Source organism: Patagioenas fasciata, chromosome 5 (assembly GCF_037038585.1).
Source record: "Patagioenas fasciata isolate bPatFas1 chromosome 5, bPatFas1.hap1, whole genome shotgun sequence".
Classification (NCBI taxonomy): Eukaryota; Metazoa; Chordata; class Aves; order Columbiformes; family Columbidae; genus Patagioenas; species Patagioenas fasciata.
In genome coordinates, this window is record NC_092524.1 from 264969 (window position 1) to 497880 (window position 232912).

At 64.3% G+C, this 232912-nt stretch overlaps 27 protein-coding genes, 1 long non-coding RNA gene and 1 pseudogene across 64 annotated transcripts; 14 read left to right on the plus strand and 15 right to left on the minus strand.

Moving 5' to 3' along the window:
• Positions 1-19757: 19757 nt before the first annotated feature.
• Positions 19758-22969, plus strand: MPEG1 (macrophage expressed 1). Its single transcript, XM_065839847.2, has one exon. The coding sequence runs from the start codon at positions 19824-19826 to the stop codon at positions 21972-21974; it is 2151 nt and encodes a 716-aa protein (XP_065695919.1). The 5' UTR covers positions 19758-19823; the 3' UTR covers positions 21975-22969.
• A 360-nt stretch (positions 22970-23329) lies between these two features.
• Positions 23330-33015, minus strand: DTX4 (deltex E3 ubiquitin ligase 4). Its single transcript, XM_065839839.2, has 9 exons — positions 32703-33015; positions 28766-29480; positions 27792-27853; positions 27482-27643; positions 27311-27372; positions 26836-26988; positions 25963-26124; positions 25488-25577; positions 23330-25110 (listed from the first exon to the last, which is right to left on the minus strand). The coding sequence occupies exons 1-9, from the start codon at positions 32911-32913 to the stop codon at positions 24877-24879; spliced, it is 1851 nt and encodes a 616-aa protein (XP_065695911.1). The 5' UTR covers positions 32914-33015; the 3' UTR covers positions 23330-24876.
• A 2813-nt stretch (positions 33016-35828) lies between these two features.
• Positions 35829-38480, minus strand: CNTF (ciliary neurotrophic factor). The gene is made up of 2 exons (XM_065838271.2): positions 37499-38480; positions 35829-37182 (listed from the first exon to the last, which is right to left on the minus strand). The coding sequence occupies exons 1-2, from the start codon at positions 37610-37612 to the stop codon at positions 36709-36711; spliced, it is 588 nt and encodes a 195-aa protein (XP_065694343.1). The 5' UTR covers positions 37613-38480; the 3' UTR covers positions 35829-36708.
• A 128-nt stretch (positions 38481-38608) lies between these two features.
• Positions 38609-58487, minus strand: ZFP91 (ZFP91 zinc finger protein, atypical E3 ubiquitin ligase). 2 transcript variants are annotated; one of them, XM_071808629.1, is made up of 11 exons: positions 57977-58487; positions 57261-57286; positions 47462-47668; positions 47317-47353; positions 46769-46855; positions 46266-46388; positions 44057-44107; positions 43493-43571; positions 43117-43231; positions 42184-42283; positions 38609-41848 (listed from the first exon to the last, which is right to left on the minus strand). In XM_071808629.1, the coding sequence occupies exons 1-11, from the start codon at positions 58342-58344 to the stop codon at positions 41338-41340; spliced, it is 1704 nt and encodes a 567-aa protein (XP_071664730.1). In that variant the 5' UTR covers positions 58345-58487; the 3' UTR covers positions 38609-41337. The 2 variants fall into 2 exon arrangements, with proteins under 2 accessions (XP_071664730.1, XP_065694342.1); XM_065838270.2 differs by having other exon boundaries at positions 47462-47675; positions 57259-57286.
• Positions 58488-59246: 759 nt separating this feature from the next.
• On the plus strand, positions 59247-64304 carry LPXN (leupaxin). Of its 3 annotated transcripts, XM_071808634.1 has the most exons (9): positions 59248-61332; positions 62041-62189; positions 62299-62354; positions 62666-62777; positions 62845-63000; positions 63069-63242; positions 63309-63390; positions 63533-63681; positions 63758-64304. In XM_071808634.1, exons 1-9 carry the CDS (start codon positions 60759-60761, stop codon positions 64022-64024), a joined length of 1719 nt encoding a protein of 572 aa, XP_071664735.1. In that variant the 5' UTR covers positions 59248-60758; the 3' UTR covers positions 64025-64304. The 3 variants fall into 3 exon arrangements, with proteins under 3 accessions (XP_071664733.1, XP_071664734.1, XP_071664735.1); XM_071808632.1 differs by having other exon boundaries at positions 59247-61332; positions 63069-63390; XM_071808633.1 differs by having other exon boundaries at positions 59247-61332; positions 62669-62777; positions 63069-63390.
• A 454-nt stretch (positions 64305-64758) lies between these two features.
• Positions 64759-92999, minus strand: CTNND1 (catenin delta 1). Of its 7 annotated transcripts, XM_065838023.2 has the most exons (21): positions 92783-92999; positions 79274-79392; positions 78294-78607; positions 77194-77265; positions 76817-76975; positions 76084-76616; positions 71816-72279; positions 71525-71708; positions 71182-71299; positions 70407-70560; positions 69993-70010; positions 69671-69739; positions 68828-68955; positions 68357-68507; positions 67870-68062; positions 67649-67763; positions 67222-67309; positions 66926-66973; positions 66735-66832; positions 66511-66585; positions 64759-66319 (listed from the first exon to the last, which is right to left on the minus strand). In XM_065838023.2, the coding sequence occupies exons 3-21, from the start codon at positions 78486-78488 to the stop codon at positions 66308-66310; spliced, it is 2874 nt and encodes a 957-aa protein (XP_065694095.1). In that variant the 5' UTR covers positions 78489-78607; positions 79274-79392; positions 92783-92999; the 3' UTR covers positions 64759-66307. The 7 variants fall into 7 exon arrangements, with proteins under 7 accessions (XP_065694095.1, XP_065694098.1, XP_065694097.1 ...); XM_065838026.2 differs by lacking the exon at positions 66511-66585 and having other exon boundaries at positions 64759-66316; positions 92783-92998; XM_065838025.2 differs by lacking the exon at positions 66511-66585 and having other exon boundaries at positions 92783-92998.
• A 7114-nt stretch (positions 93000-100113) lies between these two features.
• BTBD18 (BTB domain containing 18) lies at positions 100114-101842 on the plus strand. 3 transcript variants are annotated; one of them, XM_065839820.2, is made up of 3 exons: positions 100114-100231; positions 100645-100781; positions 100914-101842. In XM_065839820.2, exons 2-3 carry the CDS (start codon positions 100646-100648, stop codon positions 101738-101740), a joined length of 963 nt encoding a protein of 320 aa, XP_065695892.1. In that variant the 5' UTR covers positions 100114-100231; position 100645; the 3' UTR covers positions 101741-101842. The 3 variants fall into 3 exon arrangements, with proteins under 3 accessions (XP_065695892.1, XP_071664737.1, XP_071664739.1); XM_071808636.1 differs by having other exon boundaries at positions 100645-101842; XM_071808638.1 differs by having other exon boundaries at positions 100171-100231; positions 100607-101842.
• An 8-nt stretch (positions 101843-101850) lies between these two features.
• Positions 101851-103242, minus strand: SELENOH (selenoprotein H). The gene is made up of 5 exons (XM_065839580.2): positions 103084-103242; positions 102513-102656; positions 102275-102420; positions 102087-102200; positions 101851-102021 (listed from the first exon to the last, which is right to left on the minus strand). The coding sequence occupies exons 2-4, from the start codon at positions 102653-102655 to the stop codon at positions 102100-102102; spliced, it is 390 nt and encodes a 129-aa protein (XP_065695652.1). The 5' UTR covers position 102656; positions 103084-103242; the 3' UTR covers positions 101851-102021; positions 102087-102099.
• Positions 103243-103516: 274 nt separating this feature from the next.
• Positions 103517-105974, minus strand: TMX2 (thioredoxin related transmembrane protein 2). Of its 3 annotated transcripts, XM_065839152.2 has the most exons (8): positions 105728-105963; positions 105181-105241; positions 104898-105011; positions 104498-104574; positions 104321-104427; positions 104171-104236; positions 103936-104065; positions 103517-103867 (listed from the first exon to the last, which is right to left on the minus strand). In XM_065839152.2, the coding sequence occupies exons 1-8, from the start codon at positions 105914-105916 to the stop codon at positions 103730-103732; spliced, it is 882 nt and encodes a 293-aa protein (XP_065695224.1). In that variant the 5' UTR covers positions 105917-105963; the 3' UTR covers positions 103517-103729. The 3 variants fall into 3 exon arrangements, with proteins under 3 accessions (XP_065695224.1, XP_065695223.1, XP_071664740.1); XM_065839151.2 differs by having other exon boundaries at positions 103936-104236; positions 105728-105968; XM_071808639.1 differs by lacking the exon at positions 103517-103867 and having other exon boundaries at positions 103937-104065; positions 104182-104236; positions 105728-105974.
• Positions 105975-106158: 184 nt separating this feature from the next.
• On the plus strand, positions 106159-107875 carry MED19 (mediator complex subunit 19). Its single transcript, XM_065838736.2, has 5 exons — positions 106159-106380; positions 106769-107025; positions 107126-107222; positions 107312-107406; positions 107534-107875. The coding sequence occupies exons 1-5, from the start codon at positions 106185-106187 to the stop codon at positions 107600-107602; spliced, it is 714 nt and encodes a 237-aa protein (XP_065694808.1). The 5' UTR covers positions 106159-106184; the 3' UTR covers positions 107603-107875.
• A 490-nt stretch (positions 107876-108365) lies between these two features.
• ZDHHC5 (zinc finger DHHC-type palmitoyltransferase 5) lies at positions 108366-126409 on the minus strand. Of its 2 annotated transcripts, none has more exons than XM_065838735.2 (12): positions 126295-126409; positions 118963-120125; positions 113870-113991; positions 113375-113532; positions 113124-113296; positions 112926-113028; positions 112370-112461; positions 112156-112288; positions 111624-111747; positions 110770-110882; positions 109773-110644; positions 108366-109483 (listed from the first exon to the last, which is right to left on the minus strand). In XM_065838735.2, exons 2-12 carry the CDS (start codon positions 119064-119066, stop codon positions 109321-109323), a joined length of 2157 nt encoding a protein of 718 aa, XP_065694807.1. In that variant the 5' UTR covers positions 119067-120125; positions 126295-126409; the 3' UTR covers positions 108366-109320. The 2 variants fall into 2 exon arrangements, with proteins under 2 accessions (XP_065694807.1, XP_071664736.1); XM_071808635.1 differs by having other exon boundaries at positions 112084-112288.
• On the minus strand, positions 116447-118839 carry LOC139828049 (uncharacterized; annotated as a pseudogene).
• A 259-nt stretch (positions 126410-126668) lies between the features above and the next one.
• Positions 126669-129381, minus strand: CLP1 (cleavage factor polyribonucleotide kinase subunit 1). Its single transcript, XM_065839247.2, has 3 exons — positions 129285-129381; positions 128529-129151; positions 126669-127461 (listed from the first exon to the last, which is right to left on the minus strand). The coding sequence occupies exons 2-3, from the start codon at positions 129132-129134 to the stop codon at positions 126790-126792; spliced, it is 1278 nt and encodes a 425-aa protein (XP_065695319.1). The 5' UTR covers positions 129135-129151; positions 129285-129381; the 3' UTR covers positions 126669-126789.
• YPEL4 (yippee like 4) lies at positions 129133-132114 on the plus strand. Its single transcript, XM_071808592.1, has 7 exons — positions 129133-129166; positions 129310-129407; positions 129521-129868; positions 130290-130601; positions 130987-131030; positions 131575-131683; positions 131868-132114. The coding sequence occupies exons 1-7, from the start codon at positions 129133-129135 to the stop codon at positions 131955-131957; spliced, it is 1035 nt and encodes a 344-aa protein (XP_071664693.1). The 3' UTR covers positions 131958-132114.
• Positions 132115-132238: 124 nt separating this feature from the next.
• Positions 132239-136065, minus strand: SERPING1 (serpin family G member 1). 2 transcript variants are annotated; one of them, XM_065839438.2, is made up of 8 exons: positions 135952-136063; positions 135766-135835; positions 135165-135660; positions 134897-135034; positions 134622-134825; positions 134339-134481; positions 133515-133734; positions 132239-132976 (listed from the first exon to the last, which is right to left on the minus strand). In XM_065839438.2, the coding sequence occupies exons 2-8, from the start codon at positions 135832-135834 to the stop codon at positions 132726-132728; spliced, it is 1521 nt and encodes a 506-aa protein (XP_065695510.1). In that variant the 5' UTR covers position 135835; positions 135952-136063; the 3' UTR covers positions 132239-132725. The 2 variants fall into 2 exon arrangements, with proteins under 2 accessions (XP_065695510.1, XP_071664742.1); XM_071808641.1 differs by lacking the exon at positions 132239-132976 and adding an exon at positions 133124-133416 and having other exon boundaries at positions 135952-136065.
• A 69-nt stretch (positions 136066-136134) lies between these two features.
• UBE2L6 (ubiquitin conjugating enzyme E2 L6) lies at positions 136135-138356 on the plus strand. Its single transcript, XM_065839439.2, has 4 exons — positions 136135-136216; positions 137207-137296; positions 137765-137951; positions 138022-138356. Exons 1-4 carry the CDS (start codon positions 136196-136198, stop codon positions 138174-138176), a joined length of 453 nt encoding a protein of 150 aa, XP_065695511.1. The 5' UTR covers positions 136135-136195; the 3' UTR covers positions 138177-138356.
• Positions 138357-138560: 204 nt separating this feature from the next.
• SMTNL1 (smoothelin like 1) lies at positions 138561-142250 on the minus strand. Of its 3 annotated transcripts, none has more exons than XM_065839567.2 (8): positions 142114-142250; positions 140559-141378; positions 140163-140310; positions 139973-140006; positions 139609-139749; positions 139079-139181; positions 138848-138999; positions 138561-138777 (listed from the first exon to the last, which is right to left on the minus strand). In XM_065839567.2, exons 2-8 carry the CDS (start codon positions 141360-141362, stop codon positions 138633-138635), a joined length of 1527 nt encoding a protein of 508 aa, XP_065695639.1. In that variant the 5' UTR covers positions 141363-141378; positions 142114-142250; the 3' UTR covers positions 138561-138632. The 3 variants fall into 3 exon arrangements, with proteins under 3 accessions (XP_065695639.1, XP_071664743.1, XP_065695640.1); XM_071808642.1 differs by having other exon boundaries at positions 140559-141375; positions 142114-142194; XM_065839568.2 differs by lacking the exon at positions 142114-142250 and adding an exon at positions 142065-142104.
• A 652-nt stretch (positions 142251-142902) lies between these two features.
• TIMM10 (translocase of inner mitochondrial membrane 10) lies at positions 142903-143734 on the plus strand. The gene is made up of 2 exons (XM_065840163.2): positions 142903-143105; positions 143485-143734. The coding sequence occupies exons 1-2, from the start codon at positions 143035-143037 to the stop codon at positions 143684-143686; spliced, it is 273 nt and encodes a 90-aa protein (XP_065696235.1). The 5' UTR covers positions 142903-143034; the 3' UTR covers positions 143687-143734.
• Positions 143735-144755: 1021 nt separating this feature from the next.
• RTN4RL2 (reticulon 4 receptor like 2) lies at positions 144756-149322 on the minus strand. The gene is made up of 3 exons (XM_065840162.2): positions 149100-149322; positions 146281-146765; positions 144756-145686 (listed from the first exon to the last, which is right to left on the minus strand). Exons 1-3 carry the CDS (start codon positions 149131-149133, stop codon positions 144958-144960), a joined length of 1248 nt encoding a protein of 415 aa, XP_065696234.1. The 5' UTR covers positions 149134-149322; the 3' UTR covers positions 144756-144957.
• Positions 149323-151065: 1743 nt separating this feature from the next.
• Positions 151066-159097, plus strand: SLC43A3 (solute carrier family 43 member 3). 7 transcript variants are annotated; one of them, XM_071808644.1, is made up of 13 exons: positions 151066-151164; positions 153839-154045; positions 154504-154633; positions 155101-155147; positions 155233-155309; positions 155397-155489; positions 155827-155966; positions 156359-156465; positions 157017-157178; positions 157479-157592; positions 157702-157888; positions 158452-158575; positions 158830-159097. In XM_071808644.1, exons 2-13 carry the CDS (start codon positions 153868-153870, stop codon positions 158983-158985), a joined length of 1515 nt encoding a protein of 504 aa, XP_071664745.1. In that variant the 5' UTR covers positions 151066-151164; positions 153839-153867; the 3' UTR covers positions 158986-159097. The 7 variants fall into 7 exon arrangements, with proteins under 7 accessions (XP_071664745.1, XP_065694463.1, XP_071664746.1 ...); XM_065838391.2 differs by lacking the exon at positions 151066-151164 and adding an exon at positions 151440-151581; XM_071808645.1 differs by lacking the exon at positions 151066-151164 and adding an exon at positions 152575-152698 and having other exon boundaries at positions 157483-157592; positions 157836-157888.
• A 3402-nt stretch (positions 159098-162499) lies between these two features.
• Positions 162500-164145, plus strand: PRG2 (proteoglycan 2, pro eosinophil major basic protein). Its single transcript, XM_065838396.2, has 5 exons — positions 162500-162777; positions 162897-163081; positions 163149-163283; positions 163648-163759; positions 164006-164145. The coding sequence occupies exons 1-5, from the start codon at positions 162717-162719 to the stop codon at positions 164062-164064; spliced, it is 552 nt and encodes a 183-aa protein (XP_065694468.1). The 5' UTR covers positions 162500-162716; the 3' UTR covers positions 164065-164145.
• Positions 164146-164436: 291 nt separating this feature from the next.
• P2RX3 (purinergic receptor P2X 3) lies at positions 164437-168055 on the minus strand. 3 transcript variants are annotated; one of them, XM_071808649.1, is made up of 12 exons: positions 167792-168055; positions 167063-167198; positions 166913-166984; positions 166763-166829; positions 166473-166566; positions 166307-166384; positions 166065-166206; positions 165475-165578; positions 165292-165385; positions 165149-165214; positions 164985-165062; positions 164437-164770 (listed from the first exon to the last, which is right to left on the minus strand). In XM_071808649.1, exons 1-12 carry the CDS (start codon positions 167917-167919, stop codon positions 164648-164650), a joined length of 1182 nt encoding a protein of 393 aa, XP_071664750.1. In that variant the 5' UTR covers positions 167920-168055; the 3' UTR covers positions 164437-164647. The 3 variants fall into 3 exon arrangements, with proteins under 3 accessions (XP_071664750.1, XP_065694466.1, XP_065694467.1); XM_065838394.2 differs by having other exon boundaries at positions 165475-165599; positions 167792-168048; XM_065838395.2 differs by lacking the exon at positions 166913-166984 and having other exon boundaries at positions 165475-165599.
• Positions 168056-168771: 716 nt separating this feature from the next.
• Positions 168772-175654, plus strand: SSRP1 (structure specific recognition protein 1). 2 transcript variants are annotated; one of them, XM_065838390.2, is made up of 17 exons: positions 168772-168879; positions 169301-169509; positions 169900-170085; positions 170290-170395; positions 170939-171129; positions 171211-171441; positions 171533-171636; positions 171769-171897; positions 172071-172292; positions 172365-172437; positions 172898-173036; positions 173134-173179; positions 173872-173995; positions 174346-174516; positions 174642-174730; positions 174888-175068; positions 175315-175654. In XM_065838390.2, the coding sequence occupies exons 2-17, from the start codon at positions 169456-169458 to the stop codon at positions 175381-175383; spliced, it is 2115 nt and encodes a 704-aa protein (XP_065694462.1). In that variant the 5' UTR covers positions 168772-168879; positions 169301-169455; the 3' UTR covers positions 175384-175654. The 2 variants fall into 2 exon arrangements, with proteins under 2 accessions (XP_065694462.1, XP_071664755.1); XM_071808654.1 differs by lacking the exon at positions 168772-168879 and adding an exon at positions 168890-168912.
• A 638-nt stretch (positions 175655-176292) lies between these two features.
• TNKS1BP1 (tankyrase 1 binding protein 1) lies at positions 176293-186873 on the plus strand. 6 transcript variants are annotated; one of them, XM_065840223.2, is made up of 13 exons: positions 176294-176425; positions 176835-176955; positions 177532-177669; positions 177858-178503; positions 179274-179349; positions 180086-181384; positions 181743-184252; positions 184717-185017; positions 185262-185394; positions 185490-185629; positions 185781-185947; positions 186398-186463; positions 186547-186873. In XM_065840223.2, the coding sequence occupies exons 3-12, from the start codon at positions 177573-177575 to the stop codon at positions 186456-186458; spliced, it is 5430 nt and encodes a 1809-aa protein (XP_065696295.1). In that variant the 5' UTR covers positions 176294-176425; positions 176835-176955; positions 177532-177572; the 3' UTR covers positions 186459-186463; positions 186547-186873. The 6 variants fall into 6 exon arrangements, with proteins under 6 accessions (XP_071664753.1, XP_065696295.1, XP_065696297.1 ...); XM_065840225.2 differs by having other exon boundaries at positions 179277-179349; XM_065840224.2 differs by having other exon boundaries at positions 176299-176314.
• Positions 186874-188358: 1485 nt separating this feature from the next.
• On the plus strand, positions 188359-190466 carry APLNR (apelin receptor). The gene has a single exon (XM_065840230.2). The coding sequence runs from the start codon at positions 189144-189146 to the stop codon at positions 190254-190256; it is 1113 nt and encodes a 370-aa protein (XP_065696302.1). The 5' UTR covers positions 188359-189143; the 3' UTR covers positions 190257-190466.
• Positions 190467-196821: 6355 nt separating this feature from the next.
• LRRC55 (leucine rich repeat containing 55) lies at positions 196822-200055 on the minus strand. Of its 2 annotated transcripts, XM_065839243.2 has the most exons (3): positions 199413-199775; positions 198134-198999; positions 196824-198064 (listed from the first exon to the last, which is right to left on the minus strand). In XM_065839243.2, exons 2-3 carry the CDS (start codon positions 198744-198746, stop codon positions 197829-197831), a joined length of 849 nt encoding a protein of 282 aa, XP_065695315.1. In that variant the 5' UTR covers positions 198747-198999; positions 199413-199775; the 3' UTR covers positions 196824-197828. The 2 variants fall into 2 exon arrangements, with proteins under 2 accessions (XP_071664760.1, XP_065695315.1); XM_071808659.1 differs by having other exon boundaries at positions 196822-198999; positions 199413-200055.
• On the plus strand, positions 199548-202251 carry LOC139828052 (uncharacterized). The gene is made up of 2 exons (XR_011739214.1): positions 199548-199738; positions 201450-202251. It is a non-coding gene; the product is annotated as an uncharacterized lncRNA (long non-coding RNA).
• Positions 202181-214726, minus strand: LOC136101789 (inner centromere protein-like). 3 transcript variants are annotated; one of them, XM_071808655.1, is made up of 18 exons: positions 214389-214723; positions 214051-214164; positions 211997-212646; positions 210896-210947; positions 210197-210230; positions 209705-209804; positions 209189-209279; positions 208608-208740; positions 208389-208523; positions 207170-207279; positions 206728-206839; positions 205891-205986; positions 205412-205542; positions 205133-205211; positions 204126-204233; positions 203813-203920; positions 202939-203095; positions 202181-202493 (listed from the first exon to the last, which is right to left on the minus strand). In XM_071808655.1, the coding sequence occupies exons 1-18, from the start codon at positions 214523-214525 to the stop codon at positions 202288-202290; spliced, it is 2553 nt and encodes an 850-aa protein (XP_071664756.1). In that variant the 5' UTR covers positions 214526-214723; the 3' UTR covers positions 202181-202287. The 3 variants fall into 3 exon arrangements, with proteins under 3 accessions (XP_071664756.1, XP_071664757.1, XP_071664759.1); XM_071808656.1 differs by lacking the exon at positions 202181-202493 and adding an exon at positions 203239-203468 and having other exon boundaries at positions 202959-203095; positions 214389-214726; XM_071808658.1 differs by lacking the exons at positions 202181-202493; positions 202939-203095 and adding an exon at positions 203102-203223 and having other exon boundaries at positions 214389-214726.
• Positions 214727-215050: 324 nt separating this feature from the next.
• INCENP (inner centromere protein) lies at positions 215051-228454 on the plus strand. Of its 3 annotated transcripts, none has more exons than XM_065840227.2 (17): positions 215051-215238; positions 215316-215429; positions 215977-216749; positions 218211-218262; positions 218427-218460; positions 219797-219875; positions 220357-220408; positions 220716-220833; positions 220920-221045; positions 221954-222063; positions 222416-222536; positions 223695-223817; positions 224386-224558; positions 224792-224882; positions 225972-226082; positions 227279-227441; positions 228144-228454. In XM_065840227.2, exons 1-17 carry the CDS (start codon positions 215093-215095, stop codon positions 228353-228355), a joined length of 2598 nt encoding a protein of 865 aa, XP_065696299.1. In that variant the 5' UTR covers positions 215051-215092; the 3' UTR covers positions 228356-228454. The 3 variants fall into 3 exon arrangements, with proteins under 3 accessions (XP_065696299.1, XP_065696300.1, XP_065696298.1); XM_065840226.2 differs by having other exon boundaries at positions 215052-215238; positions 225969-226082; XM_065840228.2 differs by lacking the exon at positions 225972-226082.
• Positions 228455-232912: the final 4458 nt, after the last annotated feature.

A 232912-nucleotide genomic window follows, 5' to 3' on the forward strand; every position in this document is an offset into this window, starting at 1 on the left:
CGCTTTGGGGACACCCAGCGCCTCCTGTTCACTGTACATTATGTGAACTGCAGCAGCTGAGACCCTGGGATGTGTGACCTGCAAAAACCATGAACATTAAAGTAACGTTTATAAATCACAAACATGTTATTTGGCTTCCTTATGGACTGAAAGTGACAGGAGTGAAGCATCTAAACGTGATCTGTCCCACATTCATTCTTCACCACCCTGCAGCGGTTCTAGCAGGAGCTTCACACGTTTTCCCCCATTTAAGAGTTTAGATGCCAAAATATCCCAATAAGAACCATAATGCTTGTTTACATCTAGAATTGTCTTAAATATACGTCCTCCTATGCATGTTACAGAACACTGTAACCCTGCTTTGTATATTAACATGTAAAACATGCCACTAAAACCGTATCAATTAACTGACTAGACAAAGTTTTCCTCTGGAATTTAACACGTGCATTAAAACTCCTCCAAACCGAAGCCCAGCTCTACTAGGCCGGCCCACAAGCGCAGGGCTTGAGCTCTGGTTTGAGCCCGATGCCGCACTCCCCGCGCCGGGCTGCAGTACCGCGCTGTGGCCACCGGGCGGCAGCACCAGCGACACCCGGCGGCCGGTGCACCGCGGGAGCACCGGGGCGCCACCGCGCATGCGCGGAACCGGGGCTGAACGTGCGCGTGTGTGCGGGGGTGACCTGCACCGGGGTGACCACCCGGGATCACCCACAGCAAACGAGTCACCCGGGACAACGCAGAACAGAAAATCCGCTCTAGAGAACCAGCCCACCCAGAGAACCCTCCTCGGCGGAACCTCCCGGCGGCCCGTTCGAGCTCTCTAGTGCCCTATTTGCGTAGCCACGCCTCTGATTTGCATTTCTCCGCCCCATCCTCGCCCCGCCTGTCGTTCCCACGCGCCCCGCCCCTCCTCTCATCTCTCGCAATCTGATTTGCAGGCTTCGAATCTCAATTTGCATTCTCCCCGCCTACTCACCTCCCTGCCCGAGCCCCGAGGAGATTTGCATATCCGGCACGACGCTCTGCTCTGTTCTGTTTCTATTCGACCCCATCTATTTCTATTATTTCTACTTCTATTAATTCTCGTTCTATTTCTTTTCCTGTTTTCTGTTTCTTTCCCTGCGAAGTACAAACCACACCTGATCTCACAGATGTCCAGTGTAACCTGCAGCTGCTTTTGGTAAATATGAGCAGAACTTTACAGCACACGGTTTTCCCAGCAACATGAAGCAGAGAGCGTATTCAAAAAAAAAAAAAAAAAACCCACAAACACAAAGACGACACACAGCCTTGTAAGTCGGGTGATTAATTCTATTCAGTACGCTTTTACTTAAGTTAGATTACAAGAAAACTAAATTGGGCTCGCCCAGTGCCCTGTGAGCAGTAAAAACCATCACCACACAGTCAGTCACTCAGCAGAGAGCTCGCAGCAGCTCCCCGGCTGCCGCAGTTATGGAACGAAGCGTCTGGCTCGCACACAGAGCCCCCCAGCCCCTGCTCCCACCGCTGACCAGGTGCGGGTGCCGTTCTGCTCCCTGGGGGCAGCTCAGGCCTTTCCCTCAAGTGCACCCGCCAGAGACATTTCCGGGTAAGGATGAGTTTTTTAATCCTTTCTATAAACAGAATTTCTTTGCATTTTAAAAACCTTGTACATCACTGACATTGACACCTATGTCTCTTTTTACACATACGTATGTATTTAGGGAATATATTTGATTCATATATATCATCTATTTCCACTGTAATATATATCTACTTAGACATCTACACACTTGCGTATGCATTTACATGTATATATCTGCTTAAACTTATACTGAATATCTGTTTATGCTTATATATATCACCACTTATTATCTAGAATATCCATTTATAATTACGCACCTGTTTAGCCTTCTCTTTGGACACAAATATCTTTCTAGACTTGCAGATGTTGGCATATTGTTACAATCATATTATTACATTTATGTATATTTAGACAGAGCTATCGATTCACACTTGGCGTGTGGCACGATGAGCAGTGACACGTGGCCAGCTGCACGGCTCAAGCACGAGGGACACCCCGACCTGCCAGGGAAAAGCGCCACTGAGAGCCAGACAGAAACAAAGTACGTCAGAGCACGCTGTCAGATATTGGGGAAACACTCATCGCATCCAGTTGCCTCTCTTTTTCAGTTTTTAGAACAAATACCCATCTGCTTAAGTACACCTAATAAATTATATGCTGCACCTACTTAACAATTACTCTTAACTATGGAAGTCAACATGTAAATTAGACCATTTGCTTTAAGTTTCATTGATAGGAAAATCAGTGAGATAGAAGACATGGGTTTACTTTAAAAAATAAATAAATATCCCCATTCCTGCAGTGCAGCATAAGGCTACGAAAAAGGAGCGTCAGACTCACGAACACTTTTGGCTGCACTGCAGCACACAGGGGAACACGTTTCTGTGACCGTGACAGCTCGACTGTCGCAACCGGGAACCCAAAGCCCAGCGGTGCCACCAACCTTTGCCAGGCCTGCTGTGCTGGGCTCTGCGGAAGGAAATGGACTTTGGTTGGTTGTTTCAAAGAAAATGAACAGTCCTGTTGTTGATGAGGCCACTGCCCACTACATCACCTGGGAAGATCCACTTGGAGGGCAGGTTCATAAAATGCAGCTTCTTGGAATGAGGAATGCTGCCGTTTTGGAAGATTTCTTACCAACTGAAGTCAGAACTACACACTGTAGGTTAAGAGAAAAAGTCACTATTGAAACAATAACTCATCCAAACCACACATGGACTCACCGCCACCAGTTACGAGGCTGAAAGTGCTTCTTGGGAACACCTGGCAAACACGCAGAACAAAACCGATTTGCCCAGGTGCCTGTATCTCTGTCAGCTTTTTGAGTACTATTCTAAGATATTTTAAAAACCTATTGAGTGAAAAAGAACAAAGCATTTGTCATTGAATCAGGTTGTTTCTTCTGGACATCTGAACTCTTACAAACACCTCCTTTCCTCTTTTAGTACAAAATCATTTCCATAGTATCATTCAATAGTAAGCCCACAGAAACAGAAGATTACGCTTTCAGGAAGAGAAAATAACCAGAGGGAGGTGAGCTCTGCACAGGTGTACCGTGCTCCAGAACAGACCTTATTTTTAGTACTCCTGGTAAAATATTTCGTATTAAAAATATAGAAGGAGAGTCGGTGCATTCTTAATGTTAACTTTAAAGTCCACTCTACAAGTACCTCAGGAAAAGTGCAGACACGCGTCCCAGCCGTACCTTGTACGGGCAGACCGCTCTGGATTCCTTCTGTCTGTCTGGTACTTCTGTAGCAGAAGACGGGGCAACCGCGGTGAAACGGTGGCAGCAGACATCCAGCTGAAAGAGGAAAAGCCCTTCAGAACAAAGCTGGAGAGGAACCTGACACTTCCTTTTTTCTTGTGAAGGCTACAGTTGAGTGGAGAAAAAAGTATTTTGCACCATCTTCAGTACAGCTGTTGATACGGCCACTGGAGCGTTTGCGTTTTTCGGATAACCAGGCCATTTTTGACTCATTGGCAGCCTGAGTTCCCTAGAACACATTTTCCCAGATACACACAGAACACAGACACAGATATCACCCAAGTATAGCCAAGATTTCCTTCCTCGCCCTGGATGCTGTCATTGAAGAGCCCAGCAGCCCATCCGTCCTCGTGAACCGCCCCACTGGAAAAAAAAAAAATTATCTTTTCCAGGCTGTTTCTTCAAAGGGTAAAGATATTTTAAATTGCAGTTATCTTTTCCAACAAAGTGATTTTGTGATTCCTTTGAAAAGGAGGGTAAGCTTGCCAGAGAAAGATAGGGACAGGGAGCAAGACAAGGTGACACAGAGAGAGGGGCAAAAGGGCCAGGGAGCAGGGCAAAGGGAAGAAGAGGCCAAAATGAGAGACAAGGAGCAGGAGACAGAGACGGTGGGAAAAATCCTAGAATGGGCAGTGGGAGAGACGGACAAAGGAGAAGTGGGCGCCGGGCTGCGGGACAGAGACAGGAAGGAGGAAACGCAGTGACAGGGAGCAGGGCAGAGCGACAGAGAAACAAAAACAAAGAGGGAAGAGGACAGAGAAACCAGGAGTAAGACAAGGAGAAGGGCAGAGAAACAGGAACCGGGCTGGGTAGGGAGCAGGACCAAGAGATGGGGCAAGGATGGAGATGGAGGAAGAAACCTGGGATGGCCAACAGGACAGGGAAGAATATGACTGTGGGTAGGAGCAGGACACAGGGATACAGCGAGAAACAATGGGACAGGGAGCAGCATTAAAGGTCAGAAAGAATAAGAGATGAACAGGAAGGAGGAATGGAACGCTGAGATGCTGAACAAAAAACGCCAGCAACAGTGAGCGAGACAAACGAATAGAGAGAGAAGGGCAAGGCAGGAAGAAAAGAGATAGGAAGGTGGGAGATAAGAGCTGCACATACAGGTACTGAGAAGAAAAGAACAGCAGGGAACAGGCCAGAGAAACTGTGGGGAAAAAAAGAGACTGATGCAGATCAAGACAAAGATATGGAAAAGGGAAAAACAGCTATAGAAGATGGAGCAGGACACAAAAATAGAGAGAAAAGGAGAGGTATAGGGAAGCAAAATTTTAAAATAATAATAATCATAAACCAAAACCACCACCAAGGAGGGGCAGGGAGGCACTAGGACGTGCAAGTGGGGGACGAGGCCCCGAGGGCCAGGGACTCACAGCGGCTCTCGCTTTCGGTGGCTGCCAGGAGGCTTCTAACAGCTCAGACGCTCCCGTCTCCTTCTCTCCTCCCTTCCTCTCGGGTAACTCGGGGCGCTCGGCCGTCCTCAGCCTAGGAGAACACGGTGGGGTGTCAGGGCTCCTACGAGACGAGGCTTCGGGGACATGGAGCCTCGCTGGCTCGCTCGCCAGGCAGCCGTCCCGCTCCAGGATACGCGCACGGACCCTGCCGCGCACGTTGGCCCCCGGCCCGCCGCACGCCGCGCAGAGGGAGCTTTCGCCACCCGGAGAGAGGGGCTCGCTCTCTCGCCCGCCGCAGGAAGCGGACGTTGGGCCGACGGCCCCGCATTTCTTCCTCTTTACCTCTCCCCAACCTCTCTGGCTCCAGCAGCAGCAGCCCCCGTCCACGCACGGGACGTGCTCCCCCGTGTCTTCTCCTGCCACGTTGCCAGACGAGCCTCGCCAGCCCGAGGCGGGCGCAGCCAACAGCATCCCCCGGGCTGGGAGCGAACGGCCACATCCTCAGCGCGGCCTCTGGGAGAGGGAGAGAAGAAGCAGCGGCCGTTAGCACCGTAGCTCACCCCTGCCCCAGCCTGCTCCTTCCGCAGGGGCCACCGGAGAGGTGCCGAGGGCCGGCTTGCCGCCTTCACGACGGGGCTTGGGAGCGGCCCAGGAACACGGGACGGGCTCGCAGGAGCTGCCGCAGCTGGGAGCGGCTGCACGGGGCGAGCGGGGCCGCGGGAGGAGGCTCGGGGGGAGCTCTGGCGAGCTGGGGACGCACCCGGCATCTGCCCCCGGCCGGCTGTCGCCTCCTGCTCCTCTGCCGCACGCTGGGGACGGAGGACGGCGCCGCGTCTCCCACCCGGGCGCTGCTCCCCAGGTTCCATTCCCCGCCTGGGCTGGGGGGTCTGCTGAGCATCGGGCGTTCACAGCTCCCCCTCAGAAACACAGAAATTCCAAATTAGAGTTCAGCCTCTGAAAAATATAGAGCAGGAGAAAGCAGAGGAATTAGTCAGAAGAAGGGACAGGAGAGCAGCTGAGCTAACGGAGGATTCGAGGGAAACAGGCCACCCCAAAACACAAGGCATCCTCAAAAAACCAGAGCAACTGCAGCAACGCCAGACAGCATTAAGACAAACTGACACCGTTTAGGACACGCTCAACATAAAAGCAAACACATCCACCGGTGCAGGAAAGCATCTCGCCCCTTCCCCACAGCACCGCCACAGGACACAGCCCTGTGAGGCCACGGGATGGGCTCGTACTGAAACGGAGAAATAAGCTTGACAGCAGAGTCAATTACACCGTTAAGCAGGCAATGTCTCTTTCATCTGCACGGGGGAGCTCTGGGGGTCGTCCTCTGTAAGTGCTCCCACGAGTGGATGCTCTTGCATTGCTTATAATCACACAGTTGCTACATATTAATTACAATTGTTTTAAATTTTGAACATACAATATATCTAGCCTAAGAAATAATTGATGAAGTTAGTTATAAATGTTTAGTTTCTCACTGACAACACATCTATTAGTTAAATATAAACTAAGCTCTCAGCTTCTAAACAATGTGTTATTAAATCTTCTGTCTCCCTCTTGTCGTGCAGAAGGATCTAAAAGGTGAAAAATATCCCCTCATCGTGCAGGCGGTCAGAAAGCATTTACCCCACGTGAACCGGTTAATGAAGGGTACATCTTCTATAACTTCATCGCAGTATACATTAACTTGGTAGCTTCTCTTGAATTCCCCCCTTTTCAATATACTTGCAAACTCTTTGGCAGTATAAATCTATGAAATATTATCATCTCGCGTTGTGGTACAGCACAATTATTTGTTACCCACTAGCAGTACCAAACAGAACACTGTAGTGTAATGTAAGTAAAAACGACTAGCATCAAAATCAGAGTCCTAAGATCAATGCTGACAGAACTGCGAAGCCGCAGCTCCTGCCGGTTCTGGCGTTGGTTTCTGGCACTTCTGACCGCCTCGGGTCAAACGGCGCCTCTTCCCCCGGCCGTGCGCTGCAGTACCCGAGTTTCACCACAGGGCGGCAGCACTGAAACCGCCGCGGCAGCCCCGGGCGAGCGGTCGTGCCGCGTTTCGCGGGAACCCCGCAAAATAAACCCCAGAAAATAAACGCAACGAAACAAAAACGCACACAGAGAGCCGCGGAACGAAAGCCGCGCGTACAGGACACAGAACCCGCCGGGCCTCGCCCCGAGCTCCCGCCAAAGCGGCGCCCGACCCGCCACGCCACCGAGCCTGCCACCGCGCCTTAGCTCTGGTTTGAAACGTCTCCCCCCGACTAACGGGGGCTGCGCCGCTCCCGGAGGGACTGCTGTCCCGGAGGGACACACGGCTCCAGACCGTAAGCCTTCGGCGCACCTGCCCTCGGGGTCACACACCTCCCACCGGCTTCGCCAGCTCGGCCGTAAGGGCAGGAGGGAAACTGAACCGAACGCCTCCTCACCGCGCCGGCCCATCCCACTCCCCCCGTTCCAACGGCACGGTCACCCTCGCTGCGGCCGCACTCACCTGCCGCCTCTTTCGCCGCTCCGTTCCCCTCGCACTCTCCCACCGTCCCGCCGGGCTCCGCGGGCACCGACACCCGCCGCGCCCCGGAGACCTCCGCGGCGGGAGGCCCCCTCTGCCTTTCTGTCGCCTCCTTCCTTTCTGCCGCCTCCGGGGACCTCACGAAGGGCTGCCCTGAGCCGACTGCCTCCAGGTCCCCGGGTGCCGGTTGCAGCAACCGCTCCGCAGCCGCCCCGACCCCCGTTCCCGTTAATTCCCGGTACCCACCCCGAGACACCACGGACCCGCTCTCCAGGACCCGCGCTGATTGGCTGCTTTCCACCCCACCACGCTGTCCTCCTATTGGATGCTCCGTCCGGCGGCCAGAAGCCCGCAACGCCCGCCCCTCCGGCAAAATGATAGCCTGCCTAGGCACGTCAATCACCATTTTCTCCGCCTATCAGAGCTCGCAGTGAGGGCAGGCGCAGTAGGGAGAGAGCAGCACCCGCCCCTTTCCGCAACACGATTGGCTGCCGAAGACAAGTCAATCATCATTCTCTTGGCCCATCAGTACTCGCAGTTTGCTCATGCGCAGTACGGAGCGTCCGACACCCGCCCCTCCGGCAATCTGATTGGCGGACAGAATGGCAATTGACGTGCCTTGGCAGCCTATCAGCGATCCGCCCCCCCCCCCCAGCCCTCCCGCGCCATCTGATTGGCCCGCTCTGCACCCTCACCCGTCTGCTCTCCGCCCTGCCGGGACCCCCACGCCCTTTGCCCGCGCGGCTTCCAGCAGCCGCGTTTGAAAGGAAACAACAAACCGCGCTCCTTTGCTTTACGCTGACAAGGGGGGCGGGTGGTCACCTACCCTTAAATTCATTGTGAACAGAGAGAGCCCTAAGGAGCTCCGGCCGGCAGGTTTCTCTCCCCTGTGCCCGGGACCGAGGAGACGCCGCCGCCTCCTGCTGCCGCCTCGCCCGTTCCTCTCGCAGCGGGGCCGCCCCGGGAGAGCCGGGCGCCTCTTTTTTTCCCGGCGGCTCGTCCGACCGCTGCCCCCCCCTTTCTGACGGGCACGACGCCGCCCGCAGCGGCAGCGCCCCCCTCTTACCCCCGGCACGGGCACCGGGCGCCGCTCCCCAGCTGCAGTTTCGGGCTGTGGCCACCAGACGGCAGCACCGAGCGCGGTCACGCAGCGCCCCCGGGCCCCGCAGCGCGGGCGCTTTTTCTTGACCCGTGGGCAGCCCGAGCTCCCCGAACGCGCTTTCCCAGAGCCGCGCACATGGCAGACACACTGATAAAAGATCATAGCCCGACATTGCTAAAATGTTTTTTTTTCCTAAAGATGCCTTCTATCCTAATAAAATACATTGCCTCTCCCTGTGCCCCGTGTCTTGTCTGCAGCAGTAACTCGGCTCGCCCGCAGCTGTGGCAGCTCTGCTGCTGCTACAGGGTCAGTTCCAGCCCTTACCCTCGGCTGAGCAGCAGCCGGGCAGGCGCTGCTGCTCTGGGCGCTGCGCATCCTTCAGGAACGGTTCTCAAACGATCCTGTGCAACGATGTCCAGAGCCAGGACCCCGCGGCGGGGGGACAGGAGCACACGGCCGGGCCCGTCCCGGCTCGGGGCTGTTTCCGCAGTCGCTGTGAGCTGATCCGTGAGCTGGAACCAACCTCCCCATGCCCCGGCCCGGCCCTTTGTCCCCGGCTTTCCCAGGGCAGCGCAGCGGGCTGGGTCACACCAACTGTTCTCTGCTGGCACCACCCAGCCGGGTCACCTGTGTCTGCGGCTGTGAGGACACCCCACGGGCTCCCTGGAAACGGACATCACAGCACTGAGAGGGGGCGTTCAGGAGCCTCTGCGCTTTTGGGTTGGTTTGTTTGGGGTTTTTTTCCTTTTGTTGTTTTGATCGTTAGCTTCTTGTTGCTGGTTGGTTTGTTTTTAAGCTGTTACTCTATATAGCTCATCCATGGTGCTTATAGAGCATGGGTAAATCTACCCTGCTTCCTCACAGGAGACAACCATCTCGCTTTACAACAGGTGATTGAATCTGCTATAGAAAAGTTCAACCACTTCCTGTACAGCAAAGGATAAAAGAAAGTATGGATTTTTGTTGCATCTAATCCATAATACAAGTACCAATTAACAATACATTAGCAGTGGGTTCCTTCAAATATTCACAGTGAAGGTAGTTCCTGGCACGATTGTATTAGCGTTCTTACTATTTTACGGGAGAAACACAGGGCACAGCTGATTTTGCCCACGTGCAGCGCAGTGATCACACGGGTGCGGTGAACCGGGTGGAAGGCCCTAGAAAAGGAAAATCAGCCTCCGTGTGCAGGGCCAAAACAGAAATCCTTTTCAAACTGTGCCATTTTAAAAAGCTACCAGGGGTATAAAGCAGAAAAAAGAGCAGTGAATGTGTATAATGACACAATTAGATGGTTCTCCAGTTTCATGATGTGCTCTTTTACTAACAGTGTCTGCTGGAGTGGATACCCTGGACACCAACAAGCGGGTCCTGGTGCTGTGCCCATGGCGATTCATCCACTGTGGCCGTGGGTGTCAGGCCCTGATACAATAGACACAAAACCTTGGGAGGGAGGTGATCACAGTAGAACGCTTAGAGATAATGGGCTAGCAGACTTGGTTTAATCTTTATTTAAAAATACACATGGCTGCTGTCTTTTCTACAGTTTAGGTAGGACGGGCTCCAATATCTCATGACAAAAATTAAAGGGGGAAAGCTTTATTTTTACAATGGTAAATACAGTCTAAATCATAATTTGGGAAACAGATAAAGGGGTGTAGCAAATGAGGCACAGACGATCCTGTTTTATCTCAGAAGGCTTTGGCGTATTTACAGCTTTAGGCACAGCGTGTCCAATCCCGTATAAAATGCACTGTCCATACCAATTCAGCCTGTCCCCCGATATAAGGACATCAGGATGCCACCCTGCATTCACCAAGGGACAATCCTGATCTAATGTTCTCTGTGTATTCTACACCAATATCTGTTCGTCAACAAACCTTTTACTGGTTTCAATTTCTTTCCCTGATTGTCCTTTTTCAAATACAATGCGTATGTAACATTTTGTATTGTGTAATATGCATTATATAATAGACAATATATGATTTAAAACATATCTCATTATATATTACATGTAGTGCATTACTATACTACACATCTCGGGTATACCCACCCAGACCTGTGCAGCATATTAATATTATTTACAGTGGCCACCATTAATTACAATATTCCCTGGTTGCTGTTCCCCAGGGAGTCAAACGATCCTTTTCCAATGTCACAAAACACAGCCCGGGCGGGATTTCTTCCGAATCGCTCCTGTCCATTGTCCACTACCTATTTCACAATCACAATAACAGACAATTGGTGAACCATAAGTATTGGACTACAAAATCACCCAAGACACAAGTAACAACAACAACAAATCACTAAAGACACAAACAATCATACAATTGCTAAGGCACAAACAGCAAAATCACTAAAGGTACCTTTACCAAATTACTGTTCCCTCGTTTTTCTCTTTTATTTATTGTTTTCTCATTTTCCTCTTTAGTTTTTTATTTCTTTTTAATTTACCCAATTTACCAAAACGCGCAGACCCAACGCGCTGGTGTCGCCCACGTCTCGCGCAGGCAGCCTGCAAACAAACCAGACTATGAAAGTGCCTTATCTCATTGATGGGGTTTTACCCACGTCCCGAGCTGGCCCGAGGATCCGTGATCCCTTCCGGGAATTCCCCGGTGCCGGCACAAGGTCCCAGAGATCCTGGGGTCCACGGGAGGTCAGGCAGATTATCCCATCCTCGTCGCCAGAAAACGATACCGAAAAGTCGGCAAACAGACTCTTTAACACTGTTTTGAAAGTGTTAAAAAGCAGGCACTTTTATTACGGCGCGCTGGGCACTCGGGGGATCGCTCCTCTAATCCAGCGTGCGTTCCGCTTTCCTCTGGTTTTACATATCCTGGAACTCCTGAAACAGCAAAACACGCCAACCACTGTTTACAGACGTCCCGTGCTCTTTCACCAGTGCGTGCAGCCGCAACGAGAAATCTGGAATGAGCGTCTACAGAAACACATACGTATTTACCCAATTCAGAACAACGCGTTACATCAGCTGGCCGTACTTGTCAGTAATCCCTCCTGGATTAACACCCTCTTTGGATGGCACGGGTGCCGACTGTTGGCAATCAGGGCAGGACATAAGAACGCTCCTGGCCTGATCCGTTGTAATTTGAAATTGTCGTTTTAACGACTTTGCATTCTGGTGAAAGAGTTTATGTGATAATTTAGCTTGCTCCAAGGCTTTAGGCACAGTAAGCGGCACAGCTCGTGCATCGGCCCTCCTATTGCCTTCCGCAAGAGGTCCTGGAAGGGCAGCGCGAGAGCGGATGTGCGCTGCATAAAAACCATGACGTCTATGATTTATTAGGAACCATAGCATTCTCAATCCAGCCATCAAAAGAGGATCATCCTCTTCCTTAAGAAAAGAAGCTTCCAGGCGGTTAAGTATGCCAGCTGCATAATGAGTCAGTTACAACATTCAAAGGCTCATTACAGAACACTCAAAAGCGATCCTAACAGCTGTCAGCTCAAGAACTTGTTTGACCCTTGGTCTCCTTTTTCTACCTTGTGTTTGCAACACTGGGTATCTGAGTTTAGCCATGTAATTACAACTTTACGTGAGCAACCAGAGGCATCGGTAAATTCAGTCTTGTCGTTGCTGACAGCAGCACTTGCCATACAACGGTAAATTACCAATTTCAGCCCACAGTTTATGTTGAGGGTAATAAACTGATATGTTCCCTGCGTATGTTGCCAATGCAATCTGGAAATTCACATCTTCAGTTAATTACCATTGTAACTTCACCTTTGTTCTAGGAACAAATACACCTTCAGGTCTATCCAATACATAGCATATAAACATTCCCTGCCTTTAATTATTGGTTTTGAATATATTTCTTTTATTATCCAAACTGTTTCCATTAGCGCGTGAGCTAGAAAAACCCATACTGCCACAATCACCTTTCTCCTTCCTTGAGCTCTCCTGACCTGCGGTTCCACCACCCGTGTCTTCTTTCTGGGTCCCTCTTGACTCACAGGTGCGCTCCAACCCTCCTTCTCGATCACTCTTCCTCACAGGTTCGCCTCCTTCCTTTTCCTTTGCACGCTGCTCCACCTGAAGAGAAACACAGGGAGGACTGAGCTACATCAGCCCAACGGCATTACAGTCAGACGGGGGCTGACACCTCCCCACACCCCACAGCGAGCCCACCTTGCCCTGGCCCCGGCCCCTCGCACATGCCTTAGAGATATCATAGCTCAGTACAAATCCCCACAGTCCTCACCTGCTGTTTGGTGCTTGCGGAGGGTCACACTCCCTGTGCCCCAGGGCACCGGCCCTACACGGCCAAGCTCGGCAGCGGGACTGTCTGGAGCTGCCGCTGGCTGGTTCTCCAGCTTTAGGGTCACCCGCAGAAGCCCGCTCTCCTCAGCTCTGCACACCCATCCAGTTGCGCCGCCCAGGCAAAGTCAGCTTCACCCTCTGCTCTACACCTCACCTGCAAACAACCAACTCTTCAACTGACAACTGTCCAAAACCCACCGACAAACTCTCCACACCTCAGCCTTTCGTTTGCAACTGCTGCCTCTAGTGCATCTCACAGACAAGCCTTCAAAATCCCCTCATCCTGCAATAACACTCCAGCACTGATCACCTGTGGGAACAACTACCACAATACCATGCAAACACCAACCAGTTCTGGCACGGAAATATCACTTTCTCCTCAAGATTCCACCCTACACCAACTGCTGACAAACACACGCTGTCCTCACCAAAGCCAAACGCTGCAACAACCAGCGACAACTCAAATTTGCGTGGGCGGTGCAAAATTGCAGGGGTGAGCTAACGCAGAGCTGGGCTTGAAAGCTGCAGAGTGTGCACCCCGTGGTATAACGTGGCGAGCTACTGCCATTCTGCCTTCTCCCTGGGAGAAGCGCGTGAGCAGAGGCTGCTTCAAGGCACGATGGGAACGGTTTGGTTCTCCGGGTCTCTCAGGGCGAGAGCGATAAATGTGATCTGTGTCGTGGCGCAGGAACTTCCCGTACACTTGCTCCTCCATTCGGTCTCGGGTGCTGCAAGAGAGGGAGCGAGAGATTCAGGGCAAGATTGACAACCTCGGCGTCCCCGTCCCAGCCACGGGTCACCCAAACCTGCAGACATCCCGGGAGGCCCCCTAAGATTTACACTCCCCTATGCCCCACCCTTGAAGCCTGGACATCGCCAGAACCATAGAGCAAGTATTTCTTGAGGAGGCACCCAAAGGGTCCGTGTTCTCTTTCAGGCAGATGCTAGCGCAAGATTGCAAATCATCTCACAGCTACCAGGAAGGTAAAAAATAACGTCTTGAAATGGGAAAGGAACAGGTATTGTTTCTCTTCATCACCTCCCTCATTGCCACGTTATCAAGGTCTCCCGCAATGTTCCACAGGAAACTTGAAGCTTGGAATTCCTGGTATTCTGAACCTGGGCAAGAAAGGAAGAAAAGCATGAGACTGATCATAAAGAGGGTGGCTGCTCGTAACATGGAAAGAGCAGTAACAAGGTAAAAAGATATCACTTTTCCTTAGAGAGCTCTCAAAGCTGCCTGTTAAGGACAAGAAAAACAAACTTGTGACGGACCATTACTTAAAATCCAAGGCCCAGGAAGCGATCTAATGTACATTGAAACGCGGGCCACGAGACAGTGGAAGTGCCACGAGCTGAGACTGAAGGGACAGAGGATGAATTTCCAAAGAAGTTTAGGTTTCGATGTCAGAACAGAAAATTCTACGTAATTAAAATATAATGCGAAAGTCAGTGTAAAACCAAGTAAGGCAGCGACTCCAAATGAACTCCCAGGCGCTTCAGTCACTCAGGAGATCAAAAATGCGGATCATTTCTCACCTGCCCGCCTCCCAAACCCCAGCCCACGGCCCCTGCTTCCAGCTTACCTGAGCCCAGATTAAAGGAGGATTTCAGAGGCCATGCCAAGTTCTGCTGCTCCTCGTTCGGGTTGCCAGTCTTCCTCCTCGCTCTGGAATTGCAGGTCAACCGCCTTCCTGTTCTTCTTTGATCGACGCTGAGCTGCCGCGTTACCCGCTGCCGTCTGAGCGGATCTCGGGGAGCCTCTGGAACCGCCAGAGCGCTCCCCCCACCAACATTCTCTTGCCTTGTTTTCGGGGTTCCTCTTCACCAGCTGAGGCGCCCTCCCACCCCCCGCCGCCCTCTTACCTTTTTCTAGAGGTCTCTTGAGCCACCAGCAAGCTCCCCCGCACCTTCCCTCAGCGATCTTGGCCCGCCAGAGGCCTGCCCCTCGCCAGCCTCCTCCCCTTTTCCTGGGTGCTGCTTGAACCACTGGTGGGCTCCCCTCCACCATCCTCTCGTCCTTTGTAGGGGAGTCTCGTGACTCACCAGAGCGCTCTCCGCCGTTGCCTTGCTGGGGTTATTGACACCGCTTGACTTGCCAGAGCGCTCCCCCTCGCAGTTCTCGTTGGATTTCTTGGGACCTTATGAACCATTGGAACAACGGGAATGCTCCCCCCCACTGTGACCTTGCCTTTCTTCAGTGCGATCTTGACGTGCTGGAGCACTTCCCCGCGCCGTCCTCTTGCCTTTTACTGGGGAGTCTCTTGAATATCCACAGCACTCCCCCCTGCCATCCTTTACCAGATTTTTTGACACTTCTTGACATCTCGGAGTGCTCTCACTCACCCTTGTCTTGCCTATTTTCAGGGCGCTCTTGTCCCGCTGGATGCTCCTCCCTGCTGTCCTATTGCCAGATTGAGAATTCTTGACCTGTCCCAGCGCTACCCCACCGTCCTTCTGCCTTCTACCTGGGAAGTCACTTGAAGAACTGGAGCACTCCCCCCCGCTGTCCTCTTGCCTTTCTTCACTGAGATTTTGGCCTGCCAGAGCACTCCTCCCTGTTGTCCTCTCACTGGATTTCTTGGGACCTCTTGACCCACTGGGTCTCTCCTCCTGCCGTCCTTTTGCCTTTCCTTAGTACATTCTTGGTCTGCTGGAGCGCTCCCCCTCGCCGTCCTCCTGCTGGATTTCTCGGGACCCCTTGTCCCATATAGGACATTCCCCCCCACCACCATCCTGTTGTGTTTTTTAGGAGAGTCTTGTGATCGACCAGAGCGCTCCCCCCTTAACGTCCTCTTCCCCTTTTTCTGGGTGACTTTTGAGCCACTGGTGAACTCTCCCCCATCATCCTCTTGCCACATATATTGAGACTTGTTGATCCGCCAGAGCGCTTCCCCCACTCTCCTCTTGCCAGATTTACTGATACCTCTTGTCCTGTCAGAGCGCTCCCTCTCGCAGTCCTCTTTGTTCAGTTTGTAGGGTAGGAGGGGGGATCTCTGATTACAGAAAGGTCCCTTTGTTCTAGGAGACATTCCCTTGCTCCATGCTTCAGGTTGCCCATCTTCCCTCTCATTTTCAATGTGCACGTCCATCACCTTCCTCCTCTTCTTTCTTGATCCCTCGACTCCCGGATGAACTCAAATCCTCTTTCTTGATCACTCTTTCTCGTAAGTTCACAACCTTACTTTTCTTTCTTGCTTTCGCCTTTGTGAGCTGCTCCACCCAAACCGAAATGCCCTGAAGACAGAAATACACCCACCCCAAGCCCGTACAGTCACATACGGGGTGAGTCCGGTCGCTGACGCATCCCCACACCCCACCACAAGGCCACCTTGCCTTGGCCCCGGCCCCCCGCACAGGCCTTCCCACCAACCCAGCCCCTCCGTAGCAGCACAGTTTCCCAGCATGCACCCCACAAAGACTTTCTTTGCCAGTCACCCCTGGCACTTACAGCAACACACCACACCAGCATCAAGAGCCCTGGGAGTGGAGAGCTGGCCAGGCCCTCACCCCGGCAGGATCCTCTTCCCCTCCTTCACCGCTCTGCTCCCTGGGGGCAGCTCAGGCCTTTCCCTCGAGTGCACCCGCCAGAGACGCTTCCGGCCGAGGATGAGTTTTTTAATCCTTTCGATAAACAGGATTTCTTTGCATTTTAAAAACCTTGTACATCACTGACATTGACTCCTATGTCTCTTTTTACACATACATATGTATTTAGGGAATATATTTGATTCACATATATCATCTATTTCCACTGTAATATACATCTACTTAGACATTACATACTTGCATATGTATTTACACGTATATATCTGCTTAAACTTATACAGAATATCTGTTTATGCTTATATATATCAACACTTACCTAGATCTATAATATCTATTTATACTTATGCACCTGTTTAGCCTTCTCTTTGGACACAAATATATTTTTAGACTTGCAAATGTTGGCACATTATTACAATCATACTATTACATTTATGTATATTTAGACAGAGATACCGGTTCACACTTGGCGTGTGGCACGATGAGCAGCGACACGTGGCCGACTGCACGGCCCAAGCACGAGGGACACCCCGACCTGCCAGGGAAAAGCGCCACTGAGAGCCAGACAGAAACAAAGTACGTCAGAGCGCTCTGCCAAATACCGGGGAAAACACTCATAGCATTCAGCTGCCTCTCTTTTGAAGTGTTTAGAACAAATACCCATCTGCTTAAGTACACCTAATAAATTATATGCTGCACCTACCCAACAATTACACTTTTAATTATGGAAGTCAATATGTAAATTACACCATTTTATTTTTTTAAGTTTCATTTATGACAGGAAAATCAGTGAGACAGAAGATATGGGTTTACTTAAAAATAAATAAATATCCCCATTCCTGCAGTGCAGCATAAGGCTGCGAAAAAGGAGCGTCAGACTTGCTAACGCTTTTGGCTGCACTGCAGCACACAGGGGAACGCATTTCTGTGACAGCTCGACTGTCACAACCGGGAACCCAAAGGCAGCGGTGCCACCAACCTTTGCCAGGCCTGCTGTGCTGGGCTCTGCGGAAGGAAATGCACTTCGGTTGGTTGTTTCAAAGAAAATTAACAGCCCTGTTGTTGATGAGGCCACTGCCCACTACATCACCTGGGAAGATCCACTCGGAGGGCAGGTTCATCAAATGCAGCTTCTTGGAATGAGGAATGCTGCCGTTTTGGAAGATTTCTTACCAACTGAAGTCAGAACTACACACTGTAGGTTGAGGAAAAAAAGCCACGATTGAAACAATAACTCACCCAAACCACACCAGGACTCACTGCCACCAGTTACGAGGCTGAAAGTGCTTCTTGGGAACACCTGGCAAACACGCACAACAAAGCCGATTTGCCCAGGTGCGTGTTTCTCAGTCAGCTTTCTGAGTACTGTTCTAAGCTATTTTAAAAACCTGTTGACTGAAAAAGAACAAAGCATTTATCATGGAAGCCGGCTGTTTCTGCTGGACGTCTGAACTCTTACAAACACCTCCTTTCCTCTTTTAGTACAGAATCGTTTCCACTGTGTCATTTAACAGTAAGCTCACAGAAACAAAAGATTATGCTTTCAGGAAGAGAAAATAAACGGAGGGAGGTGAGCTCTGCGCTGGTGTACCATACTCCGGAACAGACCTTATTTCTAGTATTTGTGATAAAACATTTCGTATTAAAGACATAGAAGGAGAGTCAGTGCATTCTTAATGTTAAAGTCCACTCTACAAGTACCTCAGGAAAAGCGCAGACACGCATGGCAGACGCACCTTGCATGGGCAGAGCCCCCGGGACTCCGCCCGCCTCCGTTTTCAGGGTAGAAAAATCTTTCCATGATTCTTTCCTGGTGGAAGAAAGGGCGACCAGAGCGAAATGGTTGCAGCCAACATCGCTCCGCATCGCGCCCACAGCCCCGCACCGCCCGGTGCGGCTGCGCACCCCGCTCGGAACGACACCCCACGGCGCGCCCCGCTGCCCTGCTGGGGCCACGCATGCGCCCCGGCCCCGCCCCGCCCCGCCCCGCCCGGCCCCGGCCTCACTGATATTCAATGAAGTGATGGGGAGCAAGAGAGAGGACTACAAAGAGAAATATAAGACAAGGAAGAAGACTGAGGATCAGAGAGAGAAAGGTCGAAAGAAAAGGTGAGAGAGGTGGAGGAAAACAATCGGGATGAAGAGCCTGCAGAGAGGTGGAGCAAGAAAATAGGGAGGGAGAGCTGGACAGGCGGAAGGAGAACCACATTAAAGACTGTTTTCTACACCTTCGGTGACAGGGGTTGCACAAGCAACATGGGACAGAAAGAGGAAAAAAACAGTGGGTTTAAATGATATTAATTAAAGAACAACTCAAAGCACCGGCCAGCATCAGATGAGGCAGGGAACAGGAATAACCAAAGCTGGCTTGGGGTGCGCAGAGGTCAGGCAGGATGTGCTTACTCCTCCCACCCAGCCTTGCCATCTCTGAGCGTGTGGCGGCTGTCGCCGGTCCCAGTGGTGCAGGGTAACCGTTCCCAGGGCCCCCCTGGGCTCCTCGCTGTGCTAGTGAATGAGCTGGCCCTGTCAAGATGGTTTACAGAGCCCTAAAACTTTCAGGTCATCCTTCCCCCTCACTCCCAGTATTACCCTGGCAAAATCACACACACATATCTATAGTTGTCTCCCCTCCATCGCAGCTCTCACTTCAGCCTTGTCATCTGCCAGAACCATCCTCGGAAGAGGAACTAACCAGCAAAAACAGGGGAAGTGATCCCATCCATATGGAAAGAGTCACAGCTTTCACAGCAGAAGCTGCTTTAATGGTTTATTCCCCAAAACACACAGCAGCTGCCCCATGCCACTGAACATGGGGCCCAGCCGCACACCAGCATTCCTAGGCTCGGTGCCACCGGAACCACCGATCCTGAGCAGGAGGCGCTTCCTCAGCTGGGGGAAGGACAGCGATGGGCTAGAGGAGGCTGCGGAGGTCCCTAATGCAGATGGCGCTGCATGGGGGACACCTGTGCCATGGGCTGCCCCCCGTGGGGGAAGCTCCAAACCCACTAGTACCTGCCCAAGTGTCCCGGGCAGCCTCCTCCCCAAGAGAGAAGGGACACAAGCATTGCACTGTCCCCCACACTGAAACCACAGGGCACCGCTGCTTCTCCTCACCTCCGCCACAAAGGAAAGCCTTGGGGTCAGCAGCAAAGCCTGTGGGACCAGGGCCAGATCTCACCCCAACGTGTAAGTGGAACCCCAAGGCTGCGGGGCTGGAGACAGGTCCCTTGCGTGGCACGCAGGAGCCAGAGTCACCCAGGGGCACAGAGGATTCATCTGGGGAGCCACCCCTGCACCAGCTGAGGGAGGTTCACACAGCGACACTCCTCAGGCACAGTGAAGAGCTGTCGGGGAGATTTCTCTGTCCCTTCCCCAGCAGAGCAGCTTTCATGGGGAGAAGGAACTCTCTCAACAGGGAGGCAACAGGCAGGCACTTCTGCTTTCTGCTCCCCACCCGCTTGTCTCGGCGGCACTCCGTGTTTTCTCACATTCATCAGTTCTCACTTCTCCTTTCCCTTTGTTAATTCAGCCCCCAAAAGGAGGAACCACCCGTCAGCTGCACCCGGCAGCTCATTTCCCAGCTCCGGCCTCACCGCTCGGACGTCTGGTGAGGTCCCTGCACCGGGTCAGCATGGGCCGGGTGCTGTGGGGGGTCCTGCTCGCCTGGGTGTCAGGGGCTTGGGCAAGAGGGGCTGAGCTGCCCTCCTCTGCGGGGTCTCCGGACTGCAAGAGGGCCCTGAACCTCCCAACTCTGGAAGTCCTGCCGGGGGGGGGCTGGGATAACCTCAGGAATGTGGATATGGGCAGAGTCATCAACCTGGGCTACTCACTGTGCAAGACCACAGAAGATGGATCTTACATCATCCCCGATGAGGTCTTCACTATCCCTCGCAAGCAGAGCAGCCTGGACATGAACTCTGAGATCATCGAGTCCTGGAAAGATTACCAAAGCCTCACCTCCGCCTCCATCAACCTGGAGCTGTCCCTCTTCTCCTCCATCAATGGCAAGTTCTCCTATGACTTCCATCGGACCAAGACCCACCAAGTGAAAGACCGTGCTGTCACCACTCGAGTGCAAGTCAGGAATGTGGTTTACACTGCCAAGGTCGACCCCGCAGCAGTCCTGGACAAGGGCTTCAAGAAGCAGCTGCTGACTATTGCCAGCCACCTGGAGAACAACCAGACACGGATGGCCGATTTTATGGCGGAGGTGCTGGTGCTTAACTACGGCACCCACACCATCACCTCCGTGGATGCCGGAGCCAGCTTGGTGCAAGAGGACCAGATCAAGGCAACCTTCCTGAAGGACAGCTGGGCCACACGGAATGCTGTCACTACCTCGGCCAGCGTGGCCTTCCACAGCATCGTCAGCGTGAAAAACCAGGAGTCCCTGAACAGCAGCTCCGGCTTCACCAAGCAGTATCTGGGTAATCGTACCAACTCCAGGGTAGAGAGCGTTGGCGGGGCCCCCTTCTACCCAGGCATCACCCTCAAGACCTGGCAGGAGGGGATTAGAAACCAGCTGGTGGCTCTCGACCGCTCAGGGCTGCCCCTTTACTTCTTCATCAACCCCAGCACCCTGCCAGAGCTGCCCACCCCCACGGTGAAGAAGCTGGCCAAGCGAGTGGAGATGGCAATCCGCCGCTACTACGCCTTCAACACCTACCCGGGCTGCACAGACGCCACTTCATCCAACTTCAACTTTCACGCCAATGCCGACGACGGTTCCTGCAAGGGCACCATGACCAACTTCACCTTCGGGGGAGTCTTCCAGGAGTGTGCTGGGCTGGCCGGCCCCGACACCAGCGCGTTCTGCCAGACACTGGAGCAGAGGAACCCCCTCACTGGGGCCTTCTCTTGCCCCACCGGCTACACACCGGTGCTGCTGGGCATGCAGGAGCGGGAGGAAGGCCACAGCCACCTGGAGTGCCACAACAAGTGCATCCTGGGCATCTTCTGCCACCGTGAGTGCCGGGACGTCTTTTGGCTCTCCCGGGTGCAATTCAGTGCCTACTGGTGTGCTACGAGCGGGCCGGTGGCCCCAGACTCAGGATACCTCTTTGGGGGGCTGTTCAGCACCCACAGTGCCAACGCCATCACCGGTGCCCAGTCCTGCCCCTCGGGGTACCTCCCACTGAAGCTCTTTGACGAGCTCAGGGTGTGCGTGAGCCAGGACTACGAGGTCGGTGGCCAGTATGCGGTGCCTTTCGGGGGCTTCTTCAGCTGCCAGGCAGGGAACCCCTTGGTGGGGCGGCACCAGGGCACTGCCAAAGACCCCCAGGCCAAGAGCTGCCCCCCCGGCTTCAGCCAGCACTTGGCGCTCATCAGCGATAGCTGCCAGGTGCAGTACTGTGTCCAGGCTGGCATCTTCACAGGGGGCTCGCTGCCGCCCGCACGCCTGCCGCCCTTCACCCGACCCCCCAGCAACCTGCCGGCCATCGACACGGTGTTGGTGAGCAGCGGGGATGGGGACAGCGCCTGGGTCCGGGACGGGCAGAGCCAGGCATGGCGGCTGGCCCAGCCAGAGGAGATGAATCACGCGGCAGAGATGGTGAAGGGCCCGGGGCTGACGGGGGGCGAGCTGGCTGGCGTGACCGCCGCGGTTCTGGCAGGGCTGGCCACCATCCTGGCAACAGTCTGGTACAGCCGCCGGAGGTACAGGGCCAGGGGGTACAGCACAATGGGAAAAGGGGACAGCCAGGCATCCGTGAGCCCCGAGGACAGCACTGTGCTGAGTGTGGGTGAGGGGTACCAGCAAGAGACAGAGGGGCTGATGGCGTAAGCATCATCCTGCCCTGCAGCTCCCAGGTGTTGCCTTGTGCCCCAAACCCCAGCAAAGCCCCCCGCCAACCCTCCTTCCTTGTGCCCCAAACCCCAGCAGAGCCCCCCACCCACCCTCCTTCCTTGTGCCCCAAACCCCAGCAGAGCCCCCCGCCCACCCTCCTTCCCGGGGCCAAAGCTGTGCCGTGCCACCAGCCACCTTGGGCCGAGGGTCCCTGTCCGCACCGAGGTCCCAGGCTCACCCCTCCACAGAGCGACACAAGCTCTCACCCTCCACCAGACCACCAAGCTCCAGCCTTGAGCCCCTGGGAGGCTCCAGGGCCCTTCAGACGTCCCTCCCCACTGAGTGTGGGGGCCGCCTCTCAGGGTCAGCCCATCATGGTGACCCCGGCACCTTTGCGTCTGCATTCCCTGCTGCAACCAGGCCCAGGGCTCTGGCCCTTCAGAGATAACCGAGTTTCCACTGAGAGTCCTGTCCCGGCTGTGACCCCACCCCAAAACCAAACAAAGGGGACTCATGGCCCTTCAACAGGTTGCTGGGGACACTGGGCCATACAAGAAGGAAACACTGATCACAGTCATCCTCATCGCCTCAGGCTGCACTCAAAACACCGTGGAAGCTGTGCAGCCCCCTGCCCTCCCCCGGAACATGAGAACACCAGCAGGGCTCCGGTTCGTGCCCAGCGGAGATTTGCTGCCTGTACAAACCTTGGGCCAGGGTGTGCGCCGCAGCCAGCTCTGGGAACAGCCCCCACCCCCGGTGCAGAGCCCCCCAGCTGCTGCCGGCACCAGGGCCGGCACACACGCATTGGCAACGCTTCGCGAGTCACCCACCGATTCCTGCCCGCAAGCAGGGGGCAACCCGTCTCCATGTATATCTATCGGGATAGATATACACACGCATGCAGAGAGGCACCGGTCAGCTTTATTTCAGCCAGCAACTAACTGCACAGGCAACGTGGCATTAAAACAGAAAAATAAGTCATGTGGTGAAAAGACTGAGTCATGTTAAGAGCCATCAGGCCAGCACCCGGGGAGGATGGGGAACCCTGTTTCCTCCCCTAGATCACAGGAGGGGTTTTGCATAGCTCCAGCCAGGGCTTTTCTGTGGTGGGGAAGACCTGGGGCTTGGGTGGAGGAGAAATCGCAGCACTGCAGAGCTGCCCAAAAAGGGGTTTTCCTGGGGAAAGAGGTTTCCTCCCTTGAGGTAGAAGATAACGTTCCATGCTAAGGACAGCTAGGGTCAGACCCAGGCAAAGGAGCACTGGGGAGATGAGGGGTGCCTGGCCCTCCCCACAATGCCCCCTCGCTCACCTGGCCACACAGACGACGGACAGAAGACAACAGAGAGGCCAGGCCGTGCAGGGACAGCGAGCATCCCTTGCCATCCGCTTTATTGACCCCCCCACCGGCTCCGTGGGGTGGGCAGCTGAGGGTGACGCACCCCCCCGGCCATGGAGAGGAAAAACGGTGATGACAGCAGAACCACGCACAGCAGGATGGGTCCGGGCACCCCTCCCAACCAGAGTCCCCTGGGGCACAGGAAAACCAGGAGGGGAATGCAACAAGACAGGCTGGGAGGCCCCATGCCCTGGCAGCAGCGGTGCAGGGCTGGAGACAGCCTGGGCAGCGGCGGCTGCTGCCCCCACCCTGCTCCCCAACCCTGGGGGTGTTGCAGGTCCAGGGCACGAGCACAGCCAGTCCCCATGAATGGGAAGAGCGCCTCCGGGACAGTCCCCAAAGCCATGGTACCCCCCAGCACTGCGTCACAGGTGGCTCTGAGAGGCCCTATGAAGTCCCCGGGGGTTGGCAGTGTGACCCCCATGCAACCCTCCCACCCCCAACACCCACACTCCCCACGCCAACCCCCTGGCCACAGCCCAAAACTGCTGTGCCAACGCACCGCCAGCCATCTGCCCCGCCGGGACCCACGAGGTGGTGCTGGGACCCAGCAGGAAGGACAGCAGTTCCCACGCACACTGTGCCTGGTCCCACCGGGACCCACTGGCGACAGCCCCACTGTGGGGCGCTAACTGCCTTCGGGATGGGGCTCCTGACGTGGGGGAGTGGTGCTGCCCCCACCCCATCGCCCCCGAGTGCCACTGGGCTCAGCCCCACAGCTGGCCACAGCATGACCTTCCCCCAGCGCCCCTCCCAAAACACCACCAACTATAAGTACATATATACGACAAACCCCAAAACACGAGGTATATAAAAATTCAACACGGGGACGCCCCCATAAAAAGAGTTCAAGGAACCCACTAGCGGGGGGAGGGAGTCAGGCCAGGAAATGTGCCTCCCCCCCCTCTCCCCCCACCCTCCCCAGCACACGGCAGGGGGGGCAGCCCAGACAAGGGGATCCTGCAGGGCACAGCTCAGACACAGCCAAGAGGAGAAGGGGCACGGGGCTGGGGGCCAGCTGAGGCAGATTTGGCCCCCCTCAGCCTCCGTGGACACAGGAGACCAGCGGGGAGGTACTGGACAGGACAAACGAACAAACAGACGGCTGAGGGACGAGGCAGAGCGAGGGGGACTCCCATGGCCCCCCTTCCACCCAGGCCAGGTCCCAGCACCAGGTGGGTGTCAGAGGTGTCCGACGGACGAGGAAGTGGGGGAGCCTGGCACCCCAAAGCCCTCGGCATGGTGGCAGTGGGGACCGGACAGCCAGACCAGCACAGAGCCCCGTGGCTCGGTGCGGCTCAGCTCCCTCCTTGTGGGAGGGAAGAGGATGGCCAAAAGGACCTTCTCCCATGTTCCCGGCCAGCCTGGGGCTGCTCTCACCGGGTGGGTGCCACCGGCAGCAGGGTGCTCCAGGTGGCCCCTGCAAAGCCGCGAGACGGGTTTCCCCAGCAGCCTCATCCTTGATGGGGCACACAGGCACCCCTTCCCTCCCTGCCGCGGTCTCAGTCCTTCTCCTGCGTCAGGCTCTCCTCTGTGATGCCCTGGGCCGCCAGCTCAGCCAGGACATTGTCCAGGTAGTTGATGTCAGGGTAGCCGTGGCCAGTGAGGTTGGAGCCAAACTCTGTCTTGTGGTGGATCTCATTCCAGATCACTGTGTCTGACTCACCTGTGGTGCTGGAGGTCCCGATTGCAAAGATCAAGCGCCGGTCCCAGGCTACCAGCAGCAACTTCAGTACCTGTCAAGGGGAGAGGTGGGACAGGCAACAAGGTAAATGCATGGGTGACACAGCCATTTCTGCACACCAGAGCACCCTGGTGTGCCCCAGCAACATTGGCAACCCACAGCCAAGCCCTACCAGGGAGCTCGGGATCCCAGCCCAACCATCACCAAATAGCGGGACCACGCTGCAAAGCTCCCCCAGCACATGGGAACATCACTGGGCATCTACAGAGTATGCTGGATGGGCTACAGGCAAAACCTCCACCCAGCATCTGCCTGCATAAGCCCCATCTGCTTTTCCCCATGCTCCAAATAGCTGCTCGCTCCCTCCCCACCTCACTATGCCCTTGAGCATGCCTTGGCCAGCCCGAGCTGCCTGGGTGAGCCCCTCACCTTTCTGCCCTTCTCGCTGTCTGGCAGGTAGCAGTGCCGGGGGAAGCCGCGGGCAGTGAAGCTCTTCCCAGGATTCGGATGCTCTGGTCCCTGCAGCATGTGGAGTGGGAGAGGAACAAAACCCTTTCAGAGCTCAGAATGATGCTCTGGGCACAAAGTAACCCCCCCAGCCTCAGCGGATGCAGAGCTGCTCGCTGCTGTACTGGGCAGCCACCCTCCAGCATGGTGGCCCTCAACACCACGGTCCCCTGGCCACCAGGCAGAGTGGGTCAGCACTTGAATGCAGAGGTAGCTGGGAGTTCCCACAACATCCTCATGGTCATGGTCGCAGAGATCCTAAGACACTGTTGAACCCAGAGCCGTGAGGCAAGGCATGAGCTGCAGCATGACCCAGGGGTGACGGAGCAGTGACAAGGGCCACCAGCCCCACAAGGGACCACCCACGTACCCCACTGTGCATAGGGCCGGGCCGCACCTGCACTCCTGGTGGGATGTTGTAGATGATGCGGATGGTTTTGCAGTCAGAGTGGCCCGGCAGCGCATGAGGGATGAGGTGATACTCCATCTTTCCTGGCGGCTGCGTCCCCGTCTTCACCCCATAGATGGTTTTGCAGGTGGGACACTGCAGGCTCCCATCCTGAGCAGGAAAAGAGGGGAACACCATGAAACTGGTATCCCCTAGCACTGAGCCAGACCGGACACTTTGTCCTTGAGCAGCACCGAGCGACATTTTCATCATGAAAACAGTGATTTCGAACACACTCAGGAAACAGGGCTGGGAGAATTTGCTACAGTGAGCCAACTTCAACCAAAAACCTGAGGTCTGCATTCTCTTCCTCATCATTTTACGGTCCTTCCTATTTTCCCCACCTCTGTTTTGGGTTTGTTAGTTTTCGTTTGGGTTTTTTTTTCAAAAAGGGAAGGATAATAGACATTTAAAAACCCCAAACCATGTGAAACGCATTTTCCTGGGAATGCTGAGCACAAAGGCCACTTGCAGGGGGCTCAGGAAAGCCCACCTGTGGCTGGAAAAGCTCTGCCCGGCACCAGATGCCAGGGAGCTCTGCTCAAACAGGCAGGGATCAAAGTTCAGTGCCACTGGCCCTGGGGAAGAAAACAAGGACATAAAGCTGGGCATAGTGGGGGAAAAAAACCGCACACAATCCTACTTTCTGATTTAGCAGTCCCAAAGTGCTTGCTGCTGCTAAAAACAGAACTCCCCGTCAGGGCGGGGGGTCAGAGCCCTGCGGGCAGCAGGACTCGAGCACCATCCCACCGAGGACAGGTGGGGCTCAGCACAGGTCCCTGGCCCAGGAGCGTGGGCACCCTCCGGGCTGCAGCCTTGCACCTTGTTGCCGTTGTTGTACATGGCGACCAGGCAGTGGAGGTGGAAGATGTGGCCACATTTCACCAGCTTCCCCACCAGGTCAGGCTTGACGGCCGGCTGGGGTCCCTTGTAGCCGGAGGGGGCAGAGAGGCGCTCCATGCAGATGGTGCAGTCCTGTGCAGGAGGAAGGAGAGGGTCAGAAGGGTGGATGCAGCCGGAGCCTCACCGATGACACAGGGCTGATGAGCTGCCACGCTCCTGCCCAGGGACCAGCACCCATCCCTGGTGCTGTGCTGTCACCCCAGGCCACCGCAGGGCCTGGCCAACACGTGCATGCAGCGTGCAGCCCCTCTTTGGAGGGGGACGGGGACAGGGCAGAGCCACGGGGGTGGTGGGAGACCCCTGTGTGGCACAGAGGCATCGCCCGTGTCCCCAGTCCCTCTTCCCAGAGCAAAGCGCCCCGGCGACACCCCAGCACAACCCCCGCTGCTCTCACCTCATCCGGCGGATGCCGCACCTTCTGCAGGTATTTTTTCAGTACCTCCTCCGGGGTTTTACCTGAGGGAGAGCAGGAGTCAGAGGGGCTGGAGGGCAGCACGGGGGACACAGGGGACAGGGGAACCAGTTAGGGAAGGGCAAACAGGAACAGCAGCCAAGTGTTTCTCACCCTTCTTGGCCTGTTTCTTGGTGGTCTTGCGACAGGTGTGGGAGATGCCAGGGATGGACTGGATCTCACTTTTGCTGACGGGCGGGGGATGCAGCACCAGCTTGGGGGGACGTGTCAGGCAGACTGGCAGCCCAGCTGCGCTCATCAGGATCCCGGTGATCCCTGGATGAGGGGGTTAGAAATGACACTGAGGAACAAGCATCACCCCAAACCCAAGATGTTCCCCCGAAAACCATTCCGCTGGAGCAGGCTCCCCACAGGAGGCCAGCACCTGCGGGCATCGGGTGCCCCACTGCAGCCCCATCCTCACCTGCCAGTGCTGGGTTGACGGGGCTGGAGCCGGTGAGGTTCTTCACGGGCACAGTGGGGACCCTGCAAGGAGCCAGCAGAGACCACGTCGGGGGCAGCGACAGACACCCACTTCCCTGCAGCCCCCGGGGCCAGTGGGGGCTGGACAACGGTTGCCTGAGCAACTGTACAGGCTCTGGCTGGAAACGGAGACTCCCCCGACAGGGCAACCTGCCCCCCTTGCCCCACTGCTGCCTTTTCTCTCACTCTTTAGAAACCCTGCCTGTGTTTCCATTCATGGCCCCTTTCTGTCACCACTCCCTGAGCCTGTCTGTTGTTTATTTTCCTCTGTTCTCCTACGGCCGCTGTGTCGCTGCCGAAGCTCTTTCCACCCCCGCCCCTTGAGGCTCTCTTCCATGGGAAACTTTCCCAGCACGTCAGGAGTGCAGGGAAGGGGGAGAACGGAGAGGGAGAGGAAAGGGGCCAGGCTGCAACAGAAGGCTGATGGCGGAGCCAGACAAAGGGGAGAAACAGGCTCATTAAATGCCCACCCATTTCAAAAAATGTGTCTTGGAAGGGTGGGGGTCTGGAGGGACCCCTTTTCAAGGGGCCTGAATGGCTTTTCTTCAGGCCTTTCACCGTCCCCCACCCATCCCCTGCCACCAAGAGAAAGAGCAGCTTCAGCCTACTCATTGAGATGCACAAGCCACCCTGTCCCCACTCCCATCCTCGCGGGGAAGGCGAGGGGCCCCACAGAGACCTCCACCTGCGGGAGGCTGAGGACTGCTGAGGTTCATCTCCCTTCAGGCTCAGGGGTTTACAGCACCCCTGCAGTGGGGAGGGTCCACAGGGCTGCAGTCCCTGTGCCCCGGGGAGGGGAAAATAAAATTAATTTAAAAAACCTAATATATATATATATATATATATATAAAAAAATACCACACTGCCCCTGTTCTCCCCCCAGCTGCCCTCTCGCTCCCACACGGTGGGACTCACCCAGAGGCGATGAGCACCCGTGACTGGGCGATGGCCAGGCGCTGGAGGTGGCTGCGGTTCAGGGTGCCGAGGCCAGGGTGCGACGCCTTGCTGCTGCTGGCGCCGGGGGGGCTGGCGGCAGAGCTCAGGGCTGGCGTGCTGGCCGCCTGCCGCCGGGCACCCTGGGCTGCGGGCGGCTTCAGCGAGCCACGCGCCACTGCCACGCTGTCGGGCGCCTTGGCCCCTGGGGCCGGTGCGGGGGCTTTGAGGGCAGCGGGTGGCGCGGGGGGGGTTTTGCGGGGCTGCAGGGTGGCGGTGCCAGGGCCGGTGGCTGACACGGTGGCTTTGACGCTCATGACCAGGAGGCACTGGGGACAGGTGCAGGTGGGCGCCGGGGGGGCTGCCGCTGCTCCAGGGCTTGCTGGCCAGGACTGCGACTTGGGCAGGGTGCCCGACACCAGCGGGTAGACCATGTCGAGGCGGCGGCGGACACGGCGCTTGCGCTGGGTCTGCCGGTTGATCTGGCCCATGGTGGCAAAGTCAATGACGTAGCAGAAGCCAATGGCGCTCAGGTCCACCCACGGGTGCTGCTTCTCGTAGGCGCGCTGGATGGTAATGCCCACGTCCATGTCGTACGGCGTCCAGGACCCGCTGTCATTCTCCCACTCCCACACGACACCCTTGCCTGGCGCTGACGATGGGTCGTAGTAGCTGCGCCGGACAGGACGGATAGTGCCTGGGGGAGGGTGAGAGATGCTGTCAGACCCTGGTGCCAGCACCCACCCGCAGGTAGGGAGCAAAACCACCCCAACCTGTCCCACCGGTGACGTTCGGCACGGGGACACGACACCGAACCGGACGGCTCCCTGGCTCAGCTGTTGTCCCCGCCCTGCCAGGGGACTGGTGTACCGCGGTCCCCCGGGGCGCTGCCTGCAGGCCACCCCGCCACCAGCACACCCACGGGGCAGGGAGCCCCTGGGCTGCACGGGCACTCCCAGTGTGACCTGCATGAGGGAAGGGCCAGTTTCACCCCCATCAGTTTATGGTGGGGCTGCTCTCCCAGCCCCACCATGCAGCCACCCAGCCCTGATGGGGAAACACAGAACCACAAACTTGGCTGCTCCAACCCGTTCCCGGGACCCGCCGTGGGAGCCTCATGAAGCCAGATGCGTAGGCAGGACCAGGTTCCTGCAGTGCCCACGAGGGCCCCGTCTCCCTCTCAGCTACGGACTGGGATGGGGGAATAAAAGATTTAAGGAGGCAGGTCTGAGCTCTGCAGCAGCGACGCACACGCACTCACACGCGCGGGGGGCATGGCTTGTGCCAGCCCCACTGTCTGCAGCTGCAACAAAAACCCAGCCTGTGGCACAGCGAAAATCCCCATGAGGCTGAGCACAGGGGTGGGAGTAGTGCCTCGTGCCCAGCTCCTGCTCCCCCGTAAGTAAGCATTAAGAGTGGGATGAGAGCACAAAGCACGAAGGCTTTGTGGGTTGCACCCTTATTTTTCCTAGGTGTTTCCTTTGTCAACGTTCCCAGGTGACTAGGACACATTCAAAGCACAGATGCAGATTTTGGAAACTCCTAGAATGAGGAGAAAGTCCTCCTCTTTGGGATGTTTCACAGCACAGCAGGGCAGGCTGAACACGGCCAGGCTCAGGCAACCGATCCCATCCTGAGCATGCTACTAGTGCCCAGAGATTTTTGATTAACAGGTGGGATGGGCTGCTGAGCATCGCTGCCTCCGCACCCTCCTGCGAAACGCCATACTCAGCCTCACTGCCAGCGGCAGGAACAAGAAAGCTCGAAGGGAAGAAATAACAAGCCTGCTTCTTCGGCTTTTCACCACGTGTCTTGCAAAGCCTGCAAGAATTTCAGTCCCTTTTCAACCCCCTCCTCCACTGGGAGCAGCCGTCACCATCAATCCCCACACAGGACCACTTCCCACGAAGAACTGGGTTCAAAAGGAAAAGTTGCTTATTAGCAGTAACGACAGGCACCCCGCTATGGGAAGGAGGTGCAGGTGCACCCCAGGCAAGCCAGGCCACCCATCCCTGTCCTGCACAGGGGTGCCGGGGGCAGGAGAGTCCCTGGCGTCAGCAGCACAAAGCGGGGCCGAGGGGAGCGGGGGTGATTTATCCTAATCCGGCGCGAAGCGGGGAGGGCAGTGGCGGCACAGCAGCATCTGGCACTCCCCAGGCAGCAGTGTGGGAACCCCGCCGTCCCCCAGCCCTGCGCAGCCAGCCAGCCTCCCATTCAGCAGGGGAAGAAAAGGGACAATAGCTATTCATGGCCCGCCAGGGTCGCGACCCCCCCAAATCAGAGCTGTTTAATGACCCAAAATACCAATATCCCCGGCAACCCAGCGAGAGACAGAACAATCCCCCTTTCAGGCCTCCTCCCCAGGCGACAATAGCCCTGAGAGGCTGGCCCCAGCCCACCGAGGTCTCCCTTCCCCACAGCCCGGGCAGGGGAGGGTCACTGCCAGCCCCCTGGGCCGTGGGGGGAGGAAGGACAGTGCGAGCACTCCACTGCCCCAGCAGCCCCTGTCCCAGGGACAACAGACGTTGGCTGGTCCCCTTCCCATGGCCACCACTGGGGTGCTGGGGGGCACAAATACCCTGTGCCAACCTGTCCCGACATGTGCCTGTGCCCCACAGCCCAGCTCCCCCGGGACGACACGTGCCCCACCACCCTGGGGACCCCCATGGCTGGTCATTGCCCCCCCATCCCCCCCCAAATACCTCCCTTTACCTGTCAAAGCCACCACCCTGGGGATTCCCCACCCACCTGTGCCCTCCCTGAGCATCCCCCCACCTGCTTGCACCCCCACCCTAGGCACATCTGTAGGCTGCTGTGACCCAGGGCAGGATTTGGCCCCAGGCACCATACAGCATCAGGCCTTTGGGGCTAATGGCAGCACAGAGGGAGCTGGGCATGGTGGGGCAGGGCCCTGGGAAGGGTCTGCAGGGGACCAGCTCCACGCACAAAGGAACTGTGGAACGGGAAAGGAAAAGGTTGTAGCAGGCAACAGAGCCCGGGGAGGTGCAGCAGGGAGGAGGGTGGGCAGCACAACTCCCTAAGGGACCAGGAATGCATGGGCAGGGCCGGGCGGCCCAGGGTACAACAAGCACCTGGGGAGCAGGTGGGATGGCCTAACGCAGGCTGGCAGCCCTGGGTGGCGCGGCGGGGGCGGCAGCGAGCAGGGCTGGGCAGCGGCATGGGACAAGGCAGCAAGGAGCAGAGCTGTGGGCAGGCAGAGCTGGGCAACGCAGGGTAAATCCAGATACACTATGGCACAGGGCAATGCAATCCAGGATCAGGTAGCATAACACGGCACGGCACCCAGCACAGCCAGCAACACGACGGCAGAGCAGGCAATGGGACAAAACACAGGGCAACGCAGCACAATGCAATATGGGACTGGGAAAAGCAGTGCAGCACAAGCCAGCTCCAGATCAGCAGAGCAATGCAGCATGGGACCCAGCAGCACAGCATTGTGCAACACCGTGCAATGCAATTCCAGGTCAGGCAGCGCTGCACAATACCGGACCTGGCAGCACAGCCAACTCCACACCAACCAGTGCAACGCAACGAGGGACCTCACAGAGCAAATCCAGCTGAGCCGCGTCCGGCAGAAAAGCCCCTGACCGCGCAGGCAGCGCGGGGCCTGGCAGCACAGCCCGGCGAGGCCAGGACAGGGCAGCGCTGGCGGGAGCCGGCGGCTCGGTGCGGTGCAATGCAGCTGCAGAGCGGGGAGCACGAACTGGAGCGGGAGCGGGCGGTGCTGGAACGCGCAGCACGGTGCACCTCCAGAGCACGGAGCACCCCGCAAGCCAGGCCGGCAGCCCCGGCACCGGGCAGCGCTGTGCGGCGCAGAGCGGGCCAAGGCCAGACCGGGGAGTCCGGGGCAGGGCCCGGCCGGGCTGGACACGGCGGGGCAGGGGTCCAGCTGACTCACCCGTGTCCTGGCGGAACTGGTGCATGGACTGCAGGTCGATGATGTAGGGCGCCAGGCGGCTGTCGGCCTGGCCCAGCACGACGCTGCCGCCCGCTCGTGGCCCGCCGCGGGCCACCGCCTCGATGTGGTGGCTGACGGCCGGGCTGTAGGGCCGCCAGCGCCCGTGCTCGTTCAGCCATTCCCACACCACCACGGCCGAGGCCAGCAGCATGGCTCCGCCGCCTCCCCCGGCTCCGGCCGGCCGCTGCAGCCCGCCCCGCCGGCACTCGCATGCTCGGCGCGGCGCAGTGTCCGCCAGCGGCGCCGGCCGGGGCCGCCCCTCCGCGCAGCGCCGCGCCCCGCCGCCAGGAGGCGGCCCGCCCACACCGAGCGCGAGGGACGGCCCCGCCCCTGACGTCACCGCGCCCGGCCCGGCGGCACGGACCATCCCTCCGGGGAGGGGGGGGAGGAACGCGGTCAGGACGAACCATTCCCGGCCCGGGGGGGGGGGGCGCGACCGCGAGCACCCCGCGGATCCCGGTGTCCCCGCACCCGGCACCCCGGGACCCCTCCCGGTGCACACTGTTCACCCGCAGCCGAGGACCCCCGGTGCTCCCCACACCCCCAACCGGGACAGCAGCGCCGACGCCGCAGGGAGACCCCGCTGTGCCCCCAGCCCCCCAGCAATGGCAACCAGTCCGGGGGTCACACACAGTGACACGCGGTCTGAGAGCGTGGAGCGCCCCTTCCCCGGTCTGCAGCTGTCCCCGGCCGTGGGCCCTGAGCAACAAACATGGGTCCAAAGCCCAAAGTCGCCACGTTTCCCCAGGGGCACTGGGCTGTAACCCCAGCTGTCCCTGCTGCAATTCAGCCTCCCTGGGAAGCGCTTTCTGGGGAGATTTCACGCAGCTTCAGCCTGGTGTGAGACTGCGAATCCTTCAGGAAGCTCCTCCACGTACCTGCGCCTTGGCTTTGCTGTGCAAGTGGAACTGGTGCAACCGAACCCCGTGTGGCCCTGCTGGCAGCGCCACCCGGACATCTCTGCTTCACGGTGGCCACCTGGAACCAGAGCAGACAGCGCTGGCCCTTCCCTGCAGTGCGATAAAAACCTCATCCTGAGCTTATTCTTCTGCTGAGCCCCATGAACAGCATCACAGTGACCCCCTGAACAGCAGGATGTCACCAACAGGCAGGTGCTGCCACCAGATCTCGCCTCGTTTAGCGCTCCTGTGCCCAGACACAAAACCCACTAGTTTTCTTGGATATTAAACAAAACACCCACCATTGCCTGTTTTGGGGAGAACTGTACAAATTGCATCTGTGTTCCATGCGCACAGGTTTACCAGCACAAGCAAGTGCCCTGGTCCATGGTCCACGTCGGCTCGAAGGGCGACCCATCCCCAGGACACGGGGCCCCACGGCGCTGCCGCTCGACGCTGCCCAGCTCCCGGCAGCCATGCAGCCCCTCTGCTGACAGACGTGTGTCCCAGCACCGCCGAGCCCGCGGAGCAGCCGCCAGCAGCGCTCGCAGTGAGAAACCATCAGCAAGATCTTTACAGAGGAAAGAACGGAAGAAAACACAAGGGGCGAAGAAGCAGGTGGGAACTAACGGCAGCGATGCCAGCTGGCTAGCACTGTGGTGAGACAGGAGGCCAACTGCAGAGGTCCAAGCAAATCTGTCCTTCTCCCAGCTTGCCCTGGATGCAAGTGCGACGCAAGTGCACAGGGGCTGCCAGCAGCAGGAGCCCTGCCGGCCAGCGCCCCGCTCTCGCCAAATCAGTGTGCAAGTTCTTCCCTTTGGGGCTGCGACTGAAAAACAGCATTAAAACCCAGCAGGCTTGGACCTGGCCACATCTCTACTGCACGGTGGGCACTTGCTGGCAGGAAAAGCTCAGGACCTGGTGCCTCTCACTCAGCCAGACCACGGAGGTTTGGGTTCTGGTTTGTTGTTTTACGTTGGTTGCAGTGCCCAAAGCATTGCGGGTGCTTTGCAAACAGACGTGCCCAGTACTGCTGGCACGGTGGCAAGGAGGGAATAAGGAAGGTTGCAAAAATGGTGATTTGTGCTGCTGGTCACAGCTCGTGGAAGCCCCTGGAGCAGGATCCTCCTCCACCTTCAATCCCCTGTGCTGCTTCAGCTCCGCAGCGGCCAAGCTCAGCTGGCAGCACGGCCACAGCCGACCCGGAGGATCGCGTGTCTGGGGCTGCTGCCAGGACCGGGGCCGGCTCCCCGGAGGCGAAGGTCACCTCGGGCGCTGGGTGAGGGAAGAGGGGTCTGCTCCTGCCCACGTGGGTCGCTCGGTTCAGAGATGGACGTGTCTGCAGACACCCGGCCACTGCTGGGCAGCAGGGCGCCATGGGGAAAGGCTTCACGGGCACAAAGCAGACAAGGCTGGGAGAGAGAAATACTTGCTGGGAAAGGGACGCGCTTTGACTAATCCTGGAAAAAAAAAGGCCAGAAATTGTCATTCCTGAGCACAGGGACACAGAAACATTTCAAATAAGCCAGTCAAACCTGCAAAGCTGAGTCTAGGCAGCAAGCAGCGACTGAAGAAGGTGCACATTCTACCTCTTGGGCATCACCCACAAAACCACAGGCACCATCAAACCCCCCTCACCCAGACCCCACAGGGCAGCCCCAGCCCTGCGGCCCCGCTTGCCCTGATGCAGCCAAAGGGACGGGCAGGGTGGGCGCGGGGGGTCCCTGCTTCACCGTTGCCCTTCGTCCTCCCACAGCGCCCAGGGCCCCCCACGCCCACAGAGACACTGGTGTTGGGACAGGCGCTGCGCCTGGTGCCACCACCGCCCGCCGGGACAAAGCCGCTTTGTGCAGGGCCAGCCAGGCACGTCCCCAGCCTCCTCCCACCCTGTGCCGCCAGCGTCCCTCCATGCTGCCTTCTCTCCCGCAGGGCCACACCAGCATGGGGAGCAACTCCAGCCACCCTCCCCACCTCCTCCTGATTCTCCTGCCACTTCAGTCTGCTCCCTTGCCAGCTCCTTCACCTTCGCCGTGGCCTCCCAGCAGGTCCCGTCCCCTGCAAACCCCACTGAGACCAACCCTTCCCTGGGGTGGGAATAGGCAGCCCAGGCTCTCCAGTGAGGCTGAGCCCACTGTCCCACCTCCCCCAAGAAGTCACATCACCCCAGTAGATCTCCCAGCCCTTTTATTCACTCGGCAGCTAGAAGCCATCACATCCATTCAGCAAGAAAACACGGCCCAGGCAGCTGCGCAAGCTCGCAGCATCCGCTCCGCAGGGCGAGCGATGCGGTCGGGGCTGTTTAACCCTCTGCGCTGTCTTCAGTCCCAAAACAACACCTGGAGACACAAACCTCCTTGCAGAGGGTCTTCTGAGTCATGGTCTTCAGTTACAAGCTCCTCTCTGTTACCTTGGACAGGCGGTTGATGCGTCCCCTCCTGATTGTAACCCCACACCCCCTCCCTCTCAAAAAAGCCCCAGGCAGTTAGAGCAGAAATTCAAAGCACAGAAAATGGGAGCTGGGTAGGAGAAAAGAGACCCGTCTTGCAGCCAGGGGACAGCTCCCAAGCCTCCTTTCATCAGGTGATATTCTTCTGCCCTTTTGCTCCTGCCTTGCGTCCACCACAAGAGTCCCGAAGCATCTTCTGTGCGCCGGAGGCAGCGCCTGGCCATGGCGAGCCGGGCAGCGACTGAATCCCAAAGAAAAGGCCACACCGCCACAGCCTGCTGGCGGTCACGGCCTCCAGGCCCGCGAGTAAGTGGCAAAGCTGCTCCCTGGGGGGCAATGTCAACCCCCAGCAGGCAGAGCCCGAGCCCCGCCGGGCCCACCCTGCCGGAGACCCCCGCTCCCCGGGCACAGCGCATCCCACGCCTCCACCTCCGCACAGGGAAAGGGCTCGCAGAGAGTGGCACCCCAGGATTAATGACCCTGTCTCTCCCGGCTGCCCCCTCCCCTGAACAACCCCTGTCGCTGTCAGCAGCCCTCTGCAGGGACGGGCGAGGAGCCCCCCACGGCCCAGCGAACCCCAGCCCCCCGCCCCGTGCCCGCCTCAAGGGCTCTCAGCTGGGCTGGGGTCCGAGCTGCTGCCCGGGCTGGGCTTGGCGAGCTGCCGCAGGTCCCGCGTGGACCTGACAGCCCACTGGGCCAGCTCCCGCAGCACCCCCAGGCCCCGCAGCTTCCTCTCGAAGAGGCTGAGGTGAGAGGCCGGGGGGGGCCCGGCCGCCTCCTCGCTGGGCGGCCCGCGGCTCTCCAGCCGCAGCAGCTCCTCGAGGTGGTAGGTGAAGGCCGAGACCTGCAGCAGCACGGCCGCGAGCGCCCGGCCCAGCGCGGCGTCCGCCTCGCCCAGCTGCTCCCGCTGCTCCTCCAGCATCTGCGCCAGCAGCGCGCGGAAGGCGCGGTACGCCGCCAGGTTCTCCAGCAACCGCTGCGTCCCCGTCTGCTCGTCCCAGCGCTCCGCTGCCGCCACCGGCACCCCCTCCACTGCCGCCACACTGGCCGAGGCGTCCAAGCCCTGACGTTCCACCTGCGGGCGAGAGCGGCCGGGGTCAGCACTGGCAGGAGAAACAGGGGGCTCCCCGCACCGCCAGCACCGGCTCCAGGGGACCCCAGTTCAGCTTCAACGCTGGCCAGGAGACGCTCAGGGCAGCGCAAGGCCCGGGGCTCAGGGTTTGCCCAAGCATCGGCTCAGAGCACCAGGGCCCGGATACCGGCAGCGTTTCATCCCTCATCTCCGCCGCGGGCCAGAGCCCTTGTGCTCCAGCACCAGCTGCCAGGAGCCCCTCAGACCCTGGTAGCAGCAGCCACCCCACCAGCACTCCCAGCCCCACAGGCAGACTCACGTAGGTGTCCAGGAGGTCAACAACGTCGGAGCGCATCTTCCCCGCCAGGCGAATGCCTCGGCTGCACAGGTCACGGCGCTGGAGGGCGGCTGAGGGGCTGTCTGGGGCCGCCATGGCCTGGGCAGCCGTCGCAGGCTCAGGGCGCAGCGCCTGCCCGGCCCCGGGAGGACAATCCCCTGCTGAGCTGGTGCATTCCAGCCGGGAGCTCTGCTCACACGTCCGCTGGCCGGGCTCTCCCCCTCTTCCGCGCCTGGGGCCTGGCACGATGCTGCAAATTCCCGCCTCTGGATCAACAGCAACAGATTATTTCCCTAATTCCCCCATGCTTCACTGCTCCGAGCGCCTTGCCCAGAACAGCCTTGCCCAGAGGCCACAGGCTCCCAGCCCCGCTCTGACCCACTCCTCCCTGCCAGACACAGCGATGAGCAGGACGCTAATCCCCAGCTCACGCCAGAGCGCGGGAAGCCGCTGCTGGGAAGAGGCGAGCGGCCCCAGGCATTGCTCAACACCGCAGCCCAGGCCGGCCCTGAGCGTGCCGGGCGCCGCAGGTCCACCAGCGAGGGGCGGACGGAGCCCTCGGGCTGCAGACCCGGCACCGGCTGCAGCCCAAACCTGGCAGAAAGCCAGGCCTGGCGCAGCTGCCTCCAGCCCTCTCATCCCCACGGCTGCACGGGGCCGGATCTCCCAGCTCCGACCCCCTTCCGCAGCTGGGTCTCGCCCCAAGGGGGCTGCAGACAAGGAAGCAGGTCCCCCCACCTGCCGCGGGTGAGCTGCATGCGCCCAGACAAAAACAGCTCTTTCGGTTGGTTCGTTTTTTCCTCAGCATGTTTATTTTGGTTATGTATTACCCAGATTACGAGAAAAAACAGGAGTTGAAAAGCAGTTTCCCTTGGGTATCACAGTACCCGAGCCTTGCCCCAGCCCGGCTGGGGCCTCCCGGGCCGGTGGCCAGCCCAGCGGCGCCGTTGCCACCTGGTGGCTACTGCAGAAAGCGCTGCTGGTAGCCCAGAGCCCGGGGCTAGGGCTGCACAGCCCCGGCCCAAACCTGCACCCTGGGCGGGGGAAGGGCCCTGCACCCCTCCCGGGGGAGAGAAAAATAAATACAGGGAAAAAAATACAAAAAAGTTTATTGCAAACTACTACAATAATTTATTGAAGCAAACTGCATGCGGGTGAAGGAGACAGCGAGGGGAGCAGGAGCTGCAGGACGGCTGCGGCAGCGCGGGGCGTCCAGCGGAGCGGGGGCTGCACCGGTCCCTCCCGCCCCGGGCATCGGGCTGCGCTGAGCACAGACAGGCGGGGGCCGCGGCAGAGCCACGAGGAGCGCGCGGGGGCACGGCCGGACCGGGCGCCGGGAGGCAGAGGAGCCACGTCCCAGCAAGGCGGTGATGGGAACGGCTGCGCTCACTCGGGCAGAGGGGCCAGGCAGCCCCCCTCGCCTTGTGTCACCAGGGGAGCAAGCCCCTGACCCGAAAGCTTGGAGTGCCACCCCAGCTCTCCGATTAGTGTTCTGTGCCCTGCTCTGCCGCTCCACAGCTCCCGGGGCGGGGCGGGGCAGGGCAGGGCTGTGCCCCCGCACGGCGAGCTCGCCCTCCCGGCCAGCAGATCCGCTCTGCTGGCGACAAACCACCAGCGCGGGGCTGAGGGTCTCAGGGTGCTGCTTCTCCCCCATTTGCAAGGGGAGGGGACCGGCTGACCACCCGAAAGCTTCCTGCTGCAAATCACAGTGGTGTGATCCAGGTAAGAATCTGGATCACCTCAACTGAAGAACACGGTTTAATTTCACACGGTACCACCCTGGACCTGAGGTGCAGGGTTCCAGGAGACGCGCGTTCAGGGACACAGGGCCCCGTCCTTGTCCCCAGAGCAGCTCGTGGCCGGACACGTCTCCTCTGGCACCGGAGCCGTGCTGCTGCCACGGCAAGAACACGGGGTGCCCACACCCAGGGCGTGAGACACCAGGGCGCAAACTGTTCCACCACGAACCACCCCAGCACCTGAAGTGTTTCAACTTGCTCTGGCAGGGATCAGCGTAACAGGGGGAGGGGGCAAATCAGGACACGCAGCCCAACGCAATCTGCGGGGCTGGGGCCACAGCTGGATTTCCAGGCAGCACAGGGGACAGAGTGGGTGTTGAGGGCCAGTTTTCAATTGAATTCCATGTTTTATTGCCATTCTCAGAGCCCAGGTTCCTGACTTAGCCCAGCTGCCGTGTGCCGCACACCAGTGTAGCTGACCTTGCGCTCAGACAAGATCCTTCAGCTTTGCCCCCAACCACATAAACCCAACTGAAAAAAAACAAGCAAATGAACAAAAAGCCCAGGTTATCCTTCACCTTTTCCAAAAACACTACCAATTCAAGGCCACTGAATCTTCACACAAAGTTTCAGATAAGAGCAAAAAGACCCAAGTTTCCGTAGCCGACACGTCGTATCCTATGTAAACTTTTCCAAGGGCTGTCCTGACTACACCGGCCGGCAACGCTCGAGCCGCCACGTCTCACAGACAGCAGGGCTGTTTGCGCAGAAGAGCAGCTTCGAGAACATGGCTGCACAGCAACTCCCCCGATGGGGTCAGGGAGAGGCGCTGACAGCCCCTCAGTCCCACGTCAGCCTGTTGCCTTGGAGAAACAAGCCTGAGACAACCACATCCCGTCCCTGCTTCTGTATCTGCCTAGACCTGGAGAGGCACAGCTGCATGAGAAGCACATCCCCCAGCAGCAAGCAGCTCACAACTGTCCTAGGTCCTGGAACAATTCCCTGGCTAACGACGCTCTTCCCTGAAAGGCCGGGGCGAAGGGGAAGAGAAAAGAGCATTTAATGCGAGGAGTTCACCCCAAGCTGGAAGGGAGGGAGACAACAGCCTGCCGTCCTGCCACTCACCTCATCCTCCCGCTAGAACGCTGCTGCAGACACCGCCCCGCACACCGGCTCTCCAGGGGCTCTCCCTCTACTCTGGAAAAGCTGCGAGACTCATCTGACCGCGGAACCTTCACCCTGGCTGTCCCAGCTGCTGCTCCGACGCACGACGTGCTCCCCGAGCTCGTGAGCGCCAAGGAGCCTACAGGGAAACAGCCCGAGCCCTTTCCATCCCCACCCCCTAAGAACATAACTAAAAAATACCGACCCTTTTTAAATCAATAAATAAGGAATCTTGTTACCACAACACAAAAACGAAACATATGTTCAAAGTGCAAATTACTGTCGTCAGACTGGGATGCTCCTCCTCGCCTCTCCCACGCAGGGCTCCCGCAGCCCCGGGCCTCTCCGAGCAAACAGGATCTCCGCGCCAGGGCGTTCCCAGCCGGGCCGCGCGGGGAGCGCTGGGGACGGGGCCGCGCCGCCCCCCAGCTCGCCCTGCCGAGGGGCCTAAAGTGCCGACCGGGCTCCCAGCCCCGCGGAGCAAGAGTGAGACTGCAAGGGCCGGAGTGCAGCAATGCATAGACGTTGGGACCAGGGGCGAGAGGGAGTCCTAAAAACTCATCCAGAGCACACCAAAGGCTTTCTAGTCTGCGAGCGGGGCCACGCCAAGGAGCCAGAAAGGCACCTGCTTTGAGGCAGAGCGAAGGGTGTCAGTAGGGCCCCTCCCTCGGAGAAATCCGCTGCTCTGTCCAGCTTGCTCTGGTAATGGAGCACGTGCCCCTTCCTACAAAGGAGCAGTGGGAGAGAGAAGTGGTTGGGAGAAAGAAGATGTGCTGTGATCCAGGCTGGGGGAGCAGACCCTGCGGTTATTTACTAGTATTGTAAGTTTTCTTTGCTCTCTTTCAGTAAGTGTTTGTTTTGTTTTTCCTTTTAAATACAGAGTCCAAACTGTCCCAGCACCCACGAGCTCCCTGCCCACTAGGGCCCAGCAGAGCCTGAATCTTCAATGAGCACCTCGGTGGCGGTGCCCAGGATCTCCGTGTTCATGACCAGCCCCTCCGGGTTCGCGCTGCTGCCGCTGCCCACGAACAGCTTCCCGTCCGCCACCAGGCTGACGCGCTCGGCCCCGCCACAGAACGGCTTGGGCACGGCGTCGGGGCCCAGCAGCAGGCAGTCTGCCGGGGCCGCGCTGCCCAGCGCGTCGGGAAGGAGCGGGAGGCCCTGCCCGTCGGTGGGCGGCGCGATGGCCTCGGGGTTCGTGCCCAGGATGTCAGTGCTGGTGATCAGGGCGCCCGCGTTGGCCGCCAATGCTTCAGCAATGAGCACTTCGGGGTGACTCTTGGCTTTGTGGGCCACAACGCTGTCCTTCTTCTCAAATTTCTTGCCACAAATGTTGCAGGAGAACTGGTAGAAGGAGTCTGCATCGTGTTTCTTCATGTGCCAGTTGAGGGAAGCCTTCTGTCGGCAGGTGAATCCACAGATCTCGCACCTGGGAGGGGAGAACGGGGAGGTCACAACTAAGGGACACTTGTGGGGACAGGAGAACAGCAGGGGTTCACTAAAATGGGATGGCACCACAGCTCCAGCTCTTCCAGTTTTACTGGCAGAGGGCTTATGCTCCTCACATCACTACTGGGACACGGCCTCAGGAGCAGGTGAGGCAAGGGGCAGCCCGAACACTCCTACCGGTGCGCGTTTGAACAGAGCTGGGACACCACAAGCAGGCTCCAGCCCTGGCTCCAGAGCTGCTCTCGGTGCAGCCCAAGGGCGGGTGTCTGCGGGGTCCCCCAAAGCCGAGAGCAAGAGGCAGGCACGGGTACTCACTGCAAGGGCTTCTCGCCTGTGTGGATCATGCGGTGCACCGCCAAGTTATGAGAACTCTTGAAGGCCCGGGCACAGTACTCACAGATGTAATCCCTCTGATCTGAAAAGCAACACCAGTGGAGCATCACTCTCCGGCAGACCTGCTCCCTTACCCGGCTCTCACACGTCACCGGTAAAGCTGCCCAAGAAGCAGCAGAACTGGAAGTGCGGGGAGGCCAGCAGGCGCAGCAGGGAGGGGCTGTCCCACAACACACCGCAGCAGCTCATCTGGAGAGTTAAGGAATTATTAAGACTCTCCTAAGAGCTACTTATCCATTCCAACCAATACTGAACACCTCATTAATATTTATAAATATCTAAAGGGTGAGTGTCAGGAGGATGGAGCCAGGCTCTTCTCGGTGACAACCAGTGACAGGACAAGGGGCAATGGGTGCAAACTGGAACACAGGAGGTTCCACTGAAAGAGGAGAAGAAACTTGTTCCTGGTGAGGGTGTCAGAGCCTGGCCCAGGCTGCCCAGGGAGGCTGTGGAGTCTCCTTCTCTGCAGACATTCAAACCCGCCTGGACCCCTTCCTGTGGAACCTCAGCTGGGTGTTCCTGCTCCGGGGGGGATTGCACTGGATGAGCTTTCCAGGGCCCTTCAACCCCTGACATCCTGGGATTCTCTGAAATTAGGATAAAGCTTGGCTTCATTTATTCCTTTACAGAACCCCTGAGTGATACTTGCCAGGGGGTGATTACATACTCTATAGCCTATTTCTTTTATTTCCTTAAAAGATGGTAAACCAGAAGGAAATAACACCCTGCTGCTGCTGCAAATCTATGCCACCTGCCTTGGCTCCACTCTCCCAGAAGCTCTGGAGGCTGTTCAATTTTTTAACTCCTCTGCTCACTGCCCTGAGGAGTCTGTAACTCTGTCCCCGCTCCCCGTACCTGTGTGGTGTTTGGCGTGCCGCAGGAGCTGCTTCTGCAGTCGGAAGAGTCGACCGCAGGAGGGGTGAGGACACACGTATTTCTTCTTCAGCAAGTGCTGGTACTTTATGTGATGCTATAAAGGAAGAGTGAAGAGTTGTAGACTCTTTCCATGGCTACACCATGAACACAAAGCCCTTGGTCTCCATTGAGAGAAGGAAGCCAAACAAAAGTGGACATCTAGCAACAGGACAAACACAGAGACACATGCAGCCACAATTGATTAAGTCTGGCAGGAAGACTCAGTTAGAAGGGAGAGCTTCAGTGCTAGCGCAGGATTAGCTGCCGTTCCCCGCCCTCACACGTGTCACACAGAAGTAAAAAAATGCCCACCCACCTGCAGGTAACGCGGGTGAGCCAGGACCGTGCCGCAGCCTTCCATCTCGCAGCGCACGTACTGAATCGGGGGCTTCTTCCTGAGTCAGAGAGCACACGGGCAGAGTTGGCTGCTGCACCGCAGCCGGGCGGCGCAACACGAGCGAGCGCGAGTGCAGCCTGGCCAGGCCGGAGCAGGGAGCTGCTGCTGCAACGCGCCCGGCCGGGCCGTGCCGACTGGCGCTGCCCACAAGCTGCTCCACCCCAGCGCTGCCTCGGGGTCTCCCCAGAGCCGAGAAACCCCAGAGACACAGAGTTCCCAGAAGCTGCTTGCAAGGCAATGCCAGGCGAGGGACCAACTCAGAAATGGGGGAGAGGGGGGCTGGTTCAGCTGGAAGAAATCACACCTATGTGGAGAAGAGGGAAGCAAAGGAGGTGAAGGCATGCTGCTATTTTCTTTTTTGTTGTTTCCCTTTAAGGCAGACTCCTATACGATGAGAGAGAGGTAGGTGGCTTTGAGACAATCGACATCTCTGTGCAGGACACAAGGGGAGCAGGTCAGGACAGACCTGAGAGAACCACTCACCTTCTCTTGGGCAGCCTTGGGCTCTTGTCGTCCTTTCTCCTCCTTCCTCTCCTGTAACAGGGTTACAGAAACAGAGCTGAAAGAGGCTTCTTTACACTGGTGGCAGGCAGACTTTTCAAAGGGCATGCTATAAAGCTGGAGCACACTACAAGAAACAGTACAGAACTCTTCTGTGCTTTTAGGCTGAAGAGTAACACTGCGCCCAGCACATCTGCCGCTCCCCATCGAAACACTGATGGGTTTCTAAGGAAATGCTCCTGCAATGGCTGGGCGGGTCCCCTGAAGAATCTGGGTAACCAGGTCTCCACGCAAACTGTCCCCGTGTTCTGCAGACCTGCCACATGGCGCAGACAGCTCCTCCGGAGCTGCGGTCCCCGTGCTCCCGGCACCCTGTGACAGGTTTCCTGCACACCGGGTGGCGCGTGCTGACCTCAGCTCTCCCGTCCGCGCCAGCACCCACGCCAGCTGCGCCCTCCGCCAGGGCCCGCGCCGCGCTCCGAACACGCTCCCGCCCAGGTGTCCCAGCCGCTGCTCGCAGCCGCCCGTGAGCAAGCGCCCGTGAGCAAGCGCCCGTGAGCAAGCGCCCGTCGCAGCCAGAAGCACCAGCTCCTCTGCTGCAGCCCAGTGAGGAAGGGCTGCTGTACCAAACCCGTTTTTCTTTTAAACCTGCAACTGTCCAAACAACTTGCAATCTTATAGTTAAGTTTATCCATTTCTAGGCTGCAGATGAGCACACAGGATTCTGCTCTCACCGGCTTCTGCTGCAGACAGTTTGCAAGGTATTGCCTCACTAACTGCGCGCTCTACAAAAGTCAGCCTGGTGCGAGTTGGAGGCAGAGCCAGAGGCTGCAGCATTCTCGAGAAACACATGCTTTAGGTGGTTTGCTCTCATCACCCCTCCCATTTCCTAACGCACTTTTTGTAAACATGTCATTTTGCCAACACAGTCCAGAATTGATGCTTCACCTTATTTCCTCTGCTCTGTTAGGTAACATTTCATACCATGTGAAAAACATCCATCTGCATGACAAGGAATAATGGGATTAACGACCTAGCAGCTATTCTACAGTCCTCTGAATTAACTACAGCAGCTTATACACCTGTCAAGACAAAAAATCTATGCTCTGTCTGAGCAGACCTGTGTGCTCACATGTAGAGTTAGTTCATCGTCCCAAGCAACCGCTCTGCCCCAAATATTGTGCCTGCTTGATCGCATCGCTGCAGACACACTTGTGCTGGAAGCACTCCCCAGCCTGTACTGAGACGTCTTTATTGGCAGCAAAACCACGCCTGTCCCATGCTGAACAGACACAGCATTTGAGCCGAGGCTTCAGAAGAGGCACAGGTTTTACTGTGCACAAAACCAGTGTCTGATCCAACCAACCACAAGCCTCACAGAGCCATCTCTAGCAGAAAAAGAAAAGCTCTCAAACGGTCAGCATCCTCGCTCCAAGGTAAACCAGCTCTGCAGCAGCTCGGGAACGGCAAGGGAAAGCAAAGCCAAGGTGCGGAGCCCACGCTGCAGCCCAGCAGAGGGAGCCCGCTCGCTCCCACTGCTCAGGGAGGAGCTGAAGCACAAAGGCCCTTCTGCCTCCGCTGTCCCAGACACACACACAGACACACAAACCCGGTCACCTCGGCTGCCGGCGAAGTTCAGTGACAGCGCACCCAAAGGCCCTGAGCCTGCTGCCGAAGCACCAGTCACCGACTAGGAACCGGCAATTCGTTCTTTTTTCTCCAAAACAAGGGAGAACTCGGCTGTTTCTCCTGAGCTCTGGTACGTTAGTCCCAAACCTAAAGAAAACGCTCACGCAGTATTCCCATGCCTGCCTCCAGCACACAGCAGAAGAGACGCTGCCTCTCAGACCGGCTTTCTAATGCAGCCCAATCCACCTCAGACATCACAACAGAAACCAGTTTTAAGAAGTATTTCGCACCATGTGGCCACATCCATGTAGGCCAACTAACCACAGAAAAGAGAAAAACTCCCCAACTTCAACTAACTGAAAACACCAACTCTTATTTTTCCTCGCTGAACACGCACAAGATCCTAGAAACCAAGATGCTGCCAGAACAGAAGGCTCTGCCCCGCCGTCCTTCTGTCCCAGAGCAGCAGGGAAGCCAACAGCAACACCACGCTCTTGCGCACTAACAAGAACGCGAAACACGCAACGCACACCGCCACACGTAACCGCAGAGCGCTACTCACTTCCTTGGCGGTTCTTCATCTTCCCGAAACTCACTCTCTTCTTTCACTTCCACTTTAATCTCTTTCTGTTTCACTTTTTCCTCCTTTCCCTTGCTAGCTTTTCTCCTTTGCTTTGGTGCCTCCCTGCAAAGACACACAAACACAACATATTACTCCAATATTCTTTCCATTGTCTGCTTTTTACAAAGATTTAAGCAAAAACTGGATTCAAGTTCAGGTCTACTTATCAATTCCCATTTCTAAGCAGAAGTATGACCAAGAATTAAGGAAGAATCTGGCAGCCAGCAGGGTTTTAGAGGCTTTAGTTTGTTAGAGAAGACGAGTCCTGATAGCTGTAGGCAATATTTAGAAAATACTGTGTCCAAGAGGAGCCATTCCACCTTGGCAGCTGTGTGCATCCACACAGCAAACAGCACACATCCTCTGGGATGCATTAAGCTCATCCGACTAAGATATCACAGGTTTTTGGTCTAAAACCACAGTAAGTATGTAATCCAACATACTTCTCTAGATGGGGCTTGTAGGTTTCATCTCTTGGATCATCTTTGAAGGGAACTTCTTCCTCGCTGATGAGCATCTCCTCGTCATCACTGCTGGGACAAACAGAGAACAGAGGCCTGCAGCAGCAACAGCTGGAGCGCCACCGCGAGAGCCCCCGCGCGCGGGCTCCGGGGTGGGAGACCCCGCTACTGAGCGCTCTGCTCCGGCACGGCCGGGGAACCTCGCGGCTTGCGCCGGCCCAGGAGCACGACGGCAGCGCACACACAGCCCCCTCCCGTGAGCCCGAACGGCAGCATCTGCTCCTGGAGGAATAAAGCTACCGGCTGAAATGCCCAGGCCAAACCCTACTATCCCTTTCTGCAAAATATCTCCTGACGTCTGCAGTCCATCCAGACTGAAAACACAAAGGCTCAGGACTGAATGAAATCAAAGGTATCTATCCCACAGATCCTTTCACAGAAGTATTTACTTTGAAGAAAACTCAGGCCCTTCTCTTCCCTTCTTGAGACACTAAATAGGAAGAAGTACCACAAAGTAAGGCGTTTCCTACCTGATTCCAGCGGGAGACTGATGCTGTTCTGTGACCTCTGAAAGGAAAAGTCACCATTAGGTTTCAACACGTGTTGGCCGCAGCGCGCTCACGTCTGGCGGCGCCGGGGGGGCTCGTGAGGCGGGGCACGGCGCTGCCCACGTACCGTACTCCAGCTGGTCCGCGGGGGGCTCTGCCTTGCAGACGAGCTGCAGGGAGCCGGTCCTGGCGCGGGAGGCGCGCGGGCCGTCGGGGTCGCGCTGGCGGGCGGCCCGGCTGCTGCGCCAGCCCCGGCCCGGCCGGCCCGTGCCCACCGGGGAGCCGCGGCCCAGGACGCTGCAGATCTCCTCTTCCTCCTTCTCTTCTTTGGGATCTGAAACACCCGTTGCAACCGCATTAAATACATCATAAACAACACAATCATAAATACATAAACAAACAATAAAAAGCGTCAATCAGACTCCTCTCTGTTGTGCGATGTTGAACAGCACAACTGCCCCGTCGGCTGAGGGGGAACCACAGCCTCTCAGACCTGGAGCGTGCTCTGCCAGGCCCGGCAGGACACAGCCCGGCCCCACCTCTGCAAACCTGCGCCTGAAACTCCCAGCACATTCCCTGCTGCCTCCAGTATCTAAAAACCCTCTGATAAAGGCTTATAACGTGAGTACTTGCTGGCTCTGATGCCCCCTAAGCACTACGAGACAGACACTCAGAAACCTCAGCAGCTGCTTTACGACAGACCAGCTTCAAAACTGAACCCCACTAAAAGTCACGTCTGGAGAACCCCCAAACGGCTACTTAATCAGGACTGTGCACCTGGTAATAACCCTGAGGAACCAGAGCGAGACGTTTCTGCAAAAAGCATCACAACACCACCAGCCTGAGCTCTTTGCGCCCATTTATAGCTTCTACAGGTGGTTTCTTTTTGGCTGATGTCCAGATATGTTTTAGCAAGATACCGGCACTGGCTAAAATGTCTATGTGAGCAAGTTCATCCCTTAAAAACTGAAACTCCCAAGTACAGTTCATCTAAATCTCCCCTCTATATCAGTTCAAAGCCATCACCCCGCGTCCTGTCACCACCCTTGTGAAAAGCCTGTCCTCATCTTCCCTATGAGCCTCCTTTGGGCACTGGAGGCTGCTCCAAGGTCTCCCGGAGCTTCTCCTCTCCAGCTGAACACCCCAGCTGCCTCAGGCTGTCCCCAGCAGAGCTGCTCAGCCTCGGGTCACTCCTGGGGCTCCTCTGGCCCCTCTGCAGCAGCTCCGTGTGTGTCCTGTGCTGAGGACCTGGAGCTGGACCAGCAGCGCAGGGGGCTCACCAGAGCGGGGCAGAGGGGCAGGATCCCCAAACCCGCTGCCCACGCTGCGGGTGACACAGCCCAGGACGCGGGTGGTCTCTGGACTGTGGGTGCACATTGTGGGTCAGGGTGAGCTTTTCATCAGCCAGCACCCCAAGCCCTTCTCCTGGGGCTGCTCTTCACCCCTCCCTCCCCAGCCCAGGCGCAGGATCCTGCACTTGGCCCTGTTGAACCTCAGGTGGTCCACATGGCCCCACTTCTCCAGCCTGAGCAGCACAATGTGAACCCTGTGTTGAACCCGTGCGACACAGTGGGTGGGACCAGAGACATCCTGAGCTCCCTCCCCACCTGAAATCTCTGATTTTGCATCAGGTCTTTCGAACCAAATGATCCTTTCACTTCTAGCATGCAGTTTGCTTTGCAGGTCTCATTCCCCAATCACTGATTAACAGGGTGGGAGCAACATACACCGAGTGAAAAAATCCCACCTGAATATAGGCCGTGAGGCACCACGATTTTGCTGTCCAACAGCAACCAAGTCTGATGTGTCCCACGTACAAATCCCCGTTCATCAGAGCAGGAATGACACCTTTTCTGGCCTCCTGGTTCAGCAGATCTCAAGGCGAACCCTGACTGCTTTATGGTTTTAGTCCTAACTGTGAACACCCTTAGTATGTTAGCATGTTAAACTGAACCCAAAGACACCTGAAGCCATTCTCCAGAAGTTCACCCCCACACGCTGCCAGCACGCGCCGCTGCTCCTCAAAGAGCTCTATTCCCTGCCAAGATCAGGCATCGGCCGATTTCTTAGCAAGAGCCGGTGTTTTAGAGACGAGACTGCTGGAACCGAAACAGACTCCCTCAGAACACGCTCCTACAGCGCGCACCGCTCGCCCCGCAATTCCGCTTCACTTCTCTAGAGTGAAGGTGTTTAATAAGTCTTTCCCGATGACTTTTCCTGTTTACTTCTTCCTCTGCTTCAGTATGCTCGTTTAACACATTCACGGCACTTCCACGTGCCGTGAATACCTATGCACCTCCAAAAAGGCCCATAGTTAAGAGAAGCATCAAATATTTACTTTATAGTAGAACTTGTAAAGCAATATAGGGCTACTAGTTGAAAATTCTTATAATTCTAGACCCTCCCAGCAGCGGGCAGCGGTCCCCATGCAGGGGAAGGCTGTGTCCGCCCGGCGCGCTGCCCCGGCCGCCGCAGCCGGTGTCCACCGCGCCCTGCCCGAGGCTGCAGCTGCAGGAGAAATCAGAGCTCTTCATGAATTTTATGTCTTCTTCCCACACCTGAATGTCCCTTTTCCTTCGCAAGTGCAGCCTTTTGATGAATCCAGACTGCTTCTCAACAAACAAACACGAAACAAGAACCAAACCAAAATAAATAAATAAAAACAACCCCACAAACAAGCTACAAACCACCCAGTAAATATAGAGACAGCGACTGGCTCAGACAGAGGAGCAGCAGAGCAGCACGTCCCCCCTGCCGCCCCACCTGGCGCCCCGGGGCACCGCGCGCTTCTCACCGGAGCTGTTGGGACTGTCACTGCGCTCCAGGATCCCTCCCCAAACCTCTGACGCTGGGCAGCCAGACCCAGCAGTCACATCCGCGTTCGGGTGAGGAACACGGCTGTCCCTGGGCAGGGAGCGGCTGCCCCGGCTCTGCACTGCTGCTGAAGGTGCTGGAGATGCCCAGCTCTCTCAGGTGATGACGCCAGGACCTCAGTCATTTTTGGCCCTGCCCTGGGTACCACGCTTGGTCTGGTTAAACCCGGCCCTGTGGTTGAACGCTGTCACCCCCTCCTCTCACAAATGTTTGCACAGAAGGCCACACTCCTGGGTTACCAAGGTTTGGCTCATGGCACAAAGAAGCAAGAGCAACAAGACAGAGAGAATAAACATTGCTATTACAGACAATCAGGCTCTGCTCTTCCAACAAAAATAAGTGCTGCTTGAATCTCCTGAGACCAGAACATAGGAAAGTTTTAACTTAGAAAGGCTGCAGTCATTCCTGAATTTAAAACTCTGTGAACCTGTCAACACCACCAGCTCTGGCTAGCCACCGTTTCTCTGGAAGGTTCCTGTCCTCCCCCAAGACACACGACAAGTGGATCACCAGCCAGCATCCTGCTGTTTCGCTGCAAGTGTCAGCAGTGGCGATGGACACCAGGTCACCACCAGGACTCAGGGTCTGAAGGACAAAACACGACAGAACAGCTACCGAGGTACCGCAGCACGACGCGACAAGAGGCGCCGAGCGCTTGCTTTTCCATCAGCCGCTGCGAACGGTCCCACAGCCGGCACCGCCGCCCTCGGCCCGAGCCGCGTCCACGGAGCGGGCAACGGAGGCTGCAACTTGGCAAAGCGAGCGTGACAAGGAACGCCCCGGGGACTCCCCCGCGACCCTCCAGCGCCCTCACTCGGCACCGGCCCCTCGCCCCGCGGCTCTGCGGTCCGTGCGGGAGCCGCTCTGGAGATGGGAAAACCTGCTCTCTGAGCTCCTACCAATCCTTCTGGAGTTTCAGCTCCTGGGGCTGCTCCTACATTGAACTCGCCCTTAAGTCACCTAATGAAAACAGCGTTCAGTCTGAGGAACTTTCACCATTCTGCTAATTCTTCCCCAACAGCCTTTAAACTGAACAGTGTCTGGGGCAGAAACGCCTACAGATCTCAGTGATGGTGCCCAAGAGGTACCAAACCTCATTTAAATCTTAAAGAAAACACCTGTCACTCGGACAAGGGACAAGAAAAGGAAGGTTGGGAGGAAAGGACTATAACGTTGTGCTGTTTTAGTTTTAGACAGCCAGAAGACTCTGAGCACCGCTCGCCCTGCACAGCACGCCAGCCAGCGTCGGCTCCCATCTCAATGTGCAGCAGAAATGCGTTCCCGTTCGCACTAATTCTGTCCCAGGAGCACAGACACAGGGTTACTGAACCAGTGAAAGCTTCTCCATGTCAGAACCTGTATTGTATTTTTCTACATATACCAGCTTTGCCACAAACTGAAGCAAAAGGGATAAATACCCAGGCCTGCCCACTGTCTCAGACCAGGAGATAAACTCACCCTCACAGTTCTCGGTTCCTCCCTACACCACAAATCCACTTTGCAGGCATGATCTGCACATAAGGACAGCAACTGGCACCTGCTCGTGCTTTGTCTCTCGCTTCACCTACAGACACGTGGCGCTCCAGGCCCACGCCATTCTCCTTACACGAGACCGCTCAGGCACAGCGCGCTCGCTGCTGCCTTTCTGCATCACTGGAGGCAGCAAGCGTGAAGAGTGACAAGGGCCGAGCAGCGGACCCGAGCACCGAGGGAACACACCAATTACTCACTGCACAAAGCAGAGGGAAAGCCCAAACCACTGCGTTTACTTCCCAAAGCAGCAGCAGTTCCTTCATCACAGGACCTGCAGATCACACTCTGTTCGCTGCTCTCCTGCCCCGATCCCTGGGAACTCGCAGGTGCAGCGGCCACACGCTGCTCCGTATGTTGGGAAAGAGAAGCAGGTTTCCAGAGCACGGACCAGGCCGCCATCCCCGCCGAGGGGCGTGCGGAAGCTTCCCCAGCACAGGTGTCGTCCTGCAAGGCAGCAGCTGCCGGGGTCCCGTGGGGGCACCACTTCAACCTGGCACAACCCGTCCCTTTGGCATCACTGTGCGCCGTCCTGCTGCACCGCAGCTGGAACCCGCCTGGGTGCTCGGACCTGGGAGCTGTTTCTGCTCCACACCTGCTCTTGTTCGGATGTTCACGTTTTTATTCACCAGCCCGCCTCCGGCCGGCAGCTCACTGCAATAACAGGTTCTTCTCTTTCTGACATACAACAGTAACAAACACCCGTGCCACTTTATCCTCCATGCAGAGAAAAACGAGACTTTCGACTGTTAAAAATCAGCAGTTGTTGACTGCTAACAAGACGTTTCCTAAACTTTGATTTATAAAGCATTTGCAAGCGTCTTACTAACCCTGCAAAGCAGACACTTTCAGAAAATATCCATGTAAGGAAAAATAAACTACAAGTTAAGTTACGAAACTATTATGAAAATAAATGCACCACAACATATATGCATCTCAGACTGTAACTTAGATTTAATGTAAAAGAGATAAGGCAGTGAACATATAACCTTATAATGGAACGGGCAAAAATGAAACTTGAGAAAAAAATCCTAGCGTAATCCTCTGCCCAACCTCACCCTGAAGAGCTGTGAAATAAGGATGAAGCTTTACGAATCCAAATACTGAGATATAAAGCGAATTATTTATGCTACAAAACTGTTTTGTACAACCACAGCCTTAAAGTTTTCCACATTTTTAATCTGTGGAGCCTCACGGTTTTCCCATCGGTTCACAGCGGGCTGCCATGGAGCAGATGTGCACGTCCAGTCCTGAGGAGCCGGCGTAGGGGTCCCCGCACACGTGGGCTGGGAGAGCAGCACCGAGCGAACAGAGACACCGCACAGCGGCACCGAGCGCGGAGACACCGTGGAGACACCGCACAGCGGCACCAAGTGCAGAGACACCGCGGAGACACCGCACAGCGGCACCAAGTGCAGAGACACCGCGGAGACACCGCACAGCGGCACCGAGCGTGGAGACACCGCGGAGACACCGCACAGCTGCACCGAGTGCGCGGAGACACCGCGGAGACACCGCACAGCTGCACCGAGCGCACGGAGACACCGCACAGCTGCACCGAGCGCACGGAGACACCGCGGAGACACCGCACAGCTGCACCGAGCGCGGAGACACCGCACAGCTGCACCGAGCGCGGAGACACCGTGGAGACACCGCACAGCGGCACCGAGCGCGGAGACACCGTGGAGACACCGCACAGCGGCACCGAGCGCGGAGACACCGCACAGCGGCACCGAGCGCGGAGACACCGCACAGCGGCACCGAGCGCGGAGACACCGCGGAGACACCGCACAGCGGCACCGAGCGCGGAGACACCGCGGAGACACCGCACAGCTGCACCGAGTGCGCGGAGACACCGCACAGCTGCACCGAGTGCGCGGAGACACCGCGGAGACACCGCACAGCTGCACCGAGTGCGCGGAGACACCGCACAGCTGCACCGAGCGCGGAGACACCGCGGAGACACCGCACAGCGGCACCGAGCGCGCGGAGACACCGCGGAGACACCGCACAGCGGCACCGAGCGCGGAGACACCGCGAAGACACCGCACAGCGGCACCGAGCGCGGAGACACCGCGAAGACACCGCACAGCAGCACCGAGCGCGCGGAGACACCGCACAGCGGCGCCGAGCACGCGGAGAGACCGCGGAGACACCGCACAGCAGCGCCGAGACGCTTCTGAGCGTCTAACACGGGTATCCCACCCGGCCCCCCGCCCAACGCACGGTTCCTGTGGCCACGTGCTGGAGAAACACGCGAGTCCTGCTGGCATCACCCGCGGTGCAAAATCCTCTGCTTTGAGACCGGACTCTCGAGAGGGTGGCTCCACAGACATGGCACCACGTCGCCTTTAATCCCAGCTTTAAACACTGGCTTCACACAGCCCCGTTCCACCTCTCCAACAAACTCCTCTGCTGCACTGCTGTGTACCTATGTGCACTCAAGGTATTACATTGGATCTCGTTCTTATCATCGCAAAAAAGGATCAATACCAGTGTAAAGTTGCAAGACGAAAACAGGCAAACAAACTAACTTGCATAAACAAGGGTCCGCACGAAGCACATTTCAGCCACGTGACACAGAAGAGCAACATTAGAGACGGGTATTCATTAATCTGAGCGCTCATCCACAGCACATGGTGCTTGTGCAAACGCTTCCAACCGCGCCCTCGTCCCCTCCCCAGAGCCACCTCCTCGCAGCTCGGCGCGAAACCTCGCAGACCAGGCGCCGTTTGGGATCAGCGCAGGGGGCCGCACCAGAGCACGAACCAACAGCCTGCGCTGCCCGCGGCGACCGACGGGAAGACGCCATCTGAACCCATCAAGAGGCTCCTACACAGCAGGGTACAACCTTACCAGAGGCACGTAAGAGTCAGAAACTGGTCTGGGTGTAAAACAAAACGGGAGCAGCAGGTTTTGTTTGACTGCTGCCCTGACTTCAGGAGTCACGGTAAGCACCAAGTTTTCAATTCAGTGATGGAAGGACATGAATCGTATTCACTAAAACTATATTCCAGTAACTAAAATTATTCTGGCCTAACTAAAATGAAAATTATTTTGACAAGAACATACAGCATTGTGGCAAGTCAAACGTGAATTATACTACATAGTCTGGCTCTAGCTATATTAATTCATTTATAAGCTGAGATTAAATGTTCTACTTATGTAACTAATATTTCTACAGAATCACATTAAGGAAATACTGTAATTGCATGACTAAGCAGACGAGATAGGAAATGCAATCAGTACCGCTGACTGTGCAGCTGCCGTGGTAATTCTGACACAGCGCACACCTTGGGCTCCATCCTGCCGCGATCCTCAGCCCTGCACCGCCAGACCTCTGCGCCGGCTCCCGAGTCCGACCCCGCGGCACCGCACCGGAGTGCCAACGCGGCCACACGCGCCTCCTGGTACGGCACCGCTCACAGCCACAGCGCAAACTCACCCGAGATCGCGCCCATCGCCTCTCAGCCTTCTCTACCGACAGCAGTGCCGGTGATTTTACTTCAAAATAGAATCTCAAACATAAAGCAACAAAACTCACTGAACAAACTTGGGTGCAGCGCGTTTTTCGCCTGCTCGACAGACATGCGGTCGTGTCACAGGAACACGCTGCTCCACGGGCCGCTCGCCCTGCGCAGAGAGTTACAGCTACAGCTGAGCTCACGAAAACTCCGTGTTCCGAACTGGATTGGGTATTTCACAGCAAAGGGCAGTAGTATAACGCAAATCGTCATGCAGAATTAAATTCCACGCCAGAACCAATGCCAGTAAACGCCCGCACTAAGAACCACTCAGCAGATTTACTGGATTTCTTCCTCAACCCAGCTCCACCCAGGGGTGAAGCACCGAATGGTGTTTACCTTCCAGAATCAGGAAGGACGCCCGGCCACCGAGAACCCTGCCGTGCCAGGAAACTGCGGCTCACCAGCCCCTGATGAGGTGACTTCACACACTTTATGCTGACGGCCAAAGGGAGGGGGCGGCAGGGAAGGGTCTCTCCTGCGTGACCCAAGACACTTTATTCAGTCTGTTTCTGTGTCTTCCCCATCAAGCGCAAGTGCGCGGCCAGGGCGGCACCAGTTCTCATGGCCAGTTTTCATGCAGATGCTCATGCCATCCATTTTGGCTGCAGGTCTAATCACAAAAAAGAGCCCAAAAAATTTAATACATACTTTTTCCGCTCTCGCATTCAAGGACAGCTGAACCTCTCAGAGCCCAAAGTTAAAGTCTAAAGCAGCTAGAGTGCAGAGAGTCGCCCAATTCGGGAAGTTCAGGGTGACCTTTGCCACTTCCAAGCATATACCAACAAACTGTGGTAAAAATGGGACTATTCTGCCTGTTTTCTACCACTACCACACCAATGTTTCTGCTTAAGGGTATCCAAAACACTGAGAATCACCACCAGAACATGAGGTTAACACTATAAGTCTATTAAGTGACAATGTCATGCCTTTTCACTTATTTCAGCAGCTTTGCTTTGACCTCAAAGGTTGAAGCTCCCACAATACTCTGCCAACCCTTCACACAGCAAGAGGCGAATGCACACAGCAGGGTGGGTGATAAAACACATATAGGTTAATGCTGCTTCGGTCTGCAAAAATACACCTTGCCAGGCAGAGCTGTGATGGATTTCAACACCCAGATGGAATAAAGCTACAGACCTGTAGAAACGAAGTTACAGAATTACAAGGATAAAGGCGGTCTTTAAGACACGAACGCCTGCAAACAAGAACAGCTCCAGCAGAAAGGAGGATTCGTTTGCACAGGTGTATGACCTTTCCTCACCATCTCATTCTGTGACAGTCCACTAGTGCCAGGTCAAAACCAACACGACATAAAGCCTTTCACTTGGAACTGTTTCAAAAGTCAGCACCGGGTAAGGAGCAGAGCCTTTTAACTTTCTTTTGCACAAGAAGCTGTTAGATGGATGCACAGAGTTCACAGAGTCTGCAGTGGAAGAACAGAAGTTCTGCTCCTGGTCACAGTTCTCTGCAGTTGGGGCTTTCTTGATTAAACCCATTGAGCTACTCTCCCCTTCCAAACTTTTATCTTTCCTCTCTGAAGACATAAGCATAAAAAAAAGAAGGAAATCACCATCTACTAAAGCTAGAAAAGGCCAAGAGTAAATATTTGAATACTCTTTATTCCATATATCTTTCCTCTGCCTCTTGAGGACCCACACCTGCTGCCACAGCCGCAGCACAGATGTGAGCCCAGGTTCTGCCGGCCAGTCGGGACCAGCAAACAGGAGCTGTCACCCTGTGGTACGGCCTCCACTTCCCACAGCGAAGCACAGCCCTAGTGGTTATTGGGAAGAATAAGTCTTTGCACGTGCAAACATCAGCAGCAGCTTATCAAACTTCCACAGTGTTGAGAGAGACCTTGGAAAGAAGCTGCATGTCATCAAGCAACAGAATGTTCTTAAAAGGAAGATCCAACAGATGCTTGGCTGCCTTTGTGGCAAAGCCCTGACTTTCTGGATGGAATATAACAGTAGGAGTGAGTAATTCAGCTCTTACCTTTACCAGCTGCTTTATCTGTGCACCTGAAAAAAATACAAAGGGCAAGCATAAGAGACAGCTTCCACGGTTTGACAGCAGAAGCGAGAAACTGAACGATGTAGAGAATAAGCCCCAGTTCCCAGCCGCGGACAGACCCATTGTGTTGTTCATAAATCACTGGTTTGAACCCCTTATAACAACATGGATTATTCGATCTGTAGAAAGTTTACACGAACTATAACAACACACCAGTCAAAGCCTGGTCTCACCCACAGTAGCTGTGGGTAAGTCAGAGGGACTCTGCCATTAGACCAAGGCAGATCAGCTCCGGTACCGAGCATCCAAGCACACGTGTGCACGTGGCCCGACTACCGATCCCAGATCCGCAGCAGCGAGATGCAGCCAGGGCCAGTCCGGCCGCCTCCCTCACCCGGACCCGGCACCAGAGCGAACACGGGCCGGGAAAGGCAGCAGCTGCCCCGGGACACTGCCTGGGCGGCTCACCCAGGTGCGCTGGTTCTGCTCCCAGCCCGCCGGCTGCACGGCCGGGGCCGCTGCCTTCCCGGGCAGAGACCTGCCGGGCCACGGCTCGGCCCGGAACAAAGAGGCGGAGGGGCAGGGCGCCCCGCGGCGGGAGGCGGCCCCGGGGCGCAGGCGCCGCTCCAGCGGGACGCGAAGAGGCCGCCTGGCCGGGGCCCCCGCCAGGCCCCCACCCGGCCCCGCAGAGCACTCACCCGGACCGGGGAGCCTTCTTGGCAGCGGGCGGCGTCTCGGCGGCGGGCTGCTCGGCGGCGGGCCTGGCCCCAGGGCTGCTCCGCCGGCGGCGGGGATACTCAGCCTTACGGCGACGGGAGGCGGCGGCAGCAGCAGCAGCGGCGGCGGCGGCGGCTCCCCCTGCGGCCGAGACGGCGGTGGCCGCGGCCCGGCCCCGCTCCCGGCCGCCCCTCAGCACCCGGCTACCGCCAGACTCCTCCCCCTGCTCGGCGGCGGGCAGCGGCGGACGGCGGCGGCCCGAGGACGGCGGCCTCTCTGCCACCGCGGGCGGGCCCTGGGCGGGCAGCTGCTCCTCGGCGCCCCCCGGCTGCTCCGTGCCCGCCGGCATCAGGGCAGCGAGCGGCGGGGCCGCGGCCGCTTCGCGCTCCTCCCTTCGGCCCGCCAAACCTCCCCCGTCCGCCTCAGCCGCGCCCAATCACCGCCCACCCCCACACGCACCAGCCAATCCGCGAGCGTGGGGAAAGCGACGGTTCCGCCCCAAGCCCCGCCTCCCCAGCCCGAGGCCCTCCCGCCTTTCTCCGCCGCTCGCGCGCCGCCCGGCCAATGAGCGGCCCTGCTACGTCGGGGCCCGCCCCCCGCTGCCGCGCGGCCAACCGACGGCCCGCTCCCCGCGCGCCCCGCGCGTGCGCCACGCCGCGCAGGCGCCGCTGGGGCCGCCGCGCTCGCGCTCTCGCTCCCCCCCCGGCCGGCCCCGCCGCGGCGCCCGCCCGAGCGCGGCCCCTTCGGCCGCCGGCCCGCCGCCCGGCTCGCCCGTCCGCCGCGCGGCCGCCGCCCGGCCCGCGGCACCGCCGAGCTCCCTACCGCCGCCGCCGCCTGCGCCCCTCCGGCTGCCCCCGAGTCCCTTCGCCCTGCGGGCGCGGCCTGGCAGGGGAAGCCACTCGCCTCCCGCCCCACGCGGCCGCTCCCTGCCGCGGCGTGCGGCGCCGCTCGCGGTCCCGGCAGCCCCGGCGGCAGCCCTGGCTTTTGGCTGTCGCTTCGCCTTTAAGAAAAAAAAAAACGCCCCGTCGGGCGGCGGGTGAAAGTCGGTGACAAAATGGCGGCGGGCGCAAAGGGGGCGGGGCTTGGCCGCGGGCGCCCCGCCCGCTTCCGCCAGCCGCTGCGCATGCGCGCTGCCCGCCGGGAGCTGTAGTTCCGCGGGCGGCGGGACGGGGCTGCCGCGGGGCACGCCGGGAGCGGCGGCCGGGTCGGGCCTGCGGGGTCCCGGTGACCGCGGCCGCTCTGCTGCCCCCGGGAGCCGCCGAGCGGGTGGCCGCGGGGCTCCGGCAGCAGCTCGCCGCACAGCGCCGCGCCCTCCGCGCCGGGGGAGCAGCCCCGCCGCGTCTCCGAACCCTGGGTGCCTCCCCAGGCGCAGCTCCCGCGGTGCCGCACCCGCAGGACAAGCGCCGTGCGTGAGAACCCAGAACCCCCAGCCGCGAGTGCCGGAGGTGCCGGCTGGAGCAGCTTTGTGCGACGGCCCCGCGCCCCGGGCAGCACGGCGCGCCAGGCCCGGCCGGGTCCCCGCCCCTCCGGAGCCCACACGGCCCCCCGGGCAGCCGAGGAGCCCCGGCGCTGTCCCTGACTGTCCCACCGCTCCGGCCGCGGGCCCTGGCCTGCCGCGTGTTGCTGCAGGGGTGGGGGTTGTTGCTGTGGTTCTCCCGGAGAGCACGATTTGGCACATCTTGCTTACCATTTTAGACGATTTTAGTCTGGCGACATCAGGAAGTCCATCTTTCCCGCAGTGCTCAAACACTGGCTAAACCGGCAGGATTTTATTTAATTCCATTCCAGGAGTGAACAGGGAGTCTCATTGATGGGTGTCTGGATCAAGAGCCCTCCCGCAATGGGGGTGCCCAGCCCCTGTGTCCTGTCCCGCGATGGGGGTGCCCAGCCCCTGTGTCCTGTCTTGCACAGGCTGGTCCAGACAGACAGACAGACACGCTCTGCTCCTTCTGTGGCACAGGACACCTGGAGAAAACCCAGCCTCCCCGAGGTGTGGGTGGTCACATCCCTGAGCCGGCACGCGAGAGCACGGCAGTCGGGGCAGCAATGGTGCTGGGGAGCGCTCTGCACCCCAAACCTGGCACCGTGACACCGGGAGTCCCTGGGCCAGAGGGGTCACCAGCTGGCAGCTGGGTCGAAGTGACACAACAGGATTAACCATTAGGGGAAAGGGACCTGGGGGTCCTGGGGACAGCAGGGTGACCATGAGCCAGCACTGGCCCTTGTGGCCAGGAAGCCAATGGTACCTGGGGTGGGTTAGAAGGGGGTGGTCAGTAGGTCAGAGAGGTTCTCCTGCCCCTCTGCTCTGCCCTGGGGAGACCACACCTGGAATATTGTGTCCAGTTGTGGCCCCTCAGCTCCAGAAGGACAGGGAACTGCTGGAGAGAGTCCAGCGCAGCCACCAAGATGCTGAAGGGAGTGGAGCATCTCCCGTGTGAGGAAAGGCTGAGGGAGCTGGGGCTCTGGAGCTGGAGAAGAGGAGACTGAGGGGGGACTCATTCCTGGGGATCAATATGGAAAGGGGCAGTGTCAGGAGGATGGAGCCAGGCTCTTCTGGGTGACAACCAGTGACAGGACAAGGGGCAATGGGTGCCAACTAGAACACAGGAGGTTCCACTTCAATTTGAGAAGAAACTTGTTGGGGGTGAGGGTGTCAGAGCCTGGCCCAGGCTGCCCAGGGAGGCTGTGGAGTCTCCTTCTCTGCAGACATTCAAACCCGCCTGGACCCCTTCCTGTGGAACCTCAGCTGGGTGTTCCTGCTCCATGGGGGGATTGCACTGGATGAGCTTTCCAGGGCCCTTCAACCCTGACATTCTGGGATTCTGTAATCATTACCTGGAAATCCAAGTTGAGGCTCCAAAATCATCCTCTTGGAAGGTGAGGCTGTTGGAGGCCCCGCTGCAGGTCCTGTGGCTGCTGCCATCACAGCAGCATGAATGCGTTTCCAGCCGGGACAGGGACACCATCCCTCGTCACACGGCCAGCGGCCCTGGAAAGGGCCTGGGTCTGCAAGACGTGCTCTGGCTTCCGGACGAGATGCCCATGGAACTCGGATGCTGTCATGAGTCAGGAGCTCGCTGGACAACGTGCGGCCCAGTTCCTTCCCTTCCCAGCCCCAGCCTGGCGCTGCCACCAGCTCCCCTTGCCCAGCCCCTGCCGCCGCACTCTGCCCGCCGCCCGTCACACGCGGCACGACTGCACAGCCACAAAGGGAAACCCCGAGCGACAAACCTGGCCCTGGCGGGAGGCGGCGCTGGGGAGCGGAACCGAAAGTCTGCGCAGCCCAGCCCGGCAGCTGACGGCTCCGGGACCCCGTTGGGCGTGATGGAGGATTTGGGTAAGCTGGGCCTTACAGAGCCAGTCCCACACCCAGGCCTGGCACAGGGTCGTGCCTCCGGTGGATTGGGGAGGTTGCTGCAGAGGGGAGCAGCGATGGGGCTGCATTTCCTGCCCTGCCTGCCCCATCTCAGGGACACGAGTGCTTGGCCAAAAATGGAGAGCGCTCATGGGCAGGAAACGGGCTGCGGCAGCGCCCGCGGGCAGCGCCATGTCCCGGGGCGCGGGAGCCACCCCGTCCCCAGCGGCAGAGGGGGGGCTGGGGGGCAGCTGCGCTGGGGTCCTCCCTGCGTCCTGAACCGAGGGCAGCGAGGTGCCGAGGGACGGCCCGGGCGCTGGAGGAGGAAGCGCTTTGCCCTCCCCTGGGAAGTGCTGCTCTGGGTGTGCAGGAAGCACCACGGTTCAGCTCTCCCGTGCCAGGGCTTGTGCTGGGTTTAATTTAAGGGCTGGTGGATGTTTTTTCATGAGCCAGAGCTGGTGTGCGAGGGAAGCAGGACCCTGTTGCCAGCGGTCCCCATGCCCAGGAGGGCTGTGTGGTGCGGTGGCCTGTCCCGTGTTGGGGACGGGGCTCTGGGGAGGGTGCTCAGGGCCACGCAGCCCCTTGGGGCCCTGGCCCATGCCTGGCGGGAGCCGCTGTGACGCTTTCGGGGGGTGCAGAGGCAGGGAGGGCACCAGTGGCTGCAGCCCTGAGCCAGGTCTCTCCGTGCAGATGCTTTGCTGGCAGAACTGGAGCAGAGCTCCTCTCTCGACGCCAAGGACGGCGGGTGGCAGGTGCCGAGTGCCTGCAACCCGGAGCCAGGCACAGCCGGGCCCCCAGGCCCCCCCAGCCGCTCGCCGCTCGCTTCGGTGGCCCTGAAGGTAACGCGGGGGGCTGAGGGCCTGCTCAGCTCGGGGCAGGGCGGTGGTGCTGGGCGGTGCAGGGTGCCGGGGGTCCTGCTGGCTCTGCTGCAGGGGTTCGTCCTTCCAGGTGCAGCCACCAGCTCGTGCTCAGCCTCCAGGACAGGCTTTGACAACACTGTACAGGTAAAACGTGACCAGGGCCATCCCGGGCTGCCCTTTTCAACACTCAGACGTGTCCTGCAGGGTCACCCGGCCTCCTGTGCAGCCCCCAGTCCTTCTGCGGGCTGGGGTGGGAGTTGCGTGGCGGCAGCGCTGGTGGGTGAGGGCTGGGCTGCCAGCAGCCCCCTCCCGCCAGCCCAGCGTGTCCCCGGGGAGGGCCCTGTCCCCTGCTGGGGCCTGCGGGAAAGGGCGCGCCTTGCGGGGGGGTCTCAGTCCCAGGCACCTTCAGCCTCGAAGCCGCAGCGTCCCCGCTCACCCCCGCTCACCCCCCTCAGCAGCCCTGTGCCGGCCCCGCAACCGCAGCCGCCGCTGCCCTCGCCCCCACCCCGGGCAGCCGCCCGGCAGCTGGACGAGCTCCTGGCCGACCTGGGACACATGCAGAGCCAGGTGCGCCCTGTCCGGGGGCAGGCGGGTCCTGGTTCTCGCCCCATCCTCACCGTCCTCCTTCCTGCAGCTGGCGGCCATGGGGCAGGGGCCCGGCGGGGCAGCAGAGCCCGAGCCCTCGCTGGACAAGATGCTTGGCAGCCTCACCCAGGACCTGCAGGAGCTGGGCATCTCCGCCGCCCCCGCGGGCGTCTGCGCCGCCTGCCGCAAGCCCGTGGCTGGCAAGGTGAGCCCTGGGCGAGCCCCCGCCCCTCGCTGCCGGTGCCCCGGCTCACGGCTTCCCTCTCCTCGCAGGTTCTCACAGCCCTGGGTGCAACCTGGCACCCTGAGCACTTCACCTGCGCCCGCTGCGGGCAGGAGCTGGGCGGCCGGCCCTTCTTCGAGCGCGGCGGGCGGGCGTACTGCGAGGAGGACTATCACCGAGCCTTCTCCCCGCTCTGCGCCTACTGCGCCAGCCCCATCCGCGAGGTACAGCCCCCGCCCCCCGCGCCTGCCCCCGCCGCCGCAGCCGCCTCACTGCACCTCTTCCTGCAGAAAGTCCTCACGGCCCTGGACCAGACCTGGCACCCCGAGCACTTCTTCTGTGCACACTGTGGGAAGGTGTTTGGAGATGACGGTAAGTCCAGAGGGCAGGTGTGGGGGTCCCGTCCCGCCCCACCCTGGGTACCCCCGCAACGCCAGCCCTCGCACCCATTGCCCAGGTTGTCCCATTGTCCCACACCCCCCCAGGGGTGCCCACCTCGGCGCTGTCCCCGCAGGTTTCCACGAGCGCGATGGGAAGCCGTACTGCCGCCAGGACTTCCTGGCCATGTTCGCCCCAAAATGCCAGGGCTGTGAGCGCGCGGTGACGGACAATTACCTGTCAGCGCTGCAGGGCATCTGGCACCCCGAGTGCTTCGTGTGCGCGGTGAGTGCAGCCGGCTGGCGGGGACACGGGGTGAGCGCGTCCCGAGGCTGACCCAGCCTTCCCCTTGTCTCCCCAGGAGTGCCTGAGCGGTTTCGACAGTGGCTCCTTCTTCGAGCTGGAGGGTCGTCCGTACTGCGAGCTGCACTTCCACCAGCGGCAGGGCAGCGTCTGCCACGGCTGCAGCCACCCCGTCACCGGCCGCTGCATCACGGCTGCCGGGCGCAGGTACCACCCCGAGCACTTCGTCTGTTCCTACTGCCTGGGCCAGCTGCAGAAAGGCACCTTCCGCGAGCGTGGCGACAAGATGTACTGCCGGCCCTGCCACGACAAGCTGTTCCTCTGAGCGCCAGCCCCCGGCTCGCAGCCCCCTTCGGGCTGGCTCCGCTGCCGTCCCCACCAGGCCAGGCCTCGAGCATCCCGTGTCGTCCCACCAGCCACGTCCCTGGTGTCAGTCCTTCACCGCCCGGTGTCCCCAGCAGTGTCTCTGCCAAGCCGGACCCCATCCTTGTCCCCCTCCCCTCAGACATTCCTGGCATTGTCCCTGCCAAGCCACACATCCTGGGCATTGTCCCCTCCATCTGAAGCAATAAAGCACCTGGCCCTGCCTCTGCTCCACCAGCAAACTGCTTCCAAAAAGGTATTTCCACAGATGTACAGGATTTCTTTCACACACAGGTGAAAGCAAAGGGAGCCAAGCTGGTCCAGCCTGGCTCCGCTGTTCCTCGGGAGGGACGAGCTCAGCGCAGCCCAGCCCCTCCCAGGGGCAGCCCTGGCTCCAGGGGCTCCCCAGGCAGGGTTTAGGGACACTCAGCACTAGAGGAATTACGGTGTGCACTCCTGCAAAGCCCACCCGCGCCGAGAGCGCACGGAGAGGCTCCAGCAGGACATCCCACGCCTGGGGAAGCGGGGGCTCCGGGCACAGTACAAAACCTCCTGCTTTTTACTTTTCCTGCAATCTTCTGCTAGAAAGAGGAGGAAATGATAGTCCAGCCCCGGAAAGCGTTTGTCACACAGTGGTGTCTTTCAGGAGCACAGCCCTGTCCCAAGGCAGAAAACACCAGGTGTAAGGCACAGGGACACACTTTAAAAGCTTTATTTATATAAAAAAATCACTTTGTTTTAAAAGCGTTACAAGAGTGTGCACAGGAATCAGACAAGAACAGCTCATTGCTCCCCGCTCCCCTCCTCCCCAGGGCAGCACTGGCCCAGCAGAGCCAGGGCAGGAGAGAAAGGGGAAGCTGCTTTTTGGTTCATTTGGAATTAAAAATTGAAAAAGGAATTAGTGTTTTACATATTTAAAGGAAAAGAAAAGAGTTAGACCCCAGAACAAAACCAAACTGAGCTGAGGTGGGGCTGGAGCCAGAGAGGGCTCAGCCAGAGCTGGGGTGCTGGGGCAGGGTTCAGGCCAGAGCCTGACCTGGTGCTGCCCGCTGCAGCCTCCCCGCTCCCCTGAGCCCGATTTGGGGGAGCCCCAGGCTGGGGGGGCTCCCGCTCCAGTTTGCAGCCTCCTGCAGAGGCTTCCAGTTGCAGGGGAGCCCAAGGGCTCCCCGAGAGATCACAGCACCGAAATGCGCCCCCCAGCAGGGAGGAGGCGGGGGGGGTGGGGGGGTGTCATGGCTCCCGCACCCCATCAGTGAGGGGCTGGGACCCCCCAAATAGGCGTCCAGCCCCAGCGCAGACAGTGAGGGCTCCCGGTGGGGAAGGGAAGCTCAGCCTGGACAGCCCTTCCCCAGCGCAGAGCCAGACAGTACGATTCAGAGAGCTATTTCACAGTGGCAAAAGAAAGGCACGTGTCAAGAGAAAGTCCGCGGGCAGCGCCGCGGGCAGCGACCCCGGCTCCGCACGGCGCGCCCAGTCCTGCCGTGCTCCTCCCGCGCAGGGACCCCCAGCCCGCACCCCGGCACTGACCATCTTCCCACATACAGACCCCTCCTCGCAGGCACCGGGCAGGGGCCAGCGGCCCCATCCAGACCCTCTGCGGGATCCAGAGCCAGATCCCCCGTCCCCGAAGCCTCATCTAGAGCAAAGCAAGAGAAGTTAACGCTGTTTTTCCTTCCCCTCACCCCCCGTGCTCCAGCCCCCCCCCTCCCCTGGTCCCGCCGCCAGAGAGGGACGTGCCCATTGAACCCACGGCCCTGGCTGAAGAGTGACCCCGCGCAAAAATACATCCTATAGGCAACAACACGAACAAAAAAAGGCGGCGAGTGAGGTCCCAGTCCCTGTCCCTGCAGACGTCTCTGAGCAGAGGGGAGGCGTGGGAGAGAAGGCAGCTCCTGGTCAAGGCAGAGATCGAGTCCTGTTGCAGCATCCACGCCGGTCGACCCGGCAGTCGGGCAGGAGGGCTGACCCTCCGAGGAAGGGGGCGACGGAGGGCGGGGATGAAGAGCGAAGGGCTGAGGTGTCCCCGAGCGGGAGGTGCAGCGGGCTGGAGGAGGCGGAGCGGCCCGGGCTGCCCCGGGGACCAGGCCCAGTCGTTTGGCTGGCCGGTTGGCACAGACAGTCCAGCAAAAAATGCGAAAATAAGGACAAGGTAAAAGTCGGTCCATTCCACCACGAAGAGTTATATATATATATTTATATATATAATATATTATCAACCCAAACTGAGTGGAGGCGGGGACGGCAGCTAGATCTTCTGCTGTGGAGAGAGAGGGAGAGACGTTAGCGCGCCCAGAGCAGAGCGAGCAGCGGAGGGCGATCACGGCCCCAGCGGCTCAGGCAGTGATTCAGGCAGCAGCGATCAGAGCAGGATTTGGCTGGTCAAAGCACCCCAACAGCAGCAGGATCTGTCACCGCCGTTCAGATCGGGCAGGATGCTGCGGGACATACCGACACAGGGGAAAACACGGCAGCATCCTCCTGCGCCTCCTCTACCTCAGGCTGCGGTTCCTGCCCCTCCTCCTGCTGCAGACACACGGGTTAGTGGGGGACGGAGCGGGGTGGGGGTGTTAGTTGTGGGAGCCCAGCTCTCCCGTCCTGCCAGCCAGGACAGCGATGGCCATCTCCTGCGCCCAGGCCCGCTCAGCCCTCCCTTGTCAGCCGGAGCTGCTCACCATCAGCGGCGCTGCCTTCACCGGCTCCATGTCTCCGAGGTCCCCGGACCGGTCCAGTGTCCTGCTGTGGTCCCTCTCATTGAGCGTGGAATAGTTGTCTGAACAGGGGAGGGGACAGCCACGTCAGCCGCGCCAGCCTGCGGGCGGGAGCTCTGCCCTCCCAGGCGAGAGGCCCCTGGTCCCTCTCCTACCTGGTCCCATGTTGCTCATCTGGATTTCCTCCCGGGAGGATTTCTTGTCTGCAAACACGGAGAGCAGGTCAGACACGGCCCCGGCAGCCGCTGCCCACCCGCCGACCCGAGGACACAACAGAACCCGCGGACATCACTTTCCAGAGCCCAAACTGCCTTGTGTGAGCAGCTATGGCTGCCAAGGAAGACGGGGCTGAAGAGCCAGGGAGGGGACAAAGGGACAAAGGCCAGCTGTTCTGGGTACCCACATGCGGAAAGGAGGACAGTGGGGACAGGTGCTAAGGGAAGGCACGTACCTGTTTTTTGGTTCCTGTCGATGAGAGGCAAGGTGCTGTCATCAAACGAGCTGCCTCCCTGGGTCCGAGAGGTGTTGCTCAGGTTCACCTGGAGCAGACAGTGACCACTCACACCCTGGCACAGACACTCACCACCAGCACATCCCACCCTGGAGGCCCCACAGCTCCAGCGCCCGCGGCTGCACCCAGCAGCAAGGACGGGCGCAGCTTTTGGGAACAAAACTGAGCCCCGGAGAACCTGGTTCCTCAGCACAGCCGTGGTGGCTCTCAGTGCCACAAGCCCTCCTGCCTGCAGATCCGTGTGCTTGTGTGGGACACGGCAGAGAGGACACCAGCGAGGCCGGAGCTGACATCCAGGAACACCCTTCTCCCTGCTGCAGGACCCCACTGCTGCCCCAGCCACCACAGAGCATCCCACACCCCACACCTGGAAATCAGACTTCTTCCAGCCTTCCTTCTCCAGGGGCTTCCGCAGCTCTTTATATCCCCAGACCGTCTGCAAGACGAGGGCGGCTGCTCGGACCTCTCTCTCGGAGCGGTTCCTAGGAAGAGGTGAAGGAAGAGATGTTTGCAAACACCCATGACCTCAAGGCAGGTCCTGGAGAAGCCCTTCTCTGCCCCTCGCATTATCCTCAGCACAGAGCCTACCCAGACTTGTTGATCAGCACCAACTTCTCAATCCCCTGCGTTTCCCGCAGCTTCTTCGCAGCCTCGAGGTTGTCTACAATTACTTCATTGATGGTGTTGAGGATTGACACGACTGTGTCTTCAGAGAGGTTTTTGGCTGGGGTCTGCTGGCCTCCAGGCAAGTTCTTCACTAGGTTGGGGATCGCATGTTTACCTGGGAAGGGGAAAGAGCTGGGTGTGAGTAAGGAAGAGGACTGAAAGGGGGCAAAACCCAAACCAAAGAACCGGGTCCAAACCAAACAACCAAAACAAAAATCACTGCAGAAGGCTCAGGGACAGGTGACCAACTTGGATGTCGCTGTCAGGGGAGCTCAGCACATGCTGCTCTGGGAGAGGAACAGCAGACACACACTGGGCCGGTGCTGTGCCCACATCCACCCTCCTCCTCAGTGCCCATGTCAGGACGTTCCTGCCCACCTCAGATAGACACAGAGCACGATGTCCTCACCTATCAGCTCTTTGTTACGCAAGTCGACAGCCAGGTTCCGCAGGGCTCCGGACGCCGCTTTCACCACGCGCTCGCTGTCGTGGGTGAGGAGGTCGGCGATGGCAGAGAGCCCCTTCTCCTGGCGCAGCGCCGAGCGGATGTACCGGCCGTACTGGGGAGAGACGGGGACCACGGTGTAGCCTGGGCAGGCACAGTCCCGCAGGGACAACACGGCAGCCTTGTCACCCACCCTCATCTCGGGAACCAAGGGCCCTGGCTGCACCCATGGCAGGACAGACTGTCCCAACGCCCCCCGGCAGGCCAGGCCAGCAAGACTTCCCAGGTACATGAAGAGAATGCAGGTCAAGAAGCTGCAGAGCAGCGCCAAACCTTCATCCCCACCCCAGCCCACCGAGGGAAGGAATGGCAGAGCCCTGCGGAGCACGGCAGAGCCCACGCCTGAGCTGCGCCGAGCCCTGCCCGGACACTCACCGTCCAGCTGCCAGCACACAGGTTCTGGATGGCTCCTGCAGAAGCCTCCAGGATGGCTGGGGTCTTGCTCTCCTTCAGAAGGGAGATGTATATCCGCACCACTTCTGGCTGGAACAGGAGCTCGTAGCCTGCCAAAGAACACGGGCAGGAAGGACTTACTGACAGGCTCTGCCAGCACCCGGGTCATCCGAAGGAACAGGATGGGCTGACAAGGCTGGAAACTTCTACCCAGGGATGGGGCATCCACAGCGGCTCTGGGCAGCCTGTGCCAGGGTCTCACCACCCCCATGGGGAAGAATTTCTTCCTCGTGTCTCATCTAAATCTCCCCTCTATATCAGTTCAAAGCCATCACCCCTCGTCCTGTCACCACCCTTGTGAAAAGCCTGTCCTCATCTTCCCTATGAGCCTCCTTTGGGCACTGGAGGCTGCTCCAAGGTCTCCCGGAGCTTCTCCTCTCCAGCTGAACACCCCAGCTGCCTCAGGCTGTCCCCAGCAGAGCTGTTCAGCCTCGGGTCACTCCTGGCGCTCCTCTGGCCCCTCTGCAGCAGCTCCGTGTGTGTCCTGTGCTGAGGACCCAGAGCTGGACCAGCACCGCAGGGGGGCTCACCAGAGCGGGGCAGAGGGGCAGGTTCCCCAACCCGCTGCCCACGCTTTGGGTGACACAGCCCAGGACGCGGGTGGTCTCTGGGCTGTGGGTGCACATTGTGGGTCAGGGTGAGCTTCTCATCAGCCAGCACCCCAAGCCCTTCTCCTGGGGCTGCTCTCAGTTCAAATCAACTCTACTCTCTCCTCTCCTGGACTGCTGTGCAGAAGCAGCCCTGCACACACACAGAGGATCATACCTTTCGCTGGAGTTGTTCTTTTGGGAAAATCCACTGTATCAGCACCAGGGTCTTCTGGAGGCTTTTTACCTTCAAAGGACAAGCAGAGAGGTGTAAGACACCTCCTCTCCCCACCCATATCAGCTCAACAGCTCTTTACCACTTGCTGCAAGAACAAGCCCACAGGTGAGCTGAAGCTAAGCTGCCAGCACGTCCCAGGAGGGACATCAAGGACATCAGCCACACTGCAGGCAACACATGCCCAGCTGGGAGGGGGCACACGGAGCTAGAGAAAGCACCCAATCCACCACAGAAAAATCAAAACCAAGAGGAGCACACTCACCTCTGGAGAACCACTCGTCTATTGGCGAAGCGGAGAGAAGGACAGGAGAGAGGGGAGGCAGGAGGAGAGAAGTGCCGACAGCATCGTGGGCAGATCGTTTGGCAAGAAAGCAAAGGGAAGGGGAGGTGACAACACAGGAGAAAAGGGAAGGTGTGCAGTTAGTGGACATCTCTCCATCACCGTCCCACCACCACAGGCACCCACCATTAGCTTGTCAAACACTTTGGGTAAGTCAAGCAGTAGCTCCCAAACCGAGGAGACACTGAGTACCGTGCCTCTGGAGAAAGCTGCAGCTTAGCCTTCACACGAGAGACGCCAGAGCAGGAGCACAGAGACCCCAGACCACCCTCCAGCTTCACCGTAGTAGAACTGTCTCTGTGCCACTTCCCTCCGTGCTGCTGCCACCCAACGCACCTTTGCCCTTCTTGGTGCCGAAGCAGCTGGCCGCGGGGGGCCCGGCGGCGTTGGCGGGGGCCAGCGGGGTCTCCTGGTAGCGCTCAGCGTGGGGGATTTCACGGTGGACTTGGTAGGACAAGTTTCTCAGCAGGCACACGCAGTTCTCCACCAGCTGGAGAGAAAGCCAGTTTGACTCGGCAGAGCACATGCCCGTGGCTACAAAGTGAGGGCCCCACCACAGAGTGCAACCAGAGCCAGGCCAAGGGGCCTGAGCTGGGACCAGGGGGACATTCAGCTCCATCTCGGCGCTGCAGCACACCCACATCCCAAAGCAGCCACGGCCAGCTCTGCTATCACCAATTCATGTTCTACTGGGCCAAAAACATCCCTCTGCCATAAGCACAAAAGGTCCAAGGAAAGGCTCAAGGAAAATTCAAGGCAACACCTCATCAAGGCGGCTCAGGGAGCCCTAAGCCAGGGGCTGTCAGCGTGGGCAAGAGACACCACTGGACCCTTGCTGCTCACCAGCGTTCCTGCTGCAGGCTGAGCGCCAGACACTTCCTGGCCACACAGCACCCAGGGCACGGCCCTCACGGGCTCTCCCCAGCTGGAGATCGTGGGAAGGCGTCAGCCTGGAATAGGTTTTCCCAAGATACTCCTGTCAGACCAAATCCCTCCCTGCTGAAGATCCCTGTCCATTCTTCATCCGTCTTGGGATGAAGAGCAGAGCGCTGCTGGAGTTGGTGACAAGGGCAGAGCTCTGTGTGTGCCCGGAACAGCCCCTCCGTGGTACCTTGCTGTCCGAGTCCTTCTGGCCGACCTCGGACTGGACGACGTAGATCAGGGCGTCTACCAGCCCGTCACACTCCCGCAGCTTCCGACGGGCCTCGCTCCGCTCCGAGCTCACGTTCCTGGCAGGGCAGAGAGAACCGTCACAGGAGAGACAGCTGAGGGCCGGCGAGGAACTCGCACCACAGGCTCACTCCTGCGGTTCCCCTCCAGTGAGCAAGGACTGTGCTGCCAGCTGCTGTCCTGGGAGGGCAGCTTCTCTGCAGCCCCAGCAACCCCAGGAGTGCCCAGAAGAGCGTTAGAGCAGCCCCAGCCCACCCCAGCTCTGCCAGCAGCCCCTTGTGTACCGAAGGCAGCCGGCGGTGTTGGTGAGCACCGACTCCCACTCGATATGGCGTGGTTTGGAGTCCTCGTTGGGCTCTCGCTCCCAGCCCGAGCGGGGAATGACCACCTCATCGGTCAGGGCGTGCAGCGCATGATCCACAATGGCCATCTTGATGGAGTCATGCGAGGACAGGTTCCACAGGGTTCCTGCAATGCCGCAAGCAGGAGATGATCAATCAGAGCACATGGGCTTAAAAACCTGCACGGTGCCCCTCACCCAACAGATGAGTCCCTCTCCTCCCTGGAGCCGTTACCTGTGATGACTTCTGTGAGGTCCATGTCATGTGCCTTCCGCAGCAGGCGCACCAGAGCGGGGACCCCATCGCAGTTCTTGATGGCAATCTTATTGTCTTGGTCCTTGCCGTAGGAGATGTTCTTGAGGGCTCCACAGGCACCATAGTGCACCTCTTTCTTGGGGTGGTCGAGCAGCCCCACCAGCACAGGAATGCCCTTCAGCTTGCGCACCTCCGTCTTCACCTTGTCGTTCCGGTAGCAGAGGTGCTGCAGGTAGGCGGCCGCGTTGGACTTGACGGCGTCCAGGCGGAAGCTCAGCATGGCGATCACCTCGGGCAGCTCCGGCTGCCGCCAGTTGCCGGGGGCTGGGCCGCCCTTCCGCAGGCTGTCCAGGCTGGCCAGGCTGCCCCGCTCGTGCTGCGCCAGGGGCGCCCAGTAGTACCGGTCAGGGGCCACTTCGTCCACCAGCATGTCCTCATAACTCCTAGGAGAGAGACAGCGGCATCAGCACGAGTCCCGGCCCGGGGATGCTGTTCCCCTCCAGCCCATTACACGACGGCTGAAGCAGACGCAGCGTCCGGTCCCACCACAGCGCACAGGCCAGGCCGGGCAGCAGCGCGGCATCAGGGCCCATCCTGCCCCACACAGCGCTGGTGGCAGAGGCCGCCCGGTGTGTCCCCAGCCTGCACAGAGCAGGGCTGGTCCCCAGGAGAAGGCAACGCAGCAGCTGCTCCAGCGCCCTCCCACCCACCAGGCTTCCCGCGGGTCAGAGGCTGATCCTGATCTCTGTGTCACCTCTGCGTCACCTCTGTGCGGCAGGAGCTGGCCCGAGGCACCAAGCACCGCCCTGGTCTGCAGCCACTAGGGGGCAAGTTCAGCGCAGGTGGCCGGGGGGCAAGCCGGCCCCCACACGGGCGGCACAGCGGCACCGGCACGGCAGCACCGGGCGCCCAGAGCCCGGTTCCAGGCCACGCCGTTCTCTGCTGCGCCGTCCGGCTGCACCAGCGCCACATCCCATCGCCACACAGCAGCACAGGACACGCGAGCTGCTGCCAGACCAGGCGACTGCCGCTACTTCAGAGCATTGTGGCCAGAACAAAGGTTTTACCCAGGGCAGGGCTCAGCCCCTTTGTCTGCAGACGCCCTGTGACACGCTGCACGGCACCGCACTGCAGCCCGGGGGACGCGCTGAGCTGGACCCAGGGACACCGGCTGCAGGGCCAGCCCCGCTCGGCTCAGGCCGGGAAGAGCAGGGGTCGCACAGCCCCGGGCAGGGCCAGGTCACCCACAGAGCCGGTGGCGCTGGGAACGGGCCCCAGGCAGCACGTGTAGGCTGCAGCAGCGCAACCAGTCCCCCATGCACCAAGGTGATATTTAACACGCCCGGAACACACGCTACACAAAATCCTGGATTCTCACCCTGTTTTTGTAGTCACAGGCAATATAATCCCTTCCCCACCCATGCAGAGGAATCTGACGATTTCACAGAAGGGGACAGGATGGGACTTGGCACTTAAACGGAGGGGCCTGAGTGGTGCTGTCACCCCTGCTGTGCCTGGCCATGGGGACACACAACCGAGGCCAAACTGAGGGAGCATCCCCTGGCTCACGTCTGCTCTGGGGCGCTCATCCACCTGCAGAGCCCCCAGACCGGGGCGGGCAGGGAGGGTGCAAGGAAAGCAGCAAGTGCTGCTCCTCGCGCCGCTGCTCTACCTGCACCCTCCGGCACAGGACCCACGGAACCCAGCAGCTCCAGCTGGCAGCCACGTTCACAGCCACATCCCCGGGTGCCGCTGCACAGCACGGCGGTGAGGGTGGCTTTCAGCACGTCCCGACGGGGAAACACGCTGCTCGCCGCACGGTCTGGCTCCTGAGCGGTGCCGAGGAGCCCGGCTGCTGCGCACTTCCCCCCACAGCCCCCAGAGCACAGCACCAAGCGCCTGCACCACCCCGCAGCAGGACACGGCAGGAGCACGGCGTGGCCGACATCAGCGCTGCAGACAAGGCACACGGCCAGCAGTGACCCTGCTCCGTGTCACACCTCGTGCACCCCAGAAGGGAGCCCCTGCGTAGCTGTGGGGGCCGCTTGGTGCTGGATCCCCCGGCCCCCCCAGGTGAGATGGGCTGGCAGGGCTGGGGAGCACATCCTGTGCTGCCACTGAGCCCCTCTGCCCTTCCCCTGCAGAGGCAGCTCTGCAAGAGCCACGAGCGGGGACCGCGTGCTCCGGGCAGCCGGCACACACTGCGCCTGGCCCAGCGCGCTCCTGCGCCTTCCCGTGCCGCAGCGCGGCCTCCCCGAAGGAAACCATCAACAGCCAGGCCCCGCTCGAGACAAACACCTCTGAGGCAAGGGGGACATTGATCTTGCCTGTTCCCCTTCCCGCAAGCCAGACAGCTGAGCACAGATGGTAACTGAGAAGGTAGGGGACACGCCAAGCTCAACAGTGCCTGGATTCCACAGATTGCTGCCATCTTTATCTGCCTGCCTGGGGAGGAAGAGCCTGCTCGCGGCTGCACCGACCCACCCGCCACACCCCACACCCACACCATCCCTGCAGGACAAGGCGACATCTCCACCCGGACTGCTCCTTGGATGTGCTGGGAAGCCGGACCTTCTCCCCCTGTGTGGCCCAGGATCCCTGGTCTCCCACCCAGCTGCAGCTCCTGATTCCACACCTGGCTCCTGCAGATCCTTCCTCCAGGATCTCGAGAGGCTGAAGGACACAGGCACCACCCAGCCCAGCAGAGAGGACCTGTGGTCCCAAAGGCCAAGCAGTTCAGACTGGGTCACCAGGGAGGGCTCCTGCCCCCGGGTGCCAGGCAGGACACAGACCCAGGGAAGGTCCACAAGCCAGAGCCTCGTCTGGGCTGGCACTCGCTCCCTCTGCAGCCCCGAGCCCGACACGACTGCGTCACCCTGCTGCCCGCCAAGGGGACAGCCGCGCCGGCCACGCGCTCAGAACTGACACGGTGACTGCCGGAGCCCTGCTTGCCCTCCTCCAGCCTCGGAGCCCTGCTTGCCCTCCTCCAGCCTCAAAGCCCTGCTTGCCCTCCTCCAGCCTCACACGGCAGGGTGGGCCAGGAAATCAATCCGGGTGAACAACCGCCCGAACTGGTTCAGCGCAGCAATCGTCACACTTGTGCTGGCACCCACTGAAAGGGCAACGCTCCTCCCTCAGTCCCCTCCGCACCAGGAGACACCGCGGGTTCCCAGTGCGCGCCTGGAGCCGAGCGCAGCTTGGGCAGAGCTGGTCGGAGCCCCCTTTGCCTCGGGTCTCCCTCTCCCGCCTCTGTTTTATGCCCAGGGTGCTTAAGCAGCCTCTGCTCAGGCCTCACCTGTCTGCTCCCTGCCCTGGGGAGATGTGCATCCACCCCCACCTGCTGACACAGCCCCCTCCCCAGCCCTGGGACCCAGGCTCAGAGCCTCACTTCTACCTCAGCACCTCCCAGACACCGTTCGCTGCCTGGGCAGCGAGCAGAGCCGAACAAGAGACTCTAGCTGGCAGCAGCAGCGTTTCTGCAAGAGACACAGCGGGCACGAGGCACCAGCCTGCAGAGTCACGGCCTCAGGCTTGTGACACCCCAGGACACCCAGCTGCACACCCCAGCAGGGCGGTTAAGGGACCACCAAGCCCTGCTCTGGCTGCCTCGGAGCTGGTGCTCAGCCCTTGGGCTGGGGGAGCTGCTAATCCCCCACGGACAAACAGACCAACCAGGGGGAGAAGCCGCTACTGCCAAACAGGTTGAGCAGCTTCTTCTGCCCTACCCTGCACAGTGGTGCTGCAGACCTGCAGGAACGCCCCCCCCGTGCTGCAGACGCTGCAGGAACACTCTCCCTGCCCCCCCGTGCTGCAGGAACGCTCCCCAGGCACCGCGGGACTCCGCACGGCTCCCCGGCTGCTCTCGGCTCGGCAGCAGCGCGATGCCGGGGCGGCTGCTCCCGGTGTGGGGCTGTGCCGCACACCTGCACAGCTCTGCGCGCCGCGCCACGCCGGGGTGCAGATGATCCCACTGTCCCACCAGTGGAACGGGTGGCACGGAGAGGGCAGGGCCCGGAGCTACATCCAGCCGCCCAGTGGAACTCCTCGCTGCAGTACCATCGGCTCAATTAGAACTGAGCTTTAACCACCAATTAAGCAGTCAATTAGAACCGGATGAAAGTTTTCTCCTGCGTGAACCATGTGTGATTCAGCTCAGGGTGCTGTCTCCACAATCCTCCTTCCTCTGAAGTGGGTGAAGTCAGAGCGACCCCACGGCACCCCCTGCCCCAGCGCCTCCCGCCCCGTACCTGAGCCGCCGCCGAGGATCGGACGGGGTCCCTGCCCGCCTGGCCGTGCCGTAGTCAGACATGAGCCCGTAGTCCACATCTTCAAAGCCCATGCTGCGCTGGTCGTCCTCCAGGCCGTAGGGCTCGGGGTGGAAGTGGTTGAGGTCCATGTTGCTGCCCCCGACGCGCACTTGAGGCTGGGGGCCGTAGGTGTCCTGCCGGCTGGGGCCCCGGTAGGTGTCCATGGAGGGTCGGTAGCGCTCGTCAATGCGGGTGACACGGGACAGGCTGCCGTAGCTGTGATCGCTGCCCGGGTAGCCGTCCTCGTAGGGGCGGCTGTAGCCATCGGGGTAGTGGTAGTTGCGAGGGAGGGTGGCTGTGCCCGGCTGGCCCAGGTACCCGCCAGGGCCCCCGTTGCCATTCTTGCGGAAGTTCCTGTCCATCGTCTGGACATAGTTGCTGGTGACAGGGGAGGTTTCCAAAGGTAACCCGTCAGGCCCCATCGGCACCTGCTGCACCGTCCGGGTGGTCACCGTCTTCACCACCTTCTTCACCTAGGGGGATGGATGCAGGACATGCTCCCATCACGAAACCCACCGCACTCCTGCGTCCCCAGACTCCCGCTCCAGCCCAGCACTTTCTCCAGGCAGATTCGTACCCATTTCAGCTCATAGCTCAGCAAGCTGGCAGGCACCCTGGTCATCAGGTCCCTGCCCAGAGCCCTCCCCCCTCCACGCTCTCCCCAGGCCTGTACCGTGGTCTCTGTACGCCGGGTTGTCCCATCATCTGATGTTTCCACAGACACGACTGACATGGCCCCTTCTGGGTCCTCCTCCATGGTGTACGTCTCCTCCACAATCTGGCCTGGGTCCTGCATCCTGGGAATGGTGCTGTACAAGAGGTGGCTGTGGTCCTGGGGGGCAAGGGACAGGCAGTCAGCCCCCACCACCGGCACCCATCTCATCTCTTGGGGTGCCCCAATACCCTCCTGCATGGGAGAGGAGACCAACAACCCCACACCCAAGGCCCCTTCACACCAAGTCCCCCTGTCCCAGCTCAGGTGGGCACACTGGAGCCCTGCACCCCCTGGCAAGCAGGCTGCCCACAGCCAGAGAGCTCAGCTCCCCTTACCTGCGGTCCGTTGAGCTTCAGATCTGGGTATTTCTGCCTTTCCAGGTCAGCATCGCCCAAGAAACGGCCGTTCTGAAACACACAGTACGGCAGCAGGCCCGTCACTCGACCGAGCGCCCACCGCCAGGACCCCGCGCGTCCGTCCCCCTTTCCCCGCCGGGCCGCCTCCTGCCCAACGGACACCCCGGGTGACCTCCCGTGTCACCCCCGGAGCGGAGCACGCTGCTCGGGGCTCTGTGTGACGTGCAGCACACCAGCCCCGTTCCAGCCCGGGCAGGAGCTGAGGTCGCACCACCGGCCCCTCTGGACATCCCAGCTCTCCCGCGGTGCCCACGTGCTCCTGGCGGAACGGCCCAGAGCCCTCCCCGCTGCCCGGCACGGCCCTGCAGAGCTCGCACGTCCCCTGACGCAGCAGCCGCAAGTGACACCCCACGGGTCCCCCGCATGGCAAGGGGACAGCGCAGGTGCTTGGTGGCTGGTCGCAGAGTTTGTGCCACCGTTCAACTCCTGTGCTCCCCCCCAGCCCCTGTCTCTCCTACCACCACCTTTCACAGCCCAGAGACCCCGAGCACCCTCCCCAGAGCAGAGGCCGGGAAAGGGAGAACAGGAGAGACCTCAAGCCAAGGCAGATGAGAACACATTTCCAGCCCTGCAGAGAAAAGAGATCTTTCACAGCCCTGGTACTGCGGTTTGGGGACAGACTCCAAGCACGTGCCCACTGTCAGACGAGAGGGAGACACAGTCCCCACAGCGACACGCCAGCCCTGCACGTCAGCGCCTTCCAAGCAGCGGAGCGGGATGGGGAGCAGAGACGCCCGAGTACCGACCAGGCAGCCTCCAACCTGCCCAAACCAAAGCGGAGCTGGGAGCGGGACCCTCCAGCTGCTCCTCCCAGCAGACTCTGCGGCCAAGGGGGTCTGCACACCCCGGCACCCCCAGCCCAGGGCACGCACAGCACCGGAGCGCCAGGGACCAGCCTCACCGCCCGCACCTCGCACAGCCGAGGGCCGGGGAAGGGAGCCGGGGCTGCCCCGAGGCAGGACTGACCGACGGGGGCTCTGGGAGCCCCCACACCTCCCTCTGCCAAGGGGGTTTTTTACCTGGTGCCGCCGGGTGAGCGTGCCGTTGGCCAAGCCCGGGCTGGCGTCCTGCGGGGAGACCCGGACTCGCTCCAGCTGGGCCGAGACATGGCGCCGCTCCTCCTCGAGCGCCCGGGTCAGCTTCTCGAACTGAGCCTCCTGCTCCTTGACGGAGGCAAGGATGCTGGCGGTCGACTCCACTTCTGAGTCGTCCATGGGTGACGGGTGCCCGGGACGGGCAGGGCGGGGCGGAGGGCGCGGGGAGGCACGAGCGGAGGTGGCTTGGTGTCAAGGTGAGGGCAAGAAAAGAGACCCAGAAGGGCAGGAGCCCCTCTCTTCACCGCACATGATTTGAGGAAGGAAAGGAGGAGAGAAGAGCAGTCAGAAGAGACTGATTTTTGTTAAAACAGATAAAACAAGAAAAAAAATTCTCTTATGGCATTAACACCCATTCCCACCCACCACCAGAGAGCTGACGAGGGGGTCTCAGCGCAGCACCGCCCAGTGTGGGTCAGATGCTCCTTGCTCCAGCATTTAGGCTTGGAGGAGTGTCACTTTGGGCTAAGAAGGTCCCTGCATGACACCACCCAGCTGAGCCAGGCTCGGGAGCGCTGCTGTGTGCTGAAGAGGGTCCCTGTCCCACGAGGGCCCTGGCGGCTGCAGGAAAAGCTGTTTGCAGCCAGCAGCGGGGGACACGCTCCTGCGGAACGAGCAGTGACCCACATCCCGCGGGGAGACCGGCCCAGCCCCACGGCTCCTTCCGACTCAGGAAAGGGGATGAAGTGGGACAGGATCCCCATGAAGGGGACCCCACGAGCCCCTTTGCTGCCAAAACTCAACAGGGCTCTCAACGGCACAGCCCCACAGGTCCTCAGCCCACAGCTCTAGGGACAGGCACTGGCTTGGACCTTTCCAACATCCCCTCCCCGAGGAGAACAGCGAGTGAGCACACCACAATCAACATATTTCAACAGAGAAAGGCAATATTCTTCCATACAGACCTGTTAGAGGAGGAAGTTCGTGTTTGATTGGCAAAGGCACGGGACAGCCAGGTCTAGACGCAGAGAGTCATGGAAGAAATAGCCCAGCCACCACAGTGAGGAAGCAGGAGGGGAGAGAGCTGCAGGGACGGCAGGAGAGGTCAAACAACAAGTCACACCAGGGATCTCAAAACAGACAGCAGGGCAGGCGACAGAGCGGGGAGCCCGGCTCCTCTGCCAGCCCCCGGCTCTGAGGGACAGAGCGGTGTCCGGCGGGGGGGCATCGCCGCTGTTCCCCCCACAGCCCCCGGCATCTCTGCCTGCTCCCCACCGACGGGGAACGGCGCGCGGGGAGGGGCACGGGCTCGGCCCTGCACCCGCCGGCCGGGCCCCGGCAGGCCCGAGGAGCTCCCGCTCCCGAACCCCGGCAGCCGCGCGGGCGTGTGGGGACTCGCTCGCGCCACGCAGCCCGCACGGAAACCGCTTTCCCACGGTCTCCAGCTCCGGCTCTGCCCACCCCCGGGGCCACCGCCCTGGTACGGCCCCGCAGAGCCCCAAACCCCGCACAGAGCCCCGACCCTCCTGTCCCAGCCCGCGCAGGTGCTGGTTTAGAGGAGCCCAGAGCAGGGCTTTGCTTTGTTTTGTTGTTTCCCACAGTATCTCAAGCGTACCCAGACCAAACCCTTCCTGAAATGCCTCCCCACTCCTCCCTGTGGCCGTCCCCTGGCTTCCCGGGGACACAGGCAGCACTGGCGCTGATCAGCCGCTGTGGCACCACCACCATGAGCCCAGCGAAGCAGGGTGGACTTTTTCCAAGTGCTTTGGAGGCTGCCTGCAGCACACCTGAACATCTGGTTGCTGTCACCCTGTAATCTGCTTTCATCAATAAGAAATCTTGTTGTTTTACTCATGCCCATGTGTGTCCAGCAACAGCCAAAGCCGTGGCACAGCCGCAGCTCCCGGTGCAGCCGGGACACCGGGACGCTCGCCCGCCAGCCCCAGCCTGGGACACGGCCACCGCCCCCGGCTCGGGAGCCCGCGCTCCTTTCGGAGGCTCCAGACACGACTCCTGGCCCACGCACGCAGCTTTCCACTCCTCACACCTTGCACAGGTCTGCCCTGTGGCTCCTGGAGCCCTGTATGGAAATGCAGGGATGACTGACCCTCGCTGCTCCGAGGTCTCAGCTGCCCCATGGATCTCAAAGCAAGAGGCTGTGCCTCCCAGAACAGCGCTGACACATCCCACCTCTCACCCTTGAGTCAAACACCACCCGTGTTCGGTGGGCAGCCACCCGCTTCAAGCAGGGACCCTGACCCTCTGTCCCCGGGACCCCCAGCAGGTCCCGGCCATGGCACGAGGAGCTGCTCTGCGGGGCCGTGCGGTCCCGCTGCAGCCGGGGACTCCATCGGGGAGCATCTCCCCACCACAGCCCCGGGCACGGTCCCACCGCCCAGAGCCCCGGCACAGCTTCAGCACCCAAAGCCAGCCAGGAGCCCACCGGCTTGTTGTGATTTGTTGCCAGAGCAGTATTTCACTGAGCCCTTTTACAGATAGAAACCCCCCCTGCACAGAAGGGATCTCCACGACATGACGGTGCCCAAGCAGCCATGATGGCTCCTCGGCATGCCCTCGACCGTCCCTACAGAGGAGGCAGATTCCTGAGGTGCCAGGAGGTACATGCTGGATTCAGGGAGAGATCCAGCTGAGCCTCTGCTCGCTCGCCAGCCCCGCAGCCCCGGCGCGCGGAGCAGCCGGCGTGCCCGGGAGGGCGGCAGCGCAAACAGCAACCCCAGCAGATTCCTGCACCGCCCCGTCCCACCTCTGCACGTCCCCGGGGAGCACAGCCTAACAATGAGAGTTCCAGGGCTAAGGGCCCCAGATAAGGGCAGAGCAGCTGCGAGGCGGTTTCCTTCCCGTCCCTTCCATGGGGAGTAAACACAACAGCAGGGGAAGGAACAACGCGGGTCCCTGCCGGGCAGCTCCCCTTGTCACTGCGCCCTCGCAAGTGGCCCTCTGGCCCAGGCAGGAGGTGAGGGGGACACACAGCTCCCCCTTCCGTCGAGGCCGCCAGGTCGGAGCAGGAAGACTCAGGGACAGGCGGCAGCCGGGGAGGGCCGGGCGGTGGGTCTGGCTGGGTCTGCAGCCCCATCACCTCCCCCCGCTGCTGCTCCAGAGCAGCCCCGAGGGTCTCTGCACAGGATCTGGCCATGCTCAGCACTGGGGCAGTGACTGAGCGCACACGCACGGTCACCACCCTGCCCGAACCGCGGGCACGGCTCCGTCATGGGCAGGAGGCGCAGCAGGACAGGTCTGGTTGCTGAGGGGCTCCCCTCCTGCTGTCAGGACATGCTACCGCCCTCCGCCCTTGTTCCAGCCACAGAGTCTCCATGGATCCAGGGCTAAAGACATAATTGCCGAGCAGCGGTGCCAGGCCCAGCGAGGTCAGACACCGCCAGCGCCACCCCGGGCACCGCGTTCCTGTGCGGCTGACACACAAACCCCAAACGACCGCTCAGTCTCGCACCCTCCAGCTGTGCAGGATCTGCCCCTAACCCCTCCTGCAGCGGCTCACGCACCAGTGTTTTGGGGAGAGGGGCTGCCTGGGTACAGCACAGCCCCATGCCACCACCCAGGCATGGTCACCTGCAAGGTGACTGGGAGGGATGGGGACAGCCAGGCTCCGCGGCCGGGTCACGGCGGCCAGCAAGCTGCTCGTGACAGCTCACGTCCAAGTACGCCAGATACCACAAGGGTGGAATTCCAGGGATCGCTTTGCACCCATTCCCCTCCTTCTCCCCACCCTCTAAAGATACAACTACAGAGCACTCTTCCAAAGCCAGACCCTGGCCATTCTTGAGGACGGCTGCGTGAAAGCCTTTTCATCATGAGAGAGGCACTTGCTGACACACCCGTTACTTAAAAACCCCAGCAAGCCAAAAATATTCCAGTTGGCTCAGTTCAGGGCAACACAAAAAAGCCTGGAGATGAAACAGCGGAGGCAGAAGCACCAGAGCCACCTCCTTGGTGCCTGTCAGCACACGGGGAGCCGGGAACCAGCCGCCCGGAGAGCTGCACGTCGGCCGCGCTGGCCGCGCCTCGGCCCAGCAGCACGAGGCGGTGCCGTGCAGCCCTGCAGCGCCGGCCCAGCGCACGGGGCCTGGAGCACGGACCCGCCTGGGGGGCAGCCACGAGCCCCCGCACGTGCCGCCATCACCCTCTCGGCTGGACGAAGGCTTGGCAGACACCCACGTGCCAGCCAAGCCCTCCAGAGCTCTGCCACTGAGGGCAGCTTCGCATGGCACGTTTTTCCAAAACCCCTTGCCCCCACCTCCTGGGGGAATTGCTTTCCCCCAGAACAAATCCTTTGCCTGGAAAAATAATTTCCAGGCCCAAACCACAGCCATACCCACCTTGAGCTCACCCGCACCTCCTCTGCCCAAGGGTGGAGCCCAGGTCCCGCAGGCTCCCCACCAGGAGCCCAGCGCGGGCGGGGAACTGCACAGCACAGGCCAGGAGAGGGGCTCGATGCGGCAGACGCGGCACAGGCAGGAGAACCCACAGCAGTGCCCGTGGCAGCGCACAGCCCGCCCGCGCCAGCCCTGCTCTGTGTCCCCAGAGAGCTGCCACCCATGGTCCTGGGATCCCTGGAGCCACGGCCGCAGGGATGATTTTGGACAACGTTCAACGCAAGCACCTACAACGCCAGAAACCACCTCGGCCCGGCCAGCCCTGCCCCAGGCCCTGCCGGGAGACGCCAGGCGCTCGCTGCCCACAGCCCCTGCGGACAGAGCCACATGGCCCGGCTGCGAGACCCAGCCCTCCCACAGCTCTGCCGCTTGTTTGCGGCCCTGGGCACCTGTTAAGCAAGTGTCAGTGTTTGTCACCACGGCAGACACCCTGCCGCAGCGAGGCACAGCGAAGCAGCCCCTCCTCGGCCGTCACCGCAGGCCGTGACCAGCGCCGGAGACCAGCCCCCCACAGCCAGCGGGCAGCAGGGACGCGCGGCCGCGGGAACGTGCTCCTGCCCCGCCAGTGCCCAGCACCCAGCACACGAGAAAAACGGCAACATTGCTCAGAGAATGTGCCTTTCCCTATCAATTTGAGGGACTCTGAGGAGAGCCAGCTGGCTGCCCGCCCTTCGAGAGCAAACATCGACAGCTCTCGGCACCAGACCCCCATCCTCGACAGAGGGAGGAAGCAACAAATTCTCCTGGTTCCAGTTGCCCATCATGATGCTCTTAGGAAAAACAGAAACCCCATCAATAATTCAAGCCTGCAATTGTCCAAGTGCTCGCAGTGCATTACACTTGCTTGCTCTGCACAGGTTCACAGCCCTGCTAATTCACCACAGGCTTCTGGTCAGTCTCAATTAGCTAAAAAATAAATGAACGAACATCTTTGGCATCTTTCCACCCCCCCGAGGGCAGAGTCTGGGCTCACACATCAGTCCCTAGCCCTCAGCCGGCCTGAAGCAGCAAGCACTAACGCTAGCCACGGCACAGCCCGCAAGATGAAGCTCATCCCCATTTGTGTGCAGTCCAGGAGAGCACGACAGCCCCGGGCCATGGGGAAGCAGGACAGGTGATGGTGGGCAGCAGCTCCCGCGTCCCTGTGCAGGTGATGGGGTTCTGGCCGTGGCTGTTTCTCTCCTGGCAGCCCTGTGGCAGCAAGGGGTCTGCGCCCGGCGCTGCCAGCTCCCACCGCAGCCCGGCACACCGGCAGGGACCCGCCTGCCCGGGCAGACACGTCCCTGCCCATGGGTTGTGCAAGACATCTCGCTGACGCTGCCCAGCCCTGCCAGACCCCGCTCCGAGAGCGGTTCCCCCGCCTCTTGCGCAGGCCTTTGGCCGCCTCATCAGCCCAGCCCTGCCGGGAAGGGCTCTCCCAGGGCGGGTTACAGAGCACGGGCACACCGGACTTTGGACGGGCTGGCGGGCAGCCAGCAGCCCTCCCCGGGCAGGAACAGGCTGCTCCCGCCTCGGGCGCCTACCCGTCCCCAGGAGCTGTGCCCAGGGCAAGGGGGTGGGTGAAGCCCCAGGGGCGGCCGCCCCGGGTGGCAGCGAGGAGGTGCTCGCTGCCCATCACACCCCACTGGTCAGACCGGCAGTGGGACAGCCGCCTGGTCCAGCCCAGCGGCCAGGGACAGCACGTGGGCGGGTTGGGAGTCACCTGGAGATGCAAGCAGGGACGCACACCGCACCTTATAAGGGAGCGGGACAGCATCCAGGAGATAAGGAGGGAGATAAGGTGCAGGGCAGGGCTGCGCTGCCCTGGGGGGGAGGAAGCAGGAGGCTGCTGGTCGCCCCCCAGCAAGGGCAGGGGGCTGACAATGCACAACACCCACCGGGTCCGCGTCCACGGGAGGGGTCTGGGCAGAGCTGGGGTTGTGGGCGATTCCCTGGGGAAGGGAGCTGCCCCAGCCCAGCTGAGGTCCCCAGGTGGGTGCACTGGTCGCCCAGCGGGATGGAGCGGGAGGCAGCAGAGCAGCCAGCGAGGAGCAGCGCGGGGTCGGCCGCATGGCAGGGCTGGTTCTGCTGGTATGCCAGCAATCCAGCCGCGGGGCAGCTGTCCCCGGCACGCGAGGGGGGCCACCCGTCCTTCTGAGCAGGACACGCACGGGAGAGGCTCCTTCGCCCCGGGCTGGGCTGAGACTGCCCGGCACACCACAGGAGCTGCCGACCCTCCGCGCTGGCCGCGGGGAACAGCCAGCGCCACGGCAAGACCACAGCGAGCAGGAGACAGTTTCCCTCAGTGCTTTGGGGAGGACAAGCATCCCTCCCAGCAAGACAGCAGCCAAGCCACCAGGCTCCAGGCAGACACCGTTCACCCACAATCCCTGAGCGACACAGCCACGGGGCCAGAGCCTTCCTGCCAGCAACACCCCACCACGTCCAGCCTCCCCGGGATGCCCCAATGCTTGCCCAGGTACCGGGTGCGTGTTGCCCAGCCCGTGGGCAGCAGCGAGGGGGGGTCCTCGCCGCCCCTCCACCCCAGCCTCAGGCCCCGGGAGGTTCGCATGCCGGGAGCCATCAGCAGCACAAAGGCAGCTCTCTCCTCTCGGTGGGAATGTGCAGCTGAGCGCTCGGCGGGGACAAAGGGATTTCACAGGCACATCCCGGCCGCCCCCCCCCGGCGTTCCCGCTTCCTGTCACAGTAGCACCAGACCTCGGGGCGCAGCAGCAAACAAACACCCAGCGCCGGATTCCGGGAACAGGGCCAGAGCATTCCCGGGGCCGGCCGTGCTCCGGCGGCCAGCAGGCTCCGGCTTCACCCCGGCAGCCCCCGGCTCCAGCCCCCGGCCCCAGGAGCAGCAGGTGAACTGGGGGGGTCGTAGGGCAGACCCCTGGCTCCTCGCCGCACCCCAGGAATGGCCACCACCCCGATGGGGGACACGAGATGTCCCTGTGCCCACAGGGCTTGCTGGAGCCCTCGTGTTGTGTTGTGCTGAAGGTCAGGGCTGCCCCCCCAGCCACACCACCCCTGCCCTTCACCCGTCTCTGCTCCCACCCATCGCCCATTCAGCTGCCTCTCTCCCACAGCTAAAACAAACACCAGCCCGGCTCTGCAGAGATAAGAGCTGTGCCGGCAGAGCCCAGGGAGCAAAGTCCCCCTCAATTAAGCCCAAGGCTGCAGCACCACGGGAGCTGCCCCCCTGGCAGCCCGGGTGACGAAGACATGGAGCTGGGTGAAGGTGCTCCAAGCACCCCATCCCAGGGCAGATCCTCCTCCTCAAGGGCTCATGTTGCTGCTGGCTGCCCCTGAGCACAGAGGCTGCAGCCTGGTGGGCAGCATCTTGGGAAAATGAAAGGACCCTCCCTCCATCAGGCTATGGGCACAAGCACCCGCTGCCCTGGGCAGCCCTGCCAGCACAGGGTGCAGAGCGGCAGGACAATGTGGTGCCAGCCCAGCACCAAGACATGTGGATTTGGGCCCCATTCCCCAACACTGAGCCCTCGGTGCAGCCTCACATCCCTCTTCCCAGGGAAGTCATTTGAAATCATTTCCCAGCACCTGTACCGGGCTGGCCCAGGGCCTGGGCCCACTCAGCTCTGGGTACCCTGCTCCAACCAGCGCAGGAGGCCATGGGGGCTGGAAGTGCTGGGATCCGCAGCACTGGGCTCAGCCGGAGCGTGGCCAGCCTGCCTCATCCACTGTCCCTACGGGGAGCACTTGAGTCGCCAAGGAACCATTACCAGGAATCTGGAGAAGGGCAGGCACCCAGGGCCCCCCGAGCAGACAGGGCGCCCTTCCCTCTGCCAGCCAGGCCACACGCCTGTCCCCTCCCCAGGCTGAGCAAACAGGCAGGCACTGAAGTCATGTTTGGTGTGGGAGCGGCTTGGAGGGAACTGCCGAGATTAAGCACAGCCACCCTCGCAGGAGCAGCCCAGGGAGCCGCCCAGGAGCAGCGGGACCCCGGCTCCCCCTCGCCAGCCCAGGCTCCCGAGCAGGTAGGGCAGCCAGCAGCCTGAGTCACCGCAGCATCACCGGGCTGGGCTGAAAGCTCCATCCCGCATGACCTCATCAGGTGCCTGGCTCTCTAATTGCATGGAGACAGCTCCGAGGGTCCTGCCAAACAGCAGTGAACAGGTGAAGGAAAGTCACTGGAGAAGCACCAGCAAGGGCCAGGACTGAATCGCGCTGGGGGCAGGGAAGGGGCTGCTGGCCGCGGATGGGCCGTGGGGACAGCGGGTCCCACATGGGCTGGCATAAGCCAGGGCTCACCCCGCAGCAGGGGACAGAGGCAGCAGGACTCGACCCGCGCGGTCCCTTGCCCAAACGTTCTGCTGGTGCCGCACCTGGCTGCTGCTCCCCCAGCCTGCTGAGGAGCAGCCCAGGCTCCTGCGCGAGCCGAGGGGAAGGAAACCTGTGTTTCCTGGTCAGACGGGAGATGACATCGTGACTTCCCTTTCCCGTCAGCTTCTAAACACAACGTCCTGCCAAGGGCCGCTCCCCGCCGCCCCCCTCCCGCAGACACCCTGGAACCAACTGGGAACGCCAGGCACGGGCACCGGCAGCCCAGCCGGCTGTGCCAGCAAGCGGGCACTGTGGTCCCCAGGAGACGGGACACCGGCTGGCCTGCTGGAGGGGTCCTGCCCCGGGAGCACGTTATTGCACCTTGTCCATGGCGGTATCACATTCCTGTCCGGCCTGGATCATCCTACAAGCAGAGAGGGGAAGATGCTATTTTCTAAAGCCACGAGGACACAGCTGTGCCCTAGACATGGGTTTGATATCTGCACATCATAACTCCAGCACATCTGATCCCCGAGACCACAGCGAGCGTGCGCTGCTGCTGCTCTCCAGCCTCCTCCTGCACACCTTGTCTGCTTGTGCACAGCTCCCCCAGCCAACGGCACACACACACGGGGCCGCCTGACGCTCTGTGGAGTCCCCAAGGCTCCCGGAGGCAGGACGGGGACACCCCTAGGAAGCCGAGACCCCTCACAGCGTGGCTGCTGCCACGGCTGCGCTCCCGGACTGCCCGCCTGCCCAGGGCGGCTTCTCTCGCCACCCAGGGAACGGGAACAGAGAAGGGAAGTGGAAGGGAAGTGGTTTTCCACCCAAGCCGCTGCTGCAGACAGACACTGGGCAGAGATCAAGGGAGAGCAGGCTTCCCCATGTGCCACACCAGTGTGCTCCAGCGCGGAGCTGCAGGGCCCTGGGAACGCTCTCCTGTGGGTAAAAGCACAGGGAGGGGGGGGAAGCAGCGGGGAAAAAGGGCTCCAAAGTCAGCCTGAAGCAGGCAGCCTCCCCACATCAGAGCAGATTTCTCCCAGAAGCACTCCCAGGATGGCCCCCCTCCCCTGGCCGCGGGTGACAGCCCCCTCCCCGGTGCGAGGCAGCCTGAGCCCAGCATGGCAGCCAGCGCTGCGTGCAGCAACACGCTCAAGAATGCGTTACTCCACTGGGCAAGGGGCCTGCCAGCGGCATGCAAACACGAGCGGTGACCCACCCTTCCAGGTCGGAAAAACTCGTCTTTGCGGTTCGACACCCTCCCTCCCTCCCTCTCACCCATCGCAGCTGCCCAGCACCCCCAGCTCCCCTGCGCCGGGGCAGCCGGGAGCACCACAGGGAAGCAGCCGGGATCTGGGAGCTCTCGCCAGGAAAGACAAGCCTGACCATCACGCGAGATGGGGGCGAGAGGAACAAGTGTCAGCTGAGGACAGCGACAGGCCTTCCCCCTCCTCGCCAGGGTGGGAATCGGTTCTCCATGTCCCCTCTGCTCTGAGGCCACCCAGGTCCCAGGCTGGGCCACCTTGCCCCAGGTAATTGCCCTCCTACCCAGGAAGGGCTGTCGCACGAACCTGGTGAGACATGAGGGGAGAGAACTGCTGCCCACTCCCCGCCGCCAGGCCCTCGCCCCGCTGTCCCCAGGGCCGCGCAGGGCAGGTGAGGCCCCGCCAGGCCCTCGCCCCGCTGTCCCCAGGGCCGCGCAGGGCAGGTGAGGCCCCGCCAGGCCCTCGCCCGGGACCGCAGCAGGAAGCGGCTGAACCTCGAGCGGGGCCAACGCCCAGCGGAGCGGGAGCGCCAGGGCCGGAGACACAGCAGCTCTGCCTCACGCACCCGAGCCCAACGCTGCTGCCAGCCCGGGGAACCCTCGAACCAGCCCCAGGGCTGCACGTGTTCAAAAGCGCTCCCAGGACTGCAGGCCCACCCCTACCGGGCTACAGGAGGGGTGTCCCCAGGGCTCGGTCCCGCACCCGAACTTGCCCAGAGCCCCCTGCTCGTGCTGGAAAGCCAGCGGCTCCTGGCCCACCGGGGTGCTGGCTGAGCGCTGCACCCAGCCGGACTGCCCGCGCTCCCGCCACCGCAGAGCCGCCCCCGCCTTCTGCACGCCGAAAGGCCAGGGCTGCGGTGTCACAAAGGAAACTCTGCTCTCCCATCGGCACACCACCTGGGCAACGAGCTGTTCAAACTACACTTACGGGAGATGCGCTCAGCCTGGATCACGTGTCCAGGCCCATGCTGGCACGAGCATTTTTGCAGCAGGTAAGGGCTCTGCAGCACAAGGTTAGGGACATGGGGACCAGGTCCCAGGCAGCTGCTGCTCCTCAGTCACCGCCCCTTGTGGGGAAGCTCATCTCCCCTGCACGGCAGCTGAGGCTGTTCTCTGCCACCCTGGTCCAAGGCTCGGGCACACCGGGCGTCCCACGGCCAACCTCCGACCTGCAGCTGCTCCGGGCTGGACTAAACAGATGAAGCAGAGGTGACAGGCACCCCGGGTACGGGTTCATGCATCCTGGCACCGCGCCTGGCAGCTTGTGCGCATTAGTCACTGGTCTGCCCCACACTCAGCAGCCACCTCATCCTGCCCCTCGGCCTCACAGGTTCCACATGGGCCACAAGAGAAGCAGCGTCACTTGTGGGGACAACTCCAGCTTCCCCCTGGGAAACAAATGGGTGCAGGGAGCAGCATGGCAGCGGGGCCAGACAGCACCGCCGCTGCCCCAAAGCCCACTCAACAGGCTGAGGCTGCACAGGAAGGTGCCGGAGCAAAGGAACCAGGTGAGCCCTGCGTGCGGCAGTGACTGCGCACAGCAACGGGCACGGCTGCTCCGCGTGGGGAGGAAGGCAGATCAGTAAAGAGCACAAGACAGGCGGGAGCCGGATGGACTCACTGCCCTGCTGCTGGGAGTTTCCAGTACAAGAACTGGCTCTAAGAAACAGTTTCCCCTTCCCAGACAGCTTCCTGGGATGGTAAGAGGCAAAGAGAAGGTTGTGGTCACCTTGGGGAAGTCGAGGACTTCAGCCAAGAGCCCGTAAATCCAGCCCCTTTCCGACAGGCTGACTCGGAGATGCCTTCCTGCCCCGTGCCAGGGGACAGCCTCCTCCGGCGGCCAACCCTGTGTCACGGCAGAGCCCTCTGAATCACCAGCTGGCTTGGGTTTTGTCACCGCATCCAGGGAACACCTGTTGCCTTTTATGGACCGACCCAGCTCCACAGTTGTGCTCCTCACTGCGAGCGAGGCAGGGACAGCGGGAAACACCCACACTGCAGAGACCTGGGCTTTCGGAGCCAGGAGAGCTCTGTGCGTCCCCGAACACAGCACGGTCAGTCCTGGGAAAGGGATCTGTGCTCGCCAGCAGTAAATGAGACATGGTTACAAGGGGCTGTTGGGAAGACAAACCGAGAGACTTAACCAGCACTGTCCCCCAAGGTCACAGACACTGGCAAGCTATTTTGAGAAGCAAGAGCCTTCCAGGCATGGTCCAAGCTACACTATTATTTTCTGGTTGTCCTGAAGCCATTCCCAGCACAGATACAATGGACTGAGGTCTTATCTTCATGCCAGAGGCTGAAGGAAGGAGAGGCAACCCAGGGACAGGGACTGCTGGCGCACGATCTGGGCTGGATCGCTGCTCTGACTCCCAGCACATCCTTCAGGAGGGATGGTCCTGAGGGCTCCTCAGCCGCAGGGACGGGGCCTGACCTCCGAGTGGGAAGGGAGGAGGTTCGCCCTCCGCGGCAGCCCAGGCAAGCCCAGCGTGCTCCGCAGAGCCACCGCTTTCATCCTCCCACCCCTTCCAGGAAGGCTCCGCACGAGATTCCAGCAAATGCTGCACATTGCAAAGGACAGTCGTTCGCATGCAACAGAGCCCCGGCCAAGTTCGGTCAAGTGGAAAGGGAACAGATTTTTTAAAACTGCCTTTTTTTTTCTTTGAAGTGCACAAGCGAACACCAGTAGGTAAGATAATCCGCCTCGAGAAAGCCCTGGGAGCAGGACGGAGCAGGCATCCGTGGGGAGGACTGAGTGTGTCCCTGCTCAGGCTCTTCCCACAGCCCCAGCCGCCCTGCGGATCAGCACACACAGAACGCGCTGCGGGCTCCACGGACGGGAGCCCACGAGTCACCAGCCAGCCGCTCAGCCCCATCCACCACGGACGGGGGCCCACGAGTCACCAGCCAGCCGCTCAGCCCCATCCACCACGTCCACGAGAGCTGCGAGGAGGAAAGGCGAGGTGCAGGAAACAGGTGCTCCAAACACTACCTGTGACCACCGATCGCAGGACTCTCAGCCTGCCTGGGTCCTGGAGGCGCTGAGCTTTCCCTGCTCCCCACAAAGCATAAGCCTCTTCTAAACTCCACACCAAGACCCGGGCAGCTGAGTCCAAAAGCACCCACACAGTGCAGGGCGGACACAGGGTGGAACTGTCGGCAGCTGCAGGTGATACGGTGACAGCCCCCACACCCAGGCAGCCCCGGGTCTCCAGCCCACCCCACCAGCAGCCTGCACAAGGCCAGGCACCACAGCTCGGGACAGGAGCCTTCAGCCCTGCCAAGTGTTTCCCGCAGGGGAAGGACGGCCCAGGTCTCCCAAATAACGCCCTGTTACCCCCATCACCACCAGCTCCATGGAAGAGCCTGGGCACCAAGCCCTCGCTGGGGAGGGAGTCACCTTCAGCAGGTCCAGCCCCCTCTTCAACAAACAGAGGAAGCTTTGCTGTCCAGGCTCCCGCACTCAAAGCCCAGGGGCACAACAGAGGTGCCCCGCATCCCTCTGCAAGGCCGGCGGGCCTGCCTGTGCCTCCCAGGGGCAGGAGCCCTCCTGACACAGAGCCACCCAAACTTCTGTGTGCTTTCCCCAAGCTAAGTCTCTTCTCCAGTGTTCCGAGGAACGGGAGTGCCCATGTTGCAGGAGAAGGTGATGCCTCAGGTCACCAGCTCCTTGCACAAAAGGTGCTGGGCAGCTGAGCTGCTGCTCAATGACAGTGCAGACAAGGGGAAACACAGAAAAAGCGGGCGGCTGAGCCCAGCAGGGTCACGCCTCCCGGGAAGCGCTCCCGTGTCACCTGGTCGCCGCGACTCCGGCAGACGAATCCGTTGGGATGTTTTTAAACCCAGAGCCGCTCCACGGAGGGACCTGCCCGCTCCTCCCACACTCCGACCGTCCCGGGCGCACCAGCCCCTGCCCCGCCGAACAAAGGCGCAGGGAACGAGATCCCGGGGATGCGCTTGTCCCCGGGCAGGCAGAGGCGGCCGGGCCGGGCCCGCGGCGGGAGGCAGAGCCGGGCCGAGCCCCGAAGGGTCCCCGCGGAGGGACCGAGCGCCAGAGCCCACACAAAGGCGGCGGGGGGGCCGTGCCGGTGCCGGCCGCGGGAAGCTGGCACACGGGCGGCCTTTGTTCCGGGCAGGGAGAACGGCGGAGGCGGCACCGGGCGGGGAGCGGGGCGGCCACCGGCCCAGCCGCCTTTGTGTCGCTCCCCGCGGGCTCCGGCGGGCCGGGCTCCGCCAGCGCCCCCGCCAGGGCTGGGCACCGCCACCCGGCCGGTCCCGCGGGGCGCGGCCCCGCCTGGCACCCGGCAGCGAGGGGCCTCCGGGGGCCCGGCACCCACCGGCGCCGGCAGGAGGACACGGCCGGGCCCGGCCCGGCCCCGCCGGGGGGGGGACGCGGACAGAAGGAGGGCGAGGGCCGCCCCCACCCGCCCCGCTCCCGCCCGGGGGCACGCGGCGCCCGGCAGGCGCCGATCCGCACCGGCTCCCCCTCCCCCGGGCAGGCGGCGGCGGGAACGCCGAGAGCGGGACTCACCGTGGCCGGGCTCCTCGGCGACGGGCGGGGGTGGCGGTTCCGCCCCGCGGCGGCTCGGCCGCCCGGCCTGCTCCACAGGGATCCGAGGCGAGAGGCGAGGAGAGGCGCCCGGAAAGGGGCGGCAGCTGCGGGCGGCGGCCGGGTCCCCGCCGGGCGGAGCGGAGCGGTCGGAGGGTCGGGCCGGGCCTGGCCGCGCCGTGCGCCCCGCGCCGCTCCCGCACCTAAAATGGAAGTTGCTCCGGCGGGGCGGGGCGGGGCCGGGGCGGGGCCGGGCTCCGCCCCCTGGCGTCAGCGCGCCCCGCGCCAATGGGGGCGGAGCTCAGCGGCGCCCGCGCCGCCTATTGGGCGGGAGGGGCAGCGGCGGAGCGGGTGCCCGTTGGGGTCTGTCCCGGTGGGGTCAGTCCCGGTGGGGTCAGTCCCGGTGGGGTCTGTCCCGGTGGGGTCAGTCCCGGTGGGGTCAGTCCCGGTGCGGTCAGTCCCGGTGGGGTCAGTCCCGGTGGGGTCTGTCCCGGTGGGGTCTGTCCCGGTGCGGTCAGTCCCGGTGGGATCAGTCCCGGTGCGGTCAGTCCCGGTGGGGTCAGTCCAGGTGGGATCAGTCCCGGTGGGGTCTGTCCCGGTGGGGTCTGTCCCGGTGCGGTCAGTCCCGGTGCGGTCAGTCCCGGTGCGGTCAGTCCCGGTGGGGTCAGTCCCGGTGGGATCAGTTCCGGTGGGATCAGTCCCGGTGCGGTCAGTCCCGTTGGGATCAGTTCCGGTGGGGTCAGTCCCGGTGCGGTCAGTCCCGGTGGGGTCAGTCCCGGTGGGGTCAGTCCCGGTGGGGTCTGTCCCGGTGCGGTCAGTCCCGGTGCGGTCAGTCCCGGTGGGATCAGTTCCGGTGCGGTCAGTCCCGGTGGGGTCAGTCCCGGTGCGGTCAGTCCCGGTGCGGTCAGTCCCGTTGGGGTCAGTCCCGGTGGGATCAGTTCCGGTGGGGTCAGTCCCGGTGGGCTCAGTCCCGGTGCGGTCAGTCCCGGTGGGGTCAGTCCCGGTGGGGTCAGTCCCGGTGGGATCAGTCCCGGTGCGGTCAGTCCCGGTGCGGTCAGTCCCGGTGCGGTCAGTCCCGGTGGGGTCTGTCCCGGTGCGGTCAGTCCCGGTGGGATCAGTCCCGGTGGGGTCAGTCCCGGTGGGGTCAGTCCCGGTGGGATCAGTCCCGGTGGGGTATATGTCCCCCAAGCGGGATCCACCTCCAGGCAGTGGATGTCCCAGGTGCGGGCTGTGCCACTGGGTGGGTGAGGGTCTCCTCGAAACAGCCCAGCCCCTTGCAGCCCCTGCACAGCAGGGTCCCCTCCCCAGCCTGTCCCACCAGAGCGGGGCAGACGTGTCACCCGATCCGGGGTGGAATCTGCCCGGAAGCAGGACTCGGGGGCACGGGCTGCAGAGCACCCGGGGGTCGACCTGGCTCGAGGCAGCCGTGCTGGCTGGAGCCCCCCAGCCACCCCTTGAATCCAAGCGCTCATCCCCAGCGGATTCTGTCCCCGTGACCCCACCAATGTCCCATGGGCTCCTTCACCTGAGACTGCGGGCGGAGGGACAGAGCCAGCGGCTGGGGACAAACGCACGGCTAATCAGTCTAGCCGGGGGGACCCAAAGGCCCGGCTGAGGGGAGCACGGCCGGTTTTGGGAGGCCCCTCGAGTGGCCAAGGCTGCAGGGACAATGCGAACGGGAGGGCTGATGTGAATGGTGGGAAAGCACAGATCTGACAAGCCAGGGGAGACGGGTGGTGGGGAGGGCGAGGGGCTCAGCACCGTGATAATGGTGCCCTCTGCAACAGGCGGGGAAATGCGCCAGCACCACCCAGCCAAAGCCATCCTGCTCTGCCCGGCTTTCCCAGCACCAGACCGAGTGGTGCTGCCGTCCTGGCTGGCACGGAGAAATGGCAGAAGGGGACCTGGGGAGGTACAGTGGCCCGGGGCAGGAAATTTAAACATGAGGTTTAATAAAGGCAGCTAACCCAGCCAGAGAACCGCAGCTCCCGAAGGAGCAGCACCCTGCCCGGGAGCAGCGCCACGTCCCAGGGCCTGGCCCGGCCACTCCACGGCCAGGACGGGCCCGGCCGGGCGGCGGCGGCGGCAAGTGCCCGTGCACCCGCGGCTCGGTGCCCGAGGGTTTCCCTTCGGCGGGTGAGGAAGCGATGCCCAACCTGCCCCGTCCCGCGCCCGGTGCCGCTCACCTGGGAGAAGTCTGGGTCCCGCGAAGGTGACAGCTTTCTGCCTCGGGTCTGGCCCCGGGCTGCTGGGATCCAGGCACTGGAGAATCCTGTGTGCTCCTGATTGCCAAATTATTAGTAAGACAATGACAGGAGGAAAAGAGTTGAGGAAGGTTTTGGGTGGGGACAGCTGATTCTTGGGGTAAATATGCATTGCTTCATGAGGCAAGGAGGAGGTGGGGGAGATGCGATAACAGCCTGCGAATGTTTGAGAAGGTAATCCCCCAGCCGAGGGTGGGGTTTGCTCAGGGTGGAGCAAAAAGGTATGGTGAGGAGAAATGGGATTCGTGCATGCGAAGGGCACATTTTGGGAGTTATCAGGATGTGGGACCCCCAAATCCTCGCTGATGTTTGATTTGTAAAATCACCCAACCTGCAGGCTGTAAAGGGCAGGGAGAGCTGATCTCTGCCCTGCCGGGGACAGGGAGGTTTCTCCATCCCACAGCGGGGAACCGAGACCTCCTCCCTCCGCCCCCTCACCCTCGCTGTCCCCCAAACCGAGTGAGTCAGCCCCTCTTGCCCTGTGCCTGAGAGAGAGCTGCTCCCCGGTCACACCTGGTCCTTGGCTGCCCGTCCCTCCTGTTGCCAGCACAGAATCACAGAACCCCAGAGTGTCAGGGGTTGAAGGGCCCTGGAAAGCTCATCCAGTGCAATCCCCCATGGAGCAGGAACACCCAGCTGAGGTTCCACAGGAAGGTGTCCAGGCGGGTTTGAATGTCTGCAGAGAAGGAGACTCCACAGCCTCCCTGGGCAGCCTGGGCCAGGCTCTGACACCCTCACCCCAAACAAGTTTCTTCTCAGATTTCAGTGGAACCTCCTGTGTTCCAGTTTGCACCCATTGCCCCTTGTCCTGTCACTGGGTGTCACCCAGCAGAGCCTGGCTCCATCCTCCTGACACTGCCCCTTTCCATATTGATCCCCAGGAATGAGTCCCCCCTCAGTCTCCTCTTCTCCAGCTCCAGAGCCCCAGCTCCCTCAGCCTTTCCTCACACGGGAGATGCTCCACTCCCTTCAGCATCTTGGTGGCTGCGCTGGACTCTCTCCAGCAGTTCCCTGTCCTTCTGGAGCTGAGGGGCCACAACTGGACACAATATTCCAGGTGTGAGGAGGAAGGCGGGTGCGTAACCTGAGCCCTGGGGACAAAGAGGGACAAGAGGTGCTCTTACAGTTCATTCTGGGAAGCAAAGGCCTCACCTGCTTGTCCCAGGGACTCCCGACACCTCTGAAGGGACAGCTTTCCCGCGGGGAGAACGTATCGGGGACACCACGCTCCTGTCCCAGCCCTGGCTGCCACCACGTCCCTGAGGGACACTGGGACAACGGGCTGCCGGGGCACAGCGTGGGCCTGGCGCGCTCACGCAGACCCTCTGCCTTGGCCGCGCAGAACCCCGGGCACTGGTACCGGGAATCACCAGACGAGCACAGCGGCTCACAAACGGGGGTTCCAAGCACGGCCTCTGGTGCCCGCCGCGCCCAGCAGGGTGTGCACGCCGTGCTAAGGCTGCACAACAGCGCGTGGGCCGGGCAGCACAGCCCAGCGCAGGGCGGGAGCGTGGCGGGGCAGGGGCTGCCCCACGCAGGACACGGGGAAGCGCTGCGGCTGCGGAGCCGGGGAGCCTTGTTCTGCGCCTGGCGCGCACGCCCCTTCGTGCTGCTTCAGTCGGCACAGACCTTTACAGCCTTTAAAGTCTTTAGCGCCTTCAAAGATCAAATGCGCTGTTGCAAACACAGCTCTGCTGGCTGCAGGCAGGAGCTGCAGTCAGGTCTCTGACTTGTCCTCTTGTCCTGAGGGCTGTGGGATGGAGCTGCACGGGGTCTATCAGCGCGTTGCCAGCTGCAGCTCCCGCTCCAGCCGTGGGTCCTGCACGTCCCCTTTCGTCCTGCAGTGCTGCTGACGCCTTGTCCAGATGAGACACGCAGAGAACACGGCCACTGCCGGAACAGAGCGCGACGGCTTGTTTACAAGACAGAGCGGCACTGCTCGGCTGTGGGAGGGTGCGCGGGCGGGTCAGATGTCCTGCATTGTTCTCCATCGGGATAACAAGGCGCTTCCACAGCCCCTTTCCGACGGGAACCCCAACAGGTTGTTGTCTCCCCTGCCGGGGAAGCGCGGCACCAGGGGTGGGACCACTCGTCTTTTGGGTGCCAGTGCTAAACGGGAGGAGGGCAGCTGGGGCTGCTGGAGCCTCTCAGCCCTAATTCGACGATACCAGGCAATAAAGCAAGTTCACAGTCCACCCCAGCACTTCTTGGAGCAGCGTCTGCTGGCTCCGCACGCTCAGTGTGGCACTGGGTCGGGACTGAGCGCGGTGCTGTGCCCGGGCCCTCCCGTCCCGCACGCCCGCCCTGTATTAACCTTTGCCATCTGACCCGGCTGTGCTCGGACTGTCAAATTCCTGTTACATCTTTTGCTCAAATGTGCAAATGACAGAAGCGTGCACGGAAATCTCCCTCCCCCCAGCCCCGCCACGATCTGTCACTACTCACTGCCTGCTCCTGCGCCCTCCGGCTCTTTCCCCAGCCATGGATCCTGCCCTCGTCCGTCCCCGCTGCGGCAGCGCCGCAAAGCACGAGGTGCTTCCCAAGAACGGCAAACAGGCAGCTCCTGTGCCACAGTCCAGCAGCAAAAGCAAAAGGGGGTGTTCCTGGAAAAGAAACGTGGCTGTGAGACTCAAGATGCGACTTTCCTTTCTCTTAAAGAAACCAGCGCAGAATCTGCTGATTTGAGGGCTTGGGAGCCTCGGGGAAGCCATGACCTGTGCTGTGGGGATGGCTCTGCTGCCAGCTGCAGAGCCTGGGCACCCAGCCACGCTGAGGCCACCTCCCTTCCCTTCCCTTCCCTTCCCTTCCCTTCCCTTCCCTTCCCTTCCCTTCCCTTCCCTTCCCTTCCCTTCCCTTCCCTTCCCTTCCCTTCCCTTCCCTTCCCTTCCCTTCCCTTCCCTTCCCTTCCCTTCCCTTCCCTTCCCTTCCCTTCCCTTCCCTTCCCTTCCCTTCCCTTCCCCTCCCCACGGGATCCCACTGTCCCCAGTGGACCCCACGTCAGGAGTCTCTGTGTCTCGTCCCACCCAAAGACAGTTCCCGTGGGCGGGGGGGCTGGCGGGGGCCTGCCCTCCGTGGGGTGCGTGGGCAGCGTGCTGCACGGCCCGAGCGCCGCCAGCGCCTCTGGAGCTGAGGGGCTTTGCTCCTCCTGTCACCTGCCAGCTCGAGAGCCCGCGGGCCTTCAGCGCCCCCGTGCTCTCTGCCTGCTGCAGGCTCACCCCAAAGCCCCTGTGCTCCGTGCCAGGTGAAGGGCTCACCCCAAACCCCCAGGTGACACCCGTTACGTCTCCCCTGCGGGGCTGCGGGGTCTCTGGAGCTGAAGGTGCTCCCCGCAGGGACATTTTCAGGGCTGGGACGGGGGCTGTGGCGCTGATTTGGGCCCAGGGAGAGATAACGAGGCTGGGGAGGGATTTAAAACACAAAGCAGCGGCGGTCGGGCTCTGAAGCCGGTGAGCTGGCCCCTCAGCCAGCGTCTGGATCCGTCCACTGCCAGGGGATCCAAGCTTTCCAAGCAGTGCCTCCGATCATTGTAATTCCAAAAGACTGCAAGGGCTCGGGGAGGAAACATCTCTATTTTTCTTCTATTTTTACAAGCATATGATAGCACTTTGATACAAAATTATGTGTTTTGCTGTATCCCTCGGTATTTAGGGCCAGGGTCCAAGCCACCCGAGGCCAGCGCCAAGGCCGCCACCGACCGCAGTTTCGCTGCCCAGACCCATCGCCAGGCGCTTGCTTTCTTGGTTTGTGTCCATTTTGCACGCGGCAAAAATGGGTGAAAAAACACCCTCACATGTCCAACCAGCTGAAAATCCATCTGCAAAGCCATGGGAGATATCAGGGGATGATACCACATCTGAAAACTTTGTAGGCTTAAAATCTATGGCGTCATTCAGACTCCTGCTCTTCTGCAGCTCTTGAAGTTTCCACCCACATTGGTTGTTTGTAGGAACAGCTAACATCTCCGGGCAGTTGGGTTGGGATTACTGTAATTGTTGTTCATGTGTGTGGAGTGACTGGTGCAGACGTTTTTACAATGGATGCTTTATAAAATGATAGAATACTTCCAAACAAAGTAGGCAGCATCGTCTGCGTGAAGGACGGCTTCCAAAATACCCACCATCAATCTTCCCTTTCTGCCGCTGTCTGTGCGCGCCCACTCCTCCCAAGCGGCATCAGCGAGCCGCCAAAACGCCATTTCTCACACGCCAGGCCACAATAGATCTTGAAAATCCAAAGCAAGGCCCAGCACAGGGCTGTGAACCGCAGAGCTCCAGTGCCAGCCTGCGGGAGCTGCTCTGCACAGTGCCCTGGTTATTTGTCTTGTGCTTCACTGCCATGGTGACGGCGACCGTGAGCAGCACAGAGCTCTCCTCAAATTATGGCTTGGTTGTCTTGTCCAAGGGCAGGGGCCAGGGCAGGGTGGCTGTCCTCTGCTCTCCATTCCTTGCTCCCTGTCCCCGCTCCCCGTCCCTGCTCCCCATCCCCGCTCCCCATCCCTGCCCCCTGTCCCTGCTTCCCGTCCCTGCTCCCCGTCCCTGCTCCCTGTCCCCTGCTCCCCAACCCCGCTCCCCATCCCTGCTCCCCGTCCCTGCGGGACACGGGCCAGCACAGCGGGTCTGGTTCCGCAGCCCGTCCCTTGCACGGCCCACAGCCCCGCACCGTGCTCCCAGAGCCCCGGGAGTAACGCCGCCCTGCAACGAACCACCAGCTTTGGCCTCCGGAGCTGGCCCGGTGCAGCGGCCCCACCGCCTGCAGGACACCAGGTCAGCCCGGGGCGGCCATGGCGGGGCCTCGGCAGCACCTCCCCGGCCCCGCAGCGCCCCGACCCCCGGTTCCCCGGCCCCGCAGCGCCCCGACCCCCGGTTCCCCGGCCCCGCAGCGCCCCGACCCCCGGTTTCCCGGCCCCGCAGCGCCCCGACCCCCGGTTCCCCGGCCCCGCAGCCCCGCGCGCGCGCCCTTCCCGCCACAGCCCCTGCCGCGCCGCCATTGGCAGGCAGGGTGCGATTGGCTAGCAGGGTGGGCCAATGGCGGGGCAGCTGCTGGGCGGGACAAGCCCCTGGGCAAGGCGAGGCGGCGGGCGCGAGGCGCACGGTGTACGCGGTCCCGTCCCGTCCCGTCCCCTGCGCGGCCTCGGGCACCGCGGCGCTGCCTCCTCTCCCGCCGGCAGGTACGCGGAGGGCGCGGGGCTGCCCGCCCGGGCGGGCGTTGACGGCCGGGCCGGGCCGGGCCAGGCGGCAGGCTCCAAACCGGCCTGTTTTCCCCCCACAATCGCCGGGGTCGGCGCCCCCTGGTGGCCCAGGGGCGCCCCGGGGGATGGCTGGGGCGCGTGGGGCGTCGCGCAGCCAGGCGGGGGCTGCGTGGGCCCTGTGCGGGCAGCGGAGTGCGTGGGGTCCGTGCAGCGGTGCAGACCGCAGCCTGGCTGCGCGGGGCGTGCAGAACGCGCCTGCACCTGCGCCCTGGGCGGGCCCCGCGGCGTCCCCGTCCCAAACCATTCAGGCCGGCCCGAAGCAGGGGAGGCGGGTGCTAATCCCCGTGTCCCCAGGGCCGACCGGTGTCGCCAGGGCCGTGCTGTCTCCACAGGATGTCCATGGGCTCTCCGTCGGCCACCCCGAGGCTGCTGTACCGCAGCACCCGCCTGCTCCGCGCGGCCTTCCAGCACCTCCACCAGCAGCAGCAGCGAGCAGACGTCTTCTGCGATGTGGTGCTTCAGGCTGAAGGTGAGCAGGCAGCACGGCCTCGGAGCTGCTGGTGCTCGGGAGGATGCGTGGGCAGGGTCCCCATGGCCCCCGGGGAGGGCCAGGGAGAGCGCGGAGGACCGCAGGGCAGTGACAGCAGCTGTTGTGTTGCAGGCGAGGCGGTTGTGGCCCACTGCTGCGTCCTCTCCGTCTGCAGCCCCTTCTTCATGGAGCAGCTGGGTCGGGAGCTGCCCCCCCGGGGCCGCAGGGTGGTGCTGGAGCTGGGAGGGCTGAGGATCAGGGCGCTGCGCAAGCTGGTGCGTTTCCTCTACACGGCCGAGCTGGAGGCCACGTGGGAGGAGGCGCAGGAGGTGCTGGCAGCCGCCCGCCGCCTCCGCGTCACCGAGCTCGAGTCGCTGCAGCTGCGGGGGGGACGCCTGATGCGGCCGGGGCCCCAGCGGCAGCTCGACCGCTCCTGCCTGCGCCCAGCCCGGCACGGCTGCCCCGCGGTGGGCGGCAGAGCTGAGCCCGGCGGTGCCACTGTCCCCCCGGGGAGCACCACTGTCCCCCCACGTGAGCGGTCGTGCTCTCCAGGGACCGCGCACCCCAGCCCCGGCCCCGTGGGGCGGGTGAAGCTGCGGAAGGTGGAGAGCGGGGGGTGCTGGGAGGTGGTGCAGGAGTGGCAGCCCCGCGCGCTGGCAGCAGGCGATGCTGGGGTGACAGAACCGCAGCCCCTGTCAGACAAGGATGCACTGGAGCAGGCAGGCAGGCGCTCCCCCCACCAGCGGCCCTCACCAGCAGCCTGGAGGAAGCAGGAGCAGGTGCCCCCCGCACCCCTACAGGGTCACAGGCAGGTGGTGGCACTGGGGGACCCCCTGGGTAACCCTGAGGAGGAGGATGTGGACGTGGGGACGCTGGAGCCGTGCCTGCCCCCTGGCACTGTCTGTGTCTGGCCCTGCCCCTCATCCGAGTCGGACGAGGATGTGGATGTGCTCACTTAGGGGGCGGCTCTGCCTCCCCGGCAATGCTGCCAGGGCTGCCCTCACCCCTGGCCAGAAGGCTGTACCAGGCCCTGGCTGCTGGGCCTGGAAATAAAGCATTAGAGCTGAGCTTGTGGGGCTGCTGAGCTTTATTGGGGAACAGTAGGGGGACAAGGAGGATGTGGGGAGAGCTGCCCACAGCAGAGCTGCAGCATCGGAGACAGGACTGGGGCTGGCAGTGCCCCCCACTTCGTCTCGCCTCTTCATGGGTGCTCATGCTGCGAGTGCTGGTCCTGGCTTAGCTGTGGGGAGAGGGTGGTCGGCGTGTGGCCTTGTCCCATCCCAGCCCATCCCTGTCCCCACTCACCTGGCCGCCTCCTCTATGCCAAGTTGCTCTTCAGCGCTTCCACCACGGCCTCTGGCTGGGGGAACTTCAGTTTGCGGGGGGGCCCCTTCCCTATGCCACTCCACAGCTCCACGGCTGCAAAGAAGAAGGGGGGACGGGTCAGGGGGCCAGGGAACCCCCACTCCCGCCCCCCCGGCCCCCGCACTCACTGCTGCCATCCTCCTTCACCAGGGACACCTCGAAGCTGTTCCTGCGCGGCTGCCGGGGGTTGATGTCCACGGGGAGATGGGCCATGGCCCCGCGCAGGGCCTCGCTCACCGCCGCCGCGTTACGCCCGAACACCCGTCAGCTTTTGCTGGGGGGACACGGGCGGGTCAGCGCCCGGGGGCACCCCAAGGACCCCCCTGACACCCGAGGGGCGCTGGGGGGCAGGTCAGGTCCGCTCACCAGTGCTCGATGACGACGCGGGGGCCGGTGCCCCCTGGGCTGTCCTGGCCCTGGGTGCGTGGCCGCTTCTGCGGGGCATCCGCCTGCTCCACTGCCTCAGGCACCGCCGGCCGCGCCCCGCGCTTCCTCCCGCGGGGAGCCATCCTGGGGAGAGCGCCGGGTTGTGGGGCCGGGGCGACCTCGGGGGGGTACCCCCGGGGTCCCGCGGTGCGGGGACAGGGATCCTGCCGTGGGACGGGAAGGGTGGGACCCCCGGGGTCCCGCGGTGGGCGGGGCAGAATGGTCCCCACGGGGATCCCGCTTTAGGAGGGGTCAGGAAGGGCGGGTTCCCGGGGATCCACCCTGGGGGTGAAAGGGAGGTCCCCATGGGGATCCTGCCGTGGCGGGGCGGCGATGCCGCCGCGGTGGGGGGGGGGGAGAAAGGGGGTCTGAGGATGCTGCTTTGGGGCAGTGGGTGGGAATCGGGTCCCGGGGACGCTGCTGCGGGGAGCGGGCACGGGAGGGGCCGGTACGGGGGGCTCCGGTGCCGCTCTCGGGGGTCGGGGCCAGGAGCGGCCGCGCCGCCTCCTACCTGCAGCGCCGCGCCGAACACGTGCCGCGACCGCGGGGCACCGCGCCGGCCTCCACCACTCGGGCGAGCCTCCGGGGTGGGCAGGGGCGGGGACGAACGGCTTTCCCGAGCCCGCATGCCAGGGAACGGGGCCGCCCCCTCTCCTCGCTGCCAGAGACCTCTGCGGAGTCGCCTCGCCCTTCCCGGTCAGCGGCGGCGGGGCGAACCGGGCCGCGGTAACACGGACACGTACCGTACACCCCTCCGGGCGGGATCAGTGGTTCCTCCCGCGCGCCCGCCGCTCCCCCTCAGAGCCGTGCAGCCAGCGCCGCAGCGATAGCCAATCAGAGAGCGGGGCCTCAGCAGCGGCCCCGCCCCCGGCATCAAGCCACGCCCACCAGGTTCCAGAGGGGTCTCGGGTCCCCCACTGGACACAGACACACGGACACGGGAACACGGACACGCACCGTTTATTGTCAGCGATGAGGATGAGCGTTAACCGAGGGCGGGCCTGTCCTCTGGCCCCGCCCAGACCGGGCCTGGCACACACGGCACCCCCGGGGCTCAGCCCGCACCTGCACCCACAGAGAGCCCTGGGCAGGGGTCCCCGGGGGCCAGCGCCACCAGGTGACGGTGACATGCGATGGGTGAGAGCACAGGGCAGCTTCTACTTGTCCTTCTTGGTCTCCCCCGGCAATGGTGCCTTCGCTGCGGGGGATTCCTCAGGCCCCTCCTCCCGAGGCTTCAGCTGCTTCTTGGCCCTCTGGTAGAGCTCGTTGAGGTTGAACTCCCGGATCACGTTCTCCTGCAGCACAGAGGCAGCGTCAGTGCCCCGGGACCCCCAGCAGGCCCTCCCGGTCCCGTCCCACCCACCTCAGAGAAGGTCCAGGACACGGCCCGGCCCTTCTTGTCGATCTGCGGCCGGCGCATGGTCTCCGTCCCGCCCTGGAAGAGGATGAGGGTGGGCAGCTGCTTGGTGAGGGGTGAGGTGCTGACCTTGTACCTGCAGCAGGACGGCAGAGGCTGGTGGGGACTCTGGGCAGCTGAGTGAGCTGGGGGCTCCCAGAGATCCCAGCCCGGCCCCACTGCCCAGCCTGTCCCCCCAGACCTGGTGCTGACGTCCGTGTACCGTCCGACATCCACCTTCCCAAAGTGCAGCGCTGAGCAGTTGTACCTGGGCAGGATGGGCAGGAGCTGTGAGCGCCACGGGTGACCGGGGGCCCCGCGCCTTGCACGCGCCTCCCCGGGCAGCACTCACTTGAGCGAGAGGTCAGCGAAGATGGGGGCGAAGGACTGGCACTCGCTGGACCAGTTGGCAAAGAACTCAACGATCCAGGTCACCCTCTTGTCCCGCTCCAGCTCCTCCTGCCGCGGGGGCGCGGGGCTCAGCGGGGGCGGCCGGCAGAGTCCCGGCCCCCCGGGGGCGGATACTCACGTCTATGGTCTTGTCGCTGAAATACTTGATGTACTCAGGGCCCATGTAGAGGGGGGGCTTGCAGGTCATCAGGAACACTGCAACAACAGCGCCCCTGAGCCCGCCAGCACGCCCAGGATGGGTTTGGGATGAGGCTCCCCCTTCCCCACAGAGCCACGGCAGAGCGAGCCCTGGGATGGACAGGCTTCCTTCCCCTCGAGGCGCTCCCTGAGCCGCCCCTCACCCATGGAGGCTCCTCACAGCTGCAGCCTCCTTGGCAGTGAAGGACACAGGGCACCCCCCGGTGAGAGGGAGCTCTGGCCCCCCAGCCGGGCAGGGGGAGGACAGGCCGGGGCAGCGGGTGCTGGGGGCACACTGAGCCTTGCCCAGGGGTGCCCTGGTGCCCCCCGGCAGGTCTCACCTATGCAGAGCGTGAGGTACAGCAGGCCCATGCGGATGTCCAGGCGGAAGAAGAGGATGGCGTTTGCCACTTTGCTGAACATGAAGATGTTCCCAATGTGCTGCTCCACGGTGACTGCGGGAGAGAGAGAGGGAGAGAAGATGGTGTCAGATCCTCACAGAAGACCAGGGACGATCCTTAGGGTGGGCCGGAGCTGGTCCTCCAGATCCCAACCCATTCGGCTCCCGAAGGCCCATAAGCAGCCCCACGGCCTCCCCCACCCCCAGCACAGGCCCCAGCTCACTGGAGCGTCGGTTCTTCATCATCACGATGGCACTGAGGAACATGAGGATCTCCACCTCCCGCTGGGACAGGAGAGACAAACGTGAGCAGGAGGCACGGCAGGACCTGCAGAGCTGGGGGCGGCCGCCAGCGCCAGCTGCAGCCGTAGCGTCCTCGCGCAGCCAGGCTGCTCCTGGCCCGGCCTGGCACCGGGACGAGTGGCCGTGCCAGGCCCTGCTGGCCCCAAACCCTACCGGTTCCATTCCTCCTCCTGGAGCTGCCTTCCCTCCCGAGCCCCGAGGGGGAGACAGCAAGGACAGGGGACTGCCCTGCAACGAGCGGCACGGCCTCCCAGCCCCTCAGCAGTGGGATGGCTGCAGCAGAGCAGTGCCAGGGCCACCGGGCTTCGCCCAGCCGGGCTGGGGATGTGGGCCCACAGGAGGGCCCAGCCAGGGGCTCGGGAACCGGGCCCAGACGCAGGGGCCCGGCAGGTGAGGAGAAGAGGGAAGCCAGGCCCGGAGGGTGAGGCCCGGGGGAGGTCGGGGCAGCGGCAGGCCGGGCCGCCTCACCCAGTCGAAGTCGCACGGGTTGCCATCCTCCCGCTGCGAGGGCAGCCCCTGGCAGAGCGGCGGAACCTTGCGGACGAGCAGGAAGGCGGTGGCCAGCAGCGCGGACAGCGGGTAGTAGGGCCGCGCCAGCCAGCGGCACAGCCCGGGCACCGAGTACAGCAGCGCCAGCAGCGGCGCCAGCACCGCCATCTTGGCCTCCGCGCGCACGACGGCCCCCTCCTACTGGGCCGCCCACCTGCTCGTATGCGGGAGGCGGGGCTTTTTACCCGCTGGCCAATGGCGAGCGGCGTTGTCACGCATGCCTCACACCCCCGCAGACCAATGAGGGTGAAAGAGAGAAGCGGCCAATCAGAAGGCTAGGGCTGAGTCTCCCTTAGCAACCGGGCAGCGGGCGGGGCTCGGCCAATCGCGGCGGGGCGGGGCGGGGCGCTGGCCCCGCGCGGGGCACGCCGGGAAGATGGAGAACTTCTCCGCGCTGTTCGGCGGCGCCGAGCCGCCGCCCGCCGCCGCCGCCGCCGCCCTGGGCTTCGGGCCCGCTAAGCCGCCGGCCACCGGGGCCGCACCACCCCCCATCGCCGCCGCGCCGCCGCCGGGCGAAGACGCGGCCCGCAAGGCCGCCACCGGCCCCTTCTACCTGCTGCGGGAGCTGCCAGGTGCGGGGGGGGTGACGCGCTCGGCCAATGGCCGCGGCGGAGCCGTGCCGCGGCGGAAACTGGCGGCGCGACGGGCCAATGAGGAGAGAGGGTGGTGGGCGGGGAGGCGCGAACTGACAGCGCGGCAGGCCAATGAGCATGCAGGGGGCGGGGCCAAGCGGCTTGCGGTGGAGCGGGGAAATGGGGCCTAAGGGGCTCGGGTCGGCGCGGGGAGCGGGATCGGGGTGGCCGGGCGGGGGAGTGCGGGATCGGGGTGGCCGGGCGGGGGGGAGCGGGATCGGGGTGGCCGGGCCGGGGGGAGCGGGGCCGGGTCCCGGAGCGGGGAGCGGGGAGCGGGGCCGGGTGCTGGGCCCGCGCGGCGGCAGCTCCCCCGTCCGGTCCCGCGCAGGCACCACGGAGCTGACGGGCAGCACCAACCTGATCACGCACTACAACCTGGAGCACGCCTACAACAAGTTCTGCGGCAAGAAGGTGAAGGAGAAGCTCAGCAACTTCCTCCCCGACCTGCCCGGCATGATCGACCTGCCCGGCTCCCACGACAACAGCAGCCTGCGCTCCCTCATCGAGAAGCCCCCGATCTGCGGCAGCTCCTTCACCCCCCTCACGGGCACCATGCTGACCGGCTTCCGCCTGCACGCCGGCCCGGTGAGCGCGGGCGGGGAGCGGGGGCGCGGCCGCTGGGGCCGGGGGCAGCGGGCGGGGGGGGGCCTGGCCCGGCCTGAGCAGCCCCGTCCCCTCTCCCCAGCTGCCCGAGCAGTGTCGGCTGATGCACATCCAGCCGCCTAAGAAGAAGAACAAGCACAAGCACAAGCAGAGCCGCACACAGGATCCCGTCCCCCCAGGTAAGGGGCTGTGCCGCGCTGCCGCAGCCGCCCCCCTCCCGTCCAGCCCCGGGGGATGCCCGGCTCCTCCAGCGCTCTTCTTTCTCCAGAAACCCCCTCGGACTCCGACCACAAGAAGAAAAAGAAGAAAAAAGAGGAGGATCCGGAACGAAAGAGGAAAAAGAAAGAGAAGAAGAAGAAGAAGGTGGGTGGGGAAATCCGCGGTTCGATTCCCAGCCGGTGTCCTCCCTCGGGGCTGCCGAGTGAGCAGCCGTTCCCTGGGCGCTGCTGTTGAGCAGGTCTCACAGGATCCGTCTGTCCTTCCTCCGCAGAACCGGCACAGCCCCGAGCACCCGGGGGTGGGCGGCTCCCAGGCCAGCAGCAGCAGCAGCCTGCGGTGAGGCCGCCCGGGGGTCCCCCAGCCCACGGGAACGGCCCCAACTGACCCAGGAGGGACTCGGCTCTCCTGCGGCGCTTGGCGGGGGGCTCGGGCTGGCCTGTGCCCCCCGGCAGAGAGGACACCCCCGCAGCCCCAAGTGCAGCGAGCGGGACCAGGGGACGAGGACTCTGCTGGCAATGGAGCTGCCAGCCCGGGCCTTTTATACCAGAACAACCCGGTGCATCGGGGCCTCTCTTTTTTAGTCACCTTTTAATTAAAGTCTCTGCTGTGAGGAGGGGCTGGTGGCCGTGGCTGCTGCAACCGTGGCCGTCACGGCGAGGAGCCGCGACTGGGGGAGTCCACGTGCCGTGGCACCAGCGCTGCCCCGACGCGCTGTGCCCGGGGATGGGGACCACGGCCGAGCTCCCGCCAGGGCGGGCAGAGCCTGGGGCAGGGGCTCCTGCCTTGGCTTTGGCTGCCGGGCTGGGGCGAGGGGCTCTCGGTTCCTCCCCCCTCGTTCCCTGGGCCTGGCAAGGACACGGGTACCCCGGGGAGGGACCGTGTCCCCGGGCGGTGGCGGCTGCTGGCAGGGCACCAGGACACAGCAGCTCCGGCCCAGCGCCGAGGTCCTGCTGCGCTCCCAGGAGCCTGAGCTGCACCGGACCCTGCCCGTCGCTCCCCCAGGAACTCACCTCGTGCGGGGGCAGCCTGCCCGGGAGGCGCCTCCTGCGGCGCTGGGCGCCTCGCTCCCAGACGCCGAACAAAGCACACGCACGCCGGCCGGGGCGGCTCATTAAATATCCTTTTATTCCTCGTTTTTAAAATGGCTAATAAGAATAAAAAACCAACGGCGTGGCGCTGCGGAGGCCACCGGGGAGAGATCGCCACGAGGGCCGCGTGGTGCCGGGCGCTCGCGGGCTCCTGCGCGGGGACGGGGACGGGGAGCGCTGGGCTCCTTGGCTGCGTTTTTGGCATGTGGTGAGAAAAATATTGCTCTGTGGGGCCGCGCCCCCCGGCCTCCCCTTCCCCACGGGAAAAACAACCGCGGACAGCGAGAAACCCGGTCAGCCCCGCTCAAACTACGCAAAATGAACAAAACCAGGGGAACCCACCAACACAAATCCCGGGGAAACGGTAAAAGCCCAAAAACCGCGGGTGGGGAGGGGCGGCCCGGGGTGGGGGGGAGAGTCACGAGTGGAGAGCCGGGAGCAGCCTCCTCGGCCAAGAGCACCTCGGGGGGGCGGGGCAGCCCCTGGGGACAGCAGCGCCACCAGCGCCGTCCGGCCCGTACCCCCGCAGGGACACGGACAAGCGGGACCAGGCCCTGGGCCGGGGCCGGGCAGTTTCTTCCTCTCTCTGGGTAAGATATATAATTTCTGTGGGTTTTTTTAATATTTATATTTATATATATATAGATATTTATATATACACACACCTGGTAACTCAGAAAGAGAAAAAAAATAGAATCCGTAACAATAATAATAAAAAAAAGTATTCTGGTTTAAAAACAATCCATCCCTGCCCCGCCAGGCGAGCGAGCGATTGCACGAGGCCCACGGCGGTGGCCCAGCCGCGGGGCGGGGGCTGCGGACGCAGCCCCCCCGGAGTCCTTGGTGGGGGACGAGCGGCCCCACTCGGGCGTCACCCCCAGTTTTGGGGGCGGGAAGGGCCACGTCCCCTGTCCGGCTGCTGGAGCCACAGTCCGGCGCAGAACGTCCCTGGGGGCGCGGGGGCGCTGCCTCATACCGAGATCTCGTAGGTGGTGCCCCCCACCCCAGAGACCTTCTTGACTCCTCCGCGGGTGGGGCTGCCCAGGGGCGCCTGCCCTGTGCCCGGGGTGGCCCCCAGGCTCTTGGGCTGCCCGTTGGACTTGCTGTAGGCGGCTCGCAGCTGCAGCTCGTCCCTGCGGGGAAGGACAGACGGACACAGGGTCAGGAGGGACCGCTGTCACCCCCCGAGGGACCCCAGCCCTGCCCCCACTCCAGCTCCCTGGGGGGGAACCAGCTCTGTTCTGGGACAAGAGGGAGGACAAAAAGGAACAAGAGGAGGGGGGGTCACTGCTGCGGGTGCAGGGAAGAGGGGGCCGGAGGGGCTGCTGGGCGGTGGGGCAGCCCGGGGTGTCCCAGGGTGAGGACCCCCCCTCCATGGCACAGCAGACCCCCGCACGCGCGGCAGCTGGTGCCGGTACTTACTTTGGTGGCAGCAAGGGCTGCAAGGCCACCTCCTCCGGCTCGGGGCCTCCGGGCGGGGCCGCGGGCTTTTGGCTGCCGTAGGACAGGGACTTTCCGAGGTGGGGGGCGGCAGGCGGGTCGGGGGAGCCCAGGGACCGCGCCCTCAGCGCCGCGGGGGGCTCGGGCTTGCCGAAGCGCGGCGGGGCCGGGCGCGTCAGCGGGTTCTTGCCCAGCGGCGAGCGCTTGGAATCGTCCGAGGAGGAGCTGGTGCGCGGCGCGTTGCTGGAGCCCGGCGTCGACTGGATGCCCGAGTCCGGCTGCGCCGCGTCCTCGTCCCTGCCCGCGGCCGGCGGCTGCTGCAGCAGCTTCTCCCGCTCCTGGATGGAGGCCACGATGTGGCGGGAGAGGTTGTCATAGCGCACGGGCGAGGGCTCGCGCGGCACGGGCTTGGGGGGGCCGGCGAAGCGGCCGTGCAGGTCGGTCTCTCGCTGCTGGGCGATGCGCGCCGAGAGGAAGGGCGAGGTGTAGCCCACGGGCGCCTCGGGCTCCGGCGCCGCCTGCACCGACTCGAAGTCGGGGCTGTCGGAGGGCGTGAGCAGGCTGTCGTAGGACAGGCTGCCGTTGCGCGTCTGGTTCACCAGGCTCTTGTAGGAGGTGGAGGTGGTGCCCTCGGAGCGGATGGACTGCAGCTGCCCCAGCTCAAAGCCCGTGCCCTGCGCCGACTTGAGGCTGGAGGAGCGGGAGCCGCTGGAGAGCGGGTCGAAGGGGAAGCTCTTGCCGAAGGTGGGCGAGCGGAAGCTCTCGGGCTCCAGGCTGGGCTCCGAGCGGTAGCTGGGCTTGTGGCCGCCCTCGCACATGGAGTTGGGCTCCTTCAGGCTGTTCACTCGGCTCAGCTGAGGGGCAGAGGCACGGGGGTCACCCGCAGAAAGACAGGGTCCCCTGCAAAGCCCCAGCGCCCACCCAACCCCCCCAGCCAGGAACGCGCTGGTTCCCCGGCCCCGCCGCGGCGCAGCCGTACCTTGGCGCTGGTGGAGTGGGGCAGGGCCGCCGAGCTGCTGCTGCTGCTGTAGCCGGGCCGGTACCTGTACATGGTGGGCGTGGGGGGGCTGTCCTTCCCTAGCAAGCTGCTGTCTGTGGGGGGAGAGAGACACTCAGACCGCGGCGGCTCCCGGGGAACACCGTGCAGAGCCCCCTCCCTGCCCAAGAACCGGCTCTGAGCCTGGGGTGCACACATGGGGAGGCGGGGACGGGATGGCAGGCGGGTGAAACACAGTGGGATGGAAAACACGTCCCCATGGCGCAGTGTGGGGCCGGCGCTGCCGTTCTGTGCCACAGCCCCCGCAGGGTGGGCGCTGCCCGGAGGTGCCGCTGGGTGCCGGGTGCTCCGGAGCCGCCGGCTGCTCAGCCACAGGTGCCGCAGCCCCCTTCCAGGGGGACGGGAGAGCTGCGGAGACCCCGGCTGCTTCCAGCTCAGCCTTCGCATCCCACCTCTCGCCAAGCCCAGGCAGGAGCTCCCAGCGCTGCTCCGACGGCGCTCGGGGAAGCGGAACGCGAGTCCGCAGCTGCCACAAACGTGCTCTGCCGCTGAGCCCGGCCCGCCGCCGCTTCGCCCCCTTCACCAGGGGGGGCCTGTGCCGGCTTGGCACGGCTTCCTGCCCTCTCGCAGGGAGCAGCGCTGTCTGTGCGCGACCCCAGCGCAAGGGGCCATGTGTACCAGCGCAGAAAGGCGGCACGTCCTGCTCCACGCCGTGGCAGTGCCGATGTGCTCCGGGTCTGCCCTGCAGCCTGTTCCTGCAGCCCTGGCTCCTGCTCCGCCTGGCGCAGCCCTGGGCTCCCCTCCCAGCGCTGCCTGGCCCTGCGTGCCCTCCTTACCCTCGGTGGTGGCCAGGGTTAAGTGTGTCCTCAGGCCGGTGTAGCGGCTGAGGTCTGGCTTAGGTGGGGGTGGCGGCTCGGCGTCAGCAGACTGGCTCTCCGTCACCTCCAGGCTCCCCTTGGACTGCGGAGACAAAGCGCAGAGGAGATCAGGGGGCGCCGGGTCTCGCCCCCCGGGCAGGGAGCGGCAGCGGCGCTGCGGGGGCTCCGGCTGCCCCCCGGCATCCACCACTCTGAGCGCCTGCAGGCAGCACGTGCCTCCGGTGCTGGGACGTGCTGGGGAGGGGACACCCACGGGACGCTGCGAGGGCGAAGGACGGACGGGGAAGGGGACGGAGCGGGCAAAGCCTCATGTGGCTGCTGCCACGTGGGGGGACGTGGTGTCTGTCCCACAGGGTCACAGAACGAGCTGACACAGAGGGACGGGAAGGTGACAAGGCTCACTCGGTTCTTTACTCACGGATGCAGACTCGCAACCCTGGGCTGCGCGGAGGGTCCCAAGGTGGGGAGCACCGATCCCCCCCGTCCTCACCTTCGTCCTCTTCAGCTCGGTCTGGATACCGTTGTCCATGACCTTGACCGTGACCTGACCGTCCGACACGTCTGGCCGCAGGAAGGGGGGTCTCACCAGCACCGTCTGCTCAGCCTTGGGGCGCCCGAGGTACCTGGGGGAGGGTGTCAGGAGCTGCCGCCGGGAACAGGCGGCTCCCGGGGCTGCGGGGCACGGCCGCGCGGGGACAGCTCACCTGGGGGCCGGGGAGCTGCAGAGCACCCGGCTGACGTTCTTACAGCAACCGTTGGTGAAGGGGTTGACGCCACCACGGAACTTGCCCGTCACCTGCAGGACAAGGAGCATCGCAGCGCACGGGGGAGACAGGGACGCCAGGGGGATGGGGACCCGGGGGGCTCTGGTCCCACCACCTGGCCAGGGACTCAGGTCTGCTCAGCCCCCTCAGGACAGTCTCCAAGGACGGAGACACCCGGAGATACCCCCTCCCCTTTCCAGGTCCCTGTCCCACAGTTCAGCAGCCTTTGATGGGCACAAGTCCTTCCCCGATGTACGACTGGACGTCGCCTTGTCCCACGCTGCACCCGTTGCCTCTCGTCCCCCCAGAAGCGCCCGCCTGGCTCCGTGTCCCCACAGATCCCCGGGAGCGGCAGCGGGGACCGCCATGCCCAGCTGCACTCAACCTCCCGCAGACACCTCCTGCTCTGGTCCTCAACCAGCTCGGTGACCGTCCCCTGATCCCACCCGCTGCAGCTGCCTGGTCCCAGGGCGCCCCAGCCGCCCCGCAGCCATACCTGCTCGTTGGTGGTGCGGCCCCTCGCCACCAGCACCACGTGGAACCCCGTAAGGCCAGCGACGGGAATGAAGAACAGCCCGGCCACACACATCACCACCATGCTGCCAGCACCAGCTAAGGACGAGCTGCGCCCTGCGGCACGCACACTGTCCCCAAACCCCCCGCCCCAAACCCCCCGCCCGCCCGCAGAGGATACGTGACGGCCATGCGGACGCCGGAGAGCTCCTCCACCTGGTACAGCACGTAGAGCAGCCCGAAGCCGAAGACGCCCATGATGTGCGTGGTGAGCGACAGCAAGAAGAGGAAGAAGTAGCGGTAGTTGCGCCGCCCAATGCAGTTGTTGACCCAGGGGCAGTGATGATCGAACTCCTGCGGTGAGGGGACATGGTGAGGGGCTGCCGGGCGCTGCGGGCGCTGAGGGCGCTGCGGGCGCTGCCGGGTCCTCACCTCCACGCAGTTGTCGCAGACGCTGCAGTGGGAGCAGCGCGGCGGCCGGTAGAAGCGGCAGGTCGCGCACCACTTCATGCGCACCTGGATGCCCTTGATCTCCACCGTCTTGTAGAGCGGGGCCCGGAAGTCGTCCTCCTTGTCCTCGTCCTCCTCGGCTGGCGGGAAACGCCAGCGCAGCCGCGTGTCAGACACGGGCCCCGCTGCCTCCTCCCCTCCCGTCCACCTCTGTCACCAGGCCCAGGGACCCCACACACTGGCACAGGACGGGGGGGCTCTGCCAGGCCCTGCCCCCAAACCAAGACCCACCCGAGCCCCAGGGACCCGATTTGGGTGCCAGGATTTACGCTGCTTCCACGCGCCGGTCCCATGGGCTGGGTGCTGACCCCGAGCGATGTCCCCATGCCGTGTCCCCACCCGATCCCCTGGGCGCCCTCGGGATCCCCTGTGCCCGGGAGGAAGGAGGTGGCTCCACCCGAGCAGAGCCGCACTCACCTCGCGGGAATATGCCGGGGTCCATGAAGGTGGCCATGCTGAAGTTGGCCAGCACGAAGAGGAAGACGACGGCATTGTAGGCGGGAATGACTGGGGAGATGTACAGGCTGAGCCCGGGGCACCTGCGGGCACAGGGGCGGTGGGACACGCTGGCGTGGTCCCCGCTCCCACGCAGCCTGGGCAGCGTCACCGAGCCCCACAGTGTCCCCGTGAGCCGGCCCCGCGCATCGGGGTGGCCTGGCCGGGGAGCCCCTGCTCCTGGCTGCGTGTCCAGGCTCCTGCCCAGGGGCTGTGGCCATTCCCTGCCACCAAACCATCCTCCGCCCTCAGCCACTGCCCTCCACACCCAAACCAGAGCTGCAGCTGCACCAGCCCGACCCCAGCTGTGCTCAGCCACCCTCACGGAGCAGCCCGAGGTGGGACGTGCTCCAGGGAACCATCACACAACGCCACCGTCACCCTTGGCCCCGCGGCCGCAGGGAGCGCAGCAAGGGACTCGTCACTGTCCCCCCGCTCGGCTGGGGACAGCGGGCTTCCCCGCGAGGCGCCACTGTAATTCCCTAATCTGCTTTGCCGCGGGAGTTTAATCCGGCAGATCTAGGGCAGCATCTGTCCCTCCGTCCCCCCGCAGCGATAAGCGCAGGTGGATTTGGGCAGCGGGACCGCGGGGCCCGGCGGGCAGGGGACATATGGTGCCAGCACCGTAATCCCGCAGCCCGAGCGGGCAGGGGTGAAGGGGCGGGCACGGGTCCCGTCCCCTCCTGCACCGCCACCCGCTGCGACTCGGCCGGGGACGGTGCCACCACCGGCCAGGCAGCTCCAGCGAGGGGGCTGGAGGGGTGAGCAGAGCTGCCCTGCACCTGCCTGGGCAGGGCACGGGTGGGACAGGCGCACCGGGCACCGCACGTGGCACCGGGCCCCGGCCGCAGGGGGACAGGGACAACGACAAGGCAGCGCCAGATACAGCGGGAGGGCAAACCCGCTGGGCTTTAGGGGACACTGGGCAGTGACACTGCGCCACGACCGAGCCCTGCTCTGCCTCCAGCACCCCGGCACGGGGCTGTGCCCACAGCTCTCCCCAAACCCCTGCACCCCACCCCTCCCTGGGCACCTCGTGGGGCGGGAGCCTCGTCTCCCGGGGCACCTCGGGTGGTGCCACCAGCCCCATGTTCCTGGGACACGTCTGCGGGGCCTTCCCCGAGCTGTGCCCCAGGGCAGGGAGGGCTCCAGCACAGCCCGGGGCACCGGCCCGGCTGGCTCAGCCGCCCGTGTCCCTCCCGCGTCCCTCAGAGCCCGTCAGGCACTCCAGTGGCACCGCGAGACGGCTGCGAGAGCAGCAGCTCCAGCCTGTGCCCCAGACCCTCAGAGACAGCTCCGTGGAACCATGGGGTAACAGCACCGCGGGGAACAGCACCGGCACCGCGGGGAATGGCTCTGGCACTGTGGGGAACAGCACCGCAGGGAACAGCACCGGCACCGCAGGGAACAGCACCGGCACTGTGGGGAACAGCACCGCAGGGAATGGCTCTGGCACTGTGGGGAACAGCACCGCGGGGAACGGCACCGGCACCGCGGGGCCGGGACCCGAGCGAGGGATGAACACACCAGGTGTGCCCAGCCCAGCTCTCCCAGTGCAACCCGCACTGCTGGGAGCCGCAGCAGCAGCGAGGGGCTCACGCCCCGCCCGCCATGGGCTGTGCACCCACCACCCCTCCGGGCAGCCTGTGCCAGGGTCTCACCACCCCCACGGGGAAGAATTTCTTCCTCGTCTCTCATCTAAATCTCCCCTCTATATCAGTTCAAAGCCATCACCCCGCGTCCTGTCACCACCCTTGTGAAAAGCCTGTCCTCATCTTCCCTATGAGCCTCCTTTGGGCACTGGAGGCTGCTCCAAGGTCTCCCGGAGCTTCTCCTCTCCAGCTGAACACCCCAGCTGCCTCAGGCTGTCCCCAGGAGAGCTGCTCAGCCTCGGGTCACTCCTGGGGCTCCTCTGGCCCCTCTGCAGCAGCTCCGTGTGTGTCCTGTGCTGAGGACCCGGAGCTGGACCAGCACTGCAGGGGGGCTCAGCATCTGCCCCATCCCTGGAGACATCCCAGGCCAGGCGGCACGGGGCTCTGAGCAACCGGAGCTGGTGAAGATGTCCCTGCTCATGGCAGGGGGGGCACTGGGGGAGCTCTAATGTCCCTCCCAACCCGAACCTTTCTGTGACTCCATGCACCCCACCCGTGGGAGGGAACACGGTTCCTGCAGAGCAGGGAGCAAAGGTGCTGCCGATCCCCGGGAACTGCCGTTCTCAGCACCGGCTGCTCCCGGCTCTCACTCCCCAGGAAGCACAGGGGCTGCAGACCCTGCCTGGGCATGGGGAGGAGGAGGAGGCGCCCACCATCGCAGCCTCAGGTCTCACAGAACTCTCCCAGATCCCTCTGCAGATGGGGATGTGCAGCACGCCCATCACTGGGAGAGCTGTCCAGACTTGTCTCTGGCAGCACATAAGAGAACCTGGGGAATCTCGGGCAAACTGAGTCATATCTGGATCCGAAATGGGCTTTTTGCCACCAGCCACGCCAGGAGAGCCCATCAGTGCCAGCCTGGCGCCCCCTCCCCTCCCCTCCGCAGCCCAGCGGCCCCTGCCCCGCCCCCGAGGCGCTGTCCCCACTGCCCCCTGGACCCCAACCCACTGTGCCGGGCTCCCTGTGCTGCCCCACGCCGGAGCGCGGGCTCTGCCCTCACCGCGGTGCCCACGGCCCGGCTGCACACACAGCCCCGCTCGCACCACAGTCACACCAGGCCAGGCCCCACCAGGGGCATCTGTGCCACCGTGCACCGGAGCCGCCGCCAGCTCCAGGGACAGCCACGTCCTGCCCCAGTGTCCCCTCCTGGCACCAGTGCCGGGAGAGGCCAGAGCTGCTGCCCCAAATGGGTGCCGATCCCCCAAGCCGTCCCAGCCGCGGGGTGGGCAGGAACAGCTGGGGTCAGAGGTTTTACAGGTTCACCTAATTGCAGTGAAGAGTTTCTACTCCGCAGGCTCTGGCACGGCCCCAGAGCCCCCGCAGGCTGACCGAGCGCCGGCTCTGGCGCGGGACGGAACCTCGCTCTGTGCCCCCGCACCCCAGCCGCCGGGGGAAGGCGTCCGAGAACCGTATCGCTGGGAGTAACGCAGCCCCCTGGCCAAACAGCCTGTGTGAAAGTGCACAGCGCCTTGCTGCTCTGCTTGAGTTAATGTCATGTTTTAAAGTGGGTTAAATAACATCCACTGACCTACAATTAACACGACCCTGCCCAGGTGTTCCTGCTCTGAACAAACCTGCTCGGCAGCACTGGCTCCGGCGATGCTGCACCGCGGCACTGACACGCGGCTGCCATGGGCACCGCGACAGCTCAGACAGGGCTGTCCCCAGCACACAGCCCGTGTGACAATGCAGAGTCCCTGGGCTGCGACACAGCTGCTCAGAGACACTGCCCGCTGCAGCCCTGGAGCCGCCGCACAGACCCAGAGACTCCCTGCGAGCGCCCGACAGCCCGGAGCAGCCAAACCCCCACCGGGGCAGCCAAAGCCCCACAGGAGCAGCCAGACCCCCAGGGGGCTGCCAGCACCGCCAGACACTGTGTCCTGGTGGGATGGGACGGCCGTGCTGCTGAGCGACGCCACCAGCTGCTCCGTCCACACGGGCGAACGGAGCTGCCCGGCCTGGTGCTCAGGTTACCGTGTTGTTGCCCGGCTGTTGCCAGGCGCTAGAGCCGCGGTGACCTTGCAGCGCAGCGGCCACCGCAGCCGAGGAGGAGTTGCCTCCTGCAGCAAAACCCCTCGGCGGGGAGAGCTCTGGCCGGGGTGCGGGGACAGGTGTCCCACCAGAGCAAGGGACAGGACGGGGGTCACCTCCCCTGCACCAGCCATGGCCCTCCCGCCAAGGAAACGACCGGGCAGGGAGGGAAACAGAGCCGGCACCCCGGGCAGCAGCAGCACATCTGCGGCTGCCGAAACCACCCCAAACACTTCGCACAGGGCCAACGCAAGCCCTCCGAGGTGTGAGCACACAGAAAACCCTGCCTTGGCTACACTTCTCTGCTGTGCCCCGGAACATCCCTCCCCCCAGACCCCGACCCAGGGATACGCTCAGGACATGGCAGCTCATCCCGGTGGCCGTGCCCCATGCCGGTGGCCGTGCCCCATGCCGGTGGCCGTGCCCATCGCTCCTGCCTGGCACACAGCAGCGTGGCCGCGGCTGCTGCAGGCAGCTCCGTGCGTGCCCAGCAGCTCCTCACCAGCCCCAGCCCTGCGGTCCTGCCTCCCACCCACCGCCTGCCCAGACCCGGCTCAGCTCGGCCCCGTTCATGAGCTGTTTGTCACCTGCGAAGGGAAAACGCCAAGGTGAGCAGCAGCCCTGCCCCTCCCAGGCAGGGAGGTCCCTGTGGCACCGCCTGGCCCTCCCCAGCGCCTGGCACCAGTTTACACGCTGCTTTTCCCCACTGGCTCCGCGGCCACACAGGCACCTGCCCTGGGCAGGTCACCTCCTCCGGGCCCTCTCCAGAGGCACCAAACCCTCGTTTCCTCGGGGCACGGCCAACATCTACAGCAGCAGCAAGAGATCCACACAGGGGTCAGAGTCCTTCTCCTTGAACCTTCCTTTGTGGCTCACATATCAGTTATGAAACTCTAGAAATAACCAGGAGCCCGCCGCAATCCACGGAACCCCTCTGTGGAGCTCCAAAGGTGACAGTCCCCTGCACCATTACCCAGCTGCGGGTCACGCAGCGACGCCCAGCACGGCCGGAGTTGTGCACACACTCGGTGACAGGAGGAGCAGCTGCCAGGAGCTGAGCTGAGCACGGCGCCTCGTCAGGACCCAACACGTGCCCGTCCTCGGGCTCTCACCCATGGGAAACCGGGTGAGACGGGTCCAGCCGCAGCTGAACCGCTCCACGGGCCACGGAGCTCCCGCACCGACCCTCCTCCGCACCCCGAGCACCATGGCCCCGTTAGCCCGTCGAGAAGCCCCCGCTCCCCCCGCTGCCCCGGACATCCCTGCCCCCGCCCAGGGTGCCGGACCCGCGTGCCCCTGCCCCCCCGCCCGGGTGCAGCTGCCGGGACTCACGTGAAGGCAAAGAAGAGGGTGGTGGCTCCCACTAGGAAGATGGCGGCAGCGGAGACCGGGACGTACTTGCTGGGTTTGAACCTCTTTCCCGACGCTGCTGGCATGTTGGAGCTGTGGCGGGGGGTCCGCCCCGCAGCATAGCCCAGGCCCGCGGAGCCAGAGCCGGGTGAGAAGGGGAGGGCAGGCGGACGCAGCCGAGTCCCCGCAGAGGAGCCCGGCTACACGCTGCCCCGCCGGAGCTCGTGGGCGCGGGGAACGGGGGTTAAAAACATTAAAAACTCAGAGCAGAAAACTGGATTTGGATTTAAAACCGTTGGGGCAGGAACGGCCAGAGCCCCCGCAGCTGCCCTCAGCCGGGCACCGGCCCGCTAATGCCGGGCCCAGGGGCCGAGGTGGCCGCTGGGCTCACCGGGACGGGACCAGCAATGTGTGGGATGGGCCACGGTCCTGCCCAGCCAGCACCCCGGGAAACAGCACGGTATCAGTCACTTCTGGCTGAAAAGCCACTTCTCCTTTCTAATCTGCTCGGATGCCCGCAGCCCCTCGGCTGCTGCACGGAGGAGGGGTCTGGCAAGCGATCCGGTTCCTCACCGCACGCCTCCTCCTCGCTGGGGGCACAGAAACACTCTCCCTGATCTCCCCAGGATCCGGGGCCGGCTGGCGGTGGCCGTTTAATTTTATTTATTCTCTCTTGACTGTTAAAGCCGAGGAACAGCTGGTGCAAGGTTGAGCTGTAAATCCCTTTCTTGCCAGGGGGGCGGGAGGGGAAGGTCCAGCCGATGGTGCGTTTGCTCCTCTTCCTACTCGTTCCTTTCTCCTGACCCCCCCGGCCTTTCCGCAGGCTCCGTATCCACTCGGTGGGTGGAAATCGGCAGGAATTTCATCAAATCTTTTCTGCCGCAACCATGTCCAAGCAGCGCAGGGCAGGCTGGCGGGGAGATCTGGGGGAGCGCTCCTCACAGCCCCGGGACGCGACTGGCGGTGGGAACAGCGCTGGACAGGGCTGGCTCACCCATGGCCCGAGCGGTGCGGGGACGATCTGCTTGCTCCAGACTGCTTCGCTTCTTCCACCAGTAAAATTCTGCTTCGTTAATCCATTAGTCTTTTAAAAAAACAACTACATAAAATCATTAAAACTTGAAATCTGGTACACGACACCTCACCTAGGGAAAAAAGAAAATAAATTACTAAGGCACAAGAAGAGACGCGGCCATGTAAACAGTCACTAAAGTAACGCCGAGCTCCCCAGGACACGGAGCAGGCGCTTGCTGGAACATGGAAACAGCATCTGGTAGACGTAAAAGCCCAATGGCAAGTCCTAGCCCGCGAGACGCCGATCCCGGCTGTGACACAGCGACCCCGCAGCCCTGGGCCTGTCCCCCGGCACGGCCGGCCCTGCCCACGGCTGCAGCACCCAGCGGTGACAGCCCCGGGCCCACCGGGCCCGACGCATCCCCCACAGAGCCCCCAGGATCACCCCACGCCTCCCGGCTGAGCCCAGGGACCCCACGGCCTCTCGCCCAGTGCCCTCCCGTGGGTCCGGTGCCAGAGAACGGCACCAGGGCAAGGGCCTGGTCAGAGCGCTGGAGGCTCCGCGCAGGGTGGAGGTGTCAGGAGGGACAGGCAGGAATCCGGTCCCTTCCCTGGGGCGCAGGGAGAGGGGACACCGGTCACTCAGACACAGGGACCCGCAGCTCTGGGCTGAGAGCCGGGGTCTCCCAGGGACCCCACGGTTTAGGGAGCCCTGGGGTAGGCACCAGCCTGGGCCGAGCCTGAGGACACGCGAGGGAGCGCAACAGAAACACAGAGAAACTGCTTGGAAACGGCCGCGGGAGGCACCAACCTGCCCCAAAGCCCAGACACCGAGAGCCCATCACAACGCGGGGACGAGCCAGACACCGATTGTAACCGCACAACAGCCCGCCTGGATCCACCACCGACTGTAACCGTACAACAACCCGCCTGGATCCACCACCGACTGTAACCCCACAACAGCCCACCTGGATCCATCACCGACTGTAACCGTACAACAACCCGCCTGGATCCACCACCGATTGTAACCGCACAACAGCCCGCCTGGATCCACCACCGACTGTAACCGTACAACAACCCGCCTGGATCCACCACCGACTGTAACCGTACAACAACCCGCCTGGATCCACCACCGACTGTAACCCCACAACAGCCCACCTGGATCCACCACCGATTGTAACCACACAACAGCCCGCCTGAATCCACCACCGACTGTAACCGTACAACAACCCGCCCGGATCCACCACCGATTGTAACCGCACAACAGCCCGCCCGGATCCACCACCGATTGTAACCGCACAACAGCCCGCCCGGATCCACCACCGATTGTAACCGCACAACAGCCCGCCCGGATCCACCACCGATTGTAACCGCACAACAGCCCGCCCGGATCCACCACCGATTGTAACCGTACAACAGCCCGCCCGGATCCACCACCGATTGTAACCGTACAACAGCCCGCCTGGATCCAGCACCGATTGTAACTGTACAACAGCCCGCCTGGATCCACCACCGATTGTAACTGTACAACAGCCCGCCTGGATCCACCACCGATTGTAACCGTACAACAACCCACCTGGATCCACCACCGATTGTAACCGTACAACAACCTGCCTGGATCCACCACCAACTGCAACCGTACACCCCCCGACCTGTCACCCTCCACCCGCTGTCCCCCGTTGCGCACAGTGCGTCCAGCCCGGCACTGCCGACGCCTCCGCGCCCTCCTCCTCGTGCTCTGCTCTCCTGCCTCTTGAGGTGTTTTTCTTCAGGGTGGACAGGAAAGTATCTGGTGCTGACTAAACACTGACGGCTGAGAGAACCGCAGCACAAAATTAAAGGCGCGTTTAATGACAGGAACATATTACAATTAGATCGGTTCAGTCACAGTCAGGGCGTCAGTCACCTGGGCTGACTAACGAAGAACCCGCTCCTGCTGAGCTGCTCTTCCTTTGCAGGAACGAAGCTCAACTTCTCACACCCCTTTTTCTGGCCCGTGTGACGGAGGGGACGCCCGGCACAACACGGGGTGACGCTCATGAGCCACCAGGAAAGCTCCGGTGTCACCCGGCAGCAGCTCTCGACTGCCATGGGTTCGCCAGCGGGGAACCGTCGCCTTCTGCAGCAGCGCAGCACGGAGCCGGCCGCGACGAGAGGCGAGCGGGACCCCGCACATGTGGGGTGCAGCCCGGCGCCCACAGCCACGCACCAGTGTCCACAGCACGGGCGGGCGGCGATCCCGGGGATGGGTTACCGGGAAGTTCAACACGACATCACTGCTAATAACTTCAGCAGCAGCAACCTGCTAACGCGCTCGTCTGCTGCAGCAGGACACCGCGGCCCTTTGAAAGGCTCGGCCGCGAACACCAGCCACGCCTGCACCTCAAACAGATCCTGCCCGGGTGGAGCCTCCTCGGCAGCGCGGTCCCCAGCCCTCCCCGTCCCGCGCACCGTGCTCCCGCGGCCAGGGCTCCCCGAACCCCGTCCCTCGAGGGTCCTGCCCCAGCCGCTCCCCGTGGCGACGGGGCAGGAGCTGCAGTGCCCTGAGCCCCCGAGGTCTGCGCACCTGGCACAGCGCAGCAGGAACGCCAGGAGCGAGCCAGCCCCCCACCAAAGGAACAACGTGCGAGTTGAGGTACCTGCCGAGGAACAGTCTGCCTGAGCAAGCACCACGCGCAGGGGGAGCCCCAAGGGCTGGCACTGGTGACACCCAGCGAGACGTGACACAAATATAACCCCCGGCTCCCTGCCGCCTTTGCCCGAGAACGACTCCACAGTTCACCAAACCTGCGCAGGGCTGTGAGACCCCGAGCCCCCGGCACCGCCTGCGCCCGGGACCGAGGTCAAGACACCGGCCCCGACCCGGGGGCGCAGGTCCCGGCCCCCCGTGGTTGGAACGTCCGGCTGCTGAAGCCACCGAGGTGCAGCACGGCAGGTTTGCTGCTGGGCAACCTTCAACGTACCTTCTCTTTGGGCTAAACCACGTCACCCTGACCATCCTGGTCATTCGCCCCGATGTCCAGGAGAAACTCCGGCAAAACCCGCTCGACTTCCCACCGATGGTGCCAATTCACTACCACGTTCACACTGATTCTCCAAACAGGCGCTTCCTTCCCCCGCAGCCCTGCAACCCACCTACCCCCAGTCCACCCCCATCTCCCTTCTTTCCAAACCCTTCGTCCCCATCCACAAAAGCCACTCAGAGTGTCCCCAGAGGCACATGGGCTCTGCCCTGGTCCCTCTGCCCCTTCCAGCCCTGACCTGCCCTCAGCGCAGCCCCGCTCCTGCCTCCCCAGCCCGACTCTGCCGGGCACGTGTCACCAGTGACTTCCCTTTCCCTCTCCACCTGTTTTTCCAACCCCAGCACCCCATTTCCAGGGCATTTTCCCAGCCTCGCTCAGCTCAGCCACCTCCGCAGTTCCCCAGCAGAAGGGCTCCTGCCATCTCCCCTCACCTCCACTCCTGGGGACTTCCCTAAACTTTCAATTCCTCCTCTCAGGATGTCTGCGAGCGTGATTGCTGTCACCTCCATCTCCTTCAGTGCCAGCCTCCTTTCTTTTGGCTGACGTCCTGTAAAGTCTCACTCCAATCTCCTCTTGTTCCAGCACCCGTTTCCCGAAGCCCCGCATTCCTCCCGTGCTGCTGCAAACCCTCGGCTCACCGGCTTCTCTCGCCACCTACCCAGACATAGCCTGGAGAGTTGGTGCTTTGTGGCTTAATCTTCCTGCAGCATCAGACAGGACAGGAAAACATGCTGCACCGGGCCCTCCCCACCTCTGCTGGGCGAGGAAAAACATGTGTAACCAGCTCACAACATTCCCTTCCTTCTTTCAGTCGCTGTTGATAACCACCGCGGCTGCTCGGCGCTCCTGCCCCGGCAGGAGGAACACGCCACCAACACCCGTCACTGCGAGCTTCCCTGGACACGCCGCGTTCCGCAGCGCCCGCGGAGGAGAAAGTTCACTCTCGGCTGCCGGTTCCTCGCCGTGCGTCACGTCCCCGCGATCGCAGCGCGTTCCCACGGCACGGGCCAGGCAAACAGCTCCTGCCACGTGAGGCGGCGCCCAGCAGGCAGACCCGGCCTGGCACAGACGCGACGCACTCCACCCGCTCCCACCTTGTTCTGATCAGCTACAGCAGGGCTTACGTGGGGAAGCCCGCTCCGAGCTCGCTGCCGCGCTCAGCTCGGCACCCCAGCCCGAGGCTCCCCCTGCTCGTTCCAGTGCTGCACAACCAGCTCCCACCTGCCACTGAGGTTTAACACTCACAATAAGCAGAGAGCAAAAGTGCTCTCAGACCTGCTGGCCAGTGACACAACTGGGCCGGAGCAAACGTCCCAGGCCACGGGACACGGGGACATCGCCTCTCTGCCACCATCTCCACGAGACAGGCCAGGGGCTCCCACTGGCACCCACTGACGCAGGGGCTTGCCGTGGCCACGGAACCCAGCAGCCAGAGCCAACGAGGAGTTTACTGAGCCCAGACAACGGGGCTGGACACGGGCTGCACAATCGAAGGCAAAGCCCGCGGCGCCAGAGGTCGGGTGGGCAAACACCGAGACTCCCACCGAGAGCCCCAGTGCCGCCGGAACCCGCGGGCTTCCCGTGGACACAGTTTTCTGATCACCCCCGCCGCGGTGACACAGAACTCAGGCGTACTGTGCTGAGCACTGTACGTGAATGGGAGTTCCTGCCTCAAAGAGGCGATGTGGTGGCACTTTCCTGCTCTAATCCAAAAGACAGGTTCCGGGCTGTCCTGGCTCCAGGCGAACGGCCTGCGCCCACGGAACCGCGCCTCTCCGCGGGGAGACGTATGGGGTTTCCAGCAGAATAAGATACAGAAACCGGACACATATCCTGCTGCAGACAGCGGCCCAAAGGCCAGCACCCACTCCGTGCTGAGCTCCTGGCCAGGCTTACAGCATCCCACTCTCCTTCCTCCGCCTCCCCGCTGCTTTACACGGGATTAGCCCCATTCTACGGGCAGAGGGGGCAGGAGAACGTCTCATCCGCCACGGCCGCCGCTCACCACGCACCGCGGTGAGGGACAACCCGGCCTCTCCCGCTGCGTTCGGAGACAACAGTCAGCAATGGAGACACGGGCACAGCGAGATGGGACTGTCCCCAAACAGGCATCACAGCAGCCCTGTTGGACCCCTCAGCTCCACCTCAGCACCAGCTTCTCCATCTCCAGTTGGGGCTCGTTCCCCAGAAATCAACAGGAACAAACGCTGTGCTGCAGAACAACGGGCACCGAAGCAGTAATTACATTAAGCCCACTAAGAGAGACCAAGATCAGCACTCCTCATTTTGATCTAGACAAGGCTCGAGTTGTTCTTCAGATGCCCCACAAAACTCAGCAGCACCCCTCATGGAACAGCCCGTTTCCCTGCGTACCCCAATTCAGATCCTGGCAAAACCGCAGCGGCAGCCAATCCTGTCCCAAAGCAGGGCTGGGTTTGATCTCATCCCGGGGAGAGAGAACCGGTACGGGCACGGTCGTCCAGGGTTCGCACACCTCATGCTCAGATTTGGGGCTTCGGGAAGCGCGGCCGAACGGCCGACAGCCCAGCCCAGCCCGGCCCGGCCCAGCCCGGCCCGGCCCGGCCCGGCCCGGCCCAGCCCGGTCCAGCCCGGCCCGGCGCCGCGGACACGGCGCCAAACGAGCTCGAGGAGGAAGCGCTGGACTCTGCCCGGGAGGTTCTGCCCCCGCGGCCTGGGCGGCGAGAGCCCGGGCCCTTCCCAACAGGGGCATTGGGGCAGCCCCGGGCACCGGCAGCTGACGCGTCCCGGTGGTCATGCCCCCCTGCACGGCGGCCCCGGGCACGACCCCTCCCGGCCCCGCGCCGGCGCTCCCGCCGCTGCCCAAGGTCGCGCTCGGGCCGCGCCGGTCCGGGGGAACGTCCCGCCGGGCCGGGCGGTAACCCGGAGCCGGGCCCGCTCCGGGGATGGCACCAGGGCGGAACGGCGCCGCGGGCCCCGGGAACGCTCGGGGCCGGGCCCCGCTCCGTGAGGCGGGGCGGGCCGGGAAGGGGCCGGTCCCGCCGCGGGGCCGGGCAGGACGCTGGCGGCCGGGGTCCCCCGGTGACCACGGCCCGGCTCGAGCCGCGCTCGGGGAGGCGGCAGCCGGGAGGAGCCGCAGGGCCGGCCCGGGCCGGCGGGACTGCGGCGGGAGGGGCGCGGACCGGCCGGCGGGGCGGGGGCAGCCGGGGCCGCGCGGCGGAGCCGGGGCCGCGGGGGGAGGGCGCCGGGCCGGGGCCGCGCGGGAGGGGCGGGGCGGGCCCGAGGCCACGTGACTCACCGGCGGCGGCGGGAGGCCGCGAGCGCGCGGCGGACGCTCCCGGGCACGATCCGTCGCCGCGCTGGGCGGCCGGGCACGACGTCACGGGCACGACGTCACAGCCGCGCCTGCGCACGGCGCAGCGCCCTCGCGCGCCCCCGCCGCCGCTCCTCATTGGCCGCCGCGCGGTGAGCCGGCCGGAAGGGGCGAGGCGCGTGAGCGGGAGAGAGGCGGGGGCGGCCGGGGGCGCGCGTGCGTCACAGGGAGCGGGGCGCAGGCCACGGACGGCGCGTGCGCAGACCGCACCACGCGGGGCGGGGGGAGCCAGCGCTGCGCACCGCACCACGCGGGGCGGGACCGGGGGGACCCGGCCGCTCCCTCACGCAGACACTGCCCAGAGCAAAAGCTTCGCGGTTTAATAACAAACGCTAATAAGAAACGTTACAAAAGGATCTAAAACCACGGGGCGGGTGCAGGGGGGTCCCGGAGCCCGCCGAAGCGGCAGTGAGCCCCCCGCTACTTGAGGTCCATGAAGCGGATGTCCATGATGAGCAGGAAGCTCTTGGGCAGCGGGCGCGGCGCGGGGGACAGCACGGTGAACACCTGCCGCTCCAGGTCCACGCCCGTCACCACGATGAACCCGGCCACGCTGGTCTCCGAGATGTTGTCGTCGGGGCCGTCGGCCGTGCTGACGCTGAGCAGGTGGTGCACCATGTCCCGCCCCGGCGTCACCGGCACCAGCTTCAGCTGGTTGTCCTCCTGCGACATGCCCAGCGGCAGGCACGAGTCCGGGATGGTGGGAGCCCCCACCTTGTAGATCTTGACATCGGAGAACTTGACGTCAAAGGCGTGCGGGTAGAAGCAGCCGCGGAAGCCGTAGAAGTACTCGCGGATGCGGTCGTCGCGGCACTCGCGGCGGAAGTCCTTGGAGCGCTCCACCACGCCGCCGGACTTGGGCAGCAGGACGGTGCGCACGAAGTGTGGCAGGTCCCGCTTCAGCTCGTTGTAGAGCCGCTCCTGGTCCAGCACCACCACCACGTCCACCTCAAAGGCGGAGGCGGCGTGCACCAGCGCCTGGTAGCCCGAGCCCTTCACCCAGCCGCAGGTGTTGATGACGCAGCCGCTGACCGAGGCGCGGCGGTTCACCTCGCAGCGCTGGTTGAAGACGTCGGCCAGGCGGGATGTGATCTGCAGAGAGACCGGGTGCAGGCGTCAGGACAGAGAGACCTTTCGGGAGCGCTCGTGTCCCCAAACCACAGCTGCTCTCTCCAGCACCATCCCTGCCTCCTTCAAAACCACAGCGCTCAATCCCCATGGCAGAACTGCACTGGCTGCAACCGGGCAGGGAGCTCAGGGAGCAGGCGGTCCCGGGGTGGCAGCCTGGTCTTGCCCTTGGGGACACAGTGACCCCCTAACACGCTCAGTTATTTACCGCTGAGGCCCCGGCACAACGCTCGGCCCCTGGGCGGCCATGGGGTGAGATCCTCCCCACCCAAGCCGCAAAGAGGGATGTGCCGTGCAGGAGGCTGGAGCTGTCCCCAAACGGGTTACAAGGGTGACAGACTGTGGCCGGAGACGCTGTTCTGTCCCAAGGGCTGCAGTGGCCTCCAGCCAGGCAGGGGCCTATGTCACCAAACAGCCACAGCGGGAGGGCCCTAAGCACTCGGGATCAGCTTTTTGGGCATCTTTAGGCTTTTCTTGGACATCTTTCCACCCAGGTTTCCATTAACAGGGCGTGGGGGTTCCTGCGGGGGTGACACTGCGTGGTGACGGTCACTGCGCTCTGACTGACACTGGTTCTGCGTGAGAGCGACTGGATGTGCCCGCACCCTGGTCCCCTCTCGCCTGACAAGCCCATGGGCCGGGCTGCTCACTGTGACTGCGGCTCTGGCTCCGTCCCCGCGGCTCTGGCTCCGTCCCCGCGGCTCTGGCTCCGTCCCCGCGGCAGCCGCGACTCGCAGCCCGCGAAGGGCCCGGCCAGCGAGGGCTCAGTTGCGGCCCCTCATCTCCTCCGTTCAGGGATGAAGAGCTTCCCCTGGGGTCCCTGCAGCCCCTCCACCATCCCCATTACGCCTCCTGCTCACTGTCCCGGCGCTCCACAAGTCCCCGTGGGGCCGCAGTGCCAAGAGATGGGCATGGCACTCAGGGCCACAGCCCTACACAGTGGCGAAATAAACAGGACAGTCATGGCTGGGCAGGGAGCTCTGGAGCCGGCTCCAAACCCGGCCCCGCCCCGGCAGAGCCCCCACACCCACCTTGTTGTAGAGCTTGATGTTGGTGCCGGGCGTGGTGGAGCCGAAGTGGTAGACGAGCGGCGCCTGCAGCGAGAACCCCTCCTCCACGTCGGCCGGGCGCTCGATGTAGAGCGCGCCCATGGTGCCGGGGATGGACACGGAGCCCTGCCCCACGTCCAGCTCCACGAACGTGGGCCGGCGGCCCAGCCGCACCGCGTAGTTCAGCAGCAGGCGGCACACGGTGGACTTGCCCACGTCGGTGGGTCCCACCACCATGACGCGGGGCCCGCGCTCGTCCTCCCGCTCCGCCTGCCGCCGCATCTGCTCCAGCGCCGTGTGCGTGTTGAGGTACAGCAGCATAGGGGTGTCCCTGGACACGTAGGCCACCTCGGTGCGGCCGCTGAGCTGCACGGTGCAGCCGTGCCAGGTGAACACGGCCACCTTGGCGCCCGCGTCGAAGCTGAACTTCTTGTTGCGCGTGAGCTCGGTGCCGAACACCTCGGCCATGCCGCTCAGCAGCTCCAGCTGCACCGTCTGCGACGCCTCCACCTCGAAGCGCAGCTCCGTCTCCCGCTCCAGCTCGAACTTGGCCACCTGCTTCTTCTCCTCGCCGCCGTCGTCCGCCATGGCGGGCCCGGGCTGCCCTGCGGGGGGCGGCGGTTGGCAGCGGGGCTGGGCCTGGGCCCCGAGCCGCCCCCCGCGGCCGCCGGAGCTGCCCCCGCTCCTGCCCCGCCCCCGGGCCGCGGTCCCGCCGGTGCCCCCGCCGCCCCTACTCACCGGCTCCGCTGCGCTTCCGGGACAGCGAGGCTGCGCCGGAAGTGGCGCCAGAGCGGCGCGCCCGGACCGCCGGGCGGGGGGAGCTGCGCTGCGGTTGCTATGGCAGCCGCGCGGGGCCTCCGGGTGACGTAACGACGCAGGGGGCGCCGCGCGGTGCGCCCCGGGAAGCGGAGTCCGCGGCCCCGCGGGGTCATTTGCATCTCATTTGCATACAGCGCGCGATCGCGTCTCGTTAGCCCGAGCGCCCGGTCCGCCGGCAGCGCCCGGGGCCGCCTGCAGCTCCTCTGCGGCTCATCCGCGCCTCCTGTGCGTGCAGCCCCCCGCGGTCATCTGCGTGTTCCCCGGCGCGGGGAGAGTTCGGGGGACACAGGGAACATGGGGGACACGGGGGACACGGGGGGACCGAGGAGCCGGCGGTGCCCGCAGCGCATCCTGGCGGCGGGGCTGACGTCGGAGGTGCGGGCGGTGACGTCACGGCGGCGGGGGATGAGTCACGGTGCCGTGATGCAGCCCCGGGCACGCAGCGGCCGCCCCGGGGACAGCGGCAGCGGCGGCAGCGGGGACAGCGGGGACAGCGGCAGGCGGTGAGCGGCTCCCGGGCTCCTGGCAGCCCCGGGGACCCTCGTCTCCCCCTCGGGACCCCCATCCTGTCACCCCTGGGACCCCCATCAACGCCCCCAGCTCCCCTCCCCGAGTCCCCTCCGGGCCCCCCAACATTGTCCCCTCAGGCACCCTCATCCTCCCGCCTCAGGACCCCCATTGTCCGCCCGGGACCCCAAGACTATTCCAGCAGGATCGCCCCCACTCCCCCCTCTCTCAGGCCCCCCCGGGTCTCCCTGGGGACAACAGGGACGGGGCGCTGTCCCCGCGCTGTCCCTCACTGCTGCGACGAGCCGGCCCGGTCTCGGCTGGCAGCGGGGTTGGGGGGCGGCTGAGAAATGGGGGTGTTGGGGAAAGGGGGCCCAGGCAGTGACCTCCCCACCGCCTCCCGTTACCCCCTCGCAGGCCGCCCCCCTTTTCCGCCTCCTGCTCTCCTGGGGGGGCCCGGGGCGGCCGTGCCCCCCCCACCTCCGCGCGGGAGGAACGACGGCGCTGGGCGCTCTGCTGCGCTGCTTCCCCTGCGAGCGGCTCTGCGGGGGCTGCGCGGTGCCCCCCGTGCCCCCGCGCCCCCCCGGGGCTCTGCCGCCCGCCGCGCCGCCCCCCCGCCGCCGCCTGCCCCCCCGCACGTTCCGCAGTTACCTGCCGCGCTGCCACCGCACCTACAGCTGCGTGCACTGCCGGGCGCACCTGGCCCGGCACGACGAGCTCATCTCCAAGGTGGGGGCTGCGACAGCCGGGTACCCGCGGTGTCCCCGGGGAGTGAGCTTCTGCCCGTGGGGGGGCTGGGGCAGCCGGGGCCCCCCCGTGGTGCCTCATGTGTGGCAAGTGTCCCCCCGTGTAGTCCCCGGGGTGAGGACGTTGCCACAGCGCCCCCAGGGTGGTGAGTGTCCCCCCACGGTGTCCTGGGGGTGGCAGGTGTCCCCTGTGGTGCTCCGTGGAGGTGACCATCTTCCCCTCGGTGTCCCCAGGGTGGTGAGTGTCCCCCCACGGGGTCCCCGGGCTCGCGTGTTGCAGCCCATGGGGGTGATGCAGCGGGGCAGGGGGACGCGGGTGGCGCAGGGGACACGGGGCCCGGCCGGTGACTCGCGCCGTGTCCCCACAGTCCTTCCAGGGCAGCCATGGCCGTGCCTACCTGTTCAACTCGGTGTGAGTACCCGGGGGCGGCGGCCGCGGGCGGGGTGGGCGGGGCTGTGGGCGCAGGACCCTCACCCCTGGCTGCTGTCCCGCCGCTGCCGGCGGTGCCGGGCTGTACCGGGCTGTACCGGGCTGTACCAGGCTGTGCAGTGCCGGGCCGTACCGGGCTGTGCGGTGCCGGTTGTGCCGGGCTGTGCGGTGCCGGCTGCCGGCTGTGCGGTGCCGGGCTGTACCGAGCTGTGCGGTGCCGGCTGTACCGAGCTGTGCGGTACCGGGCTGTACCGAGCTGTGCGGTGCCGGGCTGTACCGAGCTGTGCGGTGCCGGGCTGTACCGAGCTGTGCGGTGCCGGCTGTACCGAGCTGTGCGGTGCCGGGCTGTACCGAGCTGTGCGGTGCCGGGCTGTACCGAGCTGCGCGGTGCCGGGCTGTACCGAGCTGCGCGGTGCCGGCTGTACCGGGCTGTGCGGTGCCGGCTGTACCGGGCTGTGCGGTGCCGGCTGTGCCGGGCTGTGCGGTGCCGGCGGTGCGGTGCCGGCTCAGCCCCCTCCCGGCGCAGGGTGAACGTGGGCTGCGGGCCGGCGGAGCAGCGGCTGCTGCTGACGGGGCTGCACTCGGTGTCCGACATCTTCTGCCAGAGCTGCAAGACCACCCTGGGCTGGAAATACGTGAGTCCCCCGCGTCGGCACCCGCACCCCAGCCCTGCCGAGGGCACCCCGAGCCCACTCCGCGGGCACCCCAAACCCTTGCCCTGGGCAGCCCCTTTGCTGGGGCACCCCAAAGCCTCAGTGAAGCAACCCCCGGGCACCCCAAGCCCATGGTGCCCGGGGGGGCTCTGATCCGTCTTCCCAGGAACAGGCGTTCGAGAGCAGCCAGAAGTACAAGGAGGGGAAGTTCATCATCGAGATGTCGCACATGGTGAAGGAGAACGGCTGGGACTGAGAGGCACAGCGGGGACACCCCCGGCAGCACCGCCCCGGGGTGCCGGCAGTGGGGAGCCCCCGGCGCATCTGCGCGGGCCCCCTGGGGTGCGCTGCCCGTCACCAGCGTGCGGGCGCTGCGGTGGTTTTCTAGGGCAATAAAGGCTTTTTTTTAGGAAGGTGCTGCGTGTCACCTCTCCGCCTCAGCCCCGGCACCCTGGGGTGAACCTGGCACACAGCCGGGGCCCCAACGTGTCCCCTGCCCCCGGGCTGTCCCCTCCCTCCCCACGCGCCAGAGCCGCGCAGTGGTCAGGGCGTTTATTGAGGGAAACTGAGGCACGGGGGCAGTGGGGACGCGGGGACCTGTGGGGTGGGGGAAGTGACGGGCGGGAGATGGGGAGGGAACGGAGGTGGGTGGTGAAGGGGGGGTGGGAGATGGGGGAGGTGGGGAAGGAGGGACAGGGAGGGATGGGAGGGAAGGAAAGAAAGAGCGAGGGAGGAGAGGAAGAGGGAGGGATGGATGAGGGAGGGTGAGGAGAGGGAAGGATGGGGTCTGGGGAGGTAGAAGGAGAGTGGGATGGAGGGAAAGGAGAAAGCGAGGGAGGGAGGCAGAGAGGAGGGGGACAAGGAATGGAGGGAGGGAAACAAGGGATGGGTGAGGGCAGGAGAGATGGGAGGAGGGAAGGAGGGAAGAGAAGAAGGGACAAGGCAGGGAGAGACAGAGAGGGACAGGGAGGGACAGAGGGAGAGGGGAAGAGTGGGGAGGGCAGGCAGGGTTTGGGGTGCAGGCTCAGGGCTGAGGGTCGCTCAGGCGGCCCATGAAGAGGGGGATGTCACCAGCGTCGTGCCAGAGGACAAAGAGGAAGGGACGCAGGGCCTCCAGCAGCAGCACCGTGCGGGCCACCGAGGTGGCCATGGCACCCGCCGCCTCCACGCCGGCCTCGTCCAGCGCCAGCACTGCGCGGTGCCGCGCGGCATCCACCACCACCGCCGGGCCCCGCGCCAGCCCGCACAGCTCCGCGTCCAGAAACAGCCCGAAGTCTGCGGCACCCGGGACACAGGGACACCAGGGACGTGGGGATGGACACAGGGACAACCAGGATACGGGTGCACAGGGGGCGGGAGGGGCTTTGGGGACACTGGGGACATGGGGGACAGTAGGGGCACACCAGGGACACTGAGGACAACAAGAGCAAGTGGACAATGGGGGGCACTGGGGGACACCAGGGAGATGGGGGATATTGGGGCCACTGGAAACACCAGAGACAGCAGGGTAATATGGGGACCCTAGGAGACACTGGGGACAAAGGGGACATTATGGGCACTGGGGGCAGTGGGGTATGTCAGGGGCACTGGGGACATGGGGGAGGCCAGGAACATGGGGGCACTGGGGGACCCTGGGGACATCGGGAAACACCAGGGACATTGGGGCCACTGGGGGAAGGGACCTGCACAGGGACTGGGGAGGGGCCAGTGACATCCTGCAGGGAGTGACATCACCGCACGTCACCTGCGCGGGATGTGACATCACCCCAGCCCACCCAGCCCAAGGAGTGACACAGGGGGTCGGTGGCCTTACCCATGTCATGGACCAGGGCCACCACGTCCAGGGCCAGGTCGAGGCGCAGGCGGGGCAGGGCCAGGGCAGTGGCCTGGAGGGGGGTCTGGGCCGCCCGCCGCAGCAGCCCCAGGAAGGTGGGGGGGTCCAGCGACTGCTCCAGGGTCCTCAGCGCCCCCAGGGGCCCCCGCGGCACCAGCACCACCAGGCTCAGGCCCCCGCTCAGCTCCAGCCGACCCACCTGTGGGGCAGACCCTCAGTGCCACTGTGGTGACCCCACAGCCTGGCATCCCCTCAGTGCCACCGCGGTGACCCCACAGCCTGGCAGCCCCCCAGTGCCACCGCGGTGACCCCACAGCCTGGCAGCCCCCCAGTGCCACCGCGGTGACCCCACAGCCTGGCATCCCCTCAGTGCCACCGCGGTGACCCCACAGCCTGGCAGCCCCCCAGTGCCACCGCGGTGACCCCACAGCCTGGGATCCACCCAGTGCCACCACGGTGACCCCACAGCCTGGCATCCCCCCAGTGCCACCGAGGTGACCCCACAGCCTGGGATCCCCCCCAGTGCCACCGCGGTGACCCCACAGCCTGGGATCCCCCTCAGTGCCACCGCGGTGACCCCACAGCCTGGCAGCCCCCCCAGTGCCAGGAGAGTGATGTCACAACCAGGCATCCCCCCAGGGAGGTCACAGCCTGGCATCCTTCCCGAGTTCCATGGGAGTGACATCACAGCCCAACACCTCCCCAGTGCCAGAGGAATGACGTCATAGCCCAGCACCCCCCCAGTGCCACTGCAGTGACGTCAGAGCCTGTCCCCTGCACCAGCAGCGGGTCCCAGTGGGTACCTGGACCTGCAGGTGGGGGTCAGTGAAGGAGCCCACCGGGTACTTCTTGCTGGTCATGGTGGGCACCAGGCGGGGTGGGCGCCCGGGGCGCAGAAAGGGCAGCAGCACCGTCTGCTTGGCCTCTAGCGGCGTGCGCCAGGCGGCTGCGGGGACACGGCACCGGCTGCGGGGACAGGGGGACACGGGGGACGAGGGGCCGTGGGCTCGGCCTCGTGATCCCAGGGCAGATCCCTGATCCGTGTCCCCCGAGCGGCCCGGGGCAGGTCCTGCGGCGGGGCTGTACCACGCAGGTGGACGGCGCTGAGCAGCAGCAGCTGCGGCTGGGGCGGCAGCACGGGCAGGAGTCCCAGCAGCAGCCCCCGGCTGGCCTCTCGCACCCACTCGTTGACGTGCAGCAGGTCCAGGCTCTCGTTGCCGCTCAGGGCTCTCGGGCGGGCGCCGTACAGGTGCCAGGAGGCGTTGAGGAAGCGGGGCTGGAGGTGCAGCTCTGCCCGGAGGCACAGCCGGCATCAGCACCACGGGCTCTGCCAGCCCTGCCGTACCCGGCCCCCCTCTCACCTGGGTGGTGGAAGATCTGCGCGGCAGAGAAGAAGCCGGGCGCGCTGGCGAGCTGCCGCAGGGCGCCGTGCACGCAGGGCAGCCCCGGCGGGTACGCCAGCACGGCAGCCAGGCGCTCACGGGTCTCACCACGGGCGCCTGCGGGCACAGGGGGCTCAGGGAGCGCCGTGGGGCAGCCACCGCGGCTGAAATGGCCGAGGGGTCGGGGATGAGGGCAGAGGCCACGGCAGAGCCCACGGCGGTGCTGGTGCCACGGGCAGCCCCTCACCCAGCAGCAGGTGCGAGAGCCCCATGGCCACGTTGATGGGGGAGAAGAGCAGGTTGGTGTCGGGCTGAGCAGCCTCTGCCATGTGCTGGTAGAAGCGGAGGGCAAAGGTGCCCAGCGCCTCGGCCACGGCCGCCCGCTGCTCCCCGGTGGGCGTCCCGCAGGCCTCAGCCGGCTCCTCGTCCTCGGGGCACGGCGGGGCGCTGGTGCCTGGGGGGCCCTGGGTGGTGGGGGGTGCGGGTGCTGCCGTGGTCCCGTTGGCCCCGGTGCCCAGCTCCTCGGCTGCTCCCTCAGGCGCCGTGGGGCCGGGGAGGTCCGTGGTGTTCAGGGGGGCATCCAAGGCAGGCAGGTCCTCGGGGCGGGCAGGGGCGGTGGGCACAGGCGGGACGGGCGCCCCTGCAACCCCTGTCGGCTCTGGGGCAGGATGGGGAGGCACCGGCAGCGTCGGGTGCTGTCTGAGCAGCTTCGCCTCGCGGGGAGAGGCCTCTGGAGTGGGCACCTGGGCACGGGACCGGGGTGAGCAGGGACAGAGGTACCCAGGCGGGGGACCCAGGGGAGAGTGGACATGGGGTGTAGGGACCCCAGGTCTCTGGGACACACTTACCATGGTGACGGTGGCCATGGCTGTGGCCACCAGCCACACCAGGGGCAGCCAGCACGTCACGGCGGGCATCCTGGTGGGTAGGCAGGTCAAGGGCTTGACTGACGCCCACCACCCGCCCCACTCCCGGCACCCTGCACCCCCGGTCTGACACCGCGGGGTGGGTGCGGGGCAGCAGCCCGGGCCCACCTGGGTGCCGGCGGGTCGGTCCCCGTGTGTCCGGCCGGGCAGGGGAGCTGGCGGGACCCGGCCCTGCCTGGTCAATGATTAAGGACAGCGGCGGCGGCTGCCAGCGCTTCCCGTAAATCAGCCGGGGGGCTCCGCCTGCCCCCACCGCCCACCCCGTGCTCAGGGCGGGGCTCCAGCATCTTGCCCCGCCCATCGGGGCGTGGCGCGGAGGAGTCCAGCCCAGCGGCACCGGGCACCGGTAGCCATGGCCGCGAGGATCATCAAGGTGGGCAGTGGCACCGGGGAACACCGGGGGTTACCGGGGCCGGCAGCGGCCGTACCCCCGTATCGGCACTGGGGGCCCGGACCGGGGGTGCGGGGCCGTGGCGGTACCCGGGGATCCTGGTGTCAGCACCGAGCGGTGCCCGCACCGGGGTGGCAGGTGTCCGAGGGGTGCCGGTCACAGGGTGCGGGGTCTCGGCACCGGCGGGGCGGGGGAGCCGGTACCGAGGTGCGTGGGGTACTGGTGCAGGGGTGCTGGGTCTGCCAGTGCGGGTAGTACCGGTGCTGGTATGCTGGGCTATGTGGGATACCGGTGCGGGGCTATCGGTGTGGGGAGTGCCGCTGCAGGCGGTGCCGGTGCGGGGGTGCTGGGGTGCGGGCTGTGCCGGTGCTGGGGTGCGGCGTGTGTCGGTGCAGGGGGTGCCGGTGCGGGGGTGCTGGGGTGCGGGCTGTGCCGGTGCTGGGGTGCAGGGGTGCAGGGTGTGCCGGTGCAGGGGGTGCCGGTGCTGGGGTGCAGGGTGTGCCGGTGCAGGGGGTGCCGGTGCTGGGGTGCAGGGTGTGCCGGTGCAGGGGGTGCCGGTGCTGGGGTGCAGGGTGTGCCGGTGCAGGGGGTGCCGGTGCTGGGGTGCAGGGTGTGCCGGTGCAGGGGGTGCCGGTGCTGGGGTGCAGGGTGTGCCGGTGCAGGGGGTGCCGGTGCTGGGGTGCAGGGTGTGCCGGTGAAGGGGGTGCCGGTGCGGGTCTATCGGTGTGGGGAGTACCGCTGCAGGCGGTGCCGGTGCTGGGGTGCAGGGTGCCGCCGCCCCCGCCGATCGCCGCGATCCGGTTTCGTTTCCCGGCGCGGACGGCTCCGTGACGGGGCGTGGCTTGGAGATGGCCCTGCCCACTGATGCGTGTCTCTGGAGAAGCCCCGCCCATTGGGGGCGCGTCTCAGGTGTAACCCCGCCTACGAGGGCGTGTCTCATGTGCCCCCCGCCCACTGTGGCGCCCCCTGCAGGAGCTGGAGGAGGCGCGGCGCTGGGGCGGGGCCCGCGACCTGCGGCGGCTGGACGGGGACGTGCTGCGCTGGACCGGGCTCCTGCTGCCCGTGCGTGGGGACTGGGACACCTGGGGGGTCCCCGGGCTGGGGATGTGGGGTGGGGCTCCCCCTTGGGTGAGGGGCTGAGGTGCGGGGTTCCCATGGGGGAACACGGGGGACCTGGGGCAGACCCGTCCTTTGGGGGCTTGGGAGCACTATGGGGCACAGGGGACCTGGAGGGGAGATGGGCCCCTTCGGGCACAGGGCGTCCCCTGGGAGCAGGGGGTGACTAGGGGGGTTTCCTGAGGGCATTGAGTGGGTGTCACTATCAGAGCAACATTGGGGAGGGTCCCCCTGGGGACACTGTGTGGGGAACCTGGAGTTCTCGGCTGGGAGCACTGGGTGGGGATTCCCCTCCTGGGAGGCTCATGCTGCGGGGGGTGTCTCCACGGGGGGCACCGGATGTCGCGGCTGGGGCAGGGTCCCCCCATGGACACTGCAGCAGGGGGGACTGAGATGTTCCCTTTCCCATGGCAGAACAACCCCCCGTACAACGCAGGCGCCTTCCGCTTCAACCTGACCTTCTCCCCCCACCACCCGCTGGTTCCCCCCCACGCCACCCTCTGCACCCGCATCTACCATCCCAGCGTGAGCACCGACGGCCACGTCTGCCAGCCCCTCACCTCCGACCAGCACTGGGTGCCCACCACCCGTGCCGTCCAAGGTGGCACCTCTGGGATAGGGAAGGGGCACAGCGGGAGGGGCTGCCCACCCTGACCCCTCCATGCCCGCAGTGCTGCAGGACCTGCTGCTGCTGCTGGACAGCCCGGACCCCGAGCGGGTGCTGCGGCCGGATCTGGCCCGTGAGCTCCAGGAGCAGCCCAAGGTTTTCCAGCGTCGGGCAGAGGAACACACCCGGCGCCACGCGGAGCGGCGGCCAGAACCCTGAGTCCCCCGAACCTGGGGGCGCCCCAGCTTCACCCTCCCTCTCTGTGCCAGCCAGGCTGGCGCTGGCATCACCTTGGTGCTGGGGCATGAGGGCCCAGCCTGGCACAATGAGGGGTCCTGGCAGCCTACAGGGGCCACCCCACTCTGTACATAAATTAATAAATCTACTCTTGCTCTGGCACCGTGATGCCTCGTTGGAATGGTGGGGGCACTGGGGAGAGGCAGCCCACTGTGTCAGCCCTGGGGAGCTGCCCTGCCTGTCCCCTCTGCGGTGACAGCAGGGCTGTGCCCACCCCATGGCCAGCTTGTGCTACCCCCAACACTCGTTTGGTGCCAACATCCCCCTGCCCGCGTGTCTCCCATGACAGATGCGGCCACAACAGCCTGGCACCACGAGCATTTACTGCTGGGGAATGAAAGGGGGGGTGGCACAGGTGGGGGCCATGGGGGACCCCACTCAGCGCTTCTTTGTCTTCACCAGCCCCTTGGCCACCAGGCAGCGGTACAGCTCCTGCAGGTACGTGTACACGCACTTGGCGTCAGGCACCGGGAGCCGCACCATGTCCTCCACCTCCAGCAGCGGGGCACAGCCCGCCCGCTCCCTGTGGGGACAGCGCTGTCACCCGGGGCCCCCCGCCCGGGGCCGGGGCCGGGGGCCGGGGCTGCTCTCACTCGGCGGTGGCGAAGGCCAGGGCGAAGTTGTGGCGGCGGGCGCCGGGCTCCAGGCTGCCGTACTCGAAGGCGTCGGGGAAGAAGCTGTGCAGCAGGGCGCAGAAGGCCAGCCCGCTGCCCCAGCTCCCCGAGAAGTTCTGCACGTCCACGTGCTGCCGTGGGGGGCGAGGGACAGGGTCAGGCCGCCCCACGGCCCCGCGGCCGCCGCGCGGCCCCCAGCCCGGCTCTCACCTGGTACCCGCGGGTCCGGGCGCGGCACCACTCCAGCAGCATCGCCTTCACCGTGGCCGTGCCCCCCGCCCGCTTCAGGTGCGGGGCCGGGCCCGTGGCTGCGCTGCAGGCGGTGCCAGGCGCTGTGGGGCAGCCCGCACGGGGCACCCCGCACCGGGCACCCCCGGCCCTCACTGCCCGCCGTGTCGCTCCCCCTCGGCCCCACCCTCCCCAAGGCGACCTCCCATTGGCCAGTCCCTGAGCCGTGAGCATCCCCATTGGTCCATCTGTGCCCCCAGCTACCTTCCCATTGGCTCATCCTTGCCCAGGTGTTCCCCGTTAGCCCATTTTCCCGTGGCGGCCGCCGCGGGGTCCCCACAGCCCCACAGCGACCCCGCTGCTCGGAGCCCCCCCAAACCCCCCCTGCCCCATGTCCCCCACGGCACCCCAATGCCCCCCCACTGCCGCCCGATATCCTACTGTCCCACGGCCTCTCAGTCCCCCGATACCCCCATTGCCGGCCCGCGCCCCACAGGCCCGGCCCCTCTCACCCTCCGAACTTCTCCAGGATGGCGCTGCGCCCCTGTGCCCGGGTGTTCACCCGCGGCCGCCCCCCGGCCCCCTCCGGCCTCGGCCTCGGCCCCGCCGTCCCGGGGGGCGCACGGCCCCGCGCCCCCCGCGCCGGTGCACCCCTGCGGGGACACGGGTGGCCCCGTGGGTAGGGGTGAGGGCAGTGCTATGGCCACCCGTGGGGCATGGGGCTGTGGGGTACGGGGGTACCCCTGGGGGGACACAAGCTGGGGGGTGCCAGCCTGGGGCAGGGGGCCGTGAGTACCCGCAGTGGGGCAGAGCTAAGGCGCAGCCCCGGTGCCGGTGGGACACCCGGAGGGCTGTGCCCGCCCTGCCCACACTCACCTCTCGCCGCCCCCCGGGCCCTCGGTGGTGCCGGCTGCAAGGGAGAGGAGGGGTCAGTGGGGTGGGAGGGACACCCCGGGGTGGGGGCACCCACGTTCTCTCCGGGCACCCATGGAGCCCCAAATGGGGGGCATCCCTGGGGCACCATCCCAGGGCTCCACTTGCCCACCCTGCCCAGCGCAGCCCTTACCTGTGGGGGATGTGGGGGACGCCGGGGATGTGGGGGACACGGGGGGTATGGGAGACAGAGACGTGGGGCTGGTGACCTCCCCGGGGGGTGAGCAGGGGGCGAACTCGGGCCACAGCTCATCCTCCTCATCCTGCAGCCAGGCGGGCTCCTGCGGGCACAGCCGGGGTGGCACGGCCGGCATGGGCACTGCCACCGCCCCTGACAATGTCACCCCTGTCCCTGGCACTGCCACCTGCTCCCTGGCACTGCCCGCATGGGCAATGCCACCCCTGTCCCTTGTACTGTCACCCTATCCCTGACACTGTCACCCGGCCCCTGGCGCTGCCACCTCTGTCCCCAACCCTATCACACCTTTCCCCCCCCCGACCCCCCTGTTCCCCCCGTGCCCCCTCTCACCTGGCGGCCCCGGGTTGTTCCCGCTGCTGCCGGCCCCGGCCCAGCCGCCTCCTGCGCGCCCCCCGCCGCCGCCCCCCCGGGGCCCCCGGCTGCCTCTACCCCGGCATCACCCCCGACATCGCGCCCGGCGGCCCCTGTGCCGCCGGTGTCACCCCCGGCCCCCTTCGGTGCTTCTGCCCCGGCATCGTGCCCGGCATTCCCTGCAGCCCCTTCGCCGGTGTCATCCTCCGCCTCCCCGGCGCCGCCACTGTCACCTCCTTTGTCTCCTGCTGCCCCAGTGTCACCCCCCACGTCCCCTGCTCCCTCAGTGTCAACCCTTGTGTCCCCTGCTACTCCACTGTCACCCCTCAAGTCCCCTGTTGTCCCATTGTCAGCCCCTGCGTCTCCTGCTGCCCCAGTGTCACTCCCTGTGTCCCCTGCTGCCCCAGCGTCACCCTCCACGTCCCCCGCTCCCTCAGTGTCACCCCTTGTGTCCCCTGCTACTCCACTGTCACCTCCTGTGTCCCCTGCTGCCCCTGTCCCCTGCCCATCACCCCCCGCTGCCCGGGGGTCCCTCCCGCCATGTGGAGCTGCCGCTTCCCGGCTGCGCTCCCCCGGCCCTTCGGCCCTCGTCCCCGCAGCGGGGTGAGGAGGGGTGTCCGAGGCAGGGGTGCCGGGGGTCGGGGTGCCCAGGGTAGGGGTCTCCGAGGTGCCGGTGTCCGGAGTGGGGGTGTCAAGAGTCTCCGAGCTGGGGGTGTCAGGGGTGGGGGTCTCCGCGGTGGGGGTCTCCGAGGTGGGGGTGTCAGCCTCTCCCTGGGGCTCCATGCTGCTGCAGTCACTGCTGCAGTGTGTCAGGGCTGCCACTGGGCCCCCCTCGTGCCCCCTCCGCACGCCTGTGCCCCCCATAGCCCCCCAGCCCGGCTACCCCCACCCCGCCTCTGTCCCCTTGCCCCCCCAGCACTGGTACCCCCATTCCCCCACCCTGGGCAGCCTCGTTGCCCTTGCTCAGCCCCCATTCCCCATCCTGGCTCCCCCATGCAACATCCTGACAGCCCAATACCTCAGCCTGCCCGCCCCACACCTCCTCCGGCGCCCCCATGCCCCATACCAGTCCCCTCATTTCCCTCTTGCCCCCCATTCCCGGTACTCCCATGCGCCATCCCAACCCCCCGTGTCTCATCTCTGCACCCTCATTCCTCCCCCCGGCGCCTCATGCCCAACCTCAGCCCCCCCACTCCCCATCCCACCCTCCATTCTGCCTCTCAAACCCCCGTGTCCCACCCCGGCCCCCCATGCCCCCCTCCCGACTCCCGTGTCCCATTCCGACCCCTTATTCCCTATTCCTACCCCCCCAATTCCTCCTCTCGACCCCCTAAACCCCACCCTAACCCCCCTACCCCCCTCCCGACCCCACGTGTCCTATCCCGGACCCCCACTCCCCTCCCGACCCTCCCACCCGCATACCGCCCGCCATACCGCCTCCCGCCCGCCTTGTCCCCTCCCGGCCTCCCAAACCCCCTCCCGCACCCTCATTCCCCGTCCTGTCTCCGACCCCCCGGTTCCCCTCGCCCCGTACCCTCGGGCCGCTCCCGCCGTTCGCTGAGCTCACCGGCCCCGCCCGTCCCGGGGCTATTTTTACCGGGGGGCAGGTGCCGCCTTCACTCACCGCCCACCCGCAGGGCCGGGGGCACGCGTGGGGCACGGGGAGGAGCCGGGGCGGGCAGGCAGGGCGGACACGGGGACGGTCCGGGACAGACACACGGACACAGCTGGGGAGGGCGACACGCCGGCACTCCCACCCGGACAGTGGGGACACCCCAAAGCAGCCCACGGGGCCACGGGAGCCACACGGGGACGCGGGTACCCCGGACAGGGACACTTGGGGGGCACAGACAAGTGGGGGACATCAAGGGACATGGGCGACACAGGCACGCTGGGAACATGGAGGACATAGGGGGGTCACAGATACACGGGGGACATCAGGGTGATCCAGGGGGTGGCAGTCACATGGGGGACACAGACACACGGGGACATGAAGGGACATCAGGGGGCATGGAAGCACGTGGGTCACACGGTGACAGGCCGGGCGGCGCCCGGGGGTACACGGAGCCCGCGGTGCCCCCGAAGCGGCCCGGGACGGTGGCCGGTATTGGCCACGCCCCCTGTGGCACTGGCCCCGCCCTCTACCTGGCAAAGGACTGGCAAAGCGCGCGCCTTCCCCCTTCGCCGCCGCCTCTCTTCTCTTTGGCTGCCGGCGTTGCCACGCCCCTTCCCGCGAAGCCCTATCAGCGTTGGGAACGCCCTCCTGCTCGCTCACTCTCCTGGCTTCTATTGGCCGAAGCCGACGGCGGGGTGGGGCGGTTCTGCGAGTGGGCGGAAGCGCGGCGCCCACGTGGTTCCTGCCTTGAGCCGCCGCGGGGTCCCGGGCCGAGCCGAACCGAGCGGGGCCGAGCCGAACCGAGCGGGGCCGAGCCGAACCGAGCGGGGCCCGGCAGCCATGGACCCGCTGCGGGCCCAGCAGCTGGCCGCCGAGCTGGAGGTTGACATGATGGCCGACATGTACAACCGGTGCGGCCGGCCGGGGAGCAGCGGGAGCGGCGGCTCGGGGGGCCACGGGGGGAGCGGGGCCACGGGGGTGCTGGGGGCATTGGGGAGGTGCTCGGACCTGAGGGGCTGGGGGCACTGGGGTGACGCCGGGGGTGGCCGTGGCTGGGGGGGGCACTGGGGGTGTCAGGGGCGCGGGAGGACCCGGGGGTGCTGGAGGGGTGTTGGGGGATGCTGGGGATTTCCAGGAGGTGCCTGGAAAATGGGGCCCACTGGGGGTGCCTGAGGGTGGGGGACATCGGGGGGGTTCTGGGATGGTGGTGACACCGGGATCCAGGAGGTGTTGGGGTGCCGGGTCGTGCGCCAGGGCCGGCGAGGGGCTGACGGTGCCGGTGCCGTGCAGGATGACGCAGGCGTGCCACCGAAAGTGCGTCCCCCCCCACTACAAGGATGCGGAGCTGTCGAAGGGGGAGAGCGTGTGCCTGGACCGCTGCGTGGCCAAGTACCTGGAGGTGCACGAGAGGATGGGCAAGAAGCTGACGGAGCTGTCGCTGCAGGACGAGGAGCTGCTCAAGCGCATGCAGCAGGGCACGGGCACCGCCTGAGCGCCCGGCCCCCCTCCCGCACCCCAATAAACTGGAGCCCTTGGGCCAGCTGCTTTGCTTCCCTCCACCCCCAGTGCCACCCTGTGGTGACGCGTTGGGCACATCGAACCCAGCGGTGCTGGCGGATGCTGCCGGGGAGCCCCCCCGGGTGTCCTCAGCTGCCGCATGCGGTGTCCTTGAGGGGGCACCCCTGGGTGGCCCCCCTGTCCTCCGGCCAGGCCCAGCCCTTGTAATCCCCGGATTAGGCAGGGCTGGGCTGAGCCCCTTGTAATCCCCTGCGAGGTGGGGACGGGGCTCTGCCCCTCCCTGTCTGCTGGCCGGGGGAGACCCCGCACAGGGACATAGCCCTGGAGCAAACAGAGAGGGACAGGGACATCCTGAGACACCCAGCCCTGGCTGGGGACAGACAGGGACACCCACGGTGGGACAGCTGGGGAGGAACTCCTGGGGACAGACACCCATGCATGGACAAGGACCATGCGGGGACACCCCGAGACACCTGGGGAGGGACCGCGGGGACAGCTGAGCAGGGACAGCGAGAGAGTGCTGGGCACACCCAGAGAACTGCACCAGCACAGGGACACCAACCTCATGTGAAGGACACTTACAGAGGGACACCCTTGGGTGACACCCACCCAAAGGGACCCAGGCCGTGGGTTGGCAGCATCTGTCTGTCTGTCTGCAGCCGGTGGTGTGGGCTCTGTGCGTCTGCGCCTGCTGGGAAGTGGGTCAGGCTGTGCAGGGTGTGAGTGACAGCGTGAGTGGTGGCTCTGTGGCCCCCCGGCTCCCATGACACCCACTGTCCGCCTGCAGGGCCAGCAGCCCGTGAAGGCTCATGGTGCAGCGCGGCGGGGGTGTCTGTCCATCCCCATCCGTCCGTCCCGCAGCGCGGTGCACGCCTTGCTGCCCTCCAGCCGCCGGCGCAGCGGCCGTGCCGGCGCCATCAATATTTCAGCAGGAGCGGGCGCTGACCTGGAAAGGCAGCTGCCTCCCCCCCGCAGCTGCCTCCCCCCCGCAGCTGCCTCCCCCCCGCAGCAGCCGCCCCCCCTGCAGCAGCCAGGCCCCGCTCTCCCAAAATAAGACAATTTTTAATAAATAATTTCCCACCTTTCAGTTCCTGTTGGGGGTTTTTCCTGTTTAGGAAGAGGGGGACCCCTCTGCATCCTGCTGCCGCACCCCAGCTGCCCCCCACAGTTCCAGGGGCTCCCCCTGGGGAGGAGGGGGGCAGAGGCACCCCAGGAGCCGGGACAGCCCTGGGGGGCCGGGAGGGCTCAGAGCTGGGGCAGGAGCAGCCCCAGGAGGGGCAGGAGGACGTGGGGCCGGGGGGGGGCGGCAGCAGCCGTGGGGGCGCAGGGTGCCCGGGGGCAGCGGGCATCCCCGGGGGGGCCGCGGGAGTCGCGGGACGGGGGGGGCGGCCGGGGCTGGGGTCCCCGCAGGTCGTGGGGGGGGAGCCCGTCGCGGTAGAAGGCGGAGGGCGGTGCGGCCGGGAGGATGCCGGGGCGCCCCAGCGCTCGCCCGGGGGTGCCCATCACCGCCACCACCCCGCCGTCGCCACCCTCCTCCTCCTCCTCGTCCTCCTCGGGGCAGGCGTCGAAGTCGCGGGGGCGCAGGTGGCGCAGGTCGGTGCCGCGGCGGTGCGGGGGGCTGGCGCAGGGCACGGGGGAGCTGGAGACGCGGGTGCGGCGGAACCAGCCCCAGAGCGGGCGCGCGCGGCAGTCGCAGGCCCAGGGGTTGGCGTTGAGGCGCAGGAACTGCAGCGCGGGCAGCGCGGCCAGCGGGTCCCCGGGCAGGGCCACCAGGCTGTTGTTGAACAGGTAGAGGATGGTGAGGCGCGCCAGCCCGCGGAAGGCGCGGCGGTGGATGGCGGCCAGGCGGTTGGCGTGCAGCAGCAGGCGGTCCAGGCTGGGCAGCCCGCGGAACACGCGCTCCGACAGCGCCCGGACGCGGTTCCCGTGCAGGAAGAGGTGGCTCAGGTTGGCCAGGTCGGCAAAGAGATCGTCCTGCAGCGGGGAGAAGGGGTGGCTGTGGGGTGCGCAGCCCCTGGGGAGCGCCCGGCTCTGCCCGTGTCCCTGCACGGTGGCCGTCACCTGGAGCTCTGCCCCATGTCCTTGTCCTGCGGGCTTCACTCGCCACCCTTCCCTGGAACCCTGTTCTGTGAGCATCGCCCCATCCCGTGTCTGTGCTCCTTGGGTGTCACCCACTGCCTGGTGTCTGTGCTCCTTGGGTGTCACCACCACCCTGTGTCTGTGCTCCTTGGGTGTCACCACCACCCTGTCCTGTGTCTGTGCTCCTTGAGTGTCACCACCACCCTGTGTCTGTGCTCCTTGGGTGTCACCACCACCCTGTCCTGTGTCTGTGCTCCTTGAGTGTCACCACCACCACCTTGTCCCATGGGAATCACCCATGTCTCTGCTCCACTGGCATCATCCAAAACCCTGTCCCATGCCTATCACCAAGAGCCCCGTCCTGTGCCCCTGCCCCGCTGGTGGCACCCACACCCCTGCCCCATGGCCATCGCTCTGTCCCACATCCCTGCATCCCGCTCCGCCCCTGGCCCACGGCACCCCACGGGGCCGGGGCAGCCCCCAGCAGACCTGCAGGTAGAGCAGCCCGTTCTCCTGCAGGTAGAGGTACTGGAGGCTGTGGAGGCCGCGGAAGATGGCGCTGGGCAGGCTGGCCAGCTGGCACCGGTACAGGTGCAGGGCCTGGAGGCGCCGGAGGCCGTGGAAGGTGTCGGGGGCCAGGACGCGCAGGTGGGGGTTGTCACCCAGGTCGAGCTCCTCCAGGGCGGGCAGGTGTCGGAAGGTGCCCGGCTGGATGGAGGAGATGTTGTTGGAGTAGAGCCAGAGGGTGACGGTGCTGGGCCCGAAGGTGCCCGCCCGCAGCGCCCCGATGACGTTGTTCTGCAGGAAGAGGCGGCGGGCGCCGGGCGGCAGCCCCGCGGGCACCGAGGAGAAGTTGTTGGCCTGGCAGCTGACGGTGGGCGGCGAGACGTAGCAGGTGCAGAGCGCGGGGCAGGCCGGCGTCCCCCCGGGCACCCACACCAGCGCCACCAGCAGCAGGGCCGCCAGGCGCCCGCCTGCGGGCACAGCGAGGCGTCAGCGCGGGGCGGCATCTGCGGCTCCGCCCGGCCCGCCCTGCGCGCCCCGGTCCTCCCCGCGCCCCCGGGGAGCCCCGGGAACCGCACCCCAAGGAGCCCCCAGAGCTGTGCCCACCCACACGGCCACCGTGCCCCAGGAGAACCCCAAGGCCATGACCACCCCACAGGGCCATGGCACCCTAGGAGTCCCCCAGGGCCATGACCACTCCATAGGGCCACAGTGCCCCAGGAGAACCCCAGGGCCATGACCACCCCATAGGGCCACAGTGCCCCAGGAGAACCCCAGGGCCATGACCACCCCATAGGGCCACAGTGCCCCAGGAGAACCCCAGGGCCATGACCACCCCATAGGGCCACAGTGCCCCAGGAGAACCCCAGGGCCATGACCACCCCATAGGGCCACAGTGCCCCAGGAGAACCCCAGGGCCATGACCACCCCATAGGGCCACAGTGCCCCAAGAGCCCCCCAGGGCCATGACCACCCCATAGGGCCACAGTGTCCCAAGAGCCCCCAGGGCCATGACCACTTCATAGGGCCACAGTGCCCCAGGAGAACCCCAGGGCCATGACCACCCCATAGGGCCACAGTGCCCCAGGAGAACCCCAGGGCCATGACCACCCCATAGGGCCACAGTGCCCCAAGAGCCCCCCAGGGCCATGACCACCCAAAGGGCCATGGCTCCTCAGGAACCCCTCAGGACCGTAACCCACCACATGGCCAAGGCCCTCTGGGAGCCCCCTAGGGCTGCGCTCCTCAAAGACCCCTCCCAGGGCCATGCTGCCCCACAGGATCATGCCCACCCCACAGGGCTGGGCACCCCAAAAAGCCCGTGGGACTGTGCTGCCCCGGAGCCACACTCACCCCCTGGGGTCACAGTCCCCTGGGACTCCTATGGGTCCCTCGGCCACCCCACGGGGCAACGCTCCCCCGGGACCCCTTTCCACACCCGGGGGGGTGCCGTCCCCCCACCCCCCACCCGGGGCGGTGCCACGTGCGCGCGTGCCGCGGCCACGTGCGGGGCGGGGCACGCGTGGGCGCGGGCTGACGCTCTCCCGGTGGCACGCGCCGCCGCCGCTCCGGGTGTTTCAGCGCCGCCGCTTCACCCATCCCCCCCAACCCGTGTCCAATCCGCTCCCCCCACCCCACCCCCCCCCGGCTGCAACCCGAGAGCTTCATCCATAATTCAGCCCGGCGGCCTGGCCCCACGCCCGGGGATGCGTGGATGCTCCCAGCCGCCGGTACCGGGGGAGGGGCAGGGGGGGAGGCCTCCGGTGCACCGGGGGGGCCTCCCCCCCTGCCCCTCCCCTGGTTCGCCACGGAAGGGGGGGACACACCCCCACCCACCCACGAAGGCGTCCGGCGCAGCTGCTCAGCGCCGCCCCCCTCCCCCGGCGCCCCGTGCCGGCGTGCGCCCCCCACCCGCGTCCCATCTGTCACTCCCCCTCGCCGCGGGCTGACTCAGTTGGGAGCTGAAGTCACCGGTTCCCGGGCATCTCTTTTTTTCCTCCTCCTGTGCCAGCCCCCCCGCTCCCCATCCCTCCTATCCCCCCGCAAAGTCCTGGTACGGAACGGGCGCGCTGCTCGTGGGTACCCCACGGAGGACGCGGCACCCACCCGCGGGGTGACCTGGGCACTCGTGCAGCCCAGCAGTGCCCGCACTGTGCACCGGCTGTGGCGTGGGGCACCCCCACGCCGGGCTGGGGTCCTGGAGTGGCACCGGGTACCCCGTGGGTCGTGGGGCACTCGCACCGCGCGCTGTGTGCCCTGGGGTGGCACCGGGCATCCTGTCGGTCCCGGGGCACCCCCACGCCGGGCGGTGGGGTCCTGGGATGGCACCGGGCTCCCCGTGGCCACCATTGGGTGCGCCGGCGTTGCATCCACACCCCGGGCTGTGCGCCCCAGGGGGGTATCGGGCACCCTGTGGGTCCCGGGGCACCCTCACGCCGGGCGGCAAGTCCTTGAGCTGAAACGAGCACCCCACGGGGCGCGGGGCACCCCCACGTCGGGCTGGGCTGGCACCAGGCACCCCGCGGGTCCCGGGGCGCCCCAAACCGGGCTGCGCGCCCCGGAGCTGCACCGGGCAGCCCTCTGTTCGCGAGGGGTGCACCCTGGGGTGCCCCGGGGCTGCACCCGCACGGCGGGCTGTGCGCCGTGGGGCGGCACCGGCGACCCACGCACCCGCGGGCACCCACACCCCGCGCTGCCGTGGGCAGCCCGAGAGCCCCGGGGCACCCTGAGCCGGGACCGTGCGCTCCAGGCTGGTCCCCCCGCCCCCCGGGGTTCAGCCGGCCCCCGCCCGTCCCCACGCCTACCTTGGGGCAGGTCCCGAGCCGTGGGGGGCCGCATGGCGGGGCCGCCGCTCAGGCGCTGCCCGCTGCACGGGGGCTCATGGCCGGTGCCGGGGGGGCTGTTCACCCCCTTCCCCCCCGCCGCGCCGCCGGGAGCAGCAGCCGCCCCGGGGCATGGCACGGGTGGGCTGCGGGCACGGGTGGGGTGGGCTCGGCTCGGCACGGCTCTGCCCGCGGCTCCGGTGGGGCTGAGCCCTGCCCCGCGCCGCGCCTTATCCCGGGGCGGCCGCGCTCCGCCCCCCGCCGCCGGCCCCGCCGCTTAACCCTTCCCGGGCCGGCCCGCCCCGCTCCACGCGGGGGGGTCCACGGGGGACACTCGGCGGGGCTAGGGGGATGCGCTGCAGATGCCCGCTGGGGTCGCGCTGCGGGACCCGGGGGGAGACCCGCACTGGGGACGAGGGGCTCGGTGGCGGCGGCTGTGAGCGCGAGGCACGCGGAGGTGACCTGTGACCTCCCCCTCCCCGCCACGGTCTCGGTGCTCGCCGGGGCTGTGGGGCCCGCACGGACCCGGCGGGGGCTGCCCACGGGTGGGTGCCGCGGGGCTGGGGCCGCGGGGGGGGCTGTGGCGCGGTACGCAGCGGGTGCCCCACACCCACGCGGGACCGCGGCGCTGTCCGTGCTCCGGCCGCCGGCGCTGTCCATGGTGCCGATCGCGCTGCTTCCACCCGGGACAGCAGCAACCTCCCTGCGTGGGGCCGCGCCAGAGGGACGGGAGGTGTACGAGCCTGGCAGCGGCCCCACGCGGGTGCCCAGGTAGGGAGGGGGACACGCGTGGCCGCGCCAGGCTGCAGCAGCACAAGCTGGCACCGGCAGCGTGTTTGCGGCGCCGTCTCCGGCGCAGCTCCCGGCGAGCGAAATACCACAAGCTGGTGCGGCGGGCAGTCGTGGGTGGGGACGTGGGTGGTGCGGGGCTGACTCAGGGGCCGCCATCCGCTCCCCCCGCACTGGTGCCCTCAGCATCCCCAGCCCGGGCCCATGGCTACCCTGGCCAGGGCCCCCCCCGGCAGCTGTGCCAGGGGAGGGAGGGGATTGTAGGGTCTGCTGGGGGGATGCACCCACCAGTGGGTGCCTGTGCCCACCTGCCTGGGGGGACCCGGGGATGGGGGGAGGCAGCGGGACGGGCCTGATGCCACCAGCGATGCCCAGGGTAGGCAGGGACGGGTGGTGGGGTCGGTGAAGGGACGGGTGGAAGGAAGGCTAGGTGGGGGCCAGCTGGAGACAAGGACAGATGGCTGGCTGGGTGAAAGACAACTGGAGAGAAGGACAGACGGACGGATGGTTGGGTGAAGGACAACCAGAGAGAAGGACAGATGGACAGCTGGGCAGAGGGCAGGGCAGTTGAGGGCAGGAGGGCTGGCAGGAAACAGGCAGTGCAGGTGACGGGCAGCTGGATGGGTGGTGGGACAGACAGACAGCTGAACAAGTGCAAGGATGGATGGAGTTGTGGTTGGAGGGGGACAGACAGATGGGTGACGGACAGACAGATGGGTGATGGACAGATGGATGGGTGATGGACAGATGGGCTGGATGGGTGATGGACAGATGGATAGATGATGGACAGATGGATGGGTGATGGACAGACAGATGGGTGGCTGGCTGAGCAGATGAGCGGCTGGCTGGAGGGGTGGGGACAGGACGGGTGTCTGCGAGCGCCAGCGATGGACAGGCAGACAGACGGAGGGAGCGGTGGGAGGACAGACAGGATGGAGGAGCGGACATGACGTGAGTGGCTGAGGGGAGGATGATGGGAGGGACGGGGATGCCCCGGTGGGGCGGAGGCAGGGGGGCACCGGGCAGGCTGGGAGGCAGGTGCCAGGGACAGGCAGGTGACAACATGCCCAGGGCCGGGCATGAGCGGGCAGAGGTGTGGGCGGGGCCTGGCAGAGCACAGGCAGGGGGCAACGGGGGGTGGCACGGAGGGGGCCTGGTCAGGGGATGACTCTGGGGTGACACAGTGGCGGGTGGCCCAAGGTTGACCCAAAGGTGGCACAAGGGTGGCCACAGCTGGAGAACCTCTTAGGGACATCAGGTAAGAAGCTGGAACACCTGGAGATGGCGTGGGGGGCACAGGGGTGACACGGGGGCACAGACAGGGAGGCGCAGGGGCAGGGTGGCAGCGCGGTGACACACCCGCGGGTGGCACAGGGGGCACACGGGGGGCACTCGGGGACAGAGCCGTGGCACGCCGGGGGAAGGGCGCCAGCCGGGCAGCCCCGCCGGGCCGGACCCACGGGGTGACCCCCGGGAACGCTCCGCCGGAGCCGCCTCCCGCGTCCCCCCGCGCCGCCACGGGAGGCGGGGCCGGGCCTCTCCGCTCCGCCCCGCCCGCCGCGAGGACGGGCGGGCAGCAACGGCAGCACCGGGACCATCGGCAGCACCGGGCCGGGCCCAGCCGGGGCCGCGGAGCCGCGCCGGTCCCTCCCCGCCGTGCCGGGCGGGGCCGCGGGTGAGCGGCGGCGGGATGCGGCGGGATGCGGCGGGATGGAGGAGCGAGCGGGAGCGGCGCGGAGCGGCCCGGCTGGTTCCGGCTGCGCCGGGAGGCACAGCGGGCGGTCCCGGGCAGGGCCGGGGCTGCGGGGCCGTGGGGCCGCGCTGTGGGGCTGGGGGCCGTGGGGCCGATGGGGGGTGTGGGGGAGGCGTGTGTGGGCCGTGGGGCTGTGTCAGCTCCGGGCTGTGGGGCAGAGCTCTGCCTGGAGGGCTCCCCCCTGCACCCCCCGAGCACTCCAGGGCCTTGCAGGGTGCTCCGGTGCCCCCGCGGCTGCCCCCCTCCAGGGGCACGCGCGTCAAACCCACACGTGTCCCCCTCCCCACGTGCGCGGGCGAATCCCCGTGTCCGGGGCTGTCACCGCTGCCCGCCTGCCCCACAGCCCTGCCCCACGGGACACCCGCGCCCCACACGGGGACAGGAAGGGACCGCAGCCCCGCCCAGCCCCGCTGCAGAAGCCACATGCAGCTGGGCTGGGGACCGGCCAGCCGGGGCAGGAACGAGCCGGCCTTCGTGACCATTAATTATTAAAACGGACGAGACCGGAGGAGCCGGAGCGAGGCCGGAGCCAGCCCGCGCCTGCTGGACGCTGCTGGGGCCGGAGGGGTCAGCTCCTGTCCCCACTTGCCCCCAGGTCCTGGCTTGTGTGGTCTGGGGCACACGGCAGGGCAGCGCGGCTGGAGGGGCTGCGGTCGCCCTGGACCCTCCTGTGCCCCCAGGGGGCTCACCAGTCCGGCCGGGAGAGACCAGCGCCGCTGGGACACACCAGCGTGGTTGGTGGCAAATGCCACCCGCGGCGGGTGCCCGGGCAGTGGCACCCATGGCGGGGTGTCTGGAGGTGCCGCAGCGGGGTGTCACCGGCAGCTCCGGGCAGGGCTTTCCCCCGGCTGCCCAGCGGCCCCGCTGCCCCCCCGCGGGGCAGCTAAAGATAACACAGCCCCCGCGGTCCGGCCGGGTTAATCTTCACCCGCCTGCTGCTGTAATGAGCCCTCATTAGCGGCCATTGCACCGGCCTGAGAGGGACAGCCCTGGGACAGTGACACGGGGACAGGGGACCTCGGGCAGGCACAGCCCGCGGGTGAGTGGGAACAGGGGACACGGGTGATGGTGACAGGGGCATGGCCTTGGCACTTGTGGCACCCAGCTGCAGGTTGCACCGGTGACACTGGGGGACAGGAGGGCCCGGCCGCGTGGGTCAGGGGTTCACAGGGACAGAGGGGGTGCCCAAATGCTCCTGGGCAGCTCCCCAACAGGGTGGCAGTGTCCTCAGTGTAGTGGCAGGATCCCGAGGGCGTGAGTGTCCCCAGGGGACATGTCACAGTCCCCATCAGTGTGCCAGGGTCCCTGGGGGCATGATGGAGTCCCGAGGCAGTACACAGGGTCCCAAAGCTGTGACAGTGTCCCCAGGAGCCATGCTATGGTCCCCGAGGGACTTATCAGTGTCCCCAGGGGGTGTGCTGGGCCCCGGGGGTGTGTCACCGTCCCCAGGGGGTGTGTTAGCGTGTCCGGCAGCGGGCCAGTGCCTCCAGGAGCCCTGCCAGTGTCCCCAGGGAGCGTGCCAGGTTCCCAGGGGGTGTGCCAGGGCCCCCGGCAGGACGTGGCGCGTTTCCAGGGACTGTGCCAGGTCCCCGAGGACGTGCAGGGTGCTGGGGGAGGCGGCAGGTCCCGGGGCAGGCTGGCGCAGGGAGATAAGGAGGTTGCGAGGGGGGACTGAGCCGCTATCAGGTGCCGGCAGCCCTGGGTGCTCCCAGGAGATGGGGACGCGCGGGGGGGCCGTGCCGGGGGTGCGGGTGCGTGCGGGGCAGGTGTGCCCCCATGCACCTCGTGGCAGGGCCCCGACTCGGCGGCAGCGGCAGTGACAGTGACAGGGAGAGCCTGGCCTCGTGCAGGTGGGTGGGGGAGGTTGGGGTGCAGGGGGTGCCAGCACGTGTGCGTGCGTGTGTGTGCGTGTGTGTACGTGTGAGTACACATTCTCACGTGTGCACAGGCTGAGCTGTGAGCAGGGTGCTTGCTGTGCCCCCATGCGTGCAGGGGACCGGTGCCAGCTGCTGGCAGATGGGGACAAGGGGCAGAGTGGGACCTTCGGGGCCTTTGTCCGGGTGGCCACGTGTACCCACGTGCCCCCAAAACCCCCACTCTGGGTGCCAGGTGGGTACAGGGGGTGTCACCACATGGGTGCTAGGTGGGGTGTGATGTCCTGGTGTTCGTCACGCTGCAGGCACGGCGGGGACGCCCCTGGCCGGTGACATGGCACAGGGGGGCGCAGGCATAGCCAAGCGCCTGGGGACGCTCCTCTCGGGGCTGCTGGAGTGCGGCGGCTTCTGCGGCATCATCTTCGGCTGGGCCTCCCTCGTCTTTGTCCTCAAGGACCTGGGCTACTTCCAGGAGCTGTGCCAGCCCAGCGCCAACCTCACCGATCTGCCCGGTACGGTCCCTGTCCCCAGCCCTGCGGTGGACCTGGCCCCACCATCACCCTGCCTTATGTCCCCTGCATGCTTGTGTCCATGTGGTGCTGGTGGCCGGAGGTGCCCTATGTCCCTATGGTGCTGGTGGCCTCCCGTGCCCCAGATTCCCACTGTCCTAGTCCCCGCGTCCCTGCTGTCCCCATGCCCTGTAGTGCCCGATGTCCCACAGTCCTGGTGACCTGTCGTGCCCCGTGTCTCTGCCATCCCAGTGCCCCAAGTCCCAGCTTTAGCCATGCCCCGTGTTCCTGCTGTCCCAGTGCTCCACGTCCCGATGTTTCCCCTTTCCCTGCAGCATCCTCTGTCCCCACTGTGCTGATGCCCTGCGGTGCCCCATGTCCCCACTGTCCCCGTGCCTGTGTCCCCACTGTGCTGATGCCCTGCGGTGCCCCGTGTCCCCACTGTTCCTGTGTCCCCGCAGGCTGCAGCAGGCAGGATGAGGAGTTCTCTCTGGTCTTCACCATCGGCTCCTTCATGAACAACTTCATGACCTTCCCCACCGGCTTCATCTTTGACCGCTTCGGCACCACCGTCGCCCGTCTTGTCGCCATGTGAGCGGGGGGGCAGTGCTGGCAGGGGGCTGGGGCACCCATGGGTGCAGGGGGCGAGGGCTGCTCGTTCGGGTGCTGTGACAGGGTGGGACGTCATCGAGAGCAGGGGTTTATCAGGGCAGGCAGGCAGGGTGGGGCAGGCCGGTCCCTGCCTGTGCCGAGGGGGACCCATGGAGCCCAGGGTGCTGGCTTTGGGCACTGGGGGGACACAGCCCATCCTGGCACTCGTCCCCAAGTGCCACCAAGTGTCTCCAGCATATCCCGTGCCCCCCACAGCCCCCATACGCCTCAGGTCTCCCCAGTGTCCCCAGGACACCCTATCACCACAGAGGCCTCCCATGTCCCCGTGTTCCTTGGCCCCGGGGGTGCCAGGGAGTAGTGGGACACACATGAGATATTGGGGTGCTGGGTGCCTATGTGCCCACGGACCCCAGGATCCCGTCCCCATGTGTCACTGCTGTCCCCAGCTCTCTCTACACTGGTGGGACCCTGCTCGTCGCCTTCTCCACCCCAGGTGAGACCCCAGGGGCACCGGGTACCCCAACCCTGTGGGGACCCAGTGGGGACACCCTTGTCCCCACTCACCCCCGTGTCCCCAGCGCTGGCGGTGCTGCTCTTCCCGGCCATGTCCATGCTGTCGGTGGGCGGAATGCTCCTCATCCTCACCAACACGCAGGTGGGTTTCCCGCATCCTGACCCCCAGTGGCCGGGGCACCCCCGCTGCTGGGGGTCCCTGACAGCATGGGGGGTCTCTCCGTGCCAGGTGGGAAACCTCTTTGGGAAGTACCGCTCCATCATCATCACCCTCTACAACGGGGCCTTCGACTCCTCGTCCGCCATCTTCCTCATTGTCAAGGTGGGTGTGTGGAGGGGTCCTGGGTGTCCCTGGTCCCAGCACAGGCACCACGGGCAGGGCTGGGGACAGAGCTGGGTCACAGGTGGGGACATGGTTTAGGACGTTTGGATCACAGCTGGGGACACAGCCAGTGGACACACAGAAGGGTCACAGCAGGGGACATACTTGGGGGCACAGCAGGGGACACAGCTGGGACACCATTGGGCCACAGTCAAGAACACATCTGGGGACACAGCTGAGTTACCGCTGGGGCACACGTGGGGACACAGCTGGGCCTAGGCAGGGCTGGCACGTGCCAGTGTGGCACGGTGGCAGCCGGTCCCTGTCCCCGCCCCAGGTGCTGTACGAGCGCGGGCTGTCCCTGCGGACCATGTTCCTCTTCATGGCGGCCTGCAGCGCCTGGCACCTGCTGCGCACCCTGTTCCTCATGCCCCGCTCCCGCATCCCCTACCCGCTGCCCCCCGCCTACAACTATGGGTAGGGGGCACTGCCTGCACCCCTGGGGGTGGGGTCTGTCCCGGGGGGTGGTGGTGGTGCCCATCCTGTGGTGGCTGGTGGGTCCTTCCATGGATGGTGGGTCTCATCCTGGGGGCGGTGGTGGGTTCCATCCTGTGGTGGTTGGTGAGTCCTGTCCTGTGGTGGTCGGCGGGTTCCATCCCGTGGGGGTCGGTGGGTCCTGTCCTGTGGTGGTCGGCGGGTTCCATCCCGTGGGGGTCGGTGGGTGCTGTCCTGTGGTGGTCGGCGGGTTCCATCCCGTGGTGGTCGGTGGGTCCTGTCCTTTGGTGGCTGGTGGGTTCCATCCTGTGGTGGTCGGCGGGTCCCGTCCCGTGGTGTGGGGTGACAGGGTGACAGGGCGGGTGGTGCCGCAGGCTGCGGTGCCCAGGGCGGTCCCAGTCGTACCGCACCTACGAGGAGAAGCGTCCGCCGGAGGAAACCGGCCCCGAGGAGACCCCGCTGGAGCCCAGCGCCCCCACAGGTGCCAGGGCGGGGCTGTCCGGGGCGGGGCAGTGGTGGGTTCACCTCGGGTGGGCGTGGCCATGTGACTGGCACATGGAGGAGGTGGGCGTGGCTGCAGGGTGAGCTGTGGGTCAGGTTATGCAGATGAAGGGGTGTGGTCTGGAAGGGGAGTGGCTGAGTGTAGGTGTGGCTACGCAGATAGAGGGGGTGTGACCCAGGGCTGGGCGTGGCTATACAGGGCTGTGGTCAGAGGGTGGGTGTGGCTATGCAGGTAAAGAGGGTGTGAACTGGGGCTGGGCGTGGCTATGCATGGGTGTGGTCAGAGGGTGGGTATGGCTATGAAGGTAAAGGGTGTGAACTGGGGTGGGCGTGGCTATGTATGGGTGTGGCCAGAGGGTGGGCGTGGCTATGCAGGGGTGTGGTCATGTGGTGGGCGTGGCTATGCAGATGAATGGGCGTGGTCATGCAGGTGGACACAGGCCCCCCCAGTGGGTGGGAGTGACCAGGGCAGCAGTGGGCGGGGCCTGGGCAGGCGTGTCCAGGGCGGTGCCACCACTGACCCCCGCACAGGCGCTGGGGACGTGCCCACGGTGTCCTTCAGGGCCTGCGTGTGCTCGGCGCTCTTCGCCTGGCACGTGGTCTGGCTCTCGGTCATGCAGCTGCGGCACTACCTGTTCATCGGCACCCTGAACCCGCTGCTGCAGCACCTGGCGCGCGGGGACACCCGCCTGGGTACGCATGTGGGGACACGGCCGTGGGGACACCCACCCGGGTACACGTGACCCCGGGGAGACACGGTGGGGGTGTGGGACATGGCTGCAGGGACACCCGCCTGGGAACACACAGCAGGGGGGACACAGCCAGGGGGTGGACACCCGCCCGAGTACACATGGTGGGGGGGAATATGGTCAGGGGATGGGGGACATGGCCATGAGAACACCCATGTGTGTATGCACGGCTGGGGGGAGGGACACAGCCGGGGGGGACCTGGCAGGGACACCGAGGGGATGCCCTGACGCCCTCTCCCCGCAGTCAGCACCTACACCAACGCCTTCGCCGTCACCCAGCTCTGTGGGGTGCTCTGCGCCCCGTGGAACGGCTTCATCCTCGACCGGCACAAGCGCGGCAAGACCCCCCGCCCCGAGGGTAACCCACCGGCCCCCCGGGCGGCGGCCCTGCTGCCGCCGCCCCCGCCGTGCCCACCGCGGGGCCTGTGGTGGCGCCACCGCCCGCCCTGACGCCGCCGTGCCCGCAGGAGCCCTGGGGACGCTGGCTGACCTGCGCGCGTCCGTGCTGTCGCTGGTGGTGACGGTGGCGCAGTGCGTGCTCTTCTCGGTCTGCGCGGCCGTGCCGGTGCTGCCCGTGCAGTTCGGCACCTTCGTGCTGCAGGTGCTGAGCCGCTCCTTCCTCTACGGGGGCAACGCCGCCTTCCTGGCCATCGCGTGAGTCCCGCGGCCACGCGTGCGGGGACAGGGTGGCGGAGGATGAGGCGGTGGTTGCAGGGTCATCATGGTGGTGTTGGGACAGCGTGGTGGGGGTCAGGGTGTTGGGGAGATGGTGGTGGGTGAGGGTGGGGGGCAGAGGATGGTGGCAGGGGACAGGGCGTTAGGGGGTGTCGGGGCACACTGGTGACGTGGGGTGACTGGGCAGGGGATGGTGGCAAGTTGGGAGGGGAGTCCGGGAACAGGATTGGGGGGGTGTCGGGGGACAGGGTTGGGAGGGGAGTCCGGGAACAGTATTGGGGGGTTGTCAGGGGACAGGGTTGGGGGTGGAGTCTGGGAACAGGATTGGGGGGGTGTCAGGGGACAGGGTTGGGGGTGGAGTCTGGGAACAGGATTGGGGGGGGTGTCAGGGGACAGAGTGGCAGAGTTGGGAGGGGTGTCAGGGGACAGGGTTGGGGGGATGTCAGGGGACAGGGTTGGGGGGATGTCAGGGGACAGGGTGGCAGAGCTGGGGGGTGTCAGAGGGGTGCAGGGTATGGTGGTGACACCGGAGGGCCGGGCAGGTTCCCCCCACAGCACTTTGGGAAGCTGTACGGGCTGGCCATGGCGCTGTCGGCGCTGGTGGCCCTGCTGCAGTACCCCTGTGTCACCCTGGTGCGCGGGCCACTCGGCGGGGACCCCTTCTACGTGAGTGTCTGCCCCACGGCTGACCCGGGAGGGCGGGGGTCCTGCCCCGTGGGGGAACGGGGTCCCGCTCTGGGGAGGGATGGGGTTCCTGCCCCATGGTGGGATTAGGGTGCTGGCCCCTGGGAGGGCAGGGGTCCTGCCCCATGGGGAACGGGACTCCTGCACCCAGCTCAGTGAGCCGGGGGCTGTGGAGCTGACCCGGGGCACCCCACTTGGGGGGCCAGTCCCCAGCCTCACACCCTGACACCCCCCAGGTGAACGTGGGGCTGATTGCCGTGGTGCTGGTGGCCTTCGTCAGTCCCGTGGTGGTGGCCCGCAAGTGCCACCGGCTAGCCAAGGATCTGGGGGCGGCCGGCACCCCCCTCACAGCCCCCCCCAGCGCCGAGAGCCCCACTGAGCTGCCCCACTGAGTCCCGCACCCCCCAGCTGCCAGCCCAGCACCCCATTTTCTATTGGACTGGGTGGGGGTGCTGTGCTGGTGGGGTGGGGGGTGTGTGCAGGGAATAAATATTGGTGACCTCACCGTGCTGCCCCCTCCCCGTGCTCCCTGTGGGGGCTGCCCCGGGTCTGCTGTGGGGGTGGGGTGGGCACCCCAATGCCTCCCAGGGCTGGGGGCACAGCAGCCCTGGCACACATGGACACTTCTGCTTTATGGGTCAGGGACAGGGGCCACCGCGGGCCCTGGGGAGGGGGGGGGGCCACCGCGGGCCCTGGGGAGGGGGGGGGCCACCGCGGGCCCTGGGGAGCGGGGGGGGCCACCGCGGGCCCTGGGGAGCGGGGGGGGCCACCGCGGGCCCTGGGGAGCGGGGGGGCCACCGCGGGCCCTGGGGAGGGGGGGGGCCACCGCGGGCCCTGGGGAGGGGGGGGGCCACGGCAGCGCCCAGGCGCCTCAGTACCGGCAGATGAAGGGGTGCAGCTGGAAACAGAGCGTGCTTCTCCAGAGCCTGTCTGGGGACAGGGACAGCGTCAGTGCACGGGGTGCCCCCCGTGCCCCCTAGCTCTGTGACCCATCCTGGTGCCCCCTGCCGTTAACCCCATAGCCCTGTGCCCCCCTGATGCCACCTCCCATTGTCCCCAGAGCCATGTGCCTCCCGCCGCTGCTCCCAGTAGCCCTGTGCCGTTTCCCAGTGCCCTGTGCCCTCTCCCAGCACCCACGGACCCCAGTGCAGGGGGGGGATGCAGGTGTCTCACCAAAGGTGCTGAGGGTGGTGCAGGTGGTGAAGAGATGGCGGGGGTGGGTGGGCGCCCAGCTGGTGTGGTTCCAGGGGCTGCCGCCCGCCCACTGCAGCTCCCCCGCCATAGCACCACCCAGTACCCAGCCCCTCACACCCAAAAAGCAGCCCCAACACCCCAGACCCGGCCCCTCACCCCCAGAACCAGCCCCGGCAGCCCAGACCCTCACCCGCAAATCCCAACCCCAGTACCCCATACCCAACCCCTCACCCCCAAATGCCAGCCCCAGCGCCCCCAACCCAGTTCAGACCCAACCCCAACGCCAATTTCCCTCACCAGTCCCCACACCCAAGCACACAGCCCCCCCTTTCCCAGCCCCAATACCAGCCCCAGTGCCCCACACCCAGCACTCAGCACCCCACGTCCAGCCCATTGCCCCCAAAAAACAGTTCCAGCCCCGCTCCCAGCCGCCCGGGGCTCAGCCCCCTTACCGTGGGGCCGGTAACGCAGCAGCTCTTGGTTGCGGGCGGCGCTGTGCAGAGAGGCCAGCTGCCCCCCAGCACCCCCGCAGTGCCGCTGCGGGGACACGGCCCGGCACCCCCGGCAGTGCCGCTGCGGGAGGACACGGTGCCGAGCTACGCCCACCGCTCCCAGCTCACCGACCGGCACCTGCGCACCCACCGCCCCCACGCCCCCTCACCTGTGCGTCCGCGTGGGTGCGGAGCGCGGTCACTACCACGTGGTGGAACCTGTGCCCCCCCGGGCCGGGCCCGCGGGGCCCTGCGGGAGTGTCGGGGGCTGGCGCTGGGGACAAGGCGAGGGTGGCACCGGAGTCCCTCTGCCAGCCCCAGGGCACCGGCCCGGCGGGGGACACGGCGCCTCTCCCGGGTGCCCGGGAGACACGGGGGAGCAGGGGTGTCCCCAGGGAGGCCCCGCCGGGGGGCGCTCACCGGGGGCTCTCACCGGGGGGCTGGCGGAGGCCGCGCCAAGCAGGGCCAGGGTGAGGAGCAGGCAGCGCTGCATGGAGGGGCTGGGCACACCGGCGGGGCTGGGGACACCGGCACGCTAGGGCACCCTTGGGAAGTGCCATGTGCCCAGTCACCCTCTGCGACCCTGGGGCCGCCCTGATGAACATCCTTCTTCCCCTAGGCCCCCCATGTCCCCGCTGTCCCTCCGCCATCCCCAGTGCCACACAGTGCCACATCCCCTCTGCCCCTGCTGCCACCCCCACGGTCTCCTGGCACCCGTGCCCCCCCGTGTCCCTGGTTCCCCACAACCACCCCTTCTCCTGAACGCCCTGTGCCACCCTGTCCCCTTCATGTCCCCCTGCCACCCCAGAGCCACCCGTGCCAACATCAGGGACTCCCGTCCCCAGCCCCGACAGCTGGAGCCTGAGCCCGCCCTGCTGTCCCCATCCCCGCTCCTCATCTCGGGGCTGGGGGGCTCTGCCCGCTGTCACCCTAACAGAGATGATGGGGCCACACGTCCCCACGGCAGCCTTGCGCCACCCCCACCATGGCCTCCCTGTTGCGGACACCGGGGGGGCACCCTGGGGGTCCTGCCTGGCCCTGCCCGGGACGGGGGGCACCCACCGGACACCGGGGGGATGGGGACAGGGGGCTGCGGGTAGGGGGACATTGCACAGGGGTGGGGGTGCGGGGGGGTTGGGGTGCTGAGGTGCGCGGGGTTGGGTGCTGATACCATCTCCCGCCGGGCAGCGCTTGCCCAAGGGCCGTTTTCTCCTCAACAGCCGTGGTCCGGTTTGGCCGTTGGCCCGCAGCCCCCCCGGCCTGCCTCCCCCCAGCCTGGCCCCTCCCGCCTGCCCCACACGGGCGGACCCTTCCCCCGCCCCTGCCCCAGACCCCTGGCCCCGCAGGAACTCACGACTCAGCACCCCACAGCCTCGCCCCTGGGCACCCCCAAAGTCCCCATCTCATGGCCAGTGCACCCCCCACCCAAGTAGCCCCCTCTCCGGGGCCACGTGCGCCCCACACCCCAGCATCTCCCCCCTCCGTGCGATCTCCACATGCTAGCAGCCCCTGCACCCCAAACCCCCGCAGCCCCCACACTGTACCCCCTACACCCCAAACCTCTGGAGCCCCCAAACTGTGCCCCCTGCACCCCAAACCCCCGCAGCCCCCACACTGTACCCCCTACACCCCAAACCTCTGGAGCCTCCAAACTGTGCCCCCTGCACCCCAAACCTCTGGAGCCCCCAAACTGTGCCCCCTGCACCCCAAACCTCTGGAGCCCCCACACTGTGCCCCCTGCACCCCAAACCTCTGGAGCCCCCACACTGTGCCCCCTGCACCCCAAACCTCTGGAGCCCCCACACTGTGCCCCCTGCACCCCAAACCTCTGGAGCCCCCACACTGTGCCCCCTGCACCCCAAACCGCCGCAGCCCCCTCCCCAGGCAGGGTGCAGTCAGGGCCCCCCCGGGCGGCCCCCCTGTACCCAGCGGTTGGCGGGCGGGGACCGCAGCGGGGCTGGAGGTGGTGTGGCGCAAGGCTGTGGTTGGGGACACGTGGCCCTGTCACCGCTGTACGGGTGACAGCGGGCAGAGACCCCAGCCCGCAGCGTGAAGAGCCCCGCAAGTCCCAGGTGAGGAGCGGGGACGGGGACAGCGAGGATCGTGGGGACAGTGAGGACAGCGGGGACAGCAGGGCGGGCTTAGCCTGAAGCGGCCGGGACTGGGGACCAGGGTGGGTGTCCCTGAGGCTGACACGGGTGTCTCCGGAGCGGCAGAGGGACATGGAGGGACAGGGTGGCACAGGGTGTTCAGGGGAAGGGGTGGCCGTGGGGCTGGCAGTGGGGAACCAGAGACATAGGGGGCGCGGGCAGACTGGGGCCGTGGGGGTGGCACTGGGGGTGGCAGAGGGGCACAAGGCAGGTGAAGGTGGCCCCAGGGTGGCAGAGAGTGACTGAGGACATGGCATCTCCCGAGCGCGCCGGTGTCCCAGCCCCGCCATGCAGCGCTGCCTGCTCCTCGTCCTGGCCCTGCTGGGCGTGGACTCCGCCAGCCCTCCCGGTGAGCGCCCGCCCCGCGGGGACACCCTGGGGACATCTCGGGGACACCCCGGGGACACCTCGGGGACGCCCCTGCTCCCCGCACCCCGTGTGCCCGGGGTGACACGCCGCTGTCCCCAGCCCCTGCCAGACCCGAGGCGGAGGCGGCGGCGCTGGCGCTGCCGGAGGACGACGGGGACGACGGGGACGATGCCCGGTGCCCGCTGGAGAGCGAGACGCAGACGCTCAGCGTCCCGGACCCGCTGGCTGCCCGCACCTGCCGCTACGTCGTTGTCACCCACTGCCGCACCTTCCGCGACGCCCAGGTGGGCAGGGGTCGGGCGGGGGGTCGGGCGCGCCAGCCCGTGTCCCGGTAACCGGCGCGTTCCGCAGGCCGTGTGCCGCCGGTGCTACCGCGGGCAGCTGGCGTCCGTCCACAACGACCGCGTCAACGAGCTCCTGCGCAGCCGAGCGCGGCTCTGCACCAACCAGGGCCAGGTCTGGATCGGGGCCGTCACCCGCCCCGTGGTAAGGGACTCGCGGGAGGGGACCCGCGACTCCGCCCCGGCCCCACTGCATCCTGCCCGGCCCGGTCGCCTGCCCTGTCACCTGTCCCCGGTGCCCACCCTGGATGTCCCAGCCCTGTCCCAATGCCCTCAGTACGCACCCTGGGTGTCCCAGCCCTGTTCCAGTGCCCCCAGTGCGCACCCTGGGTGTCCCAGCCCTGTCCCAATGTCCCCAATGCCCCCAGTACGCACCCTGCGTGTCCCAGCCCTGTCCCAATGCCCCCATTGCGCACCCTGGGTGTCCCAGCCCTGTCCCCCACCGCGCCATGCCCGGGTCCCCCACGCCCAGTGCCGGGGTGTCCCCATGGCCTTGCCCCTCTGTGCAGGGACAGACCGTGAGGTGCCACTGGGTCGACAGGAGCCGCTGGAACTACTCGTGCTGGTCGCCGGGGAACCCGTTGTGCTCTGGCCGCTTCTGCACCGCCCTCTGCACCAACAGTCAGTGGGGGCGCGGGGGGCACTCGGGGCCCGGGGTGCTGTGCTGGGAACCTCTGCCCGTGGGGCCTGGGGCGAGGCTGGGGGGAGGCTGGGGGCCTGGGGATGGGCAGGTGGTGCCGGGAGCTGGGGTCGGGTCTTGGGGGGCGGTCCTGGGGATCGGGGTCTGGGTCTGGCACCTCGGGGTTCAGGGCTGGTCTGGGGCAGCGGGTGCTGTTGGGTGCCAGGGCTGACTCCCTCTCCCCCCAGACGGGAGCTGGAGAAGCGTGTGCTGCCGCACGAAGCTGCCCTTCATCTGCCAGTACTGAGGGGCTCAGCCCCTGCAGTGCCCTGCGCCCCCCCACCCCTGCACCCCCGAATCTCAATAAAGTCTCAGCTGTCAGCGCCCATCTCTGTGCTCAGGCGCTGGGCGGGTGGGGGGTCCTGGGGCTGTAACAGGGGTGCACAGGGGGGAGGTTTGGGGACAGGGGTGTCCCTTATGTCCTGCACGGCCCCTGCATGGGCAATGGGGGGGGAATAGGGTCCCCTCCCCAGGGACTGTGATGACACCTCGACACTGGAGCCCATGGCCAACCCCAAATCGGTGGCACCGCCATGACCTCCCCTGCCCCTGCGCCCAGCCCTTCCGTTAGACCCCCCATAACCAGCCCTCGCCCCCCGCACAGGCTGGGACGGGTGGGTGCTGTGAGCCCGAAGTTTATTGGGATGGGGGTGCTGGGAGCAGGGAGGTGCTGGGGGCTGCAGAGATGGGGGGCACTGGGGAGGCATCACCCCCACTGCCCAGTATGTTCCCCATGCCCTGTCCCACTGACAGCAAGGGGGTGGCAGCCATGCGGGGGGCTGGGCGCAGGGTGTGGGGTGAACGGGGGGGCTGCCCCACAGCGCCCAGGGCTAGAGGCCGAGGGAGAAGGTGCCCGAGTCAGTGGACTGCTTGTCCCGGCCGCAGCCCCCCAGCGCGCCGGGGGGACACACCGTGGGGCTGCCGGGGGGCGCGGGCACACTGGCCTCCGGCACCTGTGGGGCAGGGACAGGACGGGCGCTGGGTTAGTCCCTGCCCCATAGCCAGGGCCCCTGGGGGGGCTCAGGGGTGCTGCCTGCACGTCCCCCCACTGGCCAGCCCCACAGAACCCCAGAGGGGCCCGGTCCAGCCCCCCCAGAGGTGGCCCTTGGCATGGCCCCAGCCCCACAGCAGCCCCAGCCCCACAGCAGCCCCAGCTGCATAGCTGACCTCCTCGAACTTGCGGGCCTTGTAGTGCTCAGCTCCCTTCAGGAAATTGAGCAGGATGATGTCGCACAGCACCGTGCCCTGGGGGGGGGCAGCGTTGGGGTGGGGGGCACAGAGCCCCTCTGGGAGATGCCACCCCTCAGGGGCTGAGAACGGCCACAACTCACCACGCCGATGGAGGTGAAAGCTGCCACCGTGTTGATGAGGGTGGGGACGATCCCGAACTTCCCAGCCTGGGGGTGCAGAGACCCCCGTTGGTGGGGGGTTTCCCCCGCCATGGCCCCACAGGGCCCCCCGAACCCCCACGTACGTTGCCGTACACCAGGACGTCGAAGCGGATGCCGAAGGCCTTGGTGAGGGTGCGGCGCTCGGTGCCGTCGTGCCAGCGGTAGTACCGGGCGTGCCTGCGGGGGGCGCGGGGCGGCGGGACCGTGCTGGGCTGTGCCCACGCGAGCGACACGCGTGTCCCGCCGTGGCCGCGGCCGTGCCGTACCTGAAGTTGTACCCCGCGGCGGGCGCGCGGCCGTCCAGGCGGGTGAAGGAGTAGCGGGGCAGGCAGCGCTCCCAGGCGCGGTCCAGGTCACACAGCCACCCGATCTTGATGCCCAGCACCCCCCCCTGCCCCGGCCATCAGGGGGGACACGGCCCATGTCCCCACGGCCCCGTGTCCCCACACCATGTCCCACGTCGCCCTGCCTGTACATCCCAGCCCCCTGCCCTCACATCCACCCTCCTGTGTTCTCACATCCGTGTCCCCATCTCCTGCATCCTCGTGTCCCCATGTCACCACATCCCACACTCCTAAGTCCTCACATCCCATGTCTCGTGCCCCCACGTTCCCATATCCCACATCCCTGTGTCCCCAAGCTCCATGTCTCTGTGCACCCACAGTCTTATGGTCCCATGTCCCCTGTCCCATGTCTCCGTGTCCCTGTGTCCTCATGTCCCCATCTCTCACATCCCTCTGTCCCCATGTCCCACATCCCCATTCCCCAAGTCCCCTCTCCCACGTCCCTGTGCCCCCACGTTCCATCCCACGTCCCGTCTCTCCCCGCCCCCGCCGTGTCCCCTGTCCCCGCTCACGGTGGCGGCCAGCGCGGGGAAGTCCTGCCCGGCCAGGCGCACCACGTCCCCCAGGCGCAGGATGGGGCAGAGCGGCTGCAGCTCGGGGTGGAACCGGCACCGGCCCAGCTCCGCCCCGCTGCCGGGGGGCGGCAGGTTGGCCCTGGGGACACGGGGGACACGGGGGACACGGCCATCAGCCAGCCGGGCCGGGGGGACCCGGGCCCCCGTCCCCGTGTGCCCCTGTCCCCGGTGCCGCTCACTTCTCGAAGCCGAAGAGCGGGAAGCGGATGCTGTTCTTGATGAAGAGAGTGAAGTTTTCCGCCTCCAGCATGACGGGGCTGCGGTGCGGGGACAGGGGTGTTCCTGGGGACACAGCGGACACGGACCCCGCCGCCCCGTCCCCCGTGTCCCCCCGGCCGCACTCACACGTCCACCGTGTCCACCTCGGGGGGGCACCAGCCGCGGATCTCGCAGGTGCGCAGGGTCCGGTTGTAGGGAACGCAGCGGCCGGTCAGCATCCCTGCGAGCCCACCGGTGCGCTGAGCCGGCCGGACCCAGCCCGGCCCGCGATCCCGCGGCCCCGCACCGCCCCGGGGGTCCCGCAGCCCACCCGGGGGTCCCTCAGCCCCCGCACCGCCCCGGGGGTCCCGCAGCCCACCCGGGGGTCCCTCAGCCCCCGCACCGCCCCGGGGGCCCCGCAGCCCCGCGTCCCTCACCGCTGCCGGTGGCGGCGCCCCTCCCGCGGCAGTCCCGGTCGGCCGCGCAGCGGTACTCGGCTTCGCTCTGCCGGGGGGGCGAGAGGGGCGTGAGCCGGGGCGGGGACGCGGGGACACCCCCTGTGCCCCCGCCGTGTCCCCGGCGCGTACCTCGGGGCAGACGCCCTGCGCCTGGTTCTCCGTCAGGATCTGCTTGGTGACCACCACGAACACCGAGGTGCCCTGGGGGGACGTCACCGTCACCCTGACCCCCGCCGAGAGGGGAAACTGAGGCAGGGGCGGGACCCGGCGCCCCCTCACCTGGGGGGGGGTGACGTAGTCGGCCGTGTCCAGCACGCGGCCGGCATAGCGCCCGATGCCCTTGACCTTGGTGACCACCGAGGACTCGATGACCGTGTCCCGCACCTGGTAGGCTTTCTCATGGAGGAACACCCAGCTGGGACAGCACCCGCGGGGTGACAGGGGGGACAGCCGCCCCCGCCACCCGCGGGACCTGCCCGCCCCCCGGCACCCCCCGCGCAGAAATGGGGCACCCGAGTGGCTGCCGTACCTGCGACAGGCGCTTGTCACCCGCCCGCGCGCCGCCGGTGGCCGCTGTCACCCCCGGGGAGCACCCGGGGCCACGCACCCGTCTCTGTCACCCGCTCGGGCCGTGCTGCGGCTCCCGCTCCACCTCGTCACCCGCACTGACACTGTCCCCCGCACGAGGACGCTCTGCTCGCTGTCCCCATCGCGCCACCCGCACTGACACTGTCCCCCACCTGTCCCCCGCACGAGGATGCTCTTCTCGCTGTTCCTTCCTGTCACCCGCACCCTCTTCTGCCTGTCCCCATCGTGTCGCCCGCACACCTGATGCTCCCGGCGCTGACACACGTGTGTCCCTCTCGCCTGTCCCTCCTCCGCCCTGTCACCCCGCTGGTACCCGCCGCTCCCCTCCCCGCACAGCTGCCCCGCTGTCCCCTCGCTGTCACCCCCGGTGTCGCTCGCAGCAGCCCCGGGAGGAGGGCGGCGGGGGTCCGGGGGTCTCACCCGATGAAGTAGGCGAGGATGAGCAGCTGCACGGCGCGGTTCACCGCGCCCACCGCCCAGCTCCGCACCACCACCGCCTTGGCCGTCTCGTACGAGAGGAATCCGGTCACCCAGCGCGGGGGGGACATGGGCGGGCAGGGGCCGGCAGGGACCGGCAGGGACCGGCAGGGACGGGCAGCACGGGCAGGAGCGGCAGCACCGGCAGCGCGGCAGGAGCGGGCAGGAGCGGCAGGAGCGGGCAGGAGCGGCAGGAGCGGCAGGAGCGGGCAGGAGCGGCAGGAGCGGGCAGGAGCGGGCAGGAGCGGCGGGAGCGGCGGGAGCGGCAGGAGCGGGCAGGGGCCGGCAGCGCGGGGCGGGGCGGGGCGGGGCGGGGGCGCAGCCCGGTCTGGGGGTGCAGGGGCGGGCGGGGCCGTGGCGGGTCCCGGTTCCGGTGCCCTGCGGGGGTTTCCCCGAGGGTCCTGGACCCTACGCTGTGCGCACAGTGGGACGGGGGCACGGGCGGGGGATTTTGGATGCCCCGTGCGCAGGGTCCCTGTTTCGGGGTGCTCCTGTGGGGGTCCCCCGCGTGCGCGGCCCCGGTTTGGGGTGCCCCAGGTTCGGGGTCCCCCGAGTTTGGGTGCCCCGTTTTCGGGTGCCGCCTCTCCGGGGCGGCCCCATTCTTGGGGTTTCCCGTATTTGCGGTGCTCACGCTCTCTGGGTGCGCTGTGGGGGGGTTGCCGGGTTTTGGGGTGCCCCCACCCCGGGTCGGGACCCCCACCGTTGCGGTCACGTCCCAGGGATCGCCCGCCACTGGCCAACGGGGGCCGCGCCACGGGGCCGCTGGGGCTGGGGTGGGGGTATCCCGCCGCTCTATGGTGCCAGGCGAGGCAGCGCGGCCGGTGAGCGGCCGCTCTAGCCCCCACCCTAACTCTATGGCGGGGCGGGTCGCCACCTCCGCTCTAGCCGTGGTCCTCCGAGCACTCTATGGTCCCTCCGCGTCGCGGCCGTGCGGTCCTCCCATGGCACCGCCCAGAGCGGCTCGTCTCTATGGCGGAAGTGGGGGCGAGTTCCGGCGGCGGCAGCAGCGGCGCGGGGGAGCTCCGCGCGAGGTTCGTGTTGCGCAGGCGGGAAAAGTGGCGGCGGTGGGGGGGGGGAGGGGAGCGGGACCGGGGGCTCGGGGTGGGGACTTGGGGGGCGGGTGGGCGGCTCGGGCTGCGGGGGCACCGGGAGGGGAAGGCCCGGGCTGGAGGGACCGGCGGCGGGGGGACACCGGCGGGGGGCAGGGGAGGCCCTGGGAGGCCCTGGGGCCGCGGCACGTTTGGGGAAGGAGGAGGGAGGGGCCGGGGGGTCTGGGTGCCCCCTGCGGGCGGGTTGGTGCCACTCTAGACGCTGCGTCCGGGGGGCGGGGGGGACAGGGGTTTGGTTCGTGAGGACATCAGGGGTTAGGGGCACAGGGGTTGGGGATAGGGGTTCAGGGGCACAGGGGTTTGGGGCCGGCCTGGCCGTGCTGACAGACGCTCCCCGGTGCAGGGCCAGGCGCCACCTTCCCCCGGAGCTGCTCCCCGTGCGCTCCCCCCCAGCTGCTGTGTTGGGTCTGGGACATGTGGGGCCGGGGGGGGCACTGAACCACTCGCTGTGCTCGGCCTCCCGCCCCTCCCAAAGCCCCGGTGCCTCCCCCCGCCGCCATGGCTGACACGCTGGAGTTCAACGAGATCTACCAGGAGGTGAAGGGCTCCATGGTGAGTGGGGACGGTCCCCAGGGACACCCAGCAGGTGGCTCGTGGCGATGAGTCCCGCTCTGCCAGCCACAACGCTGCAGGACACTTCCCCCCGCAGCCGGCGGCCCTCCTGCCCCCTTGGCTGGGCAGTAGGGGGGTCTCGCCGTGGCGCTGAGCGTTTCCGGGTCACCTTTCACCCTCTGGATTTTGGGAGATTGTCCCCAAAGCCACACAGACTCTGCTGTCTCAGCCCCCCCGGTTTGAGCGCTGAGAAGTGGTGAGGATGTAGGCTGGTGGGCAGTCGGGCAGGTGCCCTGTTTCTCCTGGGGGGTTGTGCAGCCGCCCGTTGCAGCGACGGTTCCCGTGCCGGGTGTCACTGGGCCGTGTCCCCTCGTGCCCCCTCTCCTGCAGAACGATGGGCGGCTGCGGCTGAGCCGCCAAGGCGTCATCTTCAAGAACAGCAAGACGGGGAAGGTGGACAACATCCAGGCCTCGGAGCTGGCCGAGGGCGTGTGGCGGCGCGTGGCGCTGGGCCATGGCCTCAAGCTGCTCACCAAGAACGGCCATGTCTACAAGTACGATGGATTCCGGGAGTCGGTGAGTCCCCCAGGCCACCTTGTCCCTGCTGGTGACTCGGCTGTCACTGCCCCATGCTTGTCCTGTGTCCAGCTGCACTCACTGGGACTGTCACAGCCCCGGCCCTGGTTTTTCTTGCCACTTCCCGTGTGCCGGGGGCTGTGTCCCGGTTACGGGCTCTGGGCAGTGGTTTCTAACGCCGTTCCCTCCTCTCACTGCGCCCAGGAGTTCGATAAGCTCTCGGATTTCTTCAAGGCGCATTATCGCCTGGAGCTGGCGGAGAAGGACCTGTGTGTGAAGGGCTGGAACTGGGGCACGGTGCGGTTCGGCGGTGAGTTGTGGTGACACCGTCACTGGGGACAAGGGATCCCGGTGCTGGGGGCTGCTCTGGCTGCTGGGACAGCTTCCCACCAGCGTGGCTGTTCCATTTCCTGCGGTGTCCCTGGGGACATCGGCCACCCAGGAGAGCAGGATTTACTTGTGGGCCCCAGATCCAGGGAGGGTTTTTTAGGCAGGGAATCTCAGCGTGAAACAGAGGTTGCTGTGGGAGCCGTGAGCGTCTGGCAGAGCTGCCGGTTCCCGAGGAGCCGGGGAGCGGGTGGACGCTGCTCCCTGGTCTGAGCCCTGGGGAACAGACGGTTTCCTCCTCCTTGTTTCTGCTCAGAGTTGGTCTCTGGAGCCGTGGCCAGCAGGAGAAATCCTGGAGATGTGGGAGGGGGCTCAGGAGTGCAGGGAGAGCAGAGGTGTTGCTGGGCTTCGGGAGAGCAGTGGGGCTGGGGGGACACCATGGCTCTGCACCACAGGGTGGACGTGTCCCCTCCACGTAGCGTGGTGGCTCTGGTCCTGCTGTGACCGGCCGTGTCCCCTCCTGCAGGGCAGCTCCTCTCCTTCGACATCGGGGAGCAGCCGGTGTTCGAGATCCCCCTCAGCAACGTCTCGCAGTGCACGACGGGCAAGAACGAGGTGACGCTGGAGTTCCACCAGAACGACGACGCCGAGGTCTCGCTCATGGAGGTCCGGTTCTACGTGCCACCCACCCAGGAGGACGGCGTGGACCCCGTGGAGGTGAGCGGGGCCGTGGGACCGGTGGGTTGGGCAGGGGGGCGGCAGGGAGCCCCTGCCCACCGTGACTCCCTTCCCTCGCAGGCCTTCGCCCAGAACGTCCTCTCCAAGGCGGACGTGATCCAGGCCACCGGAGACGCCATCTGCATCTTCCGGGAGCTGCAGTGCTTGACGCCGCGCGGGCGCTACGACATCCGCATCTACCCCACCTTCCTGCACCTGCACGGCAAGACCTTCGACTACAAGATCCCCTACACCACCGTGCTGCGCCTCTTCCTGCTCCCGCACAAGGACCAGCGGCAGATGTTCTTTGTGGTGAGGGGGACACGGGGCTGCCCTCCCCCAGGGAAGTCACACGTGTTGGGTTTGGGGTGTCTCAGGTCCTCACATGCTCTTCTATTTTCAGATTAGCCTGGACCCCCCGATAAAGCAGGGCCAGACGCGCTACCACTTCCTGATCCTGCTCTTCTCCAAGGACGAGGACATCTCGCTGACGCTCAACATGAATGAGTGAGTTCCTCTCCTGCCAGGCTGCGTCCCTGACCTGCTCCCCGGGGGGCTCAGGGGGCTGTGGGAGCCAGGCGGGAGGTGACAGCCCCTCCTGTTCTTGTTCTCACTGCTGCCTGCTCTCTGGCTGTGCAGGGAGGAGGTGGAGAAGCGCTTCGAGGGACGGCTCACCAAGAACATGTCAGGCTCCCTCTATGAGATGGTCAGCCGCGTGATGAAGGCTCTGGTGAACCGCAAGATCACGGTGCCTGGCAACTTCCAGGGGTAAGGAGGCTGCGGTGGGCAGCAGAGCAGGGGGTCCCTGCTGCGGGAAGGGATGTGGGGATGGGAGAGGCAAAGCTGGGTCCCCCGGGGCAGGAGGAGCTGCCTGGCTCAGCAGCTGAGGCTGTGGGGCCGGCGCTGGCCCCCGCGGTGTCCGACGCTGCGTGTTGTCGCAGGCACTCAGGAGCCCAGTGCATCACCTGCTCCTACAAGGCCAGCTCGGGGCTGCTGTACCCGCTGGAGCGCGGCTTCATCTACGTGCACAAGCCGCCCGTGCACATCCGCTTCGACGAGATCTCCTTTGTCAACTTCGCCCGCGGCACCACCACCACCCGCTCCTTTGACTTCGAGATCGAGACCAAGCAGGGCACGCAGTACACCTTCAGCAGCATTGAGAGGTGGGCGTGGGGCCCTGCGCTGGGGGGGGCTCCCCGATGGCTGCCCGGCCCTGACTGTCCCCCTGTCCCCAGGGAGGAGTACGGGAAGCTCTTTGACTTCGTCAATGCCAAGAAGCTGAACATCAAGAACCGCGGCCTCAAGGAGGTACCTGCTGCGCGGGGGCTTCCCCTGGAACCGCGGCTCTGCCGGCTGGGGGAGAGGGCTGGGGGCTGTCTGCTCTCCAGAATTTTGCCGCTTTTCCCTTTTTTTTCACCTCTCTTTTCTCTCCTTGCCCTTGTAGAGAAAAAAGGTCCGTGCGATATCCCTTCCTCTTTCTCCTCTTCCTCCTCCTGGTGCAGGTTTCCTCTGCATGGCTGTGGTGGCCCCTGACTAACCCCAGTAACCTCGGCATGGTGTGCGAGAGGGGCCTCCCCTAACTGGGTTAACTGCTCTGCCCCGCTCTCTGGAGCCCTGATGGGGACAAGGAGGGGACGTGGTGGCCATCCCGTCCCCCTGCCCTGCACGGGTGTCGTGGCCGTGCCCCCCAGCAGCGTGCCAGGGTGGCAGAGTCGGGGGTGCGCAGATGGGGGCGCAGGGAGCGGCTCTCACGCCGGCTCTCCCGCAGGGCATGAAGCAGAGCTATGATGAGTACGCCGACTCGGACGAGGACCAGCATGACGCCTACCTGGAGAGGATGAAGGAGGAGGGCAAGATCCGGGAGGAGAACGCCAACGACAGCAGTGACGGCTCCGGGGAAGAGACAGGTGAGGGCTGCTACCGGGGGGCTGTTTTGGGCTGGTTCTTGGATTTCCTGTACCCCCTCACCTGGCTGTGAGCTGACCCCACGCTCTCTCCTGCCAGACGAGTCCTTCAACCCTGGAGAGGAGGATGATGACGTGGCTGAAGAGTGAGTGGGGTTGGGCTGGGTGTGCCTGGGGGGCTTTTGGGAGGTGCAGTTAGGGGTGTTGCATGGGGCTGGGTGAGTGTTGGGGTCTCTCGTGGGGCTGGGTGAGCTGGAGAATGCACCAGGCACAGCCAGGGTTGCTTTGTAAGCCCTGGACTCAGGAATCTGGAGAAGCGGGTGCAGTTCTGGGCTGGATCTATCATAACAACATTACACAGCTCGAGTGCTGAGATGGGCGCTTGGGACCAGATGGCTCCGGGATGGGGCCGTGGCTGCGGGGCTGGAGGGGGGAGCAGCTGGAAGAGGGGGAGCAGCTCTGTGAATTCCCCAGCCGGGAGCGGGCGGGGGAGCCGCGGTGCCCGCTCCAACCCAAAGGGCCGTGGGCTGTGCTGGTGCAGCCGCGTTGGGCCCGGCAGCGGGAGCTGGGCCTCGGTGCGGCTGAGGCGTGTGGTGCTGTGAGCGCCTAAAACTTACAGGAAGTCAGCAAACGATGAGCTGTGTTCGTGGAAGGCAAATCCCCCGAGAGCTGTTAGGCACAAACACACCATCTCCGGCTCAGGAAGTCTCGGGGCTGGGGGCAGGGAGGGTTTGGGGCAGGTTGTGGTGCTGCTCAGCGCTGCTGCATCTCCCCTGCCTCCTGCTTTGTTTGGGGTGGGGGTCTTGAGCTGTTGCTGGAGCCCAGTGCCTCTGCGCAGGTTCGACAGCAACGCCTCAGCCAGCTCCTCCAGCGGGGACGGGGACAGCGACCGGGATGAGAAGAAGCCAGCCAAGAAGGCCAAGCTCGTCAAAGACCGCAAGCCCCGCAAGAAGCAGCCGGAGGTGAGAGGCTGCTGGGGCTCCGGTGGCAGTGACACCGGGGAGGTGCAGTCACAGCCCTGCGGCTCCTGCCACGTCCCCTCAGGTGCCACCACCTTGCTGTGCGCTGCCTGACCGGGGTGGGTGTCCCGACCCTGCTGCCCCCAGAGGCCGAGTCGCGGTGGGCTCTGTCCAAAGGGCGCGTTGTCCCTGTGCAGAGCCAGCCCCTTTGGGTGCTGGGGGACTCGTCCCCAGCAACCTGCCCGTTCAGCTCCTGGAGTGGCTGGAATGGGTGGGGGGCACGCTGAGCCCCAGCTCTGGGGGGCTGCAGCCAGCACTGCTTCTTGGTTCCCGCCCTGTTCTCTCCGCTCCAGAGCAAGAAGGGGAAGGACCCCAACGCGCCCAAGCGGCCCATGTCTGCGTACATGCTGTGGCTCAACGCCAGCCGCGAGAGGATCAAGTCAGACCACCCCGGCATCAGCATCACCGACCTGTCCAAGAAGGCGGGGGAGCTCTGGAAAGCCATGTCCAAGGAGAAGAAGGAGGTGAGAGAGGGGGTGGCGGGGTCCCTGCGCTGCAGGGGGAGCAGAGCCTGGTCTGGAGGCACTGGACTGGGCTGCAGGGTGGATGGGAAGGCGGGAAGGTCCCGCTCACTCTGCTCTGGCTGCAGGAGTGGGACCGCAAGGCGGAGGACGCCCGGCGGGACTACGAGAAGGCCATGAAGGAGTACAGCGCGGGCAGCAGGGCCGAGAGCTCCCGGTGAGCGCGCTGGGCGGCGGGGCAGGGGCTGGCCGAAAATCGGGGGTTCCCCAGCCGCGGCGCTGCCTGGGCCCCTGCAGCGTGCGGGTGAAGGGTGTCCTGGCTCTGCGGGGCCAGCCCCAGGGTGATGTGTGTCCTTTCCATCCAACACACGCAGGGAGAGGTTGAAAAAGAAGAAGAAGAAGCAGGAGAAGCAGCCGAAGGGGAAGGCGGAGAGGAAAGGGGCCGCCAAGTCCTCGTCCTCCAGCAAGTCCCCCGCCAGGAGCACCAACGAGAGCTTCAAGAGCAAGGAGTTCGTGTCCAGCGACGAGAGCTCCTCGGCAGAGAGCAAGAAGGAGGTGGGGCCTGGCGGGCTGGCGGTCCCGGCCCATCCCGGGGGCTCTGCCATGCGCCCTCCCCCTGCTGTCCCTGTGGGGACGGTCTGCTGGTACCTCTGGGTGTGGGTGGCTGGTCTGCGTCCTACCCGTCACCACTGTCCCCCCGTGTCTGCTGTGGGGCGTGGGTGCATGGGAGCTGCCCCCTGACCTCGTGCCCTGCCCCCCCGACCTCGTGCCCTGCCCCCCTGACCTCGTTCCCTCCCGCAGGACTCGGAGGAGGAGGGGGCGGCCAGCGCGCCCCCCAGCTCGGAGGACTCGGCGTCTGGCTCGGATTAGCCCGTCCCCGTCCCAGGCTGGTTCCGGCCGGGGAGGGACCAGACGGTCCCCGCGGGACCCCAGCGTTCGGGGTGGGGTGGGGGCCCCGGTGCCTGTGGGGTGAGAGGCCGGGGGGGCCTCGCTCCCGCCTCAGCCCTCTTTCGCATCAATTTATTTTTTTTAAATACTCGGGTTTCTTTCCTTTTTTCCTTCCTTGTTTGTTATTTTCTTTATTTTTGTATTTTGCATCCGTTCACGTGGCAACTCGAATTGAATAAAAGCTCCCCCGCGAGGGTGTGAGTGGGTGTGGGGCCGGCTCCCCCCTCCCTCCCTCCCTCCCTCCCTCCCCACCCCAGCAGTGCCTGCGCCCCCCGTCCATTACCGGCCCCAGCTCCCCCTGTCCATTACCGGCTCCCCCTCCCGCCGAGGCGCCGCCGGCTCCTAATGGCGGCCCCGGGTCGATGCTGATGCGATCGGGGTTTTCTTGCCTCCCGGGGGGAGCGGGCGGGTCTGGTCAGCGGCGCTTCCCGGCCGGGTGCGGGACCGGCCCCGCGGGACGGGGCGAGGCCGCGGTGCCGCCCGGTTACCGGCATTGCCGGGGCTGGAGGGTCCCGGGGGCCGCAGCGGGGTGTGGGGTCCCGGGCTCTGCCGTGGGGCGGGCAGGACCCCGTTGCACCGGCGGGTCCCCCCGTCCTGGCGGCGGTGCACCGCCAGCACCCCAAGACGCGGGCCGTGGTGGGAGACTCTCTAGCGCCCTCTCGATGGTAAACACAACGGTGGCGAGGCGAAGCACGGCGCCTCTCTAGCCCCTCCTCTCCGTGGTCCGCTCGGCCACGCGGCGCCGGGACCGCCGCTCTCTCTGGTTGGTGGAGGGTGGGGCAGAGTGGGCGTGGCCAGCGGTGGGGCGGGCGCGCTCATGAATATGCAGCAGCAGCGGCGGTGGCGGCAGCGGGTGAGCGGGGGTCGCTGCGCCGGGCCGGGCCTGCGGGGAACCGGGGTCTCCCCGGGCGCTTTGTGTCCGCCGGGGCCGAAGATGGCGGTCTCGCGGCTCCGGCACCGGAGGGTACGCTGGGCCCGTACCTCCCTCTTTCCCCAAAAGCGAGTGGGGGGCTCCGTTGCCACGGTGACGGGCCTGGGCCCGCTGGCTGTGGCCTACCCAGCTACTCGACTGGGGGCTTCGTTGCCGCGGCAACGGGAGTAGGCCCCGCCGGAGGAGGACGTGGGCGGGGGGGGACGGGATGGACCCGCGTCCCGGGGCCTCGTCACCGTCCCGGGGCTGCCAAGGGGTTGGGAAACGGGCCCGATGGCTTCCAGATGTGGGCTGGGGCGGCCGTGACGCCGGTTTCCCGTGGGGGGAGGAGGGGGCTCCAGGGGTGGGTGGACCCCGGCGGGGCAGGAGGGAGCGAGGCGGGGAGAGGAGGAGAGGGCAGGGCCGGGAGGAGGCACCGAGCGGGTTTTTCCTGTCCCCGCAGCCCCGGTGAGTCACGGGAGCGGCGGCAGCGTGAGACCTGCGGGGACGAAATCCCCTCCCCGCCTGCCCTGCGCCCCCACCCGTGTCCCCGGTCCCCCCGCCATGCGGCTGCCGTGGGGAAGGTGAGCGGGGCAGCGTGGAGTCCGTGCGGGGGGGTCCGGCCCCTCTGGGCTACCGGGGCTGCACCCCCGCGGGACTCCGGGCGGTCCCGGGGGCTGGCACGGGTGAACGGGGACTGGGGCGAACTGGGCGCCGGCCTGGGGTTTGTGGGGTTGGCTCAGGTCGGTGGGGCTGACGTGTGCATGTTGGGGTGCGCGGACAGGCCAGCGCAGGACTGGGACAGGTAAACGGGGAACTGCACAGTGTTTGGGGGTTTGCAGTGCGCGGGAGCCCACTCGGGGTGCACATGGTGACCACGTGTACAGGGGGCTCAGGCGGGGGGCTGGAGTGCTGTTTGAGGTGTGTGTGCTGTGCCCGGTTGGCACACGCGAGCCGGGCCGGTGTACAAAGGGTGGTGCTGGCAGTGCGATAGTGGTTTGGCATGCTGGCCGGCTGCTGGCACAGGTGGACACGCGGGTTTGGCGCAGCGCTGGGGGTTGGTCTCACGGTGCAGCGTGGCTGCCTGCCGCTTGGTCCCACCGGGGCCGGGACGAAGGAACGCTCTCCAAAACGCTTCTCCCTTCTTCCTCTCTCCCCAGGGGCTGACCCTGTGCCGCATCCGCTGAGCCCCGGATTCGCCATGGCCTCCCAGCCGCAGCCCCTGCCCCCCGCCTTGCCCTGCACCTCCCCCACAGCGGCCGGGGGGGCTGGGCTGGCAGCCAGCAGCCCCGAGAAAGGTCTGTGCCCCTGGTGGGGCAGGAATCAGGGGCGGGGGTGCTGGTGTGGTCTGTGCTGGGAAACCCGCCGGGGACACCAGGCCAGTGCCCAAGGTCTGTCCTGGGCCCAGTGCGTCCCACTGGCCTTCCCCAGGGGGCCTGGTGGCGCTCGCCAACGCGCATCTCTCCTCTCCTTGCTTCTCCTGCAGGCACCGCTCGCCCCAAGCCGCCGGTGCGGCCCAAGCCCCGGGTGCTGCCCAAGCCGGCCGTGCCCGCCAAGCCCTCCCTGCCGCAGCCCCCGCCGGGCCCGCGGCACCCACGCCCGGAGCTGCCATCGGCCGAGAAGCTGAACCGCCTGGCGGGGCCACAGCCCTACAGCGCGGGCGGCGCGGGGGGGCCCGTCCGGCGCCCCTCCTTCACCATCAAGTCACCTGAGACCTCCAACGGGAAGGGGCTCCCGTCCCCTTCTGCTGCAGCTGCTGAGGACTCGGGTTCGATCCCTGGCGAGGAGGTGCCCCCCGCCCTACTGACCCCTCCTCGCAAAAGCCCGTCTCCTTTCAAGGTGACGCCGGTGCCGGTGGCGACCAAACCGGAGCGATTCCCTGGCACCACGGTGGAGGAGATCCTGGCCAAGATGGACAGCAGGGAGGGCCCGGGCAGCCCAGACCGAGCCCGGCTCTCGCCCTTTTGCCCCGATCCCTCCCCTCGCTTCGGCTCCAAGACCTTCTCTGCCTTCCGGAGACGCCCCAGCGGGGCGGCAGATGGAGCCCCCCCAGCCGAACCCCACCAGACACCCCAACCCGTGGCGGGTGAGCTGGGGAAGGAGCATGACGGACACCGGGTTGCTGAGACGAGGTGAGAGGCTGGGACCGATCCAGGGGGCCAGAGGCTGCGGGGACGGGGGCCGTTGCTTGGAGCCCTCCTGGGCGCGGGAGTAACGGCGCTGAGGCCAGGCTGCTGGTGTTCCTAGCCGAGCCGGCAGCGCCCGGAGCTGCTGCTGTGGGAAGGCCAGGGCAGCCGCAGCAGCGGCGGTTTGCTCAGACTGCAGGAACGGGCTGTCCCGGCTGAGAAGCTGCTCCACCGGCAGCCCCGGGGCTGGGAAACGAGCCAGCGGCTTTCCTGCTGCCCAGCCGGGCGCCCCGGGGCCAGGAACAACAGGGAGGGGGTCGCTCCCCTGGGAAATGCTCCCTCTTTCCCACTCTGGCTGTTCGTTCCTGCCGGCCGTGCCGAGGCGGGGGGAGCCCAGGACCCGTGGACTCCTGGCTGCGGGACATCCTGGGTGAGCGCCAGCGCTTGGCTGCGCTTTGGGAGCCGGGCACCTCCGGGACAGCGGGACGGGGCTATTTTAAACCCGAGTGTGAGAAACTTGTTCTCCGAAGGACTGAAAGCTTTCCGGAAGACAGATCGCGGCTGATTTGCCACCCTCCCCTCCACAACCAAAGCCTCACAGATGGTTTGGTGCCGGTTTGGGTATGGCACAGTGCGGCTGAGGGGGCCTCTTGTGGTTCCCCCAACCCCATCCTGCGGGCAGAGCAGGCGGTTTGGGGCCGGGAGGTGCCTGGGCGGGTGGTGGGAGAGCAGAGGCGTGTCAGGGGAATTCATCCGATGTCCCCGTTTTGCTCCAGCAGCAGCTCCCCGCCTGCCGGCCCGAGCTGTGCCGGGGACCCCCGCGGATGCCAGAGGCCGCCGTCCCCCGCTGACGTGAGTTCTCGCCTCGCCCTCCCGCGCCGCGGCGGCTCCGCTCCTGGGCTCTCTCCTTCGGGGCTCTCCTGTCTCCTCCGGGGCTCCCTCTCTGCGGGGTGCGTGTCTCTCCTTTCTCCTTGGAGTGCTGGGCGCGGGGCCAGGCTTTTGGGGGGGCGCTGTGCCCCGGCTGCTGAGGGCTTTCGGGGGGGGGGTGTGCGCCCCCGCTGCTGAGGCGTGGGCAGGGAGCAGCTGTGAGTCACCGCTGGTGACCCGGCAGGTATGCAGCAGGGCAGGCCCTTCCGGGCTCCCCGCCAACCCCTGCCCGCTCCTGGTGCTCGGGGTGGTGACCGGGATGTTGGGCTATGGTGACACCAGGGCTGTGGTCACCCTGGGTCACCCTGGCGAGGGGACAGACCCCGAGGGCACTGGCAGGGGGTGCCCAGCCCCACGGTGGGTGGGAGTCTGGGCCAGGGGTGTTTGTACTCCCTCCTGCTGTGGCTCTGCCTCCCCACCTGGCTCCGTGCTGCCGCAGGGTGGGCATTCGGGGGGCGGCAGCAGGGACCCAGGTCACACGGGAGCGGCCCTGCGCTGCCGGGTCACTGGGGCACCTCCTGCTCGGGTCTGGGGAGGGGGTGCTGGCAGGAGGGACCCTCGCTGGAGACAGGGGCTGCGATTTGGAAGGGCTGTGATTTGGGGGTGGGTGACTCCTGGGCAGTTCCTCTTGAGTGATGTGACCCTCTGGCTCTTTCCACAGCTCTCCTTTCTGCAGCCGAGTGCCCTCGGAGCCCCCGGCTCCCCAAGACACCCCACCAGCCCAGCCCCGGGGGCCCCTTTCCAGCCCACCCAGCCCCCCATCTCGACTCCCGGCTCTCCTGATGCTCCCGCTGAGCTCCCAGCCCCTGGCTCCCCCACACCAGCCCCCAGCTCCCCCGAATCCCCTGCTCAACCTCCAGCCGAGGTCCCGGCCACCCCCAGCCAGGCCCCGGGCGCTCCCTGCTCCACAGCCGAACCCCGGCCTGGTGCCTCCCGCTCCCCTGGCTCCCCCCACACTCCTGGAGAGGGATCCCCTGATACTGGCAGCCCCCCCACCACTCCCGAGCTGCCCCCCAGAGTCACCTGCCCCCCTGGCTCTCCCGAGTCAGCTGCTGAGCGCTGGGGCCCCCCCAGCCCAGCCCATGAACCCCCTGTTAAAGTCTCCTGTCCCCCAGGCTCCCCGGAGGGACCTGATGACTCCTCAGCATCCCCCCAGTCCCCCAAGGGTCCTGATTCCAGCCCCCCTCCCCCTTCCAGGGACTCAGGGCTCCGACGATGCTCAGAGGGGCTGTTGCAGCCCCTGCCGGTGGGGCAGGGCCTGGGGGAGCTGGGGGGCTCGCTGAGCACCCTGCCCCATCCTGGGGACCCCCCGCCAGAGCTGTCCCTGGGTGGCTGGAACCTGTCCCAGTCCTTTGAGTGGACATTCCCCGGGCAGGGGGCACAGCGGCTAGTGTCACCCCCCTGCTCCCCCATCCGGGAGACCCCTGACTTGGGGCTGTCCATAGAGTGTGAGTTGGATGGGGGGGACCCAGCCCCCCGCCCCTCGTGCTCCCGGGGGAACAGCGGGTCTGAGGAGCCTTGCCCCACCATGGCCAGCAGCTGGGCAGCGGAGGGGGCTCCGTGCCCAGGGGGCCCCGTGGCCCAACGAGAGGCTGAGGGCTCGGCGGAGGAGGAGGAAGGGGAGGCAGAGCAGGATGCCACCGTTCCCTGCTCCCCGCTCTGCGTGACGGAACCTGGCCAGGACCCCGCCGAGCCCGAGCCCCCTGCCCAGCCCAACTGCCCCATTATGGCTGCTCCAATGGATCCAGCCCCGACAGATCCACCCCCCACAGCCGAGCTGGCCTGGGCACCAGTGGGTGACCGCCCCGGGAGCCTGCAGGGCCCCGGCGGGCCAGGCCGGGCCGAAGGACCCTCGAAGGGCGCTGACCCCCATGCCGACCCAGGCTGGCTGACGGAGCTGTTAGCATCGCCCAGGGCCCACAGGACGGGGCTCGGCTCTCCGAACGCCGAGGGGCTGGAGGTAAGGGGGTGCGTGGGGCTGGGCGGCTCCAGAGCGGCAGGGTTTGGTGCTGGGCCGCGGTGCGGGTGTCGGTGTGGCACTGTGCTCCTTGGTACGCACTGGGTGTGTGTAGGGCGGTGGGACGGGTGGCAGGGAGGTGGGTGAATCTTGCCGGGCTGGGGGAGGTGGGCGGATTGTGCCGCGCCGGCAGGGAGAGCTGCGGCCACGTGGGGGCCCGCTGGGGAGCCGCGACCGGCACATCGGGGACAGCAGCCACTCTCTGGTGCTGTCGACCAACCTGAAGCTGTAGGATGTGCTGGGGGGCTTTGCAGGCGCATGAGCCAGGAGTATGATCCCCTTTAATCCTCTCTCCCCCCAGGACCAGCTCAGCTGGTCACCGAAGGGCCTGTGCGGTGACTTCGGTGCTGGCAGCCCTCACCACGGCACCTTCAGCTGGAGCTGTGAGGCTGTGGCCAGGGAGAGAGACTGGCCTGGTGAGACCGAACGGGACCGGGACCCTGAGACCAAACCAGACTGGGGCAGTGCCCACAGCGCTGGGGACGGGGATCGGCAGGACAGGCCCTTCGGCTCCACCTGCAGGGACTGGGGCAGCGCTTACCAAGGGACGGAGCTGACGGGGGAAACGAGCCTGGGCTGCAGCGACTGGCCCGAGTCCCGCGGCACAGGGGAGAGCTGCCGGCAGGACCAGGACTTCGGTGCCGGCAAACCGCAGTGGGGCAGCGGGGAGGAGAGCGGCTCTGGGAGAGCTGACTGGAGCAGTGGCTGCGGCCTGGGACACGGCCTGGGACACGGGCAGCAGCGGGACAGGGAGCCCGGCTCCCGGCAGCACAGCTGGGCTGGTATGTACGGCTCTGGGCACCCGGAGAGGCGGGATGGGGACATCACATCCGCCTGGGCTGGTGAATACAGCGCTGGCAATGTGGAGATGAAGGACAGGGATCTTAGCCTGGGCTGGACCAGGGAATACAGCAGCAGGGATCCCGAAACCAAGGATGAGGATTTGACACTGGGCTGGGCTGGCAGATCCAGCACTGGGGACACCGGGACCCCAGAGAAGGAGTTCAGCCCCAGCCGAGTGGCTTGGGACAGCGAGTACAGTGCCCAGGACATGGAGAGCCAGGACCGGGAGTTCAGCCCCAGCCGACCAGCGTGGACTGGTGACACCAGCACCAGGGACATGGAGAGCCAGGACCGGGAGTTCAGCCCCAGCCGACCAGTGTGGACTGGTGACACCAGCACCAGGGACATGGAGAGCCAGGACCAGGAGTTCAGCCCCAGCCGACCAGCATGGACTGGTGACACCAGCACCAGGGACATGGAGAGCCAGGACCGGGAGTTCAGCCCCAGCCGACCAGCGTGGACTGGTGACACCAGCACCAGGGACATGGAGAGCCAGGACCAGGAGTTCAGCCCCAGCCGACCAGCGTGGACTGGTGACACCAGCACTAGGGACATGGAGAGCCAGGACAGAGAGTTCAGCCCCAGCCGACCAGCGTGGACTGGTGACACCAGCACCAGGGACATGGAGAGCCAGGACAGAGAGTTCAGCCCCAGCCGACCAGCGTGGACTGGTGACACCAGCACCAGGGACATGGAGAGCCAGGACAGAGAGTTCAGCCCCAGCCGACCAGCGTGGACTGGTGACACCAGCACCAGGGACATGGAGAGCCAGGACAGAGAGTTCAGCCCCAGCCGACCAGCGTGGACTGGTGACACCAGCACCAGGGACATGGAGAGCCAGGACAGAGAGTTCAGCCCCAGCCGACCAGCATGGACTGGTGACACCAGCACCAGGGACATGGAGAGCCAGGACAGAGAGTTCAGCCCCAGCCGACCAGCGTGGACTGGTGACACCAGCACCAGGGACATGGAGAGCCAGGACCGGGAGTTCAGCCCCAGCCGACCAGTGTGGACTGGTGACACCAGCACCAGGGACATGGAGAGCCAGGACAGAGAGTTCAGCCCCAGCCAGCCGCCCTGGGATGATGAGTACCGCACCAGGGACGTGGAGATGCAGGACGAAGAGTTCAGCTCCAGCAGAGTGGCCTGGGCCAGCGAGGGCGGCAGCAGAGAGGTGGAGAGCAGGGACAGTGGGTGCAAACCCGGCAGACCCACCTGGGATAGCGGATACAGCACCGGGGACGTGGGGAGCCAGGGCAGAGAGTTCAGCCCCAGCCAAGCAGCCCGGGTCAGCGAGCACGGCTCTGCGAACACTGCAAAGGAAGGAGAGTTTAGTCACGAGCGGCTGAGCTGGGCTGGTGAGCGCAGCCTTGGCCAAACAGAGCTGGTCAGTGCCTTTGGCGTTGGGAAGGACGATGCATCTGGGTGCCACGGCCCTGAAGCACCAGAGCCCGGCTGGGGCAGCACCGGTTGGCAGGAGTGCGATGTCACCGGCAGCAGGGACTGGGCTGGAGAGCTTGGAGGGGCTGAGCGCCACAACCAGTTTGGTGTCATTGGCACAGAGCGGGTGCCAGAGCCCTACAGTGCCAGAGCGCCATCAGATGGCTCTGTGTCCTGGACTGGGGGGCTGGGGGAGCCCCTGGGAGCCTGGCACAGGGCTCTCGACTTTGGCAGCTCTGGCGCTGGTGGTGCCGGCGCAGTGGGACTGGGCCAGCCGACCTGGGGCACGGGGCTGGGCAGTCTGGCTGTGCCAAACACCCCGACTGCACCAAACACCCTGCCTGCGCCAAGCGCCCTGCCCACACCGGGCAGCGCGGGGCTGGAGGAGCCGGGCTGGAGCGGGGGGTGCGACACCGAGGCCACGCGCCAGGAGTGGGCCAGCGCATTCGGAGCCCGCTGTGCCGCACGGAGCCGGGACTTCAGCGCCGCGGAGCAGAGCCTGGGAGGGGACGCCAGCTCCACAGACGGGTAAGGAGGGCGGTGGCGGTGGCATTGCGGCCCTGGCAGGGAACCGTCGCCCTTGGGTGTCCGTGGTGGGGCCTCGCAACGCCGTGGCCTCGTGTCCTGCCAGGCCTCGGTCGCTGCTGGGGCTCCCCTTTCCCAGCCCCACAGCTGGAACTGTTCGAGGGATGGCGTTTCAGCTTGTGCTGGCAGGACCAGCCCTGGTCCAGAGCAGGATGGTGCCTCCAGGGCTTCTCGTGCTAGTCTCCCTCTGAAGGGGGAACCATGTATGCAGTTTGGGGGTGCTGGTCTTCCCTTGGTCCCCCAAAAGCCGCAGAATTGCTCCTGTGCCCTTATCATTTCCCCAGGATGTGGGAACCCTGATTTCAGCCTAATTTACAGAGCTGGGGATTGCCAAAATCGGGGCAGGGGAAGCGCTGTGTTGGCTGGAGCTGGAAGAACTCTGGCTCCCGTCTTGTCTCCCCGAACAGGACCCTCCATCTCTCGGCCCCCAGCCCGCCGGTGGGTGACACTCTGGCTGTCCCCCACATTGAGGAGTGTCCGCGCAGCGAGCCACCCAGCCCCACCGAGGAGGAACAGGACGTCCCCGCACCAGCCGATCCTCCGCACAGCCCCTCGCTGAGGGCTGCCGGGGGAAGCCTGCCCGACAGCGAGAGCGAGGGTTCCCCCGCAGAGCACCCGGATGGGGGCAGCCCCCCGAGCGGGCAGGGGGAGCAGCCCTGCCCCGCGGGACCCCTGGACTGCGCCGGGCAGGACTTCTCTTTCCTGGAGGTGAGCAGGGAGGGGGGGCATCCAGCCCCCGACGTGGCCCCGGGGCAGCCAGCTGCCGGAGACTCCTCTGGGGACGGGGGTGTCACGCTGGCCCTCCCCGGAGGAGCAGCCTGTGGATTCGGGGACCCCGGTGCTGCTGTGGGGTCTGTGGGCGCGCTGGCTGGGGATGTTGTGGGGCTCCCAGTGCTGGCTGTGGCCTGTCCTGGGGCTCCCGGTGCTGCCCGTGACGGTCCCGGTCCCGCAGGACACGGCGGTGCTGGACAGCAGCGTGTACCGCAGCAAGGCCAGCCTGGGCCGCAAGCGCCCGCACCGCGCGCCCGCCCTGCGCCCCGCCGCCGCCGCCGAGGGGGACGGCTGGATCTTCCGCGACTCCACCGGTGAGAGCCGGGCTGGCAGCAGCGCAGGGGCTGCGGGGGGTGTCTGTCCTCGGCAGCGGCTCTGACGGTGGCACTGTCCCCGTGTCCTCCCGCAGAGCCCCGTGCAGCCCGGCCGGACGCGTCCTCCGACGAGGAGGCGGTGGAAGAGCCCCGGAGCCGGCGGGTGCGCGCGTCCCCGCTGGGCAGGGGGGTGAAGGTGCCGCTGTTCCCCAGCCTCAGCGCCTCCGCGCTCAAGGTGGGACCCGCGGTGCTGGGGGCACCTCCTGGCCAGGCGAGGGGGCGGTTTAAGCAGGGGGGTGGGAACTGAGGAGGGTTGGGGGGTGCTGGCTGAGGCAGGGGAGGGGACGTGGCCCGTGTGCCATCCTGACTGTGCTCCCTGTGCCCAGGCCAAGCTGAGGGGCCGCAATCGCTCGGCCGAGGAGGGGGCTGTGCCAGGGGACGGCAAGGCCACCCCCCCCAGGGACCCCCACGTCCAGCGCTCCAAGTCCTGCAAGATCCCTGGCCTGAGTGGGAAGCCCCTGGCGCTGCCCCCCAAGCCAGACAAGTCCTCAGGGTGAGTGGGGGACACGGGACCCCCGGGGGACCTTGGGGAGGGGCTGGGGGCTTGTCACTGTCCCATGCCCCATGGAACGAGCCCTGAGGGGGGTTCCAGAAACGGGGGGCTCTGGGGTGCGTCAGAGGTGCAGAGGGACAGTGAGGGGTGAGGGGGTCTCTGGGCTGGTCCCCCTGGTGTTCGCAGGCGCTGGGCTGGGCCCTCCCACCGGAGCTGGGCGTGGGGGGAGGCTTTCCTGGGCCCGGCTTTCCCAGGCCCGGTTGCCTGGAGAGCAGGGCTGCTCCACCCTAAACAGACCTTGGGACTGAGCCCTTAAAGCTGCAGCGGCAGCTGCCAGTCCCTGCCCTCCCTGCCTCCCCCGCCCCGGCAGCCCGGACCCTCGGCCCTGCCCCAGGGTTCTGCGGGGTCTGGGGGCTTTGGGGGGGCTGACACGGTGCCAACCCCTCCCAGGTCCGACGCCTCCCCGCCCCACTGGCTGCAGGCGCTGAAGCTGAAGAAGAAGAAACCTTGAGCGGGGTGAGTGGGGCTGGACCTGGGGGGAGGTGGGGCTGGACCTGGGGGGACATGGGACCTCACCCCCTCTGCTGTGTCTCTTCCAGGCTCGCTGTCCTGCCTGCGCGTCCCCAGGGCCGCCTGCCGCTGTCACCAGGACCAGGCCTGTCTCCTGCCCGAGGCGGGACACACACACACACACACCTATGCACTTTGTACGATGCTCGCAGGGTCCCCGTCCCCCAACACTTCCCCCCCTCCTCAGCCCGTGGCCCCCCCAGCACTCCCCTGCCCCTCAGTCCCCGTGTCCCCAGGGGCTGGGGGTGGGCGGTGACCCCCGCGCTCCTTCCCCCCATCTTGTGTCACATTCAAAGAGCAACAGGTCAGGATTTTGGTGCCACTTTGACAGGACAATAAAACTTGGTTGGTTGGTTTGTGGTGGCCCTGGCTCTTCTTCCAGCCCCCTGGCTGTCCCCGGGGTGGGGTGTCCCCATGGGCTGGGGACAGCCACCAGGAGGAGCTCTCTGCCCGGAGGAGCAGGGACGGTCCCAGCTGTCCCCAGACCACGGGGCGCTGAGCCCCACTCTCCTCCCAAAGCAGGGGGGGTGCCCTGAGCCCCCCAGCGGTGACTGTAGCTGCGGCACAACTGCAGGCTGGCCGTGGGGGGACACCCGTGTCCCCACAGCTGGGACACAGAGGAGGAGGGGGACGTGGGTGACTCCAGTAGCCCCAGGAAACCACCGAATCCCAGCCCATGGCCCAGCCAAGCGCTGCCCGTCCCATCCCGGTGGTGCGGGTAAGGTGTTGGTTGTCAGCCCCCGCGGGTACCGCCCCCTCCCACCGCCTGCGGGTTCACCAGCCTGGAGCCGGGGGCCACAGCGGCACCCCGGGGGACGATGGGGGCTGTGCGGAGCTGAGCTGTCCCCGCTGTGGGGACACGGGTGACTGGGCAGTGCCGGGGGCTGTTTGGCGTCACCGCGCGGGGCTGGCGGGGGTTGCCCGCGCTGCCCACGGCTGACAGAAATAACCGCGGGCGTTATTAATAGCGGCGGAACAGCTCCCGTGCAGCCGCTCCCGGCGACGCCGAGGGGCTCATTAGCATTCCCTTTATTTCGCTGTTCTGTTCCGTTTCTCAGCTAACACGGTTAAGTCACGTCTTAGGCTGGGTCTGTGTGGGGGTCCGTGCCTTCTTCAAGCAACTTTGCATTTTAACTGAAGTCAGCAGCCCTCACAGTTGTGTCAACTTTTCGCAGCTTTTATTTGAACCTCGAAGCCGGGCCGGCCTCGGCCCCACAGCCTGGGCTCCGCGCGCCGTCCCAGGGCTGTCCGGGCCCATCGCGATGTCCGTTGTCTCCAGACAGGTTCACTCTCCCAGGCCACGGCTTTGGGTCCCTTTGGGCGGCAGGTTTGGTGGCCACGGTGCCCCCCAGCTCCGCTGCCCCCGGCTCACAGCCCAGCCCCTCTCCCTTCGTTTGTTCTAACCTGGGAGACCCTGTCGAGCTCCCCCCGTTTCAGCCACCGAGTGACCCACCACCCCCTTCCTCACGGCACTTTGCCGGGACGAGGGCCCTGCTGTGCCCACGGGGGGGTCGCTGGGGGGTTTTGCTCTCGTGGCGGCCGCGTCCCCCATCTCCACCCCACGGGTGCCGGCCCAGCCGTTCGGCCACCCGTTCCTCTCGCGTTTACCTGTTCCGGCAGCCACAGGCGCCTCCGCTCCGCCTGCCCCCGCGCTTCCCCCTCCCAGGGACTCGGGGCTTTTCAGGTGTTTTGCGAAGTCCCGCTTGGCTCCTCCGGCGCTGTAATGGTGAGAGCTGGACGCTGCCGGCCCGGCCCGGCCGTGCCCCGCTTCCTGCTACCTCCCAGTGTTATTTTTGGGGTGGGAGTGATTTTCCTCCTCTCCCGGCTCAGCCGGAGCTGTTGCAGCATCCAGTTGCTCCATGGACAGCGCAGGCTGCGCAGCGAGGGCTCCGGCCACCGTCCGTCCCTCAGCAGCCGGTGCCTTGAGATGGTCTTTCTGTGAGCTGGGGACGCCCTGGAATGCCCGCTCCCCAGATTTTTGGTCAACGCAAGGGTCTCCCCAGCTTGGCACACTCAAAACCGCCCCAGCAGTCCAGGACCCTCCGGTGCCGCGGCTGTTTGTGAAGTGCAGAACCCTGGGAGCAGATTGTAAAAGGCCAAGTGGAACATCCCAAACAGCAAAGGCAGAGCCCCAGATGTAAAACGCCAAATGCGGCACCCCCGCCGACGCCCTGCGGCAGAACGCCCCGCGCAGCCCGCCAAACGCGAGCCCGAAGTGTGGCGCCCCGGTGCGAATGCCGGATGCAGCACCCCGAGGTGAGACCCCCAAGCGCCGATATGAGTGGCGGGGGCACCCGCCGGGGCCGCTCCCCGAGCTGCGCACCGAGGCAGTGCTGGGGGTGAGCGCGGCCCCGGGGCAGCGCCCCGCCGGGGGTTATCTCAGGGGCTGACGCTTTGACACTTGGGTGAGAGCTCGGCAAACCCCCCAGGAAGGAGCCAGATGGAGGGCGAGGGGGAGCTGTGAAATTTCCCACGGGGCCCTCCCGTCCACCCTCCCGCCCCGTCCAGGAGGAGGGCGGAGGAGGAGGAGGAGGAAGGGGAGGTAACCGGTGGGATTCGCGGGGCTGGGCTCAGAGGGCCGGAGGAGCTCGGTGAGCCCGGGATGAGCTGAGCTGAGCCCAGCGCCATGGAGGAGGTGACGGACGCCTATGCCTATGGGGACAACGAGACGGAGTGCGAGTACGCGGAGTGGGGCCCGTCCCTGGCGCTGCTGCCCGCCCTCTACCTGCTGGTGTTCCTGCTGGGCACGGCGGGCAACGGGCTGGTGCTCTGGACCGTCTTCAAGGGCGGCCGGGACCGCCGGCGCTCGGCCGACACCTTCATCGCCAACCTGGCCGCCGCCGACCTCACCTTCGTGGCCACCCTGCCGCTGTGGGCCGCCTACGCCTGGCTGGGCTACCACTGGCCCTTCGGCACGGCCGCCTGCAAGGTCAGCAGCTACCTGGTCTTCGTCAACATGTACGCCAGCGTCTTCTGCCTGACGGGGCTGAGCTTCGACCGCTACCTGGCCATCGTGCGGCCGCTGGCCACGGCCAAGCTGCGCTCGCGGGTCAGCGGGCTGGTGGCCACGGTGGCCCTGTGGGTGCTGGCGGCTCTGCTGGCGCTGCCGGCCCTGGTGCTGCGGCGGGCGGCCGCGCTGGGGGGGGACACCAAGATCACCTGCTACATGGACTACGGGGGCCTGGCGGCGCCGGGGACCGAGGTCGCCTGGGAGGTGGGGCTGGGGCTCTCGTCCACCGCCCTGGGCTTCGTGGCCCCGTTCGCCGTCATGCTGACCTGCTACTTCTTCATCGCCCGCACCGTGGCCACCCACTTCCGCCGGGAGCGGCCCGAGGGGCCCCGCAAGCGCAAGCGGCTCCTGACCATCATCACGGTGCTGGTGGCCGCCTTCGGGGGCTGCTGGCTGCCCTTCCACCTGGTCAAGACCCTCTATGTCCTGATGGACCTGGACGTGCTGCCCTGGTCCTGCGGGCTCCACGCCTTCCTCAACAACCTGCACCCCTACTGCACGGCCATCGCCTACGTCAACAGCTGCCTCAACCCCTTCCTCTACGCCTTCTTCGACCCGCGGTTCCGCCACGCCTGCGCCGCGCTCCTGTGCTGCCGCGCGCCCGGCGCGGCCACCGAGCGCTCGGCCAGCTACTCCTCGGGGCACAGCCACCCCCCCGGCGGCAAGGGGGCGCCGCTCCCGGGGGGCAAGCTGGACCCCGCCACGCAGGAGACGCTGTTCCGCGCCTGACCCCGCCCCGGGGCCCCCCGAGCTGGTCTCCTCGGGGGACCCGCCGCCTCCCCCGCACCCCAGAGCCTGGCTTGCTTTGGGACCCCTGCTCGCGGGGAGGGGAAACTGTGGCGGGGGCTGGGCAGCCCCTGGGGGGCTCGGGCAGAGCGGCTCCCCCGGTATCCGCAGGGCTTTGTATTTCGCGACAAATAAAGGAATTTTGGTTAAAAAGGAGTGTGCAGCTCTGTGTGAGGAGACGGGAAGGGTTGTGGGCATGCGGCTGGCCTTGGGGTGTGTGAGCAGGGTTGGGGGTGTGCGTGATGGGGTGTCCCTGTGTTCGCTCCGGGCACCCCCGTCCCCAGCCAGGGCAAACCCTGCGGCCTCTGTCCCAGCACGGGCCTGGGAAGCAGAAACCCTGTCCCAGCGCACCCAACGCTGAGCGCCTGGCCGGGGGTGTTTAACACCACAAAGCCCCCGCCGAGGGTCCCGGCCCAGCCCCGCAGCCCTGATTGCATCAGGCAGCCGCCTCTCCCACCAAATCCCATTTTCGGGCTTTTCTCCTCCTTATCTGGGGCCAGAGCAGCCCCGGTGCCCCCCCGCCGTGACAGCCCAGCGCCGGTGCTGCTGAGCACCCGGACCGGGGGACGGGGACCGCGCACCGCGTGGGTTCGGGCGGGCGGATTTTGGGTGCCGCGGGACAGCGGCCCACGCTGACCCGGCATTCTGATGAGCCACCAAACGGCTCCTCTGCTGCTTTCCTCCCGGCCCCCGCGGCTTCCTGAGGATCCGCTCTAAATAAATCTTGCCCCTATTAGTTATTTACATCCTTCATTTACTGGTGATGAACTATCCTGTCTCCTCGGCCTTTGTTCCCGCTTGGAAAGGATGCGGGACCATTACTGGGTTCCTCGGGCCGCTTCCCGTCGGGGGGGCTGCCTCACCCTCCGGTTGCCACCGCCGGGTTTTGGGAGCCAGCCCGGCCAGAGCCGTCCCTCCCCGCACGGTCCTTTGTCTTCACCGGGTCAACTGAGGGGGTGGCCGGGGGCTGTGGTCTGGATGAGCCCCCGGCAGAGGGGCTCTTGTCACCCAGCTGGGGTTCTGGGGGCTCCCCATGGTGCTGGTTTGGGGTGGGAGCCGGGGCCTCAGGGGTGGAACGGCTGCACATGGGGCCGTGGCCCAAAGGGCAACCTGAGGGACAAACGTTTATATCCAAGGGGCCTTCCAGGCCCAGTTGTCCTGGAGAGAACCCCTGACACCGCTCATCTGTCGGTCTGTCTGTCAGTCTGCCTGTCCGTCCATCAGTCCACGCCACCCTCCATCCATCCATCCATCCATCCATCCATCCATCCATCCATCTCTCCATCCTTTATCCCCTTTATCCCTCCCTCCACCCCAAATACCCTGGCGTTAAAAGGGGTGGCGGGGACCCCGTTTTTGGGGGGGGCTGGGGAGGGCAGCTTCCTCCCGGTGGGTGTCCGGGCGCGGAAATGGCTGCAGGGCTCCCTGCCAGCGCAGACGGAGCCGCCGGCGCTCTGTCCGCCTCTTGGAGATTTCCCTTTCCCTTCCAGGAGGGAAATGTTTGGCTGCGGAGTCTCTGGGGGACACGCGGGGACGCCAGGGCCGGGGGGCGGCGGGGGCAGCGGGGCCCGGACCACCCGTCGGAAGGAGATAAGGAAGGTGTTGCCTTCCTGCGGCAGCGCAGATGAGGAGCGAAGATAGAGGGGGGACAGCTGGGGACCGGGACGGGGGGATGGGACCCTGCGAGACCGGGAGCATCCTCGGAAAAGCCTGGGAGGGCCGGGGAGCTGGGGGAGCTGGGAGAGCTGGGGGGTTCGGGGACCCTTGATCCCGAAAAAGTGACGCTGGGTTTGAGCTCCGCTGGGGTCCACGGAGCTCAGGCAGATGTCCCCAGATCCTGTGCCACGGGGATGAGGCGCTGCAAAAAGGGGGTTGTTCTGTGCAGGGACCTTTGGGTGCAGCTGCAAGCGTCCCTGGGCTCTGATGGGGACACACGGCCACGGCTGGTGGGGACAGGCACGGGGACGGGGACAGGAGCCAGCTCCCCCAGCCCCAAGCTGCTTTTTCAAGTTGCCAAATGGCCAAGCAGGAGGTTCAACCCCCCCAATCCCGCTCCAGGGGTGCTGAAATAATTTGGTGTTGTGCTAAGCCAGGTGATGTCCCCAGGTGTCCCCTTTGAAGTGACCTCCTGGTTTACACCCGGCTCTGCGCTGCCTTCACACATCCCACCCCAAAGCAAACGGGAGGACCCGCACCCCCGAGCTGTGCTCAGGGGGGACAGAGCGGGGACCCACACCCCTGAGCTGTGCTGGGGGGACAGAGCGGGGACCCGCACCCCTGAGCTGTGCTGGGGGGGGACAGAGCGGGGACCCACACCCCTGAGCTGTGCTGGGGGAACAGAGCGGGGACCCGCACCCCTGAGCTGTGCTGGGGGGACAGAGCGGGGACCCGCACCCCTGAGCTGTGCTGGGGGGGGACAGAGCGGGGACCCGCACCCCTGAGCTGTGCTGGGGGGGGACAGAGCGGGGACCCGCACCCCTGAGCTGTGCTGGGGGGACAGAGCGGGGACCCGCACCCCTGAGCTGTGCTGGGGGGACAGAGCGGGGACCCGCACCCCTGAGCTGCGCTGGGGGGACAGAGCGGGGACCCGCACCCCTGAGCTGTGCTGGGGGGACAGAGCGGGGACCCGCACCCCTGAGCTGTGCTGGGGGGGGACAGAGCGGGGACCCGCACCCCTGAGCTGCGCTGGGGGGACAGAGCGGGGACCCGCACCCCTGAGCTGCGCTGGGGGGACAGAGCGGGGACCCGCACCCCTGAGCTGCGCTGGGGGGACAGAGCGGGGACCCGCACCCCTGAGCTGCGCTGGGGGGACAGAGCGGGGACCCGCACCCCTGAGCTGCGCTGGGGGGACAGAGCGGGGACCCGCACCCCTGAGCTGTGCTGGGGGGACAGAGCGGGGACCCGCACCCCTGAGCTGCGCTGGGGGGACAGAGCGGGGACCCGCACCCCTGAGCTGTGCTGGGGGGACAGAGCGGGGACCCGCACCACTGTGCTGTGCTGGGGGGACAGAGCGGGGACCCGCACCCCTGAGCTGTGCTGGGGGGACAGAGCGGGGACCCGCACCCCTGAGCTGTGCTGGGGGGACAGAGCGGGGACCCGCACCACTGAGCTGTGCTGGGGGGACAGAGCGGGGACCCGCACCCCTGAGCTGTGCTGGGGGGACAGAGCGGGGACCCGCACCACTGTGCTGTGCTGGGGGGACAGAGCGGGGACCCGCACCCCTGAGCTGTGCTGGGGGGACAGAGCGGGGACCCGCACCACTGTGCTGTGCTGGGGGGACAGAGCGGGGACCCGCACCCCTGAGCTGTGCTGGGGGGACAGAGCGGGGACCCGCACCCCTGAGCTGCGCTGGGGGGACAGAGCGGGGACCCGCACCCCTGAGCTGTGCTGGGGGGACAGAGCGGGGACCCGCACCCCTGAGCTGCGCTGGGGGGACAGAGCGGGGACCCGCACCCCTGAGCTGTGCTGGGGGGGTCTGGCTCAGGTTTGTGCCAGGATAACGTGGCGGTGCCGAAGCTGCGGTGTCAAAGCTGCGCAGGGGAGCTTTGGAGAGGCCTAGTGGCTCAGAAATAGCCGAGAACGCAACCGTGGGGTGAGAGAGAAGGTGACTGGGGGGCATTTTGGGGTCTCCCTGTCCCAATGTGTCCCCCACCACACCAAGCCCTGGAAGGCTCCAGGTGGGTGCACGACTGGAGGGATGAGCGGGTGGACATTGGGAGGGTGAAGTGACACAGCCCAGCTGCCGCTCGACCCCCCGGCTCCGGAGAGTCGGGACAGTCCCCACGCCCCCTGCCCCACAGCCGGGGCCGGGAAGGGTCCCGGGGAGCGAGGTGACACGGAGGTGACCCAGCTGCCGGCAGCTGGGACTGGAGATGCTGCCGGAGGAACAACAGGAAGAGCCGGGAGGAAAACACGGCTGATGCCTTCGGCGGGTGTGGGGCAGCGCGGGGCCCCGACCGCACACGCGTGTCCCGCCGGACACATGTGTCCCCCCCGCACACGCGTGTCCCTGTCCCTGAGCGGGCTGCCTGACGCTCTTTGTTGTCGAGGTTCAGCTCTGAGAAAGCGCTCACTGTAGAAAGCGCTCACTGTAGAAAGCGCTCGCTGTAGAAAGCGCTCACTGTAGAAAGCGCTCACTGTAGAAAGCGCTCGCTGTTTTACACAGTCCACGGGTATAAAATGTGCTCTGTGCAAACTCAGCTGTTCAGCCACCCATGTTGAGTGAGGAGAGGAGAGGAGAGGAGAGGAGAGGAGAGGAGAGGAGAGGAGAGGAGAGGAGAGGAGAGGAGAGGAGAGGAGAGGAGAGGAGAACTCAAAAAAAGGAAAGGAAAGGAAAGGAAAGGAAAGGAAAGGAAAGGAAAGGAAAGGAAAGGAAAGGAAAGGAAAGGAAAGGAAAGGAAAGGAAAGGAAAGGAAAGGAAAGGAAAGGAAAGGAAAGGAAAGGAAAGGAAAGGAAAGGAAAGGAAAGGAAAGGAAAGGAAAGGAAAGGAAAGGAAAGGGGGATAAAGAGTTAGAAAAACAATAAAAGAAACAAAGAAAAAGTGAAAATAAAAAGAAGCAAAGGCTGCGGGTGAGGCAGAGGTCCCCACAGCCAGGGGCACAGCAGAGTGGAGGCAGCCGTGCCGCAGGGACACCCCTGGGGGTCCGGCACCTCGTGTCCTTCTGTGCAGGGCCGCTGGTAGGATCAGCACCCAGGGTCCCTGTCCCAGCAGGCAGTGCCAGGATCAGCACCCAGGGTCCCCGTCCCAGCAGGCAGTGCCAGGATCAGCACCCAGGGTCCCTGTCCCCAGGGGCAGCACAGCACCAGGATCAGCACCCAGGGTCCCTGTCCCCGCGGGCAGCGCCAGGATCAGCACCCAGGGTCCCTGTCCGCACGGGCAGCGCCAGGACCAGCACCCAGGGCCCCTGTCCCCGCGGGCAGCGCCAGGATCAGCACCCAGGGCCCCTGTCCCCGCGGGCAGCGCCAGGATCAGCACCCAGGGTCCCTGTCCCCACGGGCAGCGCCAGGATCAGCACCCAGGGCCCCTGTCCCCGCGGGCAGCGCCAGGATCAGCACCCAGGGTCCCTGTCCCCGCGGGCAGCGCCAGGATCAGCACCCAGGGTCCCTGTCCCCGCGGGCAGCGCCAGGATCAGCACCCAGGATCCCTGTCCCCACGGGCAGCGCCAGGATCAGCACCCAGGGCCCCTGTCCCCGCGGGCAGCGCCAGGATCAGCACCCAGGGCCCCTGTCCCCGCGGGCAGCGCCAGGACCAGCACCCAGGGTCCCTGTCCCCATGGGCAGCACAGCACCAGGATCAGCACCCAGGGTCCCTGTCCCCACGGGCAGCGCCAGGATCAGCACCCAGGGCCCCTGTCCCCGCGGGCAGCGCCAGGACCAGCACCCAGGGTCCCTGTCCCCATGGGCAGCACAGCACCAGGATCAGCACCCAGGGCCCCTGTCCCCGCGGGCAGCGCCAGGCCCGTCCTGCCTCGGGAACGCAGGCTGGCGGGAGCCGAGTTGGCTCTCCCGCGGTGCCCAGAGCCGGGAGCTGCGGTGCGGGGACACGGGGCGGCCTCTGTGTCCGGAGGGGTGTCCAGATTTACCGAACAGGAAAACATAAAGGAAAATGAAGAAAGCAGAGCCCACGGGCCCGTTCCCGCCAGGACACGGGAGCCACTGCCCTCCTGTGGGCGCGGGTCGAGTTGACCCTTTTCTGTGGTTGTAACCTGCACACACACCCGCACCGACACCCCACACTCACACTCACACCCCACACTCCACACTCACACCCCACACTCCACACTCACACCTCACACTGCACACTCCACACTCACACTCCACACTCACACCCCACACTCCACACTCACACTCCACACTCACACTCACACCCCACACTCCACACTCACACCTCACACTGCACACTCCACACTCCACACTCACACTCCACACTCACACTCCACACTCCACACTCACACTCCACACTCCACACTCACACCCCACACTCCACACTCACACCCCACACTCCACACTCACACTCCACACTCACACTCCACACTCCACACTCACACTCCACACTCCACACTCACACCCCACACTCCACACTCACACCCCACACTCCACACTCACACCCCACACTCCACACTCACACTCCACACTCCACACTCACACCCCACACTCCACACTCACACCCCACACTCCCACCCCACACTCCACACTCACACTCCACACTCACACTCCACACTCCACACTCACACCCCACACTCACACTCCACACTCACACCCCACACTCACACCCCACACTCCACACTCACACCCCACACTGCACACTGCACACTCACACTCCACACTCACACCCCACACTCACACTCCACACTCCATACTCACACCCCACACTCACACCCCACACTCACAGTCCACACTCCACACTCACACCCCACACTCCACACTTAAACCCCACACTCACACCCCACACTCACACTCACACTCACACTCCACACTCGCACTCCACACTCACACTCACACCCCACACTCCACACTCACACCCCACACTCCACACTTACACCCCACACTCACACTCCACACTCACACTCACACTCCACGCCCCACTCCACGCAGGGGACGTGGTGAGGAATAAAGCCGCTGCCAGGCAGAGCCCTCCCGGCAGGCACCGAGCGCGCAGCCCCGCGCCGCCGCCCCGAACACCAGGAGGACGCGGCTGCACAGACGGGTCCTTGGCTCTTTTTGGGTTTTTTTCTTTTTTCTCTTTTTCTGGTGTTCTTTTGGCCCCCAGCCCGCCCGCACCCGCAAGCAGGGGTGTCCCGCAGCCGCTCAGACCCGGTTTGGTCCCAAACCTGCGCGAGGCTCTGGGAGGGAAGGCGGGGTCCGAGAGGTGGCCGGGCGGTGCCGGCAGCTTGGCCGCCACCAGGCACGGCGGCCCCGGTGCTGTCCTGGTGTCACCGGCAAGGCGCAGGTGTCCCCAGGTCCCTCTCACGGGGGCGGTGGTGCCGAGCTGGGTGTCAGCACCGGGTCCTGGGCTTGACCCCCCCAGGTTTTTGGGGAGGCTGACGAGCGCGGGCAGGATTTGACGGCCTCCACCGGTGCTGCTTTTGGGCTGAACGTGAGGATTTCCGTGGTTTTCCGCAGGGAGGGTGGCTGGCGTCCCCCAAGGTACACGCTGCTTTTGGGGGTCTCTCTGGCAAGCAGGGGGTTGCTCCGCAGCTGCAGCCCCCGTGGGACCCCCACGGGACCCCCCAGAACCCTGCACTGCTGCCTCCACCGGCTCTGGGTAGCAGGAATGGGGGGGTCCGAGCTCATGGTGCTGGGGGGGCAATCCTGGAGGGTGCTCACTGGGACAAACACTCCTTGTTTTGGGGCAAAAGGAAGAGAACCCATTCCCCGGTCTCCCCTGCCACAGCCGGGTCAGTGTCTCAAGGGCCACCCCGGCACGGGGGACAGCGGGAGGGGACAAGGACAAGGCACAGTCAGGCGTCCCAGCTGGGGTGTCCGGGTCGGGGGCGTCGGCAGCGGCAGCGGTACCTAAACGTCCTCGTCCTCGCTGGCTTTGCTCCAGCGGTGGCAGCAGTTGGCGGTGATGCCCAGCAGAAAGTTGGTGGCCACCGAGGCGATGGAGACGACGAAGCCGACGAAGGCGATGAAGAGATAGTCGTCCAGCGTCAGGGTGAGGTGGCAGGCCTGGAAGCTCTCCTCCGTCAGCGACAGCAGGGGCGCTCCCGCCACCTCGGGGGGGGCCCGGCACTCGGCCAGCTGCGAATCTGATGGGAGGGGGGTGTCAGGGCCCCGAGGGGCGCAGGGCGGGGGGCTGGGGGACAGGCGGCACCCACCTGAGGCGCAGCGCTGGATGCGTCCCCGCAGCCACTTGAGGAAGGGCTCCATGGCGCAGCCGCACACCCAGGGGTTGCCCCCCAGGCGCAGCCCCACCAGCCCCGGCAGCCCCTCCAGCGCGTCCAGGCTGAGGGCCGCCAGCCCCCCGTAGCTGAGGTCCAGCTCCCGCAGCTGCGCCAGCCCGCGGAACGCCTGCGGGTGCACCCGCCGCAGCCCGGGGTTGTGGCTGAGGTCCAGGCGCTGCAGCCCCCGCGCCTCGCGGAACATGTCAGCGGGCACCAGGCTGAAGTTGTTGTAGCTCAGGTCCAGGTGCGCCAGGCGCGGCGCGCCCAGGAACAGCCCGGCCGGCAGCGCCGCCAGCGAGTTGTTGCGCAGGTCCAGGGCGCGCAGCTGCCCGTAGCAGGCCAGGTAGCCGGGCGGGATGCTGGCGATGCGGTTGTGCGCCAGGCTGAGGTTGCCGGTGTCCAGCGGCAGCTCGGGGGGCACGGAGAAGAGCCGCTGCCCGCTGCAGTCCACGGCCTGCCCGCGGCACGAGCACAGCACCGGGCAGCCCGCCCCGCCGCCCGCCGCCACCGCCGCCGCCGCCGCCAGCAGCCAGGGGCGCAGCAGCATGGCGGGGCGGCGGGGAGCCCCCGCCCGGGGCGGCTCCGGGCCCTCACGGGGCGGCGGGGGCCATCCCGCCGCGGGAAAGGGCCGCTGCCCGCGCACGCCGGGGGCCGCCGCAGCGGCGGGGAGCGCGGCCGCGCTCCGAGCTGTCACTGCGATGCTCCCGGCGTCCCGGCGGCATTCGGGGCCGCGCTACATCCCCCGGGGGCGCGGCGCTCGGCGAGCCCCGCGGCTGCGGCGTCGGGCCGTTCTCAGCTGCCTGCGAGAAGAGGAGCGGGAGAGCCACGCTAGCCACGCTACCCACCCGCCCGGAGGGGGCACGGCTTGTGCAGCCCGCGGTGGCCGTGCGGGGCACCCGCGCCCCTGTGTCCCCCAGGCCGGGGCCGCCCCCACCCCCGGGGATTTCAGCCAAAAAAGAGCCCCCAGCCCTGCTGACCTTGGCCAGCGCAGCCCGGCCGGCCGTGGCCAGAGCCGGGGGGCCGCTCCCCACCTCCCCCGCGGGGACACCCCCTCCCGGCCCCCCCGCACCCCGCCCGGCATCCCCCCGGCCCGCTCCCCCCGCCGCCGCTCCGCTCCCTCCTCCCATCCCTTCCCAGCGCCCAGCCCGGGCTCACGCCGCCCCCGCCGCTACCCCCGCCGCCCCCTCCCCGCCGGGGCCGCTCCCGGACTCACGGCGGGACGGGGGGTGGGCTCGCCCGGGACCCCCGCGCTGGGCGAGCGGCCGCGGTGCTGCCGAGCCTGGCGATGAGCGGGTCTTCCCCACCTCCTCCCTCCCCTCCTCCTCCCCGGCCTCCCTGTCTCTCTCTTTCTCTGGCTCTTCTTTTCTCTCTCTTTTTTTCCTTAGGGCCAGATACTGACGTGTCGGTGTCTCTTAGCAACTGCCTCCACATCTCTGAGCAACAGGAGAGCGGGATGCGCTGGAGATGGCGGCGGGCGGAGATGCCCCCGCCCTGGGACACCCCGGCCAGGGTGGGGGGACCCGCACCCAGATGGCCGAGGTATGGGGGACCGGAGCGGGAGGAGGGGGTCCCCCGCCGGCCCCAGCCCTCCCGGGAGCACCCCCCGCGGGACGGGGTGAATTAGGCTTTCCCGGCCTCTGAAAACAGGAGCGAATCACGTATGGGCAGAGGGGAAAACGCAGCAGCCCGGCACAAAGCGGGGGTGACGTTCCCGGCTGCTGTCACCCCGGCGCACCCCGGCCACAGGGACCCGCTGCCCGCGGCGGTGGCGGTGGTGGCGGCGGGGACAGCTACGGTGCCACCGCCAAGCCCACCTGAGCGGCACGGAGCCTCGCGGCCTCACACGGCCAAGACGTGCGTGGGTTTCCTTTCCCTGCTCGCAGAGCTGGAAACGCCCCAGGTTGACACTGATTGTTTTGCTCCGCGCAAGCTGAAAAATGGTCTTTCTCTTCTCCTTTTGGATGAGGAGAGGATGAAGCAGGCTTAGGAGCTGCCCTCCTCCCCACAGCAGGTTTTTTTACCACGAAAATGGCCTTTTTGGATCAGGAGGATGCCCGTGTTTTGCTCTGGAAACACAGCAACACGACAGCTACGGAACCTTTGGAAAGGAGGCACTTGGAAACCCAGCTGCCCACACCGGGGGTGGGGGGTTTCCTTGCTTTTCCTCCTGCCGTTTCCAGGGAGCTGCTCCTTTTCCCAGCTGAAACCGCAGTCCCTGGGCGGCCCGGGGCTGTTTGCTCCCCCGTCCCGGGGGACGCCGCTGCTCCTCTCCCGGGCGGGCGTTAATTGGCGCTGCTGATGCTGGGGATTAATTGCGCTGCTCCCCGGGGCTCCGGGAGCCGAGCTCCCCGCCGTGCGGAGCCAGCTGAGCTCAGACAGACGCGTAATTACAGATAAGCCCGGGCCTGGCTGCGGATGCTTCCCGGCAGCTATCAGCGGGCGTGTTCCAGCCCCCCCGCGCTTCGGGCGCGGTGGCACCAAATAAACGTGCAAATTTCCCCGACCGGGGTTTGTTTGCGACAGGGGCCAAGCGGCTCAGCAGGGCTGGGCTGCGGCCCCATCGCCAGCCCCTGGTCACAGCCACGGGGACACGGACGCGCAGCGGGAGCTGCCACCCGCTCTGGGGGACCCCCGGGCCCCCCGGCCCATCGAGCAGCTCTGCTGGGACACACGCAGGGCAGGAGGGGCTGCCTTCCGGAGGATTGCTCTGAGCTTCCTTCCAGACACGCTTCTCAATCTTTCTCCTCCCTTCTCTTTTCGGGGAGGTGTTTGCGGTGAGGCAGCCCCCCCGCAGCCCCAGCCGGGCTCCCCCCGCCCCATAACCCTGCCTTGGGCTCAGGGCTTTATCAGGCTCAGGGCAGAACCCGATAGCTGCTTTGTTTAATCTGCGTGCGGTTGAAGAGCAGGAGGAGAGGAGAAGGAGAAGGAGAAGGAGAAGGAGAAGGAGAAGGAGTCACATCTCTTCTTTGGAGGAATGGTCAAAGCTGCTGGTCACAACCAGGCACTCCCTGGCACATCACAGCTCCGTGTGCAGCCTGGGATGGCAGCAGGACACACGGCCCACATTCACAGGAGGACACACTATTTGTGTTCACAGCAGGACGGATGGTCCATGTCCCCACACCAGCCCTGGCCCCCAGCGTGGCCTCTCACACCCTGGTCAGGCAAAGTAGTAACACCTGGGGCTGTGTGTGCTGTAAACACCTCCACCTGTAGATGTTTTGTCTGATTGTGTCTGCTCTGATCCTAGGTGCAGAGCAGCTGCCAAGGCTTGAGAGAACTGTGCCGTTTTACTTAGGCCTTGAGAACAAGTCAACCAAAGAAATACACAAGATGCTTCAAGGATAAGAAGCTCAAACTCTGGTCACATTTTGAGCTGACTTATAAGAGTTTTATAGCTGCTTGGAGGACATCCTGGACACTGTGCAGACCGGGCAGCAGAACGATGTCCTGAGATGATTCAACACCAGAGACGGACCGTGCAAGTGAGGGGCTTCTGTCCCCACCCCTCCCGCAGGGCCCACAGGCAGGGATGGCTCAGCTGGTGGCACCAACAGAGGAAACGGGTTCACCGCTCCCCCCTCCCGAGCCACAGCCGCCAGGGCAGTCTGTCCGCCTCCCACGCCAGGCTGCGCGCTAAAACCTCCTGAGAACCAGGACCGGGAACTGGGCCTGGGCTTCATTCTTCCATCACGAAAGGAACAGCGACATTTAGACTTCGCTTAAACTGTTCACTTTTGTAACTGCAGGAAAATGGTTCTGCTCAGAGTAACAAGAGGTGACAAGGATTCTTGAAGGGAAGCTACCTGCAGGTAGCAGCACTGTTAAACACAACTATCGTACAGAATGGGTTATGAAAACCTTACCCCTCAGGTTAATTACAGAATTTCATCAAGCACACAGTGGAGCAACATCGTCCCTTCAGCCCTGGAGCAGCACCATCCCAGCACCGCGGGGAGAGGAGAGAGACAAACACTGAGATAGCTTTATTAAACGTATTTATTTTTAAATAAATGCTTAAAATTTGCAAATCTGCTATATGCTAAGAAAAACCTGATCTACCATGTTGTATATAACACACTTCCTTCTCACTTTTTGAAGTTGCAACATGGGCAACGGGTGCACTTGGGCACAGGCGGGGAATGCCAAACCGCAGAGCTCGTGCGCTTGAAGTACCGAGGCTTCCTCTTGCCAAAGATGCTCTCCAGCCTGGGGCTCGTAACGAGCCCAAAGAGCCGCTGGAGATTCACGGGGTGATGGTACTGGTGCGACACGGCTTGTTGAAGCTGAGCGCCTACAGGAACAACCGCAGCACAGAAGCGGACACACCGTGAGTTTTCGGTGCTTAAGGTGCCCTACCCGCAGAGCCTGCGGGACAGCTCCTCCGCCGCCCGCCCCAGATGCCGTCACCTGCCCCGCGAGGGACACACCGCTCGGCCCAGCTCGGAGCCCCGCACCCAGCTCCAGCTGCCGGCAGCGCTGGTGTCAGCTCCCCGCACACCGGCCGTGTCCCCTCCCCATCGCGGTCCCCTCGGGACGCGCTGCGCCAGCGACCCCCACCGCTCCCAACGCGCCTGCGTTCAACCTCGGCACAGCGGCACTGGCAGGACAGTGGCCCCGGTCACCAGCACCGCTGCAGCCTCACGCTGCTGGGCTGAGCTTTGGCAAGCTGAGCCTGCACCAAGGGCGTCTGGAAAGCTCCAGCTTCGCAGGGAAGCCAAACCCAACTCGGCACCTACCAGCAGCCCAGGCAGGGACAGGCTTCCGAGGCTCATTCTCGTCATCGGTGGAGTCATCGCTTCTCAGATCCATCCCGTAGTTGTTTTTGTTGGCTGTCAGGGCTCTGGATCCCTGCGTGGCCTTGAGGGGCTGCAGCTGGGACGTGGAGCTGGATTTCTGCAACGCAGCACTGATCAGATAGGGCAGAGCAGGCAGAAATCCACACGCACACAACCTGCCACTGGTCCCAGTGACTGGATAACTCCCTTAAACCTTTTTCCCCTGCTGTGTTCTGCAGCAATGCTCTGGGAAGAACATACCATGATGTCTAAATACTCTGTCGTAGTGCACATGGCCCCACGGCTGAAGCCCTTTCAGGTTTCACAGCAGATGTGGTTTCCACCCTCCAGAGCTCGGATGTGAGCCACAGCAGATGCCCAGCGGGAAGGAGTCGGTGAGCCACGGGAGAAGAGTTCGCTGGCAGAACCTGGACTCGGCTCTGACTCTGAGCAGCTTCTCCTCTACCCCTCCAGCTCCCAGGCCTCAGCGGCTTCAATTCAAACAGGATTTTGAGACTCAGCGCAGGGGGGAGCCGGGGCTGCTCTGGGCAGCGACACCTGTGACACGCTGCCATCCTGCGGCCAGCCCAGCATCGTTCCAAGGGACAACTCCTGTCTGGCCTCTGGGTACCCGGTGCTGAGCTCTGCCCAAGCACTGCGCAGCCAGACCCCCAGCACAGACCCGAACTCCCCCGGCACGGACCCTGCCGAGCCCGAGGGCCGCGCTTCCTGCTCCGCTGCTGCTGGACAGTGAACCTGCCGGCTGGCTCCAAACCACAGCCGCTAATTAGACACCACACTAATCGCTGAGGGCTCTGCTGGAGTCGCGACTCACCTTCGCAGCTTTGCCGAGCCGGGTGCCAGAGGCGGCCAGCGCCTCTGCTGGCTTGGTTTTCTTCTCCTCTGCCGGCTGCTGCTGGGGCTCCCGCAGACCATCTTTCTCCTGTGGAGACACAAGAATTAAGTCATTCTTCACTCATGTTCACCCGAGCAGAACAACCAGACTATCTGCAAGAGACATTTTCTGTGTCCCTTACAATACAACAAATCCTCAGTCCTCCTGTGTCTTCTTGTGCAGAAAAAACCCAAAGCGGAGACTCATGGATAAAGCGGCTCCTGTCCTTGCTCAGCCCAGAGCCCACGCTCACCTTCAGCGCCCTGAGCCAGGGATTACAGGCCACAGCAATGGATTCCGGGTGCTGGGCTCTCCTCTCCTGCCCCAGCAGCTGGCGCAGCTCTCTGGGGCTCTCTGCCTCCTGTGAGAAAAGAATTCACTGTTTCAACTTCTTTTCAACCCAAACCACTTTACCCAGGAGCTTCTTCTCCCGTTCTGCTCAGCAGGGAAGAGCTAATGGAGGGCAGGAGCTGCAGGCACTCGCAATTACAGTCAAGTTCTCCCTTATCTGGAGGAGCTTTGCCGTGTCTCGCTCCAGCCCAATTGCTGGCAACATATGAAGAATTCAGAGCTTCATTAAAATTATATAGCACAAACAGGAGCTGAATGTCACGGACCTGGTGAGGAAGAGCAGCAAGAGCAAACACGGGAGGAGTTCACCCCTAAGAGGAGCAGCCTTTGGGGGGCTGACTTCTTAGCAAAGAAGAAGGCAAAAAGAAAGTGATGTTAAGAGTAGAAAGAGCAGAGAGAAAATGCTCCTGTGATGTTTTGAGACAAACAGCCTTGACTTTACACCGTGACACCCATTGTACAAACACGAATGACATCGCATGGTGAAGCCGTGTGACACCTGAGGTTTGCTGTGACCACATTCTGCAGGTACAGGGACTGGATGGACTAGTTAAAAAATAAGCCTCTTACTAATTTCCATATTAATTTAAGTATCAGTGAGTGTCACTTGGAGGTGTTGTTCTCATTGCCACCGTGTGGCTGTCCCCCAGCTGGTGACGGGGCTCACCTGTTCACGAGAGACCAGTCAACCTCAACTTCACCAACATAGTTGGCTTATTCCTGCGCAAACCCCAGCTCCTTACAGTTACATGTTTGATATTTGTTCCTCTAACATCATAGAGAATGCTAAAACCTCAAACAGTAACACAGCACTTGGAAAACAAGTCTGATCCTCAAATAAGCCTGCGTGTCTTATGCCTCACTTGTTTCCAAAGGAGACCTTGTTTCAAGATCCCTTCAGCTCCCCACCTTGATGTTTTTTTCAGCGAAGGCTGCAGACACCGCCTGTGGCTGGGGGGTCTTCTCTTTCCCTTGCTGTCTGCGATCCCTGGGGAAAAAGCCCTGTAATTTAGTGACAGGAGAGCACGTGCACTGCCCCACCAAGTGTCCCCACGGCCCGTGGCGCCAGCACCCAGCGCGCTGGCACAGCCCGACGCTCGCACCGGCCCGGGCTGCGGTGACACCGCTGGCGCTCCTGCTCCGCCCCACCCGCTGCCAGGTCCCCCTCTCCAGGACACAAACTCGCACCTCTCCCCCATCTGTTCCGTCTGTTGCTGCTCTACAAGATTTTTCAGCTCCAAGACTTTCTTTCCTTTTTCTTTCACTCCGTCCTCTCTCCTGTTCTGCAGCGGCTCTTGCTGCTCCAATTCATCTTCCCCCTGAAGAAGAAAGAAAAGCCTTTGAACCACGCAGCTCGGGTGGGCAAGGACAGGAAGATGTGAAGCGAATGCTTTGAGACAACCCGCACCTGCTGTACCTCACTGTCACCCTCCCTGCGCTGCCCACCATCTGGGCGCTCCGTCCCTCTGTCCCCACGGGTCACCTCATGTTCAAACCCAACACTAACGGTCTAGACAGAAGTGTTGCACGTGGGCCCCAGAACCCCTGCAGCAGGAGCAGCAGTGCCCCTCCCAACCCCCCAGTGCCCCTTCCCCGTCCCCCCCGTCATGGCTCCCCAGCTATTCCTTTCCTTCTCCCACACAGGAGGGACCTGGAGTTGCTCTTACCGCCCCCAGCACTTTCTGCTTCCACGCATCAGCCTCCCCCTGCTTCTTGGACAGTTTTTTCTTGCTCCGCTCCTCTGCCACCTTCTCCTCCCGCACCTGTGAGACGCGCGCCTGAGAAAGCCACACGGCTCTGCCCCCCGGCTGCGCCACGTCCTGGGGCCGGCCCCGCAGAGCACGGCAGCTGCTGCAGCCTGCGGCACCCTGGGCCCAGCCAGGCAGAGCCCAGACCCAGCAAGCAACAGCGCGTTGGGTTTAGCACCAGCCTCGTGCAGCCCTTCCCGCAGGGCACGGGAAGAGACACCATCGCCTGGGGTGACGGGAGAGAGGAGCAGAGACCCCCACACAGCCCAGCCAGGTGCTGCTGGCTGGTGACTGTCTGCAGAACAGGGGGATCTGACACCCGGCCTCCGCGCCGCCCGCGGTGCCGCTGTCGCTAGCCGAACCGCGGCACGAGCCCCAAGGCCACCGCAGCTTTGCTGCCCGCAGGGCTGCGTGTGCACAGCTCACCGCGAGCGCGCTGTCAGCCGAGTGCGGCCGTGCCACCCGCACGCCTGCTCACAGGACAGTCAAGGACATTCCTGGAACGCAGAGCACCATGAACACTGCGTGCCACAACAGGAACGTTCGGAACCACTGCAGGGGGATGGAGAACAAAAGGCTCCTCTCGCCAGACAGAGAATTTGGGTGTCTGATGCACTTACCCAGCACGTGGTTCGTCACCAGCAGCAGCCCTGTGCCCACGCGTGTTGTGCCAGGGGCCTGTCTGCACCCGCGTGGTCCACAGCTCAGCGAGGCAGTCACCACACCAAGCAGCCCAAAGCTCGGCTGCCGCCTTACCTTCTCGTCATTCTGTAGAATCTTCTGCTCCATCCGCTTTTTCTTCTCCTCTTCCATCTGTTCCACGCGCTCCCGGGCCTGCAGTGCCTTCCTCAGGCGCTCCTCCCTCTTCCTGGGCCGCGTGTGCGAGAAGGGCTGGTGAGCTTTGCCTGCGCCAGCGCCGAGGCTGGCGGGGAACGGGGACTTGCCACGGTCATTGGGGAGAACAGCGATTTGGCTGGACTCGGTTTGGCTGAGCTCGGCCTCAGCTCTGGATCAAGCTGGGCCACCTGCAGGTGCTTTGCAGCCGCGAGCTCAGGGTGCCCAGCAGCACCACCCGCTAAGTGCTCCTTCGAGCGGGAGGCACAGGGCTGGCATGGCCGCGCTGTCACCCGGCAGGGAAGGCGTCCCAGGAAACGCTGTGCCCGCCAGGGACAGAGCAGGGGTAAGGGACCCTACTCACTGCTTCATTTCCGCCTGCCGCCGCCTCTTCTCCTCCTCCACTTTCTTTCTCCTCTGCTCCTCAGCCTCCTGCTTCTTCCTGAGGCTTTCCAGCCTCTGCCGCTCCCTCTCCTGGAGGGGGATGAGTTCAGACTGTGCCGGTTGCCGGGGCCTGTTCCCGCCCTCCGGCTGCCTCGCGCAGGCAGCAGCGGCTCGGCTGCACAAAGCCACCGTCACTCAGTCACCCACACACCGGGATGGGACGTGAATAGTCGGGAAGAAACAATGCAGGTTTGGGAACAGTGCTTATTCAGCTAACAAGAGCAGAAGAGCCACGGGCACAGGAGGGAGACACCTCAGTCCCCCAGCTGCGGAGGACGCGCTGAGGCGGGGAGCAGCGCCCCGCACTCCCGCCCCAGCAAACACTGCTCGCCCGGGACAGCGGCACCGACACCGGCAGCTGCGGGACGGGGACAGGGGCACGGTGCAAGCTGTGCTGCTCAGAGGCCAAAGGGTTTGTGAGCAGGCCCCAGCCCCAGCAGAACACACCTGCAGAGATCCTGCCACCTCACCGCTGCTGTGCCCAGCGTGCTCGTGTGGACAGAGGCTGCGGTGCCCGAGAGGCAGGAGGCGCAGCCGTTAGCATTCAGCCCCCACTGCTGAGGGTGTCGTTACTTACAACAAAGTCTCCCTGCAGAGAAGAGACATTAAAAAATGATTAAGGGTTTGGAAGTGCCACTAGAACCCCCTTTCAGCGCACACCAACCCTGTTGTCAGCTGCGATTCCCCAGCAGCGCGCAGCAGGGACCCCTGCCCGGTCCCACGCTGCCCGTGGCTCTAGCCCTGCAGCAGCCGCCACACACGACACGGGGCAGATCCTCGCTGCAGACAAACGCTTCCCACTTCCCTGCGGATCAGCAGCCTCGGAATATTCAATGTTTCTGCTGACTACAGAGCGAGCAGCCGCGGTTTCTCTGCACATGAGGATGGCCTGAGGATTGGAGCCCCAGCCAAAAGCCGTGTGTGTGGACAGGTGACACCAACAACACCAACCAGCTCCCCTTTTCTGGGGAGCCTGAGGGAGGGCGGCGAGGCCAGTTTGCTGCAGGGACCTGCACTGATCCTTGCCAGCAGACAGAACCAGGAACATGTGTGTGCTCTCCTAAGCAAACAGTCCCTCCTGTCGCTCCCCGGAGCGGATCCCCTCCTGCAGCCCTGCGCGCGCAGCTGGACCGACGCACCTTCACATTGGGTCGGGTGGGAGTGCTGCACTTGATGAGGCTCTTTATGACACCCCCGTGTCCCGTGGGCCCCGGGCTCGTGAGCAGCTGGTTCCGCTGTACAGCCTGCAGGAAGGTTTTCAGTGGTCTGACAACCTAGGGGCAGAAGATGGAGGGAAATCAGTACCCACCAGGGTAGGGAGGCAGAGAGAGGCAGGAAGGGCCGTGGTGCCCGCTCACCTTGCTAGCAGAAGAGGAGGAAGGTGGCATCCGGTTTTCTGAATTCATCTGCTTGTCATCCGAAGGGGAAAGGGTCTGACCCCCCACCTGCTGCCCGCTCCATAGGGCGCCCACCGCTTGTTTACTCCTCACCCTGGTGGCACAAGCAAGAGGCACATTAGGCGACCACAGTGCTTCCCAGTCCTGCCAGAAGCGTTTCCTGCTGCTCCCCACTGCCCACAGGTCAGTTGCCCGCTCGTGCTGCCTTCCGAAACCGCTCCCAGACCAGCCCTCGGGAGCCGCTCGCGCACACCTGAGCGCGAAGTAACCGCGCCACCCCAGCCACCTCCGCTGATCTGTGTGTGAACTCCCGTCTGCTCCCCAGGCCAGACCTGGGCCCCGGACCCAAACAGGGCTCAAAGAGTCACAAGGAACTCCCAGGAGACAAGACCTGGCCAAACAAGGTCTCAAAACTACACTGGAAGCAGGGAGAAAGGTAGGGAAACAAACACCCAAAGCTGCTTAAACAAATTACTGAGAAGTTCAAGTCCAGTTTTTCCAATACCCCTGGCTTGTTCCTCCTCCTTGCCAAAGTCTCATACCAGACACGTGAAGGATTCTCCTGGGCCTTGGCACAAGGGGTTTGTTCCTGGTTCTTGTTCGGGCCTTCGCTGTCTGGATTTAGAGGGGTTCCTGTGGAGAAACCTGCAGTTAGCACCATGTGCAAGGCGTCCCACAGGGTCCTGACAAAGAGCCCAAGTCTCTCCCCATAAATCCTCACACCATGTAAACCCAGAGGAAAGGGATGTCAAGGCACTTTAAGACAATGTCACACCAGTGGAAGAGCCAGGTCTAAGAGCAATCTCTTCCAAAGCATCCCTGCTCACTCATTACACAGACTGAAGCTGGACAGGACAGCATTTGTCTCAAGGCTTGGACACACACGATGTCCCTGCTTGTCTAATTGCACAACTCACCTCTTCAGGAGAGAAGAAGTTTATGTGAAAAATTATTCTGACTGGTCAGAGGTGGTTTTGTTTCAACAACAAACCCTCACACTCCCCGGTCTGTGTGTCCTTGGGGCTTCACGCAAGAAAACAAGAGCGACTCGAAGTTACCTTCGCTGTTCCCTGCCTGCTGCTCAAGAGGGGGCGAGCGCTCCGCAGGGGGGCTGGCAGCTTCCGCGCCTCCGCTGGGAACGAGGACGTCCCTGGGAGCCTGCGGGAGACGGAAACGCTCTCTTAGCGCGGTGCTCCAGAGAACACGGCTGCCATGGCCAGTCCCTTCCAGCTGCCACAGCCCCAGCGGCTGGGAAAGCGCATCAGCTCCAACTGCCCCGATGGTGCAGCTGGGGCCAGCCGTGCGAGAGGCTGGGACAGCGCCGTGCCCAGCCGGCAGCTGAGGGGGGCTGGCTGCCGGGGGCGGCCGAGCTCCTCCGCACGCTCCGTCCTGCGCAGGCTGCGTCCAGGCACAGAGCGGCTCTCTCGCAGGAGCCAGCCCAGCCGCCGCAGAACAGCTCTGTGCGCTTCGCCAGCCTCGGCCACCTCCCCTGCGCCCAGCGGCAACGCTCAGCAAGAGGAAGTGCAGACACGTTGTACCTCAGAACTCACCTTTTCACTTGCGGGACTCAGTTCCACTCCAGGTCTGTAAAAGAAGAGCTACTGAAAATACTTTGACTCTGAATAATGAATTACAGGCGATAAAACCAACATTACTTGGAAGCTGGGTCCATCTTTTTGAAACACCTGAACGACGGAGCCAGCAGGTGGAACCCCAGGCACAGAGCAGATAACCTCAAGCCCATGCAAAGGCACAGGCCCGGCTCAGCCAGGCCCCGCTCAGCCAGGCCAGGCAGAGGGGAGCTGACAGTTCCGACGGGCCGTTCCACCGCGAGACTGAACCCCACCCTGACGAGATCCGTCCCTTCTGCAGAACTGGCCCGCAGCAGGTAAGGCAGAAGCTCTGTGAGCCTTAGGCCGAGTTTTACCTCGCAGGTCAGCCCACAGCTGACCGCCCCCAGCACCCCGAGGCGTTCGGAGGTTGGTCCCAGCCAGGCACCGCAGACACGGCTCGTGCGGCAGCCGCACAGACCCCCCACTGTGATCAGCCCCACCGTGCCCCAGTCGCGCTTCTGGAAAGGGCTGTGCCTCAGCAGCGCAGAGTGGGACACCAGCCAGCCCCTGCTGACACCACCACTCCAGCAACCTGTTACAAAACCAGCCCTACATCCGGAACAGAAAGCGACCCATATCACTCCCTCACACAGTTTTCCGGGGTTTCCTCCTGCCCGCTTCACACGGTGGCCTCACCTTGTGCTGCTGGTCGCATCTTCTTCCACAAAAACCTCCAAGGAGCTTCGACCTACAAGAGAAAAACATCAGCTGGCTTGGGGAATCCGCTCTGCAGCTCCCCGCAGCACGTCCGTGGCAGCGCCCAGGTCTGCGCGCAGCTCTCCCCCCGGGAGCAGACGCTGCTCGTCTCCGCGCCCCACACCAGCACCGGCACCTCCCTCGGCGCCACCGGCAGCCGCTGTGTGCTGGGATGGCAGAGCCGAGCAGCAGCTCCCGCGGCACAGCCAGCGCTGCCCACGCACGGCTCCAGCTCCCGGCGCGGCTGGAGGCGAGGGGGGATTGCAGCTGATCCCACTGCCGCACAACACCCAGCTGGGAGCGTTGTAGCAAGTGTCTGGGTACAGGGTGACTCAAAGCTGGCAGCACTTAGTACCAAAGGCCTCGGAGCTTTATCAGAAGCCTGTCTGACTTCACAAGCAATGACTTTAGAAAGCCCAAACAGCAAAACCTTCCCAGGAGCAGTGGGAACGGAGGATGAGGAGTTCAACACTACGGGGAACAGCCTGGATCTCTGCCTCTCCTCCCCTCTGATGACTGTGCTATTTGGTTCTCAGTCCAGCCGCTCTTTATCTTCACCCAAGAAGCATTTAAGTTCCTCTGCCGAGCTCAGCCAGATTTCAGGGGCGGGGACACCGGGTTCCTATCGATAGTCTGGGGCCGGCAGAAGGTGCTTCACCTAAAGCCCCTCCCCAGGGAATGCAACAGCCTCTTCTGACCTGCCAAAGCGCACACATGGCCAGACCTGGCCAGGCTGTGTTCCGCCTTGTGCTCGTGGTTTTTTGCCCATCCACAACCCATGCAAGCCCCCTGCAGCCCCTGTACCCAGCAGAGCTTCCATCACTGTAGCAAAACACGGCCCCAGACCCGCTCTGACAGATGGGACCCACAGTTTGCACCCCACAGGTCCATCAACAGGAGACCAAGGGACCAGAGACAGAGTTAACACTGATGAGCGGCTCCACAGCCGCCCGGTCCCCTCCCGAAGTGGGCGGCTGATTTAGCCAGAGGAGCAAAAGCTGGTCTAGCCAGAGGGAGGTGCCAGGGCTGGAAGGCACTTACGGCTCACTCTGCAGGCAGAGGGCGACCGTCCCGCCGCTGCCTTCCTCGAGCGGGCCCTGCCGATGGACCTGCAGGCCACGCTCTCCCTCTTCCTGGCCAGGGAGGATCTGACTGACAAGGACGCCCTGCGGCTCTTGTGGGGGACACCCACTGAGCTCCGGCGCCCAGAGCGACGCTGCGGTCTGGATCTTGCTGTAGGAATTTCGCTGTCTGAGTCCTGGAGAAGCAGCTTCTCGAGGCCTGGAGCAGACTGATCTCCTGGGAGCACGTCAGGATCTCCATTTCCAGCAGCCCTGGGCGGGGAGGTATCTGCTCTCCTTTCCGGGACCTCCTGGTCCCTCGCTGTCTGGCCGGCTGGGAGCGCGGTGACAGCGCACGCATCGGTGACAGCACACGCATCGTGCGGCTCCGCGGCTGCATCCCCCGTGGCACCGCGGCTGCTGGCGCCCCAAGGGCCGTCCTGACACCCCGTCCTGGCCACGGCAGCTCCTGCCTCCGCCGGACATTCCCCAGGCGGTGCCGGGAGCTCGGCTCTAGCACCAGCCTGAGAACCCACCGCACCGCGGCTCTGGGGCTGCTCCTTGCTGTGGCACCTCTGGGAACCAGGCTTGGAAGACACTGGCTTGAGGCTGCTCCTCCTCCTGGACAACCTGAAAGGGAAACAGTTTCAAATGAAGTGATGAAGAAGCTTCCTGCTCCCAAACGATTTTTAGAGAAAAAAGCAGACAAGCTTTAAAGTGAGCCTGCAGGCTCCATCCCTCCGCCAGCGCCCTCGCCAGCCATCGCTTATCCCCGTGCAGCAGGAGCTGAACCTTGACTTCTCGGCTTCTGCTCTGACCCTAAGCAAGAAGAGCTACGTTTTGCTAGAATTAGCAAAAAAAACCTGCTGATTAGGAAATGCATAACTAACAATAGAATGAGAAATAAGTTTTAATACATAGGGAGAAAAACAGAGTAAGGGAAACAATGGCCTGACCCCGCAGGATGGAGCGTGAGCACGAGCTTCCTGTTGACAAGTGACCAACCGGGCGCTTTGTTGCATCAGCAGATCTTCTTCAAAATTAAGTTTGAGTAAAGGAAAATATACGCAAGACTCGTCTTCTTAGCGGAGCAAACCGCTGCCACCTGGGTGCTATCAGTGTGGCTCAAGAGCTCTCCCTGCCCAGAGCTGCAGTGTCCTCTCCTCCCGCTGCCCCGCACCACGCACACGTACGACCCTCCCACGCGCCCTCACCGTCCTGGCCGCTCCCTCCACGTCTGGTTTCTGACAGCCCTTCTGTCCTAACCCTTCCCATCCATCCCCTGTGGGTTTTCACCACGGTTATAAAATTTAAGCTCCTTGACACACAAACCATTTACTGACGAGGTTTGGGTCACAGCACAGCAGCCGCCGCTGTGCCCACCCGCAGGTCTCTGATGGGTCACCTTCGCTCCTCACTGACCGCAGCACGGTGACGAGCACCACACACAGTTAACTCCGACCCTGCACCGTCCCGCCTTGGCATCTCTGTGCAGGCAACCGATGTCTACTTAGGACTAGTTTTAACAACCTCAGGTACAGTCAGTTCTACGCAAATCACTTGGAATCTGCAGCTCAGTTTCACTGCTAACCCCTTGGAGCCTTCCTGCCGGTTCAAACGCCCCCGCAGACGCGGCAGCCCCCGTGGACACGGCGCCAGGTCCCACCTGCAGGTCCCCTGGGCGCCAGCACAAAGGTTTAGGGAACCAACACCAGTAGCAACCTCAGGCCAGAAATTGCTGGAACAAAGTCAAATCAAGCAAACCCCAAATCCAAATAGAGAAGAAAATGGAATATTTATTAGTCTTTGTTTCTAACAAGAAAAAAAGAAAAAACAAAAACAAAGGTGAAGGAGACCCGCCAACTTTCTCCCAAACTTTGACAAGAATCAAAGTGACTGATCTTGACATGCACTTTTAAGTGTATTTGCTAACTCAGGGAACAAGCAGCTCTTCTTGCACACATGGAAACCGCTACTATTTCGTTCCCCTCTCCACCATCCCGCGGCAGAGCCGGGGCAAACGGCCTCACCCACCTCCTCCTGCCGGGCTCCCTGTGCTCGTCCCGCGGGCAGGCCGACTGCCGCTTCCTGGGGCGCCGCCGCTGCGACGGCGTCTTGGGCATCAGCTCGGGCTCGGCCCCGAAGTTGCTGCGGAGCAGACAGACCCAGAGGTTGATTCCCTGCGCCGCCAGACCCTGCCACACAACCAAAGCGCTCACGGGACGCGAGGAGCGTGGGGTGAGAAGCGAGGGAGTGCGGCGAGCAGCCACCGGCGCCGCGGCCCGAACGCGCCGGGAAGAGCCCAGCACCCGCCAGGCCTCGCACGGGTGCCGCGGCTGGGCCCACCGAGCCCCGCTCCCCAGCGCCCGCACCTGTGGAGCAGCCGCAGGCCCTGCTCCTCCGCCTCCCGCAGCCAGGCCAGCCGCTTGTGCTGCGCGTCCTGGACGAAGCGGTCGAGCCGCTGCCCGCACACCTGCAGCAGCTGCGTGGGGCCGGCGGCCGCCGCCATGGCCCCGCCGGAGACGGGCGGCCCACAGGTCGGGGAAGCGCTACCGGACACGGGGCCGAGGGCAGGCGCCGGCTCGGTGCCGCACCGGGCAGGCACCAGGCACCAGGCACAAGCCACCGGCGCCCCGCGGCGCGCACCCCGCGCAGCCTCGTCCGGCTCAGCCCAGGCCCCACTCGGACACGGCGCCGCCTCTCCCGCGCCCTCACACGCGCCGCGTCCCGCTCCCGCCCCAGATCATCCCAGCCGCGGCCAATCACAGCGCGCTTCTCCCAAGGTACGGTCTTTCACTGGCCACTGCCCACATCCATCACTCCTCGCCGTTAAAGCCCCGCGGCCTATTTGCCTGCCCCCTCAAGCCCCGCCTTCCGAGCCGAGTCCTCCGCGGCCACAGAGAAGAGCGAGCAGAGAGGAGGGCGTTTTGTGCGCTCCCGTGTCACCTCGCAGCCAATGGGGACGGTGGGCCGGAGAGCGGCGCGGCGGTGATAGGCTGGCGCGGCGGTGACGTCCCGGAGCGGAAGGCGGGCGTTAGGTTTGAATTGCAGGCGCGGGCGGTTGGGCCGGGGCGCGATGGCGGCGGTGGCGGCGATGGCGGCGATGGCGGCGCTGCCGGCCGAGGTGAACCGGCGGCTGGCGCAGGTCCTGCGGGAGGTGGACGACACCGACCTGCTGTGGCTGCAGGAGATCCGCGAGCTGGCGGACCAGATGTTCAGCAGGTACCGACCCGCCGCCCGCGCCGGGCCCCGCGCCGGCCGCCGCCCGCGCTGACCCGCCCCTCTCCTTCCCCCCGCAGCCACTGCAACAACGAGCCCGAGCTGATACCCAAGACGCCGTCGCAGAAGAAGCGGCAGCGGAGGAGGCGGCTTTCGACCCTGCAGGACGAGCAGCACGGGCCGTGCAGGAAGAGGTGGGCCCGGGGCGGGGGGGCCGGGCCGGGCGGCCGGGCCCGGGGCGCCCGCAGCGGGGGGGAACTGCGGGGCCGGAGGGGTCCGCCGGGAAGGGCTCCGCTCGGGGCTGATCTCCTGCCCACGGCGTGTGCCGCCCCGCGCATCGCGCCGGCGAAGGCCCGGTAACCGTCAGGTGTCTGTTTCATCTTTCTCCCGCTGTCTGTTCCGCTCCGGAGCGACGCTGCTCGTTAGCTCCTTTCTGCATTAGCCGCCCTTCTTAGCCCGGTGCGCGCTGAGCTCTTGGAGCAGCACATCCCACCTGATTTCTCTTTGTTTCTCCGTGTGTTCCTGTTCGTGTGTGGAAGAACTTTGGGCCACACGCTGCCCCAGCGCGGGTGGACAGAACAGTGCGGGGCTGTCCCACACGCACCCCACGAGTGAGGAACTAGACCTGCTATTTCTGCTTACTGTGTTTCCAGGCACGGATCTGCCAGGGAACTGGTTTGTTAGGAGGTCTGGTCTGATCCTGAAGCCAGTTCTAGTCTAATGTGTAATTCCTATTGCTAGATTATCTAGGAAGAGGAGCAGCCGCCTCAAACTTGTACCCTCCAGGCAACATTCTCAAGAACTCCACAATAAAGAAAGCCTGGAACTCCTCAGGGCTGCGCTCAAAGACGCCTCTCCACCTCAGCGTGTCACAAGATCCCAGGCTGCTGCATCGGCTAAACGCTCAGAGGCTGTTCCTGAGACCCCTCTTGTGCTGCAAGCAGAAGGGAAGATTCCTGTAATAGAAATTCAAGTCAGCGATCGCACTAGCGCGGAGCTGCACCTCCAGAAGAGCAAAGCTAAACCAGCAGAGCTCTCCTCGGCCGTCCTGAGCTCTGGTGATGATTCTCCCACGAAAGGCCGGGCTGTCAAATCACCACCTGCGCCTGCAGCCCCTGAGCCTGTGGTCCCTCAGACCCCCGAGGCCAACGGTGCGGGAGAAAGCGAAGCTGTGTCCAGGCAGAAGACAGCAAAGGCAGCTGATGCTACCGTCATTTTAAGCGATGAGCCTGGGCTGGAGGTGGCGGATGACGCTGCTCAGGTGGAAGAGGCAGCTGACAAGGAGCCGTCCCAGCGCCTACGGGACAGCCCAGGGACTCCGACGGGCTCCAGGCTGAGCCGCCGCTCCGTGCGCAGGAGTCTGATGGGCAAAACGTCCCTGACTCGCAGAACATCCTTGGCAGAGAAATACTCACTTGCCAGCAAGAGGAGAAGCATGACCCGGAGATCTGCTGCCAGCACGCAGGTCAAGAAGGCAGCTCGAAAGTCATCTGTGTCCTCCAGTCCCACAGACGGTGAGTTTGAATGTCACCCCGCGAGTTTGCTTTGTGCCTTCTTGCTCTTTGTGTTGATCACCTGCATTTTGCTGCTGAGGGAGAAGGTTCTGGGCTGGCTGTGCGGTTTGGTGCAGAGCTGGGCTGGGCTGGACAAGCTGCTGTCAGGCCTGGCTGTTCTGACTGACGTGCTAGAGACCGGCGTGAACGGAGCAGCCCAGGCAACCACGCTGGTTCGTGGCCTGGTAAATTAACAGCCTTAATTAACGTCTCGTGAGCTGCGGGGCGAGCGTGCGCAGCTCAGGACGAGGCTGGGATGCAGGCGTTGGATTTGGAGCGGGAGAGCCCAGGGATGGATGTATTTGATGTTGAGGATGGACTGGCTCTTCTGCACAGCATACTTTTTGTTTGAAGATAGAACTAATTCAGCTGTAATAACGTTGCTGTAATGTGTTAATCTGCAGTGATCCAGCCTTGTGGGATTTGTGCTGTATAAAACTGGCTTTTTTGCAGAGTTATCCTGTTTTGCTGTAGCAGGCTGTGCTCAGACAGGCACTGCGGTACCTTTGTCCGCGCCGGTTTCGCTGCTGTAGGTGAATGTGTTCTGGGGACGGTGTCGCATGTGGGGCTGCGCAGCTTTCTGAGCGCAGTGTTGGGCGCTCCGCAGCGGACACTAAAACTGGGGGGAGCTCTCATCTTTAACTGCAAAGGGGCCGTGAAGCAGCTTTATCTACCTAGTTTAAATGACCAGTCTGGATTATCTGGGTAACCTGGGAGGTTTAAGGAAGGCTTAATTTCTTCCCTCTGCGCTGCTTGACGCGACTGTTCTTCTGCCTAGTCAAGATGTGGGGTGTAAGGGGGGAACGGAGGTGTTTCAGGCAGCTCCAACTGAGCTGGTTAATGTCCCGAAGGCCACAGCACGTTAATTAACTGCAGAGTGTATCTGAGGCATCGGATCTTGCTCTGTGTGCACAGAGCTGTGTTTGCGCTTCCTTCCCCAGCCCCGCACGCTGGCTGTGCACAGTCTGCCCCGGGCTCCGCTCAGCCGGGGTAATTAACAGCATTAATAATTAATAATAATTCATCATTAACAGCAGCTTCCGCCCGGGCTAGGGCTTAAAAGCAGCTGCCGCTGTGCCAGCTGGAATGCTGAGCGTAAATAATGCTGGTTTTAACTACTGTGCATACCTGGATGTGGCCCCGCAAAATGGGTCTGAGCACAAACCTCCTCGCTCTTAATGTCAGCTCATTGAACACCACTTGGAACTCATCCATAATGGAAAACATTTGTTTTCTTATGTTAAAACTGCAGCAGTGTTTTCTCCAGTGCTATTTAGGTGCGTTGGCTGCCCTGACGTGTAGCGGCACGCATCCAGATTGCAGGCGAGAGCCTCTGCACCGGTCCTGAGGGAGCTCCGCGCCTCCACAGCCTCGGCCTGCACCCGTGCATTACAGCTCTGCTGTTTTTGTCTTTTCCTGCAGTCTCCAGCTCTGCAGAGGTGCCAGAGGATGAAGAAACAGTTGTCAACGCTGGGTGAGGCTTCTTTAAGATGTTTCTTTACTGTTAATGTCGCGCTTGGAGGGTTTTTTCACCGTGACGTTCTGGGTATAAAATACACTGCTTGCAGACAACAAGCGGCTTCCCTGTTTCCTTGATGTTATTAAACATGGCTGCCTTTTTTCTTTATATTTTCCTAGGCCTCCTCCTGGACCTTCTACCCCCTCCAAGCCGGTAAGATTTGAGCAGAGCTTAGAAGTGTTTCTGTTTGTGTGGGTCGGGAGCACGACGTGCTGCGTGCACTCTCACTTGTTGGGGGCTCTGGCCACAGGTCACTCAGTGCTGGAGGGCGCAGCACCTGGCGCTCACATGCAACAGCCCGCCCGCAGCCTCCCAGACACGGACCACGGAAAGCCTGAGACTGTTGACTGTGTTTTAATTGCAAATTCTCAGGCCTCATCTCTAATTGTGATCTTCTGTTGGGCTGCAAGATGCTCCCTGTCCCCAGCCGTAGGGTCTGACCCTCACATGCGTCTGGGTGGTCATGGTCCCCATGCTCATCTCCTCCCGCAGCCCCTGCTGCCCAGTGCCTTGGCAGTTCCTGTTGGTGCTCCCAGTGCGTTGAGAGGTCACTGTTGGTGCTCCCGGTGCGTTTGGAGTTGCAGTCGGTGCTCCCGGCGCTGCCCGGTGCGTTTGGAGTTGCAGTCGGTGCTCCCGGCGCTGCCCGGTGCGTTTGGAGTTGCAGTCGGTGCTCCCGGCGCTGCCCGGTGCGTTTGGAGTTGCAGTCGGTGCTCCCGGCGCTGCCCGGTGCGTTTGGAGTTGCAGTCGGTGCTCCCGGCGCTGCCCGGTGCGTTTGGAGTTGCAGTCGGTGCTCCCGGCGCTGCCCGGTGCGTTTGGAGTTGCAGTCGGTGCTCCCGGCGCTGCCCGGTGCGTTTGGAGTTGCAGTCGGTGCTCCCGGCGCTGCCCGGTGCGTTTGGAGTTGCAGTCGGTGCTCCCAGCGCTGCCAGCCCGTGGGTCCCAAAGCCTCTGCCTGCTCCTTACAGGCCTATAAAGCCATTATTGCCACACACTTCTGTACCAGTGTAAGTGCAAAGGCGGCAAATAGCAGCGCATGTCACAGCGATAACAGGAACAGTAAATCAGGGAAATGAGCTGTGGCTTCGCTGCGTTTCTCGGTTCATCCCTGCGGAGCGAGGGAGCGCTGCCAGGAGCCCAGCGAGCCCAAACACATTCCCAAGCGAAAAGCTTTCAGCCTTAGTGTATGGGTTTGTTCAGTTCAAGCGGTCGGTCCCTTGTTGCAGAGGCTCGTGCGGTGTTCACGGCTGTGCTGGCAGCGATGCCACTGCCCAGGAGGTCACCGGGGTGCTGGCCCGAGGTGCTGCGCTCAGCTGGAGTTACAGTGTTAGGGCTTCTCTCTGGGTGCTGGCACCCACGCTTTGTGCAGCGCACGTGGTTTTGCATTCTTTGGTGGTGCTGCAGACAGTGTCCTCGTCAGGGCGACATCATGATTGAAACTAATCGGCTGTTTCTGTGTGAGAGTTGTGCTGAAACCCGTTTGCTGTTCCTGCAGAATCCCCAAAGTCCACAGATGTCCCTCCGCTCTCAAACTGCCAACAGAAACAAAGAGCCACAGGAGACAAGCAGCAACGGTAACTCCCGGAGGGGTTTTGTGGCAGCGTTTTAAAAAGTCGTCACTTTGGGAAGTCTGAAAGACTGGCTGGTCAATTTGAGAGCCCAGTCTAGTCCTCGACAAGCGAGGGTTTGTTTCAGGAGTCTGTCCGCGAGGACACTCTGTGCTGGAGCTATTTTCCGCCCTGGGGAGCGCAGGGACGCGGAGCTGGAGGGGCCTGTTCGCGGGTCCGGGCTGAGCCCGATGCTGGAGCAGGCAGCAGAGTGTGCGGAGCAGGGCGCAGCGCCAGCACGGATCACGCTGCAGCCCTGCTGCACTCTGTGTCTCCGGTCCGCGGGGCGCTGTGCCGTTAGTTGCCGAAAGCGAGAAAGGTCCTGCTGTGCATAATTCGTGGCAGGTTTTTCGCTGTTTAGTGAGCTGCTCAATCTGTTGTCTGCTTTCACAGCTGTGTTGGAGGGAGCGTTTTTCTGCTAGAACTGTGTAACTATGCTTTCTTTCAGAAAACAACTTACATAAGAACGAAGTGACCCAGGAACCACCCCAGAGTGCCAGGTACGTGGGTAGAACCGTTCTGCTCGGGAGGTGCCGCTGGACACCTGCAGTCCAGTGCAGAGCAGGTTCGGCACTGAACTTTGTCAGATGGCCTCAGTGTTCGGTGGCTATGAAGCTTTTGCAATAAGTTTTCTCTGCCTCTATGAAAAGAAGATTTAATCAGTATCTTCTGTGGCATTAGAAATTTTTTATCCCCTGGTGTATACACGATGAATTACCTTCTAAGCTAGGGCAGTTTTAGGAGCTTTTTTAAACCTGACTTTGGGACAACCAGGAGGCTTTGCCATGTATGATACTTTTCTCCCAGGAGAAAGCCAAGTTACAAAAGAGCTGTGGACGAGCGCTATGACATCCAGCAAGCGCAAGACGGAGGGCTCTCCCCTCCGAGAAAGAAGGTGCCATCCCCTGCCTTTCCAGCCAGCAAAGTAAGGTCCTTGTAACCCCGAGGTACTTCACCAGGCTTGTTTCTTACTCACGATCCTGAGGATGGTTTTTGGCATTCCCCTCACAGGTGGTGCGGCCTTTCAAAACGTTTTTGCACACCGTGCAGAAGAACCAACTTCTCATGACGCCGACCTCTGTGGGCAGACATGGCGTGATAAAATCTTTCATCAAGTACAACACTCCTGATCCCAAGGTGAGAGGGGACTGTCGTGAGCTGGTACGTGGCGGTCTGAGGAGTGCCTGAGCTGTAGCCCAGACATGGAAAAAAACGGGGGCTAAACATAACCGAATGGCACCAGAGCAATAAGATAAAGTCGTTAGGTTTAAATTAGCCAGCTTGGATGCTAATAACACCAGTCATTTGCAATATGGAGCCCAGTGTAAGGTAATAACTCAAATATTTCACCGTGCTTATCAATGGGTTTGTACTAAGACCAGGCCTGTCATAACGAGGCATCTGCAGTATCAAATCTGGCATTAAATCAGTTGATGTTCCTGTTTGCTGTGGGTGGTGTTGTGTGGATCCTGCCCTATGACGGGCAGTGTACGGTGGCTGGGCTGGCTGGGCTGTTTGCGAAAGTGGGGCAGACACCCTGACGTGGGGCTGCTGGGGGCGTGAGACGAGCTGCGGGTTTCCTGGGTGCATGGTGCTGGTTTGGATGAGACAGAGCCCTGGGGAAGTGCCGGTGCCAGCCCTGGGTTAAGGAGATCGGGTGTCTCCGGCAGCCCGTCCGTCCCCGCGCTCGCTGCGGGAGGTCCCCGTCGTTGCCAAGCGTTAGCGCTGCTGCTTTGGTTCTTTTTACCAACACAAATCAGTGTGCTGTCTGTCTGTCTGCAAGCTCTGCGGAAGCTGCTGATGCTTCTGTTTCAACTCCCCAGCAGCTTCTCTCGCTCTCTGACATGAACACCGCTTGTTTTCCATCACGGCTGTTCCCAAACATCCGTGGCCATGTCACCGTTGCCTGAGCTGTGTTTCAGGGCTGTGACCATCCTCGATGCTGGTTGTGGTTCCCCGGTGGTGTCTCTGGGCCCTTAAGCTGAGCAAACTGAGGTAGAAAGTTGCCCTGACAAGTTGGTATAATCACGTTTCAATCCAACCAGGAAAAGGAGAGGCAGAAACTGGAGACTCTGCGGAAAAAGCAAGAGGCCGAGCAGCTGAGGAAACAAAAACTGGAGGAAGAAAAGAAACGGCGGCTGGAAGAGGCAAAGCTGTGAGTATTTGCTTTCTGCCTTGTCTGGCCTGCTCTGCGCCTCTGGGACCCTGGGTCTGGGTTTTCCATCTTGCAGAGTCCATACCTACAGCAAAAGCTCTTGCTGGCTTGCTCTCACACCGCAAGAACAGTGTTTGTTCTCACAGTATCTATCTAGTACACTAATAAGAAGTTAGGTATCCCAGCTGACGGCCGCTTCAGCTTCTAGTCTTCACTCCTCCGTCTCAGATGGACCTTACAAGCACCGCTAGGGTCTAAAGGAGTGGTGTATTTTGTGCTGCGTGCGGCTGGGTTTGGGCCGTGAGGAGCTCTCCTGGCCGCGCTGCAACGCGAGTTGCCCCGTGTCCCGCAGGAAGCGCGAGGAGCGGCTGCGCAAGGTCCTGCAGACTCGGGAGCGGGCCGAGCAGATAGAGGAGGAGAGGAAGAGGCGCATCGAGCAGAAGATCGCTCTGTCTGAGGAGAAGACTGAGAAGGTGAGGCCGCGTGTGCTGGAGCTGGTGGGGCTGTGTTTGCAGCCCTGGGCCGGCTGGTTCCCGGGACAGCCGGGGTGAACACGGACTGCACGCTGCTGCCTCAGGGACTAGAAAACGCGTTGGTGATGTTGGCTGTGCCACAGCACTGGCTGCCCTGGGCTCCAGTTCAAATGGCAGCTCTAGCGCATCCAAAGCAGCAGCACTTAGCAGCGGCAGGACCTCCTGCAGGCCCCGCTGGCCGCTGTTAGTCCCTGCTCTCTGCTCGGTGTTCACGCTGGCCAGACGGGGCTGTTAGTGGGGAGTGAGTCCCGCTGGTCGCTCCTCGGCTCTCCAGTCCGTGAGCCGCCTGGTGTGCGGAACCAGGGAGTCTCGCTGCGGCGTTGCTGCCGGTGCGCGGTCACGGCAGCGAGCGGCACCTCTGTTCTGCAGCAGCCCCGCAGCAGAGGGTCCTCCGAGATAAACACTCTGTGAGGTGGGTGATGGACTTGAGTGCGCCTTCCAGAAAGAGGAGCTGGGGCTGCTTGGAGCCTGCAGAACCGACTGGAGAACAGTCGAGTGAAGAACTTCCCAGAAACGTGGTGGTTCCAGTGACTGCCTTTCTCCTGGATACAGCAAATGGCAGATGAAAGCCTTTGTTTTCCAGGATTATGAGTCTAAATAGGCTTTATTAAGGCTCTGTTAGTCAGATGGGAGAAGAGCTTCAAGCAGATAAAGCAGCCTAATGGCCCCAAGGCTTTATCTGCCTGAGGTTGTGCTCCCATCTGACTGATGGCTGGAGAGGTGAACGCACACATCCTTCCCCAGAGCTGTCCTGGTGGCGGGCACTGTCGGGCCATTAGCACACGTGACCGTAGCAGTCATTTGTCTGCTTTAATTATCTCCGTCTGCTTTTCTTATTTCATGGTTCTGAGAACATATTCTGATGGCTTTTGTGGTATTAGATGGATGAATTCCAGAATAGGATCAGTTCTTCCCGTGGAGGTGTAAAAGGTCATCTCCTTAAATGCTAAATTTCAAAGTAAAGCACAGGTCCCGTTGCTCCTGGTGCCACAGGAGGAAGGCGCTGCCCGGGGAGGGTGGGAGCTCTGCCGGTCTGAGTTGCTGCCGCGATGCTTTGTGTGCAGCGTCCTGCGGGCGCTCAGCGGTGCTGTGTCGCAGGTGCGGGAGGAGAGGCTGGCGGAAGAGAAGATCAAGAAGAAAGCGGCTGCCAAGAAGCTGGAGGAGGCAGAGGCGCGGCGCAGGCAGGAGGAGGAGGCCAGGAGGCAGAGGGCGCTGCAGCAGGTGAGTGCTGGAGCCCGTCCCGCCAGCCATCGGAGCGGCCGCCTGCCCCGGCCGCTGTGCGCAGGAGTCTGACCCAAACCGAGGGAGAATCCGTGCAGTCGGGGGCCTTCGTGCTCAGGTCTCCCTGCAGAGTTGTGCTGGTAGCTGTCAGTCGTGGTTGTCACCCACGTTTCTTCTGCGGTTCTGGACAGGTTCTTACTAAAGACCTTAATTTGTGGATTGGCAAGCACGAAAATCTCTCAGTTAAGCCCATCTCAGAGGTGCAGACCGCGGCGGCCGTTGGGCCTTTGGGGTGCGTTGTGGGCAGCGCTGAAGCAGCCGGGTGGTGACGCAGCGCCTGGAGCACTGGGGCCATCGGTGTTTCCTGCTGAGCAGAGAAAGGTGCCCGAGTCTTGGGCCAGATAAACTGCTCCTGCTCCTTGATTCTGGAGCCTGGGGCCATCAGTGTTTGCTGCTGAACAGTGAAAGGTGCCCGAGTCTTGGGCCAGATAAGCTGCTCCTGCTCCTCGATTCTGGAGCCGGTTCCTGTGCAGTGTGGGGTGGGTAACTGCCCTGTTGGGCTCCCCAGGAGGAGGAGGAACGTCGGCACAGAGAGCTGGTGCAGAAGAGGAAGGAAGAGGAGCAGGAACGTGCCAGGAAGGCTGCAGAGCAGAGACAGGCGGAGCAGGAGAGAGAGCGACAGCTGGCTGCGGAGAGGGAGCTGGAGAAGAAGAAGGAACAGGAGAGGATCCAGGCAGAGAAGTAAGACAATATCCATTTATGTGCTAAATTCCGTGCTGGGACTGCGAAAGCAGCAGGAACAGCGGGTGCTGGTGAAAGGCCCGAGCCGTGACGAGCTGCTCTGCGTGACGTGCAGCTCTGCACCGTCCTGGGCGCCGCGCTCCAGAACTTCTGCGCTCAGTAATGCGGGCAGAGAGGTGGGGAGGACACCCTTGCGCGGTTTTGGGAATGACGGCCTGTGGTTTGGTTTGCAGGTTGCGGGAGCAGCAGGAGCGCGCTGCTCGCCTGCAGAAGGCTGTGCTGGCTGCTGAGCAGCAGCTCCACAGGGAGACGGAGAAGAAACAGGTGAGTCCCCTCCTCTGGTCGGTGGGTAGAGCCGCACGGGCCTGAGTTCCGTGTCCGTTGCTGCTGGGAGCAGCCGAGCTGCGCTTGCTCTCTTAGCCGGCAGCAGTGCTGCAGGAGGGACAGGCAACACGTGCTGAACAGGCTTCCAGATTTACCCCTCTCTGTGCCCAGGTGCGTCTGTACCTCTCTCGGTATCAAACAGGAATTAATTCCAGACTTTTCAGAAGCAACGTCTGGATTTTACGTGTGTGCCACCTCCCGCAGAACCTCAAGGACAAACCAGGCTTTCCTGGCGGTCGTGCCAGCACAGATTAACTGAGCCAAGTAGCAAGTGACAGGAGAAGAGGAAACGGCCTCAAGTTGCGCCAGGGGAGGTTGAGGTTGGATATTAGGAGAAAATTCTCCCCCAAAGGGCTGTGGGGCATTGGAACAGGCTGCCCAGGGCAGTGCTGGAGTCACCATCCCTGGAGGGGTTGAAAAGGCGTTTAGACGAGGTTCTCAGGGACGTGGGGCAGTGCCAGGGTCAGGTTATGGTTGGACTCGATGATCCTGAGGGTCTCTTCCAACCAAAGTGATTCTGATTCTATCTAACACGGGTTCTGCTTGTCAAGCACACAAGCTCAGTAACACAATCAGTGTGATGGGTGTTTTCTCTACACCGGCTGCAAGTCCCTTGACCGTGTTTACGTTTCTCCTCCTCACCATTCCTCTGCAATTCCCGTACACTTGGCCTCTAAAAATACCGTTTATTAGTCTAAAAAGGGGCTGAGATCAGCGGCCCAGGCCGTTCCACCTGGGGGTGCTCAGCTGCTTTCTGACGCTCGCGCCCTGAAGGTGAAGTCAGCAGCAGGTTCCTGAAGCACCCAGGAGGGCAGCGGGTGCTCCCAGCTGGGAAGGTCTGCGGGAAGCTCGGGCTGTTGCTTTGCGTTTGTTCACCCCCTGAGCACCACGAGCCTCAGAGACTCGCAATGAGATGCTTAGTTGTGTGGGGATTTTGGTTTTTTCCCAAACCGATAAAATGGATCCCTGGATTAAGAGCGTGGCTTAGTTCACAAGGTTAATTAACTGGTGGTGTTGGCTTGCCAGCAGGAGCAGCAGAGGCTAGCAGAGGTGAAGAGGCAGGAGCAAGAACAGAAGAAACTGCTAGAGCAACAAAAGGCTAAAGACTTAGCCCAAGCGCAGCACCCAGGAAACAAAGAGGTATTTCTGCTCTCTGGCCAAACCGCTCCCAGGGCTGGCAAAGGGCACCGTGATCCCAGCCCCGACGCTGCTTCAAGGGGCACTTCTACCCTCTGCTTCTCGCGCTCCCTTTCAATAGCAAAGGGACCCTGTGACCGTTCTCCCGGGTTATCTGAGTCCCGGTGGCCTCAGCACGTCCGTGTGAATGCTGGGGGCGGAGGGACGGGGAGCGCAGGGTGTGCCGGGGCAGAGCCGCCCCTTGGGCAGCGGCTGGAGCTCCAGGCGGGAGCCGCGGAGCTGCGGTTTCGGTTCAGGGCCGGGCACGGCCACAGGATGGCAGCCGAGCCGCTGCTCGGGAGAGCGCACAGCTCGGGAGAGCTGTGTTTCAACCCCTACACGCAAACCCCGTGAAACTGAGTCAATGCTCACGGGCACGAAGCCGCGAAGGCCACCTTTTGTGGGGAAGAAAGCTTTCCAGCTTTCTAGAGAGATGTTTCGTGGGTGGGGAAATTTCAGTGCTGCTGTTCCATAGGAGTGACAATAGTCTGTCCTGAGCTGTTACGTCCACATTCTCTGCACGGTAATAATCCGTTTAACAGTTAAACAAGCCCAGGAGTTTGGTTTCAGGGTATTTAAAGCCCATTACTCAGCTCCAGCTTTGAGGATGTAACAGCTCCACTTAAGCCTTGCTTGAACTGAGTGGACCAGCTTTATAGAATCATAGAGTGTCCTGAGCTGTAGGGACCCACAGGATCATGGAGTCCAGCCCCGTCCCTGCACAGGACACCACGCAGGTCACCCCGTGTGTCTGGGGACATTGTCCAGTCTCTTCTTGAACACTGTCGGGCTGGGGCCGTGACACCTCCCTGGGAGCCTGTTCAGTGCCCAGCACCTCTGGGGAAGAACCTTTGCCTCATGTCCCCCCCCAGCACATCTTGTGCCGTTCCCTGGGGTGCATTACGTGCATCTCTGGCTGGCTTCTTCATGTCATACAGAGCCAATTAAGTGGCCTAATTAATCAGAAGGCAATGCAAAGCCATAATTGGCTCAAAACTTCGGAAGGTGGGTTGAGTTCTCGGGTGAGAGCTGCGGTGCCGCCGGGCTGGGGTCGTGCAGCGGGGCGGCGGGCGAGCGCGGCGCTGGGGTGCCCGGCCCGGGGCGGCGAGCGCGTGCGGCGCTGCCGCATCAACGCCCGCGGACCGGGGCTGTGTTTCCAGATCCTACCCGGCTCCGAGTCGTACCAGATGACTCCGCAGAGCCGGAAAGCCCCGAAGCCCCTCGCGGTGAACACAGCTGACAACTACGGAATGGATCTGAACAGCGATGACTCCACCGATGACGAAAGCCACCCCCGCAAGCCCATCCCCGCCTGGGCCACGGGTGAGTGTGGGCAGGTCGAGGTCTCTCCCGAGGTCCTGGGCTTTGCTCCAGCCCAGAGTGAGACCCAGTGCAGGGCTCTGCCCAGCTCTCCCTGCTCGCTCGTGAGTTAAGGGTCGGAGTGTCCAGCGGTGTGGCTGCAGTGCCGAGCCGAGGGCTCCTCAGGCAGTGCATCTGTGACAATGTTGGGAACAAAAGCTTTTAAACTGCTTTACTAGAGCTGCTGGTGTCCCTTTGCCAGCGCGAGGGGAGCAGCGATGGACCCGTGCTCTGGCCTTGAGCCCGCTTCTTGCTGATTTGGCTTTAAAGAGCGAAGCGGCGCCAGATGCCGCGGGCCAGTTTCAGCCCCGCTGTTGGTCTGGTTCTGAAATACCCAGTTCCACTCACATTCCACCCAGCCCAGGGGAGTGAAGGAGCTGCAGGGAAACCGATGGTACCTGCAGGAGGACAAGCCGAGCATCCTCACCTCTGGCAAACTCACCCTGGTTCCTGAACAGAATGCAGACCACACAACATGTGCCCTCCCATTTATCCATGGTCAATCTCTAGGCTCAAACAGGGTGCTTTAAACCATTGAATAGCAGGATTTCCCCCATTTGCGACCTCACTGTGATGAGAGATGAGCAGAGCAGGGGCGCGCTGCACGCGAACGGGCTGCACATCAATTCCGGTTAGAAGTGTAACGTAGGTGTTGTGTCTGTGCAGGGAGCCAGCTGCGCCAGGCCGTCCTGCAGCAGTACCGCCACCCGCCCAGCCTGCGCGCGCTGTTCGGGGCCATCGCCGTGCCGCGGCTGGAGAGCATTTTCCGCAAGAGCAAGCCGCGCTACTTCAAGCGCACGAGCTCGGCGGTGTGGAGCTCACCCCCGTTCCCCGGGGCCCGGCCGGCGCTCGCGCTGCCCCACGCGCCCAGGAAGTAGCGGGGGCTCCGGCCGTAGGGGAGAAAAGATCCTGTGCAGCGTCTGTAAATCTGTAGGTTTTAGCGTTGAATAAAGGTCAGCTGGTTTGGGCCTCTCCCATTTTCTCCTTCTGGGGCTTGTTTTCTCACTGTGGCTTTTGGGAGGAATTGCCTCGGAAAGGATGCGCTTCCACTCATCACAGGCCTCGTTAGGCTGCTTGTCACTAACTGAGGCGCATCTAAAATTCACACTTTTTTAGAACAGAATTATATACATTATTTGTCTCAAACCAGAAGAACATGAACAAAGCGCCTCACTTCCAAGGCCGCCCTCGCTCCCTCCCCGTGGGACCAGCTCCAGGGACACAGAGTCAGGATGGGCTCTGCCAGCACAGCTGCTGGTGCCGCCCCCGGGAGCTTTGCCATGGAGCCGCTGGACCGCAGCCCCGGAGCTGCGGTGTCCGTGTGAAACCGGGGCCGAGCCCGCCACCCGGGACCCCGTGCCGTCCCGCGGCTCCCAGCCGGGCCGGGAGCGGGCCGGGAGCGCTGCGCCGGCGGGGAGCGCAGCGGGCAGCGTGCGGCGGGTGCCTCTTGGGGCCGCGCTCGTGTCCTGAGCCCAGTCCCCGCGCAGCACGGTGAGCACGGAGCAGCGCTGACGCCGAGGGGCCCGTCAGGCCCGTGTGGCTCCCAGGGTGGCTCCCAGCGCGGCTCCCAGCGCGGCTCCCAGCGCGGCTCCCAGCGCGGCTCCCGCATCGCCCCGCGGTCCTGCCGAGCGATGCTGGCGGAGCAGCGCTCGCTCCCGCCGGGCAGGGCCCATCTGAGCACACGGGAAAATGAGCCCCTCCTCTCCTCCAGAATTCCCCGGCAGGGAATCCCGGGTGTACAGCAGACACCCCTCTCGAGCACGCGAGGCTTCCGCGGGGAGGCGCTGCAGCGCGTCCTCCAGCGCACGGCGCTCAGCGCCCCAAACCGCGCTCGCTGCCCCGTTTCTGCGCACAGCCCCAGCTACCGCTGGGGGAGCCTCTCTGCGCCCTGGGCATCTCCACGGACACACGGAAGCACAAACCAGAGAAGCCTCCGGCGCCCCGGTCTGAGTTGGCAAAAGAGCCCCAGGCAAGCGGCCCGGTCGGGTTTGGTGACGCCCGGTCGGGTTTGGTGACGCCCGGTCGGGTTTGGTGCCGCCCGCCCGGAGAGGACGCCGGGCTCCGCCGCACGCTCAGCCGGCCCGCGGCCCCTCTCTGCCCCTCTGTCCGGCCGTGAAGAGCAACAGCAGCACTTCTGAGGAAGGAATTTTATGTTATAATTTCATATTTCACTGTTATAGTCACCTAGATGACCAACTTCACACCATAAAAAGATGAGAATCATACGTTTCTAGCGTCCTAGAGGAAGGTCAGCAGGTGTTCACTGTGTATGTGGTTCTTCACAGCCATTTAAAAATGAACCGTATCCCAGGTAGTCCCTCGAGGCCCTGGGCACCCCTGCACAAGCGCTTCACACTCAGGGGGGAGCGGGGGGACCTCTTCTCTTCCAGGCCCCCACTTCTTCACCACCTTTAACCCGAGTGCTGAGGGACCCGAACCCTCTGCCAGAGCCGCTCGTGGTGCTGATCTCGCAGCCCGTGCCAGCGCCAGCGCCAGCGTCAGCCCCGCGGGGCAGGGCAGCCAGGGCACCCGGCTCTCACCCGGCTTTCATCCGCCCGCTCCCCAAACACGGGCCTGGATCCATCCCAGCGCAGCTGCGTGACCCGCTGGGCCCGCTCCCCCCGCACAGCACCATCCCCAGGTGCACCACGCATGAATAAACACCCCAGGTGCACCACACATAAATAAACACCCCAGGTGTACACCCCACATAAACAAACACCCCAGGCGTGCACCCCACATAAATACCCCCTGTATGATACGCGCCCAGGCGTCTGCGCCGCGCTGGCCGCCGGCACGGGGTGCAGCTGGCCGCCATGCAGCTCGCCGCTCCGCTGCTCCTCGCCGCGCTGCTCTGCAGCTCCCTCGGTGAGTTTTGCCGATTGACAAAATAGGATTTTAACTTTTTTATAACCTCGAACTCATTAAACCCCTGCAGAAAGTATTCAAACTGCTCAGAGTCCCTCAGAACCTGCTGGAAGGGACTCCGGGAAGCAGCTGAAAGGCGCCTGGCGCCTCTTTAAAGCTTTCGAGAACAGGCTGTGTCCCTGCTGCGGGACGTGTCCCCGTGGGTCCCGCCGGGGTGACAGGGACACTCAGGCACCCGGCCTGCAGGAGAACGCCCATCGCAGCGGCCGCTGTGGGGTCTCGGGGGTCGTTTTGCTGGGGACACGGGGCGGTTGGTGGGAGCCCGCGCAGCGCCCGAGCGCTCAGCCCGGCCCGCGCCCACGGACGGGGCTGGGGTGGGGACAGCGCGGCTCACGCAGCACCCGCACCGGGGCTGATCCGTCTGTCCTGGTCTGTCCTGCCGCTGCCCGGGACCGGAGCAGACGTGGGGACCCGGCCCTGAGCAAAACCAACCCAACACGCCTCAGTGCCCGGGGGGCGGCTGCTGCGGGAGGAGAGGCCGGGAGCAGGCGGCAGCTCGCCAGGAGGGACCTGTGCCAGAGCAGCCCCGCAGGAACACATCTCTGAGAGCTTTGGAAGAGCCCAGAGCTCAGAACACGGCCAGGAAAACCTCGGTGTGGTTTGCGGGGGGTGAACGGGCGGCAGCGGCTCAGAGCGGGGCCCGTCCCTCACCCACCGTCTGTCCCCAGGAGCCGGGACCCCCGGGACCGTCCCCAGCCTCCTCAGGACGCTGCTCCAGGGCTCTGCCGAGCAGCTGCACTCGGGCCCGATGGCTCAATACGCAGCGGATAACACAACCGGCGCCGCCCTGGCCTCGCTAAAGGAATGCATCGACCAGCTTTCCCCTGAGCACCTGCGCGCCCTCGTCCGCCTGCTGGTAACCCACCCCTTTGTTATCCCCGGCAGTGCCCGGCGTGCCCGGTACCCCATCCCGCACGAAGGGCACGCAGGTCCCTTCCCTGCAGCATCCCCGTGACCGGCACAGGGTCTGCGAGCTCGTTGCACAGCAGGTGGTCCCAACAACAAACACGGGGGTTTTCCTGGAGACTGGGACCTGCGGAGCCGCGGCCTCCGGGGCAGGAGCAGCCCTGGTGCAGCGGTGCGATCGGGATGGAGCCGGGAACACGTCCTGGTGACAGCCGGGAGGACCCCGGCACGTGTGGCAGCGGCTCCCGGTGACCACGGACGGGACCCCGGGTGATGTGTGGAGCTCAAGCTCCACGGGTGGGGGATGGAGCCCGTGTCCCCACGTGGGTCACAGCGTTGCTGTGCGGCTCGGATGCCACCGTCACTGTGCGGCTCGGGTGCCACTGTGGCTGTGTGGCTCGGGTGCCACCGTGGCTGTGCGGCTCAGGTGCCTCCGTCACTGTGCGGCTCGGGTGCCACCGTGGCTGTGTGGCTCAGGTGCCTCCGTCACTGTGCGGCTCGGGTGCCGCCGCGACTCCGGCTGCTCTGGGCACGCGTGTGGGGTCTGTCCTGCCACACTCTCAGCTCCTGCTTTCTGTTTCAGAGCGTTGTTCGGACAGAGGCCTGAAGTGACGAGATTTGACCTGGCTGCCCATAACGCCCAGGACGAGCTCCAGCTCCTCGTGCCCAGCGCCTCTGGCAAAGCAACAAACACAAACACCGGAGAAACCAGGATCCTGGCAGCTGTTTTACCAACCACACGCTGCCCACGACACCCGTCACCTTCCAGACTACCGCAGATCTCGTTTCTTTAGAGGGAACATCTAAGTTCTAAATAAAATCCAGATGATGCTTTAAGATCGTTCCTGTAATTTGTCTTTATAAATGAAGGTCTTATTTTTCTTCTCCTTACTGCCAGGACAAGACGCTGTGGGTTCCTCGCCCCAGCGCTTCTCAGCCTCACACGCACTCACGGACCCGAGGGACGGGAAAGGAAACCACGCATTTCCCTGGGCTGCTCCTGAACGTGTCCGTCTGTCTGTCTGTCCCGCCGAGCTGTTCAGGCAGCTCACGGTGCCTGGGCCGTTCAGCTTTGACACCCCAGAGGCACAAAGTGACTGTTCGGTCACCCTGGGGGGGCTGGGACAGCGATGACCAGTCTGGCTCCTCCGGTGGCCTCAGGCGCGTGTGGGCAGTGACACTGGCATCGGTGTCCCCGGGGCTGTGTCCCCAGGTGCTGCCCAGCGCTCTGTTGTGCCCACTGAGGCTTTTGGGGACGTCCCTCTGGGTACAAACCTGTGCCGTCTGTCCCCAGGCCCCAGCCTGCAGCGGGGAGCCCCACTCCCCAGGGCCGGCGCTCGGCAAGTGCACAAGTCCCCAGACACGCCCCGTCCCTCCCCAGCCCGGGCACTGTCCCTGTCCCCCTCGGGGGCACCAGCTGCTCACGGGCGCCGGACGCTCCTCGGGTGCTGGTGCGAGGGTTTGGCAGGGGGTGCCCCATGGGGACACAGGTGACTGGTACCAGGTGTCTCGGTGACCTCCCTGCACACCCCCACCCCCTGGGGACCCTGCTGTCTGTCCCCGTTGTGTCCCTCCCCACCCCAGGCACAGGCAGAGGACAC

Excerpts from the sequence above, each read along its gene's own strand:
- MPEG1 (XM_065839847.2), top strand. The coding sequence starts at position 19,824 with ATGGGCCGGGTGCTGTGGGGGGTCCTGCTCGCCTGGGTGTCAGGGGCT.
- DTX4 (XM_065839839.2), bottom strand. The coding sequence starts at position 32,913 with ATGCTGCTGGCCTCGGCCGTGGTGGTGTGGGAATGGCTGAACGAGCAC. Across the intron at positions 29,481-32,702 it reads CCAGTTCCGCCAGGACACGG|GCACTATCCGTCCTGTCCGG; the intron begins GTGAGTCAGCTG and ends ACCCTCCCCCAG. Across the intron at positions 27,644-27,791 it reads CGTCAACCCAGCACTGGCAG|GGATCACCGGGATCCTGATG; the intron begins GTGAGGATGGGG and ends CCCCTCATCCAG.
- CNTF (XM_065838271.2), bottom strand. The coding sequence starts at position 37,612 with ATGGCGGCCCCAGACAGCCCCTCAGCCGCCCTCCAGCGCCGTGACCTG. Across the intron at positions 37,183-37,498 it reads TTGACCTCCTGGACACCTAC|GTGGAACGTCAGGGCTTGGA; the intron begins GTGAGTCTGCCT and ends TCTCGCCCGCAG.
- ZFP91 (XM_065838270.2), bottom strand. The coding sequence starts at position 58,344 with ATGCCGGCGGGCACGGAGCAGCCGGGGGGCGCCGAGGAGCAGCTGCCC. Across the intron at positions 57,287-57,976 it reads AAGAAGGCTCCCCGGTCCGG|GTGCACAGATAAAGCAGCTG; the intron begins GTGAGTGCTCTG and ends TATTTTTTTCAG. Across the intron at positions 43,572-44,056 it reads CCAAGGCTGCCCAAGAGAAG|GAAGAAGCCCCCGATTCAGT; the intron begins GTGAGTGGTTCT and ends TCTCTGACTCAG.
- LPXN (XM_071808632.1), top strand. The coding sequence starts at position 60,759 with ATGGGGGGATTGCACTGGATGAGCTTTCCAGGGCCCTTCAACCCTGAC. Across the intron at positions 62,778-62,844 it reads TGGGACACATGCAGAGCCAG|CTGGCGGCCATGGGGCAGGG; the intron begins GTGCGCCCTGTC and ends TCCTTCCTGCAG. Across the intron at positions 63,391-63,532 it reads GAAGGTGTTTGGAGATGACG|GTTTCCACGAGCGCGATGGG; the intron begins GTAAGTCCAGAG and ends CTGTCCCCGCAG.
- CTNND1 (XM_065838022.2), bottom strand. The coding sequence starts at position 78,488 with ATGGACGACTCAGAAGTGGAGTCGACCGCCAGCATCCTTGCCTCCGTC. Across the intron at positions 76,976-77,193 it reads TGAAGCTCAACGGACCGCAG|GACCACAGCCACCTCTTGTA; the intron begins GTAAGGGGAGCT and ends CTTGCCCCCCAG. Across the intron at positions 67,764-67,869 it reads GTGCTGATCAACAAGTCTGG|GAACCGCTCCGAGAGAGAGG; the intron begins GTAGGCTCTGTG and ends ACCTCTTCCTAG.
- BTBD18 (XM_071808636.1), top strand. The coding sequence starts at position 100,646 with ATGTCCATGGGCTCTCCGTCGGCCACCCCGAGGCTGCTGTACCGCAGC.
- TMX2 (XM_065839151.2), bottom strand. The coding sequence starts at position 105,916 with ATGGCGGTGCTGGCGCCGCTGCTGGCGCTGCTGTACTCGGTGCCCGGG. Across the intron at positions 104,428-104,497 it reads TCAGCGACAAGACCATAGAC|GAGGAGCTGGAGCGGGACAA; the intron begins GTGAGTATCCGC and ends CCCCCGCGGCAG. Across the intron at positions 104,237-104,320 it reads TTCGCTGACCTCTCGCTCAA|GTACAACTGCTCAGCGCTGC; the intron begins GTGAGTGCTGCC and ends CATCCTGCCCAG.
- MED19 (XM_065838736.2), top strand. The coding sequence starts at position 106,185 with ATGGAGAACTTCTCCGCGCTGTTCGGCGGCGCCGAGCCGCCGCCCGCC. Across the intron at positions 107,026-107,125 it reads TCCGCCTGCACGCCGGCCCG|CTGCCCGAGCAGTGTCGGCT; the intron begins GTGAGCGCGGGC and ends CCCTCTCCCCAG. Across the intron at positions 107,223-107,311 it reads ACAGGATCCCGTCCCCCCAG|AAACCCCCTCGGACTCCGAC; the intron begins GTAAGGGGCTGT and ends TTCTTTCTCCAG.
- ZDHHC5 (XM_071808635.1), bottom strand. The coding sequence starts at position 119,066 with ATGCCAGCAGCGTCGGGAAAGAGGTTCAAACCCAGCAAGTACGTCCCG. Across the intron at positions 113,992-118,962 it reads ACCCTCTTCTTTGCCTTCAC|GTGCCCCGGGCTCAGCCTGT; the intron begins GTGAGTCCCGGC and ends CTGTGCCCGCAG. Across the intron at positions 109,484-109,772 it reads CAGCCCTTGCTGCCACCAAA|GGACGAGCTGCAGCTGCGAG; the intron begins GTAAGTACCGGC and ends CCTTCCCCGCAG.
- YPEL4 (XM_071808592.1), top strand. The coding sequence starts at position 129,133 with ATGGCGGGCCCGGGCTGCCCTGCGGGGGGCGGCG. Across the intron at positions 129,869-130,289 it reads AGCGGGGACAGCGGCAGGCG|GCCGCCCCCCTTTTCCGCCT; the intron begins GTGAGCGGCTCC and ends ACCCCCTCGCAG. Across the intron at positions 130,602-130,986 it reads ACGACGAGCTCATCTCCAAG|TCCTTCCAGGGCAGCCATGG; the intron begins GTGGGGGCTGCG and ends GTGTCCCCACAG.
- CLP1 (XM_065839247.2), bottom strand. The coding sequence starts at position 129,134 with ATGGCGGACGACGGCGGCGAGGAGAAGAAGCAGGTGGCCAAGTTCGAG. Across the intron at positions 127,462-128,528 it reads ACATCAAGCTCTACAACAAG|ATCACATCCCGCCTGGCCGA; the intron begins GTGGGTGTGGGG and ends GTCTCTCTGCAG.
- SERPING1 (XM_065839438.2), bottom strand. The coding sequence starts at position 135,834 with ATGCCCGCCGTGACGTGCTGGCTGCCCCTGGTGTGGCTGGTGGCCACA. Across the intron at positions 135,661-135,765 it reads CCATGGCCACCGTCACCATG|GTGCCCACTCCAGAGGCCTC; the intron begins GTAAGTGTGTCC and ends TCCCGTGCCCAG. Across the intron at positions 134,826-134,896 it reads GCAGATCTTCCACCACCCAG|AGCTGCACCTCCAGCCCCGC; the intron begins GTGAGAGGGGGG and ends GCCTCCGGGCAG.
- UBE2L6 (XM_065839439.2), top strand. The coding sequence starts at position 136,196 with ATGGCCGCGAGGATCATCAAG. Across the intron at positions 136,217-137,206 it reads TGGCCGCGAGGATCATCAAG|GAGCTGGAGGAGGCGCGGCG; the intron begins GTGGGCAGTGGC and ends CGCCCCCTGCAG. Across the intron at positions 137,952-138,021 it reads CACCACCCGTGCCGTCCAAG|TGCTGCAGGACCTGCTGCTG; the intron begins GTGGCACCTCTG and ends CCATGCCCGCAG.
- SMTNL1 (XM_065839567.2), bottom strand. The coding sequence starts at position 141,362 with ATGGAGCCCCAGGGAGAGGCTGACACCCCCACCTCGGAGACCCCCACC. Across the intron at positions 139,750-139,972 it reads GGCCCGGGGGGCGGCGAGAG|GGGTGCACCGGCGCGGGGGG; the intron begins GTGAGTGTGGGC and ends GTGTCCCCGCAG. Across the intron at positions 138,778-138,847 it reads CTGGCCTTCGCCACCGCCGA|GGAGCGGGCGGGCTGTGCCC; the intron begins GTGAGAGCAGCC and ends CTGTCCCCACAG.
- TIMM10 (XM_065840163.2), top strand. The coding sequence starts at position 143,035 with ATGGACCCGCTGCGGGCCCAGCAGCTGGCCGCCGAGCTGGAGGTTGAC. Across the intron at positions 143,106-143,484 it reads ATGGCCGACATGTACAACCG|GATGACGCAGGCGTGCCACC; the intron begins GTGCGGCCGGCC and ends GGTGCCGTGCAG.
- RTN4RL2 (XM_065840162.2), bottom strand. The coding sequence starts at position 149,133 with ATGCGGCCCCCCACGGCTCGGGACCTGCCCCAAG. Across the intron at positions 146,766-149,099 it reads GGCTCGGGACCTGCCCCAAG|GCGGGCGCCTGGCGGCCCTG; the intron begins GTAGGCGTGGGG and ends CTGTGCCCGCAG. Across the intron at positions 145,687-146,280 it reads ACGGGCTGCTCTACCTGCAG|GACGATCTCTTTGCCGACCT; the intron begins GTCTGCTGGGGG and ends TCCCCGCTGCAG.
- SLC43A3 (XM_071808644.1), top strand. The coding sequence starts at position 153,868 with ATGGCACAGGGGGGCGCAGGCATAGCCAAGCGCCTGGGGACGCTCCTC. Across the intron at positions 154,046-154,503 it reads CAACCTCACCGATCTGCCCG|GCTGCAGCAGGCAGGATGAG; the intron begins GTACGGTCCCTG and ends GTGTCCCCGCAG. Across the intron at positions 156,466-157,016 it reads GGAGCCCAGCGCCCCCACAG|GCGCTGGGGACGTGCCCACG; the intron begins GTGCCAGGGCGG and ends ACCCCCGCACAG.
- PRG2 (XM_065838396.2), top strand. The coding sequence starts at position 162,717 with ATGCAGCGCTGCCTGCTCCTCGTCCTGGCCCTGCTGGGCGTGGACTCC. Across the intron at positions 163,082-163,148 it reads GCACCTTCCGCGACGCCCAG|GCCGTGTGCCGCCGGTGCTA; the intron begins GTGGGCAGGGGT and ends CGCGTTCCGCAG. Across the intron at positions 163,284-163,647 it reads GGGCCGTCACCCGCCCCGTG|GGACAGACCGTGAGGTGCCA; the intron begins GTAAGGGACTCG and ends CCCTCTGTGCAG.
- P2RX3 (XM_065838394.2), bottom strand. The coding sequence starts at position 167,919 with ATGTCCCCCCCGCGCTGGGTGACCGGATTCCTCTCGTACGAGACGGCC. Across the intron at positions 166,385-166,472 it reads GAGGTGGACACGGTGGACGT|CCCCGTCATGCTGGAGGCGG; the intron begins GTGAGTGCGGCC and ends CCCGCACCGCAG. Across the intron at positions 165,386-165,474 it reads GCCGCGGGGTACAACTTCAG|GCACGCCCGGTACTACCGCT; the intron begins GTACGGCACGGC and ends CGCCCCCCGCAG.
- SSRP1 (XM_065838390.2), top strand. The coding sequence starts at position 169,456 with ATGGCTGACACGCTGGAGTTCAACGAGATCTACCAGGAGGTGAAGGGC. Across the intron at positions 173,180-173,871 it reads GATGATGACGTGGCTGAAGA|GTTCGACAGCAACGCCTCAG; the intron begins GTGAGTGGGGTT and ends GCCTCTGCGCAG. Across the intron at positions 174,517-174,641 it reads TGTCCAAGGAGAAGAAGGAG|GAGTGGGACCGCAAGGCGGA; the intron begins GTGAGAGAGGGG and ends CTCTGGCTGCAG.
- TNKS1BP1 (XM_071808652.1), top strand. The coding sequence starts at position 177,573 with ATGGCCTCCCAGCCGCAGCCCCTGCCCCCCGCCTTGCCCTGCACCTCC. Across the intron at positions 177,670-177,857 it reads AGCCAGCAGCCCCGAGAAAG|GCACCGCTCGCCCCAAGCCG; the intron begins GTCTGTGCCCCT and ends CTTCTCCTGCAG. Across the intron at positions 185,018-185,261 it reads AGGACTTCTCTTTCCTGGAG|GACACGGCGGTGCTGGACAG; the intron begins GTGAGCAGGGAG and ends CCGGTCCCGCAG.
- APLNR (XM_065840230.2), top strand. The coding sequence starts at position 189,144 with ATGGAGGAGGTGACGGACGCCTATGCCTATGGGGACAACGAGACGGAG.
- LRRC55 (XM_071808659.1), bottom strand. The coding sequence starts at position 198,746 with ATGCTGCTGCGCCCCTGGCTGCTGGCGGCGGCGGCGGCGGTGGCGGCG.
- LOC136101789 (XM_071808655.1), bottom strand. The coding sequence starts at position 214,525 with ATGGCGGCGGCCGCCGGCCCCACGCAGCTGCTGCAGGTGTGCGGGCAG. Across the intron at positions 209,805-210,196 it reads TGAGTCCCGCAAGTGAAAAG|GCTCCCAGGGACGTCCTCGT; the intron begins GTGAGTTCTGAG and ends CGTCTCCCGCAG. Across the intron at positions 203,921-204,125 it reads CCTGGCTCAGGGCGCTGAAG|GAGAAAGATGGTCTGCGGGA; the intron begins GTGAGCGTGGGC and ends GTGTCTCCACAG.
- INCENP (XM_065840226.2), top strand. The coding sequence starts at position 215,093 with ATGGCGGCGGTGGCGGCGATGGCGGCGATGGCGGCGCTGCCGGCCGAG. Across the intron at positions 218,461-219,796 it reads CTTCTACCCCCTCCAAGCCG|AATCCCCAAAGTCCACAGAT; the intron begins GTAAGATTTGAG and ends CTGTTCCTGCAG. Across the intron at positions 224,883-225,968 it reads GGGAGACGGAGAAGAAACAG|CAGGAGCAGCAGAGGCTAGC; the intron begins GTGAGTCCCCTC and ends TTGGCTTGCCAG.